This window comes from Anolis sagrei, chromosome 2 (assembly GCF_037176765.1).
Source record: "Anolis sagrei isolate rAnoSag1 chromosome 2, rAnoSag1.mat, whole genome shotgun sequence".
Taxonomy (NCBI): Eukaryota; Metazoa; Chordata; class Lepidosauria; order Squamata; family Dactyloidae; genus Anolis; species Anolis sagrei.
The window spans coordinates 92,012,565-92,300,922 of record NC_090022.1 but is presented as its reverse complement, the minus strand read 5'-3'; the positions used below and the strand labels follow the sequence as shown (position 1 = coordinate 92,300,922).

Below are 288,358 nucleotides of genomic sequence, written 5' to 3'. Positions count from 1 at the left end.
CAACTCTAATCATTTTTATTCATCACTTAGTTTAATGGGATTAAAGTTAGATTATTTTCTTATATCAAAAGGATAGACAAACTAAAATGATCAGAACAGAATTGAAGGATGAGAGGAGTTCAGAGTTTGTTAGAATACATAGGGTTTTTACAATCTTTTGCAGATAGTGTGCTGAACTTAGATGAAGTAGAGAAATTCCTTTCTTAGGAACACACAAAGTTTAAGGATTTAAAATATAGGTTGTTGCGGGGTTTTCTGGGGTGTATGGCCATGTTCCAGAAGCATTCTCTCCTGACGATTTGCCTGCATCTATGGCAGGCATCCTCAGAGGTTGTAAGGCCTCCCTCTGAAGATACTTTACTTTCTCATCAGAGCAAAGGGCAAAGTTTAGCTAAAGAGCATACAAAGTGCAGCCAACATAATTGTAATTACAGTGTGCCTTATGTTTAAGGGACATTTCTCTAATATATTTTGAATTTAGCCATATAAGTGGGGTTAAATTGCTTATTAACATTTTAATAATATTTCCAATTTATGCCAAAGAAAGTTATTAGAATTTAATTGAAGGATTCCTCTAATGGGAATGTATTAATTTCCATGAAAGTGGTTAAAATGTATTATGCCTTTTCAAAGACTCACAAATGCTATGTGGCTAATGATAGAGCAGTCACCTTGGCATCTTCTTGGCACACTTGACCTATATTCTTTATCCTTTCTCAACCCTTTTCATTTCTATATATTTGCATGACATGAGAATCAGTTTCATCTGTTTTGATCAGTAAATACAATATTCTCTCATGAGATGTCAAGCCGAATGAAAACTTCTTGTGAATTGAAAAACACTAATGCGTAATTGCTTTGTATCAGTCAGTTGCATTCCTCTTTCTGACAGATGAGTCTTACCTGGTCAGTAGTAGTTAAACATCACTCATCCAGAATTCCAAAAACTGAGATACTCCTAAATTGTCCACGTGGGTAGCTGAAATAATGACACCTTTGCTTTCTGAGGATTTTGATGTAAACACATTTCATTTCATGAACAAAATGATTAAACATATTATATTAAATTATCTTCAGATTATGCACATAAGGTCCCCTTTCCAAGGTATCTCGTTATGTACACATATGCATATAAAGGTATCCCCCCAAAAAATTAAAAAACAGAAATCCAAAATTCTTCTGGTTCCAAACATTTTATTAACAGATACTCAATTTGTATAAAAATAATTCAGTAAAATTAAATTAATGATTGTCCCAGCACAAGAGTTTTTTAAAGTTCAATCAGAAATATATTTACTGCGAAATAACAAGTAAAATTGAGCTGGTTGTATTGCCCTAGGAAAGTAAATACCACAAAAATTAAAAAACAGAAATCCAAAATTCTTCTGGTTCCAAACATTTTATTAACAGATACTCAATTTGTATAAAAATAATTCAGTATAAGTAAATTAATGATTGTCTCAGCACAAGAGTTTTTTAAAGTTCAATCAGAAATATATTTACTGCGAAATAACAAGTAAAATCGAGCTGGTTGTATTGCCCTAGGAAAGTAAATACCACTGTACTATTTGTCTGAACAACAGTACTTGTACTCAATAAACTATCCTCTTCACACAATTTACCACATTTACATGTCAACACCATTCAAAAGCCATTGAGAAAAGGAATTCTGGAAAGTACTCCTAATAGAATAATGATGCTGCTTGGAACCTTTCTAGAGCACACAGATGGTGTTTATGGGCATCCTAGACCCATTCTGTAATCAGGCAGAGTAAGGCAGCCACTTCAAACAAAAGATTAACAATGTCTTAAAAGGGTCGTAAGTGATTGTTTAAACTGTCATGACTGTGGTTGTGCTTGTTCTTGGCTTTACAGTCTACCAGACGTTGCTGACTGTAATATCGGACCATTAATGACTTGGATTTTGAATCCAGAAATCAATTAGGTCTTTGTTGACTAATGTGGCATATAGTGTCGTTGTTTGCAGTTGAGATTCTATAATTCTGTGAATAGCTATTTCACTCAAATGCTTTGTCACTCTTTGGTATTGCTTACAGAGCACATTTCCACATTGGAACCATTGGTATTTTCATTTCCCAGAGTCTCTGAATCTTTCCCCAGAGATTCTTCACCATCATCACCATGATTTCTAGAAGTAGGGAGAAACAGCTGAGAGATTTCTTGCTTGCATGCCAAAATAACTGGACCATGGGTAGCATACATGTTAACTTGGGTGAGGCCACCATTTGCTATTCCTTCTTGTACAAATTTAAGCATATCTAGTGCTATTGCTATTATGATCTTAAGATATTGGGTGAGATAAAAATATTTTAAGAGGTAAGTAAATAAATGTTAAACATTGTGGGGATTCATTTCCAAATAAAGGGGAGGGTGTCAAATTGGGAAGAGACAGCACAATCCATAGACTGTGCTAGGAAGATTAATGACTTCATCACACTGAGCTGGAGAAAATGAGATAAAGTGGGTTTTCGATAATGCTTCAGTATACTCCGTTTTGAAATTAAGTGTAAGATTTTCCTAATCCTTCTCTCTGCTTTCTATAAGATTTATCCATTTGATTTGCCATCACACAGTAAAGACTTGTTTCCCCCACTGTCCCTCCCCCATTTTCTTTTCTTGTTTTAACTTCTCTCTTTTTCAGGAGTTCAACTTACAGCCCGAAAAACAACAACATATATAGTTAGAAAGGTTATTCTTGCATTCTTACAGGTGAGAGGGGGGAAATGAAGCTAGTTTTCTTAAATATCTCTCTGCTGGCTAAGGCAGCACAGCAGGAGTTTCAGGCAAGAGTTCAAAAAGACTTTTATGATACAACACTGGAAGAGGGAGCTGAAAGCTTGCTAAGGTTACAGAGACATGAAGCGCAGGATTTGCATCCTTGCTATTTTCTCCTTAATGTTTTGAATGTTACCTCCCCAGTCCCAAAAATGGTAATGGCAGCAGAAAGGAATTGATTCTGCTCATCTCGCTCCTCCTTCCACAACGGCGTCATGGTTTTATTTACAAACAAATGGGCAAGGAGGGATTCCCTTCATATGTCAAGTTGTGTCTTTTTAGAAGTCTGTACATAGGGAATTGAGGAATAAAGTCACTTGGCAATCAACTCTGGAATCATGGGAAAAACCAACACTTTAGAAGGGGCAATATACATCTGCCCCTCATTTGAAGCTTCTGTAGTGTGAAGGGCACCATCTGTGGCAGTTTCTTAAGTGTGTAGAAAAACTTATTTAATTATGTGTGATGAAGTCATAAGTGTTTCTTTAGTTCTGTGAACAATAAGAAGCAACATTCACCACTTTATCTCTGATAGTAATCACCTGTGTGTACTAATCCTAGTTCTTTTGTTTTATGCTTTGCAGTGTTAATGTGTCCAGAGAGTCGAGGATGGCAAGATCCTGGCTCATGGTAAGTAACAAGAACTCCAGTGCTCGGTTTCAAATGGACAACCAAGTTGCATGTTCAGGCACCTCCAGCAAAAGCTACTGTCACTTCAAAATGAAATCCCTCCTCCCCCAACTCCCATTTCATGGCATGCCAGGAGCTTTCACTGGAGGAGTCTGAGCATGCAGCCAGGCTCCTCATGTAAGTTTTGGGGGCAAATGGGTGGGAGGGGAGGGTTGGAGTGCAATCTTGCTTCTTTGTGCTCTTGGAGCCCAAAGATCACTGTGAGAATTGACCATTGACCAGATCCCGAAAGCCAATCCCCACAAGACCCACACCTGGAAAGATCTGGACCTTTCCAGAAGTTTAATTAATCCAGATTAATTTGGGAAATTCCAGTTTACTCCATTAATTTGGATTTACCTGAGGCGTCATTTGGACATCTCAGGTAAACCCGTGACAGGTCCTGGTTTTTGGATCTGTCTAGAAGACCTCAAGGAGGAGAGCATTTTTCAGAGACTGCTTCCAGGCTTTGAAACGCTCTCCCTTGGTAGCCTAGAATGGCCTTGGGCAATTATAAATATGGAATAGATATGCATGAATTTGTATCTGTTTCAGTTCTCACATACAACGGTAGGGGGAGATGAAACACTTTGCTAGAATAAAATGAGAGTTTCCTTTTGAGAAGAGAAATCTTACTTCAGTGTGTTGTTTAACAAATTATACTAAAAGTAATGCTGGATGTGATTGGACTATTGATCAAATTTTCCCTGAGTTGAAGATGTATTCAAATTCAATTCATGAACTAATTCAGAGCATTTGTGTATTTTAACTTATTTTAATGCATGGTCTCATAAAAAATTGATAATTTAATATCAATATTCAGGGTCAGGACTAGAAAACTTTCCCAAAAAAAAGCTTTAAAAGTGCAAACTGAATAATTTTGAGTACACAGAAAGTCAAAATATACAACATTATTAAGCAATGTAACAATAAAATTTCATAATGTCCAACAGTTCTAGGAAATTAGAGAATTTGATCTCATAGTGTTATTACTATGGACCCAGCCTATTGTAGTGGTTTGAGCATTGGATGATGACTCTGGAGACCAGGATTTGCCTCCATGATTAGGCAGGGAAACCCACTTAGGGACACACTCGTAGCCTCAGAATATCCTTAGGGTCCCCATAAATTGGAAATGACTTGAAGACACACAACAACAAGAAAGAATCACTAGGTACTGGTGAGTAATAAATGTCATACTGTTGCTAGGCTGGAGAAAAGGTTCAACAGGCACCAATGATGTCACAAGCAGGGAGTGCACATCTGCCAGCTCTCCCATGGTTCCCAATGGAGATTTCTGGGATGTGTAGTTCTAGCCACACAAAAAAGATGCCCCTTGTGAACTAGCTAGTGGTTCCCATAGAAGTAGGAAAGAAATCAACTCCAGGTTTTAGTCTGAATTTTAGAACACTTTTCCAAGATGCTGAATCTTTATGTAAGATTTAGGGTCATGGGGGAGAGTAAGCAAAAGAGAGTATATAAGGATGTCTCTGAATATTCATAAAGATTTCAAAAAGCTCCTTTTAAAATGTATAATTACCACACTCAAAACAGTCTCAAGCCCTTTATGGGTCAAATGGGAGGTTTTCCTCTTGGACTTGGCACTGGAGGTCTCTTTCCCATGCATTCATATACAATGCTGCTACTTCATGAATTTGTATTACTCCTGAAGGCAAAGACAGTTGTTTTCCTCACTTCAAAAGCAACTGTAGAGGACGGCTAATTTGAATGTGGAAGAAACACTGCTGAAAGCCCCATTTTTAAATTCCACAGCTCACAAATCCAAATGATTTTACACTTTAGTGTGTCCCCACCGCTTCAGATTTGTGCCTATTGAATATGCCCAGTGAGTTCTCTTTTTTTTTTCTTAGCTAACTATAGGGCTCTCAATTGTGGGAAGTTTGAAACATTTGTTCCTAAGCCTAACTATAATATTATTTTGTAAGATTTTGGCATTGCTTTCTGTGGACTGTTCTCAGTTTTACCCTTGGGACCATTTTTGAAAATAGCATTTCATAGTGAACCAGAAGCTGTCTTTCCTTATATTTTGTTTATCTGTGAGTCTCCCCCTCCTCCCGGGGGGGGGGGGGTGTCAATACTGACATTTGTTTATTCCTCCCCCCCCAACCCAGTGGTCATTTCCCCCCTATTCAAACAGGTAGCATTCGGTTCCAGTAAGTTATTACATGCTTATTTAAGTTGGGTTTTGTGGGGGGAGGTGTCACCCCTTGGAGTGCTTTCTTTTCCTAAATGTGTTGATGAGTATCTACAAATACTTCTTTTGCATGAGTAGTGTGGTTTTTCCGTAACTCCACAAGCATCAGGTGACTTGGGTAGTAATAAGTCTTACTGCCTCTATCTAGAGCAGGAGTTCCCAAACAGAAACCATCCAAAGTCATTTACCTGGCCCCAGATCCAAAGTTTAGATTTAGGGTTGACATAACAACAATCCTAATTAACATGACTAATTGATATAACTATTTCAACAGCCAAAAGCAGGCCCACACTTCCCATTGAAATATTGGTAAGCTTATGTAGGATAAAACTACTCTTCACTTCAAATATTGTATTGTTCTTTCATGTTTTTTGCCCTACAAATAAGATATGTATGTGCAGTATGCATAGGAATTTGTTCATTTATTTTTTTTAAAAAACCCTATAATCTACCCCACCCCCGTGAATGAGAACTTAGCTTAAAAAGTTTGAGAGCCCCTGCTGTAGAGCATTGCCCAAGGAAAATTAAGCTTCACTGAGGAAGTCAATACATTAGTCATAAAACAGGGGTGGCCCTTTAATTAGTGGCCTTTCAGTTGTTGTTGAACTACCATGAGCCTTCATCTCTGGCTGTGTTTGCTAGTGTTGATGAGAGTTCAGTCCAACAACATTAGGAGCCCATTTCTTCACAGCCATTTTTACAGAATTACTGTACTTTTAATGGATCAACAGCCGTATTGTTAGTGCCTATTACCTTACCCAATACATCTTAGTTTCTTCTATACCTTCTAGGACAATCATTGGAAGGCATTTTTTATTAATTATAGGTACATTTAATTTATACAGATCTTTGATCATATACATCAGGGTTTTGTCTGTTACATCATCTTGCATTACCCGTGAAAAGGTTACAATAACTAAGAGGATGTGGGAACCAGTTAGGAATTATTTAGAAAATGTGCTAAAGTAGAAAAATTAAGACTGATATTGATATTTCAAATGTAACTTCTGTAGTTTGATGTATAAATTGCATATAAAAGAAGGGGGTGGGTGGGAGTAGGATAAAACAATAAAACAACAATTAAAAAAGGAAAAGAAAAGAAAACATTACCTGTGAAGAGAAGGTATTTTTTTAGATTTATGTGCTTAAAAAGAAAAAGAATAGGGAAAATGAGGAAAAACAGACTATGGACCTCCCTTGTTTTGCATTAATCTGAATTACCCTTACATAAAAAGAACTTTGTGGCATTACTCTTGTGAAACATCCTCCTTCACATCTGGTACCAGCTTTGTTTCTGTTTTCTATTTGCTTTCTGCTTTTTGTTCTGAAATAGTTGTTGAGGAGTGTTGAGTGATACGCTCTAAGGCAGGAGGCTTTGCACTATTCCCATTCATTAGAAAGCATCCCAGCAGACTCTAAGATACTTGTTTGCCTTTATAACTTTTATTTCTGTTCCTTTATTTAATAAAAATCAAACGATGCAGCTGATAGTGTATGTTAGTGAAGCAATGTATATTTCTTGTTGAGAAAGGTGAAAGTTTTACTTAGTTATTTTTTTCTCATAATATACTATTTACTATAATGCAAAAAAAAAACCCACTTGATTATGAGAGAAAGCAAAGCTTAAAGATTATCACAATTGTTGTGGCCTCATGTTTTATTCTTTCGGTTTTCTGAAGACTGGAAACTTTTTCTGAAACAGATACTGAAAATGGCACCAGAAGCCGGGTTATTTGAGTAATCTTCAGTTTTGTGCGGCATCTATAATTATGTTCATCTTGCTAATCTCATCCTCACCTACCTTTTTATTAAAGTCTGTTAGTAGAGCTGCAGTCCGATTAACACAAAGTGGTAGATTTTCGGTGATTAGCAGCAATGTGAACAAGACAAAAAATAAGAGAAAAGAGATAATTCAACAGAACTTTCCCATCATACTGTATGTGGCCATCAAGAGAAAAACTTTTTAAAAATACTTCCTAAAATGCTAATTTTTGTTTTATACTTAAACACAACACTTCTTTAAAAATTTGCAGTTGAATGTAGAGCTAAGATAAAACAGTTGTTATTGTTTATTCATTCAGTCGCTTCTGAGTCTTCGTGACCTCATGGACCAGCCCACGGCAGAGCTCCCTGTCGGCTGTCACCACCCCCAGCTCCTTCAAGGTCAAGCCAGCCACTTCATCCATCCATCTTGCCCTTGGTCAGCCCCTCTTCCTTTTTCCTTCCATTTTCTCCACCATCATTATCTTCTCTTTGCCTCTAATATCCTTTCCTCCAGTGGAGTATGGACTGGTTTCATCTTCTCACTGTCTCACTGTCCAAGGCACTTTCAGAATTTTCCTCCATCACCACAGTTCAAAAGTGCCTATCTTACTTCGCTCAGCTTTCCTTATGGTCCAGCTCTCACATCCATAGGTTACTATGGGGATAAAACAGATTTATGAGTAAACACATAAAAATGGACACAGACCAGAAACAGCCTATTTTGTCATTTCTAGTTAAGGGACATTTGTTTCAGCATTCTTAATGTCTGTCTGTTTGGAGTAGTGGTGACAACAGCTGTTTTTTAAATGTTATTTGACATTTTATTTCTATTGTTTCCCCTCTATTGTTTTGATTTTACTATGTTGTAAATGTTCTTGAAAACCTTTCTGTATTAAAAGCAATATACAGATCAAGTAAAATACATACATAAATGCTAAAAGTTGAAGGGTAAAAAACAACCTAGAACAAAACTCCTGTATTTTTAATAGAAGTAGAAAAGAAAATTTCAACAATGATCACTTGCTGAAATTCTCTCTTCTTGTTGATCGCTGTCAAGTTGAATAAGCTCCATTGAAAAAACTCTTTTCTCTGTAATCATGGATAGAAATTAGCTTTACAGTAAGATTGTTTCTAGACATCTTAGGCTGAATCTATGCTACCATTTAATATAGTTTGAACTGCATTATATGGTCAGTGTAGACCCATATAATGCAGTTTGGTGCAGTTCAAACTGCATTAGATTAGATTAGATTAGATTAGATGTGATGAGCTATTTATCAGGGTCATAGAACTTTTAAAAAGTTTCTTTTGCTTAGTAAAGGTGTCTGACTCCGGGGGGGGGGGGGGGGAGGTGCTCATCTCCATTTCTAAACTGAAAAGCCAGCGTTGTCCGTAGACACATCCAAGATCATGTGTGTTTTTGAACTGCTAGGTTGGCCGATGATGGGCCTAACAGCAGGAGCTCACCCTGTTTCCCAGATTCAAATCGCCAACCTTTCAGTCAGCAAGTTCGGCAGGTCAACGGTTCAACCCACTGTGCCACCAGGGGGTTTCCTTAGTGGCTGAAAAAAAAACTCCCCAGAATTACCTCTCCAGAATCTGGTGGGTCACGGTTTTTATTTTCTGTAAGAAAAATATCCTAGGAATTATTCCACTTTCATGCTCGCGGCCAATATCTTGCTCAATATATCACTAGTAAAATGCAGAAACAGTCCAAATCAGTAATGAAGCCTGATACTCCACCAAGATATGGATGAAAAATTCAGAAATTTTAAAAATATATTTGCTTTAAATGTGCTAAAGACAAAAATATCTCTGTGTGCATTCTGTTTTCTTGGGATTGAAGGAGGACAGTCTGGTTTTCTTCCAGGTGTTTCTTCTGGCAAATCCTTATTTATTTATTTTTGGCTCCTGTGTAATCTCTCTATTTGGAGCAAGTGCTAAGGAACAAATAGAGTAAATGCAATACTGCCAGTTGCAATGTCTGTTCCAGGACAATTATGTGATGTGACAACGGTTTTCCATTCTAAAGTCCCAATATTCACACATTCAAAAGTAAGGATGTGTCTACTCCTGAGATTTCTCTTTTCACAGAACCAGACTAGGGTTGGTCACCCACCACACTGTGGGAAACAGGTCACTGCAGAGCTGAGCTCAGGGCATGGCTGCCAAGGAATTCCTCTCTCTTGTTGCATCCTTTATTTTCAACATGCACTTTGCTGACAAGTGTAGGAATGCTAGAGCCTATGCATGTATGTTGTAAGGTTTTTTTAAAAAAATCAGGTATAAACAAATCCATCTGTAAAACTCCTGAAAAAATAGAGATAATGTTTGTGTGTGTGGAGGGGGGGGGGAGAAGAGAGAGTGAAACTTAAAAGGATCTCAAGGCTAGTCAACTGAATAAAATATTGCAAAATGAATAGAAATAGAACACATGGATTAGTAGCTTTTGTTCACAGAGTATTGTCAGCCTAAAGACAGCACAGCTTGCATAAATTTTATTATGTGTATGCTGTGAATATAGCAAAAAAATTGGGCATTTCAAAAGGATGGATTGCAAATTACAACCACAAACTGCCCATTAATGAATCACTTACTCCTTGAAAGAGTAGAACATAGAGTTTCCAATGATTACTGCTTCATGCCTCTCCCAAAACACAAATAACCCTTAGCTTCAATCATTCGTAAAACGGTTGCCCCACAACATAAGGCCTAATGAGATATTCTCTATTTGTGGGTTAATATTATATATTTTCTTCGGGTTCAAAATGATTAGTTAAACTTGATAACTTAATAAATCATTAAAACATTTGTATCTTTTGTGTAATTGTAAGATTGAGATCATCTAGAGAGGCCCTGCTCTTGGTCCCGCCTCTTTCGCAGGTGTAGTTGGTGGAGACGAGAGACAGGGCCTTCTCAGAGGGAGCTCCTCAACTGTGGAACTCCCTCCCCAGCGATATCAGATCAGCCCCTTTCCTCCTGACATTCAGAAAAAAGGTTAGAACATGGCTTTGAGATCAAGCCTTTGGCAACTAATACAGTGCAATATATGGATTTGGATTTATGTGTAACGATCACTAGAATGGCCCGACCTTGATTGTGGATAATATAATTTTGTAGCTGTAAATGGTAATGTTTATGTTTTGATTGCTTTCAATCTTGTTTAGATTTTTAACTGAATGTTTGTTTATTGTTGAATTGTTTTAAGGCATTGACTTATTGCCTCTGCTGTAAGCTGCCTTGAGTCCCCTTCGGAGTCGAGAAAGGTAGGATATGAATATAGTAAATAAATAAATGTTGCCATCATGAAATGTATTTAAAGGGGTAACTGTTTTGTGAATTGACCCATACCAGAACTGTTCAAAGAAATACAAACACTGGGTTATTACAACATACTTCTCTTTTATGATTGACTGGTAGGCTCACTAGAAACCTTTTTAACACTGTAAGGCAGGAAAACTGTGTCTAAAAGCTACTTGTTTTCCCTCTCCGGACACAAGAACAAATTGCCCTGAGACTGTTTTGTCTGTTGTATCTGGGTTACACATGTTTTACAGGTGGCTACCTCTATATTTCAAAGACTCCACCCCTGCACTTACTTTCTTCTCCTGTGTTGCAAAAGTTTTTGTTATGTGTGAGACATCTGTTTCAAGCGATGTATCTTATGAGCTGAAGATGGGAAACTGGAAGCCACAAAACATTCCTCTTCCTGGTTACAGAGGATTTTTGCAAGCTGATTATTATAAAGGATAAAATTAGGACCTGTCTCAGTAGAGAGATGTAGCCGATTGAATTCTCAATTGCTTATGAAAACACAAGCCATAATTATCACAGAGTCTTATATCAGTATGATTCCACTTTAACTGTCATGGCTGCATCCTACAGAATTTTGGGGTTTGCAGTTGCATTGGGTATTAAGAACCAGAGATCTCTAGTGTCTCACCATGCTATATACACCAGGAGTCTATAGAATATGGACACAGCAGTTGAAGTGGGATGAAACCATTATAAGTCTGGAGTGTGAAAGTAACTTAGAGACTGCTTCATTGTAAAAAAGATTAGAAATCAGGAAGCAGGCTCAGAGTACCTGATGTAACTCGTAAGGTGGAGGGGACATGTGTTCAGCTGATGAGGTACTACTGATTTTTTTTTATTAAAACCCATAAATACAAATCACTTTGATTTGCATTTTCTGACTGGGGATCCTGTCAGCTTCCACTAACAGTTTGTAATGTGTATAATTGTTAACTTATATTGTATGTACGTTTTAGTTTGCCAGTTTGACTGTACCAATTTTGGTGTGGGAGAGGCTTCAGACACTGGACTCCATTTTTGATATACAGTAGGCTTTTAGACCTCAATGAAGGTGGATGCAGTTTGTCTCTTTTCATACTTCAGTGAGTACAGTTATACAGTCTGGCCTAAATCTATATGCTTAAAGATATTGGACTATGGACTAGTATGCTGAATATATACAAGAAGTTTGTTAGTAAATCTGAGATTTTTTTTTTTAAAAGACTACTTTGTTTTGTCTCCTGAGTGCATATTTTAACTAAGAGGTTTCAAGGGAGTGTATATCTTTTGGGCAACTGCAATTACAACTGCAAATTTCATCTTCAAAGAAACAACCATCCTCTGCTAACCAAATATATTTTTGTAGTAGCATGCCTTTATCCTTGGCAGTTTAAATACATGGTTCTTCAGTTTAACAGCTGAGTCACCTGTGTGCCATTACATGAATGCTTGTGAATGTCACTTGTTCAAAGGGTTGACTTCGAACAAGGTCATGCTTTTCTTGACTAGTGGTTTTCAAAAGGTGGTCTCCACATCTTTATGGAGATTCACATTGGCCAAACTGATGTGACATCATTCTTACCTTTTCTATAAGATTATGGTGCACTTATTTCCAATAGGCTATGGAATTTCCAATAGCTACATCTATATTTTAAGGGTGTTTGGGGGGGGGGGCATTCTATTGGCCATTTCTTGGCCATTTGGGGCTCAAAATTATTTATTGTATATCTTCTATTTCCCATTTCTCCCATACAAGTAGCACCTAATTTAATCAGACTGAGTCCTGAATAACTGTAAGATTTGGATTCAGTTCTATTGAACTGTGTGGGACTTTCCAATAAACTGCATAAATCTGGTCTGCTTATATTTGCAGGATCATGCCAAACATGACTCATAACACAAAATTTGTAAATAATTTTGTGGCAAGAAGATTTTCAAATAAACTTTTATTTTCCTTCTCTGACACTTAGCATTACAGATGAAGTGGCAACGGATAAAAATACCGGTAATAGCAATTTACATAGGGCTGTCTATCTTGTTACCCTAGTTTTCTTATCTGAACACCAGCTAAACATGAAAATCTTATTCTAAGAGGCAACTACAATATCCAATCCATATGCATGATGTGACCTGCTGTTTATAACTTTCTAAAATTGGAGATTAGAGATGTACTAACTCACAGCTTGTCCTGATATAACACTGAAGTACAGTGAAGAAATGAATCATAATTACTGTAGGAAAGACAGATAATCCTCATTTCTGGTGATGGGATTGAATAAAGCTTTAGTGTATTTGAATATATGCAGGCACGAAAGAAGGAACCATTTAAATATGCAAATACACGTGGAAGCAGCTAAGACAAAATTGGATTGTAATTAAATCTGAGCCAATATTTAATATTCATTTTTTGAATATTTTTAAGCATCACTGAAAAACAGCTCTTATATTTTGAGGGAGTTTTCTTGAGTGTGACAAGAGCTGATATGCAATATATGTGCTCCTTTTTACTTTTACTAAAAGAAAACAGGTTGAGTATTACTTATCCAAACTGCTTAGGACTAGAAGTGTTCTGTGTTTCAGATTTTGGAATGCTTGCATTTACATACCAAAATATTTTGGAGGTGGGAGCCAAGTCTAAACACAAAATTCATTGATTTTTCATATACACATAGACTGGAAGTAATGTTATGTATAATATTTGTAATAATTTTATGCAGGAAACAAGGTTTGTGTACATTGAGCCATCTGAAAAGCAATGATGTCACTGTCTCAGCCAGCCATGTGGATGATTCAGATAACTGAATCCCAGATAAGGGATGTTCAACCTCTTCAACTTAATTCAATAGAACAAAATAAAAGTAACAATACAACATTTCTTAACAAAATATGGACATAAATACACATTTTAGCCTTCGAATAAAAAAGTAATTCCAGAAACTTACAGGAGAACTAGATGAATCAAAATTTCTTCTGCTTCTATTAATAAAAGAAAATCAATAATAAAGTACTTATCATGGACATCACTTCTTTAACTGTAAACCTGTTGAGTTGGGTTTTCCATGAGAGTAAGAGACCACAACTTCTCATACTAACAGTTCAAAAACATTGTTGAACAATCACCATATGAACTGTTATACAAAAAAAAGTGATACTAGTGTTTTACTAATAAAATTGTTGGGTGTTTTTGTTTATCTATAAACAAAGGTTAAAAGTGTGGTTTTTAAAATTTTAGAATTATTTCTATTCTATTGAAAACCTCCAATTAAAACTTTTGGTCTTTTGAGCAGCACCATCATATGGGAAAGAAAGTACATTACAGCAATTTCTCCAACATTTGGCAGATGTTTGTCTATTTGTATAAGTAAGTTTCACTGGAATACTATATAACTGTCAATCATTTTTAAACATTATTCATATATTTTACCTAAAATTGATTTTAATGGAAAGGCTTTCCATCTTCTATTACTGACCTTATATCATTTTCCCAGGCCCAGGTTTGACTCCAGTGTATTGTCATAATTATTGTCAGTCAAAAGAGAATATATTTTTGATGTCAATACAGCTGATCCAGAGCACTTTGAAATACGAATGAAACACATTTAGCTAATAAGTAATTATTACTTATTAAAAATTTAAAACCTAGTAAATTTATTTATTTTTTGCTTTGCACTCCTTGTGGAATTTGCCAGTTCACAGACAATTCTCTTGTTTTCACTGTTAATCAGTTTCACTTGCTAAATGATATCATGTTGTTATGAAATCTGACGTCATCTGTGATTGGATCATGTGAGTAATCCAGGGGCCCTTTCACACTACACAATGTCAATGCTATAATTCCACTTTAAGTGTCATTTTATGGAATCCTGGGATTTGTAACTGTCCAGCCTCTTTTTGAAGAAAATGGAGGATTGGGTAGGGAAACATCACATTTTTTTACTCTAATGCCTTTTCAAGCAAAGAATGTCTCCTAAAACTTTTGATTCATTTTTTAAGTTAGATATTTCTAAAATGATGTTATAAATCTTTAGCTAAGATACAGGGTGGCTTGGAGACTGAATAAATAAATCTGTATGTTTTCTGACCTTTGTACAAATAAATAAGGATGTCTTGGTATCTAAATGTTCCATACAAGACTATTTCCCTGTATTGTTTAATATATCCTAACACTATGTGGTATCTTCCGCACAGAGTTTGGGTACAACATTGGCAGCATTGTTACAGTACCACAGTTGTCATTTCCATTTGGGCTGGAACAACTTTGGCTCTTTGTTACCATTCGCTTCCTTACATGGGTGAACATTTCCTGCTCCTTGGGCAGCTTCATAATGCTTTCATACACAGAAAATCAAAATTACTCAGCTATGACATCATGAAAATCATTTGGTTCCTAGCCACTTGTGCACTTAATTCTTCTTCAAAACAGATGTTCAGTGTGAGCTGACAAAACAAAGAAAAAAAGGACCACCAACTGAATGTTTCCACAAGCAGAGCTTTTAACTTGGCTTCATAATATTAATCCACCCAGTCCCAACAGAAGATTGTTTTTCAAATAGATGCTAAAATTTCACTCTAATTAAAAGAGAGCCCATTTGTTTCAAGTCTTATTTGTGCACAGCCCACAGCCACTCAATGCCTTACATTCTTTAATGGAAGACCTAGCATGTCTTACATTTTACTTTAGGATTTGTTTTTTCCACATTCCCAAAAAAGAACTGCCTTGGTAGATCCTTCATAACTGACCTTTTTGTGCATTCCCAACATACTATGTTTATCCCATACAAAAGAGCCACCAGCCACAAAAAGAAATTAAGAGCGGATCCCATATACATCTCTTGCTACAACCACTGCTGATTTTTACCAGAGCTTTTAAGAAGTGAGTTTTTAGATGAGAATTATCAGAACCCACTGGGCAATATGGCCATCAGATTTGCAAATTCCAAATAGATGGGACACCCAGTTGATAGAAAGTCTCCAAACTGTCTTTTACAGAAGATTTCTGTGTATGTTTTCTGAAAAGGGGGCCTCACTTAGTCACTGCATTGGAAGTACATTCTAAATCAGGTTTTTACAGTCCAAATATATAGAGGCCACTTAGAAATCACCACTTACATATCACCAAAAGAGAAAACAAAAGAGGATTTCATTCAGCATAACATGTCAAATGCTAAATTAGAAATATTTTATAATTTGAATAGAATTTTGTTATTTCTCAACCAAATGGGTTAGATTGTGACCAGGTGAGACTGTGGTCCCAAATGCTCAGGGTGAATGGCAGTTTTAAGTCTCTGATCTCCTTCTTTACATTCCTTTGTTTTTAAAGCAAATTAGGGCCTGAAAGCCTTTCAGACACAAGAAACCAGATAACAGCCCTTCAGACAGAGGAACAACTTCTGTACAAGAGGACCTGAAAGTCATCCTAGATGAGTACTGCAGACTTTATCACACAAAGATGGCAAACCACCAATTAAGTATGTGTTGGTTTGTTTTTTTACTCAAGCCTAACTGTCCTTGTCAAGTTGACTTTAAAAATTAAGTTTAAAAATCCAGAGCAGTGGAACTGCAGTTGCATTCAGCCACCCCAAAGACCCCCAATTTCCCCCTAAAAGTTAAATAAAATGCACACCATAAATGTCTTCCTTGCGCCCTTGTAGCAAAATGGTAGTGGAGACTCACCCCGCAGGAAGTCCCAGGACTACCCAATATTGAGTCCACACAATACCAATATCCCATTAGACCTGGGCCTTTCAGGAAACCTTGGTTTGTGCTGAATAATTCTTTTTACCAGATGTGTCATTTAGACATCCCCAGTAAAAACAGAGAGATCCTGCAATATGAGACTGTTGAATGGGCCCAAGAAGTGCAGCCATAGTACTATTGGTATCATCAAAGTGTCGTAGTTGTGCAGCAAATAGAGATGAAATAGGAACAGTCACCATCCCAATAAGCTGTCATTATGCCTGTTGGTGTGAATGACATGAGATAGCAGCAGCATGTGATGAAGTCCTATGTATAAAAAAGGAAACAAAACACTCCTAAGAAGGGGAAAAATTAAACTGCTCGTCCAGGGAAGCTCTGGGCCTCCCTAAACTACAAGCCCCAGAATTCTGCAGGAGTCAGTCACAGCATTTAAAGTGGACTGAAATGTGATGAGGCCCTTAAAGATTCTTCAAAACTTCAGTCCCTGAAATCTCCAGTTAAAACAAGGAAGTGTAGCCTTGTCATCTAATTATTTTTCAATGATCGGGTCTTTTTAGGTGCCAAACTGGGCAACAGGTTGGCTTCTGAGTGCCTGCCAAGTTACTGCATTTCTGTACTGCATTGTACGCCTGCCATTTCACATTATCTGTAGCAGAAGGCTTCTAGGCAAACATGAATGCCTCTATTTCAAGTACAAGATTAATTTGATATTAGGTCGTGCTTAACTTTAATTACATGTGAATCATTCCCATCAGCATGAATCAAAATTTACACTAGGAGTTGATTTTCCAGCCGCAAAGGCATTTCTCAGTGATGAGGTAGTTGTTCATTTCCTACAGAGCCACCAGTTTAATTGGCTCGAATGAGAAACTGCATGAAACTTGCATTTATACTTATTATTTTTATTGTATCTGATGGGCTTGTATCCTAAGACACTAGGTAATGAGAAATTAATTTAATTTATTTCACTACTCCAGAAATCCCATTATAAAGCTTAAAGCAGAGAATTGTCTAGCTCACATATAAAGAGCATGTGCAAAGAGGAAATGAACTTTTTTTGTTGAATACATCACCATTTTCCCATTATGTCTGAACTCAAGGAACTGTGGTTCTCACACCACCTGCTATTCCACAACAGTCATATTAGCATAGTTAATGGATACAGTGGCTAGATGGCCATCTGTCTGGGGTGCTTTGAATGCAATTTTCCTGCTTCTTAGCAGGGGGTTGGACTGGATAGCCCATTAGGTCTCTTCCAACTCTATGATTCTATGATTCTACATGTAATGTTGAACACCTCTCTTCAGTAATGCAATTGTGCCAGTTTAGCACATCCTCATAACCTGCACAATTGCGTTTCATCATTATCATCACCGTCACTTCAGAGTAGCAAAGGGAAGAGGAGAGGAGTCTGGAATTTAGTGGAATGGGGAACTATTGACAGGTTTATCTGTCACAAATGAGGGACAAGAGAATCACAAAGATCAAAGTTGGTGGGATAAACTTTTGTCTATCAACTTTGTTCTCTAAGGAAGTATCTAGGGTGTTATAAAATCCCTTTGCATAGTGATATTTATCAGTCATATAGTAGTTTCCTAAATATTTTTTTTCACTTTAGACAGCTTTTGATACTGGTTCCAAGCAGCAGCCATTAATGCATACATTATGTATATCATTGTAACCATGTACAGTGTTCCCTCACTTATCGTGGGTGTTAAGTTCCAGGACCACCCGCGATAAGTGAAAATCTGTGAAGTAGGGATTATACATACATACATACATACATACATACATACATACATACATATTTCCAGGATGAGACAGAAGCAAGGAGAGATTTAGAGTCACCACGCACTTTTTTTTTGTGCTAATGATAAGGAAGGGACTATAAGGCCATGATTTACATACTGCTTTGTATCTCCTCACTCTCTTTTTTATGATTAGCTGCCTCTCTCCTGAGGGAGAAGGTGAAACCACTTTCCATACTCCATCATTGCCAGGAAGCAAAAGCCCAAAAAACAGCAAGTCCGCGAAAAGCAAACCATGAAGTAGTGAGGGAACAGTGTACTCTGTCATGGCTGAGGCAGCAAGAAATGGATGAAATATATTGATCTTACAGTTAATGTATCTGAATTGTTCTTCAGTTTTAGTCACCAAAATGAAGTGCTTCTTGATCTTTGCTTCCTTCAGCTGATCTGTGTGGACCATATGATCTCATTCCTTCTCTGCCTTCACACATCATGATACTCCTGGTTTCTTTTAATACCATCCAGCTGTTCTGAAACAAGCCAGCTCCATTGTTGAGCTCGGTGGAATTTTTTTTACCATGACAAGGATTTGCCATATGTTCTGCCTCTTGATTATGTGCACCACAAAAAACTATTTTGCAATGGCATGGACAAAACGAGATCATAGTACTACAACTGCCTCTGTGTCCTTTTCTCAGTGTATTTTCTTAAATGAAACCTGTCATTCATAAATCATCAAGAGGATTTTTCCTAATCAAGCAGTTTCCCCATGGCTAATTTCCCCTCTTGAGATATATATATATACAGACAGTGTCAACAACAGTCATATGTTCTTCATTTCACCACCACCCAGTAGCCTTGCAAGAATTAATTTCTCCCTACAGTCCAGTCTTGTGATCTAATCTCGGGAATCCAAGTGCTTTAAGCTAGAATTCACAACACTGTGTCTTAAAGATACCTGTGAATATCATAGTAGACATACCAACCACCCACTCCCTAAGGAGGCCAAGCATCCTTGGAGTTAAATCCTTCCCCAATATTGATAGTACTCCATTGAAATCATATGCAAAGTGCTGTGAAATCTTTGCCATTTCCCTGCTTCCCCCAAATTATCATGCAGTATTTTTCCATTGCTCTTTGATGTGCAACTCTGTACAAAGCCTAACCCGAGCATGCTGAGAGTTATTCTTTTTACCATGGAATCTAATGTGGATATAAAAGAGGAACTGCTCTGACCACAGTGAGGGTCACACACATGTCATGTTAGATTCACATTGGAACCATTTTATTACTGTAGGAGGATGTGAAGCAATTCTAGGCCAGCTTAACTAGTTCAGTATAAAGCTGTTCATGAGGAAGATCCAGCAACATTGGCTGTATGTTTCAGTGATTCCACTAGAGTGGCTAAAATGACTGTGCTATTTGTGAAGCCAAGTGAGTGAAAGGTTTTAAGAACTATCATCTGGACACTTCACATGTTTTGGCATTTAAAATTTCCTCAAACATTTGCATGTTAGAAAAGATTTTGAAGAACTTTTATTTTTTGAAAATCTCCAGCAAAGGAGAGTCTATATCATTCCAAAACAATGTTATTTCATTGACGATAGTTCATTGTTTGGAAGTGTCAGGTAAGACATGATTTACTTTCCTGTAACTTCTACTCAGTGATTCTATTCCAACCCTCCAAAGTAGAGTTTTTCACACTGTGCTCCTCCAATGTTTTGGACTTCAGCTCCCAGAAATCCCAGCTGTTAGAAATTGTGGAAGCTGAAGTTCAGAACATCTGGAGGAGCTCAGCTTGAGAAACTCTGTTCTAAAGTAATAGATTGCCACTGTCTATATGTGCGCCCTTCAGATAAGCAGAGAGTACTACAATATGTTAATGTTTCTTCTCCAGATTAAATATACCCAGCCTTCAGTTACTCCTTAGTGGACTTGGTTTCTTGACTCTCCCATCCAACCTGGTTACTTTTTTCTAGACAAACCCTACATCATCTGTCAGGGGTACTTTGATTATGCTTTTCCTACATAGCAAGGGTTGGACTATAAGACCCATAATAAGAGGCGGCCCTATGGAATTTTCAAAGGTAAGCAAACAGTATTTTGGCGCCCCCCCCCCCAACCAATTATTGATATATGTTTTCTGTTCATCGTGGGAGTTCTGTGTGCCATCATTGGTAGAGTTCAGAATGCTCTTTAATTGTAGGTAAACTATACATCCCAGTAACTACACTTGCTGCACTTGCTCCCTTGCCTGGCCCGCTTTGGGTCCAGAGGCGTGCCTGAAGACCCCGGCGTGTGCACCAAAAGTCACTTCTTCTCTTGACTTTCTCCTCAGCCATTGGGACCAAGAGAGAGAGAGACAGACAGACAGACAGTCAGACAGACAGACAGAGGTGGAGAGAGAGAGAGAGACAGAGGTGGAGGCGCAAATACAAAGGAGGGAGCAGAGATACCTACAGCCGGAGGGAGATACCTACAGCCGGAGGTACCTACAGCCGGAGGGGCTCTCTCTCTCTCTCTCTTGGTCCCAATGGCTGAAGAGAAAGTCAGGAGAAGAGGCGATTTTTGGTGCACACGCTGGGGTCTTCAGACACTCTTCCAGACCCGAAGCGGGCCAGACGCGGCGGCTGCGCCCCTTGGCCCATCCATGGATTGGGGAGAGGAGAGGAGGCGGGTGGAGCGCCGGGGGATCGGGAAAGGGAGCCAGTCATGGGGAAGGGATTGAACGCGGAGAACGATTGAGTGCCGGCTCTGCTTGTGCACCCGGTGGCCGGGTGGAGCAGGAACAAGAGGGGCTAGGCGAGGCTCAAGGGCCCGCCCCTTTGGGAAGAGGATCACCCGGCAGCGAGGCAAGAAAGCCGAGGCTCCCCCCGGACTGCTAGGGCTGTTGTGAGCTGAGGGGGCACTCCTCAAGTGGCAGTCGAGGGACATTTACAGAGGCGCCTCTGCGCCCCTGGCAAAAAAAAAAGTGTTCTGCGACTGCTTACTTTGCGCAATGGACGAGCCGCCCCTGTCTATAATCCTATGATTGTATGAAGCAATGTATTCAAACTATCATATCAACCAAAAACAAATTAGAACATTTTCATGGCTCACCAAAGGTCAAGGAGTAAGGTATCCAAAGTCATCTTTCTTGAAGATAATTGTATTAGGATGGCAGTACCACCCAAAATGCTTGATTCCATGAAACTGTCACTTTAATGTCACTTGAGGTGTGACATACAGCAAAATCTCAGATGACTAATATAAAGTTCAGGTAGGTTCATTCAGAAACAGGTAATCTTTGAGATATCTTAGCCTCAAGCTTAAACTGAGCCCAGAAATAAATTGGGATTGAGAATGGAGTAGTAAGACAGTATGATACATTGGTTTGAGGATTTGACTATCACACTGAGGTCAGACCTCAGTCAGTGGCTGATACTGGGTGAGAAACTCCCTCCTGGGCACACAGAAGACTGGACGACTTGAAAGGCTCTGAACAGACTGCGCTCTGGCACCCCAAGATGCAGAGCCAATCTTAAGAAATGGGGCTACAAAGTGGAATCCACAACATGTGAGTGTGGAGAAGAGCAAACCATAGACCACTTACTACAATGCAGTCTGAGCTCTGCCACATGCACAATGGAGGACTTTCTCACAGTGACACCAGAGGTACTCCAAGTGGCCAGCTTCTGGTCAAAGGAAATTTAGTATAATGCCAAGTTTTTAAATTTGTTTGTGGTTTTTTATACATTATAACTGTATTCTCAATTTGCTTCTGACACAATAATTAAAATAAATACTGGAGACCAGGACTGGAATTCCCTCTCAGCCATGGAAACCCATTGGGTGACCACAAGCAAGTCACACACTCTCAGTTTGAAAAAATGGCAAAGGAAAAACCTGTGTGAACAAATCTTGCAAAAATTGTATACAGTTGCCTTAGGGTTACCATATGTCTGAATCAACTTGAAAACATAAGAGTGGAGCAGTAGGGCCCATATAAAGCATGCCTGGGCAATACACTGAGCAATTTCCACTGAACTAGAGCCTCTATTAACAATAAACATGTACTTAGAAAATAACGAGATGAAAGGTCAGTTAGCGAATGAAAGAACTATAGCAGAAAGGAATAACATAGTTTTCTCATATATAGGTATATGCAAATATAAATACACATACAGACATACAGGTTCTGGTTTTGAGGAAGAAATGTGTTTGACAGATCTTGAAGCAAATATGTCTGGTTGTACTGAAACACCCTAAATTGCATTTAAAACCACATTATCATGCTGTTGATAAAATCATGAATGATACATAAACAGCACCTCATATTGGTCCCAAAAAACTACAAGACTGTCAGCTCTTTACATTGTGAATTTACCTCAGAGCACTCATAAAAATAATGTTGTTGACATTAGAGGAAAACACAGTTTTCCTGTTTGAACTTTGACAGGTATCGGAAGATGTGAGTAATGTCAAATCTTGGGTTTGCTTTAAAGGCATTCTGTGGTTGTGGGTTTCTCACATTTGTTGTGTGCCAAACAGCTTTGAATTGTTTGCAGTACTGTCTGCATATTTAAAAGAAAGACAGAAGAAAACCTCACAGAGATTCTTATCAAGAAAAGACAGGATCCGTTGTGAAATATATGCATTTAAGAATAGGCTACTGGAGATCAAAACCGCTCCACCTGACAAGTCTTGTAAAATATGGCATATGTCCCTGATGCCCCAAGCAAACATTTTGTGTTATAGCCTATTCACTGGTGAATATATATAAAACAGCACACCTTGTTTCTGTTTCACAATGGCCTGTGACCTGTTGTTACTCCTCACTATGGGGAACCAATTCAATCAATGGGATTTAGCCATGTGTTGACAATTCAACAACTGAATAAAGAAATCTACTCTAGTTGAAATTAACCAACAAGGATGCCAATCTCAATTTGGCAAGGAACTCTGAGAACCAGCTCCTATTTTTCTTTATATCTCCTTTGAATCAAAAGTTGACACTTTGGGTGAGAAAACTATTCAAGAATTTTTTTGTGAAATCTATACAAATAAAAATGAAAATATGTATGTATGTATGTATGTATGTATGTATGTATTACAATTACGGATTACAATTATGAATAGCGTGTTTTAACAGTGGTGATATTGGTTTAAATGTTTTTAAATGTTTTGATGTATTATATAATCCTATTTTAAATGTTCATTTTAATTTTACATTGTTTTAATGGCATCGAATAGCTGCCTATGTTATAAAGCCACCTTGAGTCCCCTCCAGGGTGGAGAAAGGTGGGACGGAAATGTTGTAAATAAATAAATAAATAAATATGTGCTATGTATGCATGTACCCCAAAGGCTCCTACATTGCTTGTTGGATCTGGACCAAATTTGTTACACATCTCCTTCATTATGAAGCTTAAACTGCTCAGGTGGTTTAAACTAGCAGGGCCCCAATCACTAAAACTGGATCAGGCAGAAAGGCCCCCAAATCTCTCAAAAGAAAGGCCTCTTGCAGGCTTCTGTGACATCTCAAATCTCACATGCCACAAAGACCCCTGCAGATCTCACGAAGGCAGGCTAGCAGGCCTCATGAGATAAGAGGTTTACTCTGCAAGCCCATTGCTTGCCTAGCCGAAGTGGAGGAAGAGCCGAAGTGATGCCAGCCATGATTGCAGCTGAGGAAACACCCCCATTTCTTCCCTTCCTTCCCCATGGCTAGGAGGTTGATTCGCTGGGCTCTTCCCCCTCCCACAGGATCTGGCGAGGTGGCCTGTGTGGCTTCCTGCTGACCCTAAAGACCTCTTCACCTGGGCTGTTTTTTGGCAGTGATAGCAAGTTTTTGACAGTTTTGCCACACAGCCTGATAGTTCCCATCACACCCCAGAGAAGCACTTCTCATGGCTCTTGATCTGTAATTAGGACTTGGATGTGACAACCTTTCAAAATAAAAGCAGAACACATACCTTCCTACTGCGGGACCTCATTTGTAAGTTTAAAATTATGTAGAATATTGGAGACAGGCAGGTTGAACCACTCACAAATCAATGGAAGCATGTTATTACAACACAGGTTCTTACAGTAGACATGGGGGTACCTGAACTAAGGTCCGCAGGCTACATGCAGCCCTCCTAGGTCATTTCCCTGGCCCCTGCCCTATACTTTATAATTAGGGTTGCCCAAAGTCTGAAATGACTTGAAGGCACACAATAGCAACAGTCCTAACACAATAACTCACACTTCGCACTGAAACCCTGGTAAGTTTATGTTGGTTAAAATTGTTCTTTATTTTAAACATTGGATTGTACTTTCATGGATTTTTTTCACTGCAAACAAGATATGTTCAGTATGCATAGGAACTCACTGATGTTTTTTTTTTTAAAAAAAAAACAACTATAGTCCCTGTCCCGTCCCGTCTGTCCCCCCACCCACCCACCCACCAGTCTGGTGGACCAAGAACCATCCCTTTGCTGGAGGACCCCTGCAGTCCATACATCTGATTCTAGCCTTCTTTGGTGGAGCTGAATACTCAGCCTTTTCAAAGAATGCAATAGCGGTCTTTATGCCATTATAACCCAATGATGGCTGAAATGTCCAACATTGTTCTCACGCAGCCATCAAGTTCTCCAGAAAACGTGTGATCATTAATCTAACTTAAATGCCATTCTGCATAATAAACATGTAGACCTGCGATTTGTTCCCCTTACAGCTATAGTGGTTTAAAATTAAATTAGAAACCATTCTTCTTCACCGAGCACAACTGTGAAAATAACTCATTAAAATGTGCTGCTCCTTTGATGCTCAAGTTATTGATGTGCGACTGGATTTCATATTCAAAGCGGAACAGGCATCTTTGCTGTGACATCCGTACTGATCACCTTCTCTTTGTTAGAATGTGTTACCCAATAATAAAGCCAGGTGTACTCATTCTCTTCCCAGAATGTGAATATTAATGCATCGTCAGTTTAACAGATGAAGGCCTGATTTACGCTCAGACTCATTCACACTGAAATGTGTTGTCATGCATGTCACTGGAGCTCAGTTATTAAAGTTTGTTTGTGCTTTGCAGTATAAAACAATTATGCCTTAGAAAAAGATGCCCTTATTTCATCTCATCTTAGCAATCTTTATCTCCCAAGTGCTTGTTCAAAAAAGGTTAATTAGTATTTATACTTTGAAAATGTATCCTTGAAGTGTAATTCTATGTGTATTTACTCAGAAATGTGTTTCACTGTGTTCAGTGAGACTAACAATGTAGCCATGCTGTAGAATTGCAATTTGACACCACTGTAATTGCTGTGGCTCCATCCTACATAATCCTAGAATTGGTAGTTTGATGAAGCGTCAGCACTCTCTGGCAGGATGGCTAAAGACCTTGCAAAACTACACATTTCAAGATTCCATAGGATGGTGCCACCTCACTTAAAATGGTGTCAAACTACTATAATTTTACAGTCCTAAACTTGTTTAAGAGAAGGGGATCAATCAGATCTATGTCTACAGAGAAGGATGGAGGACATGTGTCCTTCCAGATGTTGACCTGCAACTCACATCATCCCTTGGATATACTGGACAGGGTTGAGGGGAGTTGCAACCCACCATCAGAGGTAGGGGGGTAGATATTCCTATCCTAGTTTTAGAAAAAAGTCTAGTCTAGTAGAACTTAACAGTACTTTTAATGTAAGCATGCATACAAATGCATGGTTGCAATATTATTTATTTATAAGTTACAATGCACTATTATGCATGCTTACTTTGAAGTATGTCCTGCTGAGTTCAGGAGGACTTAATTTTGACAAAAAGTGCTTAGAATGAAACTGCATCTACAAGGCAAGTAAACTGAAGCAGGAACACAAAATACTAGTACACTGAGCTTTAAAAAACTATTCATTTAATTGTCTCCTCATTAGTAAGCTCCCCCTAAAACTATTGCACATTTCAATCATATTTTTCTGTGGAAGATTTCCAACACTGGGTGCTTACACATATCATTTCAACACTCTCTGAAGTGGGTTTTAAAAACTCGCTTCGGCACATGTTTAAGTCCCCACACACACCCCAAAAACCTGGGCTTTCCCCAGGGAGGGTGTCTACATGCCATCCCAATTACTATTGGGATGGCATGCAGCCACCCTGAAGACCCCCAAAACAACCCCTTAAAAGAAAAGAAAACTTACCCGGTTCGGTTGCCATTATGGTCCTCCTCAGACGCTCCTGCAAAGAAATTGACAACAGTCCAAAAAAACAAACCCCAAGATGGTGGCAATCCTGCAAGAAGATAGAAGATGTAGCTTTTAATCTCCCTTCCAACCTCTAACTCTAACAAGGTACAATCAAATGTTCAGTTTTTTCCCTAATCTTCAGTTTTGATTGCTACAAATATAAAACAGTTTGTATGACCTCTTATCAGAGCTGAAGGCCCCAAAATCTGGAGGCAAGGGAGAGCAGCAAAAAAGCATCTAAGCTCCTTTCCTAAAGCTGTGTACAGAAATAATAATGTCATCTGCAAGAACCACAAAAAACATTCAAAGTTCCCTATCAACATTTATGCATCCAGGTATAGGAAGATAGCTAGATGCTATTCTGCTGATCTTCCCATTCTCCAAGGATCAGGAAATGATCAGGTTTTGTGAAGCGGAAGCTCAAAAAGATGGTTTGGGTGGTTTTGGTTGTTGCATGGTCCAATCTCCACAATAACCAAAAAAGTGGGTTGTGATGGCACACATTCAAGTTGCACCATGATAATTTATCGGTATGATACCACCCAATGTGACATCTCTCAGGGATGATAATTATGTAGCTCAGTAGAAGTTCTTGGATCACATGCCCTAGCCAGCACAGTCAGTGGATGGAATGCTGGGCATAGTAGCCCAACATGATTTGGAAAGCTGCATGATTCTGATCCCTGCCATAAGGTGCATTTATACACTGTAGAATTCAGTTTGACATCCCTTTAACTGCCTTGGTTCAATGCTATAGAATCCTGGAAGCTGGAGTCTGGGGAAACACCAATGGCAGAAAAGCCTAAAGACTCTTAGAAAACTGCAACTCACATGATTCCATAGAGTTGAATCTTGGCAGTTAAAGATATATCAACCTGTATTAATTCTACAGTGTAGATTCATCCCAAGACTACTGAAGAAAAGACAGAAGGCACATGTTTCAGAGAACATGAAATTCCTGCTGTATGAATAATGTTTATGCACATATTAGACATCATTTCATTGCCCAATGTTCAAAAATATCTTGACATCATATTTCTCAACACCAGATGTGAATGAAATGAGTTTTTGTGCGGCAATAGGGGCTTTTCTTCTAATTGTGTGGAGGGGGGTGTATGGCAAGACTTCAAAGCAGGGAGGAGATACAAGTCTTCTCTGCCTGTTCAACATGATCCCAGTTCAAAGCAGACCACCAACACTTGCCATTAACTAACATTTATAAATCGCACAACATCCTACATACAGTTAAGTCCTATCACTCAGTCACTTTTTTAAAACTCGGCCATTTTCAAGGATGTGTCAGCCACCTGTTAGAGAATAAAGAGGGAGTCAATTTCCAGAGCTTGGAGAAGTTACTTTTTTTGGCCTACAACTCCCAGAATCCTCACTTGTAAATGGAAAAAAGAATATTTTTCCAAGCTTTGCTAGATCCAGTGTCACAACCATTATCCTCCTAACAAGCGGTGAACAATCGCCCCATTCGGACAATGAAAGTCACAAATAGAGTCCTAGTAGGTTTTCGGGTATCCATAATAAGTTGCATGTATTCAACTTATGTGCATTACTGCACATAGATGACCCAGTTCTGGACACAGATTCCTCCTCCAGCCTGCATATGTTTTGCTATCACTTCACCACAACAAAGCAGTAACTTGTGAGAGAAAATAGAATGAAATGCTTATATGGAAACTGTTCAGTAAAGCTTAAGTAGGAGGCACATGTTATTGTAATGTTTCTGTGTTTAGTTTTCTGTTAGCAAACATATAATGGAATATAGATAGGGATCTTAAGTTTAACTGTATCTGTGGTGAATGGGTTTGCGTAGATTTGTAGAAGATAAAGCAGCAATGGAAACATCTGCTGTTTTTAGCTTCATCTTAGACAAGACCTATATGGCTTTAAGGTTTACAATAATGTTCTTTCCTGTGCAAAGTTTTATAAAACATATAAAACTTCGCACATGTCATTTACATTACACACTCACATGGTAGAAATGTAAGTGAAAATGACTCTTTTTAAATAATCAGTATTCCGCAACAATTAAAAAAATCATAGATAGTGGATACATACTGGGAGAAGTGCCACTGATATTGCACCTCTCTTCATTTATGCCAGTGGTTCTCAACCTGGAGGTCAGGATCCCTGGGGGTCATGACGGGGTGTCAGAGGGGTTGCCGAAGACCATCAGAAAACACAGTATTTTTGGTTGGTAATGGGGGTCCCATACTGGAAGTTTGGCCCAATTCTATCATGGGTTTCAGAATGCTCTTTGATTGTAGGTGAACTAGAAATCCCAGCAACTACAATCCCAAACTAAAATGTCAAGCTCTATTTTCCCCAAACTCCACCAGTGTTCCCATTTGGGCATATTGAGTATTTGTGCCAAGTTTGGTCCAGATCCATCATTGTTTGAGTCCATAGTGCTCCCTGAATGTAGGTGAACTAAACTTCAAAACTTAAGGTCAATGCCCACCAGACCCTTCCAGTATTTACTGTTGCTCATGAGAGTTCTGTGTGCCAAGTTTGGTTCAATTCCATTGTTGGCGGAGTTCCGAATGTGCTTTGATTGTAGGTGAACTATAAATCCCAGCCACTACAACTCCCAAATGACAAAATTAATCCCCCCAACCTCACTAGTATTCAAATTTGAGTATCTCGGGAATTTGTGCCAACTTTGGTCCACTGAATGAAAATAAATCCTGCATATCAGATATTTACATAATTTTATGGTTGGGGGCCACCACAACACAAGGAAATGTCTTAAAGGGTCGCAGCATTAGGAAGGTTGTGAACCACTGATTTATGCAATTGCATAAATTTGCTGTACGTCCACATATGCTCATAATCCTGCCTTTCTTCCACTGCTTTATTTTTAAAAAATCAAAAATATATAATATCCAAATCTAAATAATCTGAAAACAGAAGGTAGAGGGGAAGAGGGGGAGAATTGGTTGCTGGATAGAAGTGGAACACATTCCTTGCACAAGTTAGATATTGGGAATATTACAGGATTATGAGCTATTAATTGATTTTGCCAATTAATAGCAAGAGATGGGTTAATCACGGGCAGAAGACAGAGTGGAAAGAGGCTGCACATGGTTTTGTGTGATAGAAACCAATAATAACAATTTTATTTCTTAGCCGGCTCTCCTCATGGCTCATTACCAAAGGTGATGGTCCCGCTTGAATGCTGGTTTGCCTGTCCCAGTAAAGTTCCAGTAAAGTGGGGTTCATGTTGAACCTTATATTTGCACTTTTACAAAATTGAAAAGTTTACTCTATGTCCAAGTTGAAAGAATTAGAAGGCATCCCAGGACTTATCTAGTCCAAACCCACCCCCATATGTACACGCTCACATGCTCACCAGTGCAAGAATGCACAGGTAAAGCATTCCTGAAAGATGGCTGTTGAAGGACAAACTTGTTTGGTTTTGGGTTCACAAACTGAAGCACCGTGAATTGAAGAGAACAGTGTATTTAACAACACAGTGCTAGTCAAGATGTCCATCATTCAATCTGAGCAATCAGGCCCTAAAGCAAATATACACCTTAATCATCTATAGCAGTTTCCAAAAATCTTCCCAGCAAAAATATGCAGCAATCTATAGCAAATTATGGGAGTATACTGAAGTTACGTTAGCCAGTGATGATACAACAGCTGTTAGGCCATAACAGAAAACTACCATGCAAGCACAAAGTGAAAGCTATTAATGTTGAACCTTGTATTTCAAATGGTTATTACTACTAATAGAAAGTACTGATTAATGAATTCTAATGTTAGAATACTCTAGCAATACTTTGATCTGCTTTTTCTTGAAATTCCTAAGAGTGCAACAGAGCATGTTCTAAAAAGTTTCCTTCATTCAGGATATTTTTCTATTATCTTATTTTGGCTTTATAGTCTAATTCTAACCTTTCTCTTCACCATTAACCCTCAGTCTAGAAATCTCCAATGAAGAAGTGCATACCTCCTTTCCATGTAGTCTACTGTCCAAATATCCAGAATCTTCTCTAATATTTGAATTTACTTAACTTGAAAAGCTCAAATTGGATTTTTTCGATGAAATTATGTGACGGTCCAAACTTTTTAAAAAAAAATAGGGATTGAGATGTCCACCCCTACATGTTGGACATTCTGATGTACAGTATATTATTTTCCATTGTTTCTCTGTACACATGATAAGTATGCTTAAATGATTTTACACCTTTCAAAATTAATAACACCCTAATGTGATGTCTTGCTTCATTGGGTTCTAACTTTTTTAAAATCAGATTTTAACATTGTCTTGGTTGTAAGCCACCGCAAGTCCCTTTCTGGGAGAAAAGCAGGATATTGAGTATTTATTTATTTAGTAAAGGTAAAGGTTTTCCTCTGATATTAAGTCCAGTCATGCCCAGGGGCAGCTCAACCCATTACGCGAAGTAAGCATTTGCAGTATAGTTGACTTTGCCCAGGGGCACTCTTGAGGCGCTCTTGGGGGAAAATAGACCTTGACATATGTGAGTTGTAGTTACTGGGATGTATAGTTCACCTACAATCAAAGAGTATTCTGAACTCCACCAATGATGGAATTGAACCAAATATGGCACACAGAACTCCCACAACGAACAAAAAATATATATCAGTGATTGGTTGGGGGAGGGGGGGGGCGCCAAAATACTGTTTGCTTACTGTTGAAAATTACCTAGGGCCGGCTCTGGTCATGCCTAACCTCTCGAGGTTGGTACTCATCTCCATTTCTAAGCTGAAGAGGAAGAGCCAGTGTTTTCCATAGACACCTCCAAGGTCATGTAGCCAGCATGACTGCATGGAGCGCCATAAACTTTGAAGCTTCTCATAAAATAACAACCCTTTATCCTATCAGCATAGAATTTCCCAGCACTAAACCTCCTCTCACCGGAAGTCCTGGGATGAAAAGTGAAATTGCTCTTTGGCTTTCTTCATCAAAGCAATCATTCCTTTGACTCTTAGAAAATAAGTTTTTTGTCTAGAGTTTGATTCCTCTCTTCACTTTAGCTTGTTTACCATCAAAACTGGCTTATTGGGTTTCATTTAAAAATCAAATTTGGTTTTTGTTGGATTTGCTGGAGGGAAATGAGTCAAACTGTCTCACTGTAGCTTCCTTCATACAGTCTGGCATAGGCCTTTCAGGGTAATAATTTTACAGATAACAGATCAAAAGTAACACACATGAAATCCTCATTGCTGGTACTTGGAAACAAAATTCCACTTATTAACTTGCTCATTCATGTCAGTAAAAAAAGGCAGCTCTGGTGACACACAATGATTAACTATGAATGAGACACTAGGTTCTCAGATTTGGCTTTTTTAAAAATACGCTCATTCCCTGAAAAGAGAAGCTCTATTATGAATCAAGGATTCTGCAATTGTGTGACTAGTCAATATTTGCATAACAATAAAGGAGGATTGTTTAAAAGCCTAGATATCATTTATTAATTTAAGAAAATTATTAATCACCTATAAGCCTTTCAGTATCCAAAAATGTGTATTAATTAAAGCTTTGAATTTAATCAAATAGAAATATTTAAGAGCAATTGAAATTTCGTGTTAAAATAAGATTAAAATCCAACACAATAATTTAAAGGCTGTATACCCGAGTTTATTTATTATTTATTTACTTAAGATATTTCCACCCTGCCTTTCTCCGCAGCCAGACCAAAAGCGGTTTACAGAATATAAACACACAATATCAACAATAAGACATAAAATGCACAAGTTAAAACATACTAAAAACAGATATACAAAGATAACCAACTTCCACCTCCCCAATATCAGACCCTCAATAAATAGTCGTAAACCTTAAAACTCAACCCATTCCAAGTTAAAGGCCTTCTTGAAAAGAAAGGTCTTTACCCCCTTTCTGAAGCTTAGGAAAGACAGGGCTCATCCAGGAGGGAGTTCCACAGTGCTGGAGATGCCCCTGAGAAGGAGCCTTCTATTGTTTTGCATAAACACATTTTCAAATGGTACCGAGTGGCAATGAGGGTCTCCTTGCTGGACCTCAACATTCAATCAGCAGTGTAAAAGGGGACATCATGATTCCAGTTTCACAAACAGAAGTCAATGAGAAGTATTGGTCACCTGCCAGAAACTCAAATGGGATGGAGCCAGCTTGACCTCCCTTGGGAGACAGTTCCACAGGCAGAATGGAGGTGTAAATCATGCTCTTTCTCACCATGGTTGAAAAGCCACGATACAGAATGGTGCATAAAAGTCCACATGTCCATGATGTGGTTTGGATGCACAGAAAGAAGAGCGCTATCTCACTCATTGCCTATCTCGTCTCCTTGGGCTCACTAGAGGTCATAGGAGCTTTACAGCAGTATTAATAATCAAGATTACAAAACTATGTACATTTTCTGTCCCACTGTCCTTGCTCTGTCCATAATATGATGAAGTCATATTATAGATAGAGCTAGGAGGTTCTACCATTATTAATAATTACAATAATAACACAACCACAACCATTTTGGCAGACCTTCTGTTCAATATTTATGAGATCATCAACCGGACTTACAATCTTGCCATCCTCAATTGACTTTTAAGTCATTAAAGACCAAATGTGATCCTCAAGAACCTACTTTTTAAGTCAAGGAGTGCCCTAGATAAAAAGGTTCTAAGGCATTGCAAATCAAGACACTGGGCAATAATGACTGCAGTACTCTAATGGTCACAGGATACATTGATACATGCAACTGCCCCATGGCCAGGAAGGTCCTGCAGTCATTGTTTCACAGTGCTCTGATATGCAGCACCTCAGAAACTCTTTGGATGTACTTCCTGGCCTAAGAGACTGCCCAGAATACTGTGTGCAGTTCTGGGCACCACAATTTCAAGAGGGATATTAACAAACTGAAATGGGTCCAGACTCATCTCATGAGTGAGGGGAAAGTGAAGTGATCTCCATTCACTCCCGTCAAGATCTGTCTTCTGCCATCCCACATCCTTTCTCCATTGAGATCCGTCTTTCCCTTGCTTTCTCCCATTTGGAATTGGGTAACACCTGACTCCTCAAAAGGCATTCTGGACTCTGCTTCTCTGTGCTACAAAAACTGAGTTCCAAGGAGTCCCACCAGAAGTAGCCTTGCATTACATGATGGCTTCTGTTGGACTCTGGGCAGTGCAGAGAAATGGAGAGAAGATGCAGAGTAGACTGTGTCTGATGAAGTAACAAGAGAGGGTGACCAAAATGATAAAGGATTTTGGAAACCATACCTTATGAGGAGTAGTTTAGAGGGCTGGGTATGTTTAGCCTGGAGAAGAGAAGGCTGAGAGGTGACATAATAGCCATGTTTAAATATTTCAAATGATGTCAAATTGAAGATGGAACAATGTTGTTTTCTACTACTCTAGAGACTAAGACACAGAGCAACAGATTCAAACAACAGGAAGAGAGATTTCATCTAAACATTAGGAAAAACTTCCTGACAGCAAGAGTCTGTAAACTGTGGAATATGCCACCTTGGAGTGTGATAGTCTCCTTTTCTGGAGGTTTTTAAACAGAGGCTGGATTGTCATCTTTTGGGAGTGGATTGATTATGTATTCCTGCAAGACAGGCGATTGAATGGCCCCTGTGGTGTCTTCCAACTCTATGAATCTGTGGTAGGTTTGGAAGGAGATGTAGCTAGAACTGTCAATGCAAGATACCAACCTTTATTTATTCTGGGTCTTTCCCCCACAAAATGGGACTCAGAGCAGTAACTTACTCCTGTGGTTTCCTGCCTAATTTTTTAAAAAAAATTCAAACATTTATGCTTCAAAATACGTTTGTGTGTGTGTGTGTGTGTATTCTGTAAATGATTTCTGTGAGCTGTGGTTAATGGATCAATTTGTAACAATTTTGTCCTTTAATAATCCTATCATAAACTATCTGTCAGACAATTATGCTATGTTTCCTTTCTTTTTTTTTCCAGCATCTGTTAGTGTTTGGAGTCACACTCGGTTTGCAAAACATTTAAAATGCAACATTGTGCTTATCTATTTTCAGCAACAAAATGCTCAGTGGTCACTGTGTTTTATTGCTTGCATTTAGTGGTTTACAAGTTGTTTCATCTTCTGTGCATTAGCCTAAGTAGAGTGCTATAAAAAGTATCCTAAATATATATTTCAGAAAAGCTGCTGGCCCATCTCAGAACAGAACCTCTGAGTTATACCCATAGCCAAATACTGGGCAATGCATTTACTGGGCCAAAGTTCCCTATGAGATCTGTCTCAGACATGGTTTCTTGTACAGTACTTAAAGCCACAAAAATAAACATTTCCAAATGTGCCATTTATCTTTCCAAATATATTTAGACACATGAGGAGGCCACTAAAAGTGCCTGAATTCTTGTGGAGGAAATAGAATGGCAGAGTTGAGAATCAAAATTGGCATCTCAGCTATGGTTTCTTGGGTCTCTTTAGCCATTATTTTGTGAACTGGGTCACAAATCCAACTGATCAAGATTGTAATACAGTGGTCCTTGGTCTTCCAAAATAAATCTGTGGATAAAGAGGGCTGGCTATATACATGAAGGCAGCGAAGGAATGTGTATGTTCCTGCTCCCCGTGTACATGGATGATGGTGGTGTGAAACTTATCCTCATTTTCTACATCCATGTGCCAAATACCATCAGCACATTTCTTGAGCTGCATGAAGAAGCATATACACCTTTCCTACCATCACAGGTAACTTATCTCTGTTTAGACAAATGTGTGCAAAACCAAGTGAATGTAGGAGTTGACATTTTGAGTTTCATGTCAGAAAGAAGTCTATAACATATTGTCTCTGACAATTCATTGAGATGCAAAGGGCTGTTGTTGCACCTTTGAGACTGAGAGGAAAATTTGGTAGCATAAACTTTTGTAGATTTAAGTCTACTTCATCAGATGCATGGAGATGAACTAGGCTTACACCTATGAAAGCTTATAGTATCAATTTCTTTCTCTCAGTCTCAAAGGTCCTACATTTCTTTGCATACTGATCCAGACTAACACAGCGATATCTTTGAGTTCATTGAGATGTGAAAATTGGTTCATGATTCTCCCATTCTCAAGTGAAAATGCTTGCATGATTGGTCCCTATACATTTTATCTAAAGTAACCAATAAATGCTTAAAAGCATCTTCTAACCAATGTTTTCCAAAGATTTTGTGGATAGAATGTTAAATTTAGTATTACATTCTATCAGTATTTGTCTGTGGAATAGCTAAGTCTTCATACTGAGAGGAAGAAATACTATTTCTTGTGCCTGCATGTAAGATCCCTGTGTGTACACCATATTTATTCCATTGCTTCCTTTACTAAAGTCTTTGCCAGGTGAGGAGTCCAATTTGCGCAGAAAAGAAAAATGATGTTCTAATTGAATTAAATATACAAGTAATGGATCCTGACCTTGCATCCACACTGTAGAAGTATAACAATGTAAAGCAACCTTAACAGCCATAGCTCCATCCTATGGAATCCTAGGAATTGAAATTTGTTGTGGCATCAAACCTAGCTGACCGAGAAAGCTTATTATTTTATTATTATTATTATTAACAGGTAGGCTCGGTGGGGGGTGAACAGGTCGTGGATCCCTAATGGCAGCTCCAGGCCTGAGAGGGTCGTTTCACGATATGTTGCTTGAATGTCCAGCAGATGGTGCTGTTTGGATGCCATGCATGTTTTTACCTGTCACAGGCATGACATCTATATAATAGTAGGTATGTGAATACATAAAAACATTCACTCTTTCGAATACTACATTGTGTCCAAATTTCAAAGCAATCGGTGAAATGTTTTGGGAGATTTGAGGTCATTAACAAATAGCCATTTACATTTTTATTTATATAGATTTATACTCCGCTTTATCTCCCCAAAGGAGACTCAAACCGACTTTATAGCTCACAAAACTATAAATCCCATAATTCCATATAATCGACTGATAGCATTTAATGTGCTGTCAGTCTGCTATACATCTGCAGTTTGACACTATTTTACTGCCATGGCTCAAAACTATTAAATGATGAGAGTTGTAGTTTGGTGGGACAACTGCATCTTTTGGCAGAAAAGGCTAAAGTCCTTGTAAAACTACAGCTCTCATAATTCCATAGCATTGAGTCATGACAGCTAAAGTGGTGTCAAAATGCACAAATTCTTGTGCAGATGCATCCTGGTCCAAAATGCAAATCACTACACTGTTCTCTCTCCATACTGTCCATGCTGTATGATAGTTTTATACCAAGTCAAGTTAAACGCAACATCTTGCCACATCTTCCCAACCTCCTCCCATGGATGTCTCACAATCAAAACTTTCTTTTCTCCCAACTACTTCTTCATCTACCATTCACATGGAGATTTTACATACATAAAGAATTTGTTAGAAACTCCTTTAGTAAACCTGAGTATAACAGTACCTGTTTACATCCACTGTTTATGTCCACCCCAAAAATCACCACTACCAACATTTCACAATTTGCAATGGGAAACATGCTGGGTTTTGTCTGTGTAGACAAACACATTGGATTGATTACCAAATGGGACTTCAGCACTGCCGACACAAGAGTTTGGTTTTTAAATGAATTTTTAGGAGGGGTGGAGGAATCAAAAAGCTGAATAATCCCTTTAATTATATGTTTAAGGCCCTGAATGGAAGAAATTAGGGGATATGAAGGAACAAATGTATACTAATTATTCCTTGTTTTGCAGGAAATATATTTCTATGGCAACCACTGTGGTCTTAGGAGAAATTAAATGACTTTTTTAAAAAAATCAGATCATCAGCAAAGTTACCCAGTAGAGCCACAAACCAATACTCTTCCAAATAAGCCTTTAGATGATGAAGGAGAAAAGCATTCATTTTTCCCAGCTGTTGGCCATTAAAGTGATGAAATGGCTTTTTTCATTAAAAACCACCAAGTAGGGGCTTTTTTATTTGTTATGGGAGAAGGGTATACATTTGAAACAAAGAGATGGCTTCATGTCACTATGTAATAAGGTATATGGCAGATTTTGAGCACTAACTCCCACAGAGCCAACAGCCTCTGAACATTCCCATTCAGTTTGAAGTATCTAAACTTGAATAGCACATATTTTAGCTTTGCAGTGTGGGGTACATTGCAGGAACATACACAATGACACCTAGGGTGCTTCCAGACAGGTCTTAAACCTGCTTCAAAGCAAGTTAAAGAAACCCACTCCAAAGTGGGTCCCCACGGGCGCACAAAAAAATTGTAACTTCCAAGCTGGCAAGGGTCACCCCAAAAACCACCCCCAAAGCTCTTAAAATAAAAAGAAACCAGGTGCCATGAGACCTCTCCTGCAGGCCTCCTGGCACATAGAAATGATGCAGCAGGAGGCAGGGGGGGCAGGAGCAGTTTTCATTCCCTCCCCTGCCTTCTGCGCATTTCTATGCGCAGGAGGCCTGCCGGAGAGGTCTCATGGTGCCCAGTAAGTTTTTTATTTTATTTTAAGGACTTTGGGGTGGTTTTGGGAGGGGGTTGGGTGCCCTGCTTGCTTCTCTGGGCCTTTGGAAGCTTGAAGAAGCAAGATGGGTGTGGGGACTGGGCCCCAGGAGTGCTGGGAGGCAGCCCCCCAGGGCCTATGCCCCATTAGACTCAGGCCTCTTAGGAAGACCCAGGTCTCATGGGGTATTTGATTAATTCAGGGCATAGCAGGGTTTTCCTGCTTTGTACAAAATTAATCCTCTTTTAAAAATCCAACAGTTCCCACATTTTGGGCCCTGTCTGGAAGGGACCCTAGAATATATAACCCATGTTCATTGAAGTCACACAAGAATAAATAATATGGCTTTCCTTCTCAGGGTGCTTTTTCTCCTATGGCACTGCACATATATAATAAAGTTTGAAAGTATCACTGTTTTTGTTTGAAGCAAACACCTGCCGACTGTATTACTAAGTGGTTGACTCCAGTACTTGTCATTGCCTTAAGGGGGATTTAATTTTAAATTTAATTTCAGAAGGCTATTCATTTGTTGGAAAAACACAGAGTTCATTGGGTGAACTAATTGGTAAACATTTTTCAAAAGGAGATAAAAGCTTTGGTGAAGATTTTGGTGAAGATTTTGGATTGTTCTCCCCAGAACTAACTGAAGAACTAACTGAAGAATTAACTTGTAATGGAATTCCTTGAAAGTTCAGCATCAGTAGTATTCAGTAAAGAATTTTAAGGATTTTGCTGAAGACATTAGTCAAGAAGAAAACATGTATGCAAAGCTCTGAATATACAGATTCATGTTTTCCCAGGGCTCCTGAGGTGACCTGTCTTGGTTTTTACAAGTGGCGTCCAAATGACACCTCTGGTAAAAATGAATTCATTTGGAATAAACCAAGGTTTGTTCTGAATTAATTAAATACCTCATTAGATCCATGCTGTCCTAAAAGTCCTTAAATGAAGGGCACCCTCATTTTTCTTCTCTGAAAACCAAGAGAAAATGGGCCTTCATGGTCTGAACCATTGCCCTCTCCTCTTCCTCTCTCTACCAATATGCAACAATCTGAAACCCCTCCTGTGGCTTTCCAGTCATATTTCATACAAAGAGTTATGAATGAAATACAAAGGCAAGAGAACTGACTCTCTGTGTCACTTCCAAAAGGTATTTAGGTATGCATAAGTCACTAACAGGATACCATCCATAATTATGTTGGCTGGTCTTCAGTATTGCAGTTACAGAATCATGATGTAGAGTTATAGCTGCATAATTAGTCTCCATTTTGTATGATTACATAGTTTTACTGTGCGATTACATAAATACCAGTCCAGTCCACTCTTCAGCTTCCAATTGGGGGGCAAGGAGGATGACATTTTCACACACCTCCTGCCAAACAGCAAGCATACAACCATCAGAAGGAAACCCCCTGTCACAAGTTCTTGTCATGAGGGTTGGAAACATCCACCTTCTTGCAACCCAATGGTAGCTAAACTGACCTCCTTTGCCCAGTATAGCTACTGGTTCTTAAGGTGGGGAGGGATGGGTGGGCCAGGCAATGTTATTTAGTTACACAGATGTAATTAAGGTTCCAATAAAAACACAGATGTGACTATGTAGCTGATTTAGACTATTGACTTTTTCTGGTTTACATTATTAACAGGGTTTGTCTAATTACAATAAGATAATCCATAATTATTCTAGAACATATTGCAGAATTAAAATATATTCCATATCATGTTGGTACTGCTTTATTAGGAACATGAAAGGGATAATTGAAACATGTGCTCTGGACTCTGTGGCCACCCCCAGCCAGAGGAATATCAATTATCTTTTTTATTTTAATGGTTTGATAAAGATAGTAACTTCATTATCTGAAATTACACTCATTAATTGGGCCCTTTAAGAAAGAAAATTTATTGCCCGAATTTGTGTTTTAATATGTATAATTTATCAGTTTTTATTGGAACCTGTTTAATCATCCGGGAAGATGCCTGAGGAGAAAGGTGGGGTGTGAACAAGATAAATAGATAAATGCAATCAATTCATTAATTCATAAGTGATAAGAGAGAGAAGTGCTATCACTCCATAGTGGAGCCAATGCCTTGCATGCATTAAGTCCCAGGTTCAATTCTAAGCATTTTCAGGTACAGCTAGAAAAAAATCAACCTGGAGACCATGAAGATAGGCTGCTGGTCGGTGTCAACATTACTAAACCACGTGGCATAAAACTATCTGTTCCAGAAAAAAGGCTGTTTTCTAGGTGTGACCTTGGACAATGTTGTGTCTTTCAAATTGAGTATAATTGGTGGGTTCTTTTCTCTGCCATTGTTAGTAACAGTGTAGAAGTCCTGTTACACATACTGTAGAAACAGGTAATAAGATCTTTGAGAGAGACAGGAAGTCAGTGGTGCTTTCCTATCTACAGATTTTGTGGCATGTATGCATATCAGCATGAGGAAAGGCCACAAGAGAAAATGTCTCACAAGGACCTGTGTGCTGTATCTTCTTTCCATGAAGAAAGTGGTTTCTCAGTACAATAGCACTAAAGGTATTCCAAATTTACATACAATGGCTCATAAGCAACAGGAAGCCTCAGTACAAATACTATTTAATCTTCCTGCACAAAAATGATACTTCTCCAGCCTATTCAAAGAAAAGGGAAGCTTGTTACTCTTCTCTGGCCATACTATCACCATCCACAAGGGGGTGCAGGAAGCTTAGGACACCTTCTCCTAGCAAGCGACTCTGATTGTGATGTTGTAGGCAGTCACCTCTTAGCTGGTGCTAGGATAGGTGGTGTAATGCTTTCTATTGCATGCTCGTGTATAGCAGCCACTGGAGCCTGTAGAAAACATGTTAAGAACTAAAGTTCTCAGGACTCCACAATGTCATGCCCGTGCCATACTATTGCTACCAACATCGTGCACAATGTTAAAACAATTGCAGTGCAATATCCAAACATGCAAATATCTGGAAGCAGAGGCAACAGGTGGGAAACAAATCTGTTGCCACTCTGAAATCTTTAACAGTTGTGTAAAAGAGAGAGTTTCTGCAGCCTCTAATCTTAAGCAACAACCTTTTTACAACAGAATATATAACATGGATGGTAATACACGAACAAAATCCTGCCACAAACACAGATGCCAATTCTGTCCCCACACCTACTCTGAGAGAAAAATCCCAAAAATCACCTTTGCATAGTGAAACTATATAGGCAAATATACCTTTATTTACAAAATATTTATTATAAAAATTATAACATATTATCTACATGTTTGTATCTGAAAGTAGGAAAATATGATATATAATATAATATGAGTTTGTTCATTTTTCCTATGCATTGAGATTTTGGGAACACCTTGTATTACAGGGGCCAATATGAAAAGTGTATTTATTTACTTTCTCTTCTTCCAAGATGATAAAGGCAATCCTAGGCCAGCATATGGTACACTGCAAAAATAGGATAGTTTCTAAATAATTTTTATTAATTTACAAAGGAAGATTAGTAAAAGAAAACTGCTCAACTTAATTATATTCACTGATACCATTTCAGAGTGATTGTACAGAAACTCATATAATACTGTTTGTGATTGCTGTGAAATTGAACAGTATAACAAGTTTATACAATTATATGTTGAATTCTATTATTTTCTATTTTCTGTATAAGTGGGATATTTGTTGAGCTTACAACTGCTGACACAACAGCACAGCCCCCATGGGCCATGTGAAGAGGCCCTTAATCAAGAAGCACTCCCAATGCACAAGGGAAAGGGCAATAAGGCTGATTTAATTCATATTGTATTTCTATTTCTGTGAAGTGGTATCTGTATGTACAAATGTATGCATATAGAGATGTGTGCTAAACTAGGAAATGAGGCAGGGATAATGTTTTGGAGGCATTAGTGGGTGATACTGGGTGGGCAATCCCAAATGGTGTTTGTGATGTACTTTATTGCAAGCAAATACTGTAATCTTTTAAAGGTTCCCAGGATGCAATAGGAAACTGAGCAATCTTAATTGCATAGCATTTTTAGAAATAATACTATTGTAGCAGAATAGCCTCATGTGATAAAGCACTTAATATACTTGTTCATAGTTATACTTTATAATAACTAAAGGGAAAGCAATGCAGCATAATTTAAAATAGTACAGATAATATCTTCAGGTTTTTTTAAGCCATGGGTGATAGAATAAACTCCAGAGGGTTTAATTATTCCATATCCTGTAATGTCATCTCATAACCCATAATGCCCTTAGACTTGTGAAACAAATTAGTCCTTTTGGGCTAGCAAGATACGTGTAATACAGTTAGTTACAACCATAGGACATTTGCTGAATCAGTTGTTAAGTAGTGGGTCCGCACATAGGTAAATCTCACTGCAGTTAAGAGTAACAAGAATCAAGCCAGTGTAATTTGTATTCAAACATAAAATCAACTTTATATCTCATGCTGTTTGGGGTTCTGCATAAAAGCACTGGCTGGAAAGCCACTTTGAAGAATGCAGCGAGGTTTGAGCAGGGAAAGAGCAATTATGGTGATCCCCACGTAAACCTATCACATGGGTTTCTGGGATTGAAAGTGCATAACTTGACCAGGGTTGCCCAGCATAGGAAAGAGGAATTTGAGCGGTATATAATCAATGTCTTGAAATATATGAAGGGAGATGTAACCCAGATGATGGAACAGATTTGTTCACTATAATGTTAAAATGCAACCCTTGCTAGTCCAAGACAGATTAGATCCAGAGGTTAGAAATGTTCCTTTTTTAAATTTTACCTCTCTGAATGAGAGTTAACTATGCTGACCAAGGGAGTCCAGATGTGTCAATCCAAAACAGAAAAAGAAAACTTTCCCAGTACTGCATCTGCTATATCTTGGTCACGTTGTCCAAATACCCGATTGCCATCTCTCAAAGCAGTTACTTTACTCTCAGCTCATGAATGCAAAAATGAAATATCAGTGGAGAGCAAGAGATTTAAAGATGGTCTTAAAGCAAACCTTTTAAAAATGTGGAATAAACACAGATAACTTGGAAGTCCTGGCCCTCAAGTATTTAATTGGAGGTCAGCTGTTACCAGCAGTGCTATAGGTTCTGAAGAGGCACAAATAGAGGACAAAAAGGAGAAATGGGCAAAGAAGAAGGTGCGTCAAGCAAACCTTTGTTGGGAATGCCTTCCATCTGGAAACCTATGTCCTTAATGCAAAAGACCATGCAGATTCAGAATAGGTCTCTATAGTCACTTACGGACCCAACACCAAAACTCTACCCTTGGAAGACAATCATACTCAGACACGAGTAATCACTTAAAGTAGTAGAAGTATAGAAGGCACTCAGGAGAGAAGTGTCATTATTACCCAATTACAATGCCAATGAGAGAAAAGTATCATATAATTAAACAGATAAACAATAAAATAAAATACAATTATACTTCAAATCACATGGTTTTGTCTGCATGTACCATAAGTACATGCTGATATTGTTGTTGCTGCTTGGTTTTTTTATAGTCACCAATTTTGTCATTTTTTCTATTATTTCAGCTATATCATATATAGTTAGGTATGAGAGGAGGTTCATGGAGGTGACACTATACATTACTATGTTGGGTGACACCAACCCAGTGACACTACTGCAATCAATTATTATACACTGCAGTCATTCCACAGTGCCTTGATATCTCGATAGAGATTCTTTCAGACTCTGTTCTGCTGTGGTTGTATTCAGATATTATAGGCATGTTACTTTGCAACTCCTGCTGAACTGTATGTATGCATTTTTAATATGGTATGATTGTTATACCTCAAAGCAGTGGCTCCCAACCTTTGGTCTGTGGATCACCAGTGGTCCGCATTGACATAAATATGATCCTCTACTTCACCATTACTACACTGTTGCCTTGAAACCACATAATCAAAGCAAATCTAAAATTGACAAAAAACTGATTCATAACCCTTTTGGTACTAAAGTTGGAGAGTGGTCCCTGGTCAAAAAAAGGTTGAGAACCACTGCCTAAAAGTAAAATGGTAATCTTTTGGACACAGCTTTATTTTCACACTTTTGCTTACAATAATGTTTATTGTTGTTGATGATGTTACAGTAACAAAATCATGCTACATTTTATCAGCTTGGCAAATTACTTGCTGTGCATAATATTAAATGCCACTCTATGTGTGGGTTTTGAAACTAGATATTCAAGGAAGCACAGAGCTTGTGAGGCCTAGAATGTTTATCTCAATACTGTGCCCTGAGGTGACATTTCCTCTGTTAACATGACAATAATTACCACTGTTCCTTATCATCATGTTTTTTAATCTCATGGCTGACAGTAAGTTTCACCATTCTGATCAAATGAGTAATGCGGTATTGAAGCTACCAGGGCTAATTTAATACCTCTCAGTAAAACCACTGTGGTGCCATTTGCCACAGTGCTGAATATTAGACCTGATGATTCAATCCATAGGTTCTGAACTTCATAAATGCTTACTAAGAGTTAAACTTCAATGAATTAAAAGGAAACATTTCCTAAGTAACATGTGCAGGATTAGAACCTTTTCCAAAACCAGCCCTATGAAGGTGACTGATTGCTTTCATTCCACCCACTTCCTGAGCAGTTTATTCCAACAATAAACATATTGAGCATGCCCATTGTGCTTTTCATAAGTACTTGACATGGAGTTGCTTCTTTCCAGAGCTACAGAATCCAAACATTTCTCCTTCACTGGTTAGATTAAAAACTGCCAGTTCCTGTTTTTATTACCTGACACAGACATACCGTATATACTCGAGTATAAGCCGACCCGAATATAAGCCGAAGCACCTAATTTACCACAAAAACTGGGGAAATGTATTTACTCAAGTATAAGCCAAGGGTGGGAAATGCAGCAGCTAATGGTAAATTTCAAAATAAAAATAGATAACAATAGAATTATATTAATTGAGGCATCAGTAGGTTAAATGTTTTTGAACAATTCCATAAAACTATAATTTAAGATAAGACTGTCCAGCTCTGATCAAACCATTATTCTAACCTTCTTCAATGTAAATGTGTTTATGTATCTTTCCAATAATAATAGAGTAAAATAATAAATGTAATAATAATAATAATAATAATAATAGAGTAAAATAATGGAAATGTAATAGAGTAAAATAATAAATGTACTAATAACAATAATAAGGTTAAATTATAAATGTAATAATAATAAATAGAGTAAAATAATAAATATAACAACAACAACAACAACAACAACAACAACAAAGTGAAAAAATAATCTTGACTTGAGTATAAGCCAAGCGGGGCTTTTTCAGCCTAAAAAAGGGCAGAAAAATTAGGCTTATACTCAAGTATATACAGTAATCCCATCCCTTTGGAAGAGGTGAGGAGTTGCACAGCTGGGATCTGAATCTGGTTGTTACTGTGTGCCTTCGAATCATTTCTGACTTATAATGAGCTCAAGGTAAATATATCACGGGATTTCCTTGACAAGATTTGTCTTTGCCTTCCACTGAGGCTGAAAGTATATGATTTGTCCAGAGTCACCTAGTAGGTTCCCACGGACAAGCAGGGGTTTGAATTGTGTTGTAACATATTCAGAAAAGCATTAGAACTTCATTTTGACAAAAGCTGGATTATTGTGCTCACTGGGGGAGTACCTACAACAACCAAGATCCCATGCACCATCTTCATTCATCCAACAGTGCCCAACAAGATCTTTCACATGATGTGAGTTATACCCCAATTAACACATATTTGGGACTTGGTACCAGACATCAGGATCTTAAAATATTTGGGTGGTGGGGAGGAACAGCATGAAGTAGAGGAGATTGGTTTTTGGGCCATTATTACGTGCCATAATCATGATGGTGATGATCATGCAGATGGCTCCTGGAAAAGTCCCAATGAAAAAGACGGTATGAACACTTAAACTTAAAAAATCAGAAGAAATGAGAGAACTTGTACAACTGAACAACATGAATAAAGAAAAGATTTTCAGAATAAGTGAAAATGTGTCATTCATTATGGTTCATTTATTTGTCCTTGCATTATCATGGCAGAACCCCTACTCTTAAAACCTTTGTGAAATGCCTAAATCATGAAATAAACATAGTGTCATTAAGGGATGTCCTCCAGGGCCTTAAAATATCATGAATCCAATAAAGTCAATAAATATTACTTAAAGGATTAGGAGTTGGAGGGCTGGACCTCATCTTGGGACACAGAGAATCCGTAATGTCATAACATTACATTACAGAATTTAAGCACATTGGAGATGAAAAAGGAGGATTTTTTTTAAAAAAAAATGCACCTTTCTGTCATTTAGTACTATTTGTTTCCTTGTATTATGGTCCTGTGAATGAAATATATCATCTAAAAATGAAAGCAACTACCGGAAGAATTTGTCCTGTGATTGATGTATCCATGAGTCTAACAATTTAGTTTTTTATATCATCAATAAATATTTCAATAGGTAACAATAAAATTGTTGTTATTAGCTCATGTTTTGGTTCTGGTCTTTTTACTCCTGTGGTAGGACAGCAATGGGAAGGTATAGCTAAATAGTTAGTTTGCCAAGTTATCATCTCCCAGCCCTGCTTTCCCTATTAACAGTGACCCTGTAGACCAGTGTTTCTCAGCTTGTGGGTTCCCAGATGTTTTGACCTTCACCTCCAAGAAGTCCTAACAGCTGGTAAACTGGCTGGGATTTCAGGGAGTTGTCGGCCAAAGCACCTGGGACCCACAGGTTGAGAAACACTGTGTAGACAAAAACAGGAGGGGTGAAAAATGGCCACAAGAATGAGTTCACATCGAAACTTTATAAAACAGACCGTCTCAACTTGAGCTAATTTAGAATCTATACAATCTGAGTAATGGAAGCTGAGACACAGAAATCAATAGAAATCAAATAGCAAGCTGTATTGGTTTGTTAAAATGTTTAGGCTTATAAGAGAATGATATATTGTTTTAAATTATACTGTTTTAAAATGTTTAAATGTTTTAATTCTATTTTAATGTTAACTCAGTCCATCCCAACACCTGTTTCCCAATACATAGTTCTAAGCCTTTGAAGGGGAAATTAATAACAGGTTTACTACTTGATTAGTTTTCATTTTTGATGGGATTCATAAAAAGGCAATGCACTTCTGCTGTAATGCCAGGGTTGTTGTGAATGAATACCTTCTAGATTTTATTCTAGACCTTAGATTAGCCCCCACCTTGTCCACCTTTTGGAAAGACCTGAAGACTTGGATGTTCCAATGTGCCTTTGAATAATAGTTCTGCTCCTGATCAAGTCTGCCCAGCCCTCATCTTTTGGTAGGATCTCCCGAACTTTAGTCCCAGCCCTTGGCCTTTCTGTGTACATTGCACTAGCCCTGTCCTGCTCTTTTAGTCTCAAATCTGCACATGCCCACTTTTCTCAGCTATTGGTTGTTTGTTGCTTGGTTATGTTTAATGATGTCTTAGATTTTATTGCTTTTATTGTTTTAATACAGTTTATTGTTGTATGTTTTAATTGTGTTACTTTGCAACCTTGTTTATATTGGGCTTTCTCCCCATGTAAGCCACCCTGAGTCCCTTTGGGGAGATGGAGGCGGGATGTAAGAATAAAGTTGTTGTTATTATTTTTAAAATGAGATTTCCAGTGTACTATTATCCAATGGCTTTAGCACCCTGGATAGTGCCTGCAATAAAACTCATAGGCTGCACCATTTCACTAATATGGAACCTCCCAGTTGATTGTAATTTGGAGACTTACAATTGCTTCATTTAAATGAGGAGCTAAGAAAAAACAGTATGAAAGCCTTAAAAGCAGAAAAGCAAAGACAAAAAGAAAAAGGTGGTCAATCGGCAAAGCCAAACAGGCTCTGGAAGTCATATCAATGGGTGAGCATTCAGGCAGGCAGGAAGGCCTTTTCCCATTGGAAGGGAAATAACCTTTGCAGATGGTCAAATGAGTAGTCTCATTATGTTGGGCCATTGCCTGGTCATTGAAAACAAGCATTGAAAATTATCTCATCTTTTCCTGAACTGAACCTTGGCCAGAATCAAGAAGTACCCATTTATTACAGCTAGCTGCAGGGCAAGCAATTCATTGGTCTAATACAGGAATGTAAACATAGTAGGGACCACAGCGCTGACAATAAGGCATGTCAAATACAGTGCATGTTTCACTGGTTTCCATTCCGCTGTAAATATGGTCATAGCTAGTGAATGCAGACAAAGCAAATTCAATGAACCAAAGCTTCTTGGAATAAATCTCTGATATTTTTTCTGAACTATAAATGGATATTTCTGTGTAAGAAACCTGAGATATAAAGACAACCAAAAGATTGCTATGGCAAGAATATTGGCAGAGAAGGATCAGAGAAGAGGACCTTTTATAAAGGGTAACACAGGTACAGATATTCTAGGGGAGATATGGTAACTTCTGCTCAAATGTTGTAAAATCTCAGATATTTTTTACTTTATTTTTATCTCGCTTTTCTCCCATGGGTGGGACTCAAAGCAGCAAACAAATTAAAACTGACAGAAATTCCATGACACAAAATAAAATAACTGATAAACAGATAATGCAATTACATAAGCCATAGACAATGAAGTTAATAAATACAACATATTCTTCTAAAATTCCCTGGGCCTCAGGCCACTGAGGTTGGCCATAAAAATTATATTAAAAATCCTAAAGCTCTGTATGTTTGGGATGTGTATCCGTTTTCAGGTCCAAGATAACCTTCATTGATATGTCTTACCCATCGCAGCCTATTATGGGTTATCAGGAAAGGCCTGCTTCTATAGGAAGGTTTAAACCTGTGAACAAAAAGCCAGTAGAGAGGGGGCCAATAATTGGGAATTCCAGATGCTTTCTAAAGTTTCCATGGATTGAGCTCCATGGCCTGGACTAGTGAACTGTCTAACTGATTGATTCACTGAATTCCCATTCTCTTCTGATCACTTCAGATATTCCCAAAATAACCGTTGTACAATTGCTTTGTCTCTTTGATAGGATTTTATTACAGAGGGATTCATATATTTTCCATTCATAATCTTCTTTTGTTTCATATTATACAATCTCACTTTTCCTTTACTATACTTAACCCATCAAAGAAGGGAAATTGGAGTCGCTGCGCATGTGTTTTGACTGGTGCCTCTTGAAGCTATCTGTCTAGAAGCACTCTCTATCTCTCCAGGACATGCTGCTACAGGAAACCTGTCCTTCCTCTCTTCTGCTATCTACGCCTGGGTTAAAATAAGGCCATCAAGGCTGCCCAACAGCAGCATCCCAGTCTTTTTTCCCTCCCAGGTTGCCATTTTTTCCATGCCGGGATTATTACATTTTTCTACGTACCCGTGGCAAGTGGCTGTGCTAAGTAGAGAATCTGAGGACACATGTGATTATTACTTTCCCAAGGCTGGGACCCCAGGTGGTGTAAAAATTAAAATGATTATATTATAATTAAAAACATGCAAAATGCCAACATTAAAACAAAATTAAACTATTGTTGATGTGTGACTTCAAGTTGTCACCCTAAGGTGAACCTACGGTAACTGTGTTGAAGTAAGTTAAAACATATACTTTTTGAAATATGTTTAAAGTTTAAAAATAGTATGATTTAAAACTGTTCAGCAAATTCCTACAGTTTGTTCCTTCCATTCTGAAAGCTTATGTGGGCAAAAAATGTCTTTACTGGTTGACAAAAGGTTCTCTGGAGAATCTTCTCCCCAACCATCCAGCATAAGAGGCAACATATCAAAAGGAATCAAGAGGGGCTAAAAAATACATAGTAGCTCAGATAACTGATGGCAATAAAGAAGGTTCTCCTGTGTTTGCCAGGGAAGTGAATGCTCAACATTCTGTCCAATGAAATGATGAATCCATTTTAGAACGCATGTCAGTGTCATGTAATCCCATACTCTATCTTAACTCTGTTGTCAGTACCATTTCCTCTACAGGTTGTAATTTAGTAAATCCATCTTCTGTCTTTTGAAAAAGTTTCCTTCTAAGGGCCTGATCTATCACAGAAGGTCAAAAGAGCAATTTAAGCCCTTTCATTTTAAAGTGACTTGAAAGACAACAAGAAGGAAGAAACATGATTAACTAGGGGAGTCGGGGGGGACGGGGGGACGAGGACGTATTAGGACATTCCAGTAAGTGGAATGGAATAGCTTTTACCTCCAATTAATTTGACTGTGCTTCGAGAAATAAATATTTATATCCAAATATAAAAAATGGAAAAATGCTAAGCTTCCCAAAGATGAAAGGCTTCTGACACATAATTTATGTTTTGTTTTTCGCCTGGTTAGAAATACCTCCATAAATGAATGGGGGAAATCACAGTTTTCCTTCCCCACCCCTTCCCTTTTTTTGCCCCCAGTGTTTTTAACAAACCCATAATTGATCAGGTTTGTTAAAAATACAGCAGGGGAGGGGGACAAAAAGGCACAGGGAGAAAAGAGAAAGCTTGATCACTCATTCATTTAAGTGTTATATCCATGCATGATTTAAAAAAAACCCATAAAGCTATAACTGATTAGAGGGCTAAAACAGTCCAAAGGCACGAGGATCCAGCTAATCTTGGAAGCTAAGCAAGATCAGTCCTAGTACTTGGAGGGGAGATCACCAACCAATACTAGGAGATCGAAGCTGTATTTCAGGAATGGGTAAAATCACCTATGAGTAGTCCTTATGAAATTCATATGTGACTAGAATACACATAGCAATGAATATCTTTCTGACAACTGATTATTTATTTATTTATTTTGTATTTCCACTGGTATCGCAGTGCTTTCTGCTATATATTTGATTTCTAGTTACATCCCTCCATTAAGCTAGATGCCAGGTCAAGGCTCATAGGTTACAAAAACAATACGATGAGTTATTTTCACAACTCTTATTCAAGTAGCAAGAGATCTGTTGACTTCCAATGGTTTCATTAGCTACTTCCTTTCACCCTTTCCGTAAAAGCATTAATTGAAATCACTCTAAGCCAGCTGTAAGAAAGGTATTATGGTGTAACTGACTGTTTACAAGCAGGCTGCCCTGTTTTTATTTCTTACCTTTTTTAATGGCTATGTTTTATATTACTCTTTATTCTATCAATTAATTTTATAAAACAAGGCTGCACATGTTTTATTGTTCAATATCATTTTAAATTGTCAGCGTTTAAATTGAGAAACTGTTTGTGTAATTGTTTATTGACTAAAGTTGACTTTACTGTAAGTCGTCCTGACATCCTCAGGGGCAACGTATTCTACATTCATAGAGCTTTACCATCAGAAAAAGCTGGGGGGATTCTATGAAATAATGCACATCAGCACACTCTAATATAAATCATTACATGGCAAAATCAGCTGCATAGAATACAAATCACTGTGCAGAGACCTGAAGTGCTCCACTGATGTACACATGAACATTGCAGTGGGGGGGGGGGGGGGGCTTCATTCTGCAGATCATGCAATTAGCTTGAGGCCACCCTCTATGGTTGTACAATCAGTTATCACTATCCGGCTCCCATAGAGGTCAACCTAACTATCCACACAATGAAACGGATTTCTGCTATTCCAGTTTAGAATCAACCTGCACGGTCAGTGTAGATGTGCCCTTAATCTCCAGAGCAGCAGAAAACAAACTGAATCCACCTATTTAGCCTGTGATTGTGTCTGATGTTCATGATGGGAATGGGGATGATGTTCCTGATGGTGGGCCTGGGTCTGTTGGCAATGGGGATGAGGGTTTGCCTGGGCCTGAGTTAAGCTCAAGCGAGAGGCCCAAGCTGTCTCAGGAAGATTCACAAGGTCACATTCCTGAGAGAGGCTCTTCCCAGTCTTTCTCAGAGCAACTGTCTGAAGGTGATTTGTCAGATGCAGAAGTTAATGAGATTCAGTTAATGAGAATGTAGATAGAAGGCAAGGCTTTTGCAAACAGAGATAGAGTGCTCAGGTGCAAAGAAGACCAGTTTCTTTACAGGAAAAGAGAGATAAAAACCTTTATTTGGTGGTAAGGGCAATAAAATGTGTTCCTTTCGGTTTTGGGATCTGGAAAAGCTTTATATTGATTCATGAGAAGGCGTTGCCTCAATTGCTCAAAGTTGGAATTTCATTACTGTCTTGCTTTCAAGTGTTCTTAATTTCATGTACCAAGTTTTTACCAAGCTCCTGATTTGTACTGGATTTTTCATGCTGCCCTGTTTCATGGATTCTTATGCGTGTTTCATGGATTTTTATACCTATGGATCTTGTTTTGCCTTGAAGCTCATGGACTAACCTTTATTTTGGAACTTTTTACTAATTTTACTGCTTTGTCTATTTATATTCTTCAATAAATGCTTGCTGATTTCACCAAGCTGGTGTGGTGTTTAAGGTCAGAGGTGTTCCTGCTCTGGTGTATGACACCATCTTCAATATGAAGTTCATTCAAATATTTTAAAATTGCATTCATGTCACCCTTTAACCTTTCTTCTCAAGGCTAAATAAATAAAATGCCTTAATGATTTAACCATAACATTTTGTTCATCTATGTTTTTATTTGTATCTGTTTTAATTTTTATACATTGCCTTAATTCCGATTTTGGGGGGAAGGTGTGATACAAATAAATAGAATTACTAGTAATATACAGACGGAGGTTGTGGTTAGAAGGAGGAAGGAGAGAAATAGAGAGGAGGAGGAGGAGGAGGAGGAGGAGGAGGAGGAGGAGGAGGAGGAGGAGGAGGATTTTTGAAAGGCTAGGGCAATTGTGGTGCTAATTTCTGTTATGTTTCATCCATCTGCAGTTCTTGGAGCCATGAGAACTCAAAAATAGCAGTTACTTCTGTTCATTAGATGTATAATAAATTTCCAGATAATAAACACAAACCTGTCCACAACCAGAATTGCTGATAAACCAGGGATGGCCTTCCTCCTATGTTTCAGTGACAATATGTCTTCCTTTATTTCTCCTGATAATTGCTGAAGAACATCATGAATTGCCCTTAGTAATATTTGGTTGTGTGTTTGTGTGAGTTATACAGGCTAGCAGAATGTCTACTTCAAAAATAGCTGCTTGACTAAGCAGAGGACATACAATATGTCTGTAAAAACACAGGCACATAATTCTGATAGAGATACATGCAAGGAAAATTGAAATTTTATGGTGGGGAGAGAAAACTCAGTGATGACACATGAATTTAGTACAGCAAGCCTCCTCCCCACTTCACCAAAAAAAAAAAAAAAACAGAGCTGGCAAGTAGCCCTGGGCCTCCACGCTTGGCAACGACAGACATCTCTACATATACAACACTTTTTGGAACAGCATACTGTTGAGACAATTAAGTTTCAAAGCTTCCTTTCTTTCTTTCTTTCTGCCTCAAAGCAATTGCTTTCATGACCAGTGTCTCAACATTGTATGTGGATTTTACAGCTTCCTTCATTCAGTTTCTTTTCAAATCCATTTGGCCTTTTCATAAATGACTGCAGAGTGTAGGCACACCCTAGTTAAGTGTATCTACTCTCGGCACATCAAATAAACAAAAACTCCTAAGGCATTTTTTTTCACAGACTCCTTTGGAAATGCTGACTCACACTTTTCCTAGGTTTGAGGTCTTTCTTCTGCTACATACATAGGTATACAGAGACTTGGGGTTCAAATTGCTTTCTACTTCTGTCAAGCACTTCTTTCCCAAATTCTGTTGTGATCGTTTCAAAATGAGGCAGTCAAGTTGCTTACCTATGAGCCAAGTGGGCTCTTCATATCCACGGATACTGTATCCATGGATTTAAACATCCACAATTTGATTTTCTTTTGCTATTTATATAAAGGGTACCATTTTACCACATAAATGTATATAATTGGTCTTGAGCATCCATCAATGGAGTTTGATATCCATGAACCAAACCCCAGCAAATACGAAGGGTCCAGTCTACTTCCTTCAGATCTTACCTCTTCTAGGAATTCATCAGCTTGCCATAAGCAAGTCATTCCACTCACATCCTTCATTTACATGATCAGTAGGTACTAGGTAACCCCCCTTACAAGGATGTTGTGCAAAGATCTATCATACAATACATACCTACCTCACAGAGATGTTACAGAAGGACACGTGTAAGACAGGGTGTAACCTTCAGATATTCTTGGACAGAAAATCACAGCATAGTCAACAATTAATAGTGCTGGGAGGTGTTGTCCAACAATATCTATCAACATGTATGATTCCCATCACTGGTGTAGAATGCCAGTTAGTAATAGTATCAATTCAGATACTGGAAATGCTTAGATTCAGAGGGCTAAAATACCCATTATCACCCAGACAGCAAGGATAGTGGCCATATTGACAAGAGAATTCTGGGAGATGTAGTAAAATTTAAAAACTCTATCAGACCACAGGCAACTGAAGCTGACACTAGAAAACGAATAAGGTCATCCCTTGCCCAGTCTTTGTGGTGAGTCCAGGCTTAGTCGTGCCTAAAGCAGACTTAATAAAATAAGTGGGACTTAAATTAGTGATGATTGGTGCTACTCATCCATTTCCCTTTCCATCCAGGCCTCCATTTGAAATTCAGCCATGCTACTGCCCCATCCTGTCAAAAACTTTGTATTTTCTGTCCCCTTTCTCCAATCACTGTAGTTGTAATTGGAGGCAACACTTGGAACATAACCTGCCAGAAGAGCATTCAAGCCAGACATATACATCTCTCTGAGTAAATGCTTATTAGTCTGCTGGAAATGGAATATTTTCAAGTTTGCACTTCAAAGGCTCTCTACAGGGAACTGGAGAAAAAGAGCCACAATGCCCAATCCACTTGGGTGTCATTTGCTTGCTCTCTTCCCCAGCATAAAACTACTTGCTCAGCATAAAAGAAGTGTGCGTGTTTGTGGCAGCGATACAACTTGGCCTCTATTGCAAGTCAATTCTGTAGGGAGGGCCCATCTGCAAAAGACCTCAGAAAGGGCAGGCACAGATTGGCTAATGCCTCTGTTGAAAGGGAGTCCAGGTTTGAATTTTGAAATCCATCCTATAAAAATTTTGAAGAAAGTGGAATATGTCTGGTTCACTTAAAGAGGTTTCCTTGACATGCGGCAGGGATATAATTAACTAGGGCTTATTTTAGTTTTTTAACTGAAGCACAACTTATTTTTTTCTTGTTTTTTGTTGGACATCAAATTGAAGATCACACTGATGAGATTCAGTGGACAATACATAAGTAAGCAAAGGAAGTAAGCAAAGATTCCAAGCACTTGTAACCTTTTAACTTTTTTGATTATTACTTCAATCTTTTTCTCTCTTTTAAAAGAACTATATTTCCATATATCCTGATGCTTTTTATTTCGGCCGTACTGCAGGTCTCTTCTCCCCTTTTACAGGTGCTAAAACCTCTTGCAAGCATTACTCAATAGGAGATGAAATCTTTACCATCCTTAGTAGTTTAATTCTAACATCTAAATATTCCTTATCTTCCATGTTCCAATAGATCCAATATAACTTAAACAAACTTTGGCCAAGTTAATAAATATGCTACTTTGACAAAATCTCTGCTTTACATTAAATTGGCCCACAATATCCCATAGGTTTTTTTTTTCATGTTTGCCACCTGTGGGCACTCAATTGTCCATGTATAAAATTAAAGTTGAGATCATGTTTGCATCTATATTATCAAATTAATGCAGTTTTACACCACTTTATCTGCTACAGCTCAACACTGTGGAATCAAGAGAGTTGTAGAGATCCAGAGAGCATTGTGGACTCAAATAAAGTGTTATTATTTATTAGTCTTACAGGGTCTTTAGTCTTCTCTGACAAGGAGTGCTTGTGCCTCTCTCATTAAACTATAAATCACAGGATTCCATAGCATTGACCCATGGCAGTTAAAGTTCCGGCCCAGCTTATCTGTCCAAACGTATTTCCCTTTACATAGCAGTCTGAATGCTAAGATCTGCCGCGGAGGTCTTGAGCTTGGTCCCACCACTGTCACAAGCGCGATTGGTGGTGACAAAAAACAGGACCTTCTTGGTGGTGACCCCTTGGCTGTGGAACTCCCTTCCTAGTGAGATTAGATCAGCCTCATCCCTCCTGGTATTTAGTAAACAAGTTTTAATCTGGCTGTTTAAACAGGCTTTTGACGAGTGACAAAAATGCAGTTTAACATCCTATCATGACAAAATGAAGCAGCCAAATTATGATTAAGGGACTGGGGCTCACCCATGAGTAACTGTGTATAACAACCGTGGGCAAGATGTGTTTCTCCAGATGTTGTTGGACTCAACATCCCAAAAGTCCTAGCCAGCAAAATTAATTGTGAAGACTACTGGCAACTGCAATCCACCAAAATCTGAAGGGTCATGTGATTCCCATGCTGATTTAGAACAGTAACCAGTACTAGGCACTTAAGCCAGACCAGTTGGCACTGCTTTAGCTTCTCTTGCAAAAGAATATTATTATCCTCATAGAAGGAGCCTTGCTGGACCAGAACAAAGGTCTGCTTGTTCCAACATTCTGCTTCCCACGGAGGTCAACCAGGTACACTGAAGGCAAAAACATCCTGCTCTTCTTGTTGACCAGCAATGGCCAGCCAGCAGCATATAACAGCCACAGCTATCTGAAACTGGAAAGATAATGTTTGGGGGTGGGACAGAGCTCTCTAAGCCCTCAACCAACTGGGAATCTGAAAGTTATAATCTTCTCAAGTAAAGTTTCCAAGATCTGAAGATTACTAGATATTGGTCCTCTTATATCAGTGTTCTCAACCTTCCTAATGCCGTGACCCCTTAATACAGTCCCTAATGTTGTGGTGACCCCCAACCATAAAATTATTTTCGTTGCAACTTCATAACTGCAATTTTGCAACAGTTATGAATCAAAACGTAAACATATGATATGCAGAATGTATTTTCATTCAATGGACCAAAGTTGGCACAAATACCCGATATACCCAAATTTGAATACTAGTGGGGTTGGGGTGATTAATTTTGTCATTTGGGAGTTGTAGTGGCTGGGATTTATAGTTTACCAACAATCAAAGCACATTTGGAACTCCACCAACAATGGAATTGAACCAAACTTGGCACACAGAACTCCCATGACCAACAGAAAATACTGGAAGGGTTTGGTGGGCATTAACCTTGAGTTTTGAAGTTGCAGTTCACCTACATCCAGAGAGCATTGTGGACTCAAATAATGATGGATCTGGACCAAACTTGGCACAGATATTCAATATTCCCCAATATGAACACCGGGGGGAAATAGAGCTTGGCATTTGGGAGTTGTAGTTGTTGGGATTTATAGTTCACCTACAATCAAAGAACATTTTGAACCCTACCAATGATAGAATTGGGCCAAACTTCCCACATTGAACCCCCATGACCAACAGAAAATACTGTGTTTTCTGATGGTCTTTGGCAAACACTCCGATGCCCCCTCGCAACACCCACAGGGGTCCTGACCCCCAGGTTGAGAAACACTGTTTTATATTAATTTGCCTCATTCCTTGTAGGAGTTATCTAAATTTATAGGTAGTTTGTGGCAGAAAAGTACTTAAAAGAAAACCCATCTTTTCATTATACAACAAACCCTAAAATCAGTGTCAAATGCATACCTTTAAAATACATAAAACATATTAAAAACAGTCTAAATGCAATAAAATCAATCGTGATTCCTAAAATTAATTTCATCCAAGGCATGCAAAAGTGAATTCAATGGAACTTAAAGTAAAGCACAGTTGTAGTTTAACAACAAGTTCAAAATACAAAAACACAAGGAGCCCAAAGTTACATTTAAGATGAATGAATATAATGATGTGCTGAAATTGCCCATGACTAAGCAATGGATAGGATGGGACTCTTGGGAAATGCTAGATTAATTTAAATTACCTCTGTAAGTCAGTGAAACAACATAATGAACAAGTTTAGTGGCAGACTAGTTCTTGGGGACTTTTTCCATGCAAATAATACAAATCAGCCCATGACGTTCCATGCAGATAGGATCTGGCAAATGTGCCAAGCTCCTTGTTTTACTTTGATGTTGTTCCAATAAGATAGCCAAGGGTTGTTTTTCTTCTTTCTCCCCCCCCCCCCCCCCCTTAAAGTATAGCCATTTTTATTTTGGACTCTTTGTATGCAAAATCAGTCATTTCACAAATCTGACTTCTGTGCCTAAAGGAACACACTCCCCAACCTTCCCATAATACGTTTACTCTTTCTCTCCCTCTCAGTACACTTTCAAATGTGGCTGGATAGAAAGGCATAGAGTAATCCACAAATCCACTTTTCCAGTATAGTCCTGTTAAAATCAACAAGTATTTATAAAGTACCATTACATCAAGCAAATGTTATCACAATCAGGGATAGATTAATTTGTTGGCCTCTGGTTGCTCAGACCTAAGTTCCATATAGCAATCAAGTCTCTGGAACATCATGAGTTCAGAAATGCAACAGTGTTTTCTGCTATACAGCCTTTGCTGCTTGTGGATCACAGAGGCCTTTAAGAATCTGATGAAAGCTATCACACAGCCCCAAAATGCATATAAGCATAAGGTAAAGTAAAGGTTTTCCCCTGAAATTAAGTCTAATCATGTCTGACTCTGGAGGTTGGTGCTCATCTCCATTTCTAAACTCAAGAGCCAGCATTGTCCATAGACACCTCCAACGTCATGTGGCCAGCATGAATGCATGGAGCACTGTTACCTTCCTGCCGGAGCAGTACCTATTGATCTACTCGCATTTTCATGTTTTTGAACTGTTAGGTTGGCCGAAGCTGGGGCTAACAGCGGGAGCTCCCCCCACTCCCCAGATTGGAACCTGTGACCTTTCAGTCAGCAAGTTCAGCAGCTCAGCGGTTTCACCCACTGCACCACCGGGGGCTCCTATAAGCACACGTAAACAAAAAAAAAGTATGTACAGTTTATTTTATTATACTGGAAATTTCTTATAAGATTGAAAACAAAATTGCCAATGACCCCACAAAAGGACTAAATTTGTATCTACCACAGATTCCAGTTTAAGAACCCCTGATCTAGTATCACATAGCTTTTCCACTGTAATTTTCTTTTGAAATTTGGGAGTGACTTACAGAGGCACTCCCATATTATTAATTCACTAACAGAAGGAGCCCTCAAGGATAGCACCGCATTTATTCAAACAAGCACATAGCATTCAAACTCATAAAGCAGACAATTTCTTTTATTATTCTTGCGTCTTAATTCCCGGTGTTGCTGTATGCTTTCTTTCCTAATATAGAAGGCTAGCTGTACAAACAGAACAATAAAATGTACAAATTGTATCTATAAAATTGACTGGCAACCTATCTGTGCAGCAAGGCTGTGCCTTGGCATCCCATCCCACTCTCCTAGAGCCAACCACAGTGAAACTTACTTCTAAATAAACATGTTTTGCCTACATTGTCAAATCACTCAAGGCAAGGAGCCATCTTATGGAAGGATGCAGCACTGACTCAATCCCTACTACTTTTCTCCTTCTTGATTCCCCAGTATCTTCAGTCTCCCCTTCCCTTCCTTTAAGGTAAAAGTTTCCCTGCATCTGAATCGGGGGGGGGGGGGGGTGTGTGCTCATCTCCATTACTAAACCAAAGCCAGTGTTGTCCATAGACACCTCCTAGGTAATATGGCCGGTATGACTGCATAGAGCGCTGTTGGTTTCCCGCTGAATCGGTACCTATTGATCTACTCGCATTTGTATGTTTCGAACTTCCCCTCTGGTCAAGAAGTTCTTGATTCTCCACTATCTTCAGTCTCCCCTTCTCTACCTGAAACCCCCTCTTTCAGTTCACAGCAATTGTTTCTTTTGTGCCACATAAGGTAAAGGTAAAGGTTTTCCCATAACATTGTCTAGTAGTGTCCAACTCTGGGGGTTGTCCGTAGACACTTCCAAGGTCATGCAGCCAGCATGACTGCATGGAGTGCCATTCCCTTCCTGCTGGAGTGGTACCTATTGATCTACTCACATTTGCATGTTTTCAAACTGCTAGATTGGCAGAAATCCAGATCATAGTCAGGCAAGTAGCGGGTGGGGGGGGGGCTTGAGGGGCTTGAGCCCCCCCCCCCTGAAATTCTCAGGGTGGTCCGCGAGAAGGCCTTATGTTTATTCATATCATGATCTGATCACCATGCTCAATATGCATGGGGGTATTGGGGTAACGATACAAAAGGTTTGCTAGGGCAGACCCTCTTTCACTCAGATTCAGCTCTCTCTCCCCCCCCCCCCCCCCCCCCAATCAAAATCCTGCCTACTGGCCTGATCATAGTCCTCCAATTTCCTTATCCTTGTATTGAGGGGTTTGGGTTGTCTTAAGATGTCTGCAGCCACCCGGTTAGAAAATCAAAGTTTTTGGGATGCTTTATTGTGTTGTGTTGTGTTATGTTGTATTTTGCTTGCCGATAAGTCTGTTTTCTTGTATTTCAAGTCAGGATAAACATATTGCAACTCAAGATCTACACCACAAAGGCCTCTTGGTAACAGTGGGTGCTTCATTTGAGGAACTGCATGTGATTGTTACAACTTTCATCTACTCAAACTTGTAAACACATCTAACCTTAATCCCCAAATCCCATAAAATGTAAGAATGGGAGCTAGGAAAAGAGACTTATTTGAAACACAAACCCCACAGCAGTGTGGCTGAGCTGCCTATATAAGGGATTCTGGTAGTTGTAGTTAAAAATGTAACGCACCTACAATGTGGTGTGTATGGGTGCATGTGCACTGGAGAATGAATAGGGTTTGACACCACTTGAACTGCTTTGGCTCAATGCTTTGAAATCCTGGGAGTTGCAGTTTGCTGGGGAAGGCTTGGAAAGGACAACTCCCATGATTCCACAGCATTGGGCTATTAAACTGCATTAATTCTGCAGTGTGGATGCATGCTCTGTGTACATACATGCTAGGCATAGGGCTGCTCGCTCTTTCTCTTTGTCTCCTTTTGAATATAAGTTGTCCTTTATCTGTGTCACTTGGGGTCTCCTGCCTATCAGATGTGTGTCCGTCCACTAGCCTTTCAGAATAAAATATTTGCTCTCTGTCGGAAGATTATGTGATATTTGTATTCTAAGCCTCACCACAGTGGGTTTCTTTAAATAGAAGCTATACTTTACTCCTAAATTGCTTAAGGCAAAGGAAGCAGAGATGATGTTTATGAATGTTTAAATGCAAATGGCACTGAGAGTGAATGCTATGCTAGCTAACATCAAAGGCTCACCAAAGACTCTGCATTAATGAGCCTCTTTGTTTCCTGGATCACAGATTACAACAGGTTTCCAACTCATTGCCAAGGTTTTATCTCCATTTGGGAGGGCTGGAAATGGCAGGCGACTCTGGATGTGTGTGTGTGTGTGTGTGTCTGTTGTTTCCCACCACATGAAAACCAAGAGAATCTTTGGAAAACGAGGAGGAGAGAGGAAAAGATTTGGGGGATTTTCAAACTAGGAAATATTTATGTTTCCTTCCCCCTCTTTTCCCCCCTCCCTTCCCGTCTCATTTGGGTATGAAAAGAGGGGGGAAACACACCTCCAAACTGTTGTCGAAGGCTTTCATGGCCGGAATCACTGGGTTGTTGTGTGTTTTCTGGGCTGTATGGTCATGTTCCAGAAGCATTCTCTTCTGACGTTTCGCCTGCATCTATGGCAGGCATCCCTAGAGGTTGTGGGGTCTGACACTTCCAAACTGTCCAGTTTCACCCAGAGAAGACTCTCTCGCCTGAACTCCAGACTGGTTTTGGGCAAAAGCTCCCTAGACATCCAGGCAAAAAGTAACTTCGCGTTGTTCTGTCCCAGGAGGGAGATCAAAGGGAGTTGCTACGAAGGACTGGAAGTCTCCACAGAAGCAAACAAACACATACATCCCTCCCCCCGCCCCTTTATCTCACTGCTTTAAAAAGGGTGTCCATAAATGTCATTAATCCGATGTAAATCTAGTCAAAACTTAGGCGAGAGTTGTTTCTGAGCGAGCAGAAAAATCCAGCTTCCTCCTTCGAAACAAAACACTGGAGATGCTAAAAGGAATGGAAGCATTGGAAGTGACAATTAGGCGCCGGGCTGAGAGTTAAAAGGGAGCTGGAGCTGACAGAGGGAGCTCAACCGGATATGTTGTCAAAGTGTAGGTGCATCCGTAGTTCAACGCTCCAAACGGACTCTCTCTCACTCCTCCTGAGACTTCATCACACTAGAGAATAAATCCACTTTAAATCCGGTTTCTGCCTCCTGCAGAATTCTGGGGTTTGTAGTTTAGGGAGGAGCTTTGAACAACCTCACTAAACTACAAATCCCAGAATTCTGCAGGAGGCAGAAACCGGATTTAAAGTGGATTCATTCTCTAGTGAGTCCTTTGTGTGTAAAGAGAGCCAGTTTGGTGCGTTGAACCACGGGTGCATCTACACTATAGAATTAATCCACTTTGACACCACATCCGGGGGGGGAGCGGGTTGAGCTCCCTCTGTCAGCTCCAGCTACCCATGCGAGGACAGGAGAGAAGCCTTCCCCAAAGATGTTAAAACATCAAAAACATCCGGGCGTCCCCCGGGCAATATCCTTGCAGACGGCCAATTCTCTCACACCAGAAGCGACTTGCAGTTTCTCAAGACGCTCCTGCCACGAAAAAAAAAACTGTGTAGATGGCGCCTCAAGACTCCTCATCAGCGAGAAATGTATGAAATGATCCATCAATAGAATGAGATGAGAAAGGCGGCCTGCAACCATTCCTTGTAAGGCCGTATTGTGCTTGGAAAAAGTTCCCCATTGATGGCAGTTTCGGAGAGAATGGATGGGGGAAATGGTGCAAGGACCTGCAAAGAAGCCCAGCTCATCACAACAGCCTGCCTGCCGGTGTCGAGGCCCTTCGCCCTCAAACAGTTCTGGGGACGACAGTGAGGTCCTCGTTCCCACTTTCCCATCGCCCCTACGTTGCCTTCCAGGGCTTTTTGGATGAATGAATGTCCTGTTTGTTGACCTTGCCAGGCAAGCTGGGACAACTCATGGCTCTCTAAAATCCCTTGTTAATTAAGATGCAAAAGTCTGGGTTGCTGGGAGTTTTCCGGGCTATATGGCTATGTTCCAGAAGCATTTTCTCCTGACGTTTCGTCCACATCTATAGCAGGCATCCTCGGAGGTTGAGAGGCTTGTTGGAAATTAGGCAAGTGGGGTTTATATATCTGTGGAATAGAGAAAGAATTCTTGTCTGTTGGAGGCAAGTGTGGATGCTGCAATTGATGACCTTGATTAGCATTGAATGGCCTTGCAGCTTCAAGGCTTGGTTGCTTCCCGCCTGGGGAAATCATTTGTTGGGAGGTGTTAACTGGATCTGATTGTTTCTTGTTTGGAATTCCCCTGTTTTTTGTGTCTTGCTCTTTATTTACTGTCCTGATTTTAGATATTTTTTCCATACTGGAAGTCAGATTTAGTTCATTTTCATGGTTTCCTCCTTTCTAATGAAATTGCCCCCATGCTTGTGGATTTTAATGGCTTCTTTATATAGTCTGACATGGTGGTTGTTGGAGTGGTCCGGCCATTTCTGGGTTCGCAAATAAGATGCAAGGCTCTGCCTGCACTGTCCAGTCACGTGGGTTCCATACCAGTTTGACTGAAGTGGCGTCCTCGTCTAGAATCCTAGACGAGGACTAGAAGATTGGGCATTTGTCAGAGTGCTTTAATTCTCTTCAAGTGTAGAAGATGCGCCCTTTCACACGGGTCCCGTTAGAAGTTATGAATGGAGAAAGTTTGGCGAGCCTGCAAAAGACATGGAAGGCTCCCTTCCCAGCCTTGCCGCCTCGTTCTCAAGTTGGTGCCCTGACTGAGAGCCTGAGTCCTGAGGCGCTTCAGGACCGTTGTTTTGTATGTGCTCGACGACGCCCGAAGAAAACCATTCCGCACTCAAAGAAGAAACGTGTATTGTTGAAGGCTTTCATGGTCGGAATCTCTGAGGATGCTTGTCACAGATGTAGGCGAAACGTCAGGACCGAATGCTTCTGAAACATGGCCGTACAGCCCGGAAAACTCACAGCAGCCCAGTGATTCCAGCCACGAAAGCCTTCGACAACACATTCTCACTGTCTTAGTTTCCAACAGAGCCCTCAACCTGCCATAGATGCGGGCGAAACGTCAGGAGAGAATGCTTCTGGAACATAGCCATACAGCCCAGAAAACTCACCGCAACCCAAAGAAGAAGCCGTTACATCCCACCTTTGTGTACCTTCAAGCCGTTTCGGGTTTAGGTTAGGAGTGTGGCCGGGAGACCCTCCTTTATGTCGAATGGGTGTTAAAGACCGTGGCCATCATTCCCTTGAATGAGGCAGTTCCTACTCCTGGAGGAGGGGCAAGTGGAGGGAGCCCCTCGCCTGACTCGGAGCAAGGAGCCCACCCTGGCGGAAGGAAGGCCCATAGAGAGGAGTCCGCTCCATCTCTGCCCGGCCCATGGAGTAGTGGGGCTTCCTTTTCACACTCCAGTGTATTTGCAGTCCACGAATTCAACTATCAAAGGCTTTTAAAAAAACATTCAAAAAGGATTCCCCAAAGTTCAGCTTGATTTTGCCATTTTATATCAGGAATGCAGTTTTATTACGCCATTGTGTATTAAACTGCAGAACTGGCTGACTGAAAGGTTGGCGGTTCGAATCCGCGGGACGGGGTGAGCTCCTGCTGTTAGCCCCAGCTTCTGTCAAATTAGCAATTCGAAAACATGCACACGTGAGTAGGTCAATAGGTAGCGCTTCTGCAGGAAGGTAATGGCACTCCATGCAGTCATGCCGGCCACATGACCTTGGAGGTGTCTATGGACAACGCCGGCTCTTCAGCTTCGAAATGGAGATGAGCCCCACCCTCCAAAGTCGGACACGACTAGACTGAATGTCAAGGGGAAACCTCTACCTTGTGTATCACCGGACTTGAGCATCCGTGGGTTTTGGTCTCCAAGGAGATCCTAGAACTGGGGAATTAGGGAAGGTTTTTCCTCCCTTTTCCCTCCCGCTCTGAGAAGTGCCCAAATGTTAATCAATTCCCTGCCCTGAGTTGCTTACTCGCTCGCTCGCTTCTCCAAGCGAGCGAAAGAGAGGGAGAAAAAGAAAAGAGTGTGCTGTCTCTTTAAGGCAGGAGCGCGTCGCGGGAGAAAGAATCCTCCGGCCCCGCCCCTCGACTGCCAATCACCCGGCGGCGCCTTTGATCTGGGCCGCCTTTGGCGTAGGGAGGCGCGGGGTTGGTTCTTGCCCGGCGCGCGCACACATTCACACGCTGCTCTTGCCCGGCGCGCGCTCGGTTGCTGGGCTCATTTTTTTCCCTTCTCTTGAGCTCAACCCCTCCGGCGCTGCTGCTCCTGTCTCACTCAGGCTGGGCTGGCAGCTAGTTAGTCAAACTTTCCTGAGGCAGGAGGAGGAGGAGGAGGAGGAGGGCCAAGTGAGGGAGGGAGGGAGGGAGGGAGGGAGGGGGCGGGTTTCCCTCCTCTCCGCCTGGGTCCCCCTAATTGCCGCCTTTGGTGGAGGGGCAGGAGGTGCAAGCCAGCTCGAGTCCCTCGTTCCTCTCAGAAGGCGCAGGAGGGTTGGAGAGACAGGGAGAGGGCAGAGAAGGAGGAGAGGACGACCCCCGGCTCCCCCCGGCTCCCCTTGTCCGCCCCGCCCCACAACTTGGCCGGAGAAAGAGAGCGGGAGCCCCCGACAGCATGCCTCAGCTCAACAGCGGCGTCGGCGACGACTTGGGCGCCAACGACGAGATGCTGGCCTTCAAGGACGAGGGCGAGCAGGAGGAGAAGAGCCAGGCCAGCGCCTTCCCCGAGGGGGGCGACCTGGCCGACCTCAAGTCCTCCCTGGTCAACGAGTCCGAGGGCGCCCCCAGCGCCAACCCCGGCGCCCCCAACGCCCCTCCGGCCGACCCGGGAGCCCCGGGCGAGGTGAGCCGCCACAAAGAAGGCCTTCTCCTCTCGCCCTCACCGCCACCCCGGCTCGCCCTCTCCTCTTGCGGTGGGGTTGTGACCATTCCTCTCTCATGCCCCTTCTCTCTCTCTCCCCCTCCCTCCCTCCCTCCACAGGCGATCCGGCGCTTGCAAGATCCTCAGCGGGTCTACCCGGAGAAGCTCCCGGATCACATGGAAGAGGGTCAGTTTCGGCATCCCTCCCTCCCTCCCTCCTTCCTTCCCTTCCTTTCTCCATTCATTCTCCCCTTTCCTCTCCCCACCCGCCCGCCCCTTTTCTCCGGCTAGGAGGGAGCATTTCTGGGTTTGTTTGGCCTGTGTGTGAGGAGGAGAGCCGCGGGGATGCAAAGTGCAACTAGGGAAGGAAGGAGAGCCCGGCTGAGGAACTTGGGGACCTCGGGCAAACTCTTCGCTGCCCTTCCCTCCCTGACATGAGGTTAATGGAGTGTTTCTCACCGGGATGGAGGAAAGAAGCCAGGAGGGAGGCAGACAGGTAGAGCCAGGTGGCCCCAGGAACTGCAGAGCGGGGATTGTCGCCCAGAGTGATCCGCGTCAGGCCTGGAGCACCTGAGCAGGAGAAGCCAGTTCAGGTACCTGGAGCAGGGCAAAGCCCGGGACTGGAGAACACAAACCACGGTCTGGATGGTGTCGCTTGCCTCTCCTAGAGGAGACCCATTCAACCAATTGGATATCCCATACATTCACAAACCATTCAACAGTTAGGTGGGTCTGTTGTAGCAGGGAACACCCAAGAGAAAGCCAGCAGTGTCTTCCTCCTCCTGAACCCAATTTTAGGAGCCCCTGATGGAACAATGGGTTAAACCTTTGTGCCAACTGGACTGCTGACCGAAAGGTCTGCTGTTTGAATCCAGAGAGTAGGGTGAGCTCCCTGTCATCTCCAGCATCTCATGTGGAGACATGAGAGAAGCCTCCCACAGGATGGTAAAACATCCGACTGTCTCTTGGGCAACATCCTTGCAGTCGGCCAATTCTCTCACACCTGAAGTGATTTGCAGTTTGTTTGTTTGTTTAGGAGCATTTCTATCCCGTCCTTTTCACCTCTAAAGAGGGCCTCAGGACGGCTACAAACAGGCACCAATCAGTCCTGAACAATAAACAAACATCATATACACTTAACCTACATTAAAACCACCTATAAATACATTAAAACAGTTCTCCATTTCATATCATCTTCCAAATCAATCCATTACCATCAGCTAAAAACAGTCTATTCTGCGAACGCTTGATCCCATAACCAGGGTTTGAGCTTCTTCCAGAAGATCATGAGGGAGGGGACAGATCTGATCTCGTTACAGAGGGAGTTCCACAGCCAAGGGGCCACCACCGAGATAGTCCTGTTTCTCATTCCCACCAAACACGACGGTGATGGCATGGAACTGAGAGCAGGGCCTCTCCAGACAATCTTAAGGTCCTTGAGGGTAGTAGAAGGAGATAAGTTTGGGCAGGCAAGCTGGGCCGGAACCGTTTAGGGTTTTATAGGTCAAGGCCAGCACTTTGAATTGTGCTCAGAAGCTAATAGACGGCCAGTGGAGCTGGTGTAACAAGGGAGTTGTACGCTCTCTGTACCCCACTCCAGTGAGCAACCTGGCTGACATAAAAAAAACCCCGACTTTAAGGAAAACACAAAGGGCCTAAATACTTTGATTGCTTTCAATGTGCGATGTGGTTTACACTGAAGTGGGCTGATACATATTTGAGAGTATCCCCCAACTTTGCTTACCTTGGTTCTGTTTTATTAGCATTGTGTAATTTATTATTGTTTTCATGTGAGTTGCTTTATTGTCGAATGATCTGTTATGTTTATTTTGAATTGTTTTAGTCTATTGCAGTGGTTCTCAGCCTGTGGGTCCTCAGATGTTTTGGCATTCAACTCCCTGATATCCTATCAGCTGGTAAACTGGCTGGGATTTCTGGGAGTTATAGGACAAAACACCTGGGGACCCACAGGTCTATTGTATTATAAGGCACAGGAATATTTGGCTTTTATGTTGTGAACTGCCCTGAGTCCCCATGGGGAGATAGTTTTACTTACTGGTTCAAAGTCCCTAATGCACAATGCTGTACACAGTCACAACATGTATTCTCAAGGTGCCATCAAAGCACATTAGGTCATCAGTATAGACCTGTAGGCTGTAAGGAATTGTGGAAGTTGAAGTCCAAAACACCTGGAGGGCTGAAGTTGGTCCATGCCTGTTATAGATGCTCCCAGGGTCAGTTATGCATAGTACTTGGGTTGGAGATGCCAACAAATACCAGGTGCCATAGGTTATATTTCAAAAATAAGAATTGCCAAAATCATTTCTTGAGTATGCCTTGCCTTAAAAAGAATCTGAAATGCCCATAGTTGCCCTAAGTCAACAGGCAACTTTAAGGCACAGACACATACAAGGAACCCATTGCTCTGGTTTTTTGTGGGCAGATTGTCAGTTGCTGATGTCTGGCAGTCACCAAGAAATTAATTTCAGGCGAGGGAGTGTGATCTTGTTTGTGGTCCATTTAAACATGCTGCTGTGTGATGAATAAAATGATTCTCAAATGTGGTTCCTCTTATTATATTAAGTGAAGGAGGGAGGTGGAAATGCTCATAAGGAGAAGTCCTCATGTCAAACTTGAATTGCAACAGGTTTAAAACATCAAGATCCAGGGATGTACAAAGGATCGGCTTACTCTGGATACCCTTTCGTCATGCTGTCTGACCCTTACTTGCCAAATGGATCGATGTCACCATTGGTGAGTTGATTTCATAGCTATTCTAATATTCCAACTATTCCACATCATGGTGCTTGCATTCAGGACCAGGAATGGCAGACCCTTAATACATAACTTCTCTGTCTCATAGTCAGGTCTTTTATGAAATTGAGTAGAAGCAGAAGGAATTTTCCACAAGTAGAACTTTTCTATTGGTGAACCAGAATTTCACAAAGCCATCTTGCTGGGGTCAGGATGCAACTTAGTTTTGCCAGTTCTTCCTTCTGTGGATCGCTCCCAGCACCAGCACCCTCTTGTACACTCAATTGAGGGTGGCATCAGGGAGCACAGCTTCCAATAGCAATATTTGAAGGGCATTTGCATGGTGAGAGGGAAATGGCAACATCTTGTTTAGTCAAGTAAAATAAGAGAAGATGAAAAGGTGTTGTAAAAGCAATGCAACAGGATTGCCTCAATTAAGAATGATGCTTTAAGCTTTTTTTATCATGTCAGAAGCGACTTGAGAAAATACTTCAGGTTGTTTCTGGTGTGAGAGAATCAGCTGTCTACAGAGACGTTGGGCAATGGATGCCTGGATGTGTTATCATCCTGTGGAAGCCTTCTCTCATGTCTCTGTATGGGAAACTGGGGATGACAGGCAGGAGCTCACTCCATCTTGCAGATTAAAACCACCGATCTTTAGGTCAGCAGTTCAGCCAGCAATGGGTTTAACCCATTGTGCCAGCACTGCTCCTCAACCTTCTAAGCGGACTTCAGGATTACTTTCAGAATTGTAGCCCTGGTGAAGGGGGCACAATGAGAGCACACACACACACACACACACACACACACCATGAAGTTTTTCTTTAGTTCCCAATTTTTAGCATAGCAGTAACTTTAAAATCCAATGCATCATTTAGAGATATATTTTAGACTTCTGAAGAAAAAAAGGCAGACCAAGTTGCCCAGAAAATGCAAACATAGCAAATGTAAGAGTTCTTGGTGAACATGATTTTCAGTGTCCTACTCTCTTTGATGCTAGAAATTTGGGGACTGAAAGAAAATTTCAAGGGGGAAGCAAAATCCTTTGGAAGGAAATGTCCCCATTTTGCAACCCCCAGTTGCTATATTCCTTGGTGCCTGTGAAATTAGTGGGATTTACTTCCTGGCAAAAATGCCTAGGGTTAAGGTATTAAAGATTTGTTTACATCAGTGGGTATAGATTCCAGAGTGGCAGCTATTCAGAGAATTTACAGGATCATTCTTAATCATATTTATTCAGAAGTAAATCTCACTGAATCTGACAGGACTTACTCCCTTGTTAGTGTGTTTAGAGGATTGCCGCTTCATACATCACTAGCCATTTCCCAGTCCCCTTTGAACTATAGGAGAATTTTGAATTCTATTCCAAAGAAGGCAAGTATTTTGTTGGGATTTTCAGAGGGATTGTCTCAATTTTAAGGACCTATGGTCACGTTAGAAATTTACTTAGTCTTTTTTGCCATTAGATTGTTGCTGATAGGCACACAGTATAAAATAGCCTTTTGTCTTCACATGCATTGTAACTGATCAGCTTTATAGACAATGCTACCTTGCTTATAAAAGGAAAATAAGAATATATAACTAGTGAATCACCAATAGGTGTGAAACAGATTGATATTGTTATGGGCAAGTGGGAGCCTATTAAATTCCTTTTATCTGCTTTATAATTGATATTTGGAACTTGGCTATGGATGGTGGTGATTAAAAGATTACACAGTTCCTTCCTGTCAAATGTATTTTTCTTTAATATTAACCTTTAAAAGGTCCAGTCTGAAAAGTAACTATTTCCTCTATCAATTATTTATAGTTATTTTAAAGGAAATACTCGTATTTTTGGTCTACAGTGAAACAACGGCACTAGTACGGTCACATTTTGGTTTTGTGTTTATCCTCTCGGATTATAATGCTTTTATCTTGTACTCACTCATCTGGGAGGAATTTCTCTGAGCATCAGAGATTTGTCTCTTTGTGTTTGGGGTTGGCATGTTTTGAGTATCTAAAGTTAACTGCAGAAAAGTGGCTGCAAAGTTTTTGCATTTTATTTGTTTCCATTGTAAAAAGTGACCAACCAAATAAAGCATCTTCTCCTGCCCAGGGATGCATAATGCAGTCCTATGAATGTTTACATGAAAATAAATCATGTTTATATGTAAGCAGAGCTTGCTCTCAGGAAAATCTATAGAACTACAGTGGTGAAAATTGGATACATGTAAATACATGTGATGTAGTGGTTTGAGTGTTGAACTACAACTCTGGAGATCAGGATTTGAATCCTGCTTAGCCATGGAAACCCATTGAGTTACTTTGCGCAATTCACACACTCTGCCTCAAAGGGAGACAAAGGCATAACTCACTCTTGCTTAAGAAAACCTTTTCATAGATTTGCCTAAGGGTCACCATAAATCAGAAATGACTTGAAGGAACACACAAAATATCTATATCTATCTGTCCATCTGTAATTGTGCTGTTAAGAACAGTTTTGTCTACTTGAAATATCGCTTTCCTGTGCTCAAAATAAGCATTGGATTGTGTTACCATTTTACGCTGCATTATACCATCAAAGGGAAGATACCGAAACTAGCCCTGTTGCCTAACCATGTTGTGCTTATTTTAGTATACTGGTGTAGAATATGCCATTACAAATGAAAAGAAATATGATTGCCTTTTATCAGTATTAGTTTGGGTTAGGTTGAAAAATGCAGTATATACCAAATACTGCAGTTATAAAGAAGTGACTATTTTGGGGGCAACTGATTTCGGGTAGTCATGTGAGTTAGATTCTGATATCTATTGAGCAATAATTTGGATACAGCAACATTTTGATATGAAGGAAAGTAGAATTTTAGATGATTGCAACAAAATAGCATACAAAGCACCAGTTGTAAGAAATGTATCTGAGATGGCTTGCCAGAGAAAGAAAACACAAACAATGAGAATTCATTGGACACATTCTAACCTGAAAGTAAAACCTTGTTGGATCACGCTGGAGATTCATCGACATTCATGAGAGCTTGGAAAACAGTCATGCTGAGTATGGGATTTTGGAAGTTATGCTCCTCAAAAACCTATTTTTAATGCTCCGAATGTAGGGTCATTTCCTGACAGATGTGTTTGATAAACCCATGAGTGGGGGCCAAACCCAACAGCCCTCCTACATTGTTGGTCTCCAACCAAAGTGGTAGGGATAGGTAGACTGCTTCTGACAATAGAGGTTTTGTGCAATGTTCATGACTAGTAGCCGTTGTTAGATCAAAACAAAGCAGAACTCTGCAATTGTGACCATATAGAAATTGGTGTACCATAACTTCCTTTAGCTGTAGTTTTTTTAATCTATGGCGTAACAAATCTGGAAAGCAACAACATGCCCTTCCATGTTCTAGATCTGTCTTAGTCTCTAGCAATTTTCTTTCTGTTCTGAGAAAGTCTTTGAAAACCACACAGTTTTCAAATGCTATTTGCAGTTTGGGACTTATTCTGAACAAAATTTGCACATGGTTGTTTTGTACTGAAAACAGCATTTTATGCATAGCAAATAATTTTTGGTACAAAAATATTTTTCTGCAGAGAAACTTTTGTATTCATGTGAATCAGTTATATACAAACTGTGAAAAATATATTATTTATTTATTTATTTACATATATTCTAGGGAGATCTCGGTTACATACAGTAATGTTCCAGTATAAATATATATATATTTCAGTTAAAAAGTATCTTCTAACAGTCAAAGGGATGCCAAAAAGTCTGGTTCAGCCAGTCATTTGTTAATTTCCAAGAAACAAGTAAATAATGTAAAAGAACATGCACATTCCTGAATATCAAGGAACTTTCTAAAGTGAATTTTACTTTTTCCCCAATATGTAGCTGCTATGGGACAACTCCAAAATTATTCATAAAAGAAGTATTAGAAATATTGCATTTTTAACAGTTTACTAATTTAGAAAAGCTCTTTATTGAATAGACAGTGTGGCCACAAATATATCCAAGAGTAATTGTAGAAAACATAGTGAGAGATACTAGCCATGGTAGTTATAGATGTTAAAACCTGACAAAACCATTGATTTTGTCAGGTTTGTATTTTAAAATTCTATATTCCATTCTTGTTGTAAACCTTGCATGTCATATTTATGTATAGATATACTGTAGATATATTGTTTGTTTGGACACTGGTTGACCTCAATTAATATCTCTAATATTAAAGGAACCTGGGATACAATCTGGATTGTAGCAAATGTTTCAGTTTTAGATACTGCCTTTCTCTAGTGAAGTACTTTAGTTTAAACTGCCCTTGCAAAACCGAAAAATGCAAAAGCAACATTAAGTTTTTGATTTAAGGTTGGTTTGTGTGTGTATGTGTCAGGATTGACATGAGAAACTGCAAGTCACTTCTGGTATGAGAGAATTTGCCGTATGCAAGGATGTTGCACAGGGGATACCCGGATGTTCGATGCTTTACCATTCTTGTGGGAGGCTTTTCTCATGACCCTGCATGGGGAGCTGGAGCTGACAGAGGGAGCGCAACCTGCTCTCCCCAGAATTAGAATCATTGACCTGTCAGTCAGCAGTCCTGCTGGTACAAGGGTTTAACCCATTGCACCACTGGTGGCAACAGTCCCATTATCAACCCCTAATTTCCATAAAAAATGTGCCGTAGCAATGTATGGGTTTTCCCATAAAATCAATTTGACATGAATATATGGGTCAAATTACAGTTGATAAGGCAATATTTACCACATAGTTCTCCTTGCTAAAGTTATAAGCAAAACTCCCTTTTAAAATGATATAAGAACCAAGAACTAGAAATGAAGACTGGAAAACTGATCACAGGGGATTACTTTAAATGGATATGACCAAAAATTAATAAAAGGTGAAATATATGTCCAGTGGCATGTAAAAGGATCTGGAAGGGTGAACATTCCCCTTTTAATTGGAATTTACATACTTTTCATTGACATTTGAAGGGGAAATGAGCCCTCCCCTCAACATCTCCTGAACAATGCATTTAGATTTTTTTTAATCCTTGCAAGTTATAAGTAGAGAAATTCCATGAATAACATAAACATAACATTCATTTTATAGACATAACATTCATTTTAATCATGTTTACCTTGTCCCACAGATGCATCCTTTTTCCCACCTATCTCTCTAAATCTTGTGAAATACAGTATCTTTTTATGAGCTTCCTTGCTTTGTTAATCATTTGAGATAAATCCCGCGGTACTTATTATACCTCAATAAGTAAAATAATTTGGGCAATATAAGAAAAGTACTATACTTTAAATGCACTAGAGTCTATCTTTTACTGCCCACTGGTAATATTTCTGACTTAAACCAGTTAACTGAATGCGCAATGCTCTGATGACTGATATGTAGTAGAAAATATATGTATTACTTTGCCATTTATTTCGAGTCTTTATATGGAAGTTTCATTACCTACATCTTAGACTGTAGTTGTGGAAATTGAATCAGTGTCTCTGTTCAAACAGTTGCAATCTTTTTATTTACAAGAGAAGGGTAAAAAATAGACTTGTCAGGTCAAAGCAGCTTATATGTGGGTTTTTTGTGTTTCAATCTAATTTTGAAGTTGTTTGTTCTTGTGCAAAACCCATAAACAAAAAATAGAACTTGTATGCTATTTATTCAGTGGTTGTCAAAGTTATAAAATAGTTTCACAACACCAAAGATTTTGCAAATACTTTTTCTAAGTATTAAGTACAGCCTTTTCCGGCATACACTTTCCAGATCATAGAAGCAGTCTATGTCTACAAGGTTTCCTTCAAAATCACATACCATAAACATATTCTAGCAGACTTTAATTTAAACTACAGTTTCTTATGGTCCCTGTAGTCAAACTAATTGCAGCCAAAGGGTTACCAGCACTTTATCCTCTCTTAAATTTAGCCTTGGGGAATATACTGATAACCCACATACAAGAACAGCACAAGTCACTAGGAGTACATCAGACAAGAACATCAACGTAGTACTAGCTATGGATGATTGAGCTGACAGTGGCATTAATCCAGTTGCTGGCCCTTGAGTAAACTTGTTGAATGAATGAAACCTTACATAATTGTTGATTAAGTTACCACTGAGTAAGTGGATCTAGACTGCTGGAATTAACAGTTAGATTTTGGTCCTTTTTTTTAAAACAAACTGAATGTCACCTACCTGAAGCATGAACCCAATGTGTTGGGGTGGTTCAAAATCACCAAACTTGCTAGATTCGCTTGTATACCTTAAGTTGAGGAACTCACCATGATTTAACAGATTTGGTTGAGAACACAAATGAACCAAAACACAACACAGGTGTGTCGAGAAATGAACTTTTAAAGGTTTTATGATGGTTTAATAATTAAAAGTGGCTTGAAATGAAAAGATTTGTTCTATTTAGATCTATGTTCAAAAATGTTCCCATTATTTGAAGGGAGGAAAGTTCAAAGACTTCTCCTTGTAAGGAAATGATTACCACAACTTTGGTTAAGTATGTGTAAATTCTCAAAATATTTTGCTGAAGCAAACTTGAAGAATTCTGAGGTGGAAGAAAGAGACAATTGATCTGATTGGGATGCTAATTAGGAGACAAATTTACAGCTGGGGCCCAGAGAGGGTTTGGTAAGAAAAACACCTGAGAAGAGATATACAGAACATTGACGAGGAGAGAAAGGTGTCTCTCTCTGACGTTCTTCTCCCAGCATCAGTGGCTTGTGGGAGCAGACAGAAAAGACAGAGGCAGGACACAAGGTATTAGTGAAGACGGATGGATTATTCAAGCCTGGTGAGTATTGTAATATCCTCCAAGTTGCAGGTATCTGTGCACTGCCTATGATTGACCAATTCTCATTCAAGCACTATAGAAAGGGAATCATATCCTGTGCACTGCCATTAATTTTATTATTGTCTTCTTAAATGAGCTGAAGAGCCCATTGCAGCTCCTCTACAAGGCCATATGGGACTCTGGCATGGGTGGCTGAGATCCCTGGATATTAGTAGGACTCGGAGCATCCAAGCTGTTGAAAAGGATGGAATAGTTAACAGCCTATATAATGCAGCTACAATAGCCTTTGGATTAATTACATCCCTTTCCTCTACCTGAGGGGCAGACAATTGGATCCTCCAGATGTTTATGAATCGCATCTTCCATAAGTCCTAGCCAATATAGTGGTGAGGAAGGGTGAGAGCTTTGGTTATAAAACTAAAGCTTTCAAGCATTCCTGCCCTAACATGTCCTCCTTCATCCTCTTCATTTTCTACAGGAGCTTAGTTATTTATTATATTTTCTAACACTAAAATTCATACTGAGTTAAAATTTGGAAGAGAGTGTCATGTTTGTGTCTCTCTCAAATGAGATTAGCATGCTTTACTGTAGCGAACCTACATGTTAGCAAAGAGCTTATTCTCTCTTGTCAGGGTTTTCCTGTAAACATATGTAGGAGATCGGGATTAATTTTGTAATCCTCCCTCCTTGCTCCCCTTCATGCCTGCCACCCCATGGAGTGCTTTTTCAAACTGTCATGGATTCCCTTCTGTACTACTGCCAAACAAAACATCACTTACAATAATGTTCTAGGCGAGATCAAGGACATTGAAGTTAAAAGACTGGGAGCACTGTCCTAAGCAGTTTTACTCAGGAGTAAGCCCCACCAAGTCTGCAGGTAAGGGCATGAATGCTGAACATTGTGTATTAGAATGGTTTCTGAACCATTCTGTTGGGATTTTACCAGACGATCCATTTATGAAGCAACAGATCCTGCCCTGTTGTTAGTTGGGTGCCTTGCATTTTAAAGAGTGTTCCATTTTCTCCAGTAGGAATTCTGGATTAAATTTTGAGTCAACAGGAAAGTCTTATTCATTTCTGAGGTAAAATGCTGATGATATCATATTTAGGATAGCTGGGGAAGGGGAAGGTTTCAAGCAAGAATAAAGGTTGCTGTTGCGTGTATGCAATATTAAAATGTTTAACAGTGTAATTGAAGAGGATTTATTGTGCTTTTTTTCTTTTACCTTCACTCTTAATAATGGACAACACTCTGAACGCAAAGGCTCAATTAATTTTTATAGCAATTCACCTACTGTGTTCCACTTAGTGAAAGGGCTGAAATCATAGGTGTCCCAAGGAAATTCCCATGTTGTCCCTGACTAATTGGTTTTACTGGACATACCACTAAAATTTTTACTGTTGTGTATCCTATCAAAATATTTAATCTACTTGAGTGTTCAGAGTCTTTCTTGCAATACCTCTATAAGGGGAAGAGTTTTGTCTTCTACCACATTGCAGAGTTGAGGGACTGGAGGCCTTTTCCTAATATGCAATTACATAATTATGGTTGTACTTTCAGCATTGATGGTTCCTTCTTAAAGAATCCAGAGATTTCCATTTTAGGGAGGGGGCTTTCAAATTCTCAGCCAGGGAGTGTGTCTGGTGCCTTGAACCAAACTTCAAACCCCAGAATGAAGCCATGGGAGTTAAAATGCAATCATAGTTCTGTATCTATATATTGTGACAGGGATTGGGGCTTGCTGAAGACCTCCTAGTAGGAACATGGCAGAGGCAAGATTCAAACAAGGAACCTGAGCTCATTAACGAAAGATGACTATAAAAGGCACAATTTCATTTCAGTGGCAGGAATCATGAAGCTCTTTTGGACAAAAACTCCTAGGATTCCTAATCATTAGCTTTGTTGGCTGCAGCGGTCAAAAAGCAGCTGGAGGACCACACGGTTCTCATCTCAATTTTGCCTTAGTACTACTTTTGCTACTGAGCAATGATCATTCGTATAGGCACACAAACTGCTGTCCTAGGAGTGATGATCTTCCATGAGCCTTTAAAAGAGAGGCAATAAGAAATCCATGTTATGTACCACACATTGGTTGGTGACTTGGTTAGTCTCAACAGCTGGAAACTATGCATATTGGGAAGCCATGGAGTGATGCAGAGGTGGCCCTAGGTAATTTTCAATGGTAAGCAAACAGTATTTTGGCACCTCCCCCCCTCCCCTCCGTGGGAGTTCTGTGTGCCATATTTGGTTCAATTCCATCATTGGTGGAGTTCAGAATGCTCTTTGATTGTAGGTGAACTATACATCCCAGTAACTACAACTCGCATATGTCAAGGTCTATTTTCCCCCAAGAGCACCTCAAGAGCGCCCCTGGGCAAAATCAACTATACTGCAAATGCTTACTTTGTGTAATGAGTTGAACTGCCCCTGAACCTTTGGCAGCCCTTTGAATGAGAGATCTCAAAGACACCATATTATGAACAGCCCTGGTAAGTTCTTGCAAGCTTTATCTACCTGTAACAATAGCCTTCTTCTTTTCCTTACCAAGCACTAAGGTTTCTCATGATATGCCCCAAATATGATATTTTCATCTTATTCATTTTGGCCTGATTTGCTCTTCCCTGAACCCATTTGTTTGCCTTGGTATCCATAGAATTCTCCTCTCTCACTATATTTCAAATGAATTTATTAACTTCCTAGCAGCTTTTTTCATTATCCGGCTTTCAAAGAGTTCTAACAGATTAGAAATATGGACAGACTTGACTTTAGTATTCAATTATATATCTTTACATTTGAACTGCTCTTCCAAGTCCTAGTCATCCTAGTCATCTTCTGATTTCATGAGTCCAGTTTCCATTCTGATTTATGACTGAACTAAGGTGTGAAAAAAAGTCATTTCAGTCTCTTGATCATCTACTTTGAAGTTGTATAAATCCGCTGTTGCTTGGGGTGGGAAAGCAATATTGATGGATTTTACAGTAGTTTTGAACCATTTATTGTTAATTACCATCAAGTCAACATCAACCTATGGTCGCCCTATGAATGAGAGACATCCAGAAGACAAGGTCATTGTCAATTTTGCTAAAGTCTTACAAAAATCAGAATCGTGGTTTCCTTGATTTGAATCTATTCATCTGCGGATCTGTATTCCACTTTTCCTTCTAATTTCAACTGTCCAAGCATTGTAATCTTTTGAAGTCATCATATGTCCACTTGCTTACTTTACTGCTAATTGTTTGGATCACTGAATCCTCACATTGTGAGAGCTTCAAAATGAGTTGTTCTGTGTATTTTTGTGATGTTTTTATCTCACCTGCCTTCTCCTGTGGGAGCTCTGTCTACCCTTGCATGGATTTCTCCTTGAAAAAGGATCAGAGAATGAAAAAGAGAAATCTGTTGTGAATGTATGTGAAATGTATGGTAAGATACTAAACACTCTTCCCCAGCCCAAATGAACTGCAAATTATTAAAGTATATTATTTTTAAATGGTACAAATGACTTTAAAACCAGGCCGAGGAATTTCTTCAACAGTCAGGTCTCCCTTTTAGGTGGTTGCCAACCTTAGAGGTCAGACATGTTGAAACTTTCATCAGATTAAACTGTTCTCCTTGGTATAGTAATATAATTAAGTTGAGACCTGAGGGAGTTTACTGAACATTGTTGCATCTTGTAGCATGTCAGTAGTATACAGTAGCACAGAGCTTGAAGAAACACTTCTACGTTTCTTAATTTTGGAACTTGGCGTGTGAGCTACGGAAATGAACCAGGGTTTCCCATAGGTATTTTGGAGGCCTGTCTTCTCCAACAAAAGTAAATACCAGGATTCCCTTTGACTTCAGCAGGCAGAGGTCAAATACATTCAGATTTTATGTTTCTTTTAAAATAAATATTTATGATGCAGAGTTAGATTGCGGCCATGTAGAAGCTGGTCTGGATTTTCTTTCTGTTTTGTCTGTTCAGCAGAAGCAAATTTTACATCTTTAGTTTATCAAAATCTGCCACCATTCCCCACTGCAACCAATTTAACTTGTTGAATTCCAGAATCTCTATTAGGATAATATCTTTATTATAACAACAAAATGGCAGTCAAATGTGTCTAACAAAAATGTTACAAAAACATCTCCTTTTGTTTTTGCATTTTATAAAAGTAATGGGACACTTTTGTGCTCTTTATGAGAAGCAGCTACTTTTCCATAAGGGAGGCATGTCAGAGAATGAGCATCTATAAAACTCCTAACATAACGTGTCTGCAAAGAAAGAAAAGTAGTGTGAGGCTCTACATACATTGGAGTAAAGGAGGATGGTCAATATTTATTTTCCATACTTAATCCACTTCTACTTTCTCATGCAAAGTGTTTCATATCATATTACAAGAAAAGTTGTCATGTTAATTTTACCTTAGACCCCTTCCACACAGCTGAATAAAATCCCACATTATCTGCTTTGAACTGGAATATATGGCAGTGTGGACTCAGATAACCCAATTCAAAGGAGATATTGTGGGATTTTCTGCCTTGATATTCTGCATTATGTGACACTGTGGAAGGTCCCTTAGTCACAACACACTTCAATCCCATTTATTTAACTTTATATACCTTTGATGGAACTAATATTGAATGTAGCCTGTAGGTCCTTTTGTGTCTTCAATTGTTTTCACTTAATTTGAAGGCATTATTCACCTTAGTAATTCACATCGTAGTCTGCTGCCCACCCTTCTTATAGCCACAAAACTGGAATTACTCTTTATTACAAGGCAGTTTCATTTATCCAAATGACCTGTGAAATCTTTAAAACATAGAGTGGGAAAATTGAGTATAATTATCTTTACAGGGGTTATAGTGACATGTATCTATGGATAATACAAAATGAATATGAATTAGAGTAAGCACTGAATCATTAGTCTGAGTAATGGCACTCTCATTGCACTTTTGTATCTCAAATTAAAGAGTGTCTTCAAGCAAGTTACTTTCTCTCTTCCTCAGTTTCCCCTCTGTAAAATGAGAATGAGAATCATAAAAGCAACTCAGGTTGTTGCATTTGATGAGAATTGTGAAGCATTTTGCATATAGAATAGTACAAAATGTGTGATTCATTGTACGTATTTCTGTTACTGTTGTTCAGTTAAGCCAATTATGCAAAGCAGAGCCTGGTTTGATGACTTTATTCAAGTTCTTTTAAGATGTGGTGTTCTCTGTTTCTTTTCTTTTTTCTTTCTATTTTTTTGGCCTAAAGATTTTGTTTGTTAACTACATATCTGACTGACTTTCCCTCCCAAGAGGGACACCAATGGGATTTCCCCACTTTTCCTCCCATAAAAATTGTGTGAGGGAGGTTATGCTGGGAAACAATAACTTGCCCGAGGCTTAATTGCTTTTTTAAATCGTGGATGATTAAAATGTGGCCCTGAAGCTGCATTCAAATAGGTAAAATAGCTTCCATGCACTGTTTAACATTATAAAGTTCCCTTTAAAAAAAAAAAAAGTAGACTCCTGGTCATATCAGAATTGGTTGGTCTTCAGATTATTGTTTTTATTTTAAAAATTTTTGGCATTTCTAGCACTCCTGTCTGCTCCTTGAAGGACCTGAACCTGCCACAGCTCCCACTCCTGCTTCAATCCCACTCTATCCATGATAGTACATTGTATTCCTAAATGCTATTCTTGTTCAGAAATATTCCATTTGATAAAATACTGATCTTCATTCTAGATGTTGCAGCCAAGAGACTCCCATGAACCCTCTTTGTTCCCATCCAGTCATATTTGCACATCACATTAAACGTGGTTTATTGAAATATGCAGATGACGAAATAAACTTGTGTCTTTGGGTACTTTGAATGCAATTTTCCTGCTTCTTGGCAGGGGGTTGGACTGGATGGCCCATGAGGTCTCTTCTAACTCTAGGATTCTGTGATTCTATTATTATGTATCCCCCCTTTCCTCTCCTTACACACCTTTTCATTTTTGCTTCTTATTAGCTATATTTTGTGTAGTTTCATAATATCTATACTGGGGAAAAGGTGGTGTAGTGATTAACCCCAGCAATGGATAGTTTCAATAAGCCAGCATTAGACGATCATGCAAGGGAGCCAAGTCACTGTCAAGTATTTCTACAGAAGTGGATGTTAGTGTCATCTGCCATCATAACATAGAAAATATTTCACATGCTCTGCAAGCTTTTATTTTTTTTAGTGATCTGCACTTAGATCTGGATCCATTTTAAATTTTGTAAGCCAATTTGAGTCCTAGAACTAGGGAAACAGTGGGAAGATAGGATGTGGCAGCAAGAACTTGAAGAACAGATACATTAATTATACAGAGTCCCATCAGCTTTGTTTTTTCATTGATATCTTGAACTGTGTGTAAGGGGTGAGGCACTTGTCTTCCCTAGAATCCTAAATCTAGTTAGACACACAGAAAATTAGTCAGAGAGTTAGGCCCCTTCCACACTTCCACGATATATTAGGATCTGATCCCAGATTATCTGTTTATCTGAGGTTATCTGGCAATGAGGACTCATATAATCCAGTTTAAAGCAGATAACCAGGGATGGGATCCTAGGATATAGGGTAGTGTGGAAGGGACCTTAGAGTGACCTTTGAAACCACTTGGTAGACTATCTGTTACAACCAAACTCCCTATATTATACTCCCTGCAAATCTTCCAAGATTTCGACAGCATCGAAATAGAACAATAAAGCTACCGTCATAGCATATAGCTTTGCCAAGATCTTAGTTTTGGTGTGGAATTTATAGCAAAGTGTTTGTAATAATTTGTAATCTAGAGATGTGATTATGCAGCCCTTCAGATGTAGTTGAACTGCAAGTTCCAGAAGTCCTAGGCAACACAGTCATTGTTGAGTAATGCTGAGAGTTGCAATCCAGCTACATCTGCAGGACTGCATGATTCCCCATCCTGTTCTAGGTTTTCCATATTACTGTATATTCCCCAATTTTTTGCAATCTAGAAACAGCAGCACATTGCTTTCAATATTTTCACCAATATATTTATTGAATATGTTATCACAGCAGCTATGCTGTGATTCTAGGGAAGACAAGTGAAGGGGACATATAAGCAGTCCTTCATTTAACTCTTGTAGAAGTTTGAATATGTGGTAAAATTTGTAGCTAGCTACTATACTTTCCATTTGTTTTGTAGACATCTAGACCAGTTCTATAATGTTTCATTATTTCTAGTAAGTGAGTTAAGCCAGAGCAATGAATGATACTCACTCTCTCTCTCGAAAAACATGTTTTTGTTCATTTTAGAGCCATTGTTTTAGTGTTTATGGGTGAGAAATTATTGCTGCACCATTTAAAAATACTTAAATCTAATATTTTAGTATAGCTGTGAGTGGGCAAAGTGCATCTATCCCCATTCCTCAAAAAGATAGTAGCAAAGGCAACAAACATAAATATTTCTTCTGCTCCTGCCAAAATACCAATTGCTGATCCCACTGCTATTATCCACAAAATGTTCACCAAACTTTTTATTATTCTAGTATGCAGACTCTTTTCCTGTCAATGTCTTGTGAAGCTGTAATTAAGGGCCTCAAGGCCAGAAAGTACCAGATAAATTATTAAATGCTTTTCATATCTTTATTACCTCCATATGCACCTCCTTAAGTTTTTTAAAGCCCCTCACTCCATATAAACATTGGAGTTCACGATTCATCTTGTATTCTGCATTAGTGCTGACAAATTCCAAGCTTTGAGGATTTTCTTCCCATTGTTCATAGCCTTCTAAATGTCATTGAATGTGACACTCAGGATCAAAAAAGAAGTGTGAACATACACAGGGAAAACACACAACAGTGTTGGAGCAGCGCATGCAAATAAGTGTCATATACCAAGACGGGCTTTGCCTTCCTTCCCCATCCAAATCCCTGCAGGCAGCCTAGTGTGCCTTCATGTTTATGTTGCTACTTCAAATGAAGTAGCAAATTCAATCCAGCCGTTGTTCCTGGACAAAGCAAAGGCATAGTCAGAGCATCTTTAGCAATTCTCTTTTGAAGAACCACCATCCCTACAGAACAGGCTTTCAAGAAATAAAGGAAAATGCAATGCACAAGAATAATTCTAAATCCCCATCCCGTATCTCCTTCCTCTAGCACAGTGGTTTTCAACCTTTTTTGGGGAACACTTTGACAAGGGACCACTTGACCAAGGAGCACTTTGACCAGGGACTACTCTCCAACATTAGTACCAAAAAGGTTACAAAACAGTTTTCAGTCAACTTTAGATTCAGTTTGGGATGTTGATTCAGAGCATTGCATTGGATAGACCACATCTAGTTTATGATACAGAATATGTGCCATGGTCAGCGACAGGGAAGGAGTGGCAAGCGGCATTAAAAAAGCATAAATAAAATAAATGAATAAATAAATAATAATAAAGACAAAGGAGGCTTGTGGACCAGATGTTCATCCTTACGGCCCTCTGGTGGTCCGTGGCTCACGGGTTAAGAACTGTTGCTCTAGCAAGAGCAGAACTCCATAAGTGTATATCTATATCAGTGCAGTATGAATTCTGGGTTGAATTTATCTATTAGAAGTTGAGATGTTTAGGACAACTTGTAGTCACTATACTTTAAATTTGTTTGTATACATCTAGCTGTTTCCTCATCTTATGGGAGTACAGCACAGTGTGTATTCTCAGCCTTTGGCCCTCCAAATGTTTATGACTTCAATTGCCAGAATAAGGGACCGTTGTCCATGCTGACTGGCATTTCTGGAAGTTGTAGTCCAAAAAGTTCTGAACCATTAATTTTGTCCATTGTACTCCCTTCCATCAAGTTAGAGAAGCAAACTCCTAAAAACTACTAGCATAACCCTCCCCCTTGTGTTCCCCAAACACACTTGTGATGGAGGTGGGGTGGAGAAAAAAGCTTTCCCTTGAATATTTTAAAAGTTGGATAGTCTCATAGAATTATTCTAAATAACTTCTCTCTCCAGCATCAAGGATGAAAATAAGTGGTTAAGCATTCATTATGTTTATCCTGCCTATGCTGTGTGAGTTTATCAGTTTCTGTTTAATGTTTGATCGCTGCCCCAGTAAGGTGCTGGAATACTGCTAAGGTTGCTTATTTGAAATGATATAAAATCAGATGTTTGCATTCTTATTTACTGTTCTTGTTTTTTTACTTTCAACAAAGGAAACAAAACCAAAACCCACAAAGTTTATCCACATTACAGATTAACAACCTAGAAACTTTCGCTTTGAAGAACAAAGTGATTTCTAAACTAAATGAGTTCACAGTGTATCTGGGAAATGGCAACATTTTTGTTCAGCTTAATAGCCCAACTTGAAAAGAACTGAACAGATATTTCATAGTGGGGGAGGGAGTTATTTCAAATAACATTGCCTCAAGGTGAAGTTCTTTACTTGTTGTGTTTTGAATGTGCATGTTTCCAGACAGACTTTTACAGGCAGTGTTTTGTCATTGTGCCCAAATGATGGCAGAACTTGATCTTATAAGAGAACCAAACCAAAATCCAGCTCCATCTCAGTCCACCTTCTCACCACATCTGATGGAACTCAGGATGTGATGTCATAATATTGTGCCTTTCCACCATTATCAAGTGATGTTAGCTTAGAGGGATGCATAGAATCTAGTGGCTTCCCAGCCATATGGCCTACTGGTCATCAGCAAGAACTTGACTAGAAAATGAGTGGAGCAAGATTATAAGCAGGATAGATCCTCCCTTTATCCAGAGGATCATATCTCACTATACTGTTATTCCTCTTCAGCTGCAATGGTAATATCCTATGGAATCTGGGATTTGAAGTCTAGGAGGACATTTAGAATTCTCAGACAGAGAGCTCTTGGACAAAACTTCAGATCCCAAACATCTCCATGACAGTTAAAATAGAATATATCACTCTAACAGTGTAGTATGATAGGGCCATGAGTAAAGTGCCAATCAAGCATGGAATTGCCTAGAAAGGCCTTTCCTGGTATTCTTTAACCTGATACTATTTGAGAAGAAGGCAGACCCCTGAATGTCTAGCCCTTGGGCAATACTCCATGTGAAGATTTGTGGGTGGGTTGCCCTGACTGTGCTCGGTCCCCTCAGAGGCAGGCATTTGGGTTTGGATAACTCTGTGGAGAACTACAGCTTAGCTTTGTGCAACCACTAGTGTTCTGCACAGAAGCTGGGAAGTGAAAAGAGCACAGTGGATAGATCTGAAACAATGGGATCACTTTGGCCACTTCTACCTTTCCAGTTCAAGTAATGAAATAGCCACACATTTTTATTTCTGAAGGAAATTATCCAGGTTGCCTTTCCTGGTATGCACCCATGACTCTTTCTATAAACTCATTGCATAGCATGAACATATATTCCAGGCATCTGCACTTCTTGTGTAAGGTGAGGATTCTGTATTCCCTTCCTTCAAAAGATCCTCAAAGGAGACTGTTTCATTAATTTCAGTTGGAGTTCATGCCTGGTTATAATATGGCAACTGCCTTGGAGGAGGATGGCTTTTTCGTACTACACAAGTATAGCTTTATGAGTCCACTTTAACTGCTGTGACAACATCTTATGGTATCCTGAGATTTGCAATTTACATATTTAGAATTCCCAGCCAAAGAATTTGGTGCCCCACCAAACTACTGAGTTAAATGTAGACTATAGCAAGACTAGACCAGTTTAAGTGGTCTAGGTTGGCTTATCAGGGAAATCTATTTGAGTAGCCATACAAAGAAAATACCAACTGTTGAGACCTTCTAGCAACTGTCATTTTAATAAAAGCAGACAAGAGGGGACTTGAGCCACTTGTATTTTTATATATTTCAATGGCTTTCCATTTGCTTTTCGGTATATTCCATCAAGTTGAGAGCCAGCATGGTGTCATGATTTGGCCATTGAGTTGTGGCTTTTGAGACCGGGGTTTAAATTCCTGCTGAGCATATAAATGTGCCAGGTGATCTAAAACAAGTCACATCCTCAGAGATAGGAAAAGGAATCTCCTCTCCGAACTAATATTGTTAAGAAAATTCCTTGAAAGATTCCCATTAGGGCAGTGCTTCTCAACCTTCCTAATGCGGCGACCCATTAATACAGTTCCTCATGTTGTGGTGACCCCCCAACCATAAAATTATTTTCATTGCTACTTCATAATTGTAATTTTGCTATTGTTATGAATCATAATGTAAATATCTGATATTCAGTCACTGGACCAAATTTGGGACAAATACCTGATATACCCAATACTGGTGGGGTTGGGGGTTGATTTTGTCAATTGGGAGTTGTTGTTGCTGGGATTTAATGTTCACTTACAATCAAAGAGCATTATGAACTCCACTAATGATAGAATTGAACCAAAGTTGGAACACAGAACTTCTATGACCAACAAAAAATACTGGAAGTGGGGTTTTTTTTGGGGGGGGGGGGGGCATTGACCTTGAGTTTTGGAGTTGTAATTGTAGTTTACCTATATCCAGAGAGCACTGTGGACTCAAGCAATGATAGATATGGACCAAAAGTGGCACGAATACTCAATATACCCAAATGTGAACACTGGTGAAGTTTGGGGGAAAATAAAGATTAACATTTGGGAGTTGTAGTTGCTGGGATTTATAGTTCACCCACAATCAAAGAGCATTCTGACCCCCCCCCCCCCCAGTAATAGAATTGGCCAAACTTCCCACACAGAACCCCCATGCCTTGAAGGGACTCACTGCACGCTCTCCCTCGTCCACACATGCGCACCATGCTGCCATGCACCGAGCATGCCTGCTCTCCCCATTCCACTTGGAGTCTCAGAAACAGCCTTCCCTGTAGCGGAGAGGCCAGCCAATCACAACGGAGGAGGGCTTTTGGTGGAAGGATTCACTGTCTGTTTCCAAAAAGGAAGAGAAGGGCAGACGGAGAGATCTTCAGCCTTCCCTGCCAAAGCAGTTCTTAAGACCATCAGAAATATATGTTTTGTGGTGGGTTTTGGTGACTTCTCTAAAAAAAAAAACCCCATGACCCCCACCCAGGGGTCTTGACCCCCAGGTTGAGAAATGCTGCCTTAGGGTCAATGTAAGTCAAAAACAACTTGAAGACACACAAGAGCAACAATTTTCCATCAAAGAATAAGACTCCTAAGAAATACTGATAAGAAAGATTCACCAGGTAAGAAATAGAAATTTACCAATTACTTCATCTATGCTGATGATCGTGCCATTACTGCTCAAGCAGGGAGCTTTGAGATGGTAGAACAGAAGCTCTCCGAAGCTCTAGGTGCTCTTACTGCCTATTACAGGGAAAACCAGCTGATCCCTAATCCATCTAAAACACAGACATGCGCCTTTCACCTTAAGAACAGACAAGCATCCCGAGCTCTGAGGATTACCTGGGAAGGAATCCCACTGGAGCATTGCAGCGCACCCAAATACCTGGGAGTCACTTTGGACCGTGCTCTGACCTACAAGAAGCACTGCCTGAACATCAAACAAAAAGTGGGCGCTAGAAACAACATCATACGAAAGCTGACTGGCACAACCTGGGGATCACAACCAGACACAGTGAAGACATCTGCCCTTGCGCTATGCTACTCTGCTGCTGAGTATGCATGCCCAGTGTGGAACACATCTCATCACACTAAAACAGTGGATGTGGCTCTTAATGAGACATGCCGCATTATCACGGGGTGTCTGCGCCCCACACCACTGGAGAAATTACACTGCTTAGCCGGTATTGCACCACCTGACATCCGCCGGGAAGTAGCAGCCAATAGTGAAAGGACCAAGGCAGAGACATCTCCAGCTCATCCCCTGTTTGGGTATCAGCCAGCACGTCAACGACTTAAATCAAGACATAGTTTTCTTAGATCTACAGAGACACTCGCTGGAACACCCCAGCAAGCGAGAGTCCAAAAGTGGCAGGCCCAAACCCAGCACCTCAATTCATGGGTGATACCAGATGAGAGACTCCCCCCTGGGCACTCAGAAGACTGGGCAACTTGGAAGGCGCTGAACAGATTGCGCTCTGGCACCCCGAGATGCAGAGCCAATCTTAAGAAATGGGGCTACAGGGTGGAATCCTCAGCATGCGAGTGCGGAGAAGAACAAACCACTGACCACCTGCTGCAATGCACCCTAAGCCCTGCCACATGCACGATGGAGGACCTTCTTGCGGCAACCCCAGAGGCACTCCAAGTGGCCAGATACTGGTCAAAGGACATTTAACCAAATACCAAATTTACAAAATCTGTGTGGTTTTTTTTCTTTTTTTTTTCTTTTTTCTTTTTCCTTTTAATCTCTGTGTTTGTTTTGCTCTGTTAGAATTGTAATACAATGGTTGCTGATGACACGATAAATAAATAAATAAACACCAATTACTTCGAAAGCTTTGAAAAGTTGTTAATTTAGAGGACAACTTACATTCTAAAAGATGCAGAACAAACAAGTAAGCTTTCTAAGTTTTGCTTAGCAATGGGAAAGAAGCCCTAGCTAGGTTTTTTATGAACATGACAAATTGAGGTCAGGTAGGTAAATTTCTGAAAAACATATAGGTTTCCATAACTTATTTCTCCTACCAGTTCTTTTCCAAGTCGGATATTCTCTTATCAGAGAGAGAGGATCCTAGAATTGTTAAAGATGATTGTCAGAAAATGCTTAGAAGAAATCATTTATTTACCCACAGAAGAACATAAGGAAGGAAAAGTCAATAGGAGTCTATCATATTAAAAAAAAAACCCTCCCTAATGTTCAGCAGATTTAAGTACAAATTTAACAGGTGCTGATGAATACTGAAATGCTAGAGGATCTCTTTCTGGCTACTCATTGTAATTATCATCTTAAAAGCTAAATCCACCCTGACTCTTATTATCTAGTAATTTTATTGTTAAGAGCAACACTAACGTGAAAGGCAACTCAGCAATGACTGCAGGCATATTTCTTGTTATATTGTTTACATGTCTTGTTCCCTTGCTGTGAAAATGTTTTAAGGTTCTTTTTAATGAGAGATGGGTAAATAAATAACCAATGTTACTGATCCTTGGCAAAGCATTGAATCAATTCTTCTGCATTGAAATGCCACTTCTGATCAATTTATTCTCAGGTGACTAAAAATCATTGGTATTTCTATAATATCCATTCTAATATATTCGGAATCTGCAACTAGAATTGAATGCAGAATATTTTAGGTGATTTATCCAACATAAACGGGCTCGCTTATCCAACATAAACGGGCTGGCAGAACATTGGATAAGTGAAAATGTTGGATAATAAGGAGGGATTAAGGAAAAGCCTACTAAATGTCAAATTACGTTATGATTTTACAAATTAAGCATTAAGCATCAAAACATCATGTTTTACAATAAATTGACAGAAAAAGTAGTTCAATACACGGTAACATTATTTAGTAATTACTGTATTTACGAATTTAGTAGCAAATCATTGGAATGTATTGAAACAGCTGTGGATCCAAGCGAGAGGCTGACTGCATTGGATAATGCAGAACGTTGGATGAGCTGAGGTTGAATAAGCGAGACTCTACTGTATTACTATATTTTCACTATGATACAGGCCCGTCGCCAGGATTTTAATTCGGGGGGAGCTGAGTTTGATTCGGGGGGGGGGGGGGGCTGAGTCTGAGTGAAAGAGGGGCCCACCCTAGCAAATCTTTTGTATCGTTACCTCAATACCCCCATGCATATGGGATATATTGAACATGATGATCAGATCGTGATATGAATAAACATAACAGTTTAAATAATGTACCATTAAGGCCTTCTCATGGACCACCATGAGAATTTGGGGGGGGGGGCTCAAGCCCTTCAAGCCCCCCCCCCCCCCGGCTTCATGCCTGCTATGATAGATTGGTCTTTTGCATATTTATTGTGAGGTCACAGTGTTTTTAGTGGGATGTATTCCTATGTGAGCAGCACACATATGATTTCAGCCATTTTTGAAATCAAAAACCATGACTATTCCAGCAAAAGTGAAAGAAAGATGATAGATCTGAGAAATAATCACCTTTTCTCTCACACACAAATAATTCACTTATACTGAACTGGATTTTAATAAGATGAAATGCCAGGCCTGCGTCTTTAGAATTTCCTTAAAGTTCATTGTTTTGCTAACATTCTAAAGAAATTTTCCTATGAAAGTTGTATATTCTTTAATATATGTACTCTGCAATCTTTTACAAACTATTCAGAACAAAGTTCTATTCAGTATATATAGAATGGCAGCCATAACATTTCCAAACCATGTTTATTTTTATATGCTTACTTAATACAATAAAACTCAAAGGCAATTGTGTCCATCATGCCAATTCCCAGCTAATCTTATCTAGGACTGGATTTAAAATAAATTTCATTAAGTGTTGTTGAATGCTTTCATGGCCGGAATCACTGGGTTGCTGTGAGTTTTCTGGGCTGTATAGCCATGTTTCTCACCCAGAAAACTCACAGCAACCCAAATTTCATTAATTTTTGGTCATTTGTGTCATCTGAGTTTCATAGATTTAACTAAGTTTTGAGAGTTTTGTTATAACTATAAAATATAACAACAGTGAACTAGTGATGACAGAATACCTTACTAGACTATTTCTTTTTATCTTGGAGAAAAGTGAATTAATACAATTTTTAAATAATATATCTAAATGGAGTATTTTACCCAATACAGGAAAATTTTATCCATTCCAAATGTTTTTGTCATTTTAAACCTATAGAATCAAGGCCAGACAATTTTATAATTAAAATTACTTCTCAATGGAAAAGATGGTTTTTCTTTAACACACACCGCTGCCCTTTCTGTTCCCTGCTAAAGTAAATCTCTTTTGGTTTGGATTGTTCACCCTCTGCATATTGACTCAGGACCACGTTCTGTCGTGGTTGCATCTGATGGGACACTGGGTTTTGTTGTATGGGGATGCACTAGAGAAGCTTTCTATCTGAGATTTCTAAATCCAGTGATTTCATGTCTGATATTTCTTTTTTTTCCCCTTTTTATTTGGGATGCCAGCCTCTTTTCGTCTACTTCACTTTGGAAACTTTACATGAAGAACATTAATTTTTCTTCCTAACCTAATGAGTGTCTTTCTAGAAGGAGAACTGGCACAGAGTATTTTAATCATAGAAGAGTTGGCTCAACTTTACAATGAAAACAAATATGGCTTACTCTATTGGTGCTATAATGACTGTGTGTCTTGTTATATTTTTGAAGTGGTAATCTATAACTCCCACTGCCTGAAGTGTTGAAGTTAAGGAAGCTACTACCAATTTTTCTTTTACAAGTAATCAAGCTCTACAATCACTCAATTTGTTTTAGTAAGCCAAATATAGTGTAGATTGCTTAGTTAACACTGTGCAAGTCAATGTACATATGTAAGCATCAGAATCTTGGCTGAGGGAAAGTTAAAGAAGCTCTCAGTACTGCTTCAATGACAGAAAAAGGGAGGGAGAGACAGAGGGATTGCAAATGCTGAAACTGGAAATTCCTGCTCACAGAAGTGGATCTGCAATGTCCCATTAGTGCGTTCCTCCAGCATAATGAACAGAATATTGTTCATAGTGTTAGATTACTCACTCAAGCAATTAATTGTTAGGAGTCAGCAAAGTAATGTATGAACCTGCTAATATGCTGGAACAAGCTGCAATAAGTAACAGGAGTAGGGAATAATGTGATTCACTGAGTTGAAGCATAATAAAATGTTGGATGAAGTTATCATCATAAGTTTATTCACTTAACAATCAGGGTCACAGAATCATAGAGTTGGAAGAGACCTCATGGATCATCCAGTCCAACCCCCTGCCAAGAAGCAGGAAAATTGCATTCAAAGCAACCCTGACAGATGGTCATCCAACCATCTGGATGTTCAAAAGCCTCCAAAGAAGGAGCTTCCACCACTTCCACCACACTCCAGGGCAGAGAGTTCCACTGCTGAACAGCTCACGCAGTCAGAAAGTTCTTCTTAACGTTCAGGTGGAATCTCCTTTTCTGTTGTTCGAAGCCATTGTTTGGTGTCCTAGTTTCCAGGGCAGCAGAAAACAAGCTTGTTCCCTCCTCCCTATGACTTCCTCTCACATATTTATACATGGTCATCATGTCTCTCAGCTTTCTTGTCTTCAGGCTAAACATGCCTAGCTCTTTAAGCCGCTCCTCATATGGTCCTTCCACATTATACTTTTCTATCTGACACTAAGTCCCACACAAATCAGTAAAAATTACTTCCCAAGAAAACATGTACAGGATTTTCCTGTAAAATATCTTGCATCCCAACTGTTGCAACAAAGGGAAAGCACTAAAATTCAGTTGGATTGTCATAAAAATAATTTTTACACAAGAAAGATGAAATTGTAGGCAAGATCTTTGAAGAAGAGATTGATGGACTGAGATTTCAGAGCACAATCCTTCTACTGGCCAGGATGTTTCCAAAAGTATTTTCAGGGCCTATATCTTGTTACTGTTGTTTTGATGGAAAAGAACCCGAAGAGAATCCAAATTAAGAAATTATTAGCTCTAAGTAGTAGCACAAAGGGAGAATGGAAAGAGAGCACAAAGAAGCAATTTTTGCCTAGTTTTCTCTCAAGCAGCAATTTCACCAAGACTCTGAACCATATGAAACCCATTATAAATGCTCTTGTAAAATCTACTTCATTCTACCACATAAAAGACAAAATCCTAAAAATAGCCATTCAGAGAGTATGCAAGTTAGTCGTAATTTCAGTGATCATGAAATAGTTGCATAGACATCCATTTACCAACCAATAATTCCATATGTTGGCTATATGCAGCAGCAGCAATTTCTTGTATTTTTATATTCTGCAAAGACCCTGATAACTCTGCACATTATCACTGATCTTATTTCATATATCTTACTAATTTTAATAGGAAATTTCTAAAGCTATTAGGATGCAATTTCTCTGAACTTTACCAGCAGCATCCTTGCCAGGAGTGCTTAAAAGTATCAACACACATACTTCTCTCTCTCTCTCTCTCTCTCTCTCTCTCTCTCTCTCTCTCTATATATATATATATATATATATATATATATATATATATATATATATATATATCCTTGCTCAAAAGCATTTCTTCTTTATCATGACATTTCCCTCAGGAGTTGCTTTTTTCCTCCTACTTGACCAATTTTATAAAGTTTTCCACATTGCACAGTGGTGCAAAATTGCTTTTGTCTTCTTGATACACAGATATGACAAAACTAATTGTCAGCACATGTACCAAAGAGGCAGACACAGAGTGGAGATAAAAGAATATTTATCACAGGGATGTACAACACTCATCTTACAAACTACCATATGTGTGGATCTCTGAGACAGTTTCTATGTTCCAAACTCCCCAATCCAGTGGCCAGAAGTATATTTTTGTGAAGCAGACTGCAGATAAATCTGGACTACAAGAAGTGAACATAGCACTTCCTACACAAATAGAATGGCAAGAGCATGATTCTATTAAGAACCACTCCTCGTGCTTCCTATATGCCGTATTTCCCAGCAGAATTGCTGAAAATTCTGTGACCACAGAAATCCTGAGAGGTGGGAACAGATTTTCAGTGGCAATGAAAAGGCAGCTCAGATTCCTCCTGTGTGCACCAATGTGCCCACCACCCACCCCACATGCTGGGACATTTGCTACATTCCACCATTCTTCATATCCAATGGCTTAAATCAAAGGGGGGAAAATCCCTAAGCCTGGTATCCAAAGATGTCCAGTCTTTGCATTCAACTTGGTGGAGTTATTACTATTACTGTTGCTGCCATCTTAACCCTTGTGGAAGCTATTAGTCCATGAGCAGATCTCATATGACTGAGGATAAATGATGAACTGCATGGATGGAGGCCATTTTGTAAGGGCCTCTCTCATGAGGGTTGTTGAATCTCATGGCTATCAAGCACTGTACATACACCAGCCACAAAACAAACATCCCCTGCCTAGTGATGATACCATTATTGAGATGAGATGACCATGATCATGATGAAGGAAGAAAGTTGGACTCCTCTTCCCTGCACACCACAGGGTTCTTCAAGAAAACTAGGAGGTAGTTGTAGAGTGGTTATTAAGTGAGAAGGCAAATGCAACTTCACATAATGTTTTTATATTATTATTTTGAAAGGGTCTGCACAGCTGAATGCCTGATTACATATATTTTGAAAGATTCATGATTGAGGAAGCATTGCAAAGGTGGATGGTGAGCAGTGGCAGTTGTCAACTTCCATGTTGGCAGAGCAATGAATTCACTCCACATTTTAGACTAAACTTTAAAGAATCTGCCCAGGGTACTAAACCTATTGGGGCAGGATAGAGATCAGCCCCTCAGATAGTTCCTTTGAAATTCTGAACGAAACCCTGTGTAGGTTCACTCCTCCACAGACATGGAAACCGCAGCTGATGTTGGCCCCTAACTGCAGGTGAAGGCAAAAACTTTTGGGTTTATTGTGATTTCTAAAGTGTTACATGCTTGTGTGATACAGTGTTAGATGCATAGGTTCCAGATATGATCGTCTCTTTGCTACTGTCACCTATAGCCATCTTGCCTGTCTTCCCTACTTGCACCGCTGTCAAGATTAAAACCAGGGAATGTTTTTGCCCTGCAGCTCTCCACTGAGTTTACTTAGCCAATGGATACGATTTAGATGCTGTAGATGATAACGTTGATAAAAGTAATCTTGGCTCCTTCTTACCTAGCAGTGTTAGGTGTGTTTGAATATGTTTCAAATTGTGCAGCTTGAAAATGTGGATAGGATCCTTGGAGAGGTACGAACCCCCACGTACTGGGTTATTGAAGCAGCCCAAGAGGGTCTGGCCATATAAGGGAAGTAATGCATGCCTCCCTATTGTAAAGCAGGTTGCCATGATGCCTCAAAGAGGCTGAGATGAGGTCATTACTGAGGAAAATTATCCTTAAACACTACCATATTAGAAAATGATCACTTTTGTTGATCAGTTCTGTGTGTGGTGTCCTCCCAGTTCTAGGGATGTCTGGGTGGAACAAATTATTGGTCTAGCTTCAGACATGGCTATAGGATTGAGACCACTTTGGTTAATTTGGTGGATGGCCTACACTGAGGACTGGGCAGAAGGAAGTGAACCTCTGACAGCTCTGATTATCTTAGATTAAGACTATCTAAAATATTATCTCCTTATGTCATCCTTATTTGAGCCTTAAGATCTAAAGAGACGCCTTTCTCATAATCCCACTTTTGTTACAGGTCCATCCATGACAGGACTTTTTGGTAAAATTCTTATAAGCTTTCATTGTTCCAGTGTTAGGAGAAAGGTTGGGTATAAATTAAATAAATAAAATGGTGTGGAATTGTGGGAAGTGCATTACAAAAATATCTGGAGGAACATAGCTGCCCAACCAGCCTAAACTAGTGTTTCTCAAAACAGTGGTTTGAAGACCTGTGCCTGCCTGCAAGCTACAAGACATTTTCAGGAAAAAGGTAACAGTTGTAGCCAATGGCCACAAATAGGACAACAGTTCCTGGTTACAAGGGGGTGGGATTGGAACCTACCAGTTCTGCACTTCAAACAACATAAGAAGCACTGGCCCAGAAGAAATAGACACAGAAAGAGGAAACTATTCACTCTTGTGCATACAAGACAGATGAAATGGTAGTAATGTGGAAAAAAAGGATTGGAAGCAGTGTGGTCACACAGAGGTTATAGTATATTGGGGTTTGGTGCTCCAGCGTGGCCTGACCCAGACTGCAGTCTCCACTGCTATGTGATCAAGAGAGGATAAGCTGTAGATTATACCTGAATATATTTATAGACATCCTTGGAGAGGTACGAACCCCCACGTATTCTGGATTCCTTTAATCTGCAAGGTCTGTCATATCAAAATTTGCAAATTCCAGAGCTTCTTGTACATGAGCAAGAAGGAGGAACTCCTGGTGAGTGGGGCAAAGCAATACATCATAAGACAGTGGTAACCAATGCTTCTCATTCTGCTTCTGGGAGGATTTACTGCCCATTGAGTAAACATCTAATTCATTCTCAGTTTCAGTTCAACTTCAGACAAAGTCACCCACAAATTAGAGTACAGATACAAAGCAACCAATTACATTTGTTTTACATTCTCTTCAATCCTCAAATATATGACACCAGAGCCTGGGGACTGAATGAAGCTTCTAATTAGTCACTTTGCAATTATGTTACAGATGCTAATTTTTCCTTGTGGGAAAAATATTCAAATCTAGTTGGGCCGGGGGAGGGGTTAACTACTTCTCCTTTCGAAGTCATTATGAAATGAGATTTACAAGAAACAATGACAACCAATTTTCAGTGAGATTTTCATAGCCTTATGGCTTTTTTGCACACTTCCAGTGACCTTGGGATAGAAAGTTCTGCCTTAGCCAATGATTTCCATCTATTGCATTTCAAACAGATAGTCTGGAAAAACTCCAACAACCTCTTGGCCACACACAATCACATTGGTTCATATACATCCTCTTACTTTTTCATACTTGATCTATGTGGCTAGGACATTCATTTTTCCACTTTTGATACATGAGGGTATGTTCTAGCTTATGAAAAAGTCAAAATTTTGGTGTTTGCTTTGGCAGCACAGTTTTAATTTATACATGGGAGAATGGTTTAAGTGGAGATTGAATGTAAAATATCAAAATATCCAGACAACCTCTACTCTCTGTAAGTATGGAATGCATTAGCACTTCAATATTAAGGTCATGAGCCATTTACTTTAAATGAAAATGTTTTATTTCCATACCAATGCATGTCATATGGGGACAATGGGAATAGAAGGAAAAGTTGGCAGCTGCCTAATGAAATAACAGGATTCTCAAAGAAAACTGCACAGTGTTTTAATAGCAGACATAAAACTCACGGGATCCAGAATTTCATTCAGTTCAGATGTAGTGGTGGTGTGCAAAGTCTGTGGGAAATAATGTAGCATTAAGTGATTTGCTGTGGCTGTTTTTATCCCTTTTCCAAGTTTATGTTTCAGTTTAAATCTTTGCTGCAATCCAGTTTCTTCTAAAAAGGCATTGTTCTCTCCTCAAGCATTTCAATCAAGCTGTTGAAATTTTATTGATTTTAATACCAGTGATATATTGATTGTGTCATAAAATGACATCACAGCAGTGTGTTTACAAGCCTGTTAAAAGAACAGGGGACAAATGGAATCATTTGAGAGAATTGTATGATCTATTTAGAGTTCTCTATGTGTGCATGTCTATCAATAGCACTGTAAAGATTTCAAAGTAGAGCCTTAATTGATATCTTTCTTTGTAATAATTCGATGTGACTGAATCTATGGATACATTCAAGTGGATTTGTAAAGACCACCCAGAAACAAATGCCTGCAGCTTTCCTTTTTAGGAACAATTATTATTACCGTCTCTGTTCACAAATGAAATCTCAGGGAGAATTTTCAAAGTGGATGCCATATTGTTAGAGACTGTTGTGATGCCTGATATTGCCTCACTTTGTTCTCCACGAGTGTTTTGTGTCTTGGTTATTGATGAAAGATGTGGTTTTGCTACCTAGAGCTATTCCAGTAGTTAGGAACATATTGCATTACCATAATACTGTGAAACAGGGCTTGGCCAGGAGATTTGGCCACCTAAGGCAAAGAAGGAAATGGCACCCACATTCTTCCACTCTCACATTCCAAATATGAAAGCCAGTAACTGTGGAAGCTGAGGGGAAACCTGTTTCTTCCACATTACCCGAAATCAGCCGAGTAGCTTATGCAGTATGGGGCCTTATGTCTCACACATATAGCTCTTTCCACGCTTAAGCTTCTACCAGTTGAAAAAGTGGGAATGCTTTGTTTCATCTGGAACCCTGCTGTTTAAATCCATACCCTGTCTTTTTTCAAAAGAGAGTAAAACTTATCAAGTTGAAGGAAAGATGGACAGGAACCCAAATTCCACTTCACATTTGATGGCACTCCTATAAAGGCCAATTGAGGATTTTCCTCCATTTCATATGAAATGATGATTATTCAGTTCTAGATATTTCTGGACAAAACCCATTTCAGTCTGCCTTTTTGCCTTAGTTTTGCATTGGTTACTCCTCTGGAGGAAATATGTGGTGGTGGTGTTGCTACTGCTGTTGTTAGTGTTGTTTTGGTTTACTCGATGGATTTTATATCTGCTGACTTAACAGTCTGGGCAGTTGTCTCCCGTGGTTTGATGATTACCTGCTTGATCAGTTCTCGAAGGTGCTATCAGGAGTAGCAGCTCTGTTCTGTGGCATGTAGGTCATGGAACCCAGTAAGATACCATCTGATTTTTCCCACTGTTTAATATACCAATAATACCTATCAAACAACATTTTTGTTTTATTTTCATCAAAATTATGACTGTTTTGGAACAATGGATACTCTGAACATTAGTCATGGTCCAAATAGAGGCCACTAAATAGAAATGCACTTCAGATAAGATCAGAGTGCCACTGCATGGAGATGCAAATCACCATGGATTGGCTTGATTTCTGCTTTCCCTTGTGGACTAACAGGATTGGTGCCCACTCATTAGGCAAAATGAGGTAGTCTCTTTAAGGGGCTGATGATGTGCACTATGAAAAAGGCAGCCCTGATAAACTTCTCTACACATGTCTTCCATGTGTGTTCCATGCATGTCCTCAGTAGAGGTGAAGGATGCTGCCCCATCACCAATGTTGAAGTAAAATTGGCTACAGCCTCATTTAGGGCCTGTTCCACAGCAGTGAAGGCAGCCAAGAAGGCTCACTCAGCTGCCTTCATTGCTTCTGCAGTCAATAGGCTGGCACAGCTGTTTCAAATGGTCAAGGAGTTTCTTCACCCTGATTCTCAGGGTGGGTCTCTTGAATACTCAGTAGCTCGATGTGGCGATTTCACCCATCATTTTGCAGATAAAGTCCCTTAGATTAGCTTTGACTTCAACACCAGCACTATGGCAGCTCCAGTATATGTACCTAAGGCACCTGTCTGTTTTAGTTTGATGGATTCATTTCAGTTTGTTCAGCCCGAGGACCTGGACAAGATTCTTGGAGCTTTGAGGGCTACCAGGTGTTCTGGATCCTTGCCTTTCTTGGCTTATTAAACAAGCCGGAGGAGGATAGGCCAATTGGATTTCTCACATCATTCATGCTTCGCTGGACTAGGGAACAGTACCATCTAACCTGAAAAAGGCAGTTGTAAGACTACTCAGCTCCAGGGACTCTTAGATGAAACCAATTATCTTGACCCATTGCAGTCTGGTTTTAGGCCTGGTCATGGAATGGAGAGAGCTTTGGTCACCTTGGTGTATGACCTCTGCAGAGATTTCAACAGGGAGAGTTGTTACTTCTCTTGGACCTTTCAGCGGCTTTCAATACCACTAACTATGGTATCCTTCTGGAGTGTCTCTTTGGGATGGGACTTGGGGGCATAGCATTTCAGGGCTTCCACTCATTCCTGGAGGGCCAGACCCAGATGGCAGTGCTGAGGGATACCTGCTCGGACCCTTGGCCATTGGCTTGTGGAGAGATACAAGGCTCCATTTTATCCCCATATGGACACATATGCTTGTGAATATTTCTTCTTGTTTTAGCAAGAAGTGTTCTTCACTTTTTAAAAAGGCCTCAAGACCATTCTTGCAGTGTTCAACTGTGAAAAGACTTCTTTTTTCCTTTTATTTATTTATTTATTTGAAAACCAGAAGTGAACTTCCAACCACTTCTGAATTTCTCCTCTCCCACTTTCTGGTTTTGCTGGCAATGTGTGCACCCCTTGGAGGGATATTAAGGAGATAAAAATGGCTCTCAGGCCCCCTTAAATGGCCCACAGGTGGCTAAGAGACACATGTTATTTAACAAAAGTTTGAAATCAATAGTTGGGCAATGACTTTATTAAGACCAAACAAGCCTGACACAGCAAGAATGTTCCTTTAAAAGTTTGAATGTAATTATGAAGATTGGGGTTGGCAATTCCATATTACTCATTTGTACACCCTGTACTTTTGAATTGTGTCAGGAAAGGACTAAATTTTAAGTATAGATATATGGTCCTAGGAAAACCTACACTGAACACTGCCCTGCCATCATCCAAGTTTTATAAGCACACATTTCACTAAGGAGAAAACAATAGGCTCTTAGTTCATTACAAAATTCATCAAAGAAAATCTGTTTTCATGGAGACGAGCATAACTGGTCTCCATGAAACCAGACATCAGGCTGAAACTGATGTCTGTTCTTTCCAGTCTGCTCTCGCACCACCACACTGGATCATGCTTCTTGGTTTCCCAAGAATTGCTATTTGGGTTACATTTATGTACTTCCTGCCTGCTTTCCAAAACTGAGAAACAAGGTGGTTTACAAATTAAAACAAATACAGAATAGATAAGGATACAGAAAGTGGCTATTTAAACATAATTAAAGCTTCAGTAACATTAAAATAATCTATGAGGCAATTGAAAAGATGCAAAAGCAATTTTAAAAATAATAAAATACAGCAACCAATTAAAAGATCTTTTCTTCAAAACATTTCAGTTCTTGAAAATCTGTCCAAATGGAATGGAAGGACAGCAAGGAGGGAACCGTGTCTGAAAAACACATTGTTCATAATAACTTGCAGGTAGTCTGGGGCCCCCTGGTGGTGCAGTGGGTTGAGCCGCTGAGCTGCTGAATTTCCTGATCGAAAGGTTGCCGGTTAAAATCCAGGGAACAGGGGGAGCTCCCGCTGTTGGTGCCAACTTCTGCAAGCCTAGCAGTTCAAAAACATGCAAATGTAAGTTGATCAATAGATACAGGTAGAAGCAATGGGTTAAAGGCCGACAGGCCAGAGGTTCAAATCTGGGGAGAGTGCGGATGAGCTCCCTCTATCAGCTCCAGCTCCCCATGCGGAGACATGAGAGAAGCCTCCCACAAGGATGATAAAAACATCAAAACATCCAGGCATTCCCTGAGCCATGTCCTTGCAAATGGCCAATTCTTTCTCACCAGAAATGACTTGCGGTTTCTCAAGTCGCTCCTGACATGAAAAAAATGTGGGAAGATAACAGCGCTCCATGCAGCCATGTTGGCCACATGTCCTTGGAAGTGTCTATGGACAATGCTGGTTCTTTGGCTTAGAAATGGAGATGAGCACCACCCCTCAGAGTCAGACACAACTATTATTTACTTTATTTATATACCGCTGTTCTCAGCCCTTAGGCGACTCACAGCAGTTAACAACAAGAACAGCAAAAATTCAATGCTACAATAACACGGTATAAAAAACAGTTAACATCGTAACACATTATACAATAATATACAATTAACAACAATAGCCATTCACTAGCGTCCTAGACATAATGTTAGGCAAAAGCTTTACCTTTACCTAGTCTGTCAACTAACTGCTTGGATACCCTAAAGACCAGATCTTGTCTGATTTTTAAAGCTAAGTAGGGTCTGCTCTGGTTAGTATTTGAATGGGAGACTCCCCAAAAATACTAGGTGCTGTTGGCTAGAATTCAGAGGAAGAAACTTGTAAAACTACCTCTACCTCCAAATATTCCTTATCTAAGAAAACTTTATGAAATTAATAGGGTCAGCAGAAGGCAGCAGGCAACTTGAAGGTATCTACATGCCCAGTCTGTCAACTAATAACCTGAGGAGAGAAATAAGAAGCAAGGAAGTTTTTTTCAAGAGACTTGCCCCAAAAAGACTTAATGGGCTTCCTAACCACTGGAGTCTTGGTTGTGAAGACAAGAAGAAGCTGGGAACTATTTGGCTGCAGCAGGACTGCTTGTTAGCACGTCCATTTATAAAAATATCAAAGCTGCCAGTCATGCGTGTGCTTCTTGGCTTTGAAGTCTTCCCACAGTAAACAGAGGGCACTGGGTGTGGGCATGCAAACAGCAAAGCTATACAGGATAGTTCTCACCATCTGTGCATTTGGCCTGGCAGCTCTCTCGTGTCCTCTTTTTCTATGTCCAGGTCTACAAAGGCACAGCAGTAAGCGTAACTCATTCTGTCATTGTCCTTTTTCTTATCTTGACTTTAATGGTATATAGACTGGCCAGTAGCATACTTTTGTTTTTCTCCCTAAATAAAGTGGTAACTGTTATTTTTCCATTTGAAACTAACCCCTGCTGTCCCCTTTGTTGGTTGCTCTCTTTTTCACTCTCAGTAACATTTCAGAACATCCTGGATGCAATTATACCCTCAAATTACTGTTTACATTAAGCCAGTTGCTGTGAGGGGAGGCTACAGAAAAGCCCCACATTTACGGGAAGGAGGAGTGGTGCACACTGTGGATTTGCTTCAAAGTCCTTTTGCCATTTAGAGGGAGGGGAGGAGATTCCTCTAGCTTTAAGAGATGTTTTCTGAAAAGTTTTGAGGAAAAGACTTATTTCAACTCATTTTAGGCAGGGCTCTTATCTTCAACAAGTTTTATCACAAACAGAAGATCAGAAGAAGTTTTGTATAAATACGCCAAGAGTAAAGGCAGAAGAGCCCCACTGGTGTGTAGTGGGGGGGGGGGGGGGGGGAGGGATAGACAACACTAAGCTGCTCCTTTTGCAGGATTGATTTCCATTTCCATACCATCCAGCATTGTAGATATGAAATCTGGGACAAACATGGCCAAGTCAGAAGCTTGCCAAGATAGCTAGAGTTATTAATGAGGAAGAACACACAAGCTGGAAAGGTTTGTAAGTTTGCTTACTGAATCTATTAAGAACTTGAAAGGCTAAATTATCTTAGCCCATCTTCTCCCCCATCCCAAGTATATTGAGTGCAAACAACTCAGTTTGCTGCAGTTGAAGTTGACTGAGAACAAAGGGAGAAAGAAAGAGAAACTTGGGGGTATTTTTTAAAACGTGAAAGAAATGAGACAGCAAATATAATTAAAAGAGATTTTCCCTGCCAAACTGAGACTTTTGGAGGGTATGCATTTCACATTGGCATTACTGTATGTAAGAAGAGATTGGTAGTGAGAGTAGAGAGCCATTTACCCCAAAGAGAGTTTAGTACGCCATCTCCTTCATATGCCCTCAAGACTTGTGTATCTGAGACCAGATGTTCCCACAGAACATTTTCTTCAAAGAGACTCCTTCTGCCGTTATAGTCCAACTCTTTCTCTGTCTTCCCCGAGAGAGAGAACATGATAGTAAACTGGGAGCTGTGTTCCCTTGATGCTTTATGTGCCCCACGGTGGGAGGGGAAGATCTGGTTGCCAGGAGCGGAGTTGGAAGACAGAGATAATTGGCTAGAAGCAAATGGAGCCAGCTTATATTAAACTAGGGCTTTTTTTTATTAACTTTGGGATGTAATTTTTATGAATGAATGTGTTTGTCTCTTCTTCACCTTGATAAAGGGCAGGCTCTGTTTTGCAGCATCAAATTTTTCAGCATGTGGTGTATGAAATTTAGAGTCTATCAAAAACAACTTATGCAGCCTGCAAATTTTACTTGAAATATCTGTCTCATACCTGGTATACATTTTATACCCGAATGCAGAGACATTCAAGCAAACAATTGTAACACCTTGTTCTGCTGAATACTTCTGAAATATATTGACCAAAGAGAATTGTAAATCATGTTGTCTTTTAGTTGCCTTGAACGTCTTGGCAATATTTTAACATTTTATTGAGTTTTAATCAATCTTATCACCCTTTAAGGTTTCCCTCGTGGTGCAGTGGGTTAAACCACTGAGCTCTGAACTTGCTGACTGAAAGGTTGGCAGTTCGAATCCGGGGAGCGGGATGAGCTCCTACTGATAGGCCCAGCTTCTGCCAACCTAGCAGTTCAAAAACATGCAAGTGTGAGTAGATCAATAGGTACCACTTCTGCAGAAAGGTAATGGTGCCCCATGTAGTCATGCTGGCCACATCACCTTGGAGGTGTCTATGGAGAACGCCGGCTCATCGGCTTAGAAATGAAGATGAGCACCGCCCCCCAGAGTCGGACACAACTAGACTTAATGTCAGGGAAAACCTTTACCTTTACTTTATCACCCTTTAACTGGTTGTTATGTGCCTACACATCATTTCTGACCCATAGAGACCCTGAAGCAAATCTATCACAGGGTTTAATGCAAAGATTTGTTCAGAAGAGGCTTGCCATTGCATTCCTCTGAGGTTGAGAGGGTATGATTTTTTGTCCAAGTTTACCCAAGGGTTTCATGAAGGAACAGGGATTCAAACCCTAGTAGATCTCATTAAAAGAGCATGCCAATTTCAGTCATATTATATAGATACTGGTTTGTGTTTAATAAGGCAAAAATACTAATACTGTATCAAAGTTGGAGAACTGCCACAGTTATTACAGTGCCAATTCTCTATCTAGAACTTAAGAGCATGGCTTTTAAGAATTTTAACTCTCAAAGCTGTTTTAGGTGGTTAAATTCATCAATGCATTCATCTGCTTAAATTATTTATACTATTTTAAATTGTGAACTGCTTTAAATTATATATATATATATATGGTGTTACTCTGGAACCTAATGCCTAAAGGAAGCTAGGCCCTCATCCTTCATATCGACAGAAGCATGGGCTTGGCTTCCTAACACTGTGCAAATGTGTTTGAGCATCTCCAACATAGAGGATAGTCCCACCTCATCAGTATCAGCTATGAGTGAGGGTGAAAAGCATGTGGAGAAAATTCCATAGAACCCAGTGTATCTCTAACTTAGGTCCTTGGGGAGGTGGAAATGTGGAGGCAGCCTGTCTCTATCACCATCCACATAATACAGCATATGGATGCCCGGTCATAAAGACATCCAAATACCTGCTATTTCCCTATTCATGTGAAAGGAGCCATTTGTACAAACCAAGAATCTCCATAATTGGTTTTTCAGTAAAACGTACACATCGTCTGTAATGTTAACTCTGTGACGATTTCTATTGATGCAAGTGGCCATAAAACTGGTGTCATGAGATCCCAAGAAAGATGACACGACTAGCAGGAAGCGGAGAAAGCTAGAAGGGAGCCAGAGTGTGGGATACAGCAGCTGAAACAGCAGGAATGTATTCTGCAAGGTAGCTGGGCAGGAAAAGCATTGTGCATGTAACTGAGGGTCCTTACAGGGAACTTGGTATTTTTGCCGTTTCTGGTTATGATATAAATACTATTACACACAGTATTAAAAAGCTTTTAAATCTGCCTTTTAACTCATTATGTTGCTTTGTATATGTTAGCTTCTTTAAATTATTTTACTGTTTTAAAAAAAGTTTCACCAGTTTTAAAGCTATTTCTAAGCTGCTCTGCGAATTGTTTATATATAGTGATGTGCTGTAGTGGTTTCAGTGTTGGGCTCTGGAAACCAAGGTTCATGGAAACTCACTGGGTGACCATGAGCAAATTGCACTCTCTCAGCCCCAGATATTGTCAAGAAAACACTATGATAGGTTTGTCTTATTATCACCATAAATCAGAAACTACTTGAAGGCAAACAACAAATCATATCTGAATAAATGAATAAATAAACAGGAGAGACCTTATGCTAAGTCAGGCCCTTTGCACTAGCAGCACAGCTTAGTGAAAGGAGAGCCAAGTGCTTCCTAGTGAGTGCTCTGCCTTGCAATGATGACCTGCCAAGGTGTGCAGCTGCCTTTTGGTACTAGCACCTACGAGGTAACCACAGGAAGGAACAATAGCCCATGGCATAGCAGAAACCCAGACCTGGCAATATAGGTCCAAGTCTTTGGTTTCAGATGACTTCAGCTATCTCAGAACTGTTCTTTTAAAAAATCCAACACCTTGTTAGGAAATCCCACTATCCCCCCCCCCCCCCAATTGTTCTTTGTTTGTCAAGGGCTTCCCTTTTCTCTTCCAAATGGACCATGGAATTCCAACTTATCTAACAAGGTCTAACAGACCTCTAACATGACCATCATCTAACATGACCATCATCTTGCTTACCTCAGACTCAATGAAAATGAGCATTTAAATCTCATTTTTGGATATGTAATGATTATTGAACCCAAGCAGTTTTGTCATTATCGTCGTAGACTGGAGTTTGGTACATCAATACCAGGCATTAGATGTTTTCAATCTATAACTTCTGTCAGTGATGAAGGATTATAGATTCATTGAATGGATTTGGTCATGCATTCACTGTAGAAAACCCACAGCTTCAAGACAGTCTTGCTAGTCTGTTCCACTATTGAATAGCTGTTAGCATTGGTAACATAGGAAGAGTTATCTCAATGTAAACTCAAAATCTGTCTTAGAGTTATAGTCTGAAAACATCTGGAGAGCCATAGTTGCCCATCCCTGCTATACACACCCATGTTATTTAAAACCTGTTTAAAACCTGCTCACTGTTCTATTCATGAATAGGCAGCTATGAGTGCTACTGTATAGACACTCTGCTATAATGTTCATACTTACAGAAATTACAACATGGTGTGTTCTTCAACAAGTCACACCTCAATGCACATCATTTAACATTTCATCCCTTGGTGACCCAAACTGAATGTTCAAATTCACTCCAGTGAAAATCATTGTCCTCGTCATAAGGTAAAGTTCTTGTAGAGATAGGGATATGTACATTTAGGAACCATGCAATGTGACTTTGGATACACTCAAATTACTTGCCTCTATATCCCCATATTATGTTCAAGGTTTTGTTTTACCTGGTGGAGTAATTTAATTGTATTTCCTCCCTCAGATGCCATTCCTGCCTTTGTATGTAGGACTGCAAAAAAATTATTGTTATATTTTAACTACATTAAACCTCCAGCTTGCCCCCATGTAAGCCTCCCCGAGTCCCTTCAGGAGATGGAGGTGGGGTACAAAAATAAAGTTGTTATTATTATTAACCTTTCTCCATGCTGAAACTTGCAGCAGTGTTGGCAGTCTCACAACACTCGGTTTCGAATCACCAATTTAGCCTTGGAAATCCACTAGTTGAGCTTCATCAAGTCATCCTCTTTCAACATCTGAGAAAGTCAATGGCAAACTCCTTCTAAATCAGTCTTGCCAAGAAAACTCTGTGATACATTTGTCTTAGTGTCACCATAAGTCAGAAACAACTTGAAGGCACACAAAAAGAATATAAGCAAAACATGAGCAGCGGTCTTGATAACAGGGTAACTTAAAGGTCTCTCTTCATAGAGTCACATAAGTCAGAATCAACTTGATGGCAGTAAACAACAATAAAGGGAACATTGAAAGACAGAATTTGTTCAAGACTTAACCAATCCTTTCCACATTTAATGTGGAAATAGAGTCTGACAGCAACTGAGACAATGTTTGTAGTATTTTGCTACAAAGCCGTCATCCTATGCATTCTTAATTCAAAACAAGTCTTATTAACCTCAGTGTCTTATTTCCAGTTGTACACACCAAGATTTAGGCCAGTGGTTCTCAACCTGTGGGTCCCCAGGTGTTTTGGCCTACAATTCCCAGAAATCCTGGCCAGTGTACCAGCTGTTAGGATTTCTGGAAGTTGAAGGCCAAAACATCTGGGGACCCACAGATTGAAAACCACTGATTTAGGCTATTGACTTATTCTTAGTCAGCACTAAATGTTGTATTTCATTTGGCCTACATTCCCTGACATACATTAAATTTCAAGTTTCTGTTCTTCTGTTCTCTGTAATAGCATTCTCGTATAAACAAAGCATTTCTTCTGAAGAAAATATCAGGCTTCACTGGTGACTGTTTATTAGTAAAAATTTTTTAAAAAGGACAGTGGTAATTAGCAAATGCTTAAACTTTTCTTAATCTCATGATCATGGGTGGCAAACTAGCTTTTTTGCCAGGTTTGCATGTGCTCAACCAGTTTAAGGTTCTAATTACAAATATTCTAATGCCAGTTCATTTGCCTATGGTAACAATGAGAAAATTAAAAGCCTTGGACATGGTTCAGTGAGTGGGTTTCAGTTGAGTCATTAATTTCTGCTGTTAGGGCATATTAAAACTAATCTTGGGATTGGTATAGAAGCATGTATTCTTCCATGTTTTCTTTCTTTCCCTTCTTCTGGCGTCTTCCAAAATCTGTGTTTGATACAACTTATTCTTATACTAAAAGTAATGAATACAGCCTATTCATAGACTAATATCCTTATTTTAAAAAGTAACAGGGGTTGGGCAGCCCTTATTTGGAATTTTGAAATATTCCAAAATCTTAAATTGTCTACAAGAATGGCTGGGATAGTGATGTCATTGCTTTCTGATGGTTCAGTGTACACAAATATGCACGGTACATTGCATTTAATTATCTTCAGGTTATATGGTTAAGGTGTATATGAAACAAATTAATTTTGTGTTTACAGTTGGGACCTATATTCGAGGTATCTCATTATATATGGAAATACAGATATCCCAAAATTTAAAAAAATCTGAAATCCAAAACAGTTCTGTGCCCAAGCATTTTATATAAGTGATAATGAAGCTGTATACATTTTTTTTCTCAAGATAAAAAATGGAGCCTTTGATTTCCTTTTTTTCGTTTTACACTTATAATAATTCTACGGCATTCAATCTTTTTTCATCTATACAGGCAGTCCCTGAGTTACAAACATCCAACTTACAAATGACTCGCAGTTAAGAATAGGGGTGGTACAACTGGAAGTGAGAAATCTACTCCTGGAAGAGTTATCATGGGGAAAAGGTGTCTCCACTGAAGCTTTGTCACCAGTTCTTGTTTCCACAAAAAGCTATATTTTTCAAAAACCTATTATCACAGGGACAGAAAGTAAGGTGAAATCTTCTGAACAGGGACACAGTCTTCTGAACAGGGACACAAACAAACACCACAGATGTGTTAACCCTTCTCTATGGTATCCAAATATAGACAGTCCCCAAGTTATGAAGAAGATAGGTTCTGTAGGTTTGTTCTTAAGTTGAATTTGTATGTATGTTGGAATGGTTACATTTTAAGTGTAACCCCAGTCATACATACATACATACATACATACATACATACAAGAGAGAAAGAGAGAGCTTTAGATAGCATTGGAAAGGATTAGCACTCCTGTTGCATTTGTTTTGCTGTCTGGGCCCTTATTCGGAAGATTTCAAGACACTTCCTGTCTCTGTGATAATTGGCTTGTTGTGGAATTGGTGATGAAGCTTCTGTGGAAACATGTTTTCCCCATGATAACTCTTTTAAGAGTGAATTTCCCTAGAAGTAGATCTCTCACTTCATGTTGTCTCACCCCCATTCTTAACTATGAGTTGTTTGTAAGACAGATGTTTGTAACTTGGGGACTGCCTGTGTGTGTGTGGCTAGAGTTACACTTAAAACTGTACCTATTCCAACGTACATCCAAATTCAACTTAAGATAGAACCTATTTTATTTGTAAATTGTGAGTGCCTGTATATGGAACTGTACAGATCTCAGGTAAAAATGAGGAAAAGATAAAAAGCAATTTTGGCTTTTCATTTTCTGCCCTAATAGCTAATTCTTCTTATTTTGATTCCACTTTCAGAATAGTTTTGCTTATACAACACATCAAGCCAAGATGAAAACCCTGGCTTGTCATCAACATGCAGACTAAATAAACCATAAACAAACTTTGCTCTGCAGTTGGTTTATTGTGTCCTCTGGCAGCAGACAGCTTTCATTGTATGGTTTGCCCCCCCCCCCCCCCCCCACCTTCAATAAGCAAGAGAAAGAATCCAAGAACAAACCCAATATTCTTCCTTTGGTTTGTTGGGAGCAGGGGCAAAGTAGAGAACAGTCAACATGCTAAACAATCCACAAAACAACATGTGTCTGCCTCCTCCCATTGACAGGCAGTCTCTCTGATTGCCAAGGAAAACTCCTTCATAACTAGCCAAGATTCCCGTGGATCTCTCTTTTATGGCATCCTCTGAAAGTATCCATTACATCAGTGGACATTTATTACTATGAGAGCTTGCAGTGATAAAAAAAACCCAACAACCACCTAGAACTAAATCAGAACCTCTGCCAGGAGAACCATCCTGGATTGCACATGCTTAGGTCAAGCATTTAGAAAAAGCTGGTTATAATTAATTAACCAGTTACTTGTAATTAATTCCTTTCCCAATAGCAAAGGTATAGAGAAGGATCACTATGTAACAATAGATTTTCAGTGACTTTTATACTTACGGGGATGTACCGTTGATGAATGTTGAAGGAGGAATGTCACATGGTTCAAGTTCTCTGTTTCCTTCCGAGGTATCTCATCCTGAAATGTCATTATCTGTTATTTTCTGTTGTATTGAAGTGTTGAATGAAGTGAACATTTCAGACTTTTATTTGTAGCACAGGTTTGTAGCATTGAATTTAAAAGTATCTACTACTCCTGTTTTACAAAAACAGAGGAAAACGTTGCTACAATGGATTAGTGCTTAGGGTGACAATCCCCACCCCAATCCGTAACTCTGTAAAGAGGTGGAAAAAGCAACCTGAAGGCTGAAACCAAGAATAAGCACTATAACAGTGTTGCTCCCCTGCAGTGGTTTACCTGTAAAATGCTGTGCATTCTTGTCTATTCCATTTTTGTCTATTTCCCCATTTTTATTTACAGAAGCTATATTTTGGGGCTGCATCAACAACAAGATAGTATCCAGATTGAGGTAGATTGAGTAGCAATACCTCTAGTTTTCTTTGGTCAAATCTCACCTGGAATACTTTGTCCCATTCTGACTACCACAATTCAAGATGGATGTTGACATATTCAGAAAAGGGCAGCCAAGAGTCTTAAAGCTCTGAAAACCAAGTTTCATGAGTTACAACTCAAAGAACTGGATATGTTTAAATTGGAGAAGAGACAACATGACAGTCATTTAGAACCAGGAACTAGAACACATACCAGATGGCAAGCTGCTTGAAAGGAAAATATAGTTCCGCAATGGGTGGTGGACTCTTCATCTTTTGAAGTCTTTAAATGGGTTGGACGGGCATCTAACAAACACTTTATCTAGTGCAGAAGTAATACAGAAGAAAGGAAGGGAAGGAATGTTGTCCTGCTTTTGCTTGTGAGGAGAAATGGGACTTCATTCCCTGTAGTGTGATTGGGGGCTGAATGCATCTGAACATCTTGCTCATGGCAGAGTTTTCATCCAGTTCATGGTGAAACCAGCCATCTAATTAAAAACGCTGCCTATCTAGTTTTGAAGACTTAGTGTGGATTAGCTCTGAAAAGCTGGTCAAAAATTGGAAAGGTAAGAGGATCATAATGTACAAGTTGCTGCCATGAGATCTTTCCAGATTTGGAGTAGTCAAGCAGGCAGAATGTATTTTCCTCTGCTTTTAAAAACAATGGAGGACTTATGGTTCCACTGCAGACAAAAGCAAAACAAAACAAAACATGAAGCATACATGAATTCATATTTGTTCTAATTATCAAAGACCAATGTTATTGAATACATTGTGCCGCCCTTCCGTTATGTAGCAAAACACCTCATTGCTTCCGGTAGATTTTTGGGAAACTATGCATAGTGTATTTTTACAGCATACCACCCCCTGTATGAGAGTCTTCGCACTGTGATGTTTTGGCTAAGAATGTGACTTCAATTGTTCAGTAGATATATCTTTATATGCATCAGACTCGTGTTTAGCCACCAGAAAGTCACAGGAAGTAAGCCTACAGCTACAGTGAGATCAAAGCTCCAGGATGCTGCGCATGTGCTAACAACTTACGAAAGCAAAATCAGATGAGTATTCTCTTTTTGTAAGAACTGAGAAATTTGCCAGCAAAAGAAAGCTGTGTGTTCATAACATCCTAGTGTGTGTGGTTCACTAAGAATATTCTACTTGAGCCATGTCCTTTAATGCCTGTGTGTGGTTTGAATGTGCAAACCTCATGCTTGCTCTGATCAAGGTGCCTGTTATCTCGTTTAAAAAAAAAAAAGAGAGAGAGAGTCTGTGACAACAGTACACAGAAGACAGGTTGAGGTAAACTGTCATTTAACAGTAGTAACCACAGTCACACCTGGTATGCTAGAGATTTGTAAAAAGTCTACAAATAGCATCTGATATGAGGTTGCAACAAGACTGAGTATAGCTGTTGACATTTAACGGTTTTAAACTGTCCAGACACGTTGCACAGCAAAAAGGAAAATATATATAGAGAACAAGCAGACAGTTGTTGTTGTTGGGGGGGGGGGGGGGGGATTTAGTGACCCAACTGCATAATATAAGCTTGAAGTAACTTAACATCAGCTCCCCCATCCCAGGGAATTTTAGGAATAGTTTTAGAAGGGCACAGCAGAGGGTCTTCACACCCTGATATTATAAGTTGTATCCACACTATACAGTTATATCAGTTAATAGCCATGTCTTACAAAATCCTAGAATTAGTAATTGGGAGATTAGTCCTATATGCTACAGCTCCCAGCATACCCTTATTTTATCCTTTGATTCCCACCATTAATGTCATCTTGAAAGAAAAGAAAGAAAGACTTGCATGATTTTTAGACTGGCATCCCTCCAAATGAAATATATTGATGCTATTACTATAGTGATTTGGGGGTTTTCTTTATGTTTGTGTTTCTTCCTTTCCCATACCCCCTTTTCTCTCTCTCCCTCTCTCCTCCCTTTCCCTCTCTCTCTGGAGGAGGGTGTAAATGTATATTTCTCAAACATCAGTTGCTCACATAGTCCAGATATTTTCCAGATACTTAAAGCATCAGTAATCTGTACCTAATATAATATCAGGGGCTTTCTCAAAGGAGGCAGCACATATATTCTGTCAATAGAAGGTCCCAGATTCAGCCTGAGTGGCTATTTCCTTCTTGAACACCTAAAGAGTTGCAGCCAGTCAATGTTGAAGTTCACACATTAAAAGTACTCCGGCTCCCCATAGAAACATCTCTATAACTGGAGTGTATCTTAGAATCATAATTGCTTAAAAAAACAGTAATAAGGAGCAACATCAGTGCATACTTTGATAGAAAGAAATGGCAAATGGTTTTGAGATTCTTGAGTAATGTATGATGTTTAACTATTGATGCAGCAGTGTCACAAGAGGGCAGGAGGGAGTTGAGGAGTTTGTACTATTTAGGGCAATCATTAGATTTAAAAAAATAATAATACTTGGCATTCTCTTAGGTAAACTGAATTAAAAATCACATGAAGGTGAATTGTAATGTTGCACAATGCTCAGATATTCAGGAGAGGAGGACAGATGCAGCAAAAACTCTGTGGTCATTGAACAAATGGCCATTGTTCAATGGGCATTAGAGGCCTATGGGACTTTGTGTGCAGCAGCATCTCCCAATATGCAAAAGGACACCGGGCAGGATGCAATTATCTAGGACTGGTACACATCCTGCCAGAATCTTTGCCTTTGAAGAAAGACCTCAGTGATCCTTGTCAACTACAGTTTCATAATAAACAATATAATGTATAACACATCACTCACAAATGTTTATTGCTAATCAGTAACAGGTTGCTTTTCAAAGTAACTATTCTACGTATTGGATATTACTGAGCTAATCTGATTCAGTATCAGGTAGCTCCCTGTGTTCCTCAACAAATTACTGAGTCCACTTACATTTAGAAAGAAACAAAAGCAGTAAAAACAATAATCAGCACCCGATAAGGTGGGGCACAGATGAAAATACCCACATACTCCTTTTTAATATGTGAGAACAATCAATTTCTCAATTGCTGAAAAAGATTATGAAACAGACTATGCATTTTTGGGTGATTCCAGCAGCTCATATCTTATTATCTCCCACAACAAACAGCCAGATGGTAAGAATGTACAAAACTTTTCCCCTTCCTCCCAAAAATATTGTGTTGGGGGGGGGGGGGGGAGAAAAACATTAATCTATGTGGACAAATACCATTTTAAAATATCTTGAGACAGCAAGAATGCATTTGGGCATCCTAAACATTTGGACATTGAAAACACCAGGTGACTTGTGCCTCCCTCAAACTGTTTATAAACTGCTAGCAATGGCACTGTTTCAATATAGTTGATGTTACCACATTGGTCTGATAATCTGTCTGTGCTGCCTCTGCTCACCATGCATAGTGTCAAGCAACACATTTCCTTCCCCTTTGCCATGCTTTGTTGTTAATTTCATGTTTCAGTCCCTACAACGATCTTGCTAGATCACGGGTCATGCAAGTTTAGATTAGTTTATTAAAATACTATTTATGTGTTCTGCTCCCTGACTCTCTGAGACATATATCTCTCTAGACATATATCATTGTTGCACCGGGGAAAAAGTGACTACTTAAGAATTCACAAATTTTATTTGGCATGAGCTTCTGAGGTAAATTTCACTGAGTATATTCCAAATAAAATATTTTAATCTTTAAAGTGCTGAAATTGTCTTTCTTGACATGTAGCTAGATATTTTTAAAGACAACAAATAAGAGCAAAACCGTTCACTCCTGCCCTAAGTATTTCATGAGAGTAGTATCTTACAAAAATCCATCCAGTATGTTGGGTCTGACCTACACATGAAGCATGTATTAAATTAGCTTAAAGTCCACCCATTTCTGTATGATATTGCTCTCATATCCTTGTCTGAAATGTGGCTGATAGCATAACTAGATTAAGATAAGGTGAGACCCTAAGATACAATACAACCCCCTTATCCACAAATTCTTTATCCATGGTTTGACTTACCCATGCGCCAAAACAATCCTCCTGGGAAGTGTTTGTGGGTCTCTCTAAGTCCTCTAGTGCAATTTTATGGTATGTGTCCACTGCTATTATCTGCAGTTTCAGATATTTCTCACAGAAATAGAGATCCTACTGTATTTCAAGTGTTAAAGAACTTGTAGGATTATTCACAAGTTTTATTATAGTAATTGTATAAAACACACCCTTTGTTTGTTTGTTTGTTTGTTTGTTTGGGTAGTTAAAGCCCTCCTTGAACTCTTGAGGTCCTAAACCATACCCTATTTAGCTGCTGTGTAAATCTGGCATTGGGTAGTTTTCACACATAGCAAGAAGACCCTGACTAGACTGTTCTCTCTTGAGAAATCCTACTAGCCTTTCTACTTCCTTACTTTTATCTCTAAAGAAGAGCACACTATTTAAACGGTCATGTAATTTAATATACAGTACAATCCTTGTTTATACATTCCCAAACTTTACAAAACCATGGATAATAGTGAACCCTATTGAACTGAGGACTCTCAGCCTAAGAAGATCAGAGTCACACTGGAGGACCCATAAAATGCCTAAAGATGAAATATTTATCAGAAGTGGACAAATAAACCCACAGGTACCCATCTTGCAGGTACATAAGTTGTTGAAACTAAAGCATTTTATCGTTCTGCCTGCTGACATCATGTGGCTGCCATGTTTTCTTTTGTTTTTGTTGTATGTCACATTAGGGCATTTTAGTGTAAATACATATAAAATAGTTAAGCATAACTGCTATTAATGTAGATCTGTTGTGGAAATATCAACCAAGAATTAAAATACATTTATGGAGTCATGGGTGGGAGGGGAGCTTTACAGTCAAAACAGTCTTTGGTTGAAGCACTCAAACCTAAGGGTTAACAGACAGCATTTCCCATCTTGGCTAGAAATCATAGGAACTGCTTGTGTGGTCTCTATTTATTCTTTTTTTTCAATTTTCATTCTTTTTTCCATTGGGGCTAATCTATAATCTGTCAGTTCTAAAAGACAGTCATGTTCTCATCATAAAATGCTCACAGGTCATCATTCTAATTAAAACATGCATTAACAATAATATTATTTTTCTACATTTGAAATGGTCATATTCTCAAAAGTTACTCAACTTGCTGATTCTCTGAGCTATTAATCCCTAGTGTCCATTTTAACACTTTTCAGAATAAGAGTTTCCATTAAGATTAGAAAACACTAATATACTTTGCTTACTTAACTTATACCTGGGAGCACCTGTTAGCAAATATACCTTTTATCCTGCACTTTGTGGCTGCTTTCTATCTCCCCCTGACAACCTCAAATTTTACTGGAAGCTCTGGAAACAAATAGCATATTGATTTATTTATTTTTTCTAAAGTTTCTATTTTTTTTTTGCATAAGCATAATGCTAGTGAAAGTGAAAACACTGTTCACCAAACTGTTTTTGCTATGTAAAACCACATTCTTGCCTTTGAAAAAAAATGAATGTTATTGTATGCCTTCAAGTCATTTCCAGTTTATGGCAGCCCCAAAACAGATCTATCACACAATTTCTTGGCAGCATTGTTCAGAGAGGATTGCCTTCCTTTGAGACAGAAGAAAGGCCCAAAGTCAACTGGGGAGTTTCCACAGTGAAGTGGGGATTCAAATGGTGATCTTCCAGAGCCATAATCCAGCACACAAATTAAAATACTTGATTAAAACTGAAATACCAATCATTGTCCTAATAAGGCCTGCTTGGCATGTTGGTGGCAGGTTGGAGATTGAGGCAAATTCTTTTAAGATATAAGGGGAAGATGAAACTGTTTTATATAGAAAACTGTTGTCCATGTCAGCTGGCAGCATGGCTCCAGATTTTGGCATTGAACTTCTCAAGTTCATCAGGAGGCCCACCATAATCATTTCCACGCACTTGCTGCCTGTTTGCATGCTTTCCAGGCATGAACAGTGACAGGAGTACGGAAAACTAATGACAGCCCCAACTTACCTTACTGGCTGTGAGGCAGATTGGGCTCAGAAGAAGAAGGGAAGCACATGACAAGTGGTGTTCTACTGAGGATATCTTTCTCTGTTTAACTCAGTCTGTCCTTCTTAACTGAACATTTTTGTAGTCAGTTTTCAACATTCATTCAGGCAACACCATTTCCCACATGTTCTTGCAGTCATGTAGCACCTGGCAATGTTAGGGGGTTGTAGGCCCCCAAAAATAATTTTTCTAAGTTCTTCCCAGTTATGGAATGCCGTCCCCAGGCAAATGGAACTGGCACAAATGTTTCCATTGAGGCAATAAGTCAGTATTTTTGATCTCCAAGGCTTCTGATGGATGATTGGTGGTTTTATTGTCCCTTTCTCTGGATTTGGATGATGTTATGACTTTAGACTACTTTTAACTGCTGACAGTGGGATTATTTTGCCTTGAATTCTTTCATATTGTTGTTAGGATTGAATTTATAGAAACAACAGCCAGGATATTTTTTCTAATGGAAAATAGTATTTAGAGGCAACATTTTTAAGCCCACTAATTTGGAATGATGTCTCATTGAGCTAGTGAGATTTACTTCTGAGGATTAATTCTACAGTCTTAGGAGTTTATGGTGAATTATTGTATTTATTCCCCTCAATATGCATCACATTTCAATTTATTCACCTGTGGGCTTTTCAAACAAGCCATTTTCAAACAAGCCATTTTTTCTCTTTTCATAGAATTATTTAATTAAAAGAGACCAAAATGGTGATCCAGTTCTGCTATGCAGGAATACGCAATCAAAGCTCTCTTGAAAAACTCATCCAGTCTCTGTTCAAAAACTTCAGAGAAAGAGACTGCACCATGTTCTGAGGCACCCTATTCCACTCCCAAGCAGCTCTTTCCATGAGGAAATTCTTCCTAATGATTAGGCAAAATCTTCTTTCCTGTCATTTTAGGCTATAGGCTTCCCCAGATTAACAACAACAACACTTTATTTATATTCTATCCTATCTCCCCAAGGAGACTCATAGTACACATACACAGCAAACATTTGATGTCATTTTGGAAAGACAGGACAGAGACAGACAGAACAAAATAGAAAGGAGATATATTAAGACACATTTTAAGAAAGTGTTTCCTATGATATGATGCACGCCTTATATAAACATTTTAAAATTAACTGGCTCTCTATTGATGTGACTTTTATCCAGGGGAGTATTGACATGTTTTTTTTATTTTAAGTTTTTCAAGGGCCTTCCAGTCACACATACCATACATAATAGGTGGTATAGGTGAAAAAATGTTTACATCACTGTTTACACTTCAAATGTGTGGTTTCTAAATGTGGACTTCTTTAAAGTGTGAGTGAGAGAGAGACCCATAGACCCTCTCCCCTTTTCACAGACTAATACCTCCAAGAGTTCTTCAGGATAAAGGGACACCATCTAGTGCTGTGCATATTTACTATCAAAACCCAGTAAATGCATTAGGATGTTAATTAGATATGTTTAAGGTCAGGATTCATCTTTGTGGTGTAAATACACCCTTCAATCCACACAGTTCTCATGGAAATGAAATCTGTGATAGGCTCATATACAGAGGGTTAGATTTAGACTTAAATTCTGGTGAGGTGGAACCACTGATGACTAATTTAAAACTTGCTGTTCTAATGAGACTACTATTAACAATGACGAAGTCTGGATCCAACCCACTGGATTCCACCTTATTCATTATTTTTTCCTAAGACAGCTGTGTTCACTTGAGGGCATACTCACACCATAATTTGATATATATATACATGTCATACCTTGCTGAAGGGGGAAATTGTAGAGACATTTTAATAGTACAGTGCAACATTAATGGAATAATAGGGATCTGGGGATAGGCGAGATCAGAGAGATAACTACAGAACTTCCTCTTACACCTTTTAAGTGGTATTTTTGAGGGAGGTAGCAAAGTTAGTTGTACAAAGCTCCAACTGACCAGATTCTGGCTTCTTGGCTTGTGCAGGTTGTTTCTTTCTAGCTGTTTAAGTCCCCCCTGTTAAGAAAGTAATACACATTCTTGAACAGGGACTTTTAATATGCTTGGGCAGAAGCCAAAATGAGGTGAATTGTAATGTATCTTGTAGAAGTAATACATTTGACAACTGTCTGGATGGAAAGTGTTTTCTGCAGGTGAACTTGACTATACAGTCCAGTTCTATTACCCAAAGAGATTCTTCAGGGTATGTTACATCCATAGGATTAAGATATGCGATATGCATCCCTGTGAGCATATTTTGTCTGCATCCTCATTCAAAGGTGCAGATGCCAAAGTGTTCAGGCCCAAATCTCATTTCAGACTATGTGAATTGCTTGATGCAATATGGCATCAAACAAGAGTTTCCAGTAGGGTTTCCAGGAACCTATTGACTTTTTAACAGAGCACAGATTTTATGTGGATATTCAAGGACTTGAAGTCTGATTCCTTCCCTCCCTCTTTGAAGAAATACTTTTTGTAAAAATGGATATGATCTTCCACTCTGAATTCAGAGACAAAGCAGAGAGAGAAGCCATCGTTTGTACTTCTCCTTCTGCTTCTTACTTATTTTGTAAGCAATCTATGTTCACAATACTATGTCTTGCCTTTGCTCTAGCATGGCAGTGCATCAGCAGTAGCAATGACTTGTGGACAAGTATGATTATCTTTCAAAGGTAGAAACTTGGCAGGAAGTCTGTAAGTGACTATGAAGACCTATTCTGGATGCACATGGTCTTTCACATTGTGGATATAGTTTTCCAGGTGGAAGACAGTTAGGACAAGAGTTTGCTTGACATGCCTTCCTCTCAGCACATTGCTTTCTTTCCATAGCACTGTTGGTAACAGCTGACCTCCAGGTAGAATACATGAGTGCCGGGGCTTCCCAGTTCTTGGTGTTTATACCACATTTTTAAGGTTAACTTTAAGCCTGTCTTTAAATCTCCTTTGCGGCCAACCAACATTTTGTTTTCTGTTCTTAAGTTGAGAATAAAGTAACTGCTTTGGGAGATAGTCATCAAACATTTAGACAACAAGGCTGGTCGAGCAAAGTTGATGGTGAGGAGAAAAAGCCTTGGACCTTGAGTTAGAATGGCTGAATCCATATCCATTGCCCATGGGCTGGTCCTTAGCTAGGGGCTTCCAGCAGTTCTGCCGCCATCGCCACTCACCAATCGCCATGGGTCTTTTGTTGGTTTTCTTGGATGATGGCTGTGCATGAATTTATTTTATGTGTGGAGATCAGTGCACAACAACAAACACACAGTGTTCATTCACAGAAAAAGGTTATAATCCAATGACATGGATACCATGTTGATTGGTGGCTTCTTATCTGATGCAGCCTTTGTCTGCCTTCACAACCGTTGTAACATACACCATGTTATCATCTGCCTGTTTTGGTTTTGTGGACCTTTCTGGACCATTCTTTGTCTGGTTCCTTCCCTGTGATCTAGCCACTATAGGCTACCCTGCTGGGAATGCATGACTACAGTTTCACTCATAGGATCATTGGAACACAGAAGCCCACTCACCACAACAAGGTGACAATCCTGCAGTGCATCACTTACTCATAAGGGCTGCAAAGTTTGACATTTTATTGTCTTGATTAAAAAAAATAACTATGACATTTAAATGCCATCTTTTACCTCCCTTCTGCTAATGACAGCCGTTAGACCAATCCGACTGTTTTCTCAGTAATGTATTTCTTCCTTCCGTATAGCTGGCAGTGCTTTAGATATTACAGGTATTGCAAAAATGTTTCCTTTAGGGGTGAAAATAAATCTTGTTGCACTCAACATAGTCTTTATGCATGTAGCATTTTCTCACCTCCTGGAAATTGCTGTATGCCTTGCTTTGAGCATTTTCATATTTGCAAGGCATTGGGTTGTTTTGTAGAAAGCAAGCATGTACAAAAGAGGATGTATATTATAAAACGTGTATGACATGTTAATGAGGCATGACAGCACGCTACTGGAAGGAGAGCAAATATTATTTCTGAGAAGGGAAACAATTCTATAAGGTACACCTTAGGGAGCTGGATAATATGTTCAGCTTAGAGAAAAGAAGAATAAGATGATAAATAAATAAATAAATATAAAAGTCATCCTTAAATGTTTGAAAGAATGCCATGTGGAAGATGGAGGTTTTATTTTTAATTTTATGTAAACGTTTATTTTTGAAATGTGTTTACAAAAAAACACTCTGCAAACAATCCCTAGTTATACAAATAGCAGGAAAATTAAACACCTATTGGTTAGCCCTAAAATCTGAACTCAGCTGTTTCCTCCACTTTAATATTCTTAATTTACCTGGATGTTCCTGAGTTTTGGCTGATTTTACTATCTCAGATTATCTCGTGTGTACTGGTGAGGTCAACATGGGGCATGAATGCCCTCTCAATTGCTACATCTGATACATCTGATACTCCCCCTTCTCCCCCTTCCACCATTGTCTGGTGACCCTTTCTCATTCTCTCCTTCCTGCACAGATCATCCAAAAATGGAGGAAGCTTGTTTTCTGCTTCTCCAGAGACTAGGACATGAATGAATTCTAACTACAAGAAAAGAAATTCCACTAAACATTAGGAAGAACTTGGTGATAATACAAACTGTTTGAGTCTCATGTGGAGAGAAAAACTGGGTTATAAATAAACATAATAATAAAAATAATAATTACTCTTGGTTAAAATATTCTGGGATAAGATGATTGCATGGTTAAAATATTCTGGGATAAGATGATTGCACTATTGGTCTCATCTCATTATCTACCAACATCTCTATGGTTGCAACCATGAATCACCACCTTTTCTTCCTTCTAACTATAGGCCAGGCACCTTGCAAAACATGTTGAATATCCATAGTGAGTCAGAAAACGAAGAATACTCAAGTCTTTGAGACTGAATCCTATTTCCTTCTAAGAAGATAAAATTGTGTTCCAGCTCTACTGTGTCAGACCACAGGTGGGGACTGTCTATGAAGACATACTGCCATAAGGCAGTACTTTCCTACATGTTAAAAAGTCTCGCAAGCTAGGAAGAAAACTAAGCTTGGGTCTTTCTACCGGAGAAGAGTCTTCCACATGTGAGGATTTCTACTAGATTTTCTGCTAGTGAGATCTAGGTGTGAGGTAATAGTAACAGAATATATCCATGTATTCTTTCAACATGCCTACGTGCCATCTCATTCATGGAATTTGTTTCCTTGGAATTGACTCCTGACTCCTATTAAACCAATACATACTTATAGTGAGCTGGTACTATGGAGAGATGTTGCCACAGTTGTTAAATTTGACTTATTTATGAACAAATTCAGATTGACCACAACACAGTGACCAACTGTCAGGTTTTACAGATCTTTGCTTGGATTCTTGGCACCGTAAAAGCCTTGGACACCATTGTTAGAGTGTTCCAGCTCACCTACATTGAGTGTGTCTCTTCCAGGTAGATTCATGTCTGGGAAGAAGTGTACTATTTCCAGGTAGCAAAGGCAATGTGTTTATCTGATGTGCTGGTATTCTGGGTTTTTTTTTTAATTCTGTACATCACTCAGGTATGTTGCAAAATACTGCTCATTCTCAAGGTTGTGTTGTTTTCAATGTGGGTCTTTCCCCATATATGTATATGATCAGCTCACAAGAATTCTCTGTCTGCGTGGCAAGGTGCAAGCAAATTTACACAGATACTCTTCCTTTTTGCATGTCCACTCTTGCAGACATTACTTACCTCACATATTGATGTTCCAACCTTTGTTCATCTTTCTTATTATCTTCTGCCTTTGCTTCCATGCAATCTGCTTTCACTTCTAATTGTGGAAGGTGCTTTCTGGGATTCAATCACTCCTTCTTGTTCCTAAAATAAGTATTATCTTAAAGCTGAATCCAGGCGTGGCTATTTTGTCACAGATTTATAAAATATGTATCTTTAAACTACTGATACTGCTCTAAGGTCTTCAATATCATGACTTCCTGATACTTAATGAACAAAAACAGATATAAAAATGCAGCTGGGTTTTGTAGCTGCCACTGTTGTTAATGGTATATATTTTCCAAAAATCTAAAATTAAAGTGAGTCATGAATAATACAGGTAATTAATGATTTTCAAGAAGATATGCCATGAACAGATGAACACATTGATAGAATGGATACACCTTTTATTTCTCTAGCTCTATGGCTGCTCTCCAATTTACAGTAGATCAAGCAAGTTCCTGAACAAGCTGTGAAAGAAGTCTCATTGTTCATGTGGCCATTAAGTTGAATTGAACCTACTGACTTTTGATGGACATATAAGTAGTTCTGTAATCTGAATCAAGAAATATATAACAACTTTCTAATAATGTCTCCATTAGAATCTCTTGCCATTCCTATCCAGATTGAACCCTGTACTGGAATAAAAGTGAGCTATTAAAAAAATGTCTAAAATGAAATAATAAAACCAATTCATACCACCAAATTACAAAGTTTGAGATAATAGTATAATCGTTCTTGGTCATCCATGGGAATGCTGCCACACAACACCAGATATTGTGACTGTTGGAAATTACACTGGTCATAGTATGGGGAATTTGAGATAACTAGTAAAATGGCTACATGAAGATGCAATCATTGCAATACCAAAATCTGCATGAGAGTTTGACTTTGCAATACGAAATTTTACCTCTGAAGTTATTCATTTTAAGTGTTTTTAAATATGTTCCAGCAAAATGTAAAAGCACTTCAAAATTTCAATGTGTGTACATTTCTGCTCATGATCCCATTAACCTAAATAGAATATGCATCTGGGTGACAAGTGTATAGAACTGCAACTTTAATTAATGAAACTTCACTATTCTGTACTCGACTTTGCTATTTTAGTTGTATGATTGTCCCTTGGCCCACAATGATTCATTTTGATCTATTCAATAATTGTTTCTTTCTTCAATATTAATTGTATAGCTCATATGTAATTTTAAAGATGGCAATTGTGAAGAATTTGATGTGTGTGCTCTATAATGACTTAAGAGAATTTTCATAATAATAATTCCTTTGCTCCTATAGCCTGACATACTTATCCCTGAGATACCTGCACAGATTATAGGTTACTTGACAGATTACAAATCCTAACACACTTTTAATGTCATGACAGTTTCTGTATTTCTCTTTTGGTGGGTGGATGTTAATAAATAAAAATAAAGACCTAAAGTCTTAATGTTCTTTTCACAAACTGCTGGTGGCAGATTTACTCATTGGGCACAGTACAATAAAGTTTAATTGCAATAAAAATAGGCTTTCTGAAAGCTGTGGGGAGAATGAGCTACACAACCCAATGTTATGCATGTTTACCCAGAGTTCAGTAGAGCTTACTCTCAAGTAAGATCACATAGGTTTGCAGTCCTAATCACTTTCAATCTAAGACACAAACCTTAATGCAGCTAAGGCTTATATCCATTTTTGTGTCAATGGATTGTGGCTATTTGGTACAGTATAAGACAAACGTTTTATACTTATATAACGGCGCTTCATGCAGGCATGCCGGCCACATGACCTTGGAGGTCTACGGACAACACTGGCTCTTCGGCTTAGAAATGGAGATGAGCACCAGAGTCAGACATGACTGGACTTAATGTCAGAGGACTACCTTTACCTTTACCTTAAGACAAACGTAAATCTATACAGTGCCTTGCTCATGTCTGATATATTCTCAAATTGTTCCTATTTCAACCCAATTGGGCATGCCACCTTAAAAAATCAATACTATGGGCAATGGGGTTGTAAACTCTATTGTGGTTTAAGTAGCTTCTTGAAAACTTCATCTCTTCCATGAAATGGCAATCCTTTAAAAATAACCTCAGATAGAGCTGGTAGTTCTAATATTTCTGGCTTGCCTAGCTCTCATTGCTTGTCGCAGTGTATAATCATTTGTACCAGCAAAATGATAATGATGTGGAGTCAGCCAGAAACACCTTTTTATATGAGAATTACATTACTAACCAAGAATGTGGGAGAGCCTGATTACGTGATGCCACTTTATTGTAGGCAGCCCGTGTAAATTACCTTATTTTTATATTCTTTTCTCCACTATTGCTAATTTATGGCTGATGTGTAAGACATTTTTTAAAAAAAATATTCTCTTTTTTATGAAATCAAAAGGTCCTGTGGAGGCACCCCTCCTTTTCAAGTCATCATTGCTTGAAAATTATCCATCACCTCATGGAAGGTCTTCTATCTAAAATATTGGCTGGATTCTATTGCTCAACTCAACTAGAGTCAGAAACAGTACCTATGTGTTGATTCACCTTTCAACAGTTGATTCTATAGGTCTACTCTGGTTGGGATTAACCAATAGGATCAAGGGTAAAGAAATGCAGATAATGTATTGTGACTAATAATGCAGTTATAAAATTTGTGATAAAAATATGCATTATTATTTTAAAAATTGTTCAGAATTTGCTATGTTCTTTTATGCCATTTTCAGCTTAAAAGACAAATAACTGAAACTGCCTCTGATATAATTGAAACACCAACCCCTTTAAAGTTTACTAGCAGTGGTTCCCAAACTTTGGTCCTCCTCCAGGTGTTTTGGACTTCAGCTCCCAAAATTCCTAAAAGCTGGCTGGGAGTTTCTGGGAGTTGAAGTTCAAAACACCTGCAGGACCAAAGGTTGGAAACCACTAGTTTAAAGAATTTACGAGATAAAGGATAAAGGCAAGTTATTTGCATTTTTGCATCTAGATGATCATCAAAAAGGGAATGGGAAAAGAAAATTGGATCTGATCCAATTTTCTTTTCCCATTCCCTTTTTGATGATAATTTTTCAAAACAAAAACAACATAGTAGGAATTTGACTCACAAAGCTCTTCTGTAGCAGCCTCAGTTCATGTACTGAATATTTTACACTCAATGTAAAGAGAGCCAATTTGAGTTAGTGTTCTGTGTTTTGAACTAGGAGTCTGAGAGACCCTGTTCAGCTAAGGCAGTGGTTAAACTGTGGGCCGAGAACCAACTGTGGGCCACGAGGACAAAAATCTGGTCTGCGAGCCTCCCTCCCCCCCCCCCCCCCGTATTTTATTTTATTTTATTTCTACTTCTTTCCCACTGCCTTCACAGTTTCTGACCATGGTGTGTGTTCTGTATCAGAAACTAGAGCTGATGTGATCTATCCAATGCAATTTTCTGAATCAGCACCTCAAACTGAACCTAAAGTTGACCAAAATCTGATTTGTAACCCTTTTGGGAGTAATGTTGGAGAGTGGTCCCTAGTCAATTGGTCCCTGGTCAAAAAAAGGTTGGGAACCACTGAGCTAAGGAAACCCATTAGGTGACCTTGGGAATTCTCACTCTCACAGCCTCAGAAGAAGGCAATGGCAAATTACATTTGAAGAATAAACTTTTCTAAAAAAAAAAAAGCTATCACATGATGTCCATGATAGGATTTGACTTAAAGGCACATAACAACTTCATAACAGATTCAGCCTAAATGTAGAGCAGGAAAGAGCATTAATTAGAGATCTATGTGCTGAGCAACATGGTCTCAAGTTATGATATGGTTGTTGCTCAGTTCTGATCCCTAATAGCGTGGGAAATGGAGATGGATGGCAGCAGATATTCCATCATCCAGTAGGAAATTGGTGCTCTTAAAACTGCAGTGCCTTCTCAAGTGTTTGGCAGAGTCGGATGCATGTGCCAGTGTGCAACACATTATCTCTTTGAACATCTCAAACTGCTGTATCTCTGCAACCATGAAACGCCCATGAATAAAACCCATACCCCTTGAAAGGGTGGAGCATAGAGTTCCAAATGATAACTGCTGGATACTCCTCCTAAAGCACAAACTGCCCCTAGCCTCAGCCATTCACAAGATGGCGACCCAACAATGTACAGTCTAATGAGATCTTCTCAATTCATGGAGTTATTTTTTAGATTTGTTTCTGGCTCAAATGCCTAATAAAGCATAATATCTTGATAACTCATTGAACTGTTTGTAACTTTTTGTGTAATTGTAACATCTTGCTATCGTGAAATATACGGCTTTCAAATCAGGGCCATCATTTTGAAGCATCCTGTACATCAATATGCCAGTCTCTAGGCAAAAGAAGATTTCTGTATACAGATCACCCTTGGTAGATCAACATTTCTTAACTATAAAAATCTCGGTCTAATGCATAGCCATTCTCAATGCAATTAGTTTACCCAGCAAAAATAGCTCTAATTTGATCCCAGAAATTCTCCAAATACCAAATAAAATTTGCAGACTCTCAGTGTCATGTGGAGGAGAGAGGGAAAGAGAGAAGGGGGGTCAGTGTCCTTTCAAAAACAAACAAACCAGAGATCAAACCATATGCTTGCTGGTATCTTGATATAATTTTGAAACCTACAAATTAGTCCACCATATATTCCTCAGCCTTTTCCTTCAGCTAAAAAGAAGAAAAAACTAAAGACAATCAAGACAGTTAAAGGTCCTCAGACTGCAATGCACAGATTTTGCCTTCTCCTCCCTGGTTACCACCCAGCAGGAACAGGCTCGGAGATGTTCCTTGTTAGTAGTACCCCAGTATTAGTACACACACACACATTGGGTGGTTTTAAACCAAAGCAGGCTTTTAGAGGGTGCAGAGATAGATTCTTTGTTTAGTCCACATGCACATACATGAAAGTCCATATGCCCACACACAAACACCAGAGAATGCAAAGAGAGAAGTGCATGAGATTGTTATCTGTGCATAACAATGCAATAAAAACTCCACCGCAGCTCCAACCCTGTTAATCAGTGCATTAGAAATCTATACCCCATGCCTTTGCTATGGATCTCCAGATTTGAAATTAAGAAGAGTTAGGAGTATTTTGCCCTGTTGTTATAGACCATCTCACAACTGAAAGTAGGAGGTTCCCATTGCAATAACACATACAAGTGGCCACATCTTCAAAGCTGCTTTCCAGACTTGACAATGGCATGTGTTTGTGATAAGAAGAGAGTTATTGGAAACTACAATTAGTTCAAAGAGTAGCAGCCAAGTTATTAACAGGAGTTGATTACAAGGAACATACCACCCGCCTGTTAAAACAGCTCCATTGGCTGCCTGTGTGTTTCCAGGCCCAATTAAAAGTACAAGTTATTACTTATAAAGCCCGATATGGTTCAGGTCCAGGCTATGTGCGCAACCATGTCTCAGAACCTGTCCAGGCTCTGAGGTCTGCCGGGAAGGCCCTTCTGACAGTCCCAACTCCCTCACAAGTGTGGTTGGTGGGGACAAGGGAAAGGGCCTTCTTGATGGTGACCCCCCGGCTCTGGAATACCCTACCCAAGAAGATTAGGCTGGCTCCCACATTAATGACCTTTAGGAAGGAATAAAAAACATAGCTCTGGAAACAGGCTTTTGAAAATGGCTAACTGTAATTTAGTGACATAGGTTTGATATTACTTAGATCTTGTTGTTCTTTTGATTTATGTTTTGACTTAATTTTTCCTGAAAGGTTTTGTGTGACTATTATTATTTATTCTGTTCTTCCTTGTTGTAAGCTACCTCGAGTCCCCCTTGGGGAGAGGGGACAGGATATAAATAAAGCATCATCAGCATCTCATGGGAGCTCCTTGACTTTCCTTGCTAGGAAACACACTGTCTGTCAGCTTTCTGAAATTTAGGAGTAAGAGGAGCCATAAAAACAAAGTACCCATTCCAAGGAGAACAAAGAAGAATAGAGGAAGTATGTCCTTGTTTTCTGTGGCTGAGGAAAGTTAGGGACTCTTGTGGGAAGGAGATAGTGACACTGTGTTCCTAGGTAAGAAAGGGCAAGTGCAGTGTCTGAAGGAATTCTACCTGCAACTTGCCTACAATAGTTGTCAGAACTGGAGGCCATTACAAGAGCAAGGGGACCCCAAATTCTGTCAAATCCTGCTGTAATTTGGGTATGCTGAATTTTGTCAGAACAGACATTTTAACCATCTACTTTATGCAAACCCAGGATTCATCTTCACACAAAAGTCCCTGGGCTCCACTGATATGTTTCAAGTTCACAGACTTTATCAAGTGAGTTCACAGGTCTGTTCTAATGAGCTTCATTTCTGAGAAATTAAGCTCATTAGACTCAGTGAAAGCTCAAACTGTGTTATGTCTTCACTGTTTAGCTAAAGCAAAATAATGATGTAATTAGCCAAATATGCTCATTTGCATTCTAGATGTTCAAGCAGACAGATTTTTGAAAGGAGTGAATACAGAAAAAAGAAGTGATATCATATTTTCAGTCCTTTGATAACTGGTGCCTACTTCTTAAACAGTATGGCCCACTAGATGTTGGTCTGTAGCTCACAGCAGTTCTTGCCAGCATCAACAATGTCGAAGAATACTGGGAGATGCAATTCAAGAACATCTGGAGAGCCACAAAATTCTCACGCTGGCTTAAACCTTATTACCTTATGTACATATTGAAGAAGTTTTTTTTAATCATGTCAGAAGTAAATTGAAAATATACTGGTGAGAGAGAATTGGCCGCCTGCAAGGACATTGCCCAGGGAACGTCTGTGGGAGGCTTCCCTCTTGTCCTGCTTGGGAAGCTGGGGCTGACAGATGGGAGCTCACCCCATCTTGTGGATTTGAATCGTCGATCTTCAGGTCAGAAGTTCAACTGGCACATGACTCCTGAAGGAGATGTAGCTCCTGTTTTGTTCAATAGGACCTATAATTTTCACCCATTATGCCACAGAAGAGGTAGGGTTGAGGAGCTAGTTAGAAGGAGGGCAGCATCCTCATTTAAACATCTCTCCACATGTTCTCAGAATGTATGGAGTGATGAGAGGAGTCATATACATTAATCCCACATCTAGTGCCCTTGTTTGCTATAGCATCAGAATTTGGTATGTTGAATGGAACGCCTGGATGAGAGTTCATGCCTTTGGCTGAGTGTATAGAGAATCAGCCCTGCAATGATGGAATGTTCCTGAACTTGTGAAGGATTCCAAATTAATTCAACTGCATATGAGAACAGTTCCCCCTTCTGATCCTCCATTCATCACATAGAGGTCAATGGCTGCAGTTGGTAGTAGGGTTGAAGATGTTGGGGGCAGAGTCCGCATGCTCAGCTCCATTCTCTCTCTAAACATTCCTAGAACACCTGGATGTGGTGGGAGTGGGAAGGTATGTGCTGAAGCAATCCGACAAACAATTCTCCACATGCCCAGACAAGCAAAAAAAAAGATACACTAAGAAGAAAATTTGGATGGTTTATTTCCTCTCAAAATCATAGTGTAAAGGTTCTGAGTGCACCTAGTTTTAGGCAAAAAGAGCACAACAAGAAAAGGAATCTTTCTATAACATTTCAATGTAGTGAAATCTATTATTACATGATAGTCTGTTACAAGTATCCAGACTGCCTTCTTGTAGAAAATAATAACTGTTCATGATGCATGCAGCTTGACAGTGAGAGGCCAAAATTATCAGATTTGTCTCAAACCCTAGAAATACTGTAGCAAAATACCTGTAGTGAAGCAGATGCCTTTAGTAACTGAGACATAATTTTTGTAGTGATGTCTCTTGTATTGCAGCTCCCTTTCTTTCTGGGATCACTGCTGAAAATGAAGAATTACATGCCTACAGATTATTAGGGAGAATCTTAAAATTTATACTTTAAGTAGGTAAAACCACAGGCTCTTGGCAAGTGGCCTGTAAGGGCCTTCATCCTACTGTGGGTTTTGTACCACTGATGGGGAAGATAAACCTGTCTCTGTGCTGCAGTCTGAGCATCATTTGTGTAACCGCTTGGAGGTATGGGCTGAGAAATGCTGTTTTGATTAGTTGGGCTTGTGGCTGGTAACACTAGATGCAGAGTTACACATCATGTGAATGTGTCTCTTGGATGCCTCCTAATTCCTGGGGCTTTGAATGGGAAAGCATTCAGATCCAGAATGAAGATAAAATAATTAACTTTAATCAGCTCCTGCCTGGGGTGGGAACATCTTAGATGTGTAGTCTGTCTGCTCCTGTGGATATGTAAGCCTGTGTTCATGTTTCTTTACAAAAGCTTGAATCACACTATATTAAGAACCATGCAGACATTATTTTGAGGGCAGAAATACAACAAACACCTCAAAAAATCCCTTCCCAGACCCATCTTAATCGTTTGGCACCTGCTTGTTATTCCCTTTTGTTTTACAAATGGAGAAATGTTTGGCTACATATACATCAATCCCTTAATAGAACTGGATAGTTTAAGAGGCTCTTGTAACCTCAAAGGAGATGGTATTTCACGATGTAGTAAAGTAAAGGTATAGATTTCCCCTGACATTAAGTCTAGTTGTGGCCAACTCTGGGAGGGTGATGCTCATCTCCATTTCTAAGCCAAAGAGCTAGCATTGTCCATAGACACCTCCAAGGTAATGTGGCCAGCATGGAGCATCGTTACCTTTCCATAGAATCAGTACCTATTGATCTACTCACATTTGCATGTTTTCGAACTGCTAGGTTGGCAGAAGCTGGGGCTAGAGGCAGGAGCTCGCCCCACTCCCCAGATTCGATTCGCCAACCTTTCAGTCAGCAAGTTCAGCAGCTCAATGGTTTAACCCACTAAATCTGAGCACTACCATGGAGTTTGTGCATGTGTTTGGTCACAGTGCTTGATAGAAGGAACATGTTAATGTATTCATGTTTATACCTATTTTGAGGCATTGAATGTTTGCTTCTACGTTTTCCATTTGTTGGAATCTGCTCTTAAGGGTGAAATACAAATATATTATTATTATTATTATTATTATTATTATTATTATTATTATTATTTCCAGATAGGATCCTTCTGCATACATTTAGGACCTGCATATATTCCCAGTTTCTCAGGCATGGGGCATGTACTTGCAGTCATGGAGCATCTCTTTCTATACAGGAATATGAGTTAACCAAATAACTTATAAAAGGACACATAAAAGTATGACAGGTAAAATGCTCAACAGGTGTCACAGCAGGCAACAATGAACAGCCGTTTGCCCACCATTTCTGAGCTCAGTGCAAATGAAAAAAGGCCATGTGCGTATGCATGCACTCAAAGAGCTCCTGTGAGCCTAGGAGATCTTTCATGTGGGTATGCCTATAGGGCCCCTGCTCTGGCATTAGACATATTACTGAAGAACGGCACAACCAGTACATGTAGTGGAAGCCTGGAAGCGTTAAAACTAGCTGCAGTACTCTTCTCATTGTGTCAATGGCAGATTAGTATTGTATACTTGCAAGTAATATTACAAACACACTTTATGATCATAAAAGCGTATTTTTCTTGAGGGAGTCCTCACCATCAAACATTCTTATTTGCCTTCTGGGTTCTTTTCCCCCACAGCCCAACAATATGAAATACCAACTCATGGACACTTTACAGGAAAATGGAAATTCAATTTAATTCCTGCTGTACTGAAATGACTGCTTAAGTTCCTAAGGGATGTTGCGGCACTTGACAGGATTACTGTACTTTTTGTTAAACATGATAGGCTCGATAAAATGCCCATGTGTGTATGGTTGAAATAATTCTAGTTCACTTTAATAATCCAGTCTCCTGGTTGGAGATAAGCCTTGCTCATTGTTAGGCTGAAGTTAAGTAGTAAAATGTCCTTCATATTACTGGAGGATACAGTAGGTTGAGGAGAAAGGAGAAGCTAATATTTATTTATCTTGGCAAGAGCTTTTTGGCTTTTGAAAAAATAATTATGTATATTTGTTTTTAATAATAATAATAATAATAAACTTTATTTATTTATAACCCGCCACCATTCCCCCAAAGGGGACTCAGGACGGCTAACATGAGGCCAAAATAATACAACATAATAAACAAAATACATCATAACAAAATATGAAATAACAAATAAAATCAACAATATACAACAGCATAATAAAACCAGACACAGAGGGCTCTAAGTTCTAGTCAGTTTTAGAACATCACTAAATCTGTCTGCACAGGTCATGTGCATATATGTGTTTGCACTTCTATGTTGTATCTTTGATATTTAAAAAACCAACCAACTGACCAAATTTTATTACAGTACAATATCAGTTCAGGCAGCCCAAGCAGTGGCAACAGTTCTAACCTCCAGTGAAATGTTTACTCATATGTGTGATACTCCCTGGGCTTGGATGGAAAAGAAACAGCTACATATCCACTGCATAAGTGAATTTTTTTGCCCTGTACTGTGCAAGATGGTGAATTTAGCAGAGCACCCATTTCTCTCAGTAATCTGTCTGGTACTGGCATGGTCAGTGGTGTTGTCACAAATGAACCATTGATACAACATTATTGGTGGTAGTGGGATGGTATGTAATCTCTCTAGCTCCAACCTGAAGTAATTCAGTTCCAAGAGAGCTGTACTGTGTAATTATTCTAAATGTGTAGATGAACTTTTTTAAAAAATGTAATAATCATCTGATCTGTTAACTAGCAATTGGTAGGTATATGGTAGATGGGTTGTATGATAGATACATTGATGTGAGAAGGGAACACTCTTAGTACTATCCTACCATGCGTTCCAATAGTGGAGCTGAAGGTAACTGATCTTTATTTTTTTCAACATGCATAGGGATCATTAAGGATTATATCTTCTAGGATTGGCCTGTTGAATAAGCTTGTCTGTTATTTAAATCCTCCCTTAAGCTTTAGACAACTTGATCACAAATTAGTGGCCACCAATGGAGCAGATAACCTTCTCTATTTGGATAGTTCACTCACACACTCCCATAGAACTGAAGAATTACATTGTCCATCTCAGTGTGGAATGGCTGGGAAGTCATAAAAAGAATGGATGTTTAATGTTTAGTTTGTTCAGAACCCCTAAAAGAGAGGTGGTAAATGACCCACCAGATCTTTCAAGACTGCAGCTCCCATAGCACTTACCATTGGGGAAAGCTTGTGGGAATTGTAGGCGAAAACATCTGGAGGATCAGTGTGTTTTCCACCCAGACTGGAGACATTTCTATAAAAAGGCAGGGTTTTTTCTTCTTTTTTCTTTTCTTTAAATAAAATCAGAACATGGGAGAGTTCCTTTTAGAAACTCATTTCTAGAATACCATAGCCACCATGGCCAGTAGCCATACTGTCTGGTGGATCTTGGAGCTGTAATCAAAAGTATATTTTCTGTACAAAAAAGATCACTGAAAGGTCTTGAGTTGGCATGCAAATACAAGCTACAATGAAGAATTGCAAAAGTTTTTTTTTCCTTGTTGGATGAGATGTCACTGTTTTCACCTATTTTCCTTTTTCCCCCAACATCTTTTAGTTATTTTTTGCACTTCATTATTTTGATGAGAAATTATTTGTATGCAGAAACATTAATTTTAGCACCAAAATACTGTTTTTGTGTAAAGAAATTAAAATTAATACAGAGTTTTGCACAAAAATGTTAGATTTATTTTTGCATGAACTGATATTTAAAATTCAAACATTTACTCTTTGAAAGGAACCTCATAACTTTTATTTCTTCTTAAATCACCTCTTGCATTCAATTGTTTGCCTTCCAAGTCAGCCACATTGTAGTATCAATAGTGCAAATAAGTAGTTTAAAAAAGAAAGCAGTGCCCTTGGATAAGCTTCTCTGAGCATAAAAATATAAGCCACAGGATTACTGTAAGGAGAATCCAAATAAAGATTGCAAAGGTGATTGTTCATTTAAACAGTATGTGTAAATAAGAAATTGTACTTGTGTTGGTTGTGTGCCTTCGAGTAATTTCCGACCTATGGAGATCCTAAGGTGAATCTATCACTTTTTTGGAGGGAGGGGGGGATAAGATTTGTTTAGAAGAGGTTTGCCATTGCCTTTCTCTGAGGCTGAAAGAGTGTGACTTGCCCAAGGCTACCCAGTACGTGACAACTTAATTAGGAATGAAATTAGGAATGAAAATGACAGCATCTTAGAAAATGTTCCTTATTCCCTCTCGGAGAGATATTTGGTGTGACCAGTGGCAAATTTTTGTAAACTGAACTTGATGAGAAACATGGAAGCATTTAAAATATGTGTGATGGCAAGTATTCCAAGTAAAGTAGTTAGGAAGTGAAATGAGGATGGGTGGAGTAGGTGCATTCTGCTGCATGATTAATGTTTTGTGTGAGTTTGCCTTTCTTTGCTCAGCAGTTCTCCTACCAATTACTTTAATAAAAAAAGGGCAGTCCAAGCCAGGCTCAAAAAATGTAAGCTCAGGTTGCCTGTGGCTCCATCCAACCAATTTTATTGGCATGCTCACCTAAATGGGTTTTCCAGGAGCAACACAAAACATGCTTATTTGACTGGGTGAGTTTTTGATGCACAAAACATCCTACCTCCTCTAAGGACATGCATTAAACTGAAATATTAAATTAATCAAAGACAGTAAGTTACAAAGTTACAAAGACTTACTCAAAGAAACTAAGTCATTTGCTTTTACATATAAGGTGCCCAGCTATCTTATATCTATAGTGGAAATCAGGACCTTACATTATCAAACCTGTGTTCCATCACATTCAGGGGATCCCAGGTTGGATAAGACACATAGAGAAAAAGATCCTTGGACCATACTTATTAAGGGACTCCAGAACTGGGTGTTTTGGGGAGACAACTGCTGGCAGACTAGTTAATATTAATTTTACCTGCTTACATTTATATGTAGAGGGAAAACAAATTACTCTTTCCATATGGTATCACTCAAGTATGCTTAAATATGAAGAGTCTTGGAGGCACAATGTGTATGTAGAAGCTGTTCACTGTTGCTTACTCCCAAGTAAGTATGCACAGAATAGATTACAACCAGCCTTTAATATTAATAGAATGGTGATGTTCTGATATTCCTTGGTGTTGGATTATTTATTTATTTATTTGTTTCCTACATTTCTACATTTCTCCCTGCAAGGGGACTCAAAGTGGCTCACACCCTATAAAATCAGACAGTTACAGCCAAAAATACAACATAAATCTCCACACAACAATTAACAAATTACAACATTTAAAACATTATAAAATTCCCATTCCCTATAAAAATTGACATAAAACTGACATAAAATATATTAAACATACAATTAAAAAGCCATATAATATTCTACTCCTTTAGGCTATAAGAAACAAATCAATTGATGGAGGTCTTCTATATACAGCTCACGTATTTCACACCACTAAAGCTGTCCATCTACTAATCTTCGTAGAAGGCCTACTTCCAAAGGAAGATTTTAACCTGCTTCCGAAATGACAGCAGGGAGGGGGCTTTTCTAACCTCTCTAGGGAAGGAGTTCCAGAGCCACAGTGCTACCACCAAGAAGGCCCTATCTCTCATTCCCACCAGCCACACTTGAGACAATGGTCAAATGGTCAGGAGAGAGCAGGCCCTCTCCTGATGACCTCGGGGCTCGTGTGGGCTCTAGGAAGAAAAGTGGTCCAATAAGTAGGCTGGGCCCACCCCATTTAGGTCTTTATAAGCTAATGGCGGCACCTTGAATTGCGTCCAGAAACAAACTGGTAGCCAGTGCAGTTGTTTTAGGAGAGGGGTAGTTCTTTCCCTATATCCCGCTCCTGTAAGCAATCTGGTACAGGACGTTTGAACCAGTTGAAGTCTCCCAACGCTCTTCCGGAGCAGCCCCATGTGTAGTTTGTTGCAGTAATCGAGTTTGGATGTGACTAAGGCATGTACCACCATGGTCAAGTCAGGCTTTTCAAGGTACGGGCGCATGAGCTTTAGATATGCAAAGGTACTCCTGGCCAACAATGACACCTGGGCCTCCAGGGTCAGCGTTGAGTCCAGGAGGACCCCCAAACTGCTGATCTGTGCTTTCAGGGGGAGTGTGACCCCATCTAGCACAGATTGCAACCCAATATCCTGATCAGCCCTGTGACTTACCAGGAGTAGCTTTATCTTGTCAGGATTCATTTCAATTTGTTTTTCCTCATCCAGGCCATCACAGCCGAAGACACTGGTTTAGGGTCAGGACGCATTTGTGATGTTTGGTGGAAAGTCAACGTTGTAGGGCTGTGGATGGTGCAATTTTGTCAGATTGTTTTAGAGAGACTCAACCCACTATCCTAGTCTTGGGGGGCTCAAGCATCCCCATCCCTCTTGTTCCAGGGTTATGTACTTGTTAGAAAGAGAAGCATGCAAAAGAGAGGCAGATCTTTGCTAGAAGCCCTCTTCTTTAGGGCCAAGGCCTCCAGTCCCACGAGAAGTGTTTGCAGAGCAGATTAGCAGGCAGGAGAGTCTCCAAAATCAGGTAACATTACAGAAATTTAAAAAGTCTGGTAGCAAAACTGGATTAATTAGGAACCTTTTTTAATCCACGTAATAATGGCATTTGCCTTTCACTGCAAGAATCCTTTATTAACATATGCATACGTTTATGTTTCATTTTATCCCGCTGCTGTCTTGACAGTTAGGTTAAGTGATGTTGAATACGCACTTTTAAAAAAAAATTAAATCTTCCCTAATCTGGGGGGAAAAAAACATCACAGACAAGAGAGGCAAAATTCATTCAATTTCCTATTAATTTCTCTGGTTGTCTAATTTTATGTAAATCCATAGAGCACAGGTTTTATTGCAGCCACTCTCATCAGGAGATCAGAATGATGTGTGGAATAAGGGGTGAAAATAGGATTTATCATTTTGGAGAGAAATGATAAAAGAATTTGGCAACAAGAGACATTTTACATTTTAATTAAAATGTTTGTTTTGCTCTGCACAATAAATCTTGCTTTCACTGGAAAAGAAGGCAAGTAGAGAGTATTAGATGCTGAAGAACTAATTCTGCATCGCAGGATAATGACATTCTTCTTCCAGGCAGACCTATGGTATCATGTGGGATTAGTAATGGTGGCATTCTTTGTCAACATGTCATCCTTGAAAGTGAAGAACAAGGGGAGAGCCTATCCTTTTCCCCACTGCAGGATGTCAGTAAAAGATTCATTTCACTCTAAAAGGGATTATCCCTTCTTCTATACCCTGGAGAAGTAGAGAGGGGAAGAGAGAGAATTTATTACAGAAGCTGAGAAAAGGTGGGGGGGGGGGTGGCACAGATAAGTATTATTGGCTGGGTTGGGATGAAACAAAACATTGTCCCTCCAAAAAAACACACACACACTTCTCCCCACCCCCAAGTTCTTATTTCTCAGACAGTATTCCTTCTTCTGGTATTCTAGCAGTATTTTCAGTGTCAGTGTTGGGGACTTTGCGAATATATGAACTAAAATAATCTATACATGTGACACTAGATGCAAGGGCCAAAGGAAACACAGACCTTGCAGCAAGTCTGAGCTGCATGTTGGGTTGTTGCAGAGTGTAGCAAAAACTTCAAATGAGCATGAGACAGAACTTTAAACAAGATATGTGCATTGTGCTTTTCCTTTGTCCTAGTTAAGTGAGAATATCAAAGCTGTTGCTGGCAGGGAATGTAACTATTGTAGCGTGTAGGAGATTTCTTTTTGTGGCCAAAGGTAACCTTTCATTCTGTTAGAGATGTTCCATGATGGGCACTGATTCTTAACATAACCAAAACAACTTTGCCCACACACGCAAGTGGAAGTATTAGCAGGCACTGAACACCTTTGAAGTTTACAGAAATAGGTTTTCAAAAAACTTAAAGGGTAGAGAAACAGAAAATGCATATATACGTATATGTGTGTGTAGCTGTTTGCATTCATAGCTAGGGAATGGGAGTAGAAAAGAGCAGGGATCAAATGAGTCCCCCTCGGGGTGAGAAAAGTAGTATATAAATGCTGTAAATAAATAAATGAGCACAGCTATAAGTTTCTATCAGATCATGGGACATCACTGCAAGTCCATCCACTTCATGTCAACATCTCCAACCTTCCTTTGAAGGAACCATAACATGGTTACAAAACACACTAACATGAACCACATTTTGCTATGGATCCTGCTCAGCTCTACATGTATCTGCATTGCACAGTTATCAGTTTGTGTCAAGGCTTTATCCTATGGAATCCTAGGATCTATAATTTCGTGATGTACTTAGCATTCTCTGATATAGAGCTCCATCCCTTTCCATGAACTATCAATTTCCAAGATACCTTGAAAAAATTGGGAATGTGGGCTAATTAAGGATATGTACATTCAGAAGAGGAGACGAGACCCCTCTAGCAGAAAAATTCACCAAACTATAAATCCCAGGATGGAAACAGCAATTATGTGACATATAACAGGGTAATGCACATATTCTTTCTGCCTATGTGCATTGAAAATGGGAAGAACAATGTTACCTGTGGTGAGGCACTGAGGAGCAAAAGTGGGAGAAGTAGGGGATCTCCCAAAATATACATTGGCAGTTACAACAAGCATTTTAGTACAGGTCCTACTCATCACCTGCTAGTATTATACTGTACCATTACCAACAGCAGTGGTTCTCAGCCTGTGGGTCTCCAGATGTTTTGGCCTTCAACTCCCAGAAATCCTAACAGCTGATAGACTGGCTGAGATTTCTGGGAGTTGTAGGCCAAAACACCTGGGGACCCACAGTAGAACCTTTGAGACTACCTGAAAGCTATGTGTAGCATAAGCTTTCTTAGGCTCAGTCTACTTCTTCATCTTATGAAGTAGACTGAGTCTGTGGAAGCTTATACAGTAAACATAGTTTCCATGTCATAGTTGCTATAATGGTGTGAGCATTAGAGAAACACGTGGTCAAAAATCAGTTTTAATCCTGCATTTTCATTTTTTGAAAAACTTCCTACATCTCCGATTAATATGATGGAAGCAAGCAAAGTAATGTACTTTAATAAAACTGTTAAATCCATCATACAGAACAAGAATGAGATCTTGAAGAAAGGAGGTTCTAAGAGTTGCCAGGGAAATTTTTAATATACTCACACACGCTAATAAAAGGAAATATCTACATTTGTGGCAAACATCGTTCATCAGGATATCATGACAAAAGTTGATAATGTTTTTAGGTAATTCAAATTGTAGAGGTGATTCTTAAGTCAAACTCCCAAACTAGGAGAACGGAGATTCGAAAAGTAGAAAGACTTCAATGATATATGTAATGCAATTCCACTTCCAAATGTAAAAAACACATTTGTGTTAATGTGTGTATCTAAATTGGGATAATTGAATTGGGGAAATAATGGCTGAATTGACATAAACTTTCATCATTTCTACTGTAAAATTTTCTGTAAACCTCACTGATGCCCCCCCCCCCCCCCCGGCCCAAATTTGTATTAATTAATACCTGAAGGGGAGCAGGCACTGCCCATGTTCATACCATTAAAAAATTGCCACTGGAGCATATGTAGATATGTTGTATTATGAATTACACTTTGTAATAAGTTTGTAAACTCGCCCCATTTTTGTTGAACCTATTATTGGCCTTTTTTGGTCAACTGTGGAGTTGTGGTTGTAAAACTAATGTTCTAAAATTATCTGATTTATATCTAATCTGCAAATCAACCAACTTTTATCAGGTTATGTGAGATCTATTATGTGTGCTCCTGAAAGCAGATTGTTGGGTGGTTTCAGGGAAATGTGGGCTAGATTTGGCTGAATAGCAATGTGTTACATAAATGCATGGTTGCATAATAAATATTGTAGTGTTTTCAATTGTATTTGAAACTGTTTTGTTTTTGTGTAAAGCTTTAATTAAGATTTTATTGTAGGCTGTATTCAGTGATGACTTAATCTGTGTTCCCTTATTGCTTGGTGCCTCAAGCACATATTGGTTGGAAAGGTGGATAGAGGAATAAACTAAATAAATAAGTAAACTTTAAATAAGTAAAAAAAACATTTTGTAGAAACAGGACTTCATATTTTCTCTTTCCAAGTCACTGTCTATCTTTCTTAGCCATTTGATGCAACAAACAAGAGCGGAACAGCAGACATCATGACTTCCTTGTCTCACAATGCATTGCTTGTTTGAAAAGTGTATGAGCTTAATCTCCGTGAACTTCTGGTGTAAATTATGGTTGGCAGACTAGAACACTAGGAAATAAAATCTTGCTTCAATTTGTTGTAAAAGTTCTGGAAGAATATTATTTCAGCTTTAGCATGTTAGATATAGTGTTGAAAGTCAGGTGGCCTGAAATAAAACTATGCTTTCACACATAGTAAAATGGGTGTAAGGGTTCTAAATACTCTGAAGGCACCAGGTCCTGTCTGATCTTAGAAGCCAAGCAAGGTCAGCTCCGGTTAGAACTTGGATGTGAAAGTGCCAATGAATGTCAATTGTTCTAGGCCAGGGGTCCTCAAACTAAGGCCCGGGGGCCGGATATGGCCCTCCAAGGTAATTTACCCGGCCCTCACTCAGGGTGAACCTAAGTCTGAAATGACTTGAAAGCACACAACAACAACAACAACAACCCTATTTCATCATCCAAAAGTGGGCCCACACTTCCCATTGAAATACTAGTAAGTTTATATTTGTTAAAATTGTTTTTCATTTTAATTATTTTATTGGTTTTTTAAGTGGGGTTTTTTTTTTTTTGCACTATAAATAAAATATGTGCAGTGTGCATAGAAATTCATTATTTTTTTCAAATTATAGTCTGGCCCTCCAACAGTTTGAGGGACTGTGACCTGGCCCTCTGTTCAAAAAGTTTGAGGACCCCTGTTCTAGGCTATCAGAGGAAAGAATTTGCAATACCACTTGTGAGTATTCCTTGCCTAGGAAAACCCAATGAAATTTAAAGGGGGTTCCATAAGTCAACAGGGGACATGAAGACTCATACACACAGACAAAATGAGAATGAGACTTTTCTGCAAATTTCTATAAGCTGATATTATCCAGGCAACGGAGCCCCCGGTGGCACAGTGGGTTAAACCCCTGTGCCGGCAGGACTGAAGACCGACAGGTCGCAGGTTCGAATCTGGGGAGAGGCAGATGAGCTCCCTCTATCAGCTCCAGCTCCTCAAGCCTCCCACAAAACATCAAATCATCCAGGTGTCCCCTGGGCAACGTCCTTGCAGATGGCCAATTCTCTCACAACAGAAGTGACTTGCTTCTGACAAGACAAAAAAAATCTAGGCAACATAGCCTTCTAACTCAGTAGGCTGGTGTTATCTTTGGCCCCTGAATGTATGTAGCAGACCAGAAGACTGGATTGTTCCCCACTTGGCTTGTTTCCCACCTTAGCATTTGCATAGGAAAGTGCATGTCAATATTGATGATGCATGAGTGTCAAATTGAGAGGAACTCAAGCAATCAAGTGTGAAATCGTTAAGTTTCACTCCTTCTGATGTTGGAAGAAACGAAACTCCATGAATCACATCAGAAATTTCTTATTTCCATGCCATACTTTCAGTCTCATATTTTTGTTTATAACAAGAAAGAATCAATACATTTAAGGAAATATCAAATCCAGTTATGAGCAGAAAAAGATACTTTTACCAAATGCTGGATTCTGTGTAATGATGACAATATGATTTCTGTTACTTATTTGCTATCACATTCAGTACAAGTGCATTGAGGTATCCAAACCAGGGGAGGGGAATAGTGATCCTGTTTTCTAGCATTAAAACAGCATGTGTCTTTTGGGAGGGTCCAGTGAATTCAGTGGACTTAATGCAGCGGGTTGTATCCCATTGATGGATGGCTCTTTTGATTTAGTCAGTGGGAAAGGAGGTATGTTTTGGTAACTACCTGCCCATCTTGCAGCCCTAGTCTCCCGCAGTCTGATCTAGAGAACTGGGGGGTCATCTGCATAGTTTGAGAGTTAAATCAGGGAAGGAGTAGAATTGTCCATTGAAAACAACAGTAATTGGATATGAAATTCTTCTGTCAGCAGAGGAATCTATAAAATCTAGCTTGAGATTTCCATAGTATTCAGAAATTTCCTTTAGGAATGCACTTCAAATGACTTTTTTTTTACAGCCTTTTTGGGTAAGACACCTGCTTGTGTGTTAAGAATATAATTTGTAATTGTAGTTTTCAATTGAGTGCATAGTATTCTGAGACTTTATTTACAGCTTTTTACATTCAAATAAAATAAAGCAGCAGAAACAAAAATATGAGGAAGCTAAAGTAGTTTTCCTTTTTCGACTGAGATGCCTGGTCCTCTTTTAACCAAGATAAGTACACATAATAAAAGTGAAAATGTGTATGTGTGTATGTGGCAAAAGTGTTCACTTACACAGACAGGCTCCTGCCTTCACAAACAGCTTTGACCCACAGTGCTGAGGAACCACTAACGGCCCTCCCTCCAAGGACATTTCAGGTTATAGCGGGCACCATGAACATGTCTCCCAACACTTGCCAATGCCCTCTCCAAACACCATACTGCCCACCACCCAAGTGAAGCTTTTCATTTGAGGACAATTTCATCCTAGATGTTCTGTTTTTCCTCCAGAATGGACATCCCAGGGTTCCTTTCTCTCTCCATGGGTGTGGAATTTGCATGACCTTGCTCACTGCCTCTCCATTAACCCTTTCCTGCCCTTTCCTATGGCACACAGCAAACAGAGGAATTGATCAGCAACCAAACAAGAGGTACATTTTCTAATAGGAGCATTCATAAAAAAAAAACAAGACTGGCTTTTTTTCTAAGAAATAGAGCTACAAATTACCAAACTGATATTATCTAACACCCCAAAAGGAACAATTCCTTTTTCAAATAAGTTGGGCACCGCTGGGTCCCCAAGCTATTATTTATTACTAGCCATACCCTGCCGCGCGTTGCTGTGGCCCAGTCTGTGTATATGTGTTGTGTGTGTGTGTGGTTTTGTGCATGCATTGTAATGTATTTTTTATTTTTTGGCTTTTAAACTCTCTTCTGCTGTGTTTTTCAGTGTTTTATGAGTGAGGGTCTCTCATTGGCCTGATAGGTGTATTGTGTCCAAATTTGGTGTTAATTTGTCCAGTGTGTTTTGAGTTATGTTAATCCCACAAACAAACATTACATTTTTATGTATATAGATAATCAAGAATATTGATTATCTATATACATAAACATCAGGAATATTGAAGAGAATAACCTTTGTATTGTAACTAATAAATCTAGCTGGCTCTTTAGGCAAAAGTCATTGTGCAACTTGAAACTTTTATTCTGGCATTTAGCACATCTAGGAGAAATGTAAAAAATACACAGCTGCATGCCAAATATTTGATAAAGGATAAGATACTTTTAATGAAGAGGAAAGCAGTGACAAGGGCTAGGCAAAACTACGGTGAGGTGGATCTGGAATTGGTTAAATGGACGAACCCAGAGGGTGCTCGCTAATGCTTCCTCTTCATCTTGGAAAGAAGTGACAAGTGGAGTGCCGCAGGGTTCAGTCCTGGGCCCGGTCCTGTTCAACATCTTTATTAATGACTTAGATGAAGGGCTAGAAGGCATGATCATCAAGTTTGCAGACGACACCAAATTGGGAGGGATAGCCAATAGTCCAGAGGACAGGAGCAGAATTCAAAACGATCTTGACAGATTAGAGAGATGGGCCAAAACTAACAAAATGAAGTTCAACAGTGACAAATGCAAGATACTCCACTTTGGCAGAAAAAATGAAATGCAAAGATACAGAATGGGTGACGCCTGGCTCGAGAGCAGTACGTGTGAAAAAGATCTTGGAGTTCTCGTGGACAACAAGTTAAACATGAGCCAACAATGTGATGTGGCGGCAAAAAAAGCCAATGGGATTTTGGCCTGCATCAATAGGAGCATAGTGTCTAGATCTAAGGAAGTAATGCTACCCCTCTATTCTGCTTTGGTTAGACCACATCTGGAATATTGTGTCCAATTCTGGGCACCACAATTCAAGAGAGATATTGACAAGCTGGAATGTGTCCAGAGGAGGGCGACTAAAATGATCAAGGGTCTGGAGAACAAGCCCTATGAGGAGCGGCTTAGGGAAGAAGAGAAGGCTGAGAGGAGATATGATAGCCATGTATAAATATGTGAGAGGAAGCCACAGGGAGGAGGGAGCAAGCTTGTTTTCTGCTTCCTTGGAGACTAGGACGCGGAACAATGGCTTCAAACTACAAGAGAGGAGATTCCATCTGAACATTAGGAAGAACTTCCTGACTGTGAGAGCCGTTCAGCAGTGGAACTCTCTGCCCCGGAGTGTGGTGGAGGCTCCTTCTTTGGAAGCTGTTAAGCAGAGGCTGGATGGCCATTTGTCAGGGGTGATTTGAATGCAATATTCCTGCTTCTTGGCAGGGGGTTGGACTGGATGGCCTATGAGGTCTCTTTCAACTCTTTGATTCTATGATTCTATGTTTAATGTGAGCAAGTATCAGTTGTAGAGCAATAGGATTTTCTAATCACAGCAAGATCTCCTTTCTTTTAAACATAACTTCAAAATTATATTAAGCAGTGGACTTTAAAAGTTCATTTTTGCAAGGATTCTTTGCCTCATAAGAGATTTGATTTCTTCAATTTTCATCTCTTTTAATTGTTGAAGCAACATCAATCGCTTCTAACAAACTTCTTGACCTTTATTTTTTGTTTCTACACTATTATTTTTTCCTATTGAAACACCTACATCTTCCTTTCAGAAATGAAATGCTTGTAAAGCAAAAAAAATGAGCTGCTTAGTCCTTCCCCACATAATTGAAAAAGTAAAAAAGCCATTAAAAATGAAACTTACTGCAGAGATATGAATGTTGCAACAAGGCTCCATTTGTACAGACTTTCATGACTGCAGACTGAGAGTTTCTGTATCAGAGATCATTCTTCAGTTCAGTGTAGGACTGGAATGTGAACATTTTAACAAGCTCTATCTCTTTGCAGTTATTATTATTATTATTATTATTATTATTATTTATATGGATTCAGAGCAGAATTTAGGAAAAAAGAATCATACCTAGTTATTTTAAAGAGTAAGCCCATCCGAGCCAATCATTGTTCTCTTGCTGTGTTTGTGATTAACTTTTTACTTTTGCTGTGTTAACAGAAAACATGAAATATTTAGACAATTATAATTAAGTATTTCTTTTTCAACTGTATAGTGGTCAGTTTTTTCTCACCTGTATTCTAAAAGAAGGGTAGTAAACTTTACCACCGGTTACATATATATCATTATTAACATGCTACATGTCTTTTTGTTACTTGTGACTTCATACACAGACTAAACAGTGGGCTTGTGATATTGGTCATGAATATTTTTTAGTTCTTCTCTGTCATTTGAGCCTATTATACTCCTTTGAACTATGGTAAACTGATAGCAATGGTGTCCATTATCTGTAGGAACTTGCCTTCTTCATTTAGAATTTTAGTCTTAAGTGGATCCAAAAGGGCCATTCACTATTCAGAAGGCAACTTCCACTTACAATCATGGGATCTTAAAAGTTGGAAGAGGCCATAAGGGCCATACAGTCCAACCCCCTGCTATGCAGGAAAAGCACAATCAAAGCACCTCTGAGAGATGGCCATTTCTGTGCTCAAAAACCTCCATAGAAGGAGACTCCACTATGCTCCGAGGCAGTATAGTCCATTGCCGAACAACTCTTACCATCAGGAAGTTCTTCCTAATGTTTAGGTGCTTAGGTGGAATCTCTTTTCCTGCTGTTTGAATCCATTGTTCCATGTCCTAGCCCCCAGAGCAGCAGAAAACAAAATTGTTTATCATATCATGTGAAGGTTCCAGTCACACAGTATGATAAACCATGAACAAGTGGAAGCTTTGGCTTGCTCGTATACACCACATTTAAACAAACCACATTACAAAGCAACAAACCAACCAAAGAAGGAAGCCCCTAAAACATAGCATTCCTTCTTTGGACATGCTAACAAGGCAAAGATGAGAAAACTAACCATAGTGTGTAATACCTACAGTGTCCACATAGTGTGTAATACCTACAGTGTAACCACTGTCTTTTTGTAGTTACCAGTGCTCCACCTTTCAATCATGTCTGTCTGTATGTCAGTCTCTCTCACACACACATACACACCTGGGTAAGAGACAGGCAGGCAGGTCTGATTTCGTAAGAAGTAGTAAACACCACACTTAATTTTTCACTGAAATACATGAAGTAAACAACAGTGGCCCACATCCTATCCACAGCATTGCTTCAGCAACATGGACAGGTCCATTAAAGTTTGGATTGCAACCCAGAGTGGATTGGCTGCCTCATTGACAATACCAGTGGCTGCAGTACACACCAATACTTTAACCAAACATCTGTGATCCATTTCTCATCCTACCATTGCTTTCTCATATTTTGCTTGCTTTGATGGCTACTGTCAGCCTCCTTCTCATGAATTGCCACGTAGACTACATGAAGCTAATTGTGATGTTAAATCTAAATGCAGTAGCTATCTACTAAACTTTTTTTTTTTTTTTTTGCTGATCCAGCAACACCTAGGCTCAATCAACGCATCAGATTAGGGCTCAATTGCGTATATATCTCTTATCATGTTAATCAAGTACACATTGTCAGAACTAATCTTACGTCTCTTACAGTAATGCGGTCAGACACAAATAACATCAAGGATACCTCTTCTAAATTGACATCTCATAGCAGGGGCAATGTGGGAAGGAGCCAGCTATAATAAAACCTCAAGCGTAGGTGGTATTAACTTTCCCTTATTTCCTCTTTGTTATAGCAGTGGGCTGAAGCAAACTGCCTGCATCAAAAGTGCGAAAACAGAAAAAGTCCACCAAACTCTGAAATGACTAGATGCTGATCCTCATCCTGATAGCAAGTTGAAGCAACTGATTTGACGTTGCTGCGGCAATATTCTGCAAGATGCTCATGTAGCCATCTCTGAGAAGCTGAGATGGAACTTTTAAACCTTTTGAGAGTTGCAGTAAATATTATTATTATTATTATTATTATAACTTTATTTGTACCCCGCTAGAATCTCCCCAAGGGATTCGATGCGGCTTACACAGGCCGAAGCCCCAAAACACAATACAACAATACAATAACCATAGCAAATTAAAAACAGTTAAGCAGAAAACAATAATGGTAAACAATACAACAAGACACTATTAAAACTGGGCCAGCCGGAGTAGGGGTACTGGGTTAAAAAGTGCTGGCGTGGCAGGAGGGATGTAGGATTAAATATAAGTGCGATGTGCAGTGTGCAGTGATCTTGGTTCTACTAAGGTGCTTCTAGGATTTGGTGCTGGGGGTTCCTAATCTGAAAAGGCACATCGGAACAGCCAGGTTTTCAGTTCCTTTCTGAAGACTGCCAATGTAGGGGCTGCACTACAAATATGGTTGCACTAATGTAGGCTGTGAGTTTCTGCACAGATGGACGCAACCACAAACTTTAAATTTAAATCCAGGTTCTGTCCATGGTCCCTCTTAGGCAGATCACTGCTTTCCAACCTAAGTGTTGTAAATCCATTTCCCCTTAAATTTCTCAAGATGAGCATAGATGTGGCCAGTAGTGCACAGTTATTTTTCTAAGGACAACCTTATATTAGCACCTGATGAAACCAACAAAAAAAAGATGATTACTTTTTTACAGTCCTCCCAGAGCTTACAGACATGCTCAGCACTGCATTTTCTTAGCAAGTCCTCAGCTGCATTTCAAGAAAATTATAACTGGGTGGTCTGGTGGCGTGTTGCATTGTATCTTTTTTCCCTTCTTATGTCCTACAACGTCTTTTTCTCTTATGTTCTACAATTCAAAAGGGGGTGAAATTATCTCTGATGTTTTTCTCTTCCAAAGTATGTCCAGTGTTTAGCATGCCTACCACTACATATTTGCACCCTTGACACTAAAATGCCATTAGGGAGAGAGCATTATTATACTGAATACTTTCGCATCTTGTAGAACAATTTGAGTTGACAGACTTGGCCATTTTTTAAAAGAGCTGTTTGGGGCAAGCATGCTGGGAAAGTTTTGAAAATGAAATGACTAATTGAGTTTACCACTGCTTGGGGAGCAAAGAACCACAAGGTGAATTCACTCAGCAGCAGCGACGGTATTTGGTTGGTTATAGTTGAAAACTCATCATATCAAAACCTACTGCGATGTTTTTACAGTTGCTACCAAAGACTGCTTCTTGTTGAAGGCTTGACCACATTACATCACAAGTGAAGTGGAGCTACAAAGACAATAGTGTTGAAAATAACAGTAAATGTGGTCAGTGGGTTTTTTTTAAGGTTCTTCTGGGATGAACTCAGTTTTTGCCTTTCACCACTCTGCTTAGAGAAGGGGACAGATCCCTTTTTATAGGCATAAGGTACAGTTCTCTCATTGACCCTTGGACAAGTTGACCCAGGTTTTTGGGTTGTTTTTTGACCACAATTTCTAGATATGAGTATATAGGGTGTGATATTGAAAAAAACCAGTGGGTGACTCTGTCTGTATTATTCGCGGAGGTGTGGAACAGGCCCGCTCGTTGTAATATTCATGAAGACCAAATTCCTCATTCACTCCCCAAGACAAATATGCTATTTAAATATGTGAACTGACCATAAGATTAAATTCACCTCATAATTCTGTGGTTCATAAGATTTTCTTTTGTCAGCACAAATTTTGCTGCACATGTGGCAAACCAAAAACTCCTCATAACTAATACAAGCCACAGTTTTTGAATATCACTGAAAATCTCCATCATGTGGGTTTTATGGTGATATACAAAAGGGCAGCATTAAACTTTTGATCAGATATCATAGCACCTCACTCATGACATGTCATCCATGCTGGGGGAGGAAAAACCAATGGTGTCACTTAGCCTTGGCTGTCAATGCAAGAACTGGACTTTAACAGACTGAATTCCTGTGGCACAATGACTTTGAATGCCCACATTACTTTTTGTTTTTAGGGGAAAAAACAAAAAAATGAGAGTTATCTTTATCACAGAGTTAGGAGACCATTTGAACTGTCATAGAAATCAGCCCAGAACTGCTGTCTCTGTCTCTCATGTTGGGAGAAAGGTGGGCTATCAATTAGTTGTTTAACTAATTATACAAACCAATTAAATAATGTATATCAGGCCGGTAGTGAGGATTTTGATTCGGGAGGGGGGGGCTGAGTTTGAGAGGATCTACCTTAGCAAAACTTTTGTATCAATACCCCCATGCATATGGGATATATTGAGCATGGTGATCAGATCATGATATGAATAAACACAACAGTTTAAATAATGTACCAGTAAGGCCTTCTCGCAGACCACCCTGAAAATTTGGGGGGGGGGGGGGTTACATGCATGATGTATATGGTACTCTTTAGATTGCATTTCTGATCTTCCCATTCTAGCTCAGAGCTTCTGGGAGCTGGGAGCAAAAAAAGGTACATTTTCCAAACTTAGCTGCTTAGTATGCTACACTATAGTCTTCATCTAACAGAACTCCAGAAAGTGAGGTAATCTCAAGAAAGCCGGCATAATCCATGTAGAAATAAAAATATAGCACATTGGTCATAATATTGTAGTGTTCAACATAGGTCATGATGTGCTGATAATCGGATTCAAAAGCCTCTGCAGACTGTATCTTTGGAGAGGATCTTTTAAAGTGAAAGTGTAAGGTAGACCCTCTGAGTGTGTGTCAACAACTACATTTGAAATCATGCCTCAAGCACATATTAGATCACAAACTAGCTCCCTTGCAGATTTCAAGAGATTAACTGATCTTTTTTTAAAAAAAAAAGAAAAGAGAAAAAGCGTGATATTTGTTGGGCTACTGGTTAATTTTTTTGTTAGCTGACTTACTTAATTAGGCTATAGATTTTGTATTTCTAAGCCTTGTTTTAGAGTGATTTTTGTACAGTTTTAATGGCTATGAGAACCCATAGGAGCTTTGCATGTAATTATAAGAATAATAGTTCTTAACTTTAAAAAAATCACAGTGTATATGGATTAGTAGCCCAAATCTGACTTATATATTGTAAGCATTTCAGCAGCATGCTGGGTAAGATTCTTAAGTAGCATTACAAGCAATGGAAGAAATAGGGTTTTGTTTCATTGTTTTGTTTGGGTTATCAGGCACTTCTAAAGCATAAAATTGTTAAGAAAATTTCATAAATGCTATGGCTACAAATAAGTGAGTTGGTGGCCATTTGCCAGACAAAATAATCAGCAGTGACTGAAGCATTTTTATTGGAGCAGAGATTATTATTTTTAAGCATCCTAAAATATGGCTTTAATCTAGCTCCATTGAAGCATTAAGAAACTTTTGCTTTTCTGTTTGGAAAGTTGTTCTGTAGGGAATCAGATCATTGTCCCAAGTTCAATACATATGATACTAGGTCATTATTGCTGACTGTCAGCATGTTGGTGAGGTTTCAGGCAGGAACTAAACCTAAGAAGCTGAAGGATCCTACCTACTTTATGGGCCCCATGAGCCTCTTTGACCATGACTGACTAGCATCATTTTCTGAGAATACAATTGCATTATAGTTTATGTATAAAAGTATTGTCCATTGAAGCACAGGTGCACTTGTTGCATCTCAAGTTTGAACTCTTTTTTAGTCTAATGCAGGCACGGTCAAACTATGGCCCTCCAGGTGTTTTGGACTTCAACTCCCACAATTCCTAACAGCAGGTAAACTGCCTGGGATTTCTGGGAGTTGAAGTCCAAAACACCTGGCAGGCCAAAGTTTGCCCATGCCTGGTATAATGGATACATGGGTAAATAGTCAGAAGTGTGACCCACCACCTCTAGAGAAGCTACCTTCAGGAAAAGAGCATATCTTTATAGATGGATGCACCACCACCCTGAGCTCAGGAAAATTAGTCTTTGGAATGGTTTAACTTCCAGAAGTTCTCAGCTGTTGGATTAGGGTTTTTCTTTAATGTAACTTTTCCAAGCTTTTAAAAAGAACTTTAACCAAACAAAGGTTAAATTTTGAAAAATGCAGTTTTGTGAATATAGTACATGTCTATTTAGATGCCAATTTTCTTCTGCATTGTTGCCATTAGATGTATGAGGAAAACAGTGTACAAAAACTCATGTGAATTTTCTGTGTATATTCACCCATTGTTGAAATAGGATAGAATAAACTCGTATTTCAAAAAGTTAGAAAGCTGTAAAAACTAAAGCACATCTCTACTCAGAATACAGTCATAATTATATGTGGGCAATGGGCAGGAACTGTTCCTGAGGTAAAGCTTTTCAAATAAAAGTATCATAGACCAATTTATGCATGCATTCTTAACTTGCCCCTTTAAAAAAAAACACACAAGTTTCTTGAAAAAATTTGAAACACTCTCACAGTTCCCAGGCTTGCAGCTTTCTTTCCCAACGCAAACACACCTTTGAGGACCCTACCAAGATAGAGGTTCACCACAGAAATTGCATACCCACTGTCTGTTATGTCATTTGAACTTTGTGGTTTAGTTGGGTGCAGTTTTCATTGACTGTGGTGGTACCTGCTTATCTCTTTGAAAAGGAAATAAAAGAAATGATGTGTCTGGTAAATAACAGAAGTGAGATCGCAGGTGTGTGTCCACAAGACATTTGAGAAGGTGCCAAGCAGTTGAACTAGCAGTTAACCTCCTGTAGGCTGCCTGAATGTTCTGAATGCCAACTCTTAAATCACACCGAACTCTTGCAGGAAAACCTTTCTTGGATTACATCCATAGCAAATTGCGGCACAGCAGCTTTTCTACAGCTGAGTCTTCCAAGAGAGGATTCAGAGTGTGAAACCATTACTTTATTAGAGGACAACTACCAGAATCATTCAGTCAAATGGTCCACTGGGAGTTGTAATCAGAGGAAGTAACTTTCCCATGCTTTTGTTAAGACTTTGGGGAAGGTTTGCTCAGAATGAGAGAACATGGGTAGGAGGAAAAATTGTACAGGCCTTTTACTTTGCATATATATTTCTAGGTATAATCCTTCCTGACAAGAATCTCATAAACAAATTCTTTTTTTAAAACAACAGGGTGAATTTTGAAGACTTCATAATAATGCAGTTAGTGCAAAATCTTCTGCATAGGCTTATAGGTCTAAATTTAATTGCTATCTCCAACTACAGTAGTCCCTCTTATTATGTGAACATGTTGTATGCAGTTTCATGTATATACTAAGACCTTTGAATATCATATAATTGCTCCGGAGAACTTAGTGATATATCGAGAAGTGTTCTCTATATGCTTCCAGCACAATTCTATGTCAACTTCTGCTTGAAGTTCTGCCAGAAGTTGCCCATAGAGGCATACTGTAACACTCCTCTAAGCATTTTCTAGCTTCTCCAGAGAGATTCTTCAGTCAAAAGAAACCATTGTTTTCAGGTAAGAAAAATAATGTTCCAGATTACATTAAAATCATATTATACAAAGGGTCCTGAATGGATCCCTCACATAATCTTTGGAATTACTGTGTAAAAGAGCCATTGAAATCAGTGGAATTTACATAACTGTTGATTTACCATTCAGTGGGACAATTCTGACTGAAACTGGCAAAGGATTCAGGAAAATGTTTGCTAAGGAATTTACCATATCCTTTAAACAAAATGGCCATGTGCATCACCTTGGTGACTTTTCAAAGGTTGTGCTGTCTTTGGTTCCCTCTTTGAACACAGCAAGTTCTGAAGTCTACCAGAGTGCTCAATCACTGAGTACTTTAAGCTGCAGGCAGTTGGTTGAAAACACCACCAATGTTGTGGGGTGGCAGCCCATGACCAACCATGGTGATGGGATGAAGCTGGGCGCTGCCCCATGGTTTCCCCCACTATCCCCTGGCTTCTGAACCTTCATGTGATGAGATCCATAAAATATACACTTCACATTTTGAGATGGGAATGTCACATTTGGCAATATCAAGCAGTGTTTCATGGGCTGTTTTTTAGTGTTCTTTTCCTCAGTGAACTTTTTCACTTTGATGCATAATGAGGTTTTTGCACCTCACAGCCCTTATTGTAATTTATTCAATTCTTTTATTAGTTCCCCTAAATTTTGGATGACATACTTTGATTTTTCTGTTTCTGGTGAAGTCACTGTCAATTTAACGGCAACTGAGGTTGAAACTGGGCAAGAATGAAATGGCAGGAATGCTTGAGGCAGTCAGGAAGGTTGATGTGTACATTTGCTCAATAGCAGGACAGCTTCTTTGTCCATCTTTTACAAGTTTCTCTGTGTTCACTGTGGTAGAAAAAGGTTGACAGTTCACATTCAAGTTTTCCATTCTAAATCTTTCTTTTGACCAGTAGCAACAACAAAAACAACTTCAGTAGAGTCATTATATTATCTGGTCCTCCTTTAAGCCAACAACTAGGCTGTGTTACTGCTTGGCAAACTTGTGATTGAACTGATTTTTTTGGGAGAGATGTAGAAGACCTTGTATTGCATTAAGGACCCATAGAAGAATAGGTTGGTAAGAGTGAACAGTTTCAACCAGTGATTCCTAACCTGTGGGCCTCCTTATGTTTTGGACATCAGCTTCCAGGAGCCCAAGACAGCTTGGCCAGCAAGAATTCTGGGAGCTAAAGTTCAAAACATCTGGAGGACCAGACTTTGAGACCCACTGGCTAGAAAATCATTTATCTACAGTTGGACTTGTCAACCCTAGAACCTCTGAACGCAATGTGGTATACAAGCCAAAGCCACAATAGATTGCTGGTACATCAGATATGACCCACAAAGCGTGGGTTGAAGCAAATGTGCCTGTGTGCTTCCCATGCTGAGCCTTTCTTCATAACCTGCATTTCCCCAGGCTCATTCTGTGCTGCTGCTTTGACCACAAGGGTGGGGCTGACCTCATGGGTCTTTCCACAAAGTCAGCATTACACTGAGAGACAGAAAGAGAAAGAGTGTGTGAACTAATTCAATGGCAAAGACCCACACAATGACAATGTCCACATGATTGTGAGTCTTTGATTGTTGCTCTGGTATTGTGGGTCAAAAGGTTGGCATGGTACCATGGGGATGTGTAAAGATCACCTCAATGTCTCTAGCTTGGCAGATATGTAGTGGCTCCTCACCAGTGTGTACAAGTATGCTTGCTGTTTTCTATTAGCACTCTCAAAATAAATAGGCCACTGTAATGTTAGTATGTTATTTTGAGTGCAATGATGAAGGTAATCCTGTTGACACTGGAGTATCATGCCATAGCAACTGTCTAGATGTTTACAAGCAGTCTTACACCAAAGCATCATGCATTCAGGCTATGTCAGTGCCAGGAATGGGGCTTACAGTCTGACAATGTGTGGACACATACCCTGCAGTATGGTATGGTAAGTGTAAAAAGGTAAAGGTAAAAGTAGTCCCCTGACATTAAGTCCAGTCATGTCTGACTCTGGGGTGTGGTGCTCATCTCCATTTCTAAGCCGAAGAGCCAGCGTTGTCCGTAGACACCTCCAAGGTCATGTGGCCGGCATGACTGCATGGAGCGCCGTTACCTTCCCGCCGGAGTGGTACCTATTGATCTATTCACATTTGCATGTTTTCGAACTGCTAGGTTGGCAGAAGCTAGGGCTGACAGCGGAAGCTCACGCCACTCCCCGGAATCGAACCTGCGACCTTTCGATCAACAAGCTCAGCAGCTCAGTGCTTTAACCCACTGTGCCACCGGGGGCACAGGCATATTCCAGTTCATTTATTATCTGCAGCATTGAATTAGCAAAGGACATTAGATTCAATACTTGCCACAATATTAGAAATGCTGAAGTGTTTCCTTCCACATGATTCATTCCAAAGCCTTCTGTGATAATCTGTTGGACAGCCTTTAAGTTGACACTGCTTCCAAATCAGCATTTATGTTTTAGTCATTTAGAGAGTTGTTTTAGACAGTTATTTTAGGATTCATTTTTCATTTTTCACTCCTAGATTGTAAAGCTCAAGGGCTAGAATGCATCATGTCTCATTTCTCCAACTTATGTTTTTCAGTCCAGCAAGGTGTCCGTTGGCCAGCCATCCCATGGCGTCCATCCACTCACTCCACTCATCCCGTACAGCAATGAGCATTTCAGCCATGGCTCCCATTCACCACACTTGCCAGCTGACATCAGCCAGAAACAAGGTAATAGTCATGCGTCTTGTGTGATGCTGGAAGATCTGGAAGTAATTTTGGAAGAGGCGTGGGTTGAAAACGTAGACTGATCATGGGCTTGTGGCCTCTCCAGCATTTAACTATATCGGTGGCTGCAAACATTCATTCTCCAGCTGTTATTTATAGCCAAATGTATCCATTTTGCCTACAATTCCAGTTGCTTTCCTGAATATCAGAGTACATGTTGGTGCACTAATGTACTTCGTAGAGACTTCAGACTGCTTCTCTGTGTGTTTTAATTGCAGCTGCATTAGGAGGAGCCATTACAGGCAAAGAACAGTAATAGGAATACTTAACTCCCTCATTTCCCACTCCAGCTTGCCCCCAGCTTGTAGGTTTTTTTGCCCAGAGAGTAAAAATGACAATTTGCAAAGACATATACATTTTTATTTCATGAGGCGGAAGTTGACAGCAGGGTAGTTTGGGAGCAGAGGCCCTGCATGTGGAAAACTGTTACATTCCTGTTGCTTTTTATTCCAAATCTCAATCTTTCTCTCTCTCTTCATCACCTACACACCTCTTTTTATTCTGTTTATTTCTTCAAAACGATACTGCACTAATATGTGCGGTTAAATATAATACGTACCCTTCAATGCATGTTTGAATATAATATATATATAATATAATATGCAGCTGTACTCAAGCACCCCTAAAGGCTTCAGGATAAGTGTTTGTCCACACAGATAAAACAGTGTTGGGAAAGCACTGGGAAGCCAACCTAAGTTTAGTTATATTTTTGATAAAGCACCGATCTTGGAAATGTTTTCCTTTTAGATGACAGTTTCCAGAATCTCCCAAACCAATTTGATCCATATTCAAGGTACCTTGGGAGATCTGAGAACTGTCACTACCCAAAGGAACTTTGTCAATCTGTGCACAATTATGATGCTATGCATAACCCAAGCCTCAATTTATTGCAGTACCACAAAGCTGACCATGATAAATTGACAATCAAAGATTAACTCCTCAACCTGGGAGTTTTTCTGGTCTCTCTCACCAAACTACAAATCCCAGGATTCTGTAGGATGCAGCCATGGCATTTAAACGGGAATCCTCGCATTATAACTGTGTCATGAAAGAGCATTAGCTATAGATTTGGGGGTGGTGTTCCTTGCTCTACCTGAGGGCTAGTAATAGTTGAGAACCAGGTGGTTATGTTTTCCCATGCTTTTAGGAAAGGGCAAAGGAAGGAACTCTCCCAGAATGTTTTTAAGCAAGTCATTAGCTTAAAAATAAAATAAAAATAAAACATTGGGGATCATAATCATGCATCTCTTGAATGATCTTGTGATTATTGTAGGTTCATAGGAAAATTGTATTTAATGCAATCACTTCAGTAGTGAAGAATATTATCACACAGTGTTAAGGCGTGCCCTTAAACTGTCTGTCTAGACAAGGCTGGGGCCAAAAGCATTTCCTTTTCACTTCAGGGCAGTTTTCAAAAACCATTGAAACAAGTGAGAAATATGCCCCAGTAGTGTTCAGTTTGTTGTGAATAATTTTCCTTTCATAGATCTGTAATTCAGATCTTTCTTTATTGTTTTGAATAATTAAAATAATACAGAGTTCAGAAAAGCTGCCTTTTTCCGCAGCCACCTCCCTTAATCTTCTAAACCAGTATGGGTACTCCTTGCTGGAAGATTATAATCTGGGGGTAATAATCCCAAAAAGTAACTTTTCTGATTTCTAATATAAACTAACAAATCTTTAAGCTTTCCAGTGTACATTTGTTTCCTGATTTTACTTGCCTTTTTCTCAGATGTCACATCAGATGGTGGCAGTTAACACATTAGATAAAGAAGCCATGCAATTTATTTATACTGATTTATAAGTCTGTTTCCCACATACATGGCTCTAATGTCAGTGAATTGGATTATATGTGGATTATTTACAGGTGGGGGCAGCGATTGTGGTGGAAAGAGGCAAGAGCAGGCCAGGCCAGAGGCCAGTGGGGCAGCAGAGGTGGCACCATACTGGCTTCTCCTCCGCCTGTGTGTCTCTGTTTCACCTGGGAAATGCCAATGATGCCACTGGCTGGGGCATGTGATGCAGAGCTATTTGGGGAGCATTGTCACATCCCACTGCAGGATGAGCCCTGGACCCCTGCCACTGTCTTCATGCAGATGCCTCCACCTGGAGATGCTCCTTTCATGCAGGAGGAGGGAGAAGATAAGGAAGTACAGCAGATAATGAAGAGATGCAGCTCCAGGATAGGGTGCAGCAATAGCAGCTAGATGTGGGCACCTCCTTGTGAAGAAGGGCCTTTGATTGTGCAGCGGCAACTCCTGCAGCCCATATAGCAAGCAAGGATAGGTGAGAAGACAGGCAAGAACAGGTGGGAGAGACAATTGAGCGTGGCACGGCTCATTCTTCTTTGCACAGTGCAATTGCCCTATCAAGGAAAAAAAAAACAGTGAGGGGACTATTAGTTGAAGGCAGACCCCCTCTCACCAATTTGTAGCAGACCAACATAGCTGTAAGCTCTGGGCACGGTTTGAGGAGGCACTGTCAGATCAGGGGAAGGAAAGTGAAGCTGCCCCGTGGGGTAGCTGCGTTTTCTTTGTTGCCCCATCACCCCAGGAAAGGAAAATGAAGAGGCTCGCCACCCAGAAAGAGTCATCTTCTTAGTCAAGAACCTACCTTCTGCAGGTGTGTTTGCTCCTTTCTTGTGCCCATCTGCTGACTTAGCCCAAGCATGTAAGTGAGTACAGGAGAGACAAAGAGAGCCAGCAAACATGTTACAATAGGGGGGGGGGGGTTAAGATACTGGTATTTTTTCCATTTTCATAGGGCTCCTGCTCTCCTAATACCCATAAATGTCAACACCCAACTGTATTATTTCTTATTTGAAACCCCCTATTTGGAAAAGAGGAAGTGGCAGTGGTGATGGTAATGACAAACCTGTGTTATTCATAGTCATAATTTATCCAGAACTTAGTCATAAATTACTGGTAATCCCCAAAGCACTGTTTTCACTTGCATCTGAAGTTGTATTATGGTCTACATTTGTGTTGACCTCAACTCTGAAGTTCTCACATTTGTCTCCTCAGAACTAATTGAAATGAGGGTTGATGGTAGTGTTCTCACATACTTGCTGCAACTAGAGATGTCTGCAGCACATCATTCAACAGACTTCTCATCCACAAACTTCAGAAATGTTACCTTGCAACAACAATCCCCAGCACAAATGAGTGTTCTGGAAGTTGTAGTTGACAAAGTAACTTCTCCAAGTGTTTCTCTTCTTATTTATTTATTTATTTATTTATTTATTTATTTAAAACATTTATATCCCATCCTTCTCAACCTCTGAAGAGGGACTCAGGACAGCTTCCAGCAGGCAACCATTCAGTGCCAACTGCAATATAAAACATAATAAAATACAACCATATACATTAAAACAGTTATAAATATACATTATTGTGTACATTTATAACATACATTGTATTATGATTCCATATAGAGAGTGATTATGGCTTAGATCCAAGTCTTCTTCCAGTGACAAAAAGCAGGTTCCAAAAGAACACCACATGAGAAAAGTGTCCTCAGATCAAAAATTTCCCCATTTGAACAATATGTTTTTCAAATTAGTTTCTAAATGTCTTTTTGTTGCCCATTGAAATTAAATGCAGCAGCCTGTGTTTCTTGTACTGTGTTGCAGCATTTCAATGTAATATGTTTGCTGCTGTTAGGGAAAACTTATGCAGTGGTTGTAGAAAGCTCACTGATACATGCTGCTGCTCAGTTTTTCACTCCAAACCTTTGATATGAATGTGTTTTCAAATAAACGATTCTCCATTTGCATACTGCTTGACCTTCCTTCCTTCTAGGACATTTGTACCTGTTCTCAGATATCTGAGAACAAACATACCTTGAGAAATATAAAAGATGTTCAATGTATTGTCAAAGGCTTTCATGGCCGGAATCACTGGGTTGTTGTAGGTTTTTCGGGTTGTATGTGTTATAATCAGGAGAGAATGCTTCTAGAACATGGCCATACAACCCGAAAAACCTAAAACAACCCATAAAAGATGTTTTTACATGTAGTATTTCTCCTTCTGATTCTCTGGAGTAGCTTCTTGTTGTTGTTATGGTTTTGTAATTACTGTTGTTGTGTCCCTTCAAATTATTTCCAACTTACAGCCTTCCTCTAAGGCTGAGAGAGGGTGACTTGCCAAAATCTATCCTGTGAGTTTCCATGGCTGAGATGGGGATTCAAACCCTGAACTCCAAGGTTATAGTCTAATGCTCAAATACATCATGCAGACTCTCACTTTTTTTAATGTCATAGTGATTCAGAAACAACTTCCACAGTCTGAAACACCCACAATCCCAAGCTCCTAAGCAGTAAGAAAGCAAAATACATTCAATATGTTGCCAAATATTTGGATGATACAGAAACGAGTAACAAATTGGAAGTGTGGTGATGTCTTAACGCCCAAGAGTATTTTATTGTGGTATAACTATTTAATACGAATGCAGTTTTTTCTGAGGATGTTTGTAAGGTCTCAGGAGATTTTTTTTCTCTCTTCTGGGCTCCATCAACTGAAAGCACTTTTGGCACATCTCTTAAATTGCCTACCAGCTTCCAGAATAAATTGAGCCCAAAAGAGCAAAAATAAAATAAAATCAAGCAAGCTATTACGAGTTAACAAATTGTAACCTACACAAAATTCTGCTCAGGGCAAGCATCCAAGTCTGCCAGGAAGTGGTATACGAGGAAAGTTCAAATCCTGTTTGGCTCTTCGGGGAATATAGCAACAAAGTACCTTATATTCAGCTGCCTTGAACATGCCCACAGAAGAGTCCCATGACTCTCTGAAAGGCTTTGAAAGTGTGTGAGCATACCTCAGAGACTGCTTCCCAGAACGCAATACTACAAAACAAGCCCCTAGCCTTAGGAGGGATGGCTCCCCAGTTCCATGCAATCGCTGGAGTTAAAATTATGGCTGGTACAGTTGATTGTACCACTGTATGATTCTTCAAAATTCTGACAGACTGGACTTGCACCAAAGTCAGTTCACAGCATCCTTTATGTGCCAAGGCTGCTAGTGTAAGAAAAGTAATTCACTTTCACAGACTGAATTTTTTTAAGAACAGGAGGAGCCATTTCCCTGCTTTTCTTTCCAGCCAATGGATAAAATTGGGTTGTGGGAATTTTTTAGAGGCTTAGGCATTTGCTTCCAATACTATGGCTTCATTCATGTGAGGTGCCTGTGGGAATCTTCCATAACTGGATATCACAAGTGGGAAACCCACATCTGAGTGGGAAACCCAAATCTGGAACATGTCTCTGGATGTGGCCAGTTTGTAACATCTCTTCCAGATTATGATGACTCTTCTCTTTTAGGTGAAGTATGGAAAGGAAGCTGGTGTGTTCACCTTTTTTGAATGCTTCTTTGGGTGGATTGAAAAATCATGTTGATGTACCTTAAAGCTGATATTAGCTTAGATTTTCTTATGTTCTGATTCTCTTAAAGGTGTCCACCGCCCTTCTCAAACGTCAGATATTTCTGGTTTCTATTCCCTCCCTGCCAGTGGGGTTGGACAGATAACACCTTCTATGGGATGGTAAGTATTTGAACCTATAATAGAAAAAAGCAGGGGGGGGGGATCCACTGAACTTGTCCAAATTGCATTAACTGAGCAACAATCCCACTCTCCAAAACTCTTGAAATTGCACATACACACTTTTCAGCACATATTTCAGGACACCATAACTTTTCTACACTATTGAAGTGTGATGTATTAAGTGAGATGCTGGTTCTCTCTCCTGCTCTCCTACATTGATCAGGGAACTGTGGTGTTGAAACCTGACGTAGACTTCTTTAATGACTGAACCCTATGCTGTCATTTTGAAATATTAAGACTGAGGAAGCGCAGAATAGAAGACTGAGTTTAGATTCTTCCCTCTAAAGCAAGAACATTCACACCCAAATGCATATCAGCAAGAGCAGTGCTGCATTGTTTCCTCTATATGAAAATCTGCCTGAAACATACAGTTATATGTAAGGATTCTCATTCTTTAACAATGGCAAATAGTTTATCCAACAGGAGTTTGAATTCATATGCAAGAAGACAGGTCTAAAGAGACATAGATAGATAGATAGATAGATAGATAGATAGATATTGTACAGCACATTGTCATTATGATTGAGGGGTGAGGGATAGGATGTATTATTACCTTACATCGTGTACTGTTGGCAAGTTATTTTTCCTTCATGAGCCTGTCAAAGAACAGTGTTCCTCTTTTTAATAGGGATCTCTACCATAGCCGGCAAAACTATGTGAGTGTATACACCATATAATTAGATACCAAATTCAGTGTTGTAGCTTCATGTAATGGAAACCTGGAATTTGAAGTTTGTTCGAGTATTTGGTATATTATCTGCTGAATAATAGCAGAGCATTAGGTATAATACATGACAAAGCTATGTGCTGTAGTTAAACTCATAGATATGAGTTTAACTACAGCACACCATTATATCATTTTCCCTATGAAAAATGCAAAAACAAAACAAAACCAAAACAAAACAAACCAAAATGCAGATAAGTAAATATTTGTTTACGAATTGATGTTTTTTGGATTTATTCATGACAAAATAAGATATCCAGACATTTAGATTTTTTTATTGTTTGGGCTTTTCCGTTGTCAATGTGGCATCTGTCCTAAACTTGCTATATCTTGAGTGATAATTATCTACTAACTCAACACACGCATGTCATTTAATGAGGACAGGAGGAGCTGTGGCTCCAAAAATAGCTAGAGAAAGAGAAGTAGTATACCAAATGTACACCCTGCTTCAGCTAAGGAAATCATAAGTGGGAGGCAGGAGAGCAGTTTGTTTCTTGATTTCATGATAATGACATTTTTCTTTGGCATGTTTTTTGTTTATCCAATAATGAGAAAGATTAGCTCAAATACTTTGCCAGATGGAAACTTTGGGCCATCCTTTCTCAACCAGTTATCTTCTGTATTGGACTATAGGTTGCCTTGGAACATGGATCACAAAATAGACTCTTCCCTATAAGTAGCACAAAGCATTTCTTCATTTTTGAAAATTCAGTGTTTATTATCTTAAACCCCACTTAGATATTATGTGTTTTGATTTCAGCAAGATTGAGCCTCAGTCTAGGTGCAAGTTTGTGTTGCTCTTGTTGTGACATTTAAGTCCTGTCTTTCTTCTAGTGAGTTTAAGGCAGTCAATGTGACTCCATTCCTCCCCACTTTATTGTCACAGCTACCCTACGAAAGAAAGGAAGAAGGAAAATAGTCCAAGGTCAGCCATGAGTTTCACAGCTCAGTGAGTGCCAGAACATGGATCCCATTTGCCACTTTAACTTCCACACCATCCTGGCCTCCATAAACACACTTTAACATCAGAACTTGGAACAGTTGTTTTGGTCATGCTGGCTGGGGAACTTGGGGAGTTGTCAACCTCCCACACACCATCTTTCCTTGTTCTGTGCCATGACTGCCAAACAGGTGGCATTCCATGGCATATTCAAATGTCAGTTAACCTTACACCTGTGTATGTCTCTTTTTGATTGTTGCGGGGATTGGAATTCTCTTTCTCACTCTGCACTAATCAAAGGCACAAGCATACTGTAAGGCTGCTGAAGCTTAGTTACAGCAATCCTGTGTCTAGTGGAAAGCACTAGAAATAGAAAAGATTGAATCATCTGCCAAGACTTCTGAAAGACTTGGGTGGACTTGATGGTCCTCCATTGACGTAATCTTTGTGTCTGGCAACAACAGTGGCTCTCATCCTGTGGGTCCCCAGACATTTTGGCCTTTAACTCCCAGAAATCCTAACAGCTGGTAAAGTGGCTGGGATTTCTGGGAGTTGTAGGCCAACCTGGGGACCCACAGAATGAGAACCACTGGGCTACAAGAATATAGCCAGATATGTACTTCTGTGGTCCCTCATCACTCCCACCAAGCACAAAACAGCCAAAGAGGGATAACATTACTCTACAGTAGGTACAGGGGGCGAGGAAAGTTCAGCTGAAATATACTCTATTCTTTTCAATGTAATGCTCACCTTTTTGTGGCTAAATTACCTCACCAAAATTAGGGTGCACATTAATTCACATAATATGGTAATCTTAGTGCTGGACCAAAGCAAAAGGAGAAGCTGCTTCAGGAGCACCTGGAGTTCCTATTTGAGGGATGCCATCTCTAATTTAATGGCCATGGCTGAAAGTTGTGCAATCCTGGGCTGTGTATTTTGGTGAGACACCAGCTTTCTTTATTTATTAATTAACTGCATTTCTATACCACTTTTCTCACCCCTGGGAGGACTCAAAGCGGTTTACAACATAATAAATGGCAAATTCCATGTCTCACATATATACAAAAATATCACATATCCAAATCAATAACATATAACTGTAGAAAATAACCATTAAAACATAAGCATGAAACAAATTATTGCCACAATTAACAATTCTCTTCCCCCCTCCCCAACTCTCTCTCTCCATAGCATTTCAGCCCTTATTTTTATTCCCTCCCTGCTCCCCCGCCATCCCACCAGATACAAAGTTATTTAGGTACAGATGGAATGCAACATGGGGAGGGTAAAAAAAAAACATGTCCTGAGCTTTCTTGGGGGGGTGGTAAATGTGATATGGGGTCCTTGGGGCGGGCAGTGGGAGAGTTTTATCTGATGATGGTATTAGGCTACTGATCAGTTTGGTAAAAGTACAGAGGAACATGGCAGAGAAGGCTCAAGACCTTGTAAAACTACAGCCCCCATGACTCCACAGCATTGAGTCTGGGCAGTTAAAATGGATTCATTCTACAGCATAGATGCACCACAAGCTTTTCTTTTCCATTCCTGGAAGGTCTGGTGTTCTATAACAAAATTGTTTATTACAAAGGACTTATAAGCAGGCAGCCACTGTAATGCACACCCTTTTTGGCCAAATTACAAAGAGTGTACTTTTTACCACTGCTCATTAGATTCAGCAGCAAATACTTTTTTTGATTTCAGGGTTTTGAAAATTGAGGTACGCATTAGATTCGTTAACACATTAGACTTGAGTAAATATGGTAGTTCTGAATGCACAACTACTACGATGTGCTGGAGCATATTTCAAGATTATAAATGCACTCCTGTTTTAGAGGCGGAGGTAAACAGGCACGTAGTTCATACTGTACAATAATTGTATGGGGGGGGGGGTGTCTTACACATAGATTTTATAACCAATCTTCACTACTCCACATTGGTCAAACAGATGAGGATATATGGATATAAATCAGACAATAGGAATGAGAATACACAAAAACAAGTTTCAGGATACTTCCTAGCTATTCCATCAAAACAGCAGTTCTTGAATTTTTTTAAAAAAACTACAAAGGAAGATTGGAATTACAAAGAAGATTGGGAAGATAAACAGCAGATTTGGAATATAGCCACAAACTACAGTTCTTTGACAGTGGATTGAATAGAGAGAATAGTTTCCTGATATAGTCCACATTTTATAACATCCCAGCCTCTTGAGGGCCTCCTAGGCCAGTTTATCACATCTCCATTCTGACATCACGCTACACTCCAATAACATCCCCCACCATTCATATGTTTATCCACTCACCATGGATATAGGCAATATCTCTCCTTCCTGCCTTTGTATCACAACAACTATATCACCTCATCACCATACCCACAACTTTTGCATAAATACAACTTGTTCATAAAGGTCTGTTCCTTGACACCTAATTCTTTCCATCTGATGAAGCATAAATCTATAAAAGTTTATGCTGCCAATTATTTCTCTCAGTCTTAAAGCTGCTAAAAGATCCCTTTGCATACTGAACCAAAGGGCAGTGTTTCAGAAACCGCAAGATGTGCTATTACCATACACCTTATGATCCATACACACACACCCAATTCTCCTCTGACGGATTACTGACTTTATGTGTGCCAAACAACTGGACCAGTACCTCCAAAATTAGACTGTCATTCTCAGATTTGTGACATTATCACATTACCAGTTCTGAAATAAAACTCTGCTCCCAGTCCAGATTGTGGTATGTGGTGGGGTCCATCTTGATCTCTGCTTTCAACAGCAAGATGTCTTGGACTAACCTTCGACTGCAGTTTTGTAATCCTTGTTAGTCCAAGCTTTGTCCGTTTGTTCTTTGAGGGGGGAAGGACTTTATCCTATCTGGGATCCATGCTTTTGTGTTTCAGTGTTATGCTATCTGCTCTCAAATACCTTCCACAGGCAAGCATAATGGGTGTCCTCTGGAGAATTAATCCAAAGATAATTTATTTTTCCTTCTGCCACTCTTTGCAGAGGGTTTAGAACTGTAGTAGGTTGAAATTTTCTTGGGAGAGGAAAAGGAAGAGGTGCCTTCAGAGTCCTCCACTTTTCCCTTAACCTATTCTGTAATGCTCAAAGTTTTCATAAGATTCACTGTTCTGGAATGAGGCTGACTTCAAACACCAAGCTGTCTCAATACAGGAAGCAGCTTTTCCTTAGCAAGTGGCCTTGTAAGAAAGTGCTCGGCAGGAAAAGCCTCCGTGGCTGCCAAGTATTTTGGAGAAGAGGCCCTGCAATACATCTCCCTTTAATTAGATGGAATGACAGTCAAGGGATATAAAAATGACTTACAGTCCAGTCTGGTGAGCTTGATCCCTGAAGCTTAGCAGCTAACACACCTTCCCCTAAATGCCTTGTAAACAGTGTAGTTTGCATAATATGGGCTGGGTAACAGCCTTGGTTATGCCTCTTTGTTATTTTTCTTCCTGGCACCAAGGCATAGCTTAGTGTCTGGGGCCTCGGGGTCAAGAAGTAAAGATGGGCACCCTGTGTGCTGCTGCTAGCACTTTCTTACATGTTAGGATAGAGATTGTGAAGAGTGGCTGCCAAGTGGCAGTAGTAGTAGTCAGGGCCGTAGCCAGAAAAAAATTTCGGGGAGGGTTGACAATTTGGGGGGGGGTTTAAAATTTCAGGGAGGGTTGAAAATTTGGGGGTGGGGGTGGGGTTGAAACCTGCCTCCTATCTCACACTGAAGCAAAGAGCAGAGCAGGGAGCAGAGCAACCTTTAATAGCCTGCAGCTCCGCCCCTGTCAACCACCTCCACCAAGTCCGGCCTCCTTAATGAGAGCATTCAACACCCCCCCCCCCAACTTGGTTGCTTCACTACATCGGCGATTGCTGCAAGTAATGACAGTGTGAATAAATTGTCAATATTTGCTTGAGATCGTGCTTACAGTTCTGGAGGGACTCTTAATTTTTTGCATCTCATAGACTTAGCATGGGGATTTGGTTAACCAGTTAAAATTCATGAATAAACCAGGTTTTTTTAAAAAATCTGAAACATTTCGGGGGGGGGGTTGAACCCCTAAAACCACCCCCTCGCTACAGGCCTGGTAGTAGTATGGAATTGTGCCCATACTACCACTATTCCCTTTGGCCCAGCTGCCAGGCACTGCATTGGGTTATATTGGTAGCTTCAAGGGTAATAGTAAATCTACTTTCATGAGGTAATAAACACCAGAGAGATGGTCCAGCTTCATTTCACATATTCAGAAATCATGGATCCTTTTGACAGTGAATTCATTTCCATGTCAGACACATTTCGGTGGGAAAACATGACTGTTGTGCTTTTTCCTTTTTATATTGTTATTATTATTGGAATGTCTTGGCATATAGAGTAATGAATGACACTTGGGAATTGGTTTTGACTATATTTTCACCCCAAGGCCCTACTTCAAAGCCTGTTTAGGTTTCTGGACAAATTGTAGCACTTGGCTGGTTTTTAGCATAATTTATATGGAGTCCAAAGTGCTCCGCTGTGTTTTTCTGTTTTGCACATTTTTAAGCAGATGGAATTAAGTCTGTAGCAACAGTAACAGTTGCAGAAAAGCCAAACGTGTTAACTGTAGTAGAATTTGCTCATAAGCACTTATCTATTGCTTGCATTCCCGGATTGTTTTACAGTGACTCCAGGAAACTCTTACTATTGTTTTTTATCTAGCACCTGATCCCAGATTATCTGCTTTGAACTGGGTTATATGAGTCTACACTGTTACCTTGAGCTCAAAGCAGATAATCTGGGATCAGAAAACGAATTATGTGACAATGTAGATGGGGCCTCAGAGCCTATAGTTGATGATAAGGGATATAATGAGAGTTGAAGGTCAGCTAGTAAAAGTTGCTCAGTTTGATCTAAAGGTTCTAATTTCTTATCAAGCCAGTTTTCAACTACAGAGAGTTTTCTTTTCTATATTATTCTTCCAGTTCATTCTTTGTTTATATTATCAAGTGAAAATAGTTATGTCACGGCAATTTTTGAAATATGTTCATGACAACAAGGCTTCTCCTTTTAAAGGAAAACTTTAAAGGAAAACTTGCCTTGAGCAAGTCTTCCTGCACCTGACAAAAAATAAACTCCGATAACCTCTTAACTTGTGGCTCACGTGCCTCGCTTTCTAGGTACTTGAAAAATGTTCCTGTAACTGCTGAGAAGAAACTGAAATGTGTTAATTTAAATGTAATTTCAAATTTCACAGTTTCAAACTATTGTCTTACATGTTGTTGAAGGCTTTCATGGCTGGAAGCAATGGGTGGCTGTGAGTTTTCCAGACTGTATGGCCATGTTGAGGAAGCATTCTCTCCTGATGTTTTGCCCACATCTATGGCAGGCATCCTCAGAAGTTGAGGGGTTGAGGATAGAGGACGCCTGCCATAGATGTGGGCAAAACATGAGGCGGGAATGCTTCCTCAACATGGCCATACAGCTCAGAAAACTCACAGCAACCTATTGCCTTATACTTTAGTATGTCAGGGCATGCATAGACAGTGCCCAATAAGGAACATATCATCTATTGCAGAGATACCACCATTGCATTCCTCATTAGCTCATGGGATAAATATTTTAAGCATGTTTGTATGTGTGTGTTCAAAGGCCCCTAACTCATATGTAATCCAGCCTGCACTGCAAGGCTGATTTGCAAGTTATATTTCCAGCCTTAATATTACAACCTCCTCCAGCCTGATTCTCCCCAGATGGTTTGAGCTACCATGCCCTTCATTCTTAACCATGGGCCACACCGGACTGAGGCTTGTGGCAGTTGAAACTTAAAATACCTGGAAGGCAACCACTGAGAGAAGGTTATGATAATGTAATCAAGAAAGATAGAAGGTAAAATGATTTGAGTGGAAATTCACTGCAATAAATCAGGCACTTTCAGAACCACCAGTAATTGAAAGCTCAAAATCCAAAGTTGGGACAGAAACCCGGGTATATAAGAGAAGCTTCTCCTCTCCCTCAAATATAAGTCTTTGGCTTTTGCCAGATATGAGTCCGCTGGATAAGGGTGTGCAGGAAAAACCACATGGATGTAGATGCTTTATGGACTCTTTCTTCCTGCTCCCAGGCAAAGCCAGCCTGTCTGTCCTTTCCAGTCATGTGGATTTAGACAGCCCTATACATCGGCGCTCTCAGCTGGGGCTACTTTCTCTAGGTAAGTATGAGCTGCTGCCTAAGCCAGGAGAAAACTGCTCTGCTTCTTCTTTCGCAGTCCAAGTACTGCAAGCTTTCAGTGTCTAAGGAGAGGCTCTCTGGCTTCCTTCTGGGTGGCAGCAATAGGGAAGGAAATCTACAGTTTTCAACATATGTTGTTTGCTTCTTTTTTAAAAAAAAAAGTAATAAGCTTCCAGCAAAAAGAACACAGTGTTGACTTTGGTCAACAAGAGCAGGGGGCAAGAGAGAGAACCCGCATGAAGATGCTGCAGAGGCTGTCTTCCTGTGAGCACCCACACACTTCAGTCTGACACTCCCATTTGCCTCTTTATTTCATTATGGCTGGAGACAGAAGTAGCTTTTGAGAGAGCTGAAAGTGCTTTGATGTGAGATTTTTGTCTCCCATCGTGCAACAAGAACTGTTGTCTCTTATTTAACAGGGTGGATTTGTTTGTGTTTATGGGTTTTTTTAAAACTCTTCAAACTTTCAAATCAATGCAAAAACAAAACTGGGAAACTTTTGTTTTTTCAGACTTGTGCTCACAGAATCCTCCAGTCAATATGGCCCAAGAGAATTACTTTTTGAAGTTGTGTACAATTTCTCAAAGGGCATTTCCTAGGGATGCAAGAATGAGGATGAATGCTGGCCTCAGGAGTCCTTCCTTCATAGTGCTTTCAGTTCTCTCGTTCTCACCAAAATAAATAAATGAAAATGAAAAATAAAATATTCCACTTTTTTCCTTTGAAACAGGATGCATAAATTCACACAAGACCTGAGAAATGGACACCCATATTACTATAACGGTGATCCACAAATCACAAGGGGAGAATTGTGTCGTGTTTTATATTAAACCAGAGAACCAGATCAGCGGAGACCATCACAGCCTTGTTTCAGCTCAGTGTTACTACTTTGCCTGTGTGGAACAGATCGTAGCACAAGTCTGGATGCACCACAACACAAAACAGTAGTTATCTTCTATGAGCCATTTCTCCAGGAGAGCATACTACAATGTCCCATGCCACACTTTAATAAAGAAAAACATGAACTTGCATTCATAAGATGCCCGTTGTTTCCCATTGGTATAACAAAATCTGGCCAGTTAGCATGGAGTTAAACACTCAAACAAATGTTTCCTAAAGACTGTGCAGAACTTTTTGAGGCAACTGGAACCAGCTTCCTTCCTTTCTTTTTTACCAGATGAGACCTAATGAAAGAGCATATATGTGCAAACGCTGTTTGTTGCATTTCTGGCTTTGGCTTCTGCTGTGTGTTGTCCTAAGTACTGAACCTGTCCCTTGATGAAGACATTTTGGGATTGGTTCCTGAGACATTAGTGGAGGGGGAAAGCACATTATTAAAACTATTATAGTCTTACTGTTGTTACGCTAAATGTTCAGTCTGCCTGGAGCACCTACTCCTTGTCTGAGACTTATTATTTAAGATAAATGACTTTATAGACCTTCTTGATTGCCAAATGGTTTCATCCTTCATCATACAGGCATTGCTACTTGTGGAGGAGAAAGAGGCAGGTTTTGCAGACAAGAACGCACACTTTGCCAGATAAGCATCAAGCTTTAAGTCATGCCGGTAGATTAAGATCAAGCATTGTTTCTTTTTGTGCCAACAGAGCTAATGAACACTTGGTTGTCTTCCATAGGCAAATCTCTTTCTCTCAAGCTTGGTAAATTGGCAGCATCATTCTTATTTACTGAAAGTATTTTCAATGATGGCTGTATAAAAAATTAATCTTCAGGGCCTAATTAATAATTGCCGTGATCAGTGATCCTGTTTGTAATCAGAATTTCTCAAGAAAGGAAAAAAGCTGTTCTATTTGTTTCTAGAGATGTAATCATCTATGTGGGCTGGTATATCATACCAAAGTTGGGCTGTTTTGCACAGAGTTCACAAGATAAAATCCTTGTCCTGGTTCTAATGGGTTTCACTACGCTTCACTGTTATTAGTATTATGGATTATAATTTAACAAAAGCAATGTGTATTGCCTCCCACATAAAAAAAAAATCTCCACAATTTAAAAATAGAGTCTGCAAAATGTCCATGCCTTTTTTTTTGTTTTCTTTGGAAATGAAATCTGATGGGTGTGCAGAGAACTGTTAAGTACAGCTCTTTAAGTTTAATCAAACACCAAATTAAGGCCTGCAGCCCTTATTTAACTACAGGCACTGGTAAAGAGAAGAAGCTGAGTCAGGCTTGGCATTGCCTGACTCAGCATTGGCATAGGCTTCACCAAGAGTAGTCTTGGCTGTCCTTAGTTCACTAAGAATGCTTTGCATACAGAATGTCAGGATAATCTAAGATACTGAATTATGGAATGAAGTTTGGTTTGCCAGCTGTGAATATTATCAGGAAAAACATTTCAAAGAGTGCCACCTAGCGGGCATATGACCGTAACGCTTGCTGATCTGTATTTTAGGAATTGTTATCTCACATTTAGCTTTTCCATCTCATGCAAACTGTGCCTGCTACTGAATAGTCTTCAATATGGTCCACCCTGCTACATTGGAACCATGTCCATTTGCAATACCAATCCAAAAGGTCTGTATTATATGTGTTGTGTTACAGGATCACACATCCCTTGATGCTTGGCTCTGGAATGCACACAACAGGAATCCCACACCCAGGCATCACATCTCCTTCTGGGAAACAAGAAATGGATCATTATGACCGAAGCATGTGAGTCTTGTGATAAAGCAAAAAGTGAAACTCCAAGTATCCTCTTTGTACCTTCCAGGAGTGCATAGGAGAGTCAGGAGGGTGCCATTTTCAGCAGAGAAGTAGTGGATAGAAGGCTGTCACCAGCTGTGACTTCTCATTTTCTCAAAACCATGTTTAAGGATTCACACACATCCTTAAACAGCTGGAGTGTATCTCACCAGATGTTGTTGGACTTCCAACACCTGTCAGTCATGGCCAAGGGTAGCCCAGTGTTGAGAGATGCATCTAGAGGACCACAACTGCTTATTCCTGGCATAAATCATCTACATTTTCTACATTTCTGTACATTAGAATGGTAACAGTAGAATGGATCTTACCTAATCTTCTAATAAATCCAAGGTGAGATCTTCCTCTGCTGATTCAGATCAATGGATCCAGTAAGCCTCATACTGTGTCCCCAGCAGTAGCCCTTGGACGTGGTCCATGCTCAAGACTGTGGCCCAGATCGTAGAATTATTCTTGAATACAGTAAACCCACTGAATTGATGGGATTTACCTATTTGTTGACCCACCATTCAGCAATTGCCTGACTCAGTGAATGAGCATACACTAGTTAGAATTAACCAGTAAGACATCAGGTTTAGCCACTGTGTTAATATATGTTTACATGTTTTAAAACTTAATTTGTTTGCATACTGTGAAAAACAATCTTTGGCTCATTAGAACCAAAGACCAATGTTTCTGACCACTGCTACAGCCATTGAGATGCTCAGATGAATGTCTAATTTTGTCACCTGTTCCTTTTCTATTTCTGACTAGGAAATCACAACCAGAACCAAAGAGAGAGAAGGAAGCCAAGAAGCCAACAATTAAGAAGCCATTGAATGCTTTCATGTTGTATATGAAAGAAATGCGGGCAAAGGTCATTGCCGAGTGCACCTTGAAAGAAAGCGCTGCTATCAATCAGATTTTAGGAAGGCGGGTAAGAGCACAAAAGCCAGTGATTGTGTCATTTTGGTTCCTATACAGGAGCTGCTGCAGGTCCTCTCTGGGGAATGGCTTCTTCAACATTTCCAAAGGCTATGACCTTGTAAAAACAAGTGACTTCACCCAGTTTACAATTTCATTGAGTTGGGAAGGACAGTGGAATTCAAGCATGGCTGGCTTTTCATATTTGTGCAGTAAATTTCTAAATATTTGGCAACTAAACTCATTAGCCCAGACTATAAATGCATCTTACAGAGCAGAATATCTCCCCCAAATCTCCCCCACCCCCCACCCCATTTTGATGGGACTCAGCCATTTTACATCCCAGTGAAGTCTTTTTGTGTGAATCATTTTATCATGAGCTGTCAGGGCATCAAATAAAAAGAGAATATAAACAATTCCAACTTAAAAGCAATGATTTTAACAAGAGAAAAACATATTAAACAATTCATTTTGAAGAGCCAATTTCACCCTGGATCTGGAATACACTGGCATCTGCTACAGCACATTTTTTGGCTGAGCTCAGACTTTCTTGAGACTTTCTTTAATGTGCTGTATGCCTTTTGTTGTATGCTGCAGCACACATCGCAAATGTGTGTTTTGTAGCCACCATGGCCTTGCGTCAGCTTCAAAGTGCATCAGATGGTCAGTGTAGAAGGGCCCACAGTGATTTGTTGGTCTGCTTGGGTGTATTTGTGTAGGCCACCCATTATAATGAGTTACACATAAACCACAAGAGGTATTGCCCCCAAATTCTTCTTTCATGCCCTCCCATTCCCAGATTTTTAAAAAGATGCTGCATTGCCAAGGAATTCAGAATGTGACTGTGAGCTTTTACTAGTGATCAGCAATCTTTTCTAGACAGCCATTTAAACCAGTAAAGTGCCATCTACTTCTCAAAGGATTGCCCAAAAAAGTGAAGTGGGCATCAATTATTTCCACTGCATACATAGCAAATTTGGTGTGGGATGTTTGAACCTCCCAAAGGTTTCTCATGTTTTTATCATGGCTGAGCCAGAATTCTGATGATGGATAACTCAGGTCCAAAACAGATGAACCCAGTGGACTTCTTTTGAGACCTACAACTTTCTCTTCCTCTTTTGGTCACAGACCACTTAGCCACACAGATTTAAATTTAATCTCAAGGACTTTACAGTATGATTTTGTTTTTAGATTTAGAGTACAAATGTCTAACTTTTTAACACGGTTCTGTTTATTCTGTAAAAAGGCCCAAGACCACTAAAAAGTGCATGCTTAGTTCACTGTTTGTTTCTCCCTTTTCCCAACAAAATTTTAGACCTCCAAGTTAATGTGCTGAATGAGACACTGTTGCATTCTCATTCTGATCGTAAAACATGCTGACATTTACCTAAAATGAAACTAAGAGATGACTTTGACTAAAATATAAATCTGTAGATTTCGTAAACCAGAAACTCTAAAAGAAGATTGCAGTTTCTTCAGCATTTTCCTGAACAGCTGTTATCAAGAAAAACTGCAGGAAAAGGGAGTGAGAGTGGGAAATCTGATTATTTAAACTATTTCTTCTAAAACCATGATCTATTATTTTCGAATTTTTCCTGTATAAGCAGGGGCTTCTTTTGTTTGATTCTGGAGAATAGGAATATTAAACATATTGCTTCTAGGATCATAGTTAAGTTTGATATTTCCAAGTCAAACATGTGGGAGGGGGAAATGTGCTTTTTTTCATTTTTATTTATTTTTGCCTATCATTTTTTGCTTGTACTTCATGCTGACAACCAACAAAAAAACTATGTGGCAAGAGATTATAGTTCTAATTTTCTAGATATATGTTATCTCCATTTTTACTGCTTCTTACTTTGATGGAGTCGTGATTCCGTACATGCTTTGTGCCTTGACCATGTTGTTTGGGCATGATGGGAACTTGAGTTCATGAGTATTTGAGGGACCACATTTTATTTACTCTTGACATAGGAGATCCAGCCTAAGATTTGCTCTTTATTGATCAGAGTGATGACAGTTTCCCGTGGTTTCCCTTTCAGTGGCACGCATTGTCACGGGAGGAACAAGCCAAATACTATGAACTGGCCCGCAAGGAGAGGCAGCTTCACATGCAGCTCTATCCAGGCTGGTCTGCAAGAGATAACTATGTAAGTACTGGGCAGAGTCACAGATCTGGGATAATCCATCTGGGGTTCATTTTTGCCTTTCAGCTATCTCAGTTTTAACACACCAGCTTTCACTGTCTTGCCTCAGAGATAGTTTTAGGCAATGCAAATTATGGGCAGTGTACCTGAGTTAAGTCAGACACATCAGAGGAATATGTGTATCGGTTGTCAGGTTATTGTCCACTGTTTACATTAGAAGTGAGTCAAGAGAGAAGGCCTGGAGAGGTTTTCACTTATAGAACAAATGTTTTCTTCTCTCAGAAGAGATTAATGTTTTGGTTTTTTGGCATGCGTAGCAGGTCTTGTGTGTTAATCAGGGTTACTGGCTTTCTCCTTTAACTTGACTCAGTGTTCCATCATACAATGTGGCCAACCTCTTTGACACATTCAAACATCAGCTGTGAAATTGGTGCCAGTCATCAAACAAAATGCTTTAAGAACTATTTTTTTGTTGATAATTTTGTGCATCTTTTTCTCCTATTTGTTACTTAGTAATCCTTTTCCCAGTCAATTTCCCACCTCTTCATTGTTGCTATTTTAGTTTCTAATATTTACTTGCTATTTCATCTTGATAATGAGTTTAGTGTGATTTATTTTATATGTTAAATCAATTATTCTTCCTGATCTTTTGTACAGAATGCCTTTATCGCCTCACTCTCCTCTGGCAGCTAGCCTTTCAGCTATAACTCTACTGTGTTCTCATATTTGTTCCCCAGGTTGATTCAGATCTGTTGAGTTTGCCTCTTTTTCTTTTTCAATTTTTTCTTTGGAATTTTACTGCTTATTTTCTTTTGTCTACTTCCTATATCTTGATTTGTTTGCATTATCCTCCCCTCACTTTTCCTTGTGACATCCAGGTTAAGTCGCTACATTTTTTTTTACTTTGCCATTCTTTGGCTTTTCCTGATTCACCCACTATGTTTTTCACTATTCCATGTCTCTGTCCTTTTTTCATTTGCTGTCCTTTTTCCTGAAGTGTACTTCTTCCTTGCTAATCTTGACACAACATCTGGACTTCCATTTCTCCCCTTCAACTTTTAACTTCTGATCTCTTCCAAACTGTTCATTCCCTCTCCATTTTTGCCCTTGTTATCCTAATCATCTTATCTTCCTCCAAACTCTAAGCCTCTGGACAGGATTTTTTTTTTACTTTTTAGCATAATTATTAGAGACTGCCAAGTCTTTAGGGTTTTTTTTCTAAGTGGTAATAATAATACCTACATGATAAGAACCAATTACACTTTATAACAAAAAATTTGTTCGTGGGTTCTAAATGTCATTTCCTAATGGAAAAAGCTTGTTAAACTGCAAACAAATTATTTTTGCCTTCTAAAAATTGCATATTTTCATCAAGGAAAATTACAAATGAAGTGCCTAGATTGAAGGAAATAATAATGCCACCTTCAACCACAAAAACAGGGTTTCTGCAGTATAACAACTACTTTCAAAGTAAATACTGCACAGTTAAACAGGAAATAATACTTTCAAGCCAGGAACATATTTTTCAAATTTTCTTACATAGTGTTATTATTGCTAGAACAAATAGGGACAGAATTCTCTTGGTTAGCAGCTGTCAAACTTTGATCCCCCAGATATTTTGGACAGCAACTCCCAGAAGACTCAGCCAGAGGGGCTGATATTTGTGACTTTTAGGAGTTGACATCTAATACATGGAAGCACATAGCTTGAGAATCACTTCTCTGGGAGATTTGAGTAGATGGATAAAGGAATGGATGGGTGTTTACACCAGGATAAGGCATTTGTTGGCACAGACTGCAGCGGAAGAGGAAAACAGCACAGAAAGCAAATTCCATCACCTATAGACTTCTGAGAAGCTTGGAAGTTGGCAGAATGGTTTTCTCTTTTGACAGAAACTATATCTGACATTCTGTACTTCTTCCCATCACTACACAACCACTTCCACCTGTAACAGTGTAGTTGCTACGATGGCCAACATGATCATGGAAAGTGTTTGTTTCAGTGATTGTGGAGATCCTCAGTGGGCTACGAAATAGTCCCCCAAGTGGTAAGACACAAAAAGAGAAAATTGTCTTCTCATTTTCTTTGCAATGTAAAAAAAAATAGCAGCATTCTTCAGCCATTGGGCTTTCTGCTGGACTTCAGGCCTTGGGGGTTGCCTAGCCACGCTATTCTCTGTATTTTGACCTGGGAATAAAAGTCTAACAACAACTATAAGATATATCAGTTTGGATCTGGTTAGGCTTCTTCATGAGGTTTATGTATTTCCACTCAACACTGGTGAATATGCTGCATTTTTTTTTAGAAAGGTCATGTGTTAGATTGACCAGCTGCAGCAAAACCAAGGAAGAGTCTTGCAGCCCTCTGGAGACTACAGTGTTTTGTTTCACATAAGCTTTTGTGGACTCCAGTCCACTTCTTCAGCTGCACCCCAGCAAGCTTGAGTCCACAAAAGCTTATGACAAAACATTATAATCTTTAATATGCCTCAAGATCCTATTTTGTTTTTATGGCAATAAACTAACAGCAAAAAACAAAACAAAACCTCTCAAAATTCTCTCAAGAACGAGTTCCTCCTTAATATAAAGCATCCTGTTGACTTGAAACTGGGAGTATTAAGGATAGTGCTTTTGTGAGAAATAAATAATCTCTTTACACCACAGAGACAGCTTAGTTTAAGGGTTTAGACTCCCTATTTATTTAGCTTAAGATAATATCCACTTAACTATCATCAAGGAATATTTTCTTCCTCCAGGTGTTAACAATGTAAAGTAGACAGAAAAGCAACCTTATAATGGGCAGATGAATGCCTTCTTTTTAATTTATGTGAGCTTGAACTAGATTTATGGTAAGCAGAAACAAGGCATACGAGAGAAATAACAATGTGGAGAGGGCAGAAGGTTTGCAGATGGGTTCCATCACAATTCATAATAATAACCTCACCCATATTTGTGTTATAACTCTTAATTACGGAGTTCAATTAACTTTAGAAGTAGTCTTTGTAGATTATATATGGTTTGACATATGCTGGCAGAATAAAGCAACTTCTTCAAGTGGCAGATACTTGAGGGAGCACTGTGTGTTAGAAATCCCACAACCATTCACCCGACAAGACCCTGCCCATCTTCATCCCTTGGAGGACTGAAACGTGTATGCCCTAAGCAAGGGTGGGAAAGTGCAGAGATGGCCTTTTTTAATGCTTGCAGACCCCACAGGGGCCACTCTGGACATGACCAAAAGTGATGTCACTTCTAGATTCATTTCTGGCTGATTTCCTATCATTTATAGTGGGATGTCAAAGCTTTTTTCATCAAAATCATTGCAATAGATGGGTAGATGGTTGGATGAGAATGAACAATCAGGAGGGAAGGGGATCCAGGGGCTTCACGGTGTCTCAAAGGATTGTATATGGCCTTCCAACCACACTTTGCCCTCCTGTTCCAGAAAGCTTGCCCAAAAGATCGTAACAAGAGGTGTTGCCTTCCATTGTAGTTGGAAGAAGGTATCCCATTGGCACTAGTGAAATAAGATCCTGCTGCCAGTTTGCTTCCATACACAAAATGGAGAAAGGTTCCATGTTGTCCTTATCTTAGGTAGCCAAACATCTTCAGGCAGCTGTTTTGGCCCAAACACTGGTCATGCCTTTTTCCTCCCTTCTAAAAGTCTGGCAAAAAATATGAGAAAACAGGGAGTTTTGGAGGCTGACTGGATGAATAGATTCTGACATCCTCACCACTTCTGAATCCCTATGAGAATCCCTAATCCATTCCTGCTCATCCGCCAAGAGGGCACTGGGTGAAAGCCCTAAGCTGAAGTTAGCTTTGGCCAATCATAGTGGTTGAAGGGATTCTCGGAGTTACCTTTCCAAAATGTAACATATCCATGCTCTGGAACCTAAAGTGCCACCTAGGCCAACACTGATTTGCATGATAAACAGACACTGAGCAGCCATTGTACCATCTTCTCTTTCCTTCCATTTATGTGAACTGGGCATGCTAAGTTGCCCTTCTCACACACATAGCCTACTATGGGAACTGCTTTCCCTCCTGTGGTGCAACTGTAATGTTTGAAAGACTGTCATCTCCAGGGCTCTGAGGACACTTTAGCTAGCAAGGCTTGTCTTCCATTCTTAGAAGATGAGCATTGTTTTCTCATATGCAGTTGAGTGGAATATGGAATCAGGATTCCCAGAGTTGAAGTCCAAAGACCATGACATCATATATCACCTTGGACTCCCCTTCTCCCTACTGCAATTCACCATAGTAACGAGTGGGAAAACTAGTGCTCCCAACAACATTGTGTTGTTATAAACTATCCCTCTGGTCATCCTTGGCATGCTGTACTGCAGTTACAGATTTGTAACCTAGTGTTATGGATCTCTGACCGCTCTGTATCAGTTATATTGCATAATCACAATCATGGTACTATTGCCACAATCACAGAATCACCACCACCCCTAGAATTGCACTTTAAACTTTGGAGGGCCACTCTGAGCACTGGAGATCTGTTCTCCTTTTTGCCGGGAGCGATACTGCAACAATCAGAAGCAGGTCCCTGTCTCATGTCTTAATGGCAGTATTGTTCACTGTTTGTGTGGCTCTGGAAATATCATCCTTCTTATGCTCCAATCAGCAAATGAACAGAGCATCCTCTCAAACATGTTAAAGAATACAGTATCTTGGTAGCCTGTGTGTGCAGGATTCTCTGGACCTGAGCAAGTAGCATTTTTATCTCTTTTTACTCTTTGCCAGCAGGGGGAGCTCTTTAGCAAATACCTGAAGTATCAAAATAACACAAGATCAACATGGTGTTCTTACTTTCCTTTCCAGGTGGGGAGAACACTCACAGTTTCTAATCATTTGGAAGAGTTGTTTACTCCCAAATATTTAACTTTGTGAACAATCTGGAAGTCCAGTATCTCACCTAAAGTTTTTTGTTCCCCATTAGTCATATTCTTTTCATCCTGGTTAATTTTGAAACCCGAATTTCTCCATACATCTTCAGGAGAAAATTCAAAGTCCCATCAGTATCCAATGATTCTTCTAAAAAAATCATCAAATGGTTAGCAAACACTTTTTATGCATAACTGACCCTTTTATGCATAACTGACCCTCAGTTTAAGACCTTTAGCAGCATTAAAAACAACATTGTTGAAGGGGAGGATATCCCTGTCTAATACTTTTCTATATTTTGTATAGTTTAGTCAACTCCTCATTAATCAAAATCAGGGTTGGTTAATCCATTCTTGCAAGTTTCTTTCAAATTTCATCTTTAGCAAAGCTCTCATAAAAATCCAAGGCACATTGTCAAAAGCCTTTTCAGCATCTAAAAATATCAAAGCTGTAAGTAGAAGCTTGCAGGTTCAATCTGTGCCATTTCCAGTTAAATTAGTTGAAGTAGCAAGCAATGAAAAGACATGTCTCTGCTTCAGAGCAATAAGAACAATGGTACTATGCAGAACTTAGAAAGTTTCTCTTTTGCAACGGAGTTCCCAGATTCTTTCACCCTGTCAGCATGGGTATTTTGGCCCTAAACATTCCTAAGCTCTGAATGGCTGCCTGACAAGCTTTGCAAGAAGACTAGTCCAAATGCTTTTATGGTGATGATAATGCCAAAAGCACAGAAGCACCTGTTTTGGGAATCTCTTTGCATCCTATCCACCCACCACTGAAAGGAAGGGATGATAGAGAAGTTGGAATAGGAAGGTAGAACAGCTTATAGTCAGGATGTTTTCATTAATGAGCTCAATGAAAAATATCCCGGAGTCCTCTGCTGTGAGATTTTTTCAGTTCCTGACTTCCTGATGTGAGCATGTGCTTGAGTTGGTGCGTTTTGTTTCTGTGCTCTTCACCACTGCTTATTTTTAACACTTTACCCCCTTGCTCTTCAGTCTTCTTCAGGCTCTTCATCCCGTGATCACACAAAGTATAACTCAGGGCCCCTGGAATTCAGCAGTACTTCTGGGCCGATTTCTGCAGCAAGGGTAAGAGAATTCTGCAGCGAATGTCATTCTGCATTACGGCAGTGAGAGTCTGTCACCACCTGCCACTCATGCATCCACCTAACCCAGCGTTGGCTGCAGAATTCCAGGAGCCCTGAGCTTTTCCATGGCCAGAGAATTGCTCATTGGCTGTGGAATTTATTGATTTGGAGGAGGCAATCAATAGGTGATGTGTGGGGCTTCTAGGCAGCTAAAATCTATGTCAATGGAAATGGTCCCTCCATGGCCACATCTTCCTTTTTAGACAACTTAATCATTTAAAAAAAACATCTGGAGATTGGCAGCCACAGACAATGGCATCACTCCCTTTCTCCAGTTGTCTCCTTTTGCATATGGTATTCACAGAAAATGGGCTGCAATTTTATCCCCAAATCTATGACTGCTAGAGGTCATTGCTCTTATTATTGCTGACCCGGGGAACACAGGTTGAGGAAGACACCTCCCAAAAAAAATTTAAACGCAAAGAATTGGAAGAATTTTAGATAAAGCAACAGAAACAACAAGCCCATGGCCTAGATATAATATTTCTGAGTGCTCACTTCCATTATCAGTCAAGTCTTACATAAGACTTGACTGATAATGGAAGTGAGCACTCAGAAATGGGGAGGGGGGCTGTTTCAGTATAACCATATTTATCATATATTCCCCTTACTGTCTAAATGGCTGTAACTGCTACAGGGTTAGTCTTCATTTTCATTTTGACAGAGCACCAAATACAAATAATGGCTGGTTTATGTTGCACAGGAAAGTTAGTATGCAACTAGATTCTTCTGATTTTGTACACATCATTGCACTAACATTTTTCTAATAGCATAAGAAATATTGCCATGCTTCACCAGTTCCAGGGTCCATCAAATCCAAGCGTATTGTGTCCTTGTAATGGCCAGCAGAGAAGCAGGTCTCAGACAGAATGGCAATTCCTATTGCTTGTCCCCAACATCTATAAGTACTCATAGGTTAGAAATGTTTGTGTCTGTCTTGTCTCTCAAAACTGCTACCGCTGTATGTGCCAGAATGTTGTCTGCATACCCTTTTTGCTAGGAAGCTGCTGACAGAAAACAAAATTGGCTCTATGAGCATTCATGATGAATGGCATTCCCATGTGTTCTAAGCTACTTTCCTTCTGCCTTCCACATTCCCAAGTACACAATTTCATGAATTTGATGGATGAAGCTCCGTTGATTTCCACCTCTGCCATACACAAAAGGGAAAACTTTTAAGAGGTCTGTATTGTCGAAGGCTTTCATGGCTGGAATCAATGGGTTGTTGTAGGTTTCTCAGGCTGTATGACCATGTTCTAGAAGCATTCTCTCCTGACATTTCGCCTGCATCTGTGGCAGGCATCCTCAGAGGTTGCGACCTCACAACCTCTGAGGATGCCTGCCACAGATGCAGGCAAAACATCAGGAGAGAATGCTTCTAGAATATGTCCATACAGCCTGAGAAACCTACAACCACCCATTGATTCCAGCCATGAAAGCCTTCGAAAAACCTACAGGTTTTAAGAGGGCTGTTCAAATCTTCCCAGCACTAGAAATGCTTGTGTAAGTCTTCTGCCTTTCTGCCTACTGCACCATCTTGAGATTTATTTTTCCCTGCTTTCGCATCCATTTGTATTTGTTCCCTAGAAACAACTACAGTAAACATAAGAACCCCATGGCCACTGTTATACTAATCCAATGTGGGAGATTGGCATTTCTCCCCCTCTCACCCACTGCCTCAGTTGTGGAAGCAGCTGTGGTGATAACACTTCCCAGACTGATTGGTGCCAGAGGGCTTCCTTAGGAAAGCTGGGATGGATGCAAACTGGGAGGGTTGGTGAGTCTTCTCCTTGCCTGCTGCTGCCAGTCTATCCCCCTTAAAGTCTGTTGAATTAACGCTGGTCTTCAGGTTACATCTCACCTTCCTCCCTTTCAAACTGGTTACTGCATCTCTTGTGCCAAGCATGGAAGGAATGGTGCAGAACAGGTGAGTTGTTCCTTCATCCACCAGCTTCTCCATGCAATAACCGTTCCCACCAATCAGATCAGTGTTCCTGTTGTACAAGAGATCCTAGGATTGTGGAAAGCAGCTGATAGAGATGAGCTGAAAAGGACAACAGAAAGGCTACAGGAGGATATGTCTTCCTGTAGCTCATATGCTGCCTTTCTATTCCTGATTTGTGCAAATATGACAGTTAGGATCCAGCAACTGATTGATGGAATGTATATCTGGGGCTGTCCACAAAAGCAAATGAGAAACCTCCCAACCAATGCCAAGCTTGCACCTTGGTTCTTGAGATGCTAGCTTTTCATGTATCAGGATTATTGATGCAAAAATAGCATCAAAATAGGCAGTACTCCCTTCCTCACCATTTAGCATGTGCCGAAAAATTCTACTACCACAATGTGTGTACATGTTGCCTGCTAATTTATGGTGATCCTATGAAATTTATTAGGCAAGGAATACTGAGGCATGGTTTTGCCAGTTCCTCTCTTTGAAATATAATCTATACTACCTGGCATTCATCGATAGCTTCCCATCCAAGTACTAACCAAAGCTGACTCTGCTTAGCATTCAAGATCAGCTAGGATCTGAACCTTTAGGGTATTTTGGCCCCTACCACAGTGTACATTACTGAAAAGTTGAACTAATTTCCAATATTCCAGAGTGAGAAGCTATTCAAACACTACAGACAGCCCCTTATGCCCCTAATAGTAAGTCCGCCATAGGGGTGTTTTCCAAATACAAACTTGTGGAAACCCATTTGCAACTTGAGTGCCCCAGCATGTGCTTAACACTCATTTCCTTCTTACAGCTGAGATGCAGCTTTGTGTCACATCACAATGAAGACACAAAGCATGTACATTAATAACAGCCACAAACATTGTGTCCTAATTGTGGTGTAGGGCAGCTGTGTAGTAACAAGACCTCCCGCTGCCAGCAAAATCAGCATTATATGGAGAAGAGTGTGAGGAAAGACAGTCTGGTTTGATTTTGCTTGCTTTCATCAGGGAAGCGGTTTTGTGCCTCGCTGATGACAAACATATTCGAATGCTGTTTGGAATTAAAATGAAAAAGCCTTTGTTTTGCTCTGGCATCACAGTCCCTTCTCTGGAAGTTAAACAAAGGCTGCAGCCTCAAATACATTTACTGTGGACTAAGTTGAATTCAGATAGACTTTCTTCTAACTGAATATGCCGGAGACCTCAGTGGCGCAATGACTTAAACCCTTGTGCCGGCGAGACTGCTGACCAACGGGTTGGAGGTTCGAATCCGGGGAGAGTGCGGATGAGCTCCCTCTGTCAGCTCCAGCTCCCCATACAGGGACAGGAGAAAAGCCTCCCACAAGGATGGTAAAGCATCAAAACATCCAGGCATCCCTTGGGCAATGTCCTTGCAAATGGCCGATTCTCTCACACCAGAAGCAACTTGCAGTTTCTCAAGTCGCTCCCGACACAAAAAACCTCAATCTGACTTATGAGTAGGATGCTCAAACTTGTTATTATTAGGCCCCAGCAAGACACTACCAATAATTTCAGTTTTTATGCCTAAGAAAAGACTGGGGGTAATACTACCGTAGCAAATGGTGGTGTTAGAGATATACATGGTTTAAAAAAAAAGCCCATGGAGAAAACAACTAAACTTTTAGATGGAGATAACCAGTTCCATGTGCTATTCCCCAAATGTTCATATTCTCTACTTTCCATGTGCAACCTTTCCTCCATCCTATCTTCATATGCCCCACACTTCCTTGCATTTCAAAAAGAAGTGTTTTCAATAAATCCCAGTTTCAGATTTGCCCTGGGCATTCTTGCATGTAGGATACAGGCCATGAGTGCCTCACCATGAAACTGAGAAGGTGAAGCCAAACTGGTTTTCCCCTTACCATCATCTTTTCTGTTCCACATCAGTTTGAGAGTATTTACATATTTACTGGGAGAACTGTCAGTATGGGCACAAAGACATGGTCTTTGCAAATGGACAGACTCCCAGTATATGAGAGTAGGAAGCCAGGTTGTCTCCTCAACACACAGGCATTCAGTGTAGAGGCAGCATGCCACATTCACCCCCACATGGGGCAGTAACTTACAAAACCAGACTCTGGATCTTTTTCCATTATTGCTGAAATTTAGGGAAGTCCTCGGCCATTTTTTCACATAGGTGGTTTTTTTTAAAAAAATTTATTTTGGATAACAAAACAATACAATATGAACCTTAGCATCAAAAGACAATATCAAAAACTGATTACAATTTTTATGTCTAGGATACAGGTTCCAATTGTGCTTCCCTTAACCATAAATCTTGATTAATCACCCTTTTAAAAACCCCTCCCCACCCACCCTTACCACCCTCTCCTCACCTCCCTCCCACCTCCATCTGGGTTACTTGAATCAATTCATTGATTTAATTGTCTGGAAGGCCTGATTTAAAGTTCTGTACCTATCTTTTCCTTCCGTTTTTTCAATTAAACAAGACCATTTTCTAAACCAATCTTGTCTTGACTGAATATTCAAATATTTATTTTTCTTTTCATAAATGAAATCACTAATTAAATATTCACCTCAAAATAGTCCTCTAGCAAAAGTAAGTGCCTTTGTTTGCGTTATGATTTATGTTTTTAATCTCTCTCTCTCTCTCTCTCTCTCTCTCTTTCTCTCTTCCCCCCACACTCCCCTCCTCTCTTTTTGTTCACAGGGGAAAAAGAAAAGAAGAACAAGAGAAAAGCAGCAAGACTCAAATTCAGGTAAATCCACTTGTGCAAAACCCAGAATAATTTCTGATAACTTTCCTCGTTTGTATTGGTAAGAGATTAGTTGAGACACCCAAACAATAGCTATAATCTTTCTCTAGGTTTTGCATCCATGACGTAATGTGACTTCAGTAATCCTTATCTACGTTAATACTGCCTTTGATTTCTCTATAGGCAGACCACTATTTATGCTATAAACTCTAATGCGTTTCATATCACATGAGACATAACAGCTATTTCTTCTAGCTTTGCTCTTTTCTGCAACTGTGTGTCCTGTCTGTTCTTTTGTAATACCATCAACAAACAATCCAGTTAAAAGGCAAAGAGTGCATATTCAGTTCATACCTGGTTCTTGTCTGACACATTAAACTTCAGTCCCTTCATCTTGCCAAAAACATTTCTCTCTGATTTTTCAAATGAGTGTAAGGAAGTTCAGTGGTCTCTGGTCTCTATTACTTCCCTTTCAACAACCCTTCTTTCCAGTCAGTAATTTAGCTTGTCATGTTAATACATGCCAACCATTTCCAAATAAGTTATTCCTCCTCATGAGTGAGGCTATTACAGCAGTCAGAATCCCAATGAAAAATTGATTGTATCTGAATTTTATTTTATCATCTTATTGTGCAATACTCCAACATGATTTGAAAGAATCAGTTTTAAAAATAGGCATGGATATGTCATTCTAGTAGCAAAAACATTTTGGTATTCCCTGTTAGTGCCAATGAAAATGACAGATGCTCATAGAATCTACTCCTTTCACCTGCTGTCCTCAAGCCCATATACTAAATGACTTTTAGATCTCAATAATACCCAGGTTGGCATTGGACTACATCCATGAAGCCTAACGCTAAGCAGATTTTTTTTCTGGTGCATGTCTTACTGAGGCCAGTGGAGTCGATTTCCAGTTAAGTACACAGATCTGCAACTGTAGTCTCCTATTTCAGGAGATCATTTGGCTATCAAACAACATTCTTCATCATAGGCTGGAAGTCTGATGGTCCTTAGCACAATGTATCTCAATGAGATTGCATGTGTGTGTGTACACACCAGTACAAGCTAATACTTTATACCTGAGAACACTATCCCAACCACTGCATTTCGGGTCCTCCTTCATGAGGTCATTTTATTTGCCTAATCCGTCCTTTGTTCCAGGTGAGACACTGCAGCCAGCAGAAACTTGTTGCCAAAGAAGGTTTTATGTGGCCTGTTTAGTTTTGCCTCTAGCAGTCAAATTGATGTTGCGTCTTTTCTTCTTCTTCCTCCTGCTCTTGCTGCTGTTTGTGCCTCTGCCTTGCCCATTCTCCGCCACGCATGCTCCTTGTTCAGATCCTGCCTCTCCTAAGAAATGCAGAGCTCGCTTTGGCCTCAACCAACAAATGGACTGGTGCGGCCCATGCAGGTGTGTATTGGAAACTTTTGCTTTCCAGGCGTGTTCCTTAGGCTACAAATTGATCTTCTTCTGTGTGGTTTTATTTTTTTGTGCAGTTTCTTCAGCTTCCTTTGCTCCTAACACTACTAATCACACTCTTTAGACTTGCTTTTTGTGGCCTCCCTAGCTTTTTCACATTGCTCCTGTTCTAATATTACCTACATATGCTTTCTTCTTCTAAGGTAGGAGAGTGAGAATAACAGTAATTCAAAATATATAATTATTTTTATATAAGCCATTATGCTAGAATTTGTGTATGTCAATTAAATCCAAAGGTGTCATATGTGCCTGATGACTCTTGCCTCTAACTTTAAATAGTGTCAAGCAAGAGGTCTGTGGAGGAAATAGTTGCAGCTGTGTGCAGCACAAGAGGGAGCAATCTTCATTGAGTGAGGAGTATAGAGCAATATGTTCAATGTGATGGTTAGTGAATTGGTGCTAATTCACAAGCTATTGGCTGCCAGGTAACAACTATAGCCAATGTACACACTTTCAGTACTGATATCAGCACACTGGAAAAATAAATGATCAGTCCCCCTTGCATCAGATAGCATGTGAAGAACTGGTGGAGTACAGGCTAGCCTGAGATTTCCCCCCCCCCCCCTCTATATAGATGAAGAGCCTAGCTAAACCTAAAAGGGGAATGGTAGTTTAATTCTCTAATGTCACTTCTCTCATCTGTATTTTGCTCAAGTATAAGATGGAGAAATCCATGGTTTCCTACCTAGAATCATACTGGCTATGTACTCTCATGTAAAGTAGTGATGAAGAGTAAATTATCTCACACATCCTGCAGTTCCTGCAGTGTGGCCAGCTTACTCTTATGGGGAGATTCTTGTTCCTGGAACATGATTTGTATGAAAGTAAAGAAAGGGGATATTTGATTGCCCCAACTCTATTGGACCACAACCTTCATCATTCATAGACTGTATTGGCCATTCTGACTAGCCGTTGAAGATGCGGAGTGTATGTTACATGAATCAATAATGAAGAAAAAGTCCCATTTTGCAGTTATTGTTACTTGGATAGAGCCACTGGTGAAACAAAAATGTACATGATAGCCTTTTCCTAATGCAAGACTGCCACCCTCCCCTAGTACTGTGTTGGAGTCTCCTCCTCGTCATAGATGACTTCGGGCCTATTCAAGAGCAGAATTTCACTCCCAGCAGAATTAAAGGCATTGTCGATTACTGACATGAAACCTGCTTTCTATTTCTTGCCTTAGATTTCTGCCTCATTATCCCAATCCTATCCTAATCAAGGTAGTTTTGAAGCCCACACATTCTCCCATTAAATTTGCCATCATGTAGTCTGTTATCTGCATGGCATAAAAAGGTTTGTGGAAAAGTGCCAAATGGACTTCATGGCCTCTCTAAAGATTTACCTTCAGACAGCCTAGTTTGACACAGTGCTCCCCTTCCAGCAGAATACAGCACTCATGGAAGGGAGGGGTGTCATAATTAATTAAAACTGAGAAGTTCTTCTCCATGCAAGTTATTAATTCAGTATCTCTTAATAGTAGCAATAGTAATAAGCTGCTGCCATCCAGTCAGCAAAAGGATCTATAGCATTACTTTCCAGAGGTCTGATTTACAGACTAGAGCTCACATATTCTTTGCTTTGAGCTAGCATGGCTTCTGTACTAACCAAAGTAGCTGGAATGCCCCTGAAGAGCTTTTGGTGACTTCCTTACTTGCTTATTTTCTCATCTTCTTCAAAACTACATACTGATCCTCCTTGTACTAATAGGCCAGTTCCAGATTAATAAATTTATTTGAATTGAGTGCAGTCTATCCCTGCCAACAATATTCTCCTGAGTATTTTCCATTCCGTAAGCTCAGCAGATGGACCACACGCCTTACAAACTTTGGCAATGGCACCAGACCCAACTAAAGAAATGAAAACCACATTGGTGTAAATCATTTGTTAGAAAACTTGGTTCTCTTTCAAATTCTTTGGCTTCTCATATTGTGCAGGAAGAAAGCTAGAGTTCAGAGTTCACCAACAAATATATTCAGGAGTTACAAAAACCTTAACCACATAGCCTAGAGCTATGATCCAATCTACTTAAACTTACACTATCCATAAAACGTTTTTTTCTACATTACGTATTGCCAGAAATATGGGTATGTGATAAACTGAGTATGCTTGTGCATATTAGATATTCCTAACAGCCAACTCTCCCCTTTATTCATTGTGTAAGTTTCTGTTGTACCTCTTTATTCTGGTTGATCAATAATATGCAGGAGTAGACTTCCCCTTGGATGTTGGTAGTCACTGCTGTACTAGTAGTGTGTACCTCTGGCCAATGAAGAAGAAAGGAAAATGCATCACTTCTAGGATAGCAGTAAACCCATGGACTGAAATGAGTGTGAGCTCCTACCAGATGCCATTTCATCGTGTGCCTTTCTTTTTTCAAAATGCTTAAGAACAGGAGCTAGGTATTTTGAAATATAAAAAGGTGGTGTAAAAGGAGAAGAAAGAGAAAGCTAAAGTGGAGATTAACATTTGATAAGTGAGAAACCAGTGAAAGCTGAGAAAATGGCATGCCAGCCTACAGCAGCCTTTTTGGCATGCCATAAAGTTCTTCTCATTCATTTCTCTGCCTAAATAGCAATTATTCCATCAGTATTTTTGACCAGAAACATTTCCCCCTTTCATTTTTATGTAAAAGTGCCAATACTCCTCCAAATGGATTGCCTGAAAAATATACAGTACTGTACCTTTCATGACATGGGAGAAGGTATATTTTTCCTTGAAAAAATTGGCTGCATTCTTACGCATTTTTCTGGGAATAACTCTGAGTATAGTGGATGAGCTTTATGAGCATTTACAATTGCTATGCAAAAACTGATTCAAGAAGAGACCATTTTTGGCTTTCTTCTCTCACAATTTTTCTCCCTAGTAGAACACAGCTGAGATCCAGACTAGTTAGTTTGCACATGAAATCTTCCCACCCAAGATATTTCTGGCATGTTTTAAAATGTCCCATGTGATGATGTTCATGGGTCTTTCATTGAATCGGTTAACGACAAACCTTTCTGTACCAGATCTTACAGCAATAACTGCTAGAGTTTGTCACATAATCCTTGATACTTTCAGAAATGTCTCTCAAAAATTCTCAGAACTGTTTCTATAATCCATGTGCCCTCCTGAAAACGCATACGTTCCCATCGTGAAAATGCAGCACACGTGCACAAACAACCATGCACAACATATGTGAAGATGGGCACCAACAAGGAGAGAGCAAAGCAAACTGACACTGAGACATTCACAGTTCTCAGTTGTGTTAAAACATACTGAAACTTGAGTCTTCTCTGTGCAGAACTATCTTTGAGGAAAAAACATTGAGTGGAACTCTCTGCCCCGGAGTGTGGTGGAGTCTCCTTCTTTGGAGGCTTTTAAACAGAGGCTGGATGACCATCTGTTGGGGGTGCTTTGAATGCAATTTTCCTTCCTCGTGGCAGGATTTTCCTTCTTCTTGGCAGGGGCTTGGACTGGATTGCCCACGAGGTCTCTTTCAACTCTATGATTCTATGACTTCCACATAAGTTTTCATTTCATTGAGGATTTATCTGATCTCAGAAACTAAGCAGGATCAGCCAATGAATGCCAGGTGCCTTAGGTCATATTTCATAGGAAGGAACTGACAAGGCTGCTTCGTTAATATTTATTTCCTAATAACACCCTGTGAAATTCATGGGGATCACCATACTTTGACAGGAGGTAACTAAAAGCACATACGCAAATATCTACAAGGACCACAACAGCCTGGATTGTTAATGATTTTTCTTCTTCTCAGCTCTGCCATTCAGAGAACCACATTAAATAGATACATGGGGAGAATATCTTAGGAATAACTAAGGTATTACTTGGAAAGCTGATGTGCACAACTTTCCCAGTTTTTATTCAGGGGAAAAGTGACGACTCACTGCATTTCGTGAAAGATCATTGGAGTAGACAACATAATTTCTCCTTTACCTATGAAGTCCCAGAGTACTGGCCATACACGATGACCTGATGGGAGCTGCAGTCTAAAACATGAGGCCACCAGGCAATCTCTTCTGTTTGAACGTCTACGTGTGCTGTAGTTATACTGCCACCCAGTGGTAAAAAAACTGCCAAGAGATTGAGAAACATTTCTAAAATTTGCAAGTGGCAAAGAAAATAAACTCCCCCTCTCAGTGGGCTTACTATATTCCAGGCATAACTGTGATGAATACTACAATGCTTTCATTTTAAGAATATGACCCTATAAATTCACCCTTTATTTACAGATAACTCTCTCCACTGTTCTTAGGAGGAAAAAGAAGTGCATTCGGTACCTACAAGGAGAAGGACGCTGTGCCAGCCCAGTTTCTTCCGATGGAAGTGCTATAGATTCCCCTCCTTCCCCTTCGGATGTGCTTCAGGGCACACCTTCCTCTTTCCCTCCAGACAAGCTTGCAGCCCCTGTGGATTTGACACCCCAAAACCAAGCTGACTCTTTCCCCGTATCTGCGCCTATCGAAACTGCTACAAGCACATCAGGACGTATTTCTAAATGCTCAGTGGTGCCTCGTATACCTGCCGCACCCAGAGAATCCTCAGGGTACAGTGTGCTATCAATAGGAACATAGCGCCAGCACAGCAGCAACCATCAGCAAGGCTCATCCTGCACTTTGAAGAGTGGTTTTGCTGCCTAGAGAAGCTACCCAAAGCCAGCCCCAGCCTCCCATCACACCCACCAGCTGCAATCTCCGAGCCAGGTGAAAGCCAAGTCAATATTTGGACAACACTGCTGCACTGAAAGTGCTTTTCACTGAAACAAGGACGGTAGATACCCCTCTTCACAGCGTAGGAATGAGGACTCAAACTTGATTCTGGTCAGTAAGCGATTTCTGTTTCTTCTACCAAACAAGCTAAATGCAAAACAGCACATGCAAATTTGTAAATAGTAGCCTGAGAGGTGCTATACATGTTAGACATTCATTTTTGTTTCTCAGTGATAGGTTTCAGTCACTCAGTAAATATATAGGGATGCCAGAACTGCTGAAAAAGTGAGTTCTCCCCCACCCCAAAAGCAGTAGGCAAATGTAAAATGTGGATTCTATTACTATGCTTCACAAATAGGAAGAACTGCTGATTCTACGCAACTGTTTTGTTTCATAGCTGCAATAAGAGTTAGATATACCAGCAGCATAAAAATAGGAACTAAGTGATAAAAGATGTACTGCCTGCTTTAAGATCTGGAAAGTATCCTGTTTATACACAAAGATCACAGATACTTAGAGGCAAGAGCTGTATGCATTCCATTCATTTAGGGGGGGAAAGAAATATTTATGGTAACGAAAGCTGAACTATGCCATGTTTTAGGTGTGTGAAAGTTGCTTATTCTGATTCTGCTAGTCAAGGGAAGCTAACAATTACTGAAGCCAATCAGAGGTGGAGCATGCCAAAGTCAAATCACAAATAATCTTAGTGATCTATTTCTAAAAGGTCCCCAGGACTTATTTGCCACACTTTCAGTCTCATCCTCACAGGAGTATCCTGTATGATGAAATTTCTACAAAGAATGTGACCAAGCCTAGTCGTGTTCCATTGTATGGTCTCCCCCCATGTCTTTTTATGCATTTAAATGAAGTTGCCTAAGATTTCACCCTCCATAATTCCTAATCCATTGTAAGTGCTAGGCAAAGCTTATTGTTATAAAGAGCTGAGATGTTACTTACCGGGTGCATTCATCAGAGCTAGCAGTGTTTTCCTCAAAGGACAGCAACAGGCAGTCCCCTGAAGAGTCCATGCATCTTAATAGTGTGCATGGGAACAGAGAGCTACTAGAGAAAGAATTGCAAATACAAGGCAATTATATTGTGTGTTGATGGAAATGCCACATCCTCAAGCGGGAGCCAAGGATCCAGTCACAGAACTCAATGTTCAGAGCTTATAAACACAGATCTCATGATCCTAAAACATAGAACAACTGCCTCCAAAGCACTAAATGAAGCTGCATACAGTGACTGGCCAGTAATATAATCCTGAACCTTGACCAGCCACATACAAATTGGCACTATTCAACTTCCTCTATGTTGCATAGAACTGACACCAAAGAACAGTAAAAAATATTCATACGCTTGAATTTCCAAATACGAGTTTGGATTTTTTTGGCTCCCTATTACAGTTCTACTTCAAATTTTTATTTTGAAACTGGAACCAATAGCAGACATACAAATGTGTGTATTTGTACTCTGCTATTGTCCTATTTTGATAAATGATAATACTTTCTTAATGCCACGCTGGTGTTAGTTATTTTATATTTTAGCAGTCATCATTTTTTCCTTTTAGAAAAGCATATTATTATGTGTTGAAGGCAAAACAACATATAGAACTAGAAACTGCTTGCAGTGTCAACATTGCTTTCCAATTTCCACATTTTGAATGCAATACACACACCGTGCACAGTGTTGTTATGACATGGAATACCAATCTGAAAGCACCTTTTTAAATAACCAAATTATTTTTGTACTTAGGACAAAGAGGCATAGGCCTGAACTATTTTTTTACACATTGGAACAGAATCTCTTTCACCTTAAGGCTTGTTTGCACTAGTGTATCCTTCCCTCCCTTTAAATAAGGCAGCAATATTTTAGAACACACTGCTAGACAGTGTATTGCTACATAAACACAGTAGCACAGTCATACAGACATGCAGGTACAAAGTGGGAGGTTTGGATTTAAGGCTACCATGTACAACTGAAACACCCTAATTGATTTTGTTTTTAGAGACCAATGGAACATGCACATTTTAAGCATGTATATTTTTAGTTAAATATTTATATAACATACAAATCACATAATTTTAATGTAAAAATATTTTAGGTATTTCTGCTGCCTCTCTGAGATGTAGCAAATGTGTGTTTCCTTTTTGTCCTGGCAGCTCTTTCCCTTTAATATGCTTATACATTCTGTCTGTGCTGTGTTGCACAGCACAGACAAAAGGGACTGCCAATTAACAGGTGAAATATATTCCCATTTTGACTACCAACAGGAAAACTATGAGGCCAATTGACATCTATTTTAATACTTACTTAGGGGGAAATCCTTGAAATCACAAGATAAGAAATAATAGAGTACAGCTAATAAGTCTATAGCAGTTGGGTTCCCCACTTTTCTTCACTTGAGAAACAATTTGTAACAGAATGTTGTGCAGCTGCCTTAAAAATGTAAATTTCTATATTAGGGCAAAGACTTCAATACCCACTTTAGGGGAAGGTGCATAGAAAATTTAGCTTTGCACACAATTTTTGAGATATATGGATAGGAAGTATTATGCCTATACAAAGTAGGAAGAAAAATACAGGGAGCATTTGTCTCTAAAATTTACATTTGCTGTCAATACAGTCCTTTTGTGATATAGAAATGAAATGGGCCAGTGTTATTTAAACAAGTACTCTGCAGAGGTCTACAAAGTTGCTATATAAGAAACTTCAGGAAAGAGGTAGAGAGAAAATATGTAAATGTCCACACAATTCAACATAACAGCAGGGAATGGTTCATCATCCTAACTTATAAGAGTTTCAAGGTCAGAATGTAGGAAACATCTCATTTTTTTACCCTGTTTGAATTTTCTATTTGAAATTTTGAGCTGATATCTGGCAGTTGCATTGGAGAACTTAGTAACAATATTACAGCGCCATGGAAATAAACTGTTAATTCTATATAGACCAATTTAACAAAAATGCTAAATTCCTATTTGGAGATACATTATTTGTTGACTAATAGGGGAAGACATTATGATGAGACATCATGATTCCATTTCCTTACATTGCTTTCATTCAAGCAACATGAGAACTAAAACAGTAAGCAAGAAGGTTCAGTATTAAATCATTTGATTGAAAGCAAAACTGGGCCTCAGAACTTCCATTTTACCTGTAAAATGATACTGTTTTGAAACTCTTCTACAGGTGCCACTAAATGTCTTTTGCCTTACCCGCATCAGGGATTATCCTCTCCTCCCGAGCTCAAAGCTGCACATAAATTCTGTAAAACCTTCTCACCCCAAGCCAGCATAATCATAGATCTAGGTTTATTAGGAATAAATAGCTCACTGCACAAAATAGTGTTGGTTAGGCAAGCTGTGTTGACAAGTGTGAAAAAATTGCATTTTTATCATTAGGAAATCCAGTTATTTTTACGCACACTAACTCTTACAAATACTTCTTTAAGCAACCAATAGACTGTCCTCCCCCCCCAAAAAAACAAATGTCACTGAAATGCCAAAAAGTAGTTTTTTAGTTATGCTATATGAAGTTTTTTGTTTCAATACATTTATCTGTCTTTTTTAAAAAAAAAAATGGAAGCTTTGCCCTTCATGTTTTATTCAAGTCTTTACATTCAACATACTTGATTTCCTGAAACCTGTCTGAATGTACAAGTCATGGAAATACCACTTTAACGAGTCACATAAAATCGCTATATGTATGTAGCAGGGAAAATGTCTTTCATTTGTTCAAGTATCAACTGTTGTAATTTTTTTCCTGAGCTTTTTTTTTTTGCTTTTATGTTCAAAATTCTTTATGGCTTTATAAATAAAAATAATCTAGTCTGTCTATTCAAAAATGGACAACTAGAGAATATAATCCTATAAACTAAGTTGTTACATGCTTCTTTATTAGAATGCTTTTTCCATATTGTAAAGTACCACCATTGTCTCTTCCAACTCTTTGATTCTATGATTCTATGTGAACACAGAATATGTAACATCCAGTCACCTATCAATCTCAGCTAGAACAGGCTGGTTTCAGGACCTCATCATACGCAACCCCCCTTTGGGATTTTTAAACACTTCTAAAACCGTTCAAATACAAAGTACCACGGAGCCCATCACATGACACAAACAGACTTCTGCCTGTCCATGATGCTTCAACAGTGAACTGTTTCGAAACAGGAAGCGGGGGGAGAGAAACTGTCCTATGAGCTCAGGATTCATACAGAAACAGCACTTGCTTATACGTGTGATGGGATCTGTCAGATTCTTCCATGTTGAATTATTCGGTGACATGGGGGAATGGATGCTCCTATGGGTGGTGTCCTGCCAAGCACTTATGCCCCACTTATCTTCCAAAATCCTGCTGCATGATCCTTATATGGAATTTTTTAATTAACTTATTCAGCAAGAATAGCACAATTTCTAGAGATCTCTCCTTTGCTCTCACTTATTTTTTTTCTTTGGTTTACGAAATTCCATTTTTGCTGCCTTTTAAATCCTGCCTTAAATTTGAACAAACAATTTTAAGTGTTCATATCACTTCATTTCCAAAATTAATGTTTCATTAATGATAATTACATTTCGTGGTATATACCCTGCTTTATTAAAAAAAAAAAGCAGGTGGGGATTACACTCACTCAAGCAATAGCTCAAAAATTGATTTCAGAACAAAGGCTACAAATTAAGAATGTAGGATGCATTATGAGAAATTATATGTGTTTCTAAATGAAGTGGGATGAAACACCACAGTAAGACGTTTCCGACCACTTTCAGAGAATAATGGGATGGAGTACTCAGTTAATCTATTGGAGACTATAACTGGATTTAGCCAAGTAATGAGCAAAGTGTGACCTTCCAGCTCTAGTTGGAACAGCAACTCCTAACATCTTTTAACATTGGATCTACTGTTCAGTATTGATGGGGACTGTAGTCCAACTACAGATAAAGGGCCGTATTTGCCAACCTCCGAATAAACAAAATAATAAAAATAACCTATTTTTGAGCCGGAATAAAATTTGTATTCTTTAAAGATGTGAACCCCAATACCATTTCTGCAGGAACATTAATGCAGCACTTGAGGTAAGTGCATCATGCTATGGAGTCTATGTTGATTGCTCTAATCAAATACTGGGATGTGTAAAGTCACAAAGGAATAAAGTTTATTTTTATTTTAGAAAAAAAAAACAGCAGATGAAAGCTGTTCTTCTCCAGTAGTCTCCTTGGAAGTACTTCCTCAGTGATTGGAGCATCACCCTTTCTACTTGTCAGCATTCCACCACCTCATACCAAAATGTACTCCCAAACAGGCCAATGTTGATGTAAACACATGTATTACAGCCAAATATGGTGCGATTCTGACATTAAAGAGTCTGCATGGTCTGGGCAGAAAACCAAGTACATGTATTCATAGTTATTTGCAAGCACCACTCAGTCCCCAGGCTATACTCCATGCAAAAAACTGTGCTCTACTCCCAGATTTTTAAAATGTCATTTTTGGCAGAAAGCTTACCAATTTAGCTCTAGCAAACATGTTTTCCTACTTCCCAGAGCATAAAGAGGAAACCAGAGCTAATTAATTTTACATGTGCCATATCCCTCATACAATACACAGTTTTTCTAGGCGTCTGAGTATCCTCTTATCCATGGTGGCTTTTACAAACCAAATAAAATAGCCGATCACAACAGGAAAAGACAAAAAAAGGTTGAAAATGTTTACTGCAATTTCACCTTTTATGATCACAAAATCCTTTCTGGATTGAGAGAGGTGTAGGCAACATACACACAAACAAATCCTCTAGACATTCAGGGGATCCACAAAAGCTGAAATAAATGCTATGAGCTTTTACAGTTAAAACAAGGAAACAGTAAGTCATAAGGACAGTCAGACAGTGGTATCATCTGTGTAGAGGAAGTAAGTGTGACATGGACAGATTTGATGATTGGTGAGACATAGATCTTGTGAATCTAAGCCCCCAACAAATTAAACACCACCACCCAATCCAAAGACAGTGCCGAAGCCAAGAGCAAACAAGAAGGGCCAAGTGGGAAATGGAGTGGTGGCAGAGAGAACCCAATTGCCAGTGGGAACATCTCTGAGTGCATTGAGGTCTCCACCATTAACTCTAATGACCCACAGGAGCCCATTGCCAACTACACCACTGCATCCACACCTGGCTCAAACAGACAAAAGCTGAATGTCAGGTAATACAACTCCCATTATCCTCCAGGACAGCTGGCATGGAGGATGCTGATAGCTGAAGCCTAAGCATTTATTTACTTCTCAATTTTCTACAAATGTGAAAACCTTGGAAAAACAACTTTAAATATTTGATGCAATTTAGGTTTATAAATCTTTGAGCTATGTTTTGATGGTCAAGGGCAACAAAAAACATTTAAAGGAAGTCCATGATAAATAAAAGGTTAAGAACCACTGTCTTCTTGATCCTCTTGAGCAATAACTGCCATAAAAGAGAGGAGGAGGCGATGCACACAAACAGCTCAATTATTTTACCTACAGTGAGAATGGGAAACGGATAATACTGCTGGACATATTATGGGAAGACTTCAAGAGACAGTTTACCTTCAATGTTTCCATGAAACTGGAAAAACTACCACTATTTTAAGACGCCTCCCCTCGCAGGCATGTATGTGCAGTCTCTGCTGCTGCAAAAAATCTCCTGCATTGTTGTTCTTCTCATTGTTTTCCTCTTCTTCATCTCCTTTCCTGGCCCATCTGTCTTTTCTGCCTTGGCACCACAACTCTGCCTCACTCCAAGGCCTATCCTGCTGCCCCCTGCTTCCCCCAACATTGCCACCGTTTCCACTTCTCAGTTGTTCCCCCCCATATTAAATGTTGAAAGGTCACCATGGATCTTTTGAAGTTAAGAATATTTATTAAAAATTATTCTACTCTAGTGTACATACATAAAATGGAATGCAAAACAAGCTTACTGCATATCACTTCCCTAATCCCTACAAGGGAACTGTAAAATCTGAAAGTTATTCAGCTACCTACAAGTGGTTTTTCCTAGATAACCATCAAATGGAACATCACCACACTGTGTATACGCAGTGACAAGTCACTGCAATCTGACTGCCTGTGCAGCACTGCAGGCTAACAACTTTCACAGAACTATAAAACATTTCAAGAAAACACTGGACAATAGTGTAGCTTGCCTAGTAGCAGGCACCAATATTCATTGTCCAAGAATGGTTAACTTTGGTAGTTTTATTTTGATAGCATAGTGGAATTAATTCTGTTGGTTTTGGAAATAATTTCCATTAACGAGCATAACCTTTGTTATCTGGCTATAAGAAGGGTTTAAATATGTCTCTCAATGCCTCAACCAAGCCTTTATTATGCCATCAGAATGTATCTTTAGTGAGCAAAGATCTCAGTGTTTGCTGGGCAGTTGGGCCACCAACAAAATCCTCAACAATTCTTCCAACGAGTTTTCTGGGATATCCTGTAGTTCTTAGAAGCCACTGGTCTATGAATAAAATAGGCTTCATTAATTCTGTTTCAGAAAACTTTTGTAAGTGGTTTTATTTACAATGTCAGATGTTTCTGAAATCCTACATATTTTAATCTTACAGTGACACATTTAAAAGCATGGAAAGACTAATTTTGCAGCAGTGCTAATTGCCATACAGAGTCCACACTTAGTTTTGTTTTATTCAGAGCAGAGGAAAAGGTATCAGATTACACTGGTAAAAACTAAACCATAGGATTTGAATCTATATTTCAAACATTACACATGCAAAGGGAACAACACCCGACTAGTACAACTTCATTTGCTGTTGCAGTTGTCTAATATTAACAATTATAAACAGAGCAGTGCAACCAGTATTTGGAACGATCCTTACAGTGTCACTGGGTGTCAGGCACACGACTTCACTTCTCTTCACACCACTGGTTCTCTTTGCGTACCTAAAAACAGAACATTTTGAGAATTTAATTCACATTTTTCAATGTTTCAGAAGCTGTCTAAAGCAACAAATGAGAACGCCTCATTCAAATACTCATCCTACAGCATTATTGTCTAAGATGGGAAATAACAAATTTCCTGTACATGTTCAATTGAAACATTTAACCAAATAAACTACTTTGCACTAGATGAGAGCCAAAAACATGAACATAGATCCAACATAGGCATTCCTCTGAAGAAGCAATTAGAGTTAAACTAGAAATGAGTGAGTTCTGTTATGTGATGTAATTAATTCATGCTACCATGAACATAAAACTAGGTAGACTCGGGTAACATAAATATGCTGGAAACTTTAGCTGTGGGCTGCCCGCATTACTTGTAACTTTTATATAGAAATATACCACAATCGAAGCCAGACTTTGCCTTAGTACTGCACTTGTGGCAACAAAGCCTTGCCATGGACTGTACACATTAGCCTGAAGGAGATAACCAAGTAAGTTCTTCAGAGTTTAGTGGGATTAATTTCCATGTATTTACCTATCATATATACACTCTGTAAAGGAAAAACAAATTAGCAGTCAGGAGCATCCCCATATCCCCCCCTTCAATCAGTACTATCTTCAGGTTGCCCTGGCAGCAGCTTCGCTCAGATGACTGCTACTAGAGGAGACAGCTTGATTTGTTGTAAAGATAGCCACAACTGCATGACAGGCTGGCTGGCTGGCAACAACAACAAGGGGCCCCTATGCCTTCTCTCCTTTTCCCTACCAAACACAGAATAAGGCTATAGTGATGTAATGCTGTATGTAATTCAGTAGCTATATACACTGGCATGAAGGTTTGCTTTTCTAGTCCAAATGTTCGAGTCAACCAGATAGCAAGCCAGCTCTTCTTACAGCGATGATATTCCCCCTGCCATCTAAGCTCTTCGTATATCAGGCTCCACTCCCTCCACTGGCAAGCAACCTGGTTAAACCTATTCAGTACACAATGGCCTACTTTAGGACAGCCCCTCCCAAAGGTGCCCCCCAGGATTTTTGTGCTTCTTTATTTTCCTGAGTTTCAGTCATGGAAAAGTGGTTCTCTTGACCATATGAGAAATACTCATTTCATAACTGTGGAAGTGGGATTTTTTTTTACTTCAAACTTGGGGCAGGGAGTAGACTGCAGGAGTATTACCAAAATGTTTAATTTCCTAAGTGGTCAACCAGGAATATTATAGGCTTGAGCATGAAAGTTCTCATTTTGAGCTCAAGCACAGAAATGTTTGTTAGGTAGCTTTAAGCTCATCACTTTGTTAAGTGTCCACTGAAAGTTTAGGAATAATAGTTTACATTCTTTGTTGAAACAAACAAGGGTCAAGATTTTGATAAATAATATAACCAAGATCTATGAAGAACAGCTTGAGAAAGTGGGAATGTTTAGATAGGAGAAGAGACTACTAAGAAATATTCTATATTCTTTGAAAATCCAATGGGACATAAGGTAAAAGATGAAACTTGTCTTCAACTTCTCTAGACGCTAGAATCTAAACCAATAAATTACAATTACAAGAAAAAGAAAATATGTGAAGCTCTAGCTTGGGATTTTTGCTGGATTGATGTCATAGGAGATCTTCTCTACAATTGGCATCCCTTCTGTTTTTTCAACTGTAAACAGCTTTAAGTCAAAAACTTCCTAATAGCAATGCTAACCAGACTTAACACTTTCATCATAGTACATGCTCCAACCACATTAACTAGGTTAATGGCTAAATTCTAAATGGAATAGACTGTTACTCATCATGAATCCAAAAGCAGTTTTGACACTACTGTACTCTAAAACACGCAAAATGTCCTCCTAAACAACTTGGTATTTGCTATTTTAAAGGACCTATGCATATGCTGTGAACTTTTTTAACCATTACACTTAATTTGAAGTTACTACAGGCAACGTATTTAGCCATGCACACAATATATTCAAGGGTAAATACTCCAAAGATACTATATATCATCTTGGAAACTAAGAAGGGTTATCTCTGATGAGCACTTAGATAGGAGACCACTATAGGCTATAATTCAGACAAAGGAACTAGTAAAAAAAATCTACTCCTTCCTTAAGAGAACCCTATGAAATGCATTACATTGACAGGCAACTTGAAGGCATACATACGCTGCTTACTGAACACTTATACAGCATTTTGGTTTGCCAATTTACCTGGGCTTCCTCTTCTTCAGTGAAGTCATTCTTGATATTGAAGGTCTTGCGGATTTCTTCTGGTGTTTTTCCCTTAATCATATTTGCAACAGTTTTGCATGTCACATCCAACAAGCCTTTGATGTCTAAGTAGTTTGCAGCCTTTAAGAAAAAGATGTAAAGTCGTGCACTTACTAATCTACTCCAAAATACACTTCATTACCAGACTATTATGTATAATAGCAACCAACAGAAATAATGTAAAAATATCTAAATAAATTATAGGACACACATTCACTAATATACTGAACTGAAAGTTCTTGCCGGCTAATTCCCAAAACCACTTTAGGAAAGAATCAAAAAGTGGCAAGAAAAAGCCAAAACTCAGGGAAGCCCAATAAAAATTGCAATGTTTGCATCAGATGCCAGTTCATTAATTTTACTTGTGGGTTCAAAGGGACAAACTTCATTGAGCATTGTGTTCTCCAGCTACAAACTTGTGCTTTTCAGTCTATTTTACCTGCTAAAAGTTAATTTCTGCTTATTTTGCATACAGACATGCTGCACTTTTAGAACCATTGTAACAGTATTTCAACATTGCCCTTTTAGATTTATAAGATTGTTTTACCAAGAATGAAAGGACACTGCAAAACAAAGCTGCTATGGTAGATAAACATTTCCATCGCCTTACACTATTTGACAAAGTTCAATATAACTGTGTAGCATATAACAGGATATATACAAATCCCACCTACCAAAATTAGTTCAAAGAGAGTTCCTTGGTCTACTTTAAGAAATTCTTGGTCCCACACAGGGATGTCATCTGTTCGTTTCTCTTTGTTCTCATCATCTTCAGGGGGAGGTGGGTCATCTTTATGATGAGTGCACCACTGGATCACCTTAAGAAATGGAAGTAAATTATTTTGTTAAAAGTTTTGGTGCTGTTATGTTTAGTAGGCATTTGTCCATAATCACTGTTGAGTACAATTACATTATTATTGGTCATCTGTGCATGTTTTACTCATTTAAACAGATGGTATTGCCTTTTTCAAGCATTCTAGCTGCTACAATCCTCAGTACTAGACTCTCGGGAGAGCAAGAACTGACAACAACACAAAAAGCACAAATTTGCAGATGTTATGAAACAGATTTTCAGCATTACTCTCTCAGGCCCCTTCTACACAGCTGTATAAAAATCCTAGGACATAGGGCCTCCACTTCAAAGCAGATAATGTGGATTTTCTGCTTTAATAACCCGGATTATCTGGCAATGTAGAAGGGGCCTTAGTTTCAATCTTATATGCCATGTGAAGAGTTGGCAGCTTCAGTGGAAGCAAAAATCTTACAAGTAGGGGAGGAACCCATCCTTGAGGAGGAAGGCACAAAGCGGATCAGTGTATACTGAGTATGACAGAGCAATGACAAGGTTCGTGTGGGAATGGACAGATATATTAAACAGAGCAACAACAACAAAAATATTAATATTTCGGCCTGTTTCCAATCTCCCCTTTTTGGGCAAAGTCATGGAAAGCGTGGTGGCCTCACAACTCCAGGTATTCTTGAGAGACACGGATTATCTGGATCCGGCACAGTCTGGTTTCAGACCGGGACATGGTACCGAGACGGTCTTGGTCGCCTTAGTGGATGATCTGCGCCGGGAGCTAGACAGGGGGAGTGTGTCCCTGTTGGTGCTCCTGGACCTCTCAGCGGCCTTCGATACCGTCGACCACGGTATCCTTCTGGGGCGCCTTGCGGAAATGGGCCTTGGGGGCATTGCTTTGCAGTGGCTCCAGTCATTCCTGGAGGGCCGCACCCAGAAGGTGTTATTGGGGGACTCCTGTTCTACACCACAACCTTTGACTTGTGGGGTTCCACAGGGTTCCATACTGTCCCCCATGCTGTTTAATATCTACATGAAGCCGCTGGGTGAGATCATCCAGAGTTTCGGGGTGCGGTGTCATCTGTACGCAGATGATGTCCAACTCTGTCACTCCTTCCCACCTGCTACTAAGGAGGCTGTCGAGGTCCTGAACCGGTGCCTGGCCGCTGTAACGGTCTGGATGAGGGCGAACAAACTGAAATTAAATCCAGACAAGACAGAGGTACTCCTGGTCAGTCGCAAGGCCGAACGGGGTATAGGGTTACAGCCTGTGCTGGACGGGGTCGCACTCCCCTTGAAGGCGCAGGTTCGCAGCTTGGGTGTGACCCTGGACTCATCGTTGAGCCTGGATCCCCAGGTGTCAGCGGTGACCAGGGGAGCATTTGCACAGCTCAGGCTCGTGCGCCAGCTGCGCCCGTATCTCGGGAAGTCTGACTTGGCCACGGTGGTACACGCTCTGGTCACATCCCGCCTTGACTACTGCAACGCTCTCTACGTGGGGCTGCCCTTGAAGACGGCCCGGAAGCTTCAGCTGGTTCAGCGCGCGGCAGCCATGTTACTAACTGGAGCGGGTGGCAGGGAGCATACAACGCCCTTGTTGTCCCAGCTCCATTGGCTGCCGATTTGCTACCGGACCCAATTTAAGGTGCTGGTTTTGGCCTACAAAGCCCTAAACGGTTCCGGCCCAAAATACCTTTCGGACCGCATCTTGGCCTACGAGCCCACGAGGACCTTGAGATCGTCTGGGGAGGCCCTTCTCTCGATCCCGCCTGCCTCACAGGCACGTTTGGCGGGGACGAGGGAGAGGGCCTTCTCGGTGGTGGCCCCCCGGCTGTGGAACACTCTCCCTGCAGACATCAGACAGGCGCCCTCCCTCATGTCCTTCCGAAAAAGCCTCAAGACATGGCTGTTCGAGAAGGCATTTAATTAAGTGCTATAACAATGTGGTAAAGATGACTGGAATGGAACAAGGAATATGAGATTGGTTATGATTCCACTATGAGACGAAGCGGATTTTTAGTGTAGTTTTTGTAATTGTTATGTAGTTTATATGTTGTTGTAATTGCCTCTTTGTAAATTGTCTTTTATATGTGTGTACACCGCCATGAGTCGCCCTAAAGGGCTGAGAATGGCGGTTAATAAATGCATCAAATAAATAAATAAATAAATAAATAATATTGTGCTATGATAATATATTGTATTTACTTTTTACTTGTAAGCCGCTGAGTCCCCTTCGGGGTGAGAAGGGCGGCATATAAATGTCGTAAATGAATAAATAAATAACCCTGACAGAACAGCTGACAGAAATGTTGTCATATCTCAAACTTAGCTGTTATCCAAGGCAGGACTAATTAAATCCTGAAATGTCTATATGCCCAAATTGTCAAGGACATTAGATGGGAATTAATGCAGGTGTATGTTCGATGTCCTTGTCAACGAAGTAATGAAAGTCATATGCTAAACTCCGATTCTAGGAATACTCAGACCACTTTATTTTTTCTGAAGTAGCATATGTCAGATATATTAAATTAGGAGTAGATGGGAAATTCAGTCTACACTTCCTAAATCTAATGGACTAAATGAAATTTTGATTACAACTCTATATTTTTCTGATGTTTGTAATCTGCACACAGAATCATTTTATTTTAAGTTAATTTTAAGGGGGGGAAAAACTTATGTGCAGTGTGTGGTTTTGAAAAAAATACAGACAAACATTATGTGCACATTTTGAAAAGTAAATACACAAAAATCTTTGTGTGGACCAAAAAGTAACTTGCAGTCTAATGTAGAAAAAGCAGAGAATAAGCAATTAAAAAACAGAATCTGAGGGATATAAAAGTCTGACAGATTCCTCAATTCCTAGCCTGAAGGGATGATCCACTGAATACAACATCCAAATCTTATCCTGTGCAATGGAAAAATCTGCTGTGTACATGAGAAACTTGAAGACATAAAGTAAGATGCATGCAGCAGCAAAGCAAGGCCCTGCTGGATGCATAAAAGGTTTTAGCAAGAACATGTTAAGAATAGAAGAGGGAGCTTTCTTGTGCTTTACCATATACCGTTGGCACTGCGTGTGCAAATCAGTGCAGAATGTACAGCCAGAATGACTAGAATATGGACACCAGATTAAAAATTAAGTATGTATTTTTATTTTATGTCTACAGAGCTATATACTATTATATATTTGCGTGACAAAAACAAATATATATCCCACACAACCACTACACAGTAGCAAAAAAAAATCTTCAGGAAGTATTAAGTTAGCTTTTCCATATAACCTTTTTCTTTCTCCTGCTCTTTCTCCATACTACCTTGGGAAAAGAGCTCTACAATTAACAACATTAACAGTTTGAAAGCTGATACTGTATAAGTATCAACAATGGAATAGTTTTAACAGTTTACCTTTTTTAATATGGCTGCATTAACATTTGGAAGAGGAACAGGATCGTCATCCCCTTCATCATCCATCCCCAAATCTGGGAATAGAAAGAAGCAAATTCAGATAATGAGAACACTTGCACTTCATTCCACTGTAATTAGGTGGTACTGAGACCCAGTTCATGATTTACATTTACCTACGTTTTAATTTAAAAGTCATTTTCCCCAAACATGCTTACATTTTTAATGTGAAAAAATGTGAAAAAAAAGTTTATGCAAAGGAGACTCCCTGCTGAGGAGAACAGAAGCAACGGTTTGTGGAACTGGCAGGATGACTCAATGGGTGTACTATCTCCCTGGGGCAAAAAAAACCTCCTCAAGCCTTACCTCTTATCTCTTTCTTTTTGTCCTTGTGGGAACCAGTGACATTATAGTCATATTTAAACATTTGTTAGGATGTCATATTGAAAATGGAGCAAGCTTGTGTTCTACTGCTCTAAAGATTAAGACATGGAGCAATGGATTCAAATCGCAGAAAAGATATTCCATATAAACATTAAGAAGAACTTCCTGGTGGTAAGCGCTGTTTGGAAGTGGAATATGCTGTCTCAGAATGTGGTGGCATTGCCTTCTCTAGCAGTTTTAAAGATGAAGGATGGTCATCTGTCGCAGGTCATTTGACTTTTTCAGCATGGTGGAGGGTTAGACTGCATAGTCCTTGTGGCTTCTTTCAACTCCATAAATCTATATTATTATTTTGTTTTTATCTCTAAACTGAGATCATTAAAACAACAGTGCGCTTCAAAATCTACAACATACAAATATTAAATCTGTGGTACTCAATAAGAACATGTAGTATTTTTGTTCATTCTATTTGTGCATTTAATACTAATTTACATAGTTATACTAAGCAAGAGTAATAAACACATTTTCCCAAAGACTTCAAACAATGACATTTTACATTATACCTTACATCTGATAAAAAGGATTGCAGTTCATGAAAGCTTATCACACCGGAAGTGAAGGTTTCTGATGTGCCAAAAGGCTTGGGTTTTGTTTTGTTTTTTTGCTGCAATAGACACTGGCTGACATCCAATTGTAATGCAGCAAAGCATAAAGCTCTGCCAGTATTACAAACTTGGTCTTCCCCATTCTGTGGCTGCACAATATTATAGGCTGCACAATATCACTTGATCTGCAGTTAAACTTGTTGTGCAGTCAAGGCATTGTGCAAGAAGGTATTCAGCACCTAATTCCTCATCATCCCAATAAAGTACAAGAGGATTCCAGGCCCAATAAAGCTATCCTTCTGGTAACAATATCTTTAGACAACTTACAACACACTGTGTTGCTTGAACAATTAACAAAGGAAACCTGCTGCTGTATTTTGGTTTGTAAATTCTCCTTGCAAAACCAATCAGCCTGATCATACATCTATTTACATGGAAGTAATTACCTGTGTCATGGAAAGTAATGTAATTCAGTAGGATCCCAGTTCATGTTTACTTTTCATGCTACTTTTTTGCCCTAAAGAGAAAAATCTACTGCTGTACCTCACTAATCACACATTTGCAAAGCTTTTTTTTCTATTCAGTTCAGTAGCAGCTACAGTAAAATATGCTGCTCCCCTGACAAAACTATTTCTTCGTGAACAAGGTCCTCAATAGTCAAAGGCAACAAACCAATTCGGAAAACACTTTCAGCTTCTGGTTACTGCTCTCTTGGAAAGCACATGTCGTAAAATTAAATGTCATCATCCTGTCACTACTATGGACATTGCAAAATATAAGCAGCACTGAACTCAATGGAACTTAAGCTGTAAACAAATATCAATTCCTCTGGTCATCATCTCAGCTTCCCCACTCAAGATGTGACACATACATCATATAAGGATTCAATACAAGTCAAATAGCATCATCACACAACAGCCTAAAGGAGTAATATATAACAGGTCAAAGAGGAAGAAAAGGGTCTTAAAATCCTTTTTACATGTGAACAGCAACAGAGGTGCTTTCAACAATCCCCCCCCCCCCCCCCGAGAGAAACACAAATATGCATAGGGAGAGAACCCAACATCTTCCGCTGTTTATATGGAGAGGAAGTACAATTTCATGGGAACATGAGATCTCACAGTAATTTCATAAGTTATCTACTCCAACCAGGGTTGGAGTCCACTGCTACAGACATCCCCAACAGAGAGTTTTAAAAGCAGATGTTGAGGAGAGACCTAAAGAACAATCTATCACCTCACATAGCAGAATAGTTTTAATCTGAGTGGAGTCAATTTTTAATACATAATAATTTAATTCAAAACATGACTCCTGTTAAAAAGTGTCTTTCTATATCAGAGTTCCTATTTAACCAAGGCAGAATGGCTGTAATACATCTAAATAAAGAACAAGTCACTGTGATGTCAATAAAACAATTCTGAAGCTTGCCGCCAAACAGTTTAATTTTATAAACATGGCTCTGAGGGTCCTTCCAGACAGGCCCTATATCCCAAGATGTGATCCTAGGTTTTCTGTTTATCCCAGATTATCTGGCAGTACACTCATATAATCCAGTTTAAAATAAAACCTGGGAGTTTACATCAATATGGCTATCCATGCTGCACCATTACGTCCGTTATAATGACCAAAGGACTATTAGACCTAAACACTTCTGAGCTCATACAAAGCCTCTGCCATTAGTAATGCAGTCTAAATGCAGACCAACACACTAACGTTCTACTATGAAGAGAAAGCTATTCAACAGTGATTTCAAACATCACATGCATCTGGCTAGATTAAGAGATTTAGATATATATCTTGCCTTTTCACCCTATAATAGGCACCAAGGTGGCAACAATGAAATTCATATAAAAATACAATTAACACATAAATACAAATGTAAAACAGATATTTCCCTATCCCTGGTTATTTTCACTATTTTATGCCTGACCAATTTGATTTCCCTGCAAAACAAACACTAAATTGATATAAAAATAACAAGTTCTTCATAAAAATACCACTATATAAACAAAGGTTTGAAAAATAAAAGGCAACAACAAATCTAGGAAGCAGCCTTTTAAGATTTCTCGAGCTCAATTTCCAAGGATTATAAACAGTTTGCTTTATATAAAGACCATCTGGCTAGGTTCTACAGCTACTTTTTCATTTGCTGACAATCTAAGTTAAGCCTTAATCTTGCAAAATTTCACCCATTCCAAAGATTGTTAATTCCCCTGAAAACATTTCTCACTTTACAAAGGCTCAAAACATAAACTGAACAGGGATGGTGGTATCCATCACCACAGGCTATTTACAAACTCAAATGTTGAAAAGCTACACTGGTTAAAATATCTTCACTATGTATTCACATGTGTACACTTTTCCAGTCCCAGTTAAAAACAAAAATGTCATGACTCTTGTATTGGCAAGCACATATGTCATCTGGCTTCTTTGAACAACCTTCTGTTCAAGTGACTGCTCTCCAGCCCTAACTGGATATATTGATCGTTCAAACTGCTTAGGCTCCTGATTGTGGGCTGCTTCTGAGAAATCCTTTGATATTTCAATTTGGGAACAACAAATCGTCAGAATAATGTATATATAGAAGTCATTCTAGCACTTTTACTTTGAATGTTGAAAATGACTACATGACGATAGTCACTAAATCTTTGTGTTTCATAAATTATGTGTCCTGTGAATAAATATCCCCCCATCTGTCCTGACATTAATAAATGCATATTCTTGGCACAGGAAGAATGGCTGATTATATATTTTAACAAACCATTCTGAATTTTATAATTTTTAACCTATCTTCATCCACAAAAGCACTGCAAAAGTTTCTAGAGCTTTCCAAATTAGAAAACAAAGTTATCAAAGGGAAGGAACTCCAAGCCTTGAACATTTTAATTGCCATCTCCTGCATCATTTCGGTACTAAAATAATGTAAATTGGTAAGGGGTTCACCACTTTACTAACCTTAGAGCCCCAACCAAAACCACAGCCAGACTTGTGGCATTTCACACTGGTGTGTTTTAATATACCATGGAAACTGCCCCTCTCCTTCAAGAGAAGGAAGTGAAGCATGTTAGTTTGGCTGCTCTTCAGTTCTGACTCTTCATGTTATATCAGTCACAAAGGAACAAAGCAATTTTTATCTCCCTTTTCTGCCCTGGCCATGTATGGGCAACGACTGCTCTGGGTGCCCTGGCCAAACAGATGTTGAAGATCCCTACCTTGGAACTAAGTAATGGGTGAGGATTACCAGGCAACTGCTGAAATTATTCTCTCCATCCATCAATCGGACTCATGGTTGGGGGAAAGGACTGTCTTGTCTAAGAAAACTTTATGAAATTCATGTGGCTGTCACATTTATGAGGGGGCAGCAAAAATACTATATTTACACTATTCTAATGTGCACCTCTTTTTGGAAGGGGTGCTAAATGGCCCTGCCAAAATTGGGATGTGCATTAGATTGACATAAAACTCCTTAGGGGCTGGCTAAGCAACCGGCGAAGGGACCGGCCTGCAAAGGGCGAGCTGGATAAATGGCTGGTGAAGGGCTAGCCGACAAAGAGGTGATTTGGCTAAGCGGCCTGCAAAGGGGCGAGCCAGCAAAGCAGCTGGCAAAGAACAAAGTGGCAAATTGGTGAGTGGCCACAGGAACCAAGGACGAAGAGGCAAAGGTGGCCACAAAGGCAGCATTTGAACCCATTGCTCCAAGTGCTGCCCTTGAGATTAGGACTTGGAGCAATGGGTTCAAATTACAAGAAAGGAGATTCCACCTGAACATTAGGAAGAACTTCTTGACCATACGAGCTGTTCAGCAGTGAATTCCCTGCCTCAGAGTGTGGTGGAAGCGCCTTCTTTGGAGGCTTTTAAACAGAGGCTGAATGACCATCTGTCAGGGGTGCTTTGATTGTACTTTTCCTGTATAGAAGAGGTTGGATTGGATGGCTCTTCCAACTCTGAGAATCTGTGAACTGAAGCAAAGGCCTCAAAGCTAATGCCTTTTCTCACTTGGAACAAGTTTTTACCTTACCAACAATCATAGGAAAACTGCAGGAAAAAGCTATACCTTACTTATTATAGTGCCAGAGTGTGGATTCTATGGTGGCAAAACAATCATGAGTTTCTGATACTCAGCAGAGCAGCAGTAGGCTCTAAGTCACCTATTCCTTGATTAGGTGACTTGTGTTACACTGAAGCAAGTTACTTTGGGAGTGCTGGAGTAGCCACCCATCCCAGCAGCCTATTTCTCTCGTTGCCACTGTTGTCACTTGCTGCTTCTTTTTTTTCTTTGCCAACACTGAAGAAGACTGATTCTTTCTGCTATTATCAACTCCTTTAGTTTCAGCATAACTAGACCAGCAGAGGAATAGAATTTAGCCTATAAGCTTAAACAGAAAAAAGGAGTGATAACATCCTGAAGACTAAAAACATTAATTGTGACATAAACTTTTGTGAACACTGCATCCAATGCACAATAGCTAGCAAATATGGTGGCCTTTGGTATCCAATGGTTGGTTGAATGAAGTGGATGTCCACCTGTGAATACTTAAGGGCAGCAGTATACATGAGTGTACACACACATATATGCACAATATTAACAATACCTATTTGAAAGAAGTCAGCAGTTTACTAATATACTTATATATATACACACACACACACACACACACACATACACACACTATATATCACAAACTTTCAGTTAGAATTTCAATAATACTTCATTAATTTAGGAACTAATCTATTTCTACTGTGAGAATTTCTGAACCACTTCTTTCCATTGCATCAAGTATCACCACAATGTCCTTACCTTCCAACATGGTCTTTATGGTTACAGACTGTTTTGCAATTTCAACATCAACTTCAAATATTTCTCCATCAGAACTCTGCAGTTTAATTGAAGGCATCTATAAAAGGAAAATAATAGCCGATATTCTTAGAGCCATAGGCTTACATGATAGTCCTGCTTCATATTAACTGACATACTGATATGTCAAGTACAAGAGATTTAAAATTGAGGGTAAGCTGAGATTTTCTTATGTTGCCATACACAAAGTATTTTGAAGTTCTCTTAACACCATGTACAATAATCTTCATACCTCTGAAAAGCAGGGCAATATTATCCCCAAAGTGCAGTTGCAGAGCTGGCCATAGCAATGGCTACTAAAAGTCATATATTGAATTCATAAGTAAAATATTTTTTAAAGAATTCTACATTGACCTGTGCTTATTCTGTACCTCCATACTATATCTACAGAGTGTACTAGAGTAAAGTAGGTATATTTAGATAATATTGCAGATAATTTCAATATCTCATTTTAGGTTTGAACAAAAGAATACATTATAGGAACACTAATAAATTGGTTTCTTCTACCTGACTTATCTGTGACCCTTTGATGCTTGCCTTGTTCACTTTAAGCAATCCTTTGTTACCTGCAGTATGGAGTAGTCCCCTTCAAATAAATAATGTTTGAGTTACAGATTCAAAGAACTATTTGGGTACTTTTACAAAGATTTGATTCCTGGCAAGAACTCTGGATTCCAGTCATCCGGATTTTGTACTAGGCAATCATCCAAGATATGATACTGCAGTTTTAAACAACGTAATGCGTATTTCTTCTCAGCATCAGAGGATGCTGCATCATATTTTGAATTTCTATAATTTGATTAAGACAATAGTTCTAAACCAGTCTTTTGCTTATATACTTTGCAGGGTATCTAGAAGTTCTGAAATTCCTAATTAAAGTGACTTTTTAAAAATACTGAAGCCATGCACAAATTATTATATTTGATCATAATTATTTCTAGCCTGTGATAAAAGTATGAAATACTGAACAAGGAGAACATTATTATTTTTGTAGAAGAATGCCTCAGGTTCATGCCATAATAGTAAATACTTCCCATAGCCTTTGTCAAAGGACATTTGCCAACTGCCATTTAATAGGCCTCTTTTTACAGATGATTATTTTGAAACTAATAGTAGATGTGAAAACATTCAACTCTTTAAAAAAATCTGATTGGAATATCTGTAAACATCTATGAGTGATGCCAACTCCAGTTCTTTGGACTTCAGATTCCAGAATCTCGGACTAATTGGTCAAGTTGCTGAGGCTGCTGCGATTTGAAGTCCAAAACACTTTAGGAACCAGAAATCACTTACCTAGTTGCACAATGATTATACCAGCCAATCTTAAAACTGTGCCGTTTTTAAATATCGTTTTATTTTTACTTTACTATATATATGCTCCATTACACAAAATATTTTTAAGATTATATTCACGTTTTAATTGTGTTGTTTTTAATTGTATTGTGTCATGTTCACTGTTTTGGCATGTCAAGAGAAAGGTGGCATAACAATAAACAAAAACATTGAAATCCGACTTTGGGCAGCCTCTTGTCAAGAGGACACACTGTACCCAATTGTAGTAATGTTTACGATGACTGATCTAGGTGGAACTATTCAAAACAACTAACTCTCGATCCAACCAACTACCTCAGTGATAAATATAAATTATTACAATTATGTTTATTTATATACCACTGGCTCAAAGCCTTGGCAGGGTTATTTAATATTAAAACTATTGTCATTTAAAAAATATATTAAAAATATTAAGCAGTTCCAGAATATATGCCTAGAGTGACTAAGCAAGTATTCTCTGTAGTAAACAAGACGGTACTTCTGGCAATAACATATTTGGTTGGCCCTGAATCTTCCCAACTACATACAGAGAGGAGGAGCTACTTGGAAAACTCAGGACTCAATCCCTTCACGGAAATACTGGCCAGGGATTACATCACTGGCGAGGAAGCGAAGAGAGCCATTTTATGATGCTACTGAAAGGTAGGTGATCCCAGATAGAGATATTCTGTATATACACACACGCTTCCCTTAATATAATAGACGACTATAAGATGGGAGGCAAGAGGACATTCCTCTCTGGGGTCCCAAGACAAGGAAGCTAAGAAGGTCGAGGCAGAGAAGGGAAAGGAATCCCGGCTAAGTTCCTAAGTCACCCATCCTTCCTTTCTCCTTTCCCTTCGTCGGAGGCGGGAGGCCTCTCCCTTAGCAACCACCTGCGCGGAGCCTCCGCGCCGCCGCCCTCGCCTCACCAGGCCTCCCTCCGCTGTCTCCTCGGCTCTCCAAGCCAAACCCGTGTGGAGTGAGGCCTACTCCCGGACCAGGCCTCAGCCTCGCTCACCGTGAACGCAGCTGCGGCAGCAACGCCTCGTAGCTCCACCCGCCTCGACACTAAACCCGAGCGCGCTCAGGTCGCGCGCCGCCGCACGCTTTTTATAGTTCTGGGGGCGGGGCGGGATTCGAGGCTGACTCCGCCCTCTTCGCCTCCGAAGGATAGGCGCCTAATGAAAGTGCCTGCGCTGGAGGAAAAGCGGGGCGGGAGGATGGAGGAACAGCGGAAGACGGGCAGGCGGGACGGAGGGAGGTAGGGGAGAGCCAGGCACTTCCAGGCGCACTGTTTCCCGAAAAAGGGATGAGAGGAAAACGCTGGAAAAGCACGGGAGAGACATCCCGCCTCGACTACTGCAACGCTCTCTACGTGGGGCTGCCCTTGAAGACGGCCCGGAAGCTTCAGCTAGTACAGCGCGCGGCAGCCATGTTGTTAACGGGGGCTGGACGCAGAGAGCATACAACGCCTCTGCTGTCTCAGCTCCACTGGCTGCCGATTTGCTACCGGGCCCAATTTAAGGTGCTGGTGTTATCCTACAAAGCCCTAAACGGTTCCGGCCCAAAATACCTCGCAGACCGCATCTCGGCCTACGAGCCCACGAGGGCCTTGAGATCATCCGGGGAGGCCCTTCTCTCGGTCCCGCCTGCCTCACAGGCACGTCTGGCGGGGACGAGGGAGCGGGCCTTCTCGGTGGTGGCCCCCCGGCTGTGGAACACTCTCCCTGCTGAAGTTAGACAGGCGCCCTCCTTGATGGCCTTTCGTAGGGGCCTAAAAACATGGCTCTTTGAACAGGCCTTCAATTGAGTGTAGTTAAATTGACAATGGAATGAACTAGGACTACGAATTTCGGCTATGACCCCAGGACTTGACGAAGCGGATTTTTAGTATAAGTATATGTTATGTTGTATCCGTCTGGTTTGTATTGTCTTTATTTACTGTACATTGTCTTGTTGTTGTTGTTCACCGCCCCGAGTCGCCTTCGGGCTGAGAGGGGCGGTCAATAAGTGCAAGAAATAAATAAATAAATAAATAATAAGAGGCCCTTCACTTCCTTGGGGTCCTTCAGGCAGAATCCATGGCCGCCTACGTAGGAAACAAACGCTCCCAAGGAAACCGTCGCCTCGCATTGGCGGCCATTCTGGCGCGCGTCATAAACGTAAGGGCGGCGCTGGCCAACCCGACGTGCTTCAGAGTAGTACAGGCACGGGCAAGCCTGGGCCCTCCCTCCAGGGGGGTTGGATTTCCATTCCCACCATTCCCAACAGCCTCAGGGCCTTTCCTTTCCCCCCTCAGCCGCTGAAGCGAAGAGGGAAGGGCTTGGGCCTGTTAGGAAAACACCTGGAGGGCCCACGTTTGCCCTGGATGCTGTCAGGCCCGAACTCCCCTACTCTTAAAGATACAGGCTCTAAATTATATATCCTGCCTTTGGAGGCAGCATATTAGTAGCATCACGAACTTCATTTTAACGTAGAAGAACTGTTTAACAATAATATAACGGGGCATTGAACCAAGCCAACGCTGGATCTGGACCAAACTTGGCACATAGAGCCATTGTGCCCAACAGTGAATACAGGCAGGGATTGGGGAATGATTGCCCTTTTCAAATGGTAGTTGTTGTTTACCTGGATTCAGGAAGCACCGAAGGCAGCCAACATCATATCTGGACCAAACACGGCCAACTGTGCATACAGGACAGGCGGGGATTGGGAGTGATTGACCTTGTATCTGAGAGTTATCCAGAGGGCACTGAACCAAGCAAACGCTGGATCTGGACTAAACTTGGCGCATGGAGCCAATGTGCCCAACTGTTCATAGAGGCATGGATTAGGGAATGATTGCCCCTTTTCAAATGGGAGTTGTTGTTTACCTGGATCCAGAGAGGTCTCAGAAGGCAGTCGACAGGCTCGACTCACGGGCACAAAGGCCTATTGCAGCCTCCGAGCGGTCTGTGGTGCAGCAGCATCCTCTTTGGCGCCAGGGCTGTCAGCGCACTCCCCTGCCTCTCCTGGCACTGAAGGCTGAAACCAGGGGCACCGAAGAGGAAAGTGAGTGCGCCGAGGGCCCAGGCACAGACAAGGACACCACTGGGCCCTTTTTGCGGACTATCCTGAGAATTTGGGGGGGGGGGTGAAGCACCTCAACCCCCCCCCCCCTCGGCTACATGTATGGCTGCTGTAGTAGCTGCGAGCTCGCTTGCACCTGTGGGCTGTTGCCCCTCATTTGAGCAGAGAACACATGCGTCTACTTTGTTGTGTTCATCCCACAGTATTACCTACATTGTCAGGAATCTGGTATGAGCTGTTCACGCCACAGAAAGCCACACTTTTTCAGAAGTCGCCCAGAACTTTTGTTCTACAAGTTGTGTGAAGAGCCTTCCAGGTCTAGATACCCTGATCCCCTCTGATGTTGGAGGATTAATGGGGTTAGCCCTGGTTAGTACTTGGATGGCAGGCGCAAACTAAGAATCCCAGTGGCTGTGGGCTGTTTCAGAGGAAGGGAACTCCTGGGGCCTAAAATGGAGTAACTTAAAGGCATGCCACATACTGCTGCTCCTTGCCACATCCTCAGCAGGTGCCTTATTTCAGCAATACCATGTCAGACTATACAGAGAAGCCATTGAAATCCATAAGCATGTGGAGAATTTCAACAGAAAGGAGGAAACTATGAAAATGAACAAAATCTGTCTACCTATATTGAAAAAAACCCTCTAAAATCAAAACAGTAAATAAAGAACAACTCAAAAGGGGGAATTCCAGACAAGAAACAATCAGGGCCAGTTAATCACTCCCCCCCCCCCCCCTACACACACACACAAGATTCTCCCCGGCAGGAAGCAGGCAGACCTTGAAACTGCAAGGCTATTAAATGCTAATCAAGGTGGCCAATTGAAACATTTGCGCCTGCCTCAAACAGACATGAGTTATTTCTCCCACCCTGGACATTCCACAGATATATAAATCCCACTTTCCTAGTTTCCAACAGACCTTACAACCTCTGAGGATGCCTGCCATAGATCCAGGCAAAACGTTGGGAGAAAATGCTTCTGGAACAAGACCATACAGCCTGAAAAACTTACAGCAACCCAGTACAGGTATAAATTGAGCATCCCTTATCCAGAATTCTGAAATCCTCCCAAAGCATCGCCTTGGGTAGCTGAGATAGGGGCGCTTGTGCTTTCTAATGGTTCTGATGGTACACATACATTGTTTCTTGGGCCAAATTATTAAACGTTGTATAGAGTTACTGGGATGAGGGAATTGTGAATGCTGTGGGCTGCATTTCAGAGGAAGGAACTTACAAACCCACCTGTGAATATCCGTTACCTAAGAAAACCCAATGAATATGAATATGAAGGACTCACCATAAGTCTACGGACTCCTTGATGTGTTATGTCTATACAGATATTTTTAAATTGAGGTTGAGGTCAGGATGACTATGCACCACTCCCAGTATGGAAACGGAATGCCTCAATTTATCAGATGGTAGGGGAAATGCAGGCGAAGGTGTGTTATCATGTGAAGTCTTTCACCGTTGGATTAAGAGGCCTTCGGCCTGACTCCACATAGACATTTATTATGCCCAACAGAATAGGCACATAAAGTCCATGCAGCTAAAGCTATTGTACAGCCTTTTCATATTGCCTGGATCCAACTGGCACCTGATACCATTCTATTAGTATTGTGTTTGCTTTCTTATTAGGCCATATTACTGTAATTTCACCCAGGGAGGATCATCTCGGTAAAATTCAAATGACTACTAATTAAAACTCTTACATTTATGATCTTTTGATTTATCTCTCTCGATTTGAATACCTCTCAGCAGTAAAACACAACTGATTGCCAAATCTGAACCCTTAAAATCTATTTTTTTGATCTGGATAGTTAACTATCAGAGGAAAAAAAACTCATCTATAGAAAAAGAATCCTATTAATATCCTGTTTTCCTTACACAGCTCTCAAATGCGAAACATCTTCCAGACGGGGAGGGGGAGGGAGGGGTTATTCTTTTTCTCTCACAGACATGACAGAAAAATCCCTTCTCTGAACATGCTATTAGTATTTAAGTGATGTTCCCTTTGAAGTGCAAGTAGCAGCTTCAATGGCACTCTTTTTGCCAGGAGTAGCCATAGGAAGGGAAAGACCTTCAGGTCCCCCATCCACGGTCCTGAAGCTGTGCAGGTTTTCTCATGGCCATTATTTGCACAGTAAAAGGGAAAGGTTTGCTTACCTATAACTGTAGTTCGCCGCGTGGTCATCACACAAAGAGGTCCTGTGTGCAGTGCAAGTTTCAAAACCTTAAAGCCATGCAACCCACCCACTCCCTTTGGGGGGAGCAATAGCTCACCTACTCAGTTCAGGCCATGCCACTGTGCTTCCTGCCTAACCCTCAACTCCATGGACACCCAAGTAGCAGCATTCAAGGATCTAAAGCAGGGGTCCTTAAACTAAGGCCCGAGGGCCGAATCCGGCCCTCCAAGGTCATTTACCCGGCCCTCGCTCAGGGTCAACCTAAGTCTGAAATGACTTGAAAGCACACGACAACAATCCTATCTCATCAGCCAAAAGCAGGCCCACACTTCCCATTGGAATACTAATAAGAGTACATTTATTAAAATTTGTTCTTTATTTTAATTATTGTATTGTTGTTAAGTATTTTTTGCACTACAAATAAGATATGTGCAGTGTTTTTAGGAATTCATTGGTTTTTTTTCAAAATATAATCTGGCCCCCCAACGGTTTGAGGGACTGTGACCTGGCCCTCTGTTTAAAAAGTTTGAGGACCCCTGATCTAAAGGCATGTCATGACAAGGGATGGATGAGTGGAGGGCTGTATGAATTCAGAGATATGCTTAAATTTTGTTAATTAAATTTTGCCACTCCTTGCAAATAACAGTACATTTCATCAGATAGTCCTCCCTAAAATATAGCTGTATGTATACAAACCAAATGAAGACAATTTTATTAAAATATACCTGAAATATTTTTGGATCCCCTTACTTTAGTTTTGGACTACACTGTAATTGTTATTGTGTAGGAAAAAGATCAAACTTGAATACACTGGGGCACCTCTAGCTGATGGCTGATGAAATGCAAAATGTAAGAGAAGCTGGTGCTGATCCTTGCAAATTCAGGTCAGCCTCTCAAGTCTCTTAACATTTCAAATATGACAGCATCCAGATTTTTCTTAGGGAATAAATTTAACCATTTAACCAAATCTAACCAGTTGGGTACTCTTCAGCTCTTAAAAAACACACACCTTATGTAAGCCCTGTGACTTCATGCACAATAGTAATATGACATAAAATATCCAATCTGTTTCCAGTCTAATTTGTTTTTGCCTTGGCTTTGTTTAAACAGATCCTTAATATACTCATGTATACCCTGCGTGAGAGTCAGTACGGTGCAGGAGTTTGAGCACTGAAGTGTAACAGATTCTGGAGAACAGGGATCAAATCGCCACATAACCATAGAAACCCATTGGGTTACAGAAACAACCTGAAGGTACATAAACATATCCTTACCAGAAAAAAGTGATAGTTGCATAAATTCTAAAATTAGAGAAAAGTCACACATTCAGCTTTGCTCTTTAACATATTAAACAAAGACACTGCTTTGCCTAAAACACAGTATGATTTGCTCAGCAATCACTAGAGTACCAGAAAAACCCAATTGGGGGGGGGGGAGTGCAATATGGGGATGGCTACAGTCCCTCATAATGCTTTCAAATTCATCTTTCTCAACAACTAATTAGCAACTATGAGCCAGAAGTAAATTTCTATTATATATCTGAGACATTTTTCCTTAGAAACTAGTGCTGCATGGAAATTTACTACGTGGAACAGCATGTGTGGTGACTAGGTAAGTTCCACAAATATGTTTAATGTACTGGCAACACAGCATTTGGGGTCTTACATACTTGTTTCATGGCTTCCTCTTCACTTCCAATATTTAAACATGACAATGAGAAAATGTTATGTTGAGCAACTGGGGACGAATCCTTTTCCTATTAAATAAGAGTTGCTATAATGTGATAAGAGACTGAATTATGAACCTTAATGCAATTTCAAATAATCTGAATAGTAAAGCACTCTTTAAAAGTAATTTGTTGAAACAAGGTTGAAATATAATGTATGTATCCAATTTGAAGTGACAGCAATGAAATATAAGATTGCCCTTTTCTCAAAATTACCATCCTAATGATATAATTAGTGGGAAAATACTAATAGGCAAATGGTTGTCAATGTTATATTTTAATCATACGGAGTCTTAAAACTGTATTTCTCAAGAGTTCTTCACATGCACTTATGTTTATAAAAAACTTATGTTTATAAAAAAAACCTCAATCGCTCCAAACAGCTCTTAAAATACTGTCATGTGGCTCAAGTTGGATTCCTTATAGACTGAAAGAGACATAAAAGACAATTGTAATTGAAAATGGTATGTGAATGAAATACATGTAAAAGTCAACAAACTTCAACCCTTTTAGTTCACAAGTTTATTATGAAAAAATGCTGCAACACTCTTCTGCAGCAACGTCTTACAGAAAAAAAGGCTCTTTTCAAAATAACTCACTATGATGGACAAATACATGAGGCATTGTGTAGAGGGAAAGTGTGACAGAAGAATGCAGGTGGAACAGTTCAGACAAAACAATCATACAATTAAATTAAACAGTTTTCCCTTAAAAAAACAGTTTCGGAACACAAATAAGAAAAGTCGGTCTTGGTACTTATTTAAAATGTTCATTAAGCTTCAATGATAGTTAGCTATTCTTATCTACAGTCATGCTGGAAAGCTACAGCTAAATGGAAAGTTAATTGTATTCACGAGGTGTTAAATGTCTACATCTGAATGTTTGCAATCTCTCAGAGAAAGCAAAAGTAACTACAAGTAGAGCTATGCCAGAAACTGGTTTATTGACCAACAATGTTGCTTCAGCATGCAATGAACTGGTTCATTCTAAAGTGGTCACAGTCGCTGACAGACAAGAGGCTTTGTATTTCAATATGGCACATCTTTTGGTCCATGTGAAAACAGGTTTCAATGTTAAATGTTTTCTGACATTCTGGAGTTACTGTTGCTCTTCTCATATCCTTTAGGTCAACTTATGGTTCATGGCAATACTGTACAAGTGTAAAATCTCATTACAGGAAATAGTCTGGAGTACGACGAGTGACATGTGGTTCACCTCTGCGTGGCGCAGGATCAAACTGCAAACTGGAAGACACAGTACATGTTTAATCAAGATTTCCTCTGGTCTGCAACAATCTTGTTATCAAGAGATAGTGGCTCTTTCATACACTTTACTCTTCTGATCTAGATCTAGGGGTTACTTTTTCAGTGTATTCAGTTTCTATCAGTACTACCTTGTATAACATTTGTTCAAACTCTTGTTTTTAGATAGGGGTGTACAAAGTGTATCCTCCAGTGCCCATTTTATAGCCAAAGGGGTCAATTGTTTTATCTCAAAGTACTCAGGTGTGCCCTGTAGGGGTGCAAGGGGCATTTTTGCCATACCTCCTGGCACTTTAAAAACAACAGGAAATTAAAATTGGTAAATTTCGGGGAACTTCATTAGCCAAAAAAAGGCCTCATCTGAGTGCAATCGACATGCAAGACTATGACCATCCTACTGTAATAAATTCTATAGTGCTTCTCAAAAGAGCATATAGTCATCTGGATATATTACAACTTCCAAAATTGCTGCTGACTCTGCTGGCTGTTGTGATGGGAATTGCAACCCTTCTCCATCTCCCACGCTGGAGAGAACAGCTACACTTAATTTTTACACAGAACTGCAGCCTTAATCTTTTAAGTGACAAAACCCCCCTCAAGCATACTTTTTATTTCAAAGGCAAGCAAGTGATATTCTGTAAACATTCCTGTTGAAATATCTGATCAGAACAAATTGGGCAACTTTGGCAATGTCACAAAACAGTTATTTTTGTGAAAAGCATTCTAATCTGAGTTTAAAAACACTTACAATGAGTATTTCAGAGTATCATCCAGTTCCATGATTGCAGCTTGGTTACCACAACGATAACAGTAATTTGGAGCACTGAAAATTGTTACTACATTCCGATCATGACACCAATTGTATCCCTAGGAAAAAAGAACACAAACATGTTAGAAAAGGTTACTTACTATAAGAGTAGGGGAAATATAGTCCCTAAAGCTTTTTGTGGCCCTTCACATCTTCATATTCCTGGGACTGAAATGGAAAAGTACTGCTCAATAAAACTACTGCAAATTAAAAACAAGAAAAAGTGTATGATGATTTATTTATTAATGGGGTATTTTAAACACCAGACATCTGAATTGTGGCATCCTTTCCACAATATTATATAGTGGGAGGAACTGAAGACATCCACACAGTGAGATAGGGAGAATATTTCTTTTGAGTTAGTTACCTCATTTCTGATTTCTCAAAAACATAATTTATCTTGTCTTGTGGGACTGGGAACAAAGTAAGTCGTAACACTTAAATAATACTTAAAGCTTACTAAAGGGTGTATAGACATTTTTGCTTCAGAAAAGGACCAATTTCCAGGCAATGCCATAACACACATACCTCCATTACCAGCTGATGAGCTCTTGAAACCAAGGTAAGGCCATTAGCATGGTTGAAAGTTTCTGAAATATCTTGCCCAAAAGTGTAACCAGCTCCTCGAGGTGAAATGCCCCAACCACCACGATCATCAGGGTCTGACCACAGCAAATCGCACATTGGACCCTAGGAAAAAAATCAGCATTACTATTTAGCCTTGAGGAGAGCTACTTTCAAAAGGAAATACTGAACGGGGTTTGGACCAATTTTCATCTTACCCTTTTCTTAACCGCCCCCCTTCCTACACTACATGCACTAGCCTCAGAAAAAAAATGAACATGCTCCTGTCCAATACTATTGATAAAAATTAGAAAACCAGCACCCCTATACACTTTGTGTTAAGAGTACACGATCCACAACCCTTCAGACATTTCTGCAACACATTTACAAGGAGTTATGCCTTCCAACCACCTTAAGGACACGGCCTCCCTGCCTTTCAGGCATTGTTTTCTTCCCAATTCTAGATCCATTCTTCAAATCAACACCTTAATTCAGCAATGAACAGACTTTTCTGTGCAAATGGTCAGACACTAACATATTCCTTTTTCCTCTCTTCAAAGGCAATCAGTTGTCTAGGACTGGGTGAGGTAGTGTGGAGAGAAATGGCTGGTACTTCCTCTTCATCAGAAGTACATAGTACTAAAAGCTAGGTAAAAGTTATCAATCTGAGCTATTGCTCTGTGGACAGGAATCTGAACTTCTCTCTCTAAAGCGAATACCAATAGAAGGAAGCAACATTCATCTTAGCTACCTTGGGTCCCTATGCTGGAAGAAAGGTGGGATAAAAATGAAGTAAATACATATACAGAAGCCCAACACAAAAAGTAAACACAAACATGTTACGTTACCTCATGTGGAACTTCTTGTAGGCGATCAAGTGCTCTGATATGATCCAGTGTATCTATAGATGGAGAGAGGCCACCATGTAGACAGAAAATCTGCAAGACAGTGCAACTTTTAGAATAGCATGTTATAAATTCACATAAAATACTAGTATAGTTGGTTGTATACATTTTATTGAAAATTATAGGAAGTTTTTGTGAGTGTAAGAATTGACAATGTAACATCAGAACATCAATTGCTGGCAGAGAAGTCATTATTTTCAGCATACCTGCCCATCCACCAAGGCAGTGAGAGGAAGATAGTCAAAAAGGTCTGTGAAATATTTCCATACGTTAGCGTTTCCGTATTTCCTTAAGCACTCATCATAGAAGCCATAAACTTGTGTTATTTGTCTGCTTTCATGGTTCCCTCGAAGGATAGTGATGCGTTCACGATAACGGACCTGCAAAATAAGACACCCGGTGTAACTTGACCAAGTATGTACTATATAACAATAATGTTCACTGACACCTACTATCCCTTCCATTAACATATCCCAGCCTTTCTTCTGCATAATCATACACATACTAACATTTTGTAGGGGTTATGGCTCTGAAAAGCTTAACTAAGACTCAGACCACTCCAGAACCTCATATACATGTTTAATTGTTCATATGACACATCTATAAAAAATTACAGGAGAAATTCCAGAGTTAAACACTGACAGATGTTTAGGATCTAAGGATTTTAACTCTTGTACTTTACTATCCTGATGTCTTTTTGGATTATACAGTTAAATTGAACATTTTTGTGGTTTCTGTATTAGTGTAGATTCTCCAACTGCCCTAAATTCGGGTCTTCAAACAGGACACTAAACTATTGTTACGTTCATTACGATCATATTTTGCAGTAATTCTGATATACAAACATCTGAATGCATGTAATACCCCAAAATATTTTATTATTACCTTGAGAGCTACCAGAAGTGTTACAGTTTCCACAGAGTAATATCCCCTGTCAACATAGTCCCCCATAAATAAGTAATTTGTATCTGGTGATTTGCCCCCAATTCTGAAAAGTTCCATGAGATCATGAAATTGTCCATGGACATCTCCACAAACTGTTACTGGACATCGTACTTCTTGTACATTGGACTCTTTTGTTAAGATTTCTTTAGCCTGCGAAAGAAAAAAAAAATCTTGACTTTAGATGAAAAACTATTTTTCCATAGCATTAACATCCATTCTTTAAAAAAAAGGGTACTTGTGCATCTTTTCCTCAAAATTCATTTGAAATACTAAACATACAGTGGCAAGAAAACTTTTGAACCGTAACAACAACATTTTCCAGTTCTAACACTCTCTCCACACTGTAAATATTTAGACGTAACCTGAACTCAATTCAAGTGAATACCATTCGCTATGAATTCTTAAACTTTCAACAATGTCATAAAATGAATTCCAGTGAGAATCTCTCATCCATGTCAGGAAAAAAATCCTGAGGGGGAGGGGTAAAAGAAATTCCAAAAAGAGAGTTCTAAACCAACTCAGAAACAGAAGCATACTGAGTGACAATGAATTGATCACTGTCACTCAGCCTAAGCTATTTGACAGAGTCACTGTGTCAGGAGAGAAGGCTGACTCATATACACCATACTAGGTTCCTTGAGGGAAGAGGAGAATGACATACAACTGTAGTTACACTGACTATTTTAGCCATAACTTTAGCAAAACATCGTTTTGACATGATGATAATTTGTCATACAACCACTAATTAGCTAATTTATATATTCCAGAATACAATTTAATGTAGTTATATCCCCAATGTCCTATAATGAGCATCTTCTGGAGAGGAAACAAGTATCTAGATCAGGTGCAGACATCATACAACATTCCAGGTTTGTCACATTACAACACCATTGATTAGGCTGGTTATGGCTCCCTGAATGTTCAATTGAACAAATTCCAGAGGGCCTCATGAGGCAAGGCCGGATGGAGACGACAGATATAACATATTGAACCAGGCTTTCCACACGGTCAAACTCATTTAGAATTGCTGTTCCAAGAAGTTGGGGTGAATGGGGGGGGGGGGGGGGTGATAAACATCTAAGGAATGCATAAAGTGTCCTGTAAGGAACATTTACTTTTGGAATAATGTATACTGAGATAAGTCTTGTATGGGTAAAGTTTATTTATTGACGGGATGTATCAACTGAAATAAAATAAAATAATTTTTAAAATGAGGCAAGGCTCCACTGCTTTAGATAGTCACACTTGCCCTCATTATATTACACACAAAACTATTACATTAATAACTTTACAAATTAATGTTTGCTTCACATACAATCCTCCATATCCATGGAGTCAACCATCCACAACTATAACATATTTTTAAAAATTCCAAAAAGGAAAACTTCATTTGGCCATTTTATAAGGGACACAATTTTATATGCCATTGTATATAATAGGACTTGGGCATCTATGGATTTTGTTATCAATAAGAATTCCTGGAACCAAGCACCAATGGATACCAAGAACCCATCGTATTTCTCACAGTTACATTAAGATTTTTACAGTGAAAATTATTAAACTAATGAATATACCTATTTCTAAATAATTAAAACATTTGAAAATGATAATGAATTTACCATTAACCATGGTTCATCTATTTCTGAAAGGCATGCAGCATCTGTAGCATATCTGAGGATGCAGATTTCATAAATGCATTCAATACTATAATATATTCAGGTGAGCAGTCTCTACTGCAAGAGTTCAAATAGTGTGACCCTTGAATTTTATTAATGTATGTACATATGTAGGTGTGCATGTTTCTGTGTATGTGGGACTCCAAAAGATACTTTTAAACTAAAACTTCTGATAGAGGCACAATGTTGCCCTCTGCTATTTCAATTCCCATCCCAAAATAGGCAGAAAATATTATTTCTTATGGCTGAAAATGATGCCAGTGCAGCCCATGTGGGATCCAAAGGTGCAAAAATTGGCCCTCTAAGCTATAGTACATGCCTACCCCCTGCTCCACTGGACTAAATCAGAAACCAGTCCCAAACAAAAGACCTCAACACTGGAAACTATACTTAATCAGATTATGATTCATCTAGTCTGGAACCAATTCTCATAGACTTCAAACAAGGGTCTTTCTCAGTCTTACCTAGAAACACTACAGTCTATGTGATTGTTGCACAAAATTATATTCAGACTGATCTTCCCCATGTGTAAAGTTTAGTATATGTTTGTATCAGCCACCACAAATGAGGCACTGGGTTGAATATTACTAAAGTCAGTATTACTTATATAGTGGCAAATCTAAAAATATCTGGACACACAAGCCCAAAAGCACTGAGCATGATAAACAATGAGTACTACTCTCCCCTTCCTCTGTTGCACAGGAAACACAACTAATTCTCCAGAAAGAAAATTGCCATGTGGAACATTGTGTATTTTTGTCCCACTTAACGCTGTTCAAGGGAAGAGAGAACGTATTGATTTTTTAAAATGTTGTAAAATATTTATATTATCCTTCACATCCAAAGAGGTCAGGGCAGAATACTGAAATATTCAACTATCCATTGGCACTGGTAACCATGCTAGGAGATAATCCCAATGCTATTATGAATGGTTCCAATCACAAAATTACTACATTCTGTTTAGGCTATGAAACACCTATCTGCCTTCTAGCACCTTAAAAAAATTAATGCAATCAATGAAATGCATAAAAGGTTGAAAGAGAAATATCAAGGAAGACTAATAATTACAATGGGTCGAACAAAAGCAACAAGTAAGTGTTTGACACAAGTGACAACTTCACTGAATAATCAACTAAATCGGAAATCCACACCTATCTATAGAATATTAAATATGTTTGACTAAAGACAGCTTTCTAAGCTTGGGAGGCAATTTCATAGAATCACAGAATCAAAGAGTTGGAAGAGACCTCATGGGCCATCCAGTCCAACCCCCTGCCAAGAAGCAGGAATATTGCATTCAAATCACCCCTGACAGATGGCCATCCAGCCTCTGCTTAAAAGCTTCCAAAGAAGGAGCCTCCACCACACTCCGGGGCAGAGAGTTCCACTGCTGAACGGCTCTCACAGTCAGGAAGTTCTTCCTAATGTTCAGAGGGAACTAAACCAGTTCTATCTATGGCATCAGTATCTCATGATACAAAATCACTCATGAAGATTGGAGCAGTAACTAATATCAATTAGAATGACCATGGCTCTTGGTTCTTCTCCCCCTAACACAGATCTTCTTCTACACATAATGCGGGTGAAGACAAATGCATATGGGAATCTAAAGCCTTTGTTTATAAGCTTCAACAAAGTATAAAAGTAACAAGCACTGAATGGGGCACTAAAAAAGGATTGCAAGAAATAAACAAGAGGTTAATTATGCTAATTACATATGCTCAGACCTATTAACTGCATTCAGAAGCAATGCAACAACATTAGGCAATTGTGAATTGTCCCAAGGGTTAATTGTCTGACCCAGAAACATCTGCAAGTCATGCGAACTCATCAAAAACTAAACCATGAAAAAACAGCTAGCAGTCCAGATATGGTTTTGAAAAATAGTTTTGGCATTCTGTAAGCCAAAACTACCTGTTAAAATTAATGCTGCACCACTGTACAAGATATGGTTCTGTCCACTACAGCATTATGAGAACAGATTATAGCAACTCTTGGGCTTGTACATTCCTTCTACATTCCCACAGAAGGAAAGGCCCCTCTTCAGGGTTTGTAACAAGCTGTCATTCACATTTTTATCCATTTTCACAAGCCACTAGAATATCAAAACCTGGTTTCATGTTAACAAATGATAGTTTATAAAGCCAATTTCCTGCTTTCAAATGAAACAGAACTGCAATGTTATCACAATCCACACACAAGTCATTACCCACAGAATACACAGAGCCTGTTTTCGTGAGAACTTATGGCTTGTTGTTGCAGCCAAATGAGAACATTCTCAATCATAATGCAGTTAGCATAAATGCCAACTTTCCACACTTGTCATTTCTTGTACAGTGATGCAGCATTGATTTCAATAGTATGAAGAGCTCCAAAAGGTTCTGGATTGACCACTACTTCTACAGCATAGTTGTTAACTCACCCACTAAAAGTCACTGAGCAGTGGATTCTACCAGGGGCAGAAATCCTAATGAGCTATAGGAGGAGATATTCCAATTCACAGCTTTTCGGAAAGTTATCTGGGGCACTGAATCAACTTGTTTCCATTATAGAACAATAGTTTTAGACATTTTTCAAATGAAATGGATTGAGATGAAGCCTAGTCCTCCCTAGCCTATTACTCAAATACACTTTTGTATAAGCAATATACTCATAGACAAGGCAAAGGAGACCACACCAAAATCTACATCTCTGCACTTCTCACACTTCTTTCCTCTAATCTTCTCACTTGATTCAGTCTTATGTTAACTGGGCACCTGCAAAAACTGACAAAGAGATAAGCTCTTCTCAGAGTAGTGATAGGATTGTGCTCAGGGTGGTACAGTTGTTCAGTGAACACTCATCTGATTTTGAAAGCCAAGCAGCAATGAGCCTGCTTAGCATCTGGAGAGGAGACAAAGAAATACCAGGAATCTCCAAGTAAGTTTAGAAAATAATCCTGCCTACAAAACAACTGAGATCTACATTGGACCATGTTTTTAACAAGGAGACCATAATGATACATGTTTTTATTGATTCTGTTGTGGTTTTATTATTTGTTTTATTATATTGAAATTGTATTTTATGGTCTTGGTACCAACTGTAAACCGTCCCAAGTCGCCTGCGGGCTGAGAGGGACAGTATATAAATATAGTAAATGAATGAATAAATAAATAAATAAATACATGTATCTGCCAATACAATGCAGCTTCCTACATTCCAAATAGATTTTATTTTGGTGAGAGTTTCTTACTTTATATAGAAACAATGATTGAAACTTTTTCTCTGTGGTGCTGACCAAGAGACAAAACATGAGCAAGCTGCAGTGCCCAAAGGACTCATCCTTTCAGCCATTTACACCTTGCTTTAGTGAGTTAAGTGAGGTATAATCCACAAATACTATATTATGTCAATTTTATTGTAAAGGGAACTATTTCTGCTCTGTTTTTGATTCTTTAATAAATACACTACAACAGAAACTGTAATCAATTTAGGTCTGATGCCTAGTGTAAAGCTTGACCTCATTCATGCACTGACTGGATTGCTTAGCAAGCACACTGACCTATATTCTGAAGAGATAAAGAAAGCTCTGAAAGGGGGCTTATCTTTCTCCACATGCAAAAGCCATAAGCTTGGATTCCCTTGGGCTTGCTCTGCCATCCTACCTCTGAAAAATGTAGACAAAGGACATAATGCAGCTTGTCCTACCTCACAGGGTATGAGATGCAAACTTACAATTCTCTACAACAACATGATGTAGAATGTATGTTGAAAATAATATGTGAAAACCTGGCGATATCTGAATGGAAACCACAGCAGTAATTTGCATGCCTTAGAACTAACCATGCAACATCTAGAGAATTGCAAGTTGATACAAAGATCTTTCCCCAGCTTTAACACATTCTATTAAAATTTGCAGCTATGCTTTAAAACAGCAATACTAAACGTTTTAATTGTTTGGTTTTTCAGTAAAGTGATGTGCAAGGCAGTGATTTTGTTTCAGTATTTACTGTTACATGCCAAATGGTAACAAGCAGCACTCTAGGTCCAGCCCCCAAATAATTATTAAATATTCTCAATTTTACTATATAGTTTTTTTCAAATCTCAATCTTTTCCCAAAAACATAGAATTCATTAAAAATTTGGCAGACACCATATAAGGTAAATATAGCTATTTAATTACATACCGGTAATTCTGACCCAGGGCACATTTGTTGACTACAGAGAAGCTAGACAAAGATATCAACTATATCTTAAATACCAGGTCAGGGCTTGAAGTGAGAGCTCATACTAACAAATGACTTATGGATCATTTCAGCCAGTCTGCTGACTGCAAAGCAGTCCTTGTCAGCTATGGGAATTTGAGCTTGACCAGTGTAAAGTAGGAGATGAATTCACACAAACAGCAAAATAATAAAGCACAAGTGCATACTTTTGTGTATGCTCCTGTTGTGAGGGCAGCAAGGCAGTATTATCTTCACTGCACTTTAACTCTCCAAGGATGTTTCTCCATGTGGCTTCTACTAAGTCTACAAGTGATATGGCATGTGGCAATACTCAAAAATGTGTGCTATTTGTTAAGGATCTAAACTTGGATGTTATGAGTTCTACCATGGATGTAATTAATACATATGCCCAAAAATGCTGTCACATCTTTCAATTGTTGTTGTTGTTGCTTGTGGACATGGAAGGAGACAATCTTATCCCACATTTAGTTATGCATCGCTCTATTTTAAACACAGTATGCTCGTTGACAGTGGAGTTAGGAAACATCAAACGTTCTTAGATAAGAGTAATTATCCGTTCAGTTAAAAGGTACTATGTAAACGTCTAAATTAAATTCAAAGGATTACATCTTAATGATTTTAAATTTGAACTCCATGATGCAGTATTTTTGCCAAATTTTCAACCACAAAACACATCTTGTTTAAGGAAAGTGTACAATTTTATAACACTACACATAAGATCTCGGATCCACTGGCTTTATGTATAGAATGTCAGAACCAAAATAAATTGCTACAACTTAAGTCTCAAAATGAAGTCACAAAATGAAGTTACTTCAAATGCTCATGATAACATCTAAAAATTTTATTTAAAAATTATGTGAAGCCTGGAATAGTATAATTCAATTTCCAAGAAGACCTACGTTAGAATCTAATGAAATTTTGATCTGTTGAGGAGCTCTTGTTTGCATGGAGGCAAACACGCACAGAAAGCAAGGCCAAACTCAAAACTAGCAACCAACATAACATAAAAACCATCATAGAAACAAAAACAAACAGCCAATTAATCAACAATTTGTTGTGGATACACATACATTTGACAGAAGAGCCATACTATTCTGTATAGCTAAAGGTCAACCGGGAATGAATCTCAACAGTAATAGAAGACTGGTAACAAGCACTATAAATAAATCAACGCTACATGGGAGTTTACTATTAAATGTATTTTTCTCTGTCATACTGAGATCACTTGTTACATAAAGTGTTTGCCTTCTTATCAAAAGTCTAAAATGTCGTTTTAAGATACCTACAATCAAACCATGCAAAGATGAATATAGTCATCCCTCCACAATCACTAGATTTAGGGTCACAGGACCTTGGAAAAGTGAAAAACTGCAAATAATAAATTTGCTATTTTTAAGATGAGAGAACTATGAATTTCTGGTTTCTTTGGTATGACTCTATCGACAACTTCCAATTGAGAGTCATGCTAGAGTGTCTTCCAGCCAAATTTTACCATGAAGTCACTCTGGAGGCCCTAGAGATTCCTAGGGATAACGTTTTAATCAGATCTGCAACTGTGGAGGGCTGACTGTAGAATGGTTGAAAGTGTTGTTTAAAACTCACTCAAGCCTCAAGGTTGAAACACTTGTATGTTATAGCTCAGTTTTAGATATCGCTATCACGCTCAGTCATATTCAAATACTGAGGCTGAGATTTTTTGTTTGTATAGTTAGCCTTCTACACAGTTCCAATATATAATACATAGGAAATTAAGATAATGAATCTTTTAAAAAAAACTGAGCAAAAGCTAAACCCATGCATTTCTGTACAAAATCATAATGACATATACTAAACATAAATAGCTGAGCATAAATATACCAGTTCATTAATGTGAAACAATTACTATAAATCAATGATATAAAACAATGTAATCAAACATACCACATACAAAAACAGATCAATTAAAGATTAAAATAGTGCTAACCAATATTTTTACTAGAGAAGCTCAGATATTTGTTATCTGTATATCTAAATAAAAGAACACTATTAGGAAAGCAATAATTTGTACTCCAGGCAAATATGAAGAGTGCTGACAGGGAAATTAAAAAAGAAAGAATGGCTAGTGGAAAAATACAATTTCATCTACTAGCAACTCAGCAAGTAGTAGGAATAATCTATAGATTATATATGTTCTTTATCCGCATGATTTGTTTCAATGCACTATATCACTTCCATAAAGGTACAATAGGAAAACCAGATTCAAAGGTTACTTTAATCTCATTACCTCAAATCACTCCTATTACTTATCTAGACTCACCTCATAAGTACTTTGCCTTAGATGTCTAACTTTTCTTTATACTAAAGGTGACTCCTCCTACACCCATCTGTTATTTGTTGCTTTGACTGATCAATATATGCTGCTTTTATTGAAAACGATCCTCTATCTTCTTTCTGAGGAATAAAAAATGTTCAAGCACACTCTTATCTATTGATACTAGGAAAGGTATTTCTATAGTATCTATCACAATAAAAATAATGTATTAAACATTCTTTTTGTATATAGCTTTTCCTCTCACTCTCCTCCAAACCAACTTGTTTTTCTTGAGCAGATGCCCTAATGGCATGACTTCCTCTTTCTACAATTTGTCATAATGGAACCACATTTCCTAAGAGCTGTGGCTATAAACATTTTCTGTTGATCATCCCTTCTAATACAGGGCGAGGTGGTAAACATTGGCAGGACTGGAATCAAAGTAAGAATCACTATGAAACAAAGCAGATGCCAGGATACTTATGGAAGCAACATGTTTTTGCAGAAGTACAAGAAAGTATACTCTGAAAACAGTCCATTCTCCCCTCTGTGCAGGAAAAACAATCAACCTACCATAACAAGGCCTAAGCATGGTCAGTGACCATGAAATATTATTAGCCTGAAGAAATGATTGGGAGTGTGGTGAGAAAAAGAACAAACTGGAAGGCTGGCTGGATCCCTGGTCATGAGCACTCTGATGAAGTGGAAATATATTGCTATTAGCATTCCTATTTGATTTTGAAAACCAAGCAAATAACTTATTTTTTATACTTATGAAACATTTGTAATAAACTGGAAAGGCTTCGTGTCTGAAGTTTTGAATGCAGAAATTCAATAAATACAAGCTGGAACATACCCAGAGGAAGGTAACCAAAATGGTAAAAGATCTGGAAACCATGCCTTATGAGCAGCAGCTTAAAATAGTTGGGTATGTTTAGCATGGAGAAGACACAGAAAGTGACATGATAGCCTTGTTGAAATATTTCAAAAGACATCTTACTGAAGATAGAGTAAGCTGGTTTTCTGCTTACACTATCTTACACTGCACTGCTTACACTGCAAGAAAATAGGGTCCACCTAAACTTCCAGGTGGTAAGAGCTATTCAACGTTGGAATATTCTATTTCAACATGTGATGGAAGCTCCTTCCCACAAGATTTTAAAAAAGAAATTGGGTAGCCATCAGTTACAAATGCTTTATGTATTCCATGTGGAAGGGGGTTAGACTGGATGGCCCTTGTGATATTTTCCAACTCTATGATTCCACGAATCTTCACCTGAACAACAAGATAGTATGGTAAACATCAATTTTAATATGTTTTTAAAATCACTAACCAATTCTCTTTCACATCAATATTAAAAAGTATCCCAAATATCAAGGGGGACCAAAAGCTAGATGTACTATCAAGCCATTTCTTCATTTGGCAGAAATCTTATCTACAACACTAAAACAGATACCAATTCTTTTATATTTAGAAAATAAATTATATAATGGTGTCTAATTTAAACACCTTCCTCATTACTGACACACCTCATACAATTCTCAGCACCAGGAAAGGTTGTTAATGAAGTAAAGGAATGTACAATTAACCAATTAAAACCATGTAGTCCACATTATGTGTTGCCACACCACTTAGGAATAAATTTAGGTCACACATTACATTTCTTTTACTTTTCTCTTTTTATTTAACACATATTTTCATGCCAGATCCAATTTAAATACTCCAGGAATGCAAAGGTAAAGGTTATCACTGCCATCTTAATAGTCAACTTTTTAATAAAACCAAAAAGCTCCAGCTCCCTCATGCTAGAATTATGAACTAGACAAGAATTATGAATCCAGACAAGACAGAGGTCCTACTGGTCAATCGTAAGGCCGAACAGGGTATAGGGTTACAGCCTGTGTTAGACGGGGTTACACTCCCCCTGAAGACGCAGGTTCGCAGCTTGGGAGTGATCCTGGACTCATCGCTGAGCCTGGAACCCCAGGTCTCAGCAGTGGCCGGGAGAGCTTTCGCACAATTAAAACTTGTGCGCCAGCTGCGCCCGTACCTTGGGAAGTCGGATCTGGCCACGGTGGTCCACGCTCTTGTCACATCACGTTTGGATTACTGCAACGCACTCTACGTGGGGTTGCCTTTGAAGACTGCTCGGAAACTTCAACTAGTCCAGCGGGAGGCAGCCAGGTTGCTTACCGGAGCGGCATACAGGGAGCATACCACCCCCCTGTTATGCCAGCTCCACTGGCTGCCAATCCAATTCCGAGCACAATTCAAGGTGCTGGTTTTGACCTACAAAACCCTATACGGTTCCGGCCCAGTGTATCTGTCCGAACGTATCTCCCTATACGTCCCACCTCGGAGTCTAAGATCTTCTGGGGAGGCCCTGCTCTCGACCCCGCCTTTATCACAAGTGAGACTGGCGGGGACGAGGAGCAGGGCCTTCTCAGCAGTGGCCCCCCGCCTGTGGAATTCACTCCCCGGGGAGATCAGATCAGCAACCTCCCTCCTCTCATTCAGGAGAAAGCTGAAAACTTGGATGTGGGACCAGGCTTTCGGAAACTCTGGCAGCTAAAAGAAAAAGAGAAAGACCATAATGATGGGCAAACAATGAAGAATCTGTTGGACCTTGGAATGCGAAACACTGACCATGAGATTGTTTATTACTATGCTATGGTGCTATATATTGATGTTTTTAATCTGTTAATTATTTAATGATTGTAATTGTTTTTATATTTGTATGTATTTGGATATAGGCATCGAATTGTGCCTTCTTTTTGTAAGCCGCCCTGAGTCCCCCCTCGGGGGTGAGAAGGGCGGGGTATAAGTAGCAGAAATAAATAAATAAATAAACTACAAATTCATGTTCCAAAATACACACATGGGCACTGGCGTCAGAAACAACTTTGGTGGACTCAAAATCAGTAGGAATGTTTCAACTCTGACTCCACCTTCAAAATAGTAATCAAATAAATTTTATTTTCTTTCAATCCAAGAAGCTTGATGATTCATGTAATGTTGATTAAATTCCTCATGCTACCAATTTAGAAGAGGAAATTAGATGTTTATAATTAATGTACATTTACCATTTAAGAAGAAGGGGTCACTAACTTCACAGCCCTGTATATAAGCCACATAGACATAAGGCTCTCTGGATACTCTGCTGCACAGAAAGAACATGCAGAGCAAACAGCAGCAGAGAGAGCAGGGACAAAATAGATCAGTCAAAATGCAGTCAGTTAAAGCAGCACACTTAGTAAAGTAAGATTTTCCCTCTCTGACATTACCATCTTGCCAAATTGTAGGAAATAAATCTGCCTCATTGAACTTGTACACCTTGAATATCATCTTAATTATTGTATGAATAATGCTAGAATATTGTGCACTTGCCTTCAAGCCTAGACAGGCCCATCTTATGGTACCAATGCAGACATAACAGAATAACAAAATACTAACCTTAATTACAAATGTCCAAAGCCACAATCTGTATACTAATAACAGTGCTAATTAGTCAGCCAACTCTTCAAACTTTTACACACACATTTAAAAAAATGGACCAGTTCTCTAGACATTTCCTAAGCTTTATAACAGCCTTCCCAACATTTCGTGTCATCAAATACCTGCTCTCAAGCTAAAAGCTGACACTACTGTGCTAAAGACTATATAAGCAGAAGGTAATTCTGATGGAAGTTTACAGTATGCCAGCCTGATTATCTTTAATGCTACCACAGGAAACGATTCAAGCTGTAACTCTGTAAAGAGTTCCTTAGAACCTGGCATATTAGGTGTGAGAAAAGGTGGTCAGTCCCCTTCCCCAAAAATATGTCATGAAAAAACAAAGAAATTATCATCCCTTTTAATACATTACTTTCTGAGGTGAATTCAGCAGTAATTCTTTCACTCTCCTCCAGTGAATTAGTGCTCTATTATGTGTAACTGTAGTGCAAGCCTGCCTTCCCTTTAACAGAACAGGGCCAGCAACTATGGTTGTTCTGCACAGAGGTTAAGTATTATTACTGGAACTATGTTGGGAAAGGTGGTTCAAGAATGTGTTATGCGTATACAACAGACTCCCAAGTAACAAGAATTCAAGCAACCCACAAAAGAGGGAAGAAATAATACTCTGAATGTATAAAGCAGTAAAAAAATTAAACCTCTGAGCGGCTGAATTTGCTGACTGAAAGCTTGGCGGTTAGAATCCGGGGAGCGGGGATGAGCTCCCGCTGTTAGCCCCAGCTTCTGCCAACATAGCAGTTCAAAAATATGAAAATGTGAGTAGATCAAGTGGTACCACTTAGGTGGGAAGGTAACAGCGCCCCATGCAGTGATGCTGGCCACATGACCTTGAAGGCATCTATGGACAACTCTGGCTCTTCAGCTTAGAAATGGAGATGAGCACCACTGTCCAGAGTTGGACACAATTAGAATTACTGTCAAGGGGAAACCTTTACCTCTGCCTTAAAACATTAAAACTGTGTTACATTAAGCTTGCCTTTGCTATTTGTCTTAATTAGCTTTTGTTATTAATAGAGTTTAGTACAGTATGAGGTACAGTATTAGTAGTTAGGCCTATTTTAATAGTAACTGTCAAATCATAAACCACATTTTTCCATTACCTACCAATCTCCATGTGTGCTTGTAAACAAAGAGCTTACTGTATAGCTTTTTTGTTGGTTCTATATGTGTGTGTGTGTGATCAAAAAGGGATAATTTTTGCTATGATTTTCATTATTTCCGAATTCCCACAACTAAGCCACCATGACAACACTACCTCAGGCTGCAGCCATCATATTCCCAACTACTGCATTGTTCATGGACATATATGTTTATGAATATATTAAAGAATATATAAACGTGTGTGCACATACAGCTGTCAAAACTACAAATATAAAAATATTAAATACTAAAATCTCATTATTACTGTGATGATTTCCCTGGCCCTTCTGAATCCTTATATTGTGATTATTTCCGTTTCAAATTCTTCCATGTAGACAGCACGGCCTCGGGGTCAAGCCACCATATTCTCCACATTAATACCTAACAAGGCGACTGTATGTCTGTCTGTCTATCTATCTATCTCTCCTCCTTCGGGGCAAACAATACAAGCTTTGGGCAGCTCTGTCCCCTTCCTGGGCCTCCCTGCCAAGGTGCCCTCCTCCCTCCAGGCTCCCATTTCCTCTCACAGCCAGGGCCCGGCCCGTCGCCGAAGACAAGGCGGCTTCCCTTTTCAGTGCAAGGCGCCATTTTAGGAGGCAGAGGAGGGCTGAGGAGCGGTGGCGAGGGGGGAGCCGGGCGGCAGGGGGCGCTGTGCTGCCGGGAGCCTGAAGGGAGGCCGTGGGGAGAGGCCCCGCGCACCCCTCCTTCCTTCCTTCCCTCCCTCCCAGTAGGGCCCAATGCTGCTGCTGCTGCCCACCTTCTCGCAGAGGCTCTTCACTTGCCCCTCGGAGAGCTGCTTGCACTCGTTCAGCTGCTCCACCCACTGGTCCAGCTCCTTCGTGAAGACCTTCTCCTCCATTCTGCTGCCGCTCTTCCCTTCTTCCTCCTCCTCCTCCTTCCCTCCCTTCCTCCTTCTCGCCGGCACCCTCCGGCCCGGCCCAACCCCGTCCCCCCCTCTCCGCCTCCTCCTCCTCCGCTTCCTCCTGCGAAGAGCCGCCGGCCAAACCGAGGCGAAGGAAAAGGCAAGCGGCCGAATCCGGAGCCCGTCCTCCCGTCACCACGGCAGCGCCTCCCCGTCCTCTCGCGCTCCCTCGCTCCGTGTAATGGCTGCCGCGCCTTGACGTCACCCGCAGAGTTTCCAGCCTCCTCCTCAGCACCCCCGAGCAAGGCTCGCGCCTGCGCAGCCTCGCCCACCCCTGAGGAGGGTGTGCGCATGCGTACGGAGCCCCACCCTCCGCCGTCATCGTGAGAAAGCCGGCCTCCGTTCCAATATGCGCATGCGCGCCAACCTCGGATAGCGCTCCGCCGCCGTCTTTGCAGGGTCAGAGTCCACTGTGCGCATGTGCGTCAACCTCTGGTCTCATTCTGTCCCTATACTCTGTTCTCTGCCCTTCTTCCAATCGCCCGGCCCTATCCTGCGCTGTTTTGCACCATCTCAAGTCCGCTTTATACCCTGATCATGCCCATCTTAGTGTTCTGGTTATTGGTTTTGGTTGTGTATTGCATGACTGGATTTTAATGTTGCTGTTTTATACCCTTGTTTTATTTAATTGTATTTTATTTGATTGCTATGCTTTGCTATGCTTTATTTTAAGCGTGTTTTTTGTTTTAATGCAGGGGTCCTCAAACTAAGGCCCGGGGGCCAAATACGGCCCTCCAAGGTCATTGACCCGGCCCTCACTCAGGGTCAACCTAAGTCTGAAACAACTTGAAAGCACAAAACAACAACAACAATCCTAACTCATCAGCCAAAAAGCAGGCCCACACTTCCCAATGAAATACTAATAAGTTTATATTTGTTAAAATTGTTCTTCATTTTAATTATTGTATTGTTCTAAAGTATTTTTGCACTACAAATATGATACGTGTAGTGTGCATAGGATTTCATTCTTTTTTTTTTCCAAATTATAATCCGGCCCTCCAACAGTTTGAGGGACTATGACCTGGCCCTCTGTTTAAAAAGTTTGTGGATCCCTGTTTTAATGGATTGTTTTGGTGTTCTGTGTAAGCCGCCCCAAGTCCATTCGGGGAGATGGAGACATTCCACAGATATATAAACTCCACTTGCCGAGTTTCCAACACACCTCACAAGCCATAGATGCGGGCGAAACGTCAGGAGAGAATGCTTCTGGAACATGGCCATATAGTCCAGAAAACTCAGCAACCCAGGGATTCAGGCCATGAAAGCCTTCGACAATACAAAAATAAAGTTGTCATTGAGCCAGTATTTTGCATTTTTTGGGAGAAATGGAGGGCGTTCTCCAAAATGTTTGTTGTTGTGTGCTTTCGGATTGATGACTATCCTAAGGCGAGCCTATCATAGGTTCCTTCTTGGCAAGATTTAGTCAGAAAGGTTTGCTGATGCCGTTCCCATGAGGCTGAGAGAGTGTGGCTTGCCCCAAAAGACAGCCAGTAGAATCATAGAGTTGGAAGAGACCTCCTGGGCCATCCAGTCCAATCCCCTGCCAAGAAGCAGGAAATTTGCATGCAAAGCACCCCCAACAGATGGCCATCCAGCCTCTTTTAAAAGCTTCCAAAGAAGGAGCCTCCACCACACTCTGGGGCAGAGAGTTCCACTGCTGAACGGCTCTCACAGTCAGGAAGTTCTTCCTAATGTTCAGATGGAATCTCCTTTCTTGTAGTTTGAAGCCATTGTTCCATATCCTAGTCTCCAGGGCAGCAGAAAACAAGCCTGCTTCCTCCTCCCTGTGACTTCCTCTCACATATTTATACATGGCTATCATGTATATAGGTCCCCACAGCCAAATGGAGATTTGAAAATCAGTCCCCAGCGCTCAAACTGCTGCACCATCTTTGTTGGTCCTCCCAAAGAAGTTTAGTTGTATTGGAAAGAAATAAATCACTGAATTAGGAACAAGAAATCCTAAATAGTTCTACCTCACAAATCTTCAAACCCCATGATTCCATATGACACAGTTAACGTATCAAAGTGCTGTAAATGTGTAGTATGGAAGATAACCTGACGTGATGATGTTTTGATCATGGATTAGCAATCTCGGACAACGAATTGGATTGTGACTTTAATTATGAGATGTTCTGGTCTGTATTGGTGGCCCAATACTATGTATGTATATGTATGTATTTTTATATTTTAATTTTACATTTTAAATTGGAATATTGTAGTTTTAAATATGCTGTAAACCGCAATGAGTCGCCGTATAGGCTGAGATATTAGCGGTATACAAGTGTACCAAATAAATAAATAAATAAAATAAATACCCAACTCATTTCAGCATGAGCTTTGTGGTTATCAGTTCCATTTCTTCAAATGCACTATTAATACAGCAATATTAATGCCACAGTTTTTTAAACATAGGTACACTGTTGTGGAAGTCTAAATTGTGACTCTGGCAATAGATCTTCCAGGCATTGCACGAGATTAAAGGTAATGTTCAGGTAGTTGATGATAGCACTCCCAAGTAGTCTGTTGAGACTGTGCTAGTTGTCCAAAGTAAAGTGAAGAGGGCCATCCATTGTAGAAAGGCACCATATAAGTTTTCAGTTTGGCTTGGGTGTCTATGGTAAATCCAAACAGTGATGTCAGTTTTGTTTCCCTCTCTTCTATAGTTTTAAACCCAAATGCTGCCTTCCGTTTTTAAAGTCATGTATCTTCTAGATGTGTACACATCATTGATACATAATGCAATTTTGTATACTTTCTTGTTTGCTTTGTTTGAAATCAGTCATACCCACCTATTACAACATTTCAGTTGTGAAACTCATCCCACCAGCCTTCAGCAATATATATTCAAACATATTTGTCTTCTTCTGTTAGGAGTTCAAGTTCATCAGTTCAATGAATGGGTAAATGCAAACTTTTTGGGATATTGTATTATTTATTAATTATTTATTTACCGTATTTATATACCGCCTTTCTCAGCCCAGAGGCGACTCAAGGCGGTATACAGTCGGCATAATTCAATGCCCACAACAACATAAAATACAATTAAAACACTAGCATATAAAATATAAATAAATAAATAATATTGTATTACATAAGTACCAAAACTAAGATAAAATTTGATTCCCTTAGAAATTCCAATCAATACACCTATTTCTTTATTGAGTTTGATATATAAGTTGAAGCCTTGGTACTGACCAATCAAAGAAATGCTAATTGCTTTAGGTAAGTACTAGCTGTGCCCTGCCACGCGTTGCTGTGGCCTATAGTAAAACTTATCAAAGTTGAGGTAGATATCTGGACTATTATGAAAGAGAGGTCCCTACCTATTCCTTCCCCCTTTTCCTCCCCCTTTCTCTCCTTTCTTCCTTCTCTACCTCTTTCTTTCTTTCCTTCTTTCACTACTTAGTTTCATCCTTCTCTCTTTCCTTCATTCCCTCCCCCTTCCTTCCTTTGCCTTTCTTCCCTCCCTGTTTGCTTCCTTCTTTCACTTTTTATTTCCTTTTATTTCACCACCATCATAACAATAACAATAATGCAATGCATTGCCTCTGGGACCTGACACCTCTCCCATTCCCCCTAAAAGGGTCTCAGAGGAACAATAGCATAATAATAATAGAAATAACAACCTTTACCCGCCATGTGTTGCTGTGGCCAATCTTCCCTCTTTCTCTCCTTTCCCTCCCTCCCTCCCTCCTTCCTTCCTTCCTTCCTTCCTTCCCATCTTTCCTTCTCCTCTTCTTTCTCTATCTCTTTCCTTCCTTCCCCCTTTTTCTTTCCCTCCCTCTGTCTCTCATTTCTTCCTTCTCTACCTCTTTCCTTCCTTCCCCCTTTTTCTTTCTCTTCTGCTGTCTCTCTTTTCTTTCCTTCCATCTTTCCTTTTCTTTCCTTTTCTTCTTCCTCTAACTTTCCTTCCTTCCCCCTTTTTCTTTACCTCCCTTTCTCTTTCTTCCTTCTTTCCTTCCTTCCTGTCTTTCCTAGATTTTGACAGGGCGGGAAGGGGCGGGGTTGGGTTTGGAGGTGGCCTGAAGTAAAAGGAGGTAAGATTGGGGGTGGGGGAGTGATGGAGCGTGGGGTTGCGTGTGTGTGTGCGACGGCGGGGGGAGTGGGGTTGCATGTGTGTGTGCGGCGGTGGGAGTGATGGAGCGTGGGGTTGCGTGTGTGTGTGCGGCGGCGGGGGGAGTGATGGAGCGTGGGGTTGCGTGTGTGTGTGTGTGCGGCAGGGGGGGTGTGTGTGCGGGAAGCGGCACGGCGGGGCTTGGAGTGGGCATGGTTTCCGCAGAGGGAACGTTGGCCGGAAGGCCATGTGCGCGCGCGATGGAACTTGCGGCTGGGCGCCAATGCGCATGCTCAGTTGTTTTGCCGTTTTGTGAGTGTGTTGTGTTGTTTTTCATTTTGAGTAGATATGTTTGTACCTTGTGGGTTGTGTTATGGGCATGGGAATTTTGGTTAAGTTTCGTTGGGTTTTTTTTTTTTAGTTTTGTTCTTTTGCCGTTTTGTGAGTGTGTTGCTGTGTTGTTTTTCATTTTGAGTAGATATGTTTGTACCTTGTGGGTTGTGTTATGGGCACGGGGATTTTGGTTAAGTTTCGTTGGGGGATTTTTGAGTTTTGTTGTTTTGCCGTTTTGTGAGTGTGTTGTTGTGTTGTTTTTCATTTTGAGTAGATATGTTTGTACCTTGTGGGTTGTGTTATGGGTATGGGAATTTTGGTTAAGTTTCGTTGGGGGGTTTTTGAGTTTTGTTTCCTCGTTGGATGCCCCTAACAAATTTATATATATAGATGTTGGACAACCCATGCCATCTTCAGGCAACCAATTGCTATAAAGAGTTAGAACACTATGGTTTTTTTTAAAGTATTTTTATTAAGTACATAACACAATCTGAACAGGTAATAGACAGCTATGCATATACACATTACAATGGAGCATTGTAACACTATGTATCACGATTTTATTACAAATGCCATTTCCTAATTGGTTCTGTCATTAAAAGATGTGGGAAAAGTTTATTAAACTACAAAAACTTTGTTTTTGTGGGACATCCAGCAGCACATTTTGCTATAGTTTTTCAATGAATATCTCAGAGTCTCAACCAATTCAACACAGTTTGTGGGATCCACAAAAATGAAGTTTCTGGAGTATAGAAACTACTTTCAAAGTAAGTACTGTACAATTAAACAGGAAATAATGCTCTCAAGCCAGAAACAGATTTTTTTTCTAATTTTGTTACATAGTGTAATCCCATATCTGGAGGGGCAGATTAAGAAAGGTTAATTCATAGTATTAATTCCTGAGCTACCTTTCAAACTATAGTCCCATCAAACCAACCAATAAGATGTGACTCTATAGCAAGTTGATAAAATCATGAATTAATTAAAAACTATTATTTTAGCTAACACTCTTTGGTTTATTTATTTTGGACAAGCTGCTGTGATTATCTTCACTGGCACTCCTAACTTCCCTCTGTTGTTGCCCGGTGTACATTTGTTATTGTTGCTGTGTTCCTAATTTATCGTGACCCTAAGACAAACCTAACACAGAGCTTTCTGTGGCTGAGAATGGGTGACTTGCCCAAGGTCACCCAATGGGCTTTCATGGCCAAACACGGATTCAAAACTCTGGTCTCCAAGACTCATTGCCAGCAATCAAATGTGGGTGCCACCCTTGACAATTCCTCTCCTCCAAATCCATATTTGAAAGTGCACTTCACATATTTAAATGACAAGAGTTTGTTTGTATGTTTGAGATTGCTTCATATTGCATTTATATGTGTGTATGTATGTTGTAGTGTTGGAGAATTCGAAGAGGTACAAATGGAGGGCGAAAGGGAGAAACGTTGCACCTGGAAACTGGTGTCCTCACTGTGGGAGAACATGCGGATCAAGAACAGCCACGGCCACAGCCACCTATGGACCCACCGCCAAGACACCAGACTTGGAGGACCATCATCCTCAGGCTACAAGGGATCTCCTAAGCAAAGTATGTGTGTTGCCCTTTTGTCATTTTATATTACAACAATAATTCATGCTTCGAAAAAGATAACAAAAGTTCTGGAGGAAAGCTTCCATTTACTCTGGAAATGTGTGAGAAGTCAAATTTTATAATCACATAGACGTGTTCTAGGGAATATTATGCATGATATCATAAAGCATCATCCAATCATAAAAGTGAACAACAAGCAAGCAGAACCAGTTTTCTGCTTTCTGGAGAAGTTTACGTTCATATGACAAGACAGTCTGGATCACTGCCAGGGTGCAGCAAGCTTTATCCCCCTAACTGTTCTATGCAATCAGGTTTCCACATTTGTGAAAAGAAAAAGAAAAAACCTCTTTGCCTAATTGATAAGAACTTGTCAACGAATTTAGTAAATCGCAGCTTTGCAAAATTAACAGGGAGAAAACTTAGCTGCCTAGGTTTGGACATGAGATTAACAGAAATGTTCTTAATACGTTCTTGAAATAGAAGGAATACAGCAAATACTCAGCCTAGTCCTGCAGACAAATTCTAGACAGTTTAAATGGATGTGCTACCTAGACTGGAACTCTGATTTATATTCTCTCCCATTATTTTTAAAGTGCTGATTAAATATTTAGGAAATTTATGTGAACACTTTTGGGCAGATCATACATCAAATTCTGATATTCCAGCTATCACATCATGGAAAGTAGATTGTGGTTAGCTATTGTTTAATTATAAAGGTAATTTAAGCAGCTAAACACATGGGAGGAGATCATTAGAATTTTCTAATCAAATGTTCCCCAATTATATTTCTCTAGAATGACCACCAAGAGGTGATTGACTCTGGCCCTTACTTTTAAAAAAACAAAAACCCAGTATTTTATCCCCTGAGCCTGAAGCATCATGAAATGTATGTCAGCAGTAAAAATATGTTATGGTGGTTCAAAAAAAGTAAATCTTTGCCACAGCTTTGCTCAAAATGGCACGCTGCTGTATCAAACCTGGAAGGAAATGTTTTTATGGGATGGAAATTTTGTTTTTTTTGTGATGCTTACAAACCTTTCAAACGGCTACTAATAACCAAAATCTCTTGGTACACTTCCAAGAAATCCAACCAAAAATAAAATAAGATACACCCCCTTGGGGTTAGGGGAAGATAATCAGGCAAGAGATAATCTTTCTTAGTAATCTTGACTGCATTCATGGTAAAATGTGATTTGTGGTAGTTTTAGATTCCTATATGCCTGGTACTAGATAATATTGCATTTCAGGATGGTTAAAAGGAAAAAAAGGGATAGCTCTCTTCTGATGTGCCAATGCAACATACCATGTAATTATAATCTAGGAATGAATCTGGCAGCTGCCCGCCTTTATGGAAATCAAAGAATGTCATGCCCTTGACATCACTTGATTGCAATCTTATAATGCCTCTTTCCCTTTTCCTTACAAGTGACAGGCGGTGGTTTAAAGTTAATCACAGCTAGTTCAAAATAATTAAGATTCCTATATTGAATCATGAAAATACTTTCTCTCTTACGCATGCATAAAGGGAGGGAAGGAAGGAGAGTGAATCATTGCTGAAGAAGTGGGTTAGACAGAATGGATAAATATATACAGAGTTTAATAGGCTCTTGTTAAACTCTTCAGAGAAAAAGTTTGGCTTAATATGATAGTCTAGTTGTGGAAGTTAAGTATATATTCACTGTACACTCTTTCTGAAATTGGAGGCAAATGCTAAAATTGCACAAATTAGCCAAAACAACATTTTAAAACACTATGTTTGGAAATAGTTCCTGGTGAAATGTAAAACAGGAAAACAGCAGATAATTTCAAGATTTAGAAGGCAAGATTGTCATAAACTGCATGTTTTAATCCCATCATTTTAAATATGGCATAGGTAATCACAATGAGATCTCCAAAATCACAGAACCCATACTTGCAGCAGATGAAACATTGCCTTTGCTACCTTGACAGTTTTCTGGCAAAAGAATCCAGACTCTGAAAACAAGTGAGATTTTCTCTACTGTGAAACTTTTCTCAATTTCTATTTTGGCTTCATCTACACTGACATTATAATGCGTATTTGAGACAACTAGAAATCGTAACCAAAAAATGCATACTGCCAGTATGTGCTGCAGAGGACATTTAGGAGTATACAGCTCATTAAAAAGTCACAGGAAAGTCCAAGTTCAGCCAAATAATGTGTGGCATGAGATGCCAGTATCACCTGGATGTAGGACAAAATTGGCTCTGCAAAATGTGGAGAGCATTGTAGACTCCTTCCCCTGCTGTAGGGCATTATAGACCCTATAATAGGGGCTCAGAAAAGTGCCCCTATAGCATGGAGTAATGGAAAGTATGTAAGGAGTTTCCGTATCATACAATTGTAGCAGTTTGATACCACTTTAACTTGGTGGCATCCTACAGAACCCTTGGAACTGTTTCATAATCCAGTACCACATGCTGGCTTTCACTTTTGGAAACTCGCTGTGTTTTAATTGTGTTACCCTATTTTTCCATTACACAGCATTTGAACTGAACATTGTATATAAGCTAGCATATCACTAGTGCTTAACTTTTAGAAAAAAGATTCTAGGATTCACATCTTGAAATCACTTCTGATCTGGAATTTTTTCTCTCAAAATCCAAGGGCAGGGAATTGGCTCTCCAGAGATGACTCGACTGCAATGCCCATAACATCCCAGTTAAAGCAGTAAAAGGTAAGGGATGATGTCGATTGCAGTCCAGTCACATTTGAAAAGTCTTAGCGACCTACCCGTGTCTCTGATCCCTGAAATGAGTTGAAAGAAATGCACTCTGGACATGCTTGGAGAGTCATATTTATTTGTTTTTAATCCTGCCATTCCAGGAATAAGTTCTGATACTAAAAACAGATGCCAGGATTGAGTCTTGGCAAGGCCTGGTACATACATAAGCCTCCGCTGCTTCCATTTTGAGTGCATTGTTAAAATGCCAGTGCTTTGCTAATCTGTCAAAAGTCGCTTGGCTCCTATAATTCTCTGACTGATAAACTGCATGACCTCAGGCAGACTTTTGTTCCCTGATCATTCATTTGCAGAAGCTTTTTGAACATTGAACAGATCATGGGGATAAACATGCAGTTGCCATGGAGCTAATATGATGCTAGGTATTGCAATTGAATCATATGTATTTGGCATACCTCACACGGCTTGATCAATCATTAAAATCCTGCGCAGGGTATCTTTCTCTTCCCTCTCCCCTCTCCAAATACTGCAAAGGAAATCTGACTTGGCATTCTCTACCCACACAGAAAAGACTGACAGCTTGTTCCGACTGTTAGAAATATAAGTACCTGAGACAGAAGTTGAGACTTGCTGCCAATTTCTTAAAAGAAGGCACTTGGGAGCTTGCCCTGATTAGAGCATAAAATAATTTATTCATAGCTTTAATTTTTAAATAAAAATTAAATATTTGTCATGGTCATAATGCTACACTATTAACGAAATCAGCTATCTGTCAAAAGGGGACAGTGTAGGTCTGTTGCTTGGCATGCCATCCTACCTTGAAAGCCAGGAAAAATAGGACTGAGTTTGAAGGCAGTAACAGAAGTTTTATTCATCTGGTCAGATGGATGTCAGAACAGCGTTATCGCGTCAAAGAACCAACATAACATATAATACAGTGCAAAGCATTTTATCCCCTCTGGCAGCCATTCAGAAAATTGCTCCCTCCCCTGATTGTCTCAGGAATTGTCAAGCTAGGATCTGAGCTGTCATTGGCTGGTGACTCCCTGTGATGTCAGACGTGGGTGGAGTCTCCCTTGTGCTGGGAAAAATTGAGAACATCTACCTCAGCTTATTTTGGAGGCTCATAAGGTGCGGCAGGGGTGGGGGAATTATGCAGTTGGTTTTTAAAGTTGCTTTCACACAGAAATAACAGGATAGGAGAAACATTATTTGGAAATCAGGTAGAATATGTATGTGACCATGATACCTAAAATTATGACTCTCACAAAACTCTGTGGGTTTTGGCCAGTTTGGAGGAGCCAGGACTGTATCAGAAATAGTCTGGGATTGGAAATGCCCTTAGAGTGTTACTGTTCAAGGGAATCACATTCATTTGCACTCATTACCCATGACTAAATGCTCCAAGTATCCAAGCTCCAACATTAAACATTGCCTTTCAACCCATTTGATTGGCAAGAGAGGAATAGGCTTTCCTAATATCATAATTACACCATGTAATGCAGGAGTGGGTAGCGTCCTTCTCATTTACAGGTTAAGGGCTTCAGTCTTGGGGGTAGGTGGGCAGGGGTAATCTATTAAGAGCCCAACACTGGAAGTGGACAAGAATGGAGTGGCAAAGTCTATGACAATTAAACTGAGGGTTATGTGAGTGTGCTGGGAGCACATGGAATCTGGATCCAGATGAATCCATCCATAGTCTCAGGCTGGATCCATACTGCCACTATAATGCACTCACACTCATTACCACTCATTACACTCATTACCAGCCCACAGCATGTATACTTCTGAACATTTGTCATTTGAGCACATGTAACATTACACTAGCATAACACCACATTTCTTATCTTTACTTACACATAGAAGAACATCTCCAAGTTGTTGAATCATATTTTAATTTAGGAAAAAGAACAGTTCCCGTTCACTCTTGTTCCTCTTTGTTCTCTAGCCAGTGTAATGCCAAACATCATTGTCTATGCCTCTCTGTTATAAATAGGTGGGAGTGCAATTAGGGTAATTATTGTGGGTCTGCATATAGTTTGCCTCCTCATGTAACAATATATTCTAACTCACAGATCTAGTAAAAGGGAGAAGTGGAATATTGTGCTGTAACAACCACAAATTATGCATGACACATCACTGTTTGGTTACCATAGGATAGATGGTGGGTATATCTTTTCTCTTTTGGTAGCAACAGTTTCCAAGTAAGTTTAATGAAGCATGTTGCCTGAAGCCAGCACTGGATTCACAGGGATAATCCGGTGTTATGAGCTGGGATCACCCTGTGTGAACAGTCCAATAAAATCAGGCAAGCAGAAACTCTTCACCCGCTTATATAATGCTTTACTGTATAATCATAACATTTTGAACTTTTAAGTGTTCAAAGGGTTATATGAAAATAATCACAAAAAATCACAAAGCAAGCCTGCAAGACAGGCCGATATTATAATCACTGTGTCATAGATTGAGGAATGAGAATCTTAGAATGTGGCATTTTGAGGTACTTTTGTATATTACAAGAGTGTTATATACTGCCTAAGAAACTGAGCTATGAATCAGAAAAACCTTGATTGCAAAGTGAATAAAACAACAATTCAAAGTGCTGGCTTTAGCCGATAAAATCATGGAAGTTGAAGTCATGGCTGATACCAAGTGAGAAATAACCCCCTGGCCACACAGAAGACTAGGGGACTTGGAAGGCGCTGAACAGACTGTGTTCTGGCGCCATGAGATGCAGAGCCAACCTTAAGAAATGGGACCACAAAGTGGAGGCCACAACATGCAAGTGTGGAGAAGAGCAAACCACAGACCACCTATTACAATGCAGTCTGAGCCCTGCCACATGCACAATGGAGGACCTCCTTATAGCAACACCAGGGGCACTCCAAGTTTCCAGCTTCTGGTCAAAGGACATTTAATATAATGCCAAGTTTTTAAACTTTGTGTTTTTAAATACATTTTCAACTGTACTCTTAGTTTGCTTCTGATATATCAAATAAATAAACAAGCCTATAAAGCTCAAAACGGTTCCAGCCCAGCTTATCTTAGTGGATCTCTCCCTATCAACCATCTCAGAGCTTAAGATCGTCTGGGGAAGCACTGCTCTTGGTCCTGCCTCCTTTGCAGGTGCAACTGGCGGGGACGAGAGGCAGGGCCTTCTCAATGGTCGTCCCTTGGTTGTGGAATTCCCTCCCTAGGGATATTAGATCACCCCCTTCCCTCCTGACCTTCCGTAAGAAAGTGAAAAGGTGGCTTTTTGGTCAAGCCTTTGAAAAGCTTGTGCAATAGATAAATATGAAATTATGTGCAATGGCTATTGGAACAGCCCAGATTATGACTTTGGATACATGGTTAACAGTGAAGGTATTTTAATATGTTTTAAATGTTTTATGTATTTTATAATTCTATCTTAAAGGCTTATTTTCATTGTACATTGTTTTTGAAGTCATCAAATAGCTGCCTAAGTGTAAGCCACCTTGAGTCCCCTCTAGGATGGAGAAAGACGGGATAGAAATGTGGTAAATAAATAAATAAATCAAAATGTAGAAGACTGTCAATCAATGTTTTAACTTTTGAAACCACAAATATATGTGGGATAGAATTTAAAGACACAGCAGTGTTGGTGTGGAATATCAGTATAAAAAGGGATCTTGCAGCACCTTTGAGACTGAGAGAAAGAAGTTGGTAGCATAAGCTTTCATAGACTTCTAATTTATTTCTTCAAATGTCTTTCTCTACAAGGACCTGGAATACAAGATTTCAGAAGTTGCTTGAATTCCACCCTACTCTGTCAGCATTTCATACTGCCTTGTAGGCTGGCCTTCGCCATTGGGTATGCTGACAAAGTCCCCAGTCTTGTTTTAGTGAGCCCTTTATCTCATTCAGAAGGAAAGGAAAACCATCCAGTTAAAGCAGTATAGAACACATAAGCTATAATCAAACACACTGTGCCAACAGAATTTTGAAAACTAAACAATTGCAGAATTTGCCCTGACGCAGCAGGACTCCAATGAGTACAGTTCCTTGGGTCTATATTGTTACAGCTTCAGGACAGAGATTTTTGGATAGCATAGCATTGTGAAGAAGCTTATTATTATGTATCATCAAATGAAATCTGACTTATAGTGGGAATTTCATATAGAGCTTTCGTGGCAAAATTTATTCAGGAGAGATTTGTTGTTGCCTCCCTCTTAGGCTGAGAGAGGGTGACTTGCCCAAGTGGAGTTCCATGACTGGCAGGAATTCAAACCCAGATCTAGAACAAAACTCAAACTACTATACCACATTGGCTCTCTTGTAAAGACCTACATTGACATAAAGCAAAGCAGCAGACAAGAAGGCAAAATTAAGAGATGGGATGTTCACAAACATCAAAATATACAATGAGAATTGTGCAGGCATTTCAGAGGGAAAGGCATATAATGTGTTGTAACCCTCAATCAGGAATCAAGTATCCTTAAAGAAGTTCTGTGTTCATGTTACAAGCTTGGATTTTGCTGGTGAGGACTTTGTGTTCTTTGGAATGTAAGTAATGGGGAGCACCATGCTTTTCGGACAGTATACTTGCCAGCCCTATTCAGGACACAGGAAATGTCTACAACTTGAGTCTTCAGCGGGATGAGCAATGAACCCAAGTACAGGTAATGAGGACACCAGCTTGGGAAATAAGGCACACCTCAGAATGATCAAACAGCATTCTTTGGAGGTATGATTAGATGCTGGAGTATGCTGGAAGTCTGGAATGGGGTGGGTCCGTGGTTTCAAAATATAGTTGCCACATTTGAAAAGCCTTTCCTTTCAAAGTGAATCCTTAACAAATGACACATTACAGAAAGGTTTAACACCACTCAACAAGGAGATTTGGTGGAGTGAAATCCTGTGCCAGCTCTCAAATATAACACTCGAATGCACAATTACATCACTCCTTAAGTTATATTTCCTGATGCTATTGTAAATTATATAACATATATACTGCATGCTTATGTGTACACAAGCATAGCAAAGATGAGGGAGACTTAATTTAAGAACTGCATCTTGTAGATATTTTATCCCACAATAAATTTACTATTGTGACGGTTTGATATTACCAAGAGACAACTGAAAGGTAATAATGTCTGGAAAATCAAGCATATAACATATGCATTGAGGTTTATTGTTGTTGTTGTTGTTGTTGTTGTTTTGCACCCTGAAAATCTACTCCATCCAAATCCCAAGTTATACAGCCCTGTCTTCCCAGAAGTTGAGCTGAAAGAGCAGATTCCAGGAAAAGAAGAGAATCAAGCCCACTGAGTTGTATTTGATCACAGTGACATCAACTGAAATTTTATTAGCAAAAATGAAATTTACAGGTCTGAATTTGTAATAAAGACAAATACACCACAGCATAAGAATGTAGTGATTTCAGCTAGGACCACAGATAAAGAGATCCATGTCCAGTGTGCTTCCACTAAACTGGATCAGCCAGGACAGAGAACAAGCACTCTGGCTTGAAAACAAAGCTACAGAGGCTTATTCTGTTTGGCAAAAAGGGATGCAAGTAACAGCAAAGTGCTTCAAAATGTACAAGCATGATATCACAGAAAAACACAAGACATTTTATGCAGTTCTCACAGCTATTCAGGCTTCCCATGCCTCCCCCATACTGGCCAAGAAACCACCATGCCGGCTAGGATTCACACAGGGATTAGTCAGAAGTTTCTCTTGATGTCACAGACAGAAGGAAGAGATCCCTGTGGTGGGGAGAAGAACAGCTGGTGATTGGTTAGTTTGAAGATCCAGTCAATTGCAGAGGCACCACCTGGGAGGGCACAAATTTGGGGAAATTGATGACGTGGATATGCAGGTGATTCTTTGATTAACCTAAATGTCCAGTTCCATGAAGACAAATCTGCAAGATTCAAAAGACAAAGGGTGACAACCCCAAATAATCAGGGTTTGGCTGTCTATTCAGAAGACTAATTATTAATATTTGTTTAGCCTTCTCTTTCATAGGAATGATAAGCCTCCAGTTCCTGATTAAACAGGAATACATCTTAGGTTCATCTAGTTGACAAAAAGGATCATCTGTTTCACAAACACACACACATACATACACAAAGGCTTTGATTTTATCTGGCTTCAGAGATCGCTAAAAAGACCTTTGTTAATAGCAGTCTCAGTTCCCAGGAGCTTATGCAAACAGGGGGCACAGGGACAGCAGATGCCTTCAGGATACATTTGATACAAGTTTATACATTTAGAAATTGATACACCACAAAAGCAATACAAGTTACACAAAAGGTATCAATTTTGTACATTTATTAAAGAGTTTAACTTTGATAGAGTTCAGGGAACAATTGCTGCTGGGTCCTGCTGGAACCTGCAGCAGCTTCGACATTGCAGAACTTTAGAAGAGCAGAAAATGTTTTTAAAATAAATAAAACAATAATATTCCCTGCTAGGAGTCTTACTGTTTACAATCTTTTGGTTGGGTGGGGGGCATGGCTCAATAACGACAAGACCCCCAACTATGAATTCCTGCCATTACATTATCTGAGAGCCTCCAAGTGTGGTGCAATATTCTTGTTGTACCTTATGTATTAAAAATCTAACATAAGAATGTAATATCTATTACTACTATCTATTAAGACTGTGACCAGGAAACTAGAAAGCTAAACATTTTTACTCAAGAGAAAAGGCCCGTGTGCTCATTTGTTCTGGTCAAGGCCTTTTGTGGCTTATCTGACATTCTAGTATTCCTGCTTGTGGTGATAAGTCATTGTTTCTACAACATTAGTATAGCATAATATTTTTACGACCACTGAGCTGACATATTTAATCATACACTCAATCTAGCTCGCTTTTGTACTGGCTTAGCAAATATTAGAATAGAAAGATTAAGTGGTTGGATGGGTTAGTCTGCCATGAGCACCACTGGCAATAAATAGGTCCAGGTCCATCATATGGCATTGGAAGCGAGAGACTCTGCTACTGTTTAACCAAAACTCCCCCTCCATTCACACATCCAGGATGCAGCTGAACTTTAGCAGTCGTGCATTTTGATGCCACTTTAACTAGTATGGCTTAATGCAATGGAAGCCTGTAATCTGTTGTTGGATGAGGAACCAGCACTCTTGGGTAGAAAAGACTAAAGATGTTTTAAAACTACAACTTCCATAATCCCATAACTATGAGCCATGGCAATTTAATTCTACAGTGTAGGTTCACCTCATCATGCTTTACATCCAAACTCCTACATGACTTTACAATATCAGATATAGAGGTACATTTCATTGTTTAATGACATTTCCTAAGGAACAACTTCTATTTGTTTTTATTAAAAATATGTTATAGGATTTAATAGTACACTGTAAACATGGATATTTTTTTTGTTTATGTATATTCAAACGGAAAATGTCATCTACTTATAAGATATCACCATAACTAGTGGGGCTATTCTTTCATTCTGTACATTGAAATATTCATTTGATGCATAATGTGAGATGGGCTGGGATGGTCTGTGTTAGTGATTTTCACTATATATCCATAGCAAAAATGAACAAATTAATCAAGAATCCCCATTTAGGCATTCTGCTATTCCCAGCTCCCTTAGCTCCATGTGGCAATTTTGACACTCTGACTCATAGACGGCTTATAATTTAATTGCATCTTTGTAATAACTGCTTGTGTTGTTCAGCAGCCTCCTTTGTCCCAAATTCTGTAATTTAACTACTGACAATAGATTCTTTTGGTTTGGTTTTCTGATAAATTCCTCAAAGAAGTCTAAAATAATGAATGGCCACATTGTTCTGAACTAGGGCTTCTCACACAAGTCCAGAGTCTTCAAAATTTATAACAAAAATGGATTCTTAATGTTAATTAGTAGCTGGGCACCAGTGATCCAAGCCCCTCCTCCGAATCCCATTAGTTGTAGCTAGATAATTATATGATTGGTATAATTTCAGCTCATCCAAATTTGTACAGTTCAGCATATAAGAAACAAAGAAATTAGGTCTGTGTCCAGTAGTCTTTTGGCTCCCAAGTTCTCTCTTCTAGCTGGTTAATTCTTTTTCAAAATTAGATCCCTATACAAGACTTGCATGAGTTTTATGGGCAGATTCTGGATTCTTAATTAGAGGCATGGCAAGCATGACTGATCCCTCACGCAACTGCCAAGAGATAACAATCCATGCCATTGATAAGATGGAAGAGACAGCATGTATTCTATCTTCTGTCCCTCATTGTCGCCACCACCAATACCTCCCCTCTCCTAGGAGAGTTATGTTCATATTTGTAAAGTATTCCCTTACCCCTGCATACCATCATATTTGAGTCATTGACTGCATTTGGAATTGCCTATTTGCTGTATTCATACTGAATCTGAGACATTCTTATTCATTATAATTAATGCTTACCAGCCCAGTGCTTCTCAGCATAATTCACTCCTATTCAGACCCGCTGTAAACTTTAAAAGCAGATGCAACAAAACTGTACACCAGACGAAAAGAACTGAATAGGCTTTGCTATAGTTATCTTTATAATCATTTCTAGTCACCAAGCATCAATAAGAAAGATAGCAAAGGATATGCTGGTATACTACATTGTCATTGTGTTTCATCAGCTGCTTATTTATTTATTTATTTATTTATTTATTTGAGCATTTGTATCTTGTCCTTCTCAACCCCCGAAGGGGGACTCAGGATGACTTACAATTGGCCGTCATTAGATGCCAGTGCGTAATGCACAGATATCTATGGCAACAACCAACAAAACAACAATGTATATACATGACTCGCAAAATTCTGTCTCAGAATAGGTTACTTCATGCTGTTTAACATAGTAATACAGCATGAAGTAACCTATTCTGAGACAGAATTTTGCGAGTCATTCAAAATTCACAGTAGTAGAAGTACAATTCTCATAATTCAACTAAGGATGTACTATTCACAAAATAAGTAACAGACATGAACAAAAGCATATAGAAACAACCAGTCCTAATAACTCATGGAGCTGCAAAAGGTCTTGAGACCAATACCAGTGGTAGTAAAAAAAATCAGCTTCCAAAATAGCGACTTCTATATTGAAGTAGATTCTTCATTAACTTGTAGCGCCAGGAACAGCAACACTTCAGCTTTTAAAAGAATGACTTCTATATTAAAGGAGATTCTTCATTAACTCATAATGCCAGAGACAGCAACACAACAAGGTCTCCCGGGTTGTTCCCCTTGTTTCACTCTACCTTCTTCAGGTGTTATGCCAAGCTTATCTATAACGCTTGAGTACACTAAATAAGAAATGAAGCAACATACAGACAATAGATATAGTAAAATCCCCAAATTAACAATGTTTTGAAAAAAGTTTTTCATACACACGCTTGTCTACTTACATTCCTGATAGTAGCTTTGGGTCTATTATGAATGCCTGTCTTTCTCTATAATGCTTGTATACACTAGATAAAAAATACATTTAAAAAGCAATACAATGTGTTTAAAATACTGGCCCTTAAAAATCTCTTTATTTGCATGCTATTTTTCAATTTACAGTATAAAGAAAACACGTGTGACTTCCTAGCATTACACAGTGACACTGAAACTGTCTCACCCTTAAGAGTCTGGAAGCTCTTCACCTAGATCTCCTAGCTGAGTGAGCCTACGGTGAGGAAGCAATCCAAAGTTCCTTTGGAGAGCTGAACTCAGGATCTGGCCCTACAGCTGAAGGCAACAAACATTCCAATCCTCTCCCTCCCAACTTCCTGATGGGCCAGCAATTCTTGTTTCCATTTGTGCTTATGCTTGAAGTTGCATAACTTAGCTCTGGAGGAGTGTCATTGGATTACGGGACATTTAAATCAAGATTTTCCTGTACAAAGAATCACTACATATGCTAAAAAGGTACTGAAAAACTCTAAACAAGCACTGAGCACCTGTAAAAGAGGACTAAACAACTCTAAACAGGCATTGAATACCCTTAAAGAGGCACAAAATATGCAAAAAGAGACTGAACAACTCTAAACAGGCACTGGACACCCTTAAAAAGAGACTGAACAAGTCTAAACAGGCACTGAACACCATTAAAAGGGGGCTGAAAAACATAGGCACTGAACACCCAAGGATTTAAAAATATTACTGTGAGCTGTAGTAAAAAAAAAGAAAAAAGCTTTCCAAGCTCTGCAAGGAAGTCTCAAGAGAAAACATCATGTTCCCTGTTAATCAATTAATCCTTTCCAGTTTGGTGTCTATTGATTCTATACTGACTCCTGGCTTTGTCCATATAATGAATATAAATCTTTATGCCAAACCATACTGCTGGTCCATCTGGCTTGTTGTTGAGTCACAGCACCCCCCTCCCTAATTATTTTTGGACATTAATGACACTTCAAGCAAGACATATTTTTCCTTTATTTTTAAAACCTTCTCTGCTTTTTCAAAATTCTGCGATACCAAAGCCTCTGGAGGCTCTGGGAGGATCCAGCAGCAACTGCACCCTGAACTATATTAAAACTAAAACTCTTTAATAAATGTACTAAATGATATTTCCTGTGTAACTTGTATTAATTGTATACTGTACCAATTCTAAAATGCATAAAACTGCATCAAATGTACTGTGAAGGAATCTGTTCCCCCAATGCTCCCAATTTACATAACTTATGAGATCAGAAATGACTGAACTATTAAGAGAGGCACCTCCAGCTATTTCTCAGGCTTCAAAAGAAAATTTCCTTTGTGTATGTATGAAAGAGATTATTCCTTTATCACCAGGGATGTGCTTATACTGTTTACCTGTTTAAATGTGACTGGAGGCTTATAGTTTCCACAGAAGATAAGGCTAAGACAAAGATGAATACATTAGCCTTCTGAAAGGCAGCCAAGCCTCTGGTCACCCAAGACTACCACCTTTTGTTTTCTGGGTCTTGTACCTTTTCTTCTCAGAACTGGACGCTTAAATCAATCAAGGAATCATATTTATATCCACATCTTCTTCTTCTTCCGTTTCCACGGGAGCGTCTCCACGGGAGCGTCTCCGCAATGGACTGGACCTTTAAACCAACCAATCATCAGCTGTTCTTCTTCCCATTGGGGAGATCCTCTCCTCCTATGATGAAAAGGAAACCTACAGCCAATCCCTTGTGGATCCTAGCCAGGCCATTTCTCAGCCAATCAGGAAGAAGTATGGGAAGTCTGAATAGCTGTCAAAAGTGTATAAAATGTTTTGTATTTTTCTATGAAGTGCATGTACATTTTTGAGCAGTGACTCTGTACATGCATCCCTTCTGGCCAGATTGTAATAAACTTCTATAGTTTGTCTTCATACCTGCTTTGTTCTCTGTCCTGGCTGATCTAATTTAGTGGATGCTCACCAGGCACTGACTTTCTTAACCACAGTCCAAGCTGAAATCACTAAAGGCGTAGAGTGGGCAATTGTTTTCCAGGTAAGAACAACTTCCAGTCTGAGGAAGTCTGCATGTAAAGCAGATCTGAGATGAGGCCTGCTTGACTGCGCAGTGGGTTGCTGAAGAGAAGGCTGTAATCAGGCCCTTTAACAAGGAAGAATATATATCGTGATAGAGATTTGAGTGTGCTGCGCAAATGGGGGAATAAATTAAACAGAACTGTTTCTTTAACTGTGTAACCATTTCTTTTTCTTTTTCCAAACTTTACTTTTGCTGCTCAGACATGTACCTGTCTGAACGTATCTCCTTCTATGCCCCACCTCGGAGTTTAAGATCTTTTGGGGAGGCCCTGCTCTCAGCCCCGGCTCTATCACAAGTGGTAGGGACCAGGGACAGGGCCTTCTCAGTGGTGGCCCCTCACCTGTGGAACTCACTCCCCGGGGAAATTAGGTCATCAACATCCCTCCTCTCCTTCGGAAGGAAGCTGAAAACATGGATATGGGACCAGGCCTTTGGGTAATCTGGCAGACTGACAAGGTAATGACGACCAGAATTTGGAAAGGACTATGGTAATGCTGAATGGACTTACGGATTTGAGAACTTGGTGAACATTGGCCACTAGATTGGCTTTTTAGTTGTTATTGTATTAATTGAATGTTTTAACTATTGTGGTTATTGCTGTTATGTATTTTATCTGTTGAATTGTTGGCATCGAATTGTGCCGGTTGTAAGCCGCCCTGAGTCCTCCCTAGGGGGTTGAGAAGGGCGGGGTAGAAGTGCCCAAAATAAATAAATAAATAAATAAGCAGCTGCTACAGTGCAAATGATAATTTTCCTTTTTTACTATTCATGATGGGTGCAGGACAGGCTTTAAACCATATATTGTAATCAGCTAAATGAGAGTTATGTTCTATATTCAAAGACACTGCAATGTATATATTGATAGTATGAATAAATACCAGCTTCTGTTTATTGTCCTCTGCTAGGGGGTAAGAAGAGAGGGAAAATATTCAGCACTAGCTGTGCCCTGCCACGCGTTACTGTGGCCTTTAGTAAGAGTTTTGAAGTCTCTGCCTGGCCTCTCTTCCTTCCTTCACTCGCCCTCTTTCCCCCTTTCTCTCTCTCACACTCCTTCCTTTCCCCCCTCTCTCTCTCTCTCTCTCTCTCTGGCATCCCTCCTTCCTCCCCCTTCTTTATGCTTGTGTGTAAACTTGAGTATCTTCTGTTGGTCATGGGGGTTCAGTGTGGCATGTTTGCCCCAATTCTGTCGTTGGTGGGGTTCAGGATGCTCTTTGAGTGTTGGTGAACTCTGAATCCCAGTGACTACAACTCCCAAATGTCAAGGTCTATTTCCCTCAAACTCCATCTGTGTGGATATTTGGGCGTATTGAATGCTTTGGTCCGGATCCATCATTGTGTCTTCAAAGTCGCCCCCTCCCTTCTCCCCACCCCTTCCCTCCCTGAGTCACTCCTTCCCTCCTCCCACCCCCTCCGGAAAGACACGCCCCCTCCCTTTGCCCCACCCCTTCCCTCCCTGATTGACTCCTGGAAGGAAAGGGGTGGGGCGAAGGGAGGGGCGTGTCTTTCTGGAGGGGGTGGGAGGAGGGAAGGAGTGACTCAGGGAGGGAAAGGGTGGGGAGAAGGGAGGGGGCGACTTTGAAGACACGCCCCCTCCCTTCGCCCCACCCCTTTCCTCCGTGACTCACTCCTTCCCTCCTCCCTCCCTCCCTCCCTCTCCGGTTAGACACGCCCCCTCCCTTCGCCCCACCCCTTTCCTTCCAGGAGTGTCTCAGGGAGGGAAGGGGTGGGGCAAAGGGAGGGGGCGTGTCTTTCCAGTGGGGATGCGGCGCGGCGAGGCTTGGAGTATGCGGAGCGGGGCTTGGAGGCAGCGTGGGGGGAGTAAGATGAAGGAGGGGGTGGAGGGAAGGGGGCGGGGGGAAGTTGCGTTGTTTGTGTGTGTGTGTGCCGTGGGGAAGTGTGGTGACGTGTTCGCGCTGGGCGGGGCGAGGGAGGGAGGGAAGTGTGTTGGCCGTTCGGCCATGTGTGCGCGCGCTGGGGACTTTGCGCCAGTGCGCATGCTCAGTTGTTTTGCCGTTTTTTCTGTGTGTGGTTTTGTTGTTTTGATTTCTGACTGGATTAGTTTGTACCTAGTGGGTTGTCCTTGGGGCATGGCAATTTTGGTGGAGTTTTGTGGAGGGGTTTTAGAGTTTTGCTTCCCCGTTGGACACCAGTAGGAAATTTATAGATATAGATAACCATGGAAAGATTTTTAAAAACATTCAGTCACTTTGTGATGGATTAACTTATATCAGTAAGCTTCTCTGATCCCCTGCAAAATAAAATAAAAGCAGTTTAGCAGGATATGTAACATATGTACCAATATGAAGAAAAGTAGGGCAGTTGAGCTAGAAAGTGGTTTGTAATTCTTGATGTGCCAGCTGGCCTTTAATAACCAGACTGTTAAAAATAATACAGTCAGCCTCACACAGTTACTCCCACTTGCTTCGGCAGAATGGTTTCCAAACATCCGGCAATATAGCAGACATGTTTTTTTCCACAATAACAAAATCCCACTGACAAAATGCACTGGAAAAAGTTTTCAAAGATCTCTTGATGGTCATCTTGGTGGAGGAACAAAAATGTAGACAGAAATGACAGCCCCCCTCCCAGCCCTGTTCACCTTTCCAGAATCCACATGCATAATATCCCAACTATTATTTGCTTTCTACCCTTTCTGGAGTCCCTGGAAGTACAGTGGGTTAAAGCGCTGAGCTGCTGAACTTGCTGATCAAAAGGTTGCAAGTTCGAATCTGGGGAGCGGCATGAGCTCCTGCTGTTAGCCCCAGCTTCGGCCAACCTAGCAGTTCGAAAACATGCAAATGTGAGTAGGTACCGCTCTGGTGGGAAGGTAACGGTGTTCCATGCAGTCATGCCAGCCACATGACCTTGGAGGTGTTTATGGACAACGCCAGCTCTTTGGCTTAGAAATGGAGATGAGCACCAACCCCCAGAGTTGGACACAACTGGACTTAATGTCAGGGAAAACCTTTACTTTTTACCCTTTCTGTTTGCAGAATAACTGCCAATTGCATGACTGCACAATTGCAATAGATACCCAGAAGGCCTCTTTTACTTATGCACCAAACATGTACAAGGTGCTGGAATTCCAAAGTGATCATGTAATGTACCTTTTTATATTACTCAAGAGTGGGTGGCACTTCCATTTTTGTTTTTTAAAAAATCTCTGAATGTAGGGGGGGAAATCTCAAAAGATTACTGGAGAGTGGCGATTTTATCCCAGTGTTCCCATTGCTCCTATACATATTTTCTTGTAGAACATTCATTTCCATACTTGAAGTAATACATTGTATTACCGCATACCGCCGCCTCTTCATTCTGTTATGGATGTAAACTGGACCTAAGAATGTCAGCAAGGCACTATCACATTTAAGAGTATACCATCAAGTATGATTTCATTCCTTTTGAAATACCCTTGGTTCTTTTATTCTTTCAGTGTTAAAACATTGGTTACATTATTCTTAGGGCCCTTCCACATAGCCATATAACCCAGAATATCAAGGCACAATAACTCACAATATCTGCTTTGAACTGGAATATCCACATTCCCATATATCCCAGTTCAAAGCAGATAATGTGGGATTTATTCAGCTGTGTGGAAGGGGCCTTAGATTTCTGATACAGTTTTGTTTCTTTTAAATAGCAAGTTCAATACATTAATGCTTATATTCTGGTTGACTATGCAATGCATTCAAACAAATCAATGAAGGAAAGCATAAATACCTCCTTAATGAGATTTTTCCCCGCAGTTGGCATCAGTCCAATCTGACTGGCAAAGTAAGATTGCTCTCAGGATAGGACTTAAGATACCCTCTCTTTATCTTCTTCCATTAATCAGGAGACAGCTCCTCCTATGTTCTTGACTTACCCAAGTCTGTCAAATTCAGAGGCAGTCTCATTTATTTTACCCAAATAAAAAATGCTTTATTAAAATGCACCATGAAAGCCCATTCTGATAAAATGCAGCAAAACAATCCAGCAATGTGTGGGTTAATTCTTTCACCATCCTGGCTAAGAATGGGAAACAGAAATCATGTGGGACTTTCCTAGTGACTCCACTTCCCTCTCCTTGATATACAGTCATCCCTCCACATTTGCAGTTTTGACTTTGGCAGATTTGATTATTCACAGGTTTGATTAAAATGTTCTCTCTAGGAATCTTTTAAACTTCCAATCTGAAATGTCCAGAGATGTCTTATCTCAGGTAAAACAAAAATAACAATTTCTTTATTTGCTGTGGAGGGGTGGCCATATAGTGTTGCTTTTACATTAAGATTTGGGTTAAAATATGGCTACATGAAATAATAGATTTACAAATTTAAAATTGTCTTACTTCTTCATGACAGATTTTTTTAAAAAAACATCAAAACTTGCAGCCATAGATTATATAGGGATAGATATCTCATCTGCATCCTTAGAAAGACCCTTCTCAGTGAGTGTCAACTATTCTCTCTCCAAGTACTGCAGGAAAGCAATCCATAGAAATGTGGGATGTTCCATCCAGTGTTTTATGTGCAGGTTGTGGTTGTCGGTGTTAAACCACAACTTGAAGAATTCTATGTCCAAACAAGGCCCTATTTTTATCAATGCTGTTGCTGTGCTCTACAGTGTTATGCTGCATACTACTAAGAAGCTTGTATTTGAATACATGCTGGGTTGACAACTACATGATGAGCTGAATGAAGCCACGCTGTCTAGGCTGTGGATTGCTTGTAAAAACTCATCAAATCCTTTTACGGGTACTGTATAAACCAAATGGCAACTATTTTTTTCTTAACTCTTTATCTTCACCCCCTGCCCCATTTAAAAAAAACACATTTGCTTTCTAAATCTGAATGTAGGGAAATGTATTACCTATGAAAATGTATCTTGCAGAACCCTATAAATAATCCAGTTCTCTTGTTCTGGCTTTATATAGATTATTTCACCTTTGACTAATTTCCTTCATAGATCTCCAATTTCCTGTAGCAAACTCCAGGAGTTCTGTTCCCAGAAAGCAGGGTCGGCAGGAAAAATGCCTGTTTATCACATTTGCATTCTGGTAGGGAAGACACTGATGGCACATAGTCTACCAGACAGAAAAAGCCCCCACAAGACTTAAGCAAATCAGCAAAATATTTTTCTTCTTTTGCGCTAGTGAACTATCAAGGTCAAGAATGGGAAACTGGTTAAGAACCAGCACAGGTAAGGGAGTCAAGTAGTCCTCCAGATGTTCTTGGGCTTGTAAGTCAAAGCAACCTTAGCTAGAATAGCTAATAATGTGGAACACAGAGGGTTCCAATTTAGCAACATCTGGAAAGCTCTATGATTTCCACCCCTGAACTATTGTCTAGGTTTGTTGAAGATATGATGTTTTTTCTGGGACTCAAAATTATCTCAAGGAACCAGGATGTTTATGTCTTTTCAGGAACCTTTCTGCTAATTTTCCCTCCCAACTTCATCGCTTGCTGCTAGGAGAGGTCTGAACTACCTTTTAAGCAAAAGCCATTACAGCTGATACTACACTGTATTTTCTCAATGCCTTGTTAGTACAGTATAGTCTTGGTTATCCAACATAAATGGGCCGGCAGAACGCTGGATAAGCGAAAATGTTGGAAAATAAAGAGGGATTAAGGAAAAGCCTATTAAATGTCATATTACTTTATAACTTTACAAATTAAGCACCAAAACATCATGTTTTACAACAAATCGACAGAAAAGGCAGTTTGATACACGGTAATGTTATGTAGTAATTATTGTAGTTACAAATTTAGCACCAAAATATGTATTGAAACAGCTGTGGATCCGGGCAGGAGGCAGATTGCATTGGATAATATATAATGCTGGATGAGCGAAAGTTGGGCAAGCAAGACTCTACTGTACTAGTAAAAATAAATATTTTCCCCCTCATATAATGGAAAAGTTCAAGGCTATCCTACTGAGTTTGACAGTTTAGGGGCACTCTGGGATTATAACATACGTTTTGCATGTAGCAATGCAAAAGAGTGAGTCAGGAATGCTCTCCTGGTGTCCTGATTTCAGTGATTCTCTGTGTGTGCATGTGCATCATAATGTCAAGTTTCTAAAATGTCCATAACTGCTTATGTATCTAGTTGTGCAGGAGCACGTCTGGCATTTTTGCATTATCGGGTGATGTACTGTTTCTGTCCTTCTTCCAAGCTTAACAGACACACAAGACAGCTGTCATGCCAATCTCCCCACCCTATCCCATGTTATGAAAGATTTGCGTATAATTCTGCCCATATTTTAATTTCACATCACACTGTAATGTAAAACGATCCATTTAGTGACTATCACATTTCAAAATACTTTTATTAGAGGATCTACGCATGGCATGCAGTTATCCATGGAACTTTTTAATTGAAAAGTCATTTGAAAATCAAATGTCTCATTCCAGACTTTCTGCATCTTCCCAGTATGCATGCTGGTACACAGGCAAGCTTGGCTTGTTTTCATTCGTTTTGTATATTTCCTGCATTTCCTGTGTTCTAAATATTACATTGAGAAAAAAAAACGTTATTTGATGGAAGCCTGAAATCAGAACTCACTCTCTCATTCAGACAAATCTATCTCCCTTCAAAAGTCAAAACAAAACAAAAACCTGTATGCAATGAGCTAAAGCAATGTTCTCAAACTGTGCTCCTCCAGATGTTTTGGACTTCAGCTCCAAGAAATTCCACCTAGCTTGCCAACTTTTAGGAATTGTGAGAGCTGAAGTCCAAAATATCTGAAGGAGCACAGTTTGAGAAACTCTGGGCTAAAGAATGCAAATGTTATATTAATCTCTAATCATCAGCCAATCTGGAAAAAAAATCTTAAATGCAATAGGGGAGACCTGTTCCCACACCTTGCTAGGTCATGCTTTCCTGTGATGTGTCCATGGGAAAGCAGCTTTGCTTTGTTAAATCCAGAATTCGTTCAAATCATTGGTATTAGTTATGACATTTCCAAGTTAATGTGATGGCGAGGTTGACCCAAGCCCATTTCAGAGAGATGTAAGTGTTTATATTCAACAGATTACAAGCTGATAGATGTATGGCTACAGAATTTTCTGCATACAGTGTATGAATGGGTCCTGTTAGGAAAAACCACCTCATGGATCTCCTTTCCATCTGCACAGAAGGATGCCTACCCCATTCCAAACGACCCCACTGGTTGGCTACCTGGGACAGCTAGGGCTGCATAGTTGTAATTTTGTTTTAACTCTCAAAAGAAATCACTACCTCTTTTTTCACAAACAATTACGTTACCACAATCAAACAGAAAGATAGGATTGTTTAAGTCCAGTAGCTTCCCTGGGGCTAACATTCAACTCTCTCTTTACATTACAGCACTCATATGTTAGTACAGCTGCAGAAATTTAATTTACCTCTTGTTTTTCACGGTTCTGATCCACGTTTAGTAAAGATGGTATTTTAGATACTTCAGATTTCTTTGGCTCCCTCTTCAGCACTCTTACCTGTTTAACTTACATTTTTTTAAAAAGAAAATTATTTACAGATTTCTATTCTAAAGCAAAGAATCCAAAAATAATTCAATAGCCAAGGAAATGGACAAAATCATTTCATTTACAAATCTGTGAAAAGAATAAATATTGATTATTTTTGTCTCAAGAGTTCCATCTATCACAGAAGCTTTCACATCTAAATCTGGAGTCTTGCAAACAGTTTTCTGTAACTCTGAAAAGGATGTATAGCTTAAAGAGGCGATTTTCAACAAAATGAAATGATAGCTAGCAGGAAAAGGTATTGGGGGAAAAGAGCAATAACTGGGGACTATGCAATAATCAAATCTATTTGGGAAAAAGTAGACTTTTCATAAGATGCTGAAAGATTATTTTTGGAGTCCATCTACACTGCCATATAATGCAGTTTCAACATGTGTCTTTTTTCTCTTGTGGAAAAAAGTTCAGAACATCAATTTCCTGTCATTCTTCCATCCCTTAAAACTAACATCAAACATGGGCTACTTTATTACTTTTTAATATTTTAAATAATGTTTGGCATATGCATTTGTATATAATTTATAATTTGTCATTATGAAAGTATTATTTCAAGCCTAAACTTCTGACCAATGATCTTCTCTGAAATAACAGCATAATTAGATCTGGAGTTCCGAGGCACCTTTAGACTATCATTTCCCTTCAATCTACATGGTAGCCTAGATTAGAAACTAAGGAAATTTTCCAGATATGATATGGAAGTCAGAACTGCAGAACTGGAAATTATCTTAAGAACCATCTAGTCCAATGCTTTCCTGTGCCGGAATTCAGGCTAAAGCAAATTGGAAGGTGGGGCTATCCAACGTCTGCTTAAAAATCTCCAACCAAAGAAATTTCATCAAGGCAATTTACTATACTTTTGGACATCTCAGAGGTGACTCTGTTACAAATTTTACCAAGTCACAAATTAAAGCACATTATCTTTAGGGCTAAGATATGCGATAGGTAGGACATCCATGACTGTATATTTTTAAAAAATATATTTAAAAACTTTTACATAAAAAGCAGTCTGGGATGTGCTAATTTTAAAAGAGCTGTGGGGGAGGGGGGAGGAGACTGCCCCCTTTTTAAAACCTTTCTATTACAAAAGGAGTGGGGTGCTACTTACAAGCACAAGCAGTATTCAAACAATATTTAAAATACAAGTCAGCTTGTCAGAAAGAAAGATGCAGACGGAAATAACTGGCACATCATGGGAACTGTGTTCTCTGATTGCAATGTGAAACCATGTCTCTTCCCTGCTCCCACACACTGAGAAAACCTGCACTTTTTAAGCTTCATTTCTATGCAACCACTGGTTTGAAAGGAAGAATCCTGTTTCAGCTGAGTCATCAAATGGTATCAGGCTATTTTGGAATCTTTTCTATGAATCCTACACACTGGTATTTAATCATAATTTCAGATTATCTCTTAAAGTTCATGCCCTTACTGTGTGATATAAAAAGGTATCTAGAAGGTAACAACATACTTTCCATTCCTTTCAATTCTTTCTGTTGCCCTGTTGTTGCCAGTTCTGGGAAGTGAATGTCTCTCTTCTCACATCTTGAAATGTTCCGTTTTTTTCTGTTTATGTTGACCATTTGATCAATCTGAGCAGCTCTTTCATACAGGGAGACTTTCTCCATTTGATTCTAAAAATGGAATCATTATGTTTTCAAGATAACATCTGTGCTATGGTTACAATTTTACTCTGCCTTTATCTACAGTAATTAATTCTGATCTTAACACATCTTACTAAAACTTTTGAAGACTTCAAGGCAGCTTTCTAATAAATGTAAAAGATCCAACTAAAATAAATTTACAAATGCTAAAAAGAATTAAATATTAATATTAAAAACAATTAAAAACACTTAAAGCATATGTAAAATATAGTTTCAATTTTTAAAAAGCACAGCATTTTACATGCACTACAGACCCATAATTACAATTCAAACAACTGCCTAAATGAACTTTATAAGCCTTCATTTTTCTGCTGTTGGTATTTTTCCTTATTTATTTAAATTGTGTCTATCATTTTTAAGAAATATCAAAACTTCTGCAAATTGTTCTATGGGAAATATAATGTTTACTACTTGGGTTGCCTCACATTGTATCTGATAGCATGGGATCTTGCTATTTGTGATGAACAAGACATACTAAATGTATATAAAAGGCATCAGCATGATATTAGTGCCACCCACTTCTAATAAACATAACTGAGTATTTGAACAAATATCTGATGCTACAATGCCATGACTACAAACTCTAAATGTGTCATTTAAAAGACTCATTTTATACTTACTTGAGCTATAGTTCCATCTTCCTGGCGGTTATTTGGACCTACTTGTCCAACAGTTGGCCAGGGACTGCGTCTTTTTTTTGCTTTTTCGGGAAGTCTGATAAATAGACAGTACAATTATGCAATACATCCATCATCAAATTAGAACAGAGTACTTTGTTTCTAAAGTTAACTTTAAATATAAAAAAGAGCATGTTACCTTGGTGTTATAATTGTGCTCATGTGATGTTGAGTTCTTCAGTAAGAACCCACCCAGAGCTAAAGTCAGGGGTCCACAAACTTTTTTAACAGAGGGTCAGGTCACAGTCCCTCAAACTGTTGGAGGGCCGGATTATAATTTGAAAAAAATAATAATGGATTCCTATGCACACTGCACATATCTTATTTGTAGTGAAAAAGTCGCATAAAAACAATGCAATAATTAAAATGATGAACAATATTAACAAATATAAACTTATTAGTATTTCAGTGGGAAGTGTGGGCCTGCTTTTGGCTAACGAGATAGGATTGTTGTTGTTGTTGTTGTTGTTGTTGTGTGCTTTCAAGTTGTTTCAGACTTAGGTTGACCCTGAGCGAGGGCCAGGTAAATGACATCAGAGGGCCATATCTGGCCCTGGGGCCTTAGTTTGAGGACCCCTGGCTAAAGTGCTCTGCTCTTTAATGTTACTTAATATCAAAATGAACATTCGGATCTACAGTACATACCTTGAATTAGGACACACAAAGTGTGAACTGAAATTCGTAGTAATATTTCTACAGTTTGGGTGGATGCGGGGCATTGTCATAGACGGTGTTTGTGGAGGATCCTCCTTTATCCCCCCAGCATCAGTCCCAACGGTTGCCGGGGCAGCACCATCATTGACGGTGGATTTGTTCTCATGAGGAAGGTTTAAAGTATTCTGAGACAGAGTAACCCATTGCGAGGGTGCGTCTTCTTGCTCATTCCTTTTAAGCTCTGAAATTTCTGATTTCCCCCCTTTCATCTTGATACCTTTGACTTTTATCTCCTTTGTTTTTTTGTCCTTTTCCATTTCCTGGAACAAGTAATGCACATCAACCATGATCACTTCTCTCTATTCAATGCCTGTCAGATCCTACAAATAAAGCAAAAGCCTGCCCATAGGAAAATATTTTTGGCCCCAATAAAAATAGAATTGGAATTGGATGTCTGCCATATATATATATATATATATATATATATATATATATATATCTTTTAAAAGCAATCTTTATTTATTTATGGCTCTCCTCTCCCTCCTCCCCCCTTCCCCCAGATCCAGCAGAGTCTATAGAAGCTGGCTTTCTGTATTTGCACTAAGCTCTTCCCTGACTTCCCTAGCTTTTCTTTGACATCTTCAGTAGGGAATCTCATTATACTCTCCCTTAGATATGCTAGTTTTCCAACTACAAGTGAACCTACCAGTCTACTAGGTTATAGTGTAGGAAATAATCCATCTGATGTGGATGGGATGTGCACCACCCAGAGAATAGCACATTGACAAAAGGATATATAATGGTTTCTTTTTATGTGTCAAATTTATGCCGTATGATATCTAGTTCCTGGCTACCAACTCAAATATTCTGGTACCTTTATCTTTACAGAAACACAAACTAGAAACAAGTTTTCTTATGGCAACTGAATGGCTAACAAGATCAGTATGGCATAAGGTTTTCACAGACTCGAGTCTAGTTCAGCAGATACAGGGGTAGCCTCTGAAGTGTTTGGAAGCTTCAGCTGGTCCAAAGAGCTGCAGCCAGGTTGCTAACTGAGGCTAGCTACAGGGAGAGGACAATTTCTCTCCTGCAGTAGCTCCATTGGCTGCCAGTCTGTTTCCAGGCACAATTCAAAGTGCTAGTTATGACCTTTAAAGCCCTAGACAGTTCAGGTCCAGGCTATTTGGCCGACTGTATCCCCTTTTTGGCCCTGAGATCTTCAGGAGAGGCCCTTCTCTCCATCCCACCTCCACCCCAACTCAGTTGGTGAGAACGAGAGAACGGACTTTCTCTGTGGCTGCCCCGATACTCTGGAACTCCCTTCCCAGGGAAGCCAGAATGGCCCCCTCCCTGCTGTCCTTCCGGTGGCAGGCTAAAACCTTTCTATTCAGGCAGGCTTTTAACAATATATTTCCGTCCCATATCAAAACCTTCTCTAAATATACCCAAGCACAGCCAACACATTTTAAACTTGATTTCCAAACAGACCCAAGCTTAAAGTTGTGTGTGGATGTGAATATGCACAGTTCTCAGGACTGTAAATTCTACATCTCATACTTAAGTCTATGCTTGCATTGAAGAATTATGAAGTCTCACAATGCATAGCCCTAGCTGTATCTAAGTATATTACAAGGATGTTCCTTTTACATTAACCTCTTTAACCTGATTCCTAGTGGCAAGAGAAAGTGCAGCTTCAGTCTTTACAAGGCTTGTTTTCCAACTGAAATAAAACAGCATAATCTCTTTTAAGGTATACCTACCCCAGGATTGTCAAAGCAACTACACTGCATTAAAAAACAAGCAACTCTCCCATTTGAAATACATTGCTTTTGCTCAGAGTTCCATGGAGCCCCACTCCTGGCACAGTTACATCTGTACATATATGGGCCTGCAGAGTAGCCTTGGAAGTGTACAATGGAAATGTTTACATGGGCAAGAGGTCCCATATGTACAATGAAGCTCACTTGTGTAACATAGGTGCATTGAATAGCTCCTGTCCTGCACCGAAGTACCACTACAATAAATATGGAAAATCTTACCCAGGCAAATGCAATAGTAGAGATATACTTGATACAGGTAGAGATCCACTGAAAACTTGAATAATTTCAGAAAACAGCTAACAGCAAGTTTGATTAAGCCGTTACTCTATTCTGAAAATGCACATTTTGAACATGTGGTTTATTTCTAAGAAAACTCATTGGATAATTTACAGCACCTAAACACAAGCTCTAAATCACTAGACAATGTGGCTGCTTACTTATAGGTGTTGAATCAAAGGCCTAATGTATGTAGAAATAAATGTTTCATATATTGTTTGTACAGACAAGGAAGTCATGACAAATAATAATAGTTTTACTCAATTTGGCTTGTTACAATCATAATGTTTATTCTATATATATATCACCAAACAGTCTAAAACAGTTATTATGCTTACCTTTACAACAATTGAGCCATTTTGAGGAATATTAATATGAACTGTTCTCTTTTCATCCTTGATTTGCTCAAGCTCTTTATTATTGTCTCTGAATTTTGACAGAAAATTCTGCTTTGCTTCTTGTAGTAATTTGCTTTTCAGCTCTGGTAAGAATCTGATAATGAGAAGCAGAATTACATCAAAAACCAAAGATCACTGTCCCTGTATCAACTCTCTCCTCCCTCAAAATCATTATTTATTGTATAGTGAACAATATATACACTACAAAGCAGAAAGGGGATTATATAGGGAAAAGCTTTGTGGCTAATACCTGATAGTACCCTTTTTTCAGCTTCAGTTCCTGTCATAAGAAAACTATATTTAGCAGAACTACAAAGGTTGCCAATCACAATACATTCGTCCTACATTTCAATTATGACCTTCAACTCAAGGCTTTGCAAAATATTTTGTTTGCAATTGTATGATATTGCATACAAAATGCTTATTTCTCACTGGGAAATACATTCCAACTTCCAAGTTATGTTTCATTCACAATAAACTATGTAATTCACTATTTAGTCTATCACAAAGATCAAAGATTTCTTCTTGTCACAGTATAAAACATTAAAGATTTGAGAGGGAAAAAACAAGTATCTAGCTAGATTTGCAAAAAAAATTGCTGAATATGAATCATGAGTGCATGCTTATTGTTTATCAGAGAAACCCAACCTACACATTTAGTACATTATTTAGTTAAAAACAACAACAACAACAACAACAACAACAACAACAACAACGTTTCCACAAACCAATCACCTTTCTGGGTTTTCTTTCAACCTACCCAAAACAAATAATCAAACAGAATTTGGTGCCTGCAGACAATCCCCATTCCCAAAAAGCCGCCATAAGATGCCCACAACATGTGCACGTTCTGTGCAATGTCCGATATCCACATGTGGATAGGGAGAAGAGCTAAACAGTGAGCATGGCAGTCTTCAGATCAGAGTGGACAAAGTGCAGCACTTGTAATGCTCGCCCACCATTTCCTCTTAGCCTCTCCCACCATTTCCTATGTTAGCTAGGGCAGATGGGAGTGGGTCCAATAATCCCTGCCCAACCTGAGATGAGCTGTTACCAACAGTGCTGTGAATCTTGAAGAGGTATGAATGGAGAGTGAAAGGGAGAAATGTGTCAAGAAGAAGGCTTGTCAAGCCAATCCTTGTCAGGACCGCCTTCCATCTGGAAATCAATGTTCTCACTGTGAAAGAACATGTGGATCCAGAGTAGATCTCTACAGTCACTTATGGACCCAGCGCCAGACTCTACACTTGGATGGCAATCATGCTTGGCCAAGAGAGATAGTCTATGATGATGATGTACTGTCAGAACTAATTACAAAATAGCTGGTTGCTTACAATAAATTTTCATTTTAAATAATGATATGGTACCGTTACATTATGATTTCAATTTAACACCTGTATGTAAATACCACTGTTGAAGGCTCTCCACTATGTGCCTATCTCATGTAAAATGGAGTAAGTTAACTACAAAAAGAGAGAGTCTTTTCAGCAGTGGAAATCCCTCTGTGGAATGGCTTCTTTAAAAAAGCTTACCAGCACATGTATAGAGTTATTTTGGTGAAAGGTAGAGCTTATTAATCCTTCAGATATTTTAAGAAATATTTTCAGTGATTTAGATTATTGTTCCCAATTTGACCTGGCTTTATATGGTCTAATGTTTTTACTCTCTGCTATTGGTCTTAATTTGATTTTATGTACTCTTGCTTCTCAAAATTGTTTTATTGTTGCATTACTGTTATACCATAGTATCTTATATTTTTAATATACTCTACATTGTCCAGAGAACTCTGGTTTGTGGACAATTAAAAATGCAATAAGTAAATAGACACACATAGAGTAACCATTCCTTTTAAGATATAACTACAATGTTTAATATTATGGCATTGTAAGCCTACTAAATGGTAAAAATTAGTACCATGTAGTTCAAATACAAACTTATATTTTGTGCCGTACTGTGAGTGCAAAGCAGATGATAATGTGAACAATTTTCTACCACAAGTTGGCAATTTGTAGAATTCAAATTTTGAAGGAGTAGCTAAAAGTAACTGATCCAACTAGTTTTAGCATCTATTAATAGTATCTCACGCACTTTCCAAATTCTGACATTATAATGGCAACTAGTTTCAAAATTTAATAGTTTGAGCTGGGGGTTGTTATAAATGGCTTCTTTTCCCTTGCCTAATTCCTAACTGCAAACAGCAGACACTAATTTTAAGATTTCCCAACTTAGAAACTTCTAGGTAGTTTAGATGCCCTCCATTTGAGCACAGTGTGGACAAAAGGGGCGGGGGAAACCAGAGTAAGCTAAAACATATGTTTCTTCTGCTTGCTGAGGAACTCAGACAACTCCATTCTTTCCTCTCTCCAAGTTTGCTGCCCCATGAAATTCAGTGTGCATCTATGTTTCCATAAATAAAATGTCTGAACCTTTGGATATTGTCACAGTATTGTGGAAGCATTTTCTTTATGTCTGAAAAGTTTTCCTGGATCATACATGGAGAAATCACTCGTTAATTCATTCACTGTATTCATTCATTCATTCATTCAATGAATGAATCATCATCACTAAAATCACAGACATGTGGCCAAATGTCTGCAACATTTGGACAAATACAATCACACATTACTGCATTTGAAATGAAGACTTTTCCGTCTGAAACCTAGTATGACAAGCAGATTTTCTAGAAATTACACTGTGATATGAGAACAAGAAAATATAGTGTTTCGACTACTGTAGCTAGGATATTTTGATCCTCCACTTGCTGCATCAGCAAGCTAGCTGTAAATGCCCCCATTTGTCATGCAAAAGGCCACTTATTCTGAAAGGCTTCAAAGCAAAATTGAAAACCTCAGCTCAAATTGCTTACTTTTCAACAAAACCATCTCTAGTGAAATATTCATGCTGTAGTAAATCAGCAGATGACATCCTATCTGCAGGATCCATTTGTAAACAAGCCTAGAAAATAATGGAATGATTATTTTAGAAGGCAGTTTTTTTTTAAAAAAATGATATATAATAATTTGTGACAGGGAAATGGGTGTAATCAAATATGTACTATAAAATATCTCTGGATGGTTACATAAATACCTATTGGTGAATTAATTGCTGCCAGCTTTTACTTATTTCCCATTATTATTTTTAAATGCACATTTTTATTTTGTTATTGTCTTCAAATAATGAACAACATAGCTATTGATAGGGCTCAAATTCCTTTTAAAGAGGATTTGTATAGAATGTGGACTGATATGGGCACTTATCAGACAACACGTGTTACTAATGGCAGTTCAACTCATCCTTCTCCACTCTGCTAGCCTACAGATGAGTTGGACCATAACTACCATCATCTTCAATCATCCAGTGGAACCAGGGGTAGTAACAACATGTAACTCTGCTCCATAGTTTCCATCTGTCTAGAAAATGGCAAGCATGCAAAAATATGTCTAAAGCAGTGCTATCTATCAAATAGTTGGTTTATATTTATCAAGAAACAATATTTCTGGGCATTATAAGTTAACTTCTGATTAGCCAAGAGACAGTTGGCAAGATGATATTATTGCATTTTTAGTTCTTTTTAAAAAAATGCCTGAATATTTTTAGTGAAAGTATATTCTGGGACTCCGTTCAATGCATTTACAAAAGAAAAAAAAGAAAAAAAAAGGTTTCAATAATCAAAACTGCTTGTGAGTTTCTAAGCACAAAATGATTTCTGTGTGTCTTGCTGATGAAGTTTAAACGTATGACAGAACTGTGCAGAGAACAATCGGATGTTATCACCACATCTCCACTTTTTGGCCAGCATAATACTGGTTTGTGAATACTATCATTATTATTATTATTATTATTATTATTAGATGCACTTATTGACCGCCATTCTCAGCCCTTACGGGCGACTCATGGCGGTGTACAGTACACATAAAAAGACAGTTACAGAGGCCAGTATCAACAACATGACTATACAACAAATACAAACTACATAAAAATCCGCTTCGTCTCTTAGTAGAATCATAGCCAGTCTCATTTTCCTTATACCATTCCAGTTCTCATTACCGTAATGTTGTTGCTTAGCACTTAATTAAATGCCCTCTCGAACAGCCAGGTCTTAAGGCTTTTTCGAAAGGACATGAGGGAGGGCGCCTGTCTGATGTGTGCCGGGAGAGTGTTCCACAGCCGGGGGGCCACCACCGAGAAGGCCCTCTCCCTCGTCCCCGCCAGCCGTGCCTGTGATGCAGGCGGGATCGAGAGAAGGGCCTCCCCAGACGATCTCAAGGTCCTCGTGGGCTCGTAGGCCAAGATGCGGTCAGAAAGGTATTTTGGGCCGGAACCGTTTAGGGCTTTGTAGGCCAAGACCAGCACCTTGAATTGGGTCCGGTAGCAAATCGGCAGCCAGTGAAGCTGGGACAACAAGGGCGTTGTGTGCTCCCTGCTACCCGCTCCAGTTAGTAACATGGCTGCCGCACGCTGGACCAGCTGAAGCTTCCGGGCCGTCTTCAAGGGCAGCCCCACGTAGAGAGCATTGCAGTAATCCAGGCAGGATGTGACAAGAGCGTGTACCACCGTGGCCAAGTCAGACTTCCCGAGATACGGGCGCAGCTGGCGCACGAGCCTAAGCTGTGCAAATGCTCCCCTGGTCACCGCTGAAACCTGGGGATCCAGGCTCAACGATGAGTCCAGGGTCACACCCAAGCTGCGAACCTGCGCCTTCAAGGGGAGTGCGACCCCGTCCAGCACAGGCTGTAACCCTATATCCCGTTCGGCCTTGCGACTGACCAGGAGTACCTCTGTCTTGTCTGGATTTAGTTTCAGTTTGTTCGCCCTCATCCAGACCGTTACAGCGGCCAGGCACCGGTTCAGGACCTCGACAGCCTCCTTAGTAGCAGGTGGGAAGGAGTGACAGAGTTGGACATCATCTGCGTACAGATGACACCGCACCCCAAAACTCCGGATGATCTCACCCAGCGGCTTCATGTAGATGTTAAACAGCATGGGGGACAGTATGGAACCCTGTGGCACCCCACAAGTCAAAGGTTGTGGTGCGGAACAGGAGTCCCCCAATGACACCTTCTGGGTGCGACCCTCCAGAAATGACCGGAGCCACCGCAAAGCAATGCCTCCAAGACCCATTTCCGCAAGGCGCCCCAGAAGGATACCGTGGTCGACGGTATCGAAGGCCGCTGAGAGGTCCAGGAGCACCAACAGGGACACACTCCCCCTGTCTAGCTCCCGGCGCAGATCATCCACTAAGGCGACCAAGACCGTCTCGGTACCATGCCCCGGTCTGAAACCAGACTGTGCCGGATCCAGATAATCCGTGTCTCTCAAGAATACCTGGAGTTGTGAGGCCACCACGCTTTCCATGACTTTGCCCAAAAAGGGGAGATTGGAAACAGGCCGAAAGTTGTCCAATTTAGTGGGGTCCAGTGATGGCTTCTTCAACAGCGGCTTTATAATAGCCTGTTTTAGGCTCGCTGGAATCTTGCCTTCCCGAAGGGAGGCATTCACCACCACTGTTACCCACTCTGCCAATCCCCCTCTGGCCTCTCTCAGAAGCCAGGATGGGCAGGGGTCTAGGATGGACGTGGTGGGCCTCATTCCTCCAAGTATCTTGTCCACATCCTCGGGTTTCACAAACTGAAAAGAATCCAACAAAATAGGACAAGCAGGTGCTCTCGTTACATCCACAGAGTCTGCATCTAACGCGGCGTCCAGCCCAGAACGGATCAAGGCGACTTTGTCTGCGAAGAACCGAGCAAATGCTTCACAGCGCGCGACCGAATTGTCAGGGCTCCCACCTGCAGAGGCGGGAGTTAAAAGACCTCTGACAATCCGAAACAGCTCCGCCGGACGGTTCTTTGCAGACGCAATAGTGGCCGCAAAGAAAGTTTTCTTTGCGGTCTTTATTGCCGCGGCATATGCCCTAAGAAAGGACACAAACCGTGCTCGGTTTGACTCGCTCGGTTCCGAACGCCACACGCTCTCTAGTTCCCTCTTCCTTCGCTTCATAGCTGCCAGCTCCTCAGTAAACCAAGGGGCTGGTTTAGCTCGGCTACTTGAGAGGGGACGTTCCGGAGCAATCATGTCAATAGCCCTGGTCATCTCCCCATTCCAGAGAGCCACCAAGGCTTCGACATGGTCACCTACCGAGGTGGCGGGAAAATCCCCAAGAGCCGTCAGGAAGCCATTCGGATCCATCAGTCTCCTGGGGCGGACCATCTTAATGGGTCCTCCACCTTTGCAGAGGTTAGGGGGCGCAGTGAGCCTAAATCTGATCAGGAAGTGGTCGGTCCATGGCAACGGAGAGATGGACAACTCCTCCACACCGCCACCCTGTTCCCATCCCTGACAGAAAACCAAATCCAATGTGTGTCCAGCACAGTGGGTGGGGCCAGATATTTGTTGGGACAGCCCCATGGTTGCCATGGCAGACATGAAGTCCTGAGCCGCGCCTGTGAGGGTCGTCTCGGCATGGACGTTGAAGTCTCCCAGCACAAGAAGCCGTTGAGACTTCAATGCCAGGCTCGAGACCACCCCCGCTAGCTCAGGTAGGGAGACTGTAGTGCAGCGAGGTGGACGGTACACTACTAGAATCCCTATACTGTCCCGGTCACCCACCCTCAGGTAGACGCTTTCGAAATTTGCGGTCTGCGGGATGGGGCACCTGGTCAGATGGATGGAGTCCCTATAGACCACTGCGACCCCGCCTCCCCGCCCTCCGGATCTAGGTTGGTGCTGCACGGAGAAACCCGGAGGACAAAGCTGGGTCAGATTTACTCCTCCAGCTTCACCCAACCAGGTCTCCGTGATGCACGCCAGATCTGCCCGTTCGTCCAGGATTAAGTCCTGGATCCAGGTCGTTTTTCCGTTGACAGATCTGGCGTTCAACAGCACCACCTTCAGACCGGAGGGTCCGCTCACCTGGTTACACCAATTTACCTTAGGAGACCGATTTGGAATTTTGATTATAGATAAGTGGTCCGAATTTGGCCGAATTTGAGGTCTCCTTTTCCCGCATCTCCTCCTTCCCACCACGAACTCTATGGGGGCCCCTCGGCTAGTGGAACACCTCCCCTCCTCCATGCCGCTATTTCTGGCTAGGGTCTTAATCACACTTTCACCAGCTGTTTGGGATGTTGGCGTTTTATCTTGCCAATTGTGCTGGCCTTCTTCATCCCCCTCCTCCCCTCATTGTTTCCCACAGGTTCCAGCCCACTACCTCCCCTGCCCCTTCCACCAGATAATAGTGACAGAGACAGTAAGCATAGGAGGGTGGGGGACCACATGGATGGAAATGGACACTTCGGTAGATGAAGGGTACCAGAGGCAAGCGTTAGCCGCGAAATAGGATGGTCCTCATTCTGTCACTTACAGAAACCCTGGCTTCATAGACTTTTCACTGAATGAATTAGTCTTAATTTCCTTGAAACTAAGCCTACTGATGTTAAAGAAATTATAGTTAGTAAGGACACTTCATTACTGCAAGGCTCATTACTTCTTGCTGAATCAAGTACTTTAGACCTTTGTTTGAGTATGAAAGATAGCAGTGCAATACACATTACAAGGGTGCCAGGCATTGCAGTTGCCATTAATAATTTGTCATGGAACCTTCTTTAACACATTCATGACTCCTCATTCAAATTTCAAGCTCAGATATTGACACTCTGCCTGAAAGCGTGTTTATAAAAGAAATTCTTCAAGAACACATTCAATAAAAAACAAATAGGAAATATCTTTTTATAATGAAAACATTACATAGAAAGACACTGGTTAATCTGCCATGAACAAACAACATTATTACATTGTTTTCATTTTGATTAATCTAAGCTTGGCTAATGGAGCACGATTCACAATTGAGACAGAACCTTCCAGTGAGAGTGCAAACAGCAGAGTTAGAGCAAACCCCAGTCCAACTCTGGAGCCAAGATACTCCACAGCCCTGTGGCACAATCACAGCAGTTGTGAACCTTGCTGTAGTGCTGCTCTGAGCAATGTTGCCAATGAGAAAAAGCAGGCATAGGCAGAGAAAATATGCTGATGCAGCAACCCAAATCTACTGGAGCAGCCTTGATCATGATTACAGAGATGATGTCAAGAAAAAGGAGTCTGGGGGTAGCGCAGGGATAACTATATGTGTTGGCATAGAATGAGGATTGTATCACTAGGGAATAGTATTGGTTGTGTTTCACTCCAAGTGAGGTACAGTGCCACTTTAACTGCAACATAGGATATTTGCACTTTATAATAAACTTTCAAGGCAAATGTTAAGAACTCACTAGGAACACAGTGAATTTACATATGCAAATTTAGTCACAATTTTATTGCTGGTGTAGTAGTCAACCCTGCCTGCCTGCAGGGTTGATGCATATGATAAACTATTTCTAATTTAACAGATCCCTCAAAATGATTAATGGCCACTGAATGGCATTCTTACATCTCAGTTTTATCTAGCGTTTTAAAAATGGCATTTTTTTCTCTGCCTGAAATTAGATTCTAATGACAAGTTTCCCCTGAAAGCAATTTATTCAGGATAACATAGTCAGGAAAACATAGTCAGGAAAACCTGCATGCTGAAATTAGATGCTATCATGGGGGGAAACGGTTTATTATTCTTTAGCCAATTACATTTTCCTAGCTTCAGATTTTATCACCAAGTAACATTAAAATGCTGCTTTTTAAAATCTGTAAAAGAATTGAACACAAATTTGAAGGTTGGCCCTCTTTGCACTGCCCACCATTTCCTAGCACCATTTCCTGGTCAATTCAATTAGAAAAATGATATCAGACATGCTGCCTCCTCAAAACAAAGAGTGCAGTGCACCATCAGAGTTGTGTCATGATTAGGACATGTCATGCCACTCTACATCCAAACTAACATAAAAGGGGACTCCTATCTCTCATGGTTACTCCTCTTTCCACATCTCTTCTCTCCAAACAGTTGCTCTACTTGGGCCAGCCTCAATCATGCAGACAAATAACCCTTTTTCCTCTATACCATCTCACAGGTCATACCAACACAGCCAGGCAAAGAGTACACCCTGCCACACTGTTTGGAGTAGCCAGCCTTGAAAGGCTGCTCCCTCTCCTTACTGGCCTCCTCCCTCTCTGCTTCTGGCAGTGGCAGCAGTCTTTTTCATTTGGTCAGATTGGAAGATAGCAGAAAAGGCCATGAAACTTTTAAAGCTTTTTAAGAAAATTTAATTCACACTGACTGCATCTTGAAACCAGTGAGGATAATCAAAATATTTTGATTCAACCACCTCAATATTTAAACTGGTCATTCAGTATAGAAAAATGATGCCACTAATTTAAAATGACACATTTTCAAGTAAATAAAAAGCGTAATTCTTCTTGCGATATTGAATGTTTGGCATGGTTTCCAATTTTTCTTTTAAACCATGACAGAAATTGGAAACTCAACATCATTCAGAAATTTTTTTAAAGCTCATAGTCCTACTATGAATTTTTGAAATACGTGGCTGGGCAGATAGATGTAATAATCAATACAGCTCCTTGCCACACTTTTAACAATTTTAACACTACTATTCCACTTCAAGTTTAGTGAGGTTCAAGAACTCTCTGGCCCTTCCCCAAATTACAAATCCCAGGAATCTATGGCAGTTAAAGTAGAATGATAGTGCTATAAACAATGTAGTGTGAAAGACCCAATAGTCTCTTTTCTTTGAACATGAAAATGGTGATGGAGCACAAAATAATTAGATTTTCTGATTTTGTGATTTTCAAATTATACACACAAACTATGCCAAGCTACAAATAATTATTATCAGTAAGCTTGATACTCAGACCTCTTCTGACATACATGAACCATATCTGCAAGAAGTGCATTGAGCTTAGGATACTTTTTCCTTGCACTTTTAGGGTGCTGAACTTCTGGAAGGACCATCCCTGAAAAAACTGGGCTCCTTATAAAAATACTCTGAAGGTGAGGTGTCAAACTGCCTGAAAGAAAGAAAAGAAAATCCAAGAAGTGCATACATATCAGAAAGTTGATATAAGATACATCCATTTACACTAAAATTAACAATTCATCATGCTACCTCAGGCACTCATTTTGGCATTCCCATTTTACAATCCAAGTCAATCAAATATGTTTTCCTCACAGTTGTGTCACTGGTACATTGGAAAGCATCAATTTCCTTCTAAGTCTGTGCCTTAATTATGATATGGCCACAAAGTTTCTACACATTTAACCATTCATCTCTGTAACTATATACGTTGGAAAAATTCCTTAAAACTAGGTAGGAAAAATTCCTTTCCTTGCCACTTGCAACTGTAGAAATGACTGGGCATCTATTAATTAAAGGTCACAGAACATGGTTTGCAAAAGCATGTGCTGCAAAAGCTATATATATGAACACCATAAAAGGCCTAATAAATTTATTTATACAAAACAGTGAATATAGCTATTGCTGAAGCAATAATAACTGATAAGTATACCAATAGTATTGTTCCACACATTTTTAATTCCTTTCCACAAAACTATGCATGACCACAGCCACAAGATAAGAGTTATTTTAGTGATAACAAACTGGGATTGATGGATATTGAAGCACACTTCATTTAGTACCAACCATGCACACTGCGCACTGCAGAGCAAAAGGCTTTGGAGAACCAGGTTCTAAGCCCCTGGAAGCTACAAAATGCTGTGCATGGCAAGTCAGTCTGTCAGCCTGACTGATCTCACAGGGTTACTGTGAGGATAAAATGGGGTGCTGGAGAGCCTTGTGGTCATTGCAACAAAGATGAATATTCAGAGCTGCAATAGACTTAACATTTTACAACAATGGGTTCCAGAAATATCATCCACAGCAGTACTTACCTACTTTGGTCACAATTTTGTGAAGAAGATCTAGGTCAGAGCTGCTGGGTAGGTATGGGTTACCAGTGGCCATCTCGATGATCATGCAACCTAAAGCCCAGATGTCCACAGGTCTAAGATCAGGAAATGAACAAAGTGCTCAACAATACAATGACTGAGGCTACAAGAAAGTCTTATTTCAGCGAAATCTTTTTAAAAGAAAAACATTCTAAGACTTGTGAATATACAATTTGAAAATGTAAAAGCAAGAAGAGTTAAGCCAATGCCAAGGATACGAAATCTAATTTTATAATCTAGACACATTCACTAAGTTCAACAAGATTGCTTTGAAGTAAAAAAATTAAGAATAGCACCTTGGCAGCATTTCCATTTCTATCCTAAACTGTGTTAGCATATATTGCGCTCATTTTATGAAACTCATATAAACTAACATTATAAATTATTTAAGCACATACAAATCAGGCCAGTATCTCTTCCAAGAATTTGTCAGTTTTAGAGCCCATGAACGTATTCTGCCAATAACCTATTCATTTTGCCTTCTACAGTCAGTTAGTATAGGTATGAAGCTTAGCATTATAAAATACCTGTTAAAAGCAACAATACATCTAGAGGGAATGCACTGTGCAACATCACAGCTCCACAATCTTTTTTCTCCTCCTCCCTCTTGCTGCCTGTTCACCTGCTGTCAGTAGTTCTAACATTAGCAGGACTAAAGAGGAGTAGCAGTTTTCACTTGCCTTGTTCTCTCTTTCTTTCAGGCAGACCGGCTATATAGAAAGTAAATGAGCAGTGCAAACTTGGGCAGAGAGTGAGACATAGCCTGTGCTGAAAGTGGCTAAGGTTTATGGTCTACTTAAAACACAGGGCCCAAGAATTCTCCCAAAACCTGTACCTGACATTGCAGCTGGCCATAGGAAAACAACTTTATTGCTCTTTATGAAAAATAAAGTACGCAATAGGTATGAATGATGTAAATCTGCTCCACTGAAATCAATAAAATCTGCATATAACATAAGTTTAAGATGAGGCTGCAATTTTTGAATAGTACACCTATTTCAATTTTAATGCATCAAGTAACAGGAATTCCTTTTTTAAAGTTTTGGTTCCATATATTGTAAAGGTAAATTGTTTGTCTGTGTAACTGAATCCAATACAGCATTAATAACTTTCCTCCAAATCAGTGGGAATATGCACAGCTTCATGCAAGTTATTGGAGCTGGATATTTTATTAATCTTCTTTCCCATTTAAACAAGAGGTACTGATGAAATGTGTGTCAGGGCGCCACCTATTGTTTCTTTGCTGTGCCCTCTCTCCACGACAAAATTTATATAGTACATATTTGTTTTTAAAATGTTTCTATGTAAATACAATACCCTTTAACTAAAGTAACTTATGATGTAGTACAATAGAATTTCTATAGTGCTATACAGAACAGGCTCTTAATATAATTTTAAAAATACATACTTCCCATAGGTAGTGTCCTTTAGCACCAGCTCTGGAGCTCTGTACCACCGTGTTGCCACATAATCAGTATAAACATCACCAGGAGCTGCTAAGGTTCGAGCAAACCCAAAATCACAAAGTTTCGTAATTCCAGTCTGTGAAACTAGAATGTTCTCAGGTTTAATATCACGGTGAATTACCTGGCAAAAGAAAAATAAATTGGAAACTGATTTAAAAACCCAAATGGTTTGTTAAAGCAAGGGCACGAGTTCTGTCCTTCAAACATGCAAGTGAACAGACAGGAGAAGCTTTTAGAAGAGAGAGAAAAAAGCACACCACTCTGAGAATGTCAAGGAAATTACCTTGCTGGTGGTTGAAGCCATGGTCCAGGTCACTGAGCAGAGCTGTGATTCATGCCTGGCACAAAATCAAGGACAACATAGCAAGTTGTCTTATACAGTACCAGCCCTGTCTTGTTAATGCTGACTGGCAGCAGGTATCCAGGATTTTGCATAGAAATTTTGCCAGCCTTACCTAAAAATGCCCACTATTGCAAAAAAGGGCTTTTTACATACAAGCTGTCACTGAATATCAGTTCTGTATCAATTTGACCAGTGGAAGAAATCAGAGTCATGCAAACTATAAAAAGGTAAATATTGTACCCTGACATTAAATCCACTCATGTCTGACTCTGGGGTGTGGTGCTCATCTCCATTTCTATGCCGAAGAGCCAGTGTTGTCCATAGACACCTCCTTGGTCAGGTGGCCGGCATGACTGCATGGAGTGCCATTACCTTCCCGCTGGAACGGTACCTATTGATCGACTCACATTTGCACATTTTCGAACTGCGAGGCTGGCAGAAGCTAGGGCTGACAGCGGAAGCTCATGCCGCTCCCCGGAATCGAACCTGCAACCTTTCGGTCAACAAGCTCAGCAGCTCAGCGCTTTAACCCACTGTGCTACCGGGGGCTCCTTAAGCAAACTATATTTACCAGTAATTGTTTTAACAGCTGGACCTGTTTATTTGAATCGTTATCATCATTCTAGGATGTTTTCCAAGCACTTGTACAGGACAGAAGAAGCATACTTGAAACAATCCATTTCTGAATAAGTTAACTGTAGCTTTGTTTCTAGAAGCTGAAAGGAAAAATATAGAACTGAGACCCCATCTACACTGCCACACAATGCTGTTTGAAACTGCATTGAACTGTCAGTGTAGACTCATATAATGTTCGTATATGGTCAGTGTAGTTTCATACTGAACTGCATTACATGAGTTTACACTGACCATATAACATAGTGACCATATGATAGTGAAGATGGGGTCTGAATAAAGAACTCAATTTCCCAACCCTCTGCCTTTTCCTTTCCCAGGATCCCTATCTTTGGGTGGGAAGGTTGGAGATTTGGGGCTTTATCAGACTAATGTATTAAAGAGGGTACCCCTGCTTTCTTAGCATCTTCTGCCTTATGCAGAATTCTGGGAAATGTAGTTAGGAAGGTGAGGACCTCTAGCTAAGAATTGCAAAGGCCTAGCCCTAAACTATATTTCCCAGAATTCTGCAGGAGGAGTTGATGCTATGAAAGCAGGGGTGCCTGCTTTAAAACAATAGCCTGATAAAACCCTTAAATCCAAGGATTTTTAGAAATAAAGTGCAAATGATACTAGTCACATTAAATTAATATTGTTTGATTATTTTCCAAAAATAGATACTTACATTGTTGCTGTGGAGATAGTCTATTGCTCGAAGAATCTGATACAGGTATCTCTTCAGTCTCCTGTTATCAAGCCCATGAGAATAATGCTGTAACTCATCTAAAATTGTATGGTCAATAAATTCAAACACTAGGTGAATTTTCTTTTTCTGTCTGAAGACTTCAATCAGATTGACCAAGTTTTCATGACGAAATTGCTGTTGACAAAAGACAAAATAAAGAATTCTGTTTTTCTTTCCTTCCTCAATACTGTCCAGAGGATTCCATTTATCTAATTTTAATAAATAAACTGAGTATATTTTGAGGTGATTAATAAATTATCATTTTTATTGATATGCATGCTATTTGTTCAATAAAAGTATTTATTACTAACATTAATTTTATTTATATTAAAACAGAAAAGTACATGCATGATCGTTCTGTAGTTTGCTAATTATATGTTGGAATCTTTCATCATATTTAATACAATTTCTGGTTACATCCTGTATCTTATGCATAGGCAAATCCCGAATGTGTTTGTCTGGATGTCATTTCAATTAAAATAAAAAAAAAATCCATTCAATTCACTTTTGTTCATTTATGCCCATTATTCATGCAAACAGGTCTCAATCGATTGATCACTCACTTTATTAGTCTCACCTCTGCCTCCAAAAGACTGGGACCTAAGGTGGCTTATGATGGTAAGCTTATGATGGTCTTATCACTTTTTAGTCTTTTATATTTTAGTAAATTTTGTATTTGTATATTGATATCTTATAGGGCATGCTTAATAGTGGAATTTATATTCATACACACATACAAAAAGAGATAAGACCCTCTTTTTTCTCTCAGTGTGCATATCTCGATTAGGGAACACATCCTTGTTAGTGATGCTGGAAGGCAATGGGGATTCTCTGCAGAGATGTGTGTGGAATGGCATGAATTGTGGTGGCAACAACAGCAACAGCATGAATTGTTCAGAGGTGGATCTGGCTTTGCTCGGGGTGGGGGTGGGGGGTTACTATGGGAGACATGCAATACTATGGGAATCATTAAATAGTCAGTGTAGATATGCCCTAACTCTTATGTATGTGTGTTAAGGATCAAGATGTCAGCTTATTTCTAAAAAATTGCAGTGTAAATTTAGAAGTATTTTAGCAAAACAAACCAACCCAAACATAATCCATTTTGCATAAGTCTGTGTGTTCAATAAGTTCTGATTAAAATTATATAATTAATAGTTATAATAACGATGCTTATTTTTTAATTCATTAGCAAGACACTGTTTTTCAAAATGACAATAAAAGATACAAACCTTTAGGAATTTTATCTCTCTCATTGCAATTTTGTTGACAGATTTTTCTGGCTTCTCATAAAATATCTTAATGGCAACTATATGTCCTGTTTCCTTGTGTTTACATTTCATTACAGTTCCATAACTTCCCTCTCCCACTTTTCCGAGGATCTCATACATCTCCATGCTCAAGTCTGAAATCTCTTCAGGAAAGAAAAATAGTCTTTTTATACTATTCACATTTTGTTATTCCTATAAAGAGGAAAGTTTGGAAGGGGGGACGGACGGACTGTTTTATGACAAATAAGGAATATAGCTGCTAAAAACTGTCACATGTATGATTGGGGTTTCTGCCATGCAAACACTACTGAAAGAAATGGGAGTTCTGTATATCAAGCTTTCCTGAGATTTTGGTGCAATTCGTCACTGCTAGGATGAAGCTGGTATTTTCACAGGACTCTGACACTTAACAAATGACACCTCATGTTAAATAATTAGGTTTAGATTGCATCCTGATCAATCACTTGCTTTTTTCTATTTCTGGTATACCCATTCAAGAATGCTTGGGAACTGCATTTTGCAGGTGTGGTTAAACAAATCTATACAAGATAACTGAAAAGGTTTATTGGTTGACTTCATGCTCTACAGAGAAAATGCTTTCTCTCCTCTTGTTTAAAATTATTTGGAGACTAGGCATGTGCAATTCGGCTGGAGTGTGATCCATTTTCAGTATCCGAATTTTGTTGGGTATCCAGAAATGTTTTTGGGAGCTTCCCGAAAATCAGATAATAGAAAAATCTGTTTTTGGCTAGGCAGCTGAAAGATCCAGGAAGATCCGTCCCATTGGTGGCAATGAGGAACTTACAAGGCTCCCCTTTCAGTTCGTGGGATCCTTTCCTTTCTCCATTTCAAGGGGGCCTGGATTTGAGGAATGGGGTTAAGGAAGCATCCTTCCTGGGCTCCTTTTTCTTTCTCCCTTTCATGGAAGTCTGGGGGCCCTTTCACACAGTCATATAACCCAGCATATCAAGGCAGAAAATCCCACAATATCTGCTTTGAACTGGGATATCTGAGTCCATACTGCCGTATGTTCTAGTTCAAACCAGATAATGTAGGATTTTATTCAGCTGTGTGGAAGGGGGCTAAGTTTGAGCAATGCGGTGAAGGAAGCACCCTTCTTGGGCTCCCTTTCTTCCTTTCAAGGGAGCCTAGGTTTGAGGAACGGAGTGAAGGAAGCATGTGCCGCATGCTCCCAAATAGAAGGGAAGAAGCCGTGTCCGGCAGCCATGTGGGTCGTTTTGGGTGAAAAAAACATGGTGGTTGAGCCCTTGCCATTACAGCCATCCGGCAAAACCAAAGAAGCCAAACGAAAACAGCTATGGATCCGTGCACAAGTCTATTGGAGACATCTCAGTATTTATAACCTCATTATAACATATTTCCCAATTAACATTTTGAGTAATGATGCCAACTTGTACTCATTTATGCCTCTTCAACCTTTCAGGTGGATAAACCGAAGAGTTTGGGGGTTTTTTGGCACCAGGAGTGACCTGAGAAACTGCAAGTCGCTTCTGGTGTAAGAATTGGCCATCTGCAAGGACACTGCCCAGGGGATGCCCAGATGTTTTTGATGTTTTACCATC

General features: G+C 39.6%; 3 protein-coding genes and 1 long non-coding RNA gene across 15 annotated transcripts; 2 read left to right on the top strand and 2 right to left on the bottom strand.

Moving 5' to 3' along the window:
* Positions 1 to 65,213: 65,213 nt before the first annotated feature.
* Positions 65,214 to 195,040, top strand: TCF7 (transcription factor 7). 10 transcript variants are annotated; one of them, XM_060765264.2, is made up of 13 exons: positions 65,214 to 65,664; positions 65,803 to 65,869; positions 68,330 to 68,436; positions 155,227 to 155,359; positions 160,867 to 160,957; positions 168,778 to 168,864; positions 171,446 to 171,556; positions 172,358 to 172,520; positions 174,547 to 174,654; positions 180,542 to 180,634; positions 185,330 to 185,378; positions 186,711 to 186,783; positions 191,114 to 195,040. In XM_060765264.2, the coding sequence occupies exons 1-13, from the start codon at positions 65,437 to 65,439 to the stop codon at positions 191,430 to 191,432; spliced, it is 1,629 nt and encodes a 542-aa protein (XP_060621247.2). In that variant the 5' UTR covers positions 65,214 to 65,436; the 3' UTR covers positions 191,433 to 195,040. The 10 variants fall into 10 exon arrangements, with proteins under 10 accessions (XP_060621247.2, XP_060621254.1, XP_060621248.2 ...); XM_060765271.2 differs by having other exon boundaries at positions 191,091 to 191,180; XM_060765265.2 differs by lacking the exon at positions 168,778 to 168,864.
* A 4,035-nt stretch (positions 195,041 to 199,075) lies between these two features.
* On the bottom strand, positions 199,076 to 214,228 carry SKP1 (S-phase kinase associated protein 1). Its single transcript, XM_060765276.2, has 6 exons — positions 214,122 to 214,228; positions 211,733 to 211,829; positions 205,949 to 206,022; positions 202,419 to 202,562; positions 201,685 to 201,825; positions 199,076 to 199,490 (listed from the first exon to the last, which is right to left on the bottom strand). The coding sequence occupies exons 2-6, from the start codon at positions 211,827 to 211,829 to the stop codon at positions 199,455 to 199,457; spliced, it is 492 nt and encodes a 163-aa protein (XP_060621259.1). The 5' UTR covers positions 214,122 to 214,228; the 3' UTR covers positions 199,076 to 199,454.
* Positions 214,229 to 220,589: 6,361 nt separating this feature from the next.
* On the bottom strand, positions 220,590 to 286,916 carry PPP2CA (protein phosphatase 2 catalytic subunit alpha). Of its 3 annotated transcripts, XM_060765280.2 has the most exons (17): positions 286,737 to 286,916; positions 285,445 to 285,639; positions 283,747 to 283,925; positions 282,282 to 282,394; positions 281,262 to 281,401; positions 274,317 to 274,405; positions 271,391 to 271,544; positions 268,948 to 269,276; positions 268,246 to 268,339; positions 267,433 to 267,595; positions 265,833 to 265,930; positions 224,507 to 224,716; positions 223,828 to 224,001; positions 223,565 to 223,654; positions 222,681 to 222,842; positions 222,093 to 222,211; positions 220,590 to 221,326 (listed from the first exon to the last, which is right to left on the bottom strand). In XM_060765280.2, the coding sequence occupies exons 1-17, from the start codon at positions 286,899 to 286,901 to the stop codon at positions 221,254 to 221,256; spliced, it is 2,547 nt and encodes an 848-aa protein (XP_060621263.2). In that variant the 5' UTR covers positions 286,902 to 286,916; the 3' UTR covers positions 220,590 to 221,253. The 3 variants fall into 3 exon arrangements, with proteins under 3 accessions (XP_060621263.2, XP_060621262.1, XP_060621260.1); XM_060765279.2 differs by lacking the exons at positions 265,833 to 265,930; positions 267,433 to 267,595; positions 268,246 to 268,339; ... (6 more) ...; positions 285,445 to 285,639; positions 286,737 to 286,916 and adding exons at positions 232,765 to 232,898; positions 238,170 to 238,258; XM_060765277.2 differs by lacking the exons at positions 265,833 to 265,930; positions 267,433 to 267,595; positions 268,246 to 268,339; ... (6 more) ...; positions 285,445 to 285,639; positions 286,737 to 286,916 and adding an exon at positions 238,170 to 238,377.
* Positions 238,630 to 256,605, top strand: LOC132768884 (uncharacterized). The gene is made up of 3 exons (XR_009630767.2): positions 238,630 to 238,754; positions 244,122 to 244,312; positions 256,539 to 256,605. It is a non-coding gene; the product is annotated as an uncharacterized lncRNA (long non-coding RNA).
* Positions 286,917 to 288,358: the final 1,442 nt, after the last annotated feature.

What these genes read in the sequence shown, in the direction of transcription:
- SKP1 (XM_060765276.2), bottom strand. Translation starts at nt 211,829, where the DNA reads ATGCCTTCAATTAAACTGCAGAGTTCTGATGGAGAAATATTTGAAGTT. An exon ending in ATGCAGCCATATTAAAAAAG is followed by an intron (nt 202,563 to 205,948) that starts GTAAACTGTTAA and finishes CCATTTCTTAAG; the next exon opens with GTGATCCAGTGGTGCACTCA. An exon ending in CTGAAGAAGAGGAAGCCCAG is followed by an intron (nt 199,491 to 201,684) that starts GTAAATTGGCAA and finishes TTCTGTTTTTAG; the next exon opens with GTACGCAAAGAGAACCAGTG.
- TCF7 (XM_060765264.2), top strand. Translation starts at nt 65,437, where the DNA reads ATGCCTCAGCTCAACAGCGGCGTCGGCGACGACTTGGGCGCCAACGAC. An exon ending in ACCCGGGAGCCCCGGGCGAG is followed by an intron (nt 65,665 to 65,802) that starts GTGAGCCGCCAC and finishes CTCCCTCCACAG; the next exon opens with GCGATCCGGCGCTTGCAAGA. An exon ending in GGTCTGCAAGAGATAACTAT is followed by an intron (nt 174,655 to 180,541) that starts GTAAGTACTGGG and finishes CTTGCTCTTCAG; the next exon opens with TCTTCTTCAGGCTCTTCATC.
- PPP2CA (XM_060765280.2), bottom strand. Translation starts at nt 286,901, where the DNA reads ATGGAGATGTATGAGATCCTCGGAAAAGTGGGAGAGGGAAGTTATGGA. An exon ending in TTCTTGCAGATATGGTTCAT is followed by an intron (nt 274,406 to 281,261) that starts GTATGTCAGAAG and finishes ATTATTTTCTAG; the next exon opens with GCTTGTTTACAAATGGATCC. An exon ending in GATACTCTGAAATACTCATT is followed by an intron (nt 221,327 to 222,092) that starts GTAAGTGTTTTT and finishes TGTGTCTTCCAG; the next exon opens with TTTGCAGTTTGATCCTGCGC.